The sequence below is a fragment of the Chlamydotis macqueenii genome, chromosome 7 (genome assembly GCF_036417535.1).
Source record: "Chlamydotis macqueenii isolate bChlMac1 chromosome 7, bChlMac1.mat, whole genome shotgun sequence".
NCBI lineage: Eukaryota > Metazoa > Chordata > Aves > Otidiformes > Otididae > Chlamydotis > Chlamydotis macqueenii.
Genome location: NC_141562.1, coordinates 30,607,931 through 30,896,288, shown reverse-complemented (window position 1 = coordinate 30,896,288; position 288,358 = coordinate 30,607,931). Strand labels below are relative to the sequence as shown.

The following is a 288,358-nucleotide window of genomic DNA, read 5'->3' as shown; positions in this document are numbered from 1 at the left end:
CATCTCCCCTTACAAGGCACGAGCCTCCTCCGGCTGCTTTTCGGGCAGGGGTCTCCCCCAGCCTCCACCCTCAGCACTGGAACCCGACCCTGCCAGGATGCCCACCGCCTACCTCGCTCAGGCAGGATCAGGCCCACTGCCGGCACGAGGTGGGCTTACTTGTGGGGTGGCGCGTACTGCGTACGGAGATTTCTTTCTACTCGAGACCAATTTTAGCTTTCAAATTAAGCATCCTCCGTAATCTTAAATATTCTGGTCTCCTGACTCCCAGCTACGTACTCCTACCAAAAAAAAAAAAAAATATATATATATATATATATTCCAGAAAGGAATAGTTACAGAAAATGAGTGTATTCATTATCAGAGTGGAAACACCTTGTCCTTAGCCATTAATTTCAAGGGAAGTCAGCAGACCTTGGTGCAACAGGAACACAACCTTATTGGGTTTCAAACACATTTTTTAAAATACTGTGTCAGGAAAAGCCATTAGATAAAGTTGTATTGGTAATCTGAGCCATCTCTAGAGAAAAACAAATGCTGTTCTTCCCATTATAGGTAGGTATTGTTTCAAAACCTATAGAGACACGCTTGCTTGTGCTGCAATGGTATTTATTGCACATAGACCAATTACTTACACAGTAGTAAATTGCACCAGAGTATAAATATGTTATAAAACACACACAGAGAGGAAAATGGAAATGACACACAAGTGCTAACATAACAGCAGATTCACGTGAGCACTTGGAAATAAAAATAAAAATAATAAAGTCCCTTAAGATATTTTAATTTATAATATGGATATATTTACAGTACCTTAATAAAATAATATAAAAAGTCACTCTCTGAATAAAACTATAACAGATCAGACAAAACCAGAAATCAGTTTCAGGGTCAGTGTTACTCAAACCTCCCTTTCATTTTTAATTTGCGTGTGTGGACGTGTGTGCAAGTAACATCTTCAAATAACTTTACGACTCTTAATACTGTGCAAAAAACGGCTTTGTCGCCATTTTTTTTCAAAATGTGCAGTCAATTTTTGTTGTTGCCTGGATATTTCCCCCCCCCACCCCGTTCATCTGTAATTACAATGAACAAGCTACAGAAGGCTCCTCGCTGCTTCTCCCCCCGAGCTTTTCATAAAATACTACTAGTGGTATGCAGATACGCTGTTTAATATAAACACGGTCCGTTTACTCCCCTGTACAATATGCACAGTTTGAGGTAGAAGTTTCTCAGCCTGACTGCTATTGTCTGGCCGAAGGAGATAAGCACAGTAACTCACTGCTTGCCGATGCAGAAGGAAAAAGCACAAAAGTGTGGGTTGGTTGTTGTTTTTTTTTTTTTTACCCCCTTTCAAAATATACCTGTGCTCCTCAGTTATTTTTCTCTGTCGCTGCTCTGTGGAAGCGGGGAGCACAGCCACTCTGAATTTCAAACTCATCCCGCCCGCGGGTCCGTACTCTCCGCCTGGAGCACCTGCAGCACGGACCCTGTGCCTCCCCAAAAATTGCCCGGTGCCAGGGGTCAGGGAATGAAACCCGGGGTGTCCAACAGCCCCGGGCGAGGCAGGGGACGGCTGGGACCCCGGCTGCGGCCGAACTCGGCAGCCCAAAGCCAGCACCTCCACGCTCCGGTCCAACCGCCAGCACGGTCCTGGGACAACTCACCCGAGCAAAGGGCGCTGCCATAGCCCCTTCCAAAAGCGTTTTTCCGAAATACCAGCTGGCTATCTTTGGGATGGGCTGTTTATTGTCTTTGTTCTCCAGTCAGTGGGTTTCCTGTTTGCCGTAGTTTCGGATGAGGTATGTCGTACACAACTTCACCTGCTTTTATTCCTAAGTAAACACCCGCTCTCTCCCTGCTAAGACAGGGATCAGTTTTGCTTGGCGTCAGCCTTACCGCCAGGCAGCTGCCAGGGTTTTTTCTGCTCCTGCGCGTCTCCCTGCCCGCCTGTCCCCCTGCCCTGGGTCCGATGCGGCCCCCCAAACCTGCTCCCCCTATACCTTGGACTCCGAATCGGACGTTTTGCTATTTCTCTCCTCCAGGCTGGACTCGCTGCCACCCCGTGTGCCCCCGTTGCAGTTGGACCAGGTCCCTCCCAGGCTGCGATCTGGGGAGCCTACGGTGCTGATGAAGCCACCAGGCAGCCTGGCCAGCTCCCCGCCGCTGGCATGCAGCCGTCGGTCAGCTTTCCGCGGGCAGCAGAGAAGCCTCTTGAAGGCTTTCCGAAAGTCGGGGCTGCGGCAGTAGATGATGGGGTTGAAAGCGGAGTTGGCATAGCCCAGCCAGTTGAAGAAAACAAAGAGCCAGTCCGGCACCAGGTCCCTGTTGAAGACGTTAACGATGTTCACCAGGAAGAAAGGGAGCCAGCAAAGGGTGAACACCCCCATGATGATGCCCAGAGTCTTGAGGGCTTTGTGCTCCTTCATGGCCATGATGCGGGAGGTCTTCCGCTTGCTGGCTCGGCCATTGCCGAGGATGGGCTGGTGGTGAGGGTGAGGGGGCGGGGGCGGCTGCTCGTGGCTGCCGTAGAACCGGCCCTCACACCTATCGATCTTCCTGATCTGCTCCTTGGCCTCCCTGTACACCCGCAGGTACACAAAGATCATGATGAGGAGTGGGATGTAGAAAGAAATGATGGACGATGCGATGGCGTAAGCCCTGTTGGTGACAAAGTCGCAGCAGCCCGGGTCCTGGTAGCACTCCAGCGCCTGGGGGTCCTCGTCCCGCCACCAGTGCATCATGATGGGCAAGAAGGAGACCAGGGCGGAGATGGCCCAGACGGTGCAGATGATGCCCTTGGCCCGACCCTTGGTCATGAGGCTCTGGTAGCGGAAAGGCGAGGTGATGGCCAGGTAGCGGTCGATGGCGATGACGCACAAGGTCTCGATGCTGGCTGTCACGCAGAGCACATCCACGGAGGTCCAGCACTCACAGAGGAAGGATCCCCAGAGCCAGGTGCCCCGCACCACCAGCGTGGCTCCAAAAGGCACCACCAGCAACCCCATCACCAGGTCGGCGCAGGCCAGCGAGGTGATGAAGAGGTTGGTGAGGGTCTGCAGCCGCTGCGTACGCCCGATGGCCGCGATCACCAGCACGTTACCGGCCACGATCAGCAGCACCACCGCGGCCATCAGCAGGCTCATCCCCACCGCCCACTGCTCCGACGCCACCTCGGCGGCCGACTGCTTGCTCCCGGTCGGCGGCACCGCCGTCACCCCGCCGACGGTGCGGTTTTGGGGACCGCAGTCGGGCTGCAGCCACCCATCGCCCATTGCCCCTCTCCCGCCGCCGCTGCCGCCGCCGCTGCCACCGCCCCCGGGGCCGCCGCATGGCTCCGTCGGTCCCGCCCCGTTCTACGTCACCGCCCGCCGCCAATCGGCAGCGAGGGGGCGGCACCGGCCCCACCCCTTCCCGTGCCCCGACGGTGCGGGTACCTGCGCTGCTGGGGCTGCTCTGCCCGACGGCGATGCTGCTGCGCGCTGCTCCCCACCTTCCCACGCTCCGGAGCCACCCGCCCTGCCGTGGCCCCCGAGCGTGGGCGGGGGGGGCTATGGGCGGCAGCACCGCATTTGGGCAGGGGGTCCCTGAGGGTGCATCCCCCACCCCACCGTTGCTTGGTGCAACTGTAGCAACGTGGGCTCGGGAAAAAGGCAGGTTTCGACCCCAAATATTCGCCATCGGGCTTTGTCACCTCCCCTTGCAGCCCCGAGGCGGGAGGGTGCTGAATCCCTGGGAAGATGGGATGGGATTTGGGGCGGTGGGGCAGAGCATATCCCGTGACAGAGATACCCCACATGCTTGCATTGCCAGGGAGAGAAGGGGCTCCCCCTCTTTATACCTGGAAAAAGGAAAAATGCCAAATAGCAGCACTGTCGGCATCGTTCTCCATTGGAAAGCATTGAACACCCTCCCGTGAAACTTCTCCATCAGGGACAAGCCGTGCTCAGTGTTCCCCCTCTTTACACCTGGAAAGCGTATAATGCCAGCGCTGTTGGTACTGTTCTGCACTGAAAAGCGACGGCCATTCTCCCATGAGATGTCCCTGTCAGGGACAAGCCCCATGCTCGCAGCCCCCCCGCCTCCTCTGCCCTGTGCCCCAGCCTGGGCTCTCCCAGAGCCACCCAGCTGGGACCCCACATAAAACCCCCTGGCATAAGGGATGGTGCTGCCAGCTCTGTGCAGGGCTTCTATGGCTTCTCCCCACACGAGCCCTCTTGGCTCCAGCTTCCCTGGCCCTGTCAGACCAAGCCACCGCAGGGCTGGGAGGTGGAAGTCCCAGCTCCTGTTCCCAGCTTTCCCCTCTTGCATTGCACAGGTCTCTCTAGACTGTCAAAAATGCAGCCAGTAGCTTTTACCCAGTCTGATCAAACCGCACTAAATCCAGGGACTGCTCTCACTGTTAGTACTGTTCTTTGGTAACAAGCAATAAAGTACATGAAGCATCCCGGGGCTGTAATGCCCAGGTAACAGACTGGGAGTAAATCCCTGCCCGGCTCCCACCCACTTCCATGAAACCTGCAGCTAGGAACCAGCTGGGCTGGATTTTCATTTACTTGTTCAGCCCTCTATTCGGCTCTGAAGCTGGAGGATTACTCCTGGGTGCAGTTAACAGTGTTTCACTCCTCTTTTAAACCTCTTAAAATAATGTGAAACGGCTGTTGGGTAAATGAGAGCCGTGTCCCCTCTCCTTTTTTTAATCATCACCATGTCTTACAGCAGCACCAAACGTTACTCGCAGCGGTCTGGAGGCAACTGGAAGGCACGGTTATTTTTTTTTCTCCCTATATATATTTATTCTGCTAAGGCTGCTCCAGTGTTCCAATTGGACCATAAAAATCCCTTCCAGGCTTAGACTTGATTTACAAGGTCGCAACCTAGGAGCCATTTATTTATTTATTTGCACGCTGTTTATTTAACCCTGACTAAAGGCCACACCCCAGAGCGGACCTGCTGCTTGGCAAAGCATTCCCCCGCGTTCCCATGGACTTTGCTTTGCTGCTCGTCATCTGCTGGACCAAAGTGTGACCTTCTTTGGTGGGAAGGGCAAGAGACATGGCATCTTCAAGAGCAGAGGGAGACCTTATGCTGAATGAAAAGCAGAAGGATTGTGGCTGGGAATATTTGTCCAAGACTGGTATCTGTAACCAATTTAAAAAAAAAAATCTGAAACCAGGTTAGGAGATCTGGGGTAGAAACAATTTTTTTTTATTTTCTACATAGAGCTGGAACACTTAAAGTAGGTAGAAGCCTATGGTGCATCACCACACCGCAGCCTCCATAGCTGAGACGCTCGGATGGATTTTGTGAATGTGTATAGTCCATTTTAGCATAAAATCAGCCAGATAAAATCTTAAATACTTTTCCCAAGATGACGCTCATAGTGGGAAGCAGTGTTGGGGGTACCATGTAGCCGTTCTGCTTGCTATTCCTGGAGCATCATCCATCTGTCATCCGTTATTGCTATAGTATCCTTATACAGTTAATAAACATTGTAACCTAATTAAATGCCAGCTCTTTGCCTATCAAGCTGTCCCATCAGACCTCCAGTTGGAGATCCTCATCCTACTGTAAGCTTAAAGGTTGGAGACGTAAAGGAAATTATTAGCAACTATGCAATAAACCAGAAGGCACATAATCATACATTGCTTCCCAGTATCCTAGTTGGTTCAACAAGCATCAATCTGGAATGCCAGATCAGAGCTGGAGCCAGAATGTCTTTGGGAAACAATGCATGTCCAAAGGAAAAAATAAGCAAATTTACAATTTCTGTACAGAACATCCCTCTGGCCCTTGCAGCACAGAGCAGCCAAATAATCACTGTAGGCTTAACCCCTTTCAGAGTGTTACCTTCTGCAAATCTCCTTTAACTCAGAGTTTCCTTGGGTTTTTGAGTTTCAGACAGCTCCTTAACATGACTTTAATATAGCTCTTTGTTTGCATATTATTTAAGGATGTTAGGTGAAGAGAAGAGCTTCCAGAACAGAAATGGATTGTTTCTACTTGCTCTCCCGACCACAGTTTTTAATGAGCAACTGATTCAATTTTCCCTGGGAAGTCATTAAAGAAAAAAAAAAAAAAAGCCTAAACTCTCAGTAGTTATTAGGACAATTCAGTCTTATGTTGCACAGAGGATAATGGATGGATCCGATGAAAATCAAAATGTATTGCATTTGAGGAACCCTGTTGGCATGAGCTGTGAAGCTTCAACATTTCAGGAACTGAAGTGGGTTATCTAGGTATATTTTTAAACTCAGTCCTTCGAGATGCTTTGCACAGCTTCCTGCTTGACTTCCTGCCTCTCTCTTAACGCAAAACAGATTGCAAGATGAGGTTCCTATTGCATGGGTATGCATCCACATACAGGGCGCTGCCCTGGGGAACGTCGGCAGCACCAGCAGTGGGGCAGGAGGCTGGAACGGGGCTGGGCACTGGGGCTAGGCACTGGGGCTAACCCCTTCCTTTGTTGTTGCACTGGGGGCAGTGGATTTGCTGTTGCCAGCTCTGTGTCCCAGGAACAGGCAGGTGATCACTGCTGGAGCCCATCTCTGGATCTCTAAGGATGCTCTGAGCTCCGCATGCCACATCATGGCACTCTTAGGTGCCAAGACTGGTTGGAGGGCGAGGACATTGTCAGAGGGGTGATGACCGTTTAAAGAAGGATGGTGGGGTTAGCAGATGAGGAGAATGGAGAGACAATTTTAGCTTGTTGAAGATATAATCTCTTAATGTAGTTGTAGGAAGAAAAAATTGTCATGGAGGGAGAGGAATAGTTTAGATGAATACAAGGAGATTTAATGAGTGGTAATGTGATGAAAGGGAAAATTTGATATGAATATCTGAAAGTGCTTTTAGGACGTGACGCCCATTATGTTGCCAGAAGTAGCAGTGGATGCCTCATCACTCAGGCCTCTATAGTTAGGTTTGACAAAACTCTAATTCTCAGCTTTGAATCCAATTGCATCATGTCTAAGATCTGGACTTTCCCAGCTCTTTCTTTTAGCTTTAACGTGGTTTCTTACCGTATCTCAGCAACTTGAGTCTTGACAAGTAACCTGCAGTTTTCCCCATGCAGAGAAAAATAAACTTTGTCATTTTTGTAACTGAGTAACCAGCTGGATTTAAGGAAACTTTGCAGGAGAAATGAAGGAGCAGTTTCTCTGTGGCTGTGAGGCTGGCGTGGATATAGCAGAAATTTCCTGTGGGCCAGCAGCCGGGATGAGCAGTTGCCTGCCAGGAGCAAGGGGTGACCGTGCTGCCGCTGAAGACCCGGAAGGATCTTCTCTTCCTTGTCCAGCCTTGGTCCAGCCATGCCATTGTTCCAATCAAATTCAGGCACCACCATTATTAACATAATATCCTCTCAAAATATTAACTGCTTGTTCTCTTAAGGCGTTAGTCAAAGCCCGTTGAAATGCCTGGAAGGCCTCTGATTGACTTCAGTGAGCTTCATGTTATTGTATTCTTTCTCTGGAGAAACAGGGCTATGTAAATTAAAAATGCATTTGCTGTTCGTTTTTCTTCCTGCTGTCCTAAATCCCTCTGTAAACACAGCATACATCTGAGAAACCATTTTGTGTTCATTACCTGGACAGTTTGACTAAAACTTGAACGGAAGGAAAGCAGATGACAAGCAACTCTACAAGTCTTCATGTGAATTGATCAGGCTTCACCCTCTCTGCGTCGTCCCAGGAAGAAACTGCCGCTTGGCTCTATTCACACTGGACATTTGTTATTAGAGAAATAGAGACACCATGGAACACTGCCACAAGATCCATGTCTCTTGTTTTTAAAATAAACATCTTGGCTTTGACTTGACGTTTATTTTCCATAAATGCCTCTGCTTCAATTTGGCATTTCAGCAACAGCGGGAGGCTGTTATCCTCTGACAACATGCAATTCCATTGACATTATCTCTTGATTGCATGTGACGGTGCGCCAAATACTGTATGTAGTTGCTTTTAGTTAAACAATGCTACGAAAACTTAAAACAAATGTATTAAATAACAGAAGGGGTCATACTTTCCAGTCCTACACTGTGCGCGTGACAATTGCAGGAGGTATGCTATGTAGTGGTGCGTGCTATGTTAGTAAGCACACTCTGGGCTGGACCTGGGGACTCCAAAGTAGTGAATGCCTATTAATTCCCCTTGACACGAGAGCTGTGGTTGATGTGTTGGTTAGCGTGTACAGGACTGAGCATATCAACATTTTGAAAAACTCTGAACCAACCTGAACGCACACAAATAAGTCTTGATGCTCTGAAAAACCCCGTCACAGTAACCCAGCCCTTCTTTAGAGCATTTTTTTCATCAGGAGGCCCCCTTACAAACCTGCTGATTCATTAATTCCCTCCAGGGGATAAAAGAGATGCAATGACTCTCTGTCATACACTGAGTAGAAGGATGCTGAGGAACAGTCAAGCCAAAGGCCTCCTTGTCTCCTGAAATCTGTGTTCTGTTATTGCTAAAATGTCAAACCTCAGGAAAATGTTGAGTTTGACCAGTGCGTTCAACTCCATTCAATCCTCCCAGAACGAACTGAGGACTCTTTTTTTTTTTTTTTACCGAGGGCCCTTTAAAAGTGCCCAGATTTTGGAGATCCTCTGATTTCCTCCATAGGATTGAGGCCAGGTCTCTACTTTTCCTATATTTAGTGTGAGTTGTGATGCTTTTTGTAATCCTACACACAATTTTAAGGAAGTGCAGAGCCCTGGACTGAAGTCTCAAGGAGTGAAGGAAGGGGCTGTTATGACTCCGGAAAGGTGTCCCTTTCAGAAAGTGGGCTTGGTCTTGTATGTGTGGAAGAAGTTTGAACTGAGAGTAAAATTTCTGTCTTATGCCAGGTATATTTATTTGTTGTACAGAAGCCTAATCCAAAAGGAGTTGCACCAATTTATGCTAGTTGAAGAGCTGGCTCTTTGTCTCTCTAGCTGATAACTTTCAACATTCCCTCCCCTAGCCTCACTCTGTACCTCTCAGAGGAGGTCTGCAGTTCAACTTTGAAATACCTCACTCAGGAGAAATTTTTATTTCTCCTTTCTCAGTGACACTTTGGCATCAGCATGATTTAGGCTTGCTGTTGTTGACTGGGCCTTTGACTGATGTCCCAGTTCAAAGCGTGCTTTTACCACTGTGTTACCATTCACCCTGCGAGAATGATTTCTCCCTGGGCAAAAGCAACCTTCAAACTTTGCTAAGAACGAGCCAGGTTTGGTGTTTTTGGAAGCAGAGTATTCTTCTGCTATTGATGCAATTTTTTTTTTGCAAAATTAATGGCCATAATTATTTGTCAGAAGTGTTTTATTTACAATCTGGACTAATATTAATCTGGAGCAATAATAATGTGCTCATGAATTCAGATTATAACTAAGCCTTTAAATGCTCAGTGTGCTAGGTCTCACGGTCTGCATCTCCCTATACTTTCTTGACAACCAGACTCCTAGATAGAGACACCGGCACTGTGAGAAAACCCTGCCGAAGGCTGCCTCTTTTTTAAGCATCGGCGATGCTTCAAAGGTGGTGAAACATTTTACAGCAGGCCAGAAAACACTGCGGTGGCCAGAGCCTTTGTTTATACAGCGCAAATGTGGTCAGAGAGTGATGACTAGGAGTCCTCTGAGATTTTACTCTGGTCTATTCCTGCTATTGCAGGAATATTCAGCACTGCAAGAAGTTGCTTAATTCCTCCGTACCGAAGCTTACCCATCTGTAGGATGAAAGTTGCACGCTTTAGGAAGTATCATCTCACATTTTAATTGGAAGAAAAAGTGAATCCTTTACAAGCTCCCACTGAGGTGTGGACGTGAGGGGCAGAGAAAAGGCATGGTGACCGCGTTTTGATGTCAAGCCACATGCTGGTTAGCGAAGTCTGTAAGTCAAGAAAGCATTTCTTTCCCCTTCATGTGATGGAGGACTACAGCATGTAAGCTAGTGGCTGGAACGTGCGAAAAAGATGAATTCAGATAGCTTGGGGTGTATTTTCAAATGTTTGGGAAATCTGTATATGTCTTCTGGATGGTAAAACAGTGACTTGAGCACCATGGCTGGGGGTCCAGCTCCGGCTGGCTCCGATGGTGGGTGTGTGCCTGAGACTGATTTTGATGTCTGGGCAGCCCAGTGTTGTTGGCTGAGTGTCTCCAGTTGTAGGACTGCAGCTTGGGATTTTGTAGGGAAATGGGATAGGGCTCCCACTGGGAGAAAATACATTCTGGACTTTTTTAAGCAAGAAAAGTCAATTACAGTTCATGCTAACTTCGGGCAGTACCCTGGGAAAGAGCTCTGAATAGCTGGGACTGTGTTGCAACATGTGATAAAGTTGAATTGTTATTCCGTTTTGCTGGCATTAAGAGTGCCTTTGGAAGCTTTTGGGGGATGCTGAGTTGCAAACTTTATTTTTTGAACCTGTCTTTCAGGCTGTTTGTAATGTTCAGTGATAGGCTTTTTCTAAGTAACGGTCCTCATAAGTTGCATTAGTATCTTGTAAAACCAGGTAAGTCTTTTTTTTTTTTTTTTTTTTAAAAGGGAAAGAACTAGCCTTGCCTTAAATTTCGTAAGCAGTAATTGCTCCCTGTTAGCATCTAGCCATATCCCTGTGTGTCCTCTCAGCTAGCTATCAAATACACAGCACTAACCTGTCTGTCACGCCACACACTCAGGCAGACACTATCTTTACAACATGTTAAACAGAGTAACGCTACTTTAAAATAATGAGGGATGTACCCCTCCAAAAAGTGAGGGGATCCCAACTGCTTTTATTTGGTGCAATTAATCACAGGATTAGCTGAAAAAAGAAGAAGTAGTAGGATGTATCAGTGTTAGAGGGGAGGTTGCTATTATGTGACATAAGAAAATCCAAAAGCTAACAGTTATCTTAAAAAAAAAAGAAATCCCTCAATGGGAATCTGTTGCAACAACTTTGATCAAATTCTGTGGGGTTTTTTTTTCCTAACTTGTTGCTTTAGACTTCTCTGATAAATGTCTTTGATAGCTGGTTCTGGAAATTGCAGAGAAATTTTAAACATCCTTAACATCAACCTTAGATATAGTCAATGCATGTCATTGAGTGGAAACTCTTGTGGTTCAGTTGTCACAGAAGAAATGATTGACTTGCACCTACCTCAGATCTGGGTGAACTAGCCTGCTGCCAATTAACGTACTGCTCTGGCTAACGTGCAGACCACCGGCATCCTCCGGCAAGTTGGAAAGGTGAAGTGCTGGAGTCCTGTTCTACCTGCTTCTTCTAAGCACACTCACTGTGTTTAAGCCAGTGCTTAAAGTAATATATCTGCTTCTACTAACCTCTACTTACTGGCTATGAGACACCTCTACTGACTGTTTCTTGGTGGCCTTGGCACTGCTGGTTTGGATTAAGCTGTTTGTCACCTATGCACGTTTTGTTCTTCAATAGTTGTAGACCTAGGCATGCACATTTTTTTCCTGTCTATCATAAAATCATGCTGAGATAATGATAAATTGCTTCACTGTTCATGAATTTGCTCATCTGTTTGTAACAACAAATTAAATTATGATATTCCAGCTCTGCAGGTAACAGCATATTTCTGATGGCTGAGGCATATTTCCTCTGCTGAGGTAACACCCATTGGGAGCTTTCTCTTCAGTCTGCATTTAGCACCAGACACCTGGGGTGATAAGGTGAAGTGCTCAGCATTCCCCAGTTTCCTGGAGGCAAACCAGATGAAGATGCACTCTGTACTTCTGAAAATCTGGCCAGAATTTAAAGCTGTATAACTATATCTTTCAATAACATGATCGTGGTCTTAAAGCACAGATATAACTAGAAATAGAGCTGAAGTCACCCTGGGACTGGCTTTGGTCTGTCTTTTCATCATAACTTGTCCCAAAGTATTTTCTGAGCAAAATTACTCTCCTGCACTTAAAACCTCATGTTGTGTTGTCATTGGAGTCTGACAATAACCTTGTCTTTGCTCAGCAATTCGTATCTGATTTTCTCCCTCTGTTATGGACTCCACAAACTCCCAAGCAACAGAGCACGGTCCCCATGTCAGCCCAGCCTTGGCAGCCCCAGACCATCCCTACGCCTCTCCTGACAAGCTGTGCTGGTGCTGCAACCACCAAAGACCTTGGTGCTCCTTCACGGATGGCGGAGCTGGTTCTCAGCGCCCCACGTGCAAACCTGGACCTGGTCTTCCTGCACTGGTGAGGTAATAAGGTTAATTTTAATGTCTTAAAACTGAAGAAATGACAGAGGGGAGCTTCCTACCCAGCCTGGTACTGCTGGATTGGATTTCCAAGCATCAGGGGAAGAATGGAGGGTACTTAGCCCCTTGCAGAATTTGGCCATCAGTGAATACCCTCCCTGAAAATGGCAAAGCCTTCTTACTCCTCAAGCTGTAATTAGTTTAAATTATTTTACAAAAGAGGAGGGAAACAACGTGCAGCATTACTGTTACAAATCTCCTTAACATGAAGCCTCTTCATGGGGATGTCCCAAGTAGAACAAAATGTATTCCTCTTGAAATGACATTGCGTTTGACAACAGTTTTACCACCTTAACCATTTTACTCATTTTTATACTTAGAAAAATTGCCCAAGTTCTAGAAATTCTATCATTTTGATTACAAAAGATGGGGACAGAAGGATATTCAGTCAGTGTGGGTAAATCACCAAAGGTGTAGTGACTTCACGGGAGCTCTACTGGAGGCGTTTAACACAGCTTTGCCAGTCCTATGCTTCTTCAGTTTTGCTCAAAGGCTGATGAAACGAAGTCAGTATTGAGTTCTATCTCAATTTTCATTGTAAGAGCCCAAATTGGATTCAGCTTAACTGAATCCTTTTTCCCCCTCCCTTTTCCCCCTCCTCTTCAATCAGCAAGACATTTAATAATGCACAAATACCTCACTGTGGCTTAAAGCTAAACTCATTTATGACCAAGGGACATAAATGACACCTGCAAGAAATTATTGAAATACCTGCTGCTTATATACAATGCCTTTGGACAAAAAGGGAGATTAACCTTCTTTTAAGAAAGTTTTCTCTGTTAGCTATTAGACTTAATGCATATAACTCCCTCATATCTGAGTAGCAAAGACTCACATCTGCCAATAAATTTGTAATGCACTAGTAACAAAGCCATAATTGCATCTAATAAATACTCTCTCTGCCCTCACCAGGCTTTTGTGAAGCTGAATAGCTGTGAACCACTTGGCAGTTCTCATCTGAAAGGTCTCCTATAGGCAGAATAATATTACTATTTTAAACAGCAGAACTGTTACTGAGACACCTCTGTGTTCAAGCTGTTCTTGACAGTAACCACAGGCTACTCGCTGCAGCCTCGAAATCTGAAACGGCTGAGCTTGTCGTTAGCTTGGCTATTCTCACTCAGCAAACACCTTGTTCCCTGTGATTTATTTATCCTTTTATTCTGCAGACTATCCAGGAACGAGATTGGGTATTTTTACTCATTAATTATTCATAATGATTCCAGGCATTTGTTTATGCAAACATATTTCAGGCCACAGGCTCTCTGTGAAGTCTTTGCTAATTGCTTTGCGTATTTGCTGTTCCTCGTGTGTTGCCTACAGAACTCATGGATCACCGCAAACCATATCATGTGGCTTTGCTTTTGTTCTCTGACTCATGAGTCTCCAACCTAGGAAAGGCATTTCTGAAAGGCACAGGAGGGCTTCTGACATGAACTAGTGGTTGATAGTTGGACTTGATGATCTTGGAGGTCTTCTCCAAGCTTAAAGATTCTATGATTCTAAGATCGTTAGGGCATATTGCCATTTCCCAGGTCTCTACAACTCTCACTCAACTGTTTCTGAAATCGCAGGTTCACTCCCACATATTTTTGGGAGACTGGGTTGAGCAGCTGGCATTGCTCTCAACTTTCACAGTTGCAACTAGCGGTTGTACTACAGTGGAGGTCGGTGGTTTGAGTGAGATAGGAGAATGAATCTGGCAGATGCTGTCCTACAGACCTAAACCAGGCTAGTTATGTCAAAGTTAGGAGGGGAATCAAAGGGACAGACAGGTTAAATGACTTTCCCAGTGGCACCCAGAAGGACGGTCAGACTGCAACTCACAGCTACAGCATCTCCATCAATGTTCAGTCTGTGGGATTGCTGCCTACTGATTCCACCAAACTTGTCTTTTTCTCTTTATACCCATTTCCTGCTCTTATTACTCTTGGCACCAGTTACTGTACCATGAAAAGACATTCCTGTGGGGGTAGGACTAAGGGGGTAGGGCCCTTGTTTCTCTCTCGTTAAAAAGGTCTTATAATCCTGACATGCTCTCCAAGGTCTCTGGGGAGTGGTGATTGCTCTTACACAGGCATCACAAGCACACACAAGACGTAAAATAATCCCTCCACTCTATTGAAAATAAAGTAGCAAATCAATGCCTGGCATTAGTCTACTGGCAATGCCTGTGTGCAGATTTGGTGCCAACTTTTAGAAATATGTGAGCCTAGTGGCACGATCCCAAAAGCAAGCAGTGAGAACAACCAGAGGCCTTGACACTGTGGCTGGAGTGGAAAGACTGGAAGAACTGCGTTTGTTTACTCCAGAGACATCACTAAGGGGACACAATGATGGTGTAAAGTGTTCCTGCAAAGAGGAGAAGAATAAACTATTCTCTGCTGCATACAAGACAAGAAGGAGTGGACATACATTGCAGCAAGAGCCATTTAGGCTGCAGTGGAGACAGCTGGAACCCAGTCTGGGTTGCCTGGGAAGGGAGTGACTTTCTGCAATTAAGTGAGGTCTCCAGGTTAGAGGCATAATTGAACTTCAGAGTTTAGACTTCTTCTATATGTAATAAAGAGATATGTTAATTCTAGCTGTGCTTCAACTCTCTTTGAAGAAGCTTTTCTCTCTACGTTGACTAGTGAGGGAGCCCAGTTTCCCACATTAGCCCATTCATTTAAGTGCCTAAAGTTAAAAGGGACCGATCTGGGCCTCTGTGACTTGCCTTTACCCCATAACTCATCATCAGACTCTGTGGGTCCTATGTCATGGTCTCCAGTTTCTGCTTTCATTATTGCTTTTCCGTTTCCTTGCTGCGTTCAGCAGCGAATCTTTGCTTTACAGAAGTTTTAACAACCCTTGCATAATAAGTATTTCCTGTTCTTGAGGAAGGTTAAAGATTTGTTTACTGCACCAAACAGCACAGACTTGTGCTTTGAATATAGAAATATGATTCTGAAGGCTCTATCAGCTAAACCATTTATCTGCTAAAATAATTGATAATGAACAACATTTTACCTAGTGGGTCATGTTCCAGGGTAAGTGCTAAAAAGGCAGATAAAGGGAAAATAGATTTTAGTCTCAGTTTTCAAATATTCTTTATAAATGTGATCAACTAAAGTAAAAAAAAACTAGAAAAAATACCATGGCAACATTCTAATAATCTAACTGTCTTAACAGGTCAGAAGGTGTAGCATTTAAAGAAAGCCTATCCATAACCCCATTACTGAGGACTAAGGCGGTATTGGGGAATTGTCTTTGATTAATTAACACCAAGCACTGTCTTGTAGCAGTGCAAAAATCTCCTCCCTAGAATAATTATACTAGCCTAAAACTCTTGAGGTCATACATTTAGGAAAACTGAAGTCTGTCTTAAGTACTCTATGGTTTTGGGTTGTGCTTTGTTTTGTTTGTTTTAGTTGTTTTTTTTTTTTTTCCTGAGCCTTTGGTGTGTGCTTGCTTTGTTTTTCACATTGTATGGTTCTAGGGAAGTAAAACATGAGGGACTCCAAAGAACCTGCTGGAGCTGAAACTGGGAAAAGCACGTACTTAAGATTTAAAACTGGACTCAAGCCACTTGTCTCAGAAAAGCTGCTGCAGCATGACAGGAGGTCTGTAACATGGCATACGCTGTACCCGTGCTTCCGCAGTCCCTGTTAGCAGCAGGAATGAATGCTGATGGGGTGACTGCAAAGCGTGATGATGATCCTAGCCTGTCTTCGCAAGCAAACAAGATTTATAAACTCACACTCTTGGAGATGTGTGCACATACAAGTTTTTCCTCCTGTTGGATGATTTCAACCAAGGTTGACAGAGGACAAAAGATATCTGGTAGGATAAACTCCTAGAAATGTTAATGGCAATAGTAGTTGGGTAGAGGGAAGAGAGCCTACTAGTGCCTCACTTGGGGAAAGGCAGCTGCCGAGCCCCTTTTACAGCGACTATCAAAGAACCCACACAGCAGAGACCTATTTGAAATGGAGCTTCCCACAGTTTTAATTTTCACAGGAGTAATTGCTTAAAAGATACTTAGTTGGAGTTATGGCACGTAGAGGCTCTGCGACCAACTACTGCTATCTCACCAGCCCCAAGTGCTTTGAACCTCTTTGCTTCCTATCAACAAATTAAAACAAAGACAAGTTAAAACATCTCCTAGGAATTACATTTCTCTGTCCTCTATTTGTTCCGTACAGCTAATCTTTATTTCATACTCACTGCAGTTAGTGTTACAAATCACAATTGACTTTTTTTTTTTTTTTTATTATTGACAGCTCAACCAAGTCTACTTGATGTCTTATAATCAAGCTGTATTTTCCTTCCACCTCTATAAACAGCGAAGCTCCTGGACTTGGCTGGACCGTAGCTACTGCTCTTACATCGCTGTAAAGGCACGAACTGTATCAGAGCACAGCTTGCTCCTGCAGCTGCTTGGCTCCAGAGGGGTGTTTGTGTCAGTAAGCTAATCACACATGACTTGGACAAGAGGCAGGCAGAAGGAGATAAGGGGCTGTTTTTGCAGAGTCCGTTCTTTGTCCATGACCGTGTTTTGGTGAATGAAATCATCGCGGTGCAGACAGCAGGGTGACTGAACAGGAAAGGAGCCTGGTTGCCCCTTAGTTACAATCCCCACTTGGTTATGGGCTCCCAGCTTTGGACAAGCCATTTAACCCTTGTGTGACTTCTCTAAAATTTTGTGTAAGAACAGTGGCCTGTTGTCTGGAGGTGGTGAACTTCAATGTCTTTAAAAATAACATATACTAAACAGCCAGACAAATGGGAAACATGCTTTAGTTTCCACTTAGGAAAGAGAAGTAAAAGCTTTTCCCATTATTTCCTTATATATGTGACAGAACAGGAAGAAATAGCATTTTTTTTGTAGTGTAAGATTTCTCCCTCCAGCATGAGTGGTAAGCTAATAACTGGGACATTGTTAGTCCTAGTGCCATGAGCCGCTTACAGCACCATGTAGTTCCATTACAAAAATATATATACTCTTTCTTTTCCCTAGATGCAATGCAAATAAATCAGCAGTTTCCTAGCTGAGAAGTTCCCACGTGTCTGTTTGGTGAGTGAAAGCGAGATGGTCTGTCTGTAGGTGCTGCCCACAACATATCAGCCTGGCTTTCTTCCTCCACAACACAGGCCAGGCCCTGCTACGAAACAAGGGAGTCCCCTCTTGTTTCCCTGGGTAAACACCACGACCATTTGTAGCTTGATGTCCCAGGTAAGTAACAATCATTTATTCTTGCTGCTCTTATGGGGTGCTCACAGTGGCAATCTATCTGGCACGTGATGGATTTTGGACCACCGAGAGAAGGAAAGTGGTCAGGGAAAAAAATTCTTCCAGCCACACTGGACCTCCAAGTCCTTGACATCCTGCACAGTCAGCAGAAGGGCACATTTCTTAGTGGCAACTGAGAAACAAAAGGGAATTTCAAAGAGAGGAGTCAAAATACCTGGAGGGCTTTTGTGGCCAAATTTAAAAGTAAGACCCCAATGTTCACATGCATTATCCAAGGGAAAGTGAGACACATCCTCAGTGTGGAAATTCTGGTTTCATCAGAGATGAAAGCTTACCTCAGATTGAGATCAGGAGAGCTGGGATGCCTTCTCCAGTGGCTGGGTGCCAGCAGGAGCCATTCTCAACCATCACAACTGGTTAGCAATGGTGTACTCTGTTGGGCTTGAAAGCAGGTGTGCCTTGAAAACAGCACCTAGATTTGAAAATGTGATTGACTGCATGTCTCCTTAATTTCACAGGAAGATGATTGCAGGAAGGAAAGAGGCTCAGCTGAGCTGTGAAGGGAAAGAAAACAAACATTATGTGAGAGATATCAGCCCTGTTGTGCTGCTGAAGAGGACTGCAGTGAACATGGATGGAGAAGAACTTGTGTGAAGGGGAGTGGGCTTAGCAACGTAATGGGAGACGTCCTGAAGAAAGGCTTTGAATAAGACATGAACATATCTAAGCCAGCTGAAGAAGAGGAATATAAAGCAAAACTTCCTGCTAGTGTGATCTAGCAGGCTATGGAGTAGTCTTAGAGAAGTAGTGGAGATCTCCAACATTACAAAGCAGAACACAAATATGATCAGCCACACTCAAGCAGAAAGGTACGGACTATTCCTGCTTTTGAAATCTGGTATAGTAAGGGCTGTCTGCTGTGAGAGAGAGAGAGAAACTGAGACTAGAGGAGACTAGCTAGAGATTTATTGTTGTAAAAATAGAAGACTCATCAGCAGGTTGGTACACACAGTTTATTAAATATGGCAGGCTGGCTTCCATCGTTCCTTATTGTTTGATATGTCTCCCCAGTAAAGCTCAAAAATGTGAATCTTCATCAATTAAACAACACTGAATGTGGTTTTAAAACCCTGCTCAAAAGCCACATCCAGAAACTCAAGACAGCTGGCTGGATCTGAGCCAGGGGGTTTTGACTTGAAAACAAAGAAAACCCTGCTAGGAACTGAGAGGTCTGTTACTATCAGTTTGTCTTTGTTCAAAAAGAACTATTATCTGCGTCCTTAGGATCAAAGGTAAATAGTTCATGAACACAAGAGAAAAGGAAAAAGGAATCCTCTAGCCAGAGAACTGTACATTTTGAGGCAGCCTGTTGTCAGGTCATGGCATGGTGTTCCCATTGTCACTGGTCTGATTAAACAGGGAAACAGGTTAAAAAAATGAATAAGCTCAGAATTTTTTATAGGCACTGGATTCTTGCAGTGATCATCATCCAGAGTCTTCAGGTTGTGGCTGTCAGACTTCTACGCTGTCTCTTCGGTTTCAACTCACCCAGCCTGAAGGGAAGAGCAAGCTGCAGAGAAAGGCTGGATGAGTAGAGGGGCTGCGAGAGATGTGGAAAGCGCTGTGCCAGGACTTGCACTCAGCATGTGTGTTTATCAGTGCTTTTGTTGAGTTCTCTTCTCCTACTTCTCTCCATTTCCCAACTCTTTTACAGTCTCCAGGCATTAGACTGCACTATATGTTTGATCCAGAGGTTCTTCTTGGACCTTTCCTGGTTGGACAGGTTGAGTGTGGCACTGCAACCATGCAAAAGAGCCAGTCTGCTGGTGCTAGGTCAGGCTGGAAGGGTGGGCACATGAAGACAGAGGGCAGGATGCGACTGTAAGTCCTTGGCTTGCTTGCTTGCCCTTCCTAATTCATCTCTGTTCACCCATTGCCTGCTGAGGTAGGGCAGGAAGTTGGTATCTTGACCAGGCAGGTGTTGCTGACTCACTGCATGGCTGATTATCCCTTGTGCTGATCAGCACAGGTTCTGGAGAGCTTTGTATGTCAGGGGCTCTCTTGCCATTGGGAGAACACATAACTACTTGATATTGAACAAAGTGCCTCTGACTGGAAGTGCTGTAGGACCACGAGGGAGGTATTATGGAGCTTTTTTTGTAGTTGATGGTGTTGCAAAGACTGCTTACTGCCTGTAAACAGAAAGTCCAACTAGTGTTACTATCACAATTCCCTCCTAAAACCATTTGTAACCAGCCAGTCTGAGGTTTGTCAAGTGATACTTTTCCTCCAAGTAACCATTTTTATCAAGAAGCCTGTTCTGATGCTTCATTACAAGCTCAGTAATCCAGTCCATGTTCTGGGTGAAGATCTGCATGGTGACACTGTAACCCTTGTATTTCATTCTACAGTCTGTACATTAGGGTTCGATTTTCTAGAGAAGCTCTTGTTAATTTAGGAGAACTTTGGATTAGTCCATGAGACCTCAGCTGGACCATGGAAACAGCCTACACAAACCCTTTTCTATGCCTCGTGGCTTCTGTCTCATCCCACTAGAGCACTAGTGTCCATCAATACAGATAGGAGACTTTGGATCATTTCATCAATAGCAGATAATTTGTCTCTACTGTACTTATGTTTCAGACTCTGTGCTGCTTTGCTCCTCCACACAGTGAAATCTATCAAGTGTTTATTGCTGCCCTGGTTACCTTTCTCTCAACGCATTAACCAGGCAGAGAAACCCCCATTTATTATCACACTCATTGTCATGACAACACATTTGTGCTCTGCTGCTTGTCGTTTTATAGCCTCTAAAGCTGAGGAAACAACACTGCTGTGCTTCAACTGTATGAGCCCCAGTACTTTATACTCTTGTTCTGCCCTGAGTTCTTCCCTGACCTCATGCCAGCTTTGGTTCACTTCCCCTTCTCTGGGGAGAACAGGAGGAAGGGGCCAAACACTTAAAGGATGGGGTGATGTCAGGACGGGACAAAGAGGGAATAAGGGAAAACAAGAAGTATCATTAAAGTGAGACAAACCTCCACTGTCGTGGCACTGACAAACAGGACTAATCCACTCATCTTCCTCTCGCTTTGGATGCATAAACATGACAATAAATTTAGGTAACCTGTTGTCTCTCAGCCTTCCCTTTGCTGCAAGATGTTACAGCTTGATGGAAAAAAGGAAACCTGCTTTCTGAGTAACTTTTTCCTTATCCTCTGTTCCCCCATCTGTAACTGAGGAAGCAATTTCAGCCTGCTTTATGCTCTACGAGCTAGAGATTCTATTCTGATGGACAGGAGATGTCTTCTGATAAGGGGATCATGGCTAGCTCTGTATTCTAGCTGCTGTTCTTCTAGGCACTAAAGACCTCATCTAAATTATAGAAAAATGCCAGTGATTATGTTAACAAATATGGCAATCCCAGCAGGTTTTAAATAGCACTTCACAGCTTTGACAAGCCTGCCTCAAAATTTCCCTGCGAATGAGAAAGTTAACACCTGTCTGGAAATGCATTAAAATTGAAAATGTTAATTTGCTTCTAGGTTGACTTGGGTCACACATCTTCTGCAATAAAACTGCACAGAGAGATTTGATCCAAAACACCGTATTATTTGAAGAATACTTCAATTTCAAGAATATTTGAATTGGTGAAAATTTTAATGGAAATAATTACGTTCTTTGGAATACACTGATCACAGCCTATCTTGATGCTACAGAGTTTTCCAGAGTGGCCTGGTGGATACCTCCAGGGACTTTACTTACGATCACTGCATGGAAAGTTCCTGTTACACAGGTTTGGTTTTTTACCCTAAGAGAACTAGTGCCTGTCCTGGCCCTTGCAGTGCCATGGCAAAAAGCACTTCACCCTTGGTGAAGCAAAGTTGTGTTCAAACATAATGATATGTATTTGGAAGTGGAGTTGCTTCCGGGAAAAGAATCTGCAGTCTTAGACTTCCTCCCAAACCACTCATGATCATAGGACTGTTTTCTGCATTACTAACACGTAACACAAAGATTTCTGTTACCATGTGGCCAGTGAAGGGGGACTGAAAAGGCTTCCAGCCCTTAGCAAATGAAAGGCACCACACAATCAGACTTGGATAGTAAGCTGGATGCAGTGTTGTCTCTTTGGCTTGATCAAGTGAGGGTATAAATCAGTCACATCTCTTGAGTTTCTTAATCTGGTTCAGTACCTCAGTCACTGCTGGCTTTGGGGAGGATCCTGGAGTACAATATCTGCAGCTGCACTCACTTCAACGCTCATAACTCCAAGTTGCTGTGGCTCATCAGAGTGACAGACTGGAGTAAGACAGGTGGACCTCATCTCCTGATGAGGTTCTTGCTCTCCCTATTTTCCATCATTCTGTATAACTGACAGCAGTTTGGCTCGGTACAACTATCTGTTGAATTTTCCCCAGCAAACAGTAAGTTCTGCCCTTCTTGGTACGCAACCTAATTTGTTCTTGAACCCCAGGGACTCAGATATCATTCCAGCAGATCTGTCTGGATCTCTCTAGCTCTCTCCCTCAGCTGGGTGAGTCTATTTGGGTGCCAAAACTTGCAGATCCTGCCTCTCAGCAGCTGATGATACTTCGGTATGAGGAGAAAACAAAGTAGGTTAAGCTTGATTTTAATTAAACATTTCCTGCATTCACAATGAAAGTGGAAAACACATGTGGGTGTCTCCTCACTAAGTATGAAGGACAAAACAATGCTTTGTAGGAATGGCGCAGATGTTAAACCCTTTGGCACATCTTGTCCAGCTCAATTTCCTTTGAAGTCAGGCTGGGGTGATTTACTTAAAATGCTTCCCTCCTATGCATGTCATAGTCTCCTGCAGATGACGAGGGAAAATGAAGACATCCTTAGCAAGCATGTAAAAGCACACTCTTTTGAACAGAAAGGATTCTTCAGAGAAGTAGTCTGTTTTCCCCAATTCGTAGCTCTGTAATGAATGACGAGATGTGAAATGCCATTCAGATTCAGTCTCAGAAAGGAGTATGATATTTTGATTTCAGTGTGACTGGAGGGAATCTTTTGTTCCCTGTAACTCTGTGTGTACAAGGTATAATGCCTCTACCTGGGCAAAACCATTCATGATTGCAAGATGCCACTATTGCCCTGCTGCATTCCTGCCAATTGCCGGTGTCTGGAAGTAGCTCCAAAGGTGCCTTTCTGGAGACAGGAGCTGATTTACAGGAAAGTACACAGGGGCAGTCCAACAGCGGTCACAGCCTGATTATCTAGATGGTTCAATACGACACTTTCTAGGCTTCCAGATCTCATGGATGTGCTAAGCAACACTTTTGTGTAAGTGATGTCTACATTTCCTAGAAGACATAGAGTTAGTGGTTGCATCTATTGTTGTTTTGGCTTAAGTCCTGTAACTGGACTCAAACTCCTTGATCATGTGAAGCAATCAACGCTCTGGCACTATGTTGGAGTGAGTTTGCATTTGAGCGGAGGGATTAACTGGGAGCACTGAAGGTCAGTCAGGGATGTTTTCCTTGGAGTGCTGCCTTCCACTTTATGTTTTGCAGCCCTTTGGGCAATGATTTAAAATGAAGACACTCTGAGGAAAACACACTGCACAAACCAAGATCCTGCTCAAGCTGTGTGGATGCTGTTACTGGCTGTAACCTCAGTTGGCTCTGAGAACTCAAGCCCAAACTCCAGCACAGCAACCAAAGACACGACCATGGAAAGTCGGAGAGGAGGGCTCAGCGAGCCCCGGCCCCTTCTCCAGGACAGAATCAGCTTTGCCTTTGTCATTCTCACCCGTTCCCCACAGGTGTTAATTCATTTGTTTTTCAAAATCTCTTGTGATGCAGATTCTGTGTCATCCTCAAGTAATCTACTGCACTGCTTCCATCCACTTTTAATTGAAAGATTTTTCCTAATGGAAAGGCACAACATCTAGTTCAGCTTGTAATTCAGTTTGCCTCCTTTTCTGTAGTTGTGTTTTATTATTTCTGCCCTGCTCTACTACCTCAGAATTAACTTTCATCCAGATATATTTTTTTTCCAATTTGCAAAGATATTTTTGTATTTTAACCTTGACTGCCAAGGCACATACAGCTCCTCTCGGTTTAGTGGCCTCTGTGAATTTAGAAGGTATTGTCTCTCTTGGTGGAATCAGGAGGTTTGAAATCCTCTACAGAGCAAAGATTTGAAACTGGAAGGGAACCTGACATCCAAATTGTCCAGTTCTCCCCGAACTCAAGGGGCATTGGCTGAATATTTTCTTTTGATAGCCTGCATTAGCATCAAGGAATACAGCAATTGTGGCCTGACATAAAGCTGTTGTTGGAGATGTTTGCACCTTCCTAATAGAACATAAATGTGCTCAGAAAACAAAGTTTCAGCAAAGCTCTATCAGAGCAGGCAGGTGAGGCTCAGGGGACGGAAAGCCTAGCTAAAGGCTTTCAGGTGTGCGCCCTTTTTCTTGTCTATTTGCAGTTTTATTCCAGTGTTCGTATTATGGTTTTGGCACATATTAAAACTCAATTTGTATGTGATCAGGAAGCAATACTTACTACCTCATTTTTGGACACTGCGGCAGGGGAAAAAGTGTATTTCTTATGCACACAAACAGATGTTTCTGGATAAGGTAGTTTATATCCAAATATTAAGGAAATAACTTCCAAGAAGAATTTCTATCCTTCCTGGTACTAATCTTGATTTTACTCTTTTTTTTTTTTTTTTAATTCGAAGAGGCTATTTACTATTACTTTGATAGGGTTTTGTGAGATGTGCAGCCCTGCACTATCAGGCATTGTGACAACACAAACCATAACGCTATCCATGTAGTCCATCAATCACATTTCCCAAAACACTTCCTGACTGGTTTTGCTCAAAATAAGCAGTAACTAGATGAGAATTTTTTGAGGTCATGCAAACCGAGTCAATACAATCCTGACTCCAAACTCGTTGCCATTAAGACAGATCTATTGCAATTGCAGATGATGATGACATTAAGATGGCATTCATTTCTGTTAAAAAGCAGGCTGCCCTTTCACTCTCAGTCCCTGGATTCTACTTTCCCTCTTAGTAAAGCAGGTCTAAGGGCAGGCACAAAGACCTGAATTCTTCTATCAGGTTACCCTAATGTCCTGTACATCTCCTTGCCAAGTGGCAGAACCTGACTTGGAGTAAAAATTGTCAGAGCTCATTTGATTTCTGCAGAGTTGGGATACTTTGTGCCAGTAGAAATTTTCTCAGGACTCTTAAGAGGAAAGAAACTAGAGGATTACAGGGAAAACTGTACTGGTATTCATGGAAAAGGCTAATCTTGTGTGTGAAAATGGTCATGCTCTGGCTAAAGTAATTGCTGGCACTGGAGAGTAGCAGAAGTTAGAGTCTGTCATGGAGAACAATCTGTCCTGGCTCATCTTGCACTGGTTATCACGAGAGTAGTGGATGGGGCAGATTACGCTGACCCACTAGCATCTGGCAGGGCTGGCTTCTCCGTGATGGCGGTGCTGTGGGGACAGCGCTGGAGGGATCAGTGCAGGAAGCCCGTTTGCTCTTTAGAGCAACTTATCTATGCTGTCTTGTGCAGTCTTCTGCAGAAGGCAGCAGCAAGCAGAACAAGGAAGAAGGCAGAAGATACACGGTGTCTGAAGACAGACAGGCTCTTGTCCATGGTTGGTCAATGGTTTCAGTGTGGCCAAGCAGCAGAGACTGTTAGGAGGCCTTGGGAGGACAAAACAAGAGAAGGGAACTGTCGCAGCATTTGTTAGAGTAGAGCCCGGCTGAGACCAGAAACCCACCTGTGTAACACAGGCACAGGCAGGGATAGCTACAGCTCCAAATTAAGCTGGCAAAACAAAGGGTTAGTAAATGTCCTGAGATACCCCAAATCCCATCAGAAGTCAGAGGCAGAGCCAGGAAGAGAACTTTTTGAATGATTGATGGTTTTGTTTATTTTTAAAAATTATTAAAATCCCTCCACCTCCCCACACCACAGGTTTCTGGAATTTCATGTAAAGAAAACATTTCATTTCAGATTCAAGCAGTGTAGGATGTTCTAACATTTATTTTCTTGAATGAACTGGAATGAAATTTCTAAATGAAGAGCAATTTCCAACTTGAAACCAAATGTTCTGGCTGGAGTTGCCAACATAAAAATTTTCAGCTTTCAGCATTTATTGTGGTTTGTTATTCATGGAGAGTTGAGCACAACTGAGACAAATTCACAAAATGTTTAGGTTGCTGGCAGGTCTCCCCATGCTCTGCTGAGTCCCATCATGAGGAGCTCCTCCTGCATGTGCCCTGCCAGGACAATTTACTTAATCTACCATTTTCCACTTGGCATCTGCCCTACCAACATGATTACCGGTGGCCTATACCACTTGACATCGTAGCAGCAGAAGACAGGAGCCCCTGTATGCACCCTTCCAGATCTGAGGACTCAAGAAATCCAAAGACGTGTCAGTTCTTTACGCGGAATGGTCACAGTGTGAACTTGGGCTGTGGTTTACAGCCCATGACAGCCCCCTGCCCCAGCTGTCCTACAAATGCTAGGTGCTACTGCATAAAAATGTGCACCACTAGAGCATCTCAGCCAGAGGCTGCTGCTGTAGTTGAAGCTGTTTTGAGGCCAGCTGGAACCTGCAACTCAAGAAACTCCTCAGTTTGCTTGACTGATTCATTCCAGGGGCATCTGGAAGTTGGACTACCCACAGGCTGGTTTATCTATGCCAGCAATTATTCAGTAGCCAGTGAATCTCTCCTAGGCATTCAAGAATCTTTCAGCCTTCTGATTCCAGGAAAGAAGAGAGAAAACTCTCAGTAGCCCCTATCTTTATTAGCGCATTTATATTGACTTGATTTTAAAAATACCTTTCATAGATTTGTTAGTTTAAGAGAAGCTGATTCTTTCTGTCACAGAAATATCACCATAGTGCTAACAGAAGCTTATTAAACTGCGTATTTGAGCAGAAAAAAAATGTTTACCAGCTGTTTGCAGATGCATGTGGCTTGACAGATATAAAAATTACATTAAAATGTCTCCTCGTTCAGACAAATCTTGAAACTATTTATAGCTATTTATTTAGTACGTGTTAGCAATTCATAGCTTTTCACAGCATCATGTGGTGCACCACAGGGCCACGGGACTGCAGCACCAGTGCGAGTTACCATGGTGTTTGCAGGAAACAGAACACGAGGACCTGAGTTTTGGTACTGTTTTCATTTTGCAACACACACACATACATACTGATGCCAGTTACTTGCAAGTACAAAAGAATGAGGCTTTGTGGTGTGCCTAGAACAGCACCAATTTACATTATCAGGGATTTTGGCCCGTGTGATTTATGCCATGCTGCTGCAGGCAAGTACTAGTAAGATATCTGCTGAAGATGGGAACGGAAAAACTTCCATGACTCACAGCACCTGTGAGACGATACAACTAGCGTGCATTAAAGTTTGTATGAAGGTTTCAACGGCTCCACTGTTGAACGCTGTTCTGTACAGACTCCTGGGCTCCTGGGATTTGTGTCATAAAGAATATGAAAAATTATGAAACAGAAACCCCCATCTCTGCATGGAAAACAGAAAATCTTGAAAAGGGGGAAAATTAGTTAACTTGTATGTCTGAAGTTCGAGCTGCTTTCTGTTCAAGAAGAGGAGAAACACAATTATGCTTTTAAACATGGACATTTCCTTTGCTAACACACTGTTGGTTTTTTGTTTGTTTGCATTTTTTTTTTTTAAACACAGAATGAACTCAAAACAGTGAGATTTAACCTGCAGTGGTGTCCACTGTTGTTTTCCATCTCTGACCATTTCGGGTAATGACACAAATAAACAGAATTCACTGGAGTCCGGGTTTAAGCTCCTGGCTCGTGTTCCCAGGACTGTTGCCAGCTTAACGAACTTTGCCCCAAGTTCTGTTTGGAGTTTTCACCCATCATTTGACAAAAAGTGAAAGGTATTAATGAGCTGATGACTTCGTGCTTTTCATCTAGGATGCCAATGTTATATCATCAAGCTTGATTCTTGAGTGGAAAAAAAGATTCTTGGTTATAGTTGAGATGCTTTGTGCACAAATCAGCATGTCAGGCACAGAAACTGCATGAAGATTGCTGCCGTACTCCTCTGGTTTTGTTCTTACTTAGCACAGGCTTGTTCACTTGTGCAGTCTTTGAACTGTCAGACATTACACTTACATTACACTGTCTCTGGCTTACATTACACTTCAATGGCAATAAAAGGACAGAAACAATTCAGTTGATGAGTAAGCAGAGGAATACTGGCCATACAGTTCCCATAGCCTCCCATAGAATAAAAACTCTCTTTTTACTCCAGCACAGCTGGGAGCTCATCCTTGCCCTGAAGTGACCTACATCGGCCTGGAGTCTTGTTGCAGAGAGACGGTGCCTAGCAGTGAGAAACCATGGCTTTGCTCAGGAAAATCTTATCCTTTTTCACTGGGCTAATCAAAAAATATATTGATATTTCTATTAAAACTTACAGGGTTTGAATAAGAAATCAGGCTCATTATCTCTCAGCTTTATGGAAAAGATTGTGGGATTAGTTAAACCAAGGGGTAAGTGATCTTGAGTTTACATCTCCTCTGAGATGTGCTATATGTGAGCGCTCTCAGAGACTGGTTTTCATGGGGAACACTCTGGTCATTTGCCATTTGCTAGAAAAACTTCTGTTAAGATATTACCAAGAGGGCAAGATCCAGGTTCATTTCTCTTCTAAGAGAGGGCACAGTCATGTTAACTTGTTTTCATTGCCCAGTCAGGTAAGGAGTTGGCTTTCTCCTGAACACTGGTCAGAGCTACTTGGGAAACTGTTTTTGTTCCCAGAAACACTCCTTGGGTAATATTGCTATAATCCTAAATAATTAAATACTTTCAAAACTTCTGAGATACATGCAACATAGGCAAATCCTCCTGTTTGCAGTTGTAGATAAAGCTAGGACGGACGGAGTTAAAGCCTACTAAACACTAAACATCTGGAAATTGTCACCATAAAATGTTGTCCTACCTTTTGAGTCCAAAGAAATAGGTCCAGTAATGGTTCGCACTCTACTTAGGCCATACAAATTGAAGGGCCATGCAGGAATAGCACCACTCTTTCTAGGCAGCGGTGGCATTGCAATGACCCAAACATTTACTCTTTTTCCTTCCTGTAGGGTAAAGATGATCCAAAGATATCCTGGTGTGTGAGACATAGCTGAGAGAATTGGCCTTCTGAGACATAGTGCAAGTGTGTGTGAGGAAATTGGAATATTTAAAATCAGCAAAAGTTGGGGTGACCCAAAGCTCATGCTTCCAGCAAGTCTTCCAGTGGCCGCAGTGAGCTCTGGGATGGCGATGTCTCTGCAGGGCCCGCAGGGACTCATGCTGTCTGCTGCTGCGGGTCACGGCTAGAAAGGGAGCTGCTGGGAGCCCGTGATGACAGATCATTGATTTCCTGTTTTCTTTCCCAGCTTATCTGAACCTCTGGACTCACTTGTGTAGACAAGAAGGGGAAAAAAAATACAGTTGGCACTTGCCATTGTGTTTTCCCAGCTTTTTTTTTAACTGACTTGTGATTAAAAAAAAATCAATTTCAGCTTAGAATAGCAGAAATGGTATCAGAGAGTTTTCAGACAAAAGAAACTATCTGGTTCAGGCGCCATTGCATTTAAATGGATTGTTTTTCCTAAATCAATGCACCCTTTACATTTCCTTTGAGCTATTTCACAGCAGTAAGTGAAGGTGTTTCCCCTCTGTAACACATGGAGCAGAGGATGCTGAGACTGCGTTACCCTAAGTGCCATGTAGCTACCCATCCATCAGCGTGCCAGCTGCTGTTAGTGGAGCACAACTGTACCGTCGGTTTAGGAAAAGGAGAGCTCACCAAAAACTGGCAAATATTTAGGAAGGTGGAAAAGTAAGGAGTTAAACTGGGAACTGGACGAGGACACAACTGCCGAAAGAGATACAACAGAGATTTGTAGAGAGAGTTAGTGAGGACTTTGGTGCAGGGTCTCTTGTTGGTGTAAAATGGTGCTGTGGTACCTACAGCAAGGGGGACTGTCTGGGTGTGCCTGCCTTTCTACTACAGAAATGGTATATCTCCATCTTCCAGTGCCTTTGCTTGGTAAGCACTTCAAGAATGGTTTGGAAGGTTCTTCCTATTACAAGTCTTCATTGAGCCTGGAAAAATAGGACCACAAGCCCTAGCTGAAGACTGTTCTTGCGAACATAACTCTTCCACTAAATAAAGTACAAGGTTTCGAGATTCTTTATCAAGGAGTTATCTCACCTCCAATCACACTGTCTTTATTTATACAGTACTTTATGTACGCAGAAAAGTGTGTGGTTTTATTAACGATTATGTGGGTAGTAAAATTTTCACTAGCACCACACATCCCAGCCACAAATTCCTCTTTCACAGATGGTTTCTGCTGATGGTATCCTAATGGTTTCTTTCACATGACATTAAGCCTTTAATTTATTTAAGAACAAAAATTATCCACATCAATGTTTATGTAACACTAGCAATCACAGGTCTTAACAAAGGAGTTTAAAAAAAAGTTTAAAAAGCAGGACTCAACAGAGAGATATGGTAGATAACCTCCAGGTCCTAGGCCTGCACATATGCTCATACACATATGTATTTTCCATTCATACAGCGCTTCCCATGTAATGCTAAACTTTGCATGATTCCATTCTGTAAGCGAAGACTTCATTCCTGGCACTTACTTAGATTCATATAAGGAAGTTAAGAACAACGAGTAACAGTTGGGTATAGAGACATTAAGCAATGTTAGCAAAGGAATAAGACTTTGAGGTGTGTGCTTCTATGCAGAAAGAATATAATACCTGCCTCTTCTAATCTAACTCTAGATCCAAGCACTTGTAAAGTACCGTGGATATTCTTTTGGTTGGTCTTTTCCATAGAGAGGAATCAGGTATCACACTTGCTGTGAGGCCAGTGGTTGAGAATTAGCAGCCTTAGCCCATGTTTTTACTATTAATTGTGCAGTGGCGATCATGCAAGATGTTTTTAGCATTAAGAAAAAGTCTGTCCCAAAGATTTTCCTCCCTTAAGTCAGCTCACAAACAGGAGGAGGAGTATGAATTGAATTCAGTTGTTGTTCTTAGCAAAGTGTGGCTGGCACATAAGATCTGGGAATCTTTGATGTTAAGGATCACAACACTCATTACAAAACAAGCGGTCAGCCCCCTTCCCCAAAAGACCATTTATTTAACTTTCAAGATTGCAGAGAAACTTGAAAACATAATCTATGAAGACGAAATATATAGTTTTAAAAATACTTATTGATTTTAAGTCAAATTTTTGACCTGGAGAAAGTGTGAGGGGGAATGCATCATATTTTGTCTGCATGATGTTTGTATACTTACTGTAAAATCAGGGGGTTTTGTGAGAGGAGAATAGAAGTCTACTGTGCAAAACTTTCATGGTTTCTGTTGTTTTTTTTTCAGCAGGACTATGAATTGCACAATAGAAATGGAGTCCTGTCAACTGGTAGGATCTTTGAAAAGAAGTGAGTGTGTTTCTCCTATCCAGTTCTATTTATAAAAATACCCAGCAGCTGGTGAAAAATGAAGTCTGTGTATCTCACACTGCCCCAGAAGTTGTGAACAGCAGCTAAATGCAAACCTGACAGGCAACGGAGATGCTGTGAGCCAGAAGCTGCATCTGTTCACTTCCACCCTGGGAAACAGATGAGTACAGAGACAGGGCGTAGGAAACCTGGCCCTTTCTTTGCTGTTTGTTCCAAATAAGTGATGGAGAAAAACTAATTCCTTAAAACTTAAGAGGCAGTTTGAAGGTAGGAGAGTGACAGGACAGATTGCCTACCTCTAGCTGAGAATTTTGAGATTTTGGAACAGTACTATAGTTAGTTCCGGAAGTGAAAATATTTCCACCCGTGCAGCACTGAAATAAAAAAAGATAACAGAAACACAAAGCAATGCAAGAAAGCCCGTGAGGTGTCAGGAAGACATCTCTGGTCTTTGCCTCACCTCCTCCCACTGCAAAAAAAAAGAAAGTTAATTTGCAGTTTCACTTTTCATTAGCTAGTCATTATTTACTACACCTAATCTGTAATTGATGGCATAGATTTTACATTCTGCAAAGTTAAAATATCACTTTTTTTCCCTAATAACTGGTTTTGCAAAGCTTTACATTGTCACTGCATGTCATATTGAATGTTCCTCCTAACAGAAATCAGAACATCTGTGTATAGCAACGTGCTATTACACCTACATTGCACAATAATATTGCAATCATGATGTTTAAACTGCAAGTCAAAAGAAGCTAGAACCAAAGACTGATGCCTTCTCCAATTTAAAAAAGTGTTAATATGAGTGTGTCAAATTCTCACATGCCTCACTGAAGTACAGGGCAAAAATTACATCCTGCCGACAGAATATAACAGAGCTGATAATAGTGCAGGGAGCTATTTCTCTCACACCATTGATTCTTCATGCAACCTAGGACCCTTTCTGCCGAGTTCTGTGTTCAGACAGAAGCTTGGGAGCTTCGCAGGCTGTCGCTCTGTAGCTCCCTGGGTCACACAGCCCAGCACGCGGGCACAACGCCTGCCGTGTAACTCAGCTCTTCTGCTGCGACAGGGAGAAGCTGAGGCTCTGGATTCAAACTGGCCTGAGACGCAAAGTACTGCCCAGGGGTCCCAACTCTTTGTTTCACCTTTGAATACATCTCTTCATGCAGGACTTCAGCCAGGTCTACAGTGTGTCAGGAGGTGCAGGTAGACGGCTAATTAAACAAAAGAAAACTCTCCCGACCGACACCGTGGCCTTGCTGTGTTGCGTGGTCCTTGTGCCAAATCCCTAGACCGCTATTTTCTTCTCACCTGCTTACCACCACTCAGGTAAGGTTTTTATTAGCTCACCTCAGCTGTAGATCTAATGCTGACAACTGCTGTGCCAGCTGCAAAGGTTACAGAGGCATTTTTAATATCTAGAGCTGGCTAATGCAGACAGAACTCGCTGCGCAGCAGTAAAACATCACAGGAGGGTGACATGAAGCCGCTTCATCCCCTTATGCCCATATCCCAACTAGAACTTAAAAAAAAAAGGCTGTGAATGTATGAGTAAATACATGTGGAAAATGTGTTTCTACTCATCCACTTACGTTATCTGTGTTCAACAGAGAAATTTTCTCTTACCCTTGGTTACCTGATATCCGAAGTATTCATTTTCCGTTTTTCATTCACAACATGGAGACTCCCTTCTCTTTCCTTTACAGAGTGGTTTAATTGTAGTTTGTTTCACTTTGTGTTTAGTTAGTTACTCACAAGTAAAACCATATGAAGACACACAGCGCAGTCCTTTCAGTTCACCTAAGCTTTTGGCAGCTTGTCCCCCAAAAGCATTTAGTACTGTCTGAGTCGTGCTGTCATGTCAGACAACTTCTGCTCTCAAAAGGCATAGACCTGAAGCAACTTCAACATTGAATTTCACACCCATTTCTGACACATTTAATAGGTGAGAATTTGTCATCACAAGCTGTAATTTTGGTCAAGGGCAGGATACAAAGGCTGACTGGACCTGCGTATGGATACCCACCACCACCTCAGGCTATACCAACCCTCTACAACCCCGAGATGCTACAGGTAATAGCAGCTCTCACATTGCGGCAGTGTCACCTCAGATCGTGCCTCTCCATGAGACTTTATTGGGAGGCAGAAGTAACTTTCTCACAACTTTTGTACTACCGAAAGATTAGTGCCAAGTCAGACTGCCTGGGTGATTTAAGGCTCCAGTTTAAGAACCCACACAAATACATTTGTATCATTTTATACACACAAGTCACTGGGAATGAAGAGCCAAATCCTCCTCTTCTCCAGTGTAAACCTTGCGCTGTTGGAGGTGCCAGAATTCCGACTGCTTTGGATTTGTACTAGACAAAGCAGGATTTGCTTGGTTGTTTTTTTTTTTTTTTTGTCTGAGACTTCTTTCTCTCTTCTATTTGGTCCATCTCTGGTGAGAGTTTAATATGGTAAACAGAGTAACAAGAGAAGAGCAGCAGCTGCCCAAGCTACTCTAAACCCACCAACTTTCCCACTTCCTTCACCTTCTCACTCACTGTTCCTCGTATGGTAATATTAATAAGGGCAAACTCCTGCAGCTAAAGTTTTGAAAGGCAGTCATCTTTAACCAGTTAAAAGAAAATCAGTTTGTCAACTGGGCTGACAGGCTAGTCAACCCAAGCAGCTGTGTAATCCTACAAGAACAAGTCCCCAGCTCCATGGCAGCACTAATAATGTTGTATCTGCTGAGTTGATTACATTTTCTGGTATGTTAGACTTAACTACAGAAGGAAAAGAGAATGGAAATTTATGTGGGCATCTGCCTGCTGTAAAGATCAGCAGTAGAGCTTAGGCATTAAGGAGTAGAAAAGAATAGAAAATAACCCCAAATTGATATTGCCTGGATTGCTCATTATAATTTAAGATGTTCCCTCTGGTCTCTTTAATCATCTCCATAAAAAAACTCTACACATAAAAAGTAACACACACTTAGAGCTATAGATGTTATTCTTCTAGCACTGCATTTTACTTCAGAATAAGAAGGAACCAGAGATTGAAGCTTTCTTTGGTATTTAAGCAGCCATTTGAATCAAAATGGGATTCTCTGTAGATGGCCTTTCTGAAGCCTGCAGCTGAACTTGCTTCTTCAAGGTTCTCTGGACACTTATTTTCAGCATTCCCTCCTCTGGTCTGGATATTATTGATTTTTCTGGGACAGTTTTTTCTTTTTTTTTTTCATGGTGCAGCAATTAAATCCAAAGGCAGTTCATCACAAATCAGCTACATGACTTTTCTTGGAAGGGAAAGATGGGATTCTTATCTTTGATGACTCTGCCATGCATCTAGGTTACTGTCTAGATCTTTTCAACATATGTGCCTTGGCCTGTGATACTATTTTCAGCCACAGGAACTTTCTTACCTGAAAGAAAAATTACTTTGAAGCCATACAAAAGTAAATCACCTATAACTAGATGATATGTGACAGAAATAACTTTATTAATATGAGAACCAGGTAGGTTCAACAAGGGTTCTACTATTTCAGCCCTCTGCAGAACACATTTTGCCTTTAAGAGAGAATTTTACATGTTGTCTTTAAGAGAGAATTTACAGCGAATTTGTGATTTAGTCCTCCCACAGCACTGTATATAACCAGCTGCACATGGCAAAATTCTCCAAAGGGTAACAAATATTTTCTTGCGGTACCTGGGAAACCTTTAGCTTCCCAGCATTAGAAGCAGGGAGAAAAGATCACACAGCAATTAGCTTACTGCTGAAAATTCAACACCTCCTTGATATTTGATGCAATTTTTTTGCCTGTTGCTGGGATGTTTTGGATGTGGAAAAAAAAATCACTCCAGAAACACTACCTACTGTAAATGGGCATATAAAAAGTATTTCAGAAGCTCGTGAAGTTTGTGTAGGGCTATAATTCCTGGATGAAGACAATATGTGCAACACTGACGATGATCTATGAGAAGAAACAGAGCCTAAAGAGATCTGAAGACACAAGGCAGAAAGCTTTGGAGGAATAGAAAAGCAGGTATCAAAGCAACCGGCCTTGGAACAGCAAGTCCTGTGATGAACAACTCTTATCTGCTTGACCGGCGCTGGGGATGTAATCATGTTGCAGTTATACTGACACTGGCACTGAACAGAGAAAGGTTTGCTATTCCTTTTCCTTTACTGGGAAGGGATACCATGTGAAAATATGGTAAGAAAATAAAACTGTAGGCAGAAAAGAACAAGCCAAATCCTGAAATACTCAAAACATTTTCCCACTGAAATTTAAAAATGTAGCACAATTGGAAAAAGCAGAAAACAACCCTCAACTGGTCCAATGAATGATTGAAAGGGGCAAAGAACTGCAGAGATACAATTAATTTTCCTTCTATGTTTTAAAAATATACTTTAAAAATTAATCCAGATATTCAGCATTTGTGATTAAAGAAATCATAAACATATCTGCTACAGCAATCTTGTTACTTTTAATCATACTGGAATAAGCACAGGGCTTTGATTCTTGGGAGAGGGTGAACTTCACAGAATGACAGAATGGCTGAGGTTGGAAGGCGTGTCTGGAGGCCATCTTGTCCAACCCCTCTGCTCAAGCTGAGTCACCTAGAGCAGGTTGTCCAGGACGATGTCCAGTGGATAATGTCCACTTCAAATACCATGTGAACTGCTACAATGGGGTTCAACACTGGCATAAGGGTTTTCATCATGTTTCTCACTTGAGCCTTGTCTGATGAGATAGCCTGATGTTCTAGATCAGCAGAAGGAACAAGAATAACAACACGAGTGAATTAAGTTCTAGGCCATGAAAGAAAACACAAATCAGCTTTTGAAGTCATTACCTCTGAATTTTCAGCATGTAAAGCAGAGCATGCTAACCCTCAGATAATTTGTTAATTTGTTCTTATAAAAGCACGCAGTATGTTTTATACTGCGTCAGCCAGTCCAGCATGTTCCAATTACAGCATCAAAGGGACATGAACTTGAACCTCAGCTAAAACAGAGACCATTCCAGATAGTGCCCCAAGATTAAGCAATGTTTTGAAATCAAGTTCAACGTAAGTCTTCTGTCCTCTGTGGAGTAAGTTATCACTAGTTCTGCAAACAGAAAAGAATATCTTATGTTTCCCAGAGTAAAAAGGACCCCACAGACTAAGAATCTAGCCAAAATCAGAACCTCACTGTATATCATGTTTGTTTTAGCTGTATATCTTGGGCTAATGAAGTAATCACTTTTGCAGTGGGCAAAAGGACAATATTTATAAAGATTCAGGCAACAAAGCATTTATCATTTCACTGTAGATGCATACATCTTTCTGAGGCAACAAATATACAGCAGACTGAATATTTTTCCTCACTTGAAACAGGAGGAAAGCTGAAGAGGCTGAAGAGCCATTGTGTTTCAAATACTGTGAAATGAATTGGTGCTTTTCATATCTATATTTAGTAATGATAAACATTGCATACAGAGATTCATGAACCTAAAGAGGTTACTGAAATGCTCCTGTGCTTTTGTAAGAAATACAGTGATACTTATTCTCTTAGTGAGGCAAAATGTAGCAACTGTTTAACATGGAGAAGGAGACGTAACTGTTCCCCAGGAAACTATCTTGTGGTTAACACAGGTATTAAAAGACACCTTTAATTCATAAATCCTTTTAGACTTACACACCATTCTCCTTCCTCTTTATTCCAAAAGGTGACGCTGGAAGTCAAAGTCACTTCACATTCTTACTCAATCTCAAGAGCCCAGTTGTCCAAACATTGTGAGTCAGAAGCCCAAGGAAAACAATCTTCTTGAGCTTTCAAAGTCCTGTGACAACCTGCATCATTTCATGTGATGGTGCATTACCTAGGATGCTACATCTCCCACAAACCTCAAAAGGCAAATGTCCAAAATATCTTTCTTCTACATGGGTGCAGATGAGGCACTTCCTTGCGTGCCTGAATTGGTTAAAGAAGAATATAGAGTCATACAGGTAAAACAGCACTGGCAGGTGTGGTCGCTTGTTCTGCACCTGCCCATATTTAAGCACACCACAGAAGACTGGACGTGCCTCCCAGCATTGCTGTCAAAGCGAAGGAGTCGATCTGAGTAATAGCCTGAAGCAAAACCTTTTACTAAATTTAACCACGCATGTTATTCAGTATTCTGTCTCCATCGCCTTTGTCCGTGCACAGAGGTATGGCCAAAATGCCTGTGACTCATACCAAGAGACAAGAATAGCATCAATGAATTACTTGAGTGTTTACAGCAGGACTTGCCAGAAAGGTGTCTCGTTCAAAATTTTAGATAAGATTCTGACTGCAGTTTGTCATACAAAGTCCAATTGCTCTGAAACCTGAAAAACTGTGACTTTATTAAGCTTGTGTCAGCTGAAAGTTGCTATTTCCCTATCTTACATTAGCTGAACATCCACACGGGTCTTATATTATTGCAAGACTGTCAGAAATCTCTCACTGGGAGCAGTAAATGCCAGTGAACTGTGAAAGTGAACCATCCATTTCTAATAGCATACTGAAGGAGGGTGATAACTTGTTGAGTAGATTATCAGGAAACTTTCTTACATGAGAAATCTCTTTAGTCCTTCAAAAATATGGAGAGACTGGAACCGGTCTGGAGAAAACAGCTTGTGTAATGCAGATCTTCCCAGAACCATCAGATGTTTCAGCTGGGTTTTTCCTTAGTCCTAGCTTTATCACCAGAGCATTGCTACAACTCTCCAGAGAAAACCGTGCACACTGTATCTATGAATAGCGTAATTGTGAAAAAAGGGTACCAGTTCAGATTTTTACTGTTGTTCCTGGTACTGGAACAGCAGGTTTTCTGCAGAGAATACTCTGGTCAGATGCAAAGACACTTTTATTAAATTTTAATTCAAAAAATGCTTTAAGTGAAGTTAAGTTTGGTGATAACAATCCTCTAAAAGGACAATGGGTCACAAATTATTACCTCTATGAGTATAAGACTACGTATGGAGCTTTTTCTTTAGGCTGTTTCTTAAGGAAGCAGCACCTGGATCTCTCTTAGGAGGAGAAATACAACCACAGATGACAAAGAATTTTTTAATTCCTCTGGAAACCTCCAGTGAAAGAGTAAAATGTCTACCTGACAATTCTAGTGGTTTTAAAATATACAATGCACCATTCTCTTTTTTTCTTCCTGTGGATTACTATGAAAAATAATCCACTTTGAATCAACATTTATGTGATGGAAAACTCCAAGAACCGCAAAAAGGCTTTTCTGGGACTCTATGTTCACAGATGTCTTCGTTCAGAGATCTCTACTATCTCCATGCTCCCATGATTTTCAATGCCCTACACAAATATATCTACAAACAGAAATACTGTTCAGGCATAACTATGCCAGCTTGTCTATCTCTGCCATGTATAGCTGAGCTTTTATTTTTCATTTACCTTTTCTGGTAAGGCCACTTTGGAACTGCTGTTCCTCATGACCATTGCATGACTTGTTTGAGGTGGTGGCAAAGCCTACTCATCTGTGACTCTGCTGTGGAACTTGTGGTTTCGTAACTTAGCAACTTCAAATAGAAACGGACATGATACAGCTCTTCTACCTCTAGCAGAGTAAATATCAAGTGCTTGAATGTGCTGTGACCGGGTTGACACAATCAGGTGTTGTGGAAAGAAAATAGCCTCCTCTTTGCAGCCTTTCATTTCCTTCTTTTATTTCCCAATCCCATCCACTCTTCTATGCTTGTCCAACATCTGATCAGTTCCTTAAACAAAATATTTCAGTTCTTGTGGGTAAACATCTCACAGAACAAGTTTTCTGGGGCTGTGCAGAAAGAGCATGGAACAACAGACTCACCATTCCTGACCTTCATACAGTCCTTAGCTACCAACTGTCTTTCTGGTGTTTCTATCTGAATTGTTTTTATAATCACTTTAACAAAACTAAAACTCAACTCCCCATGTGTTTTCCAGTACTTCACCATTCTCTTTTCTCTCACTTTTCCTCATTTATTCCTCGGTCACTCCAGGAATATTGATAGACCAATGAGGACCAGAATCCCCTGTGCTGATACCACACTTACAACTATTTAACTACTCCTTCACCTTGGAGTTCATAGCCAGGTGAACCAGGCAAATAAAGGAAAAGCTAAAAGCTACATACACCAGGCAAATAAAGGAAAAGAAGCGGATCAATGGTGGGCTGCGCAGTGATGGTGGGTCCAGCCACAAATCCAAGTCACTAGTAGATCCTACTTCTTCCTATAAAATCCCTTTCCTTTTGTGCATCGTGTATCTGGAAAGCCTTTATTTAGCGCTCTGAAGTTTTCAAGTGACAGCAGCTTACTTTGAGGTCTTTGCAGTAAACTCAGCTGAGCAAGTGGGAAGACCTAGTCTGAGCTGGGAGAAAACCGTCACCAATGTCTGTGAGTCACGCAAACATAATTTGCATTTCAAGCTGACCTGGTGCATCTAGCTGTTTCTTAATGAGAAATTTACTGAAATGACGCTGTGCCTACACAGCCCCCAATAGCAGGGCACTGATTGCATTGGGGAAGCACTGAGCAACTCTCATCTGCCTTTTGAGATACTTGCCAGTTAAAAAAAAAAAAAAAGCAAATAAGTTTGGGGTTTTTTAACTGAAAAATTGTTCCTCAGAGGAAAACAAGCAACGTTACTTGTCCTCACAGTGCATTTTGCCATGATACTTATCCTTATCCTGCCCCTCCAGCAACAGCGAAGCAGCAGGTGCCTTCAGCTCTACCAAGAAGGAAGGCATTTGGTGGCCATAAAGTTACTACATGTGGGAAACAAGTCTTGCATTACCCAAAGACTGTGCTGTCAGGGCAGCAGTTTGAATGCCATCCTGCTTCCTTATGGTCAGCAGTTGCTTCCATCTGAGGCTGCAAATTGGTCTCTGAGACTTTGTTGAATTTACACCAGTTCTTAATGGCCATCTGTCTGTATTACAGAACATTTTATCAAACACGGTATACTTTTATCAAAAGGGCCGAAGGAAGAACAAGTAGGAAAGCTAAGCTGCCCTGTCACCTCCAATAAGCAGTCCCTTACAAACTGATGAGTGAAGCTTGCACTAACAAGTGGTCCTGGCCAGGTTTGACACCAAGAGACTTCTGCCTCCGTGACTGTTAAAACAACACTCTTCCACTAACTGCAGCCAACCAATTTCCTTCTTCCTGCTACAACCCACTGAGGGTGTGAGACGCTGAATTTGCACGTCTGAGGCCTGATGGCAGAGACACGCTAAGTGCTGGCAGATGCTTGCTCTGAGGGTACACGTGCAGCGCTTACAAAGGCTTCTGAGGAAGGAAAAAAAGAAGAACTAGCACTGGGTGCAGTAATAGAGTCTGCCCTTACTTTTGGTTTAAAATTGGGAAAGATATAAAACAAGATAGCTGGAAAACATCAGGAGGATGGTGGGCGAGGTATCAGATACTCAGCACCTATTTCTGGATGAGACTTTTGCAGGGACTGTAACTTGTGTTGAATTCCTTATGGCTGAAAAAGCTGATTGAGAATTTTTTCTTAAATGTAAATACATTTTCCTTTGACAGCTTTTTAAATTAAATGTTTCCTCTTGGAAACAGTGAAACATTTTTCATTTTGAAGTTTTCCAAATGAAAAGTCCCCTTTTGAAAAGGCATATTTTGCTAAAATTGTATTTAAAACTAAATGTCTCAAAAAGGAGCATTAAATGAACTGAATTCTTCAAAAAGCAGAGTTTAAAGGGAATGAAACATAAAATGTTTGTGTCCCTGATACATTTCTGCTTTGTCCAGAACTAAACCACTGTCCTCTGATTTTTTTTTAAGGTTGGCATACACTTGGTGAAAATCCCCTATATTTTCCTGAAGAGGACATCAGTAATGATAAAAAACATAAGTGGAGATTAAGCTCTGCAAAGGGTGAGCAGAGACAGATGGCAGCAATAAGTCTTCCCATAGACTACTGCAAAAACACGTCCTTGCCACTCTTAGATCATTTTGTTTGAGGAAACCAAAGTAAAATTGCTTGGAAAGATGAAGTGCTATGTGTCATTGGCAGTAGGAGCACACAGGAGGAGATCAGCGATGGAAAATATTCCTGCAGAAGATGCTGTATCTGCTAGGGCTCTTTTCTCCTCACAACGTAAGAGTTAATCAACACAGCCAGTGGTAAAGGCTTGACTTTTTGAGGCTTCACATAGCTGAAAAACTTATTGTAGTTGTGATGCATGCATTCTTGATGTAGAGTGCTTGAGTAGGAGTGGGATGTAAAAAGCAGCATGATGTTTATAGACCAAACAGAAGCTTTCTCTGAGATTTAACTCTGTATTCAGATAGTTGGATCTAAGTAGACTTTGTCTTTTAATTAACCCTTTGTGGCAATAAAGAATATGAACAGAAAACTTGAGTTGCTACTAAATTGTAGCATACTGCTTGCAAACTCGCTCCACTAAGCACACACTAGCTTACTACATTTCATATGAATTCCCACTCTGCAGAAAAATAAAGCAAGGATGGGGCACGCTGGCTCTCTTGAGACCACTGAAGAAAGTAAAAGGACAGTTTTCATCTTTAAGCTAGGCAAGCTCTTACACCTCTTGAAAGACCATCCCAGTCCCACAGAGCTCTCTTGTGAGAGCAGCTGAGGTACCTACATGACCTCTGGTTGTGTCATGTTATGGAGTACAACTGTCCCGAGACTTTGATGGACAAAGTGGTCAGCCCAGTAATTTTTACCAACCTTATCAGGAGATTTGGAGAGCATATTTATCAATGTCAAATGGAGATCAGAAGGTTCTTCTCCTCCTTTATGGTTTTGACACCATTTTTGAAAAAAATGTCTAGGCTTGTATTGGATAACACAAGGTTTTCTTCACATCCCAGTTACCCAATGGCTAAAAGACTACAACATGACAGTATCTATAAAATCAATATCTTTCTACTCATTATGAAGAAAAAAAGTTACTCAGTTCTATCAGTCCTCCCTATACAGACTGGGTATCTAGAGTTTGCCTTAGTGACTTTTTATGCAGCTGAGAAACACAATGCATGAAGAAGTCACAACAGCTGACTCAGCAAATCCATCAGGATGGTATTATTTAAGATAAATATAGGGGAATCATTCTGTGTGTGGAATGTCTTGCATTTCATTTTTATTCAGCATTGTGAAAGCAATTCTAAAACAACATGAGAGTGTCTGTTAAATGTCTAAAGGAGTACTGAAAAATATCAGGACAGCGGTGGTTTTAACAGCAACCTCATATAGTATTTAGGTCCTATACATACATATATAGGTCTTATAATTAATAGCTTGTGCTTAAAATGAAAAATTAAGCATGGCCACTGTCCATTGTCGTAGGAATATAAATGGTTCCAAACTGCTTTTCTAAGCAGAGGACTTAAATCACAGTGAGTTGAACAGTTTGTGGTTACTTGACAGTGTGGCTTTCTTCAGCAAAACCCAAAGAAGTCTCTTTTAATTGATGCTTTCTTTCCAGAGAAGAGTGTGCTCTCTCCTAATGCTTGGATCACAAACAGTCTGAACCAGACCACCAAGCAGCACGAACTTTGGCCAGTGGTTGATGTAAAAACAGACTTGAAACCAGATCTGCAAACCCAGGAATAGGTCCCACCTCTGTCATTTGTCAAACTCAGGCAATTGTGGAATGTACAAGCTCCAAAGCTTGTGAAATCTCATAATTTTCTCTAAAAGGCTTAAAAGGAACCTGGAATTTAAAGACTACTCCATGTATACGGATGAATGCAGTAGACTACTTGGATTTCAGGAAGGTATCCTAGATTGATCCTGATTTCTCAATCCTTATATTGACCTTCTTTGCAACTTGGAAAAAGAGGGAAAACCTGCCTTTTCTGATCTGAGAACCTCTTTGGAACGTAAATGTGGTTACAAACGGAGAGATGGGCACAGGTCCATCCTAGCTAGCTTGGTTTCTGACATAAAGTCTTTTCTGCAGATGCTCATCAACATGCTAAATAATCTGAAATACAATGTTTTCTTTATACCTCTAATTTCTTTACAGCAGTAGAAATGGAAGGCATTGCATTAAGTTAACAGTGGTATCTTGTGGTCACTGGGTGGTATATTCAGTCCTTTCCAGCTCCCTCTGAATATGTGGAAAACAGCAAGCAGGTTGAGTGTAGCCACTATTCCTTGCAAATCTCCAGTTATTTTGTGAAACAGCCTATCAAAAGGTTGTAAAAAGGAGACTTCTGTCCCTAGTTCCTAAGTCACTGCTGGAGACCAACTGTTCCCAGTCTTACTTTATAACCTGCCTGCAGCTTGAAAACAAAAAAAAATAGCTTTTTTTTTTTTCTTACATGCCTATTCATCAGTTACTGCTTGGTTTAGAACAACATTATATATGTTAGATGTTTAATATTAGCATAGTGTTAAATCACAGATACAGACACACAGCAGACATTTTCCAGCCCAGACAGTCAGGCCAGCAGCTTCGCTGATCCCACAGCTTGCTTGGCGGCTCTCGGCAGCTCCCTGGCGTGGAGGGAGCTGTGGGAGATGGGTGGGACTGGCAAAGAGCACCACAAATTCCAGTAATGGAGAGCAAAGGACAGGAGAAAGGCAGCAGCAGAGGCAGCACAGAAGCAGCTTTTCAGAAATCAGGAAAATTTCTTATCTGAAGTTGAGCTTGAGTATTGCCTGCTTTCAGCCTGATGCTTTAGAATTATTATTGCTGCTTTTATAAATTTTTTTTTGCCAGATAAAAATGGTGAAGAATACACATGTGGTAATCAGATGATGTCTTCATCATTGGTAACACAGGTCCACACCCTAAAGAGACCACATGGGAGCAGAAGGTCCCATATGTCTGTGGCCAGCACAGTATCCAGGCACAAAAATGAGCTTTAGCTGGGCTTCTGAATCCATCCCTGAGTGAGATGGAGTGGGACAGTTCATGCTTCTCAAGCTGTTTCTTCCTGGCAGAGTTGGAGAAGTACCCTATCAAGCATTCACTTCAGTATTTCTACCTAGTTAACAGCTTTGGGAGAAGGAACCTCCTCCATTATATTCAGGTTTTCTTTGCAAGACAGAAAAGAACATGAATAATTACTTCAATTAGACTCTTTTGAAACTGACTGGGGCACTGCAGAAATGTTGGTAGGGAAGTGTCACTTCAATCCGACATGCACACACCATGAATTCAAATTGCCAAACAGAAGTTTAAGCTCCATTTTAAGAGAAAGTTCAGAGGGAACACGAGATATGTCAACTTCCACAGCAGCTTGAACAAACCTTCAGGCTGAATTGAACACTCATGTAAAAGTTCTTGCTAATGCACTTCATCGCCCACAGCCCAGATACTGCATGTGCCTCCTATTCCACGTGCTCCTCACTTAGTCTCTTCCTCTAGATTAAAGACAATATGTATTTTTAGAGCCCATTACTTCTTTTCTGTAATTTCTTTTGTTCAGGCTTTGGGCCCTTGTAATTGGCCATGGTGATGTTCATTGTGGAGGTGGTGTGAACAGGTTGGTCTCCTGGGACACTCCCTCTTGACTGGGCTTTTTTCCTCAGAATAAAAGACGAACAAAGAGACCGCAGAACACTTGCCTAATTAACACAAATATGTATGGCTTATCAGGGTGTTTAGATGTAAGGAACATTAAAAAGGAATAAGACCTGGCTTTTCAAAAGGATTTAATTCATCCTGTAATGGTTTGCAGACATATCTCCAGATAATTAGGCCTGTTTCTGGCATACCAAAGCGAATTGTTTACATCTTTTTCCCTTTAAAAATCACATTATCTGGAATGCCCTCATTGATAGCAGAAGGGTGAAGGCATAAAATACTATGTGCAAGACAACACCGCTGCGATGGTCTTTTCCATTAATTTCTGTGAACTTCATTCTTTTTCTTGGACAGACTGCTGTAAGACAATCGGGCAGCTTCCCGAGTATGTGCACTACCTACTGCTGCTGAACCAGAAACCTGGAGTAAGAAGAGGCAGCACCATCTCAGATGGATGCACAAAGACGACCTGAAATGAAAAAGTAGTGACAGATCGCTGCTCTCCCCCTCTGCCTTCTCAAAGCCCACTAATGTATTGTCGCTTCCATTACTACTGAAACGAAAACGCACGAGGCTTTCCTTACCTATGGAGAATGAATGCGTTCTCATCTATCACATACATGTGAAGCCAAGACAAAATCAGTAAGAACTTCATTTTAATACCATGCTGAGGAGGTTTGATTCACTGAATCTCCTTGCCTGAAGACATGCTGCTGCCTTAGAGAACTCCTCCCACACATTCTGGTTTATTACCAAAGCTCACATTTTACAGTCAATTCTTAATCCTCATGTTATTTTGTTACTCAGACAAATTTTATCTAAATCTATCTGCAAATTTTTGCAAATACAGACTGTGCTGTCTGAGGATGAAGAAGTCTGGGACTAGCTGCATAAGGGAATACAAACATCAGGATTTTCATTTACTTAGAAGTTGCAAGCCAGGAAGCTCATCAGGCCTTTCGAAAACTCCCCTTTGATACATTCAGAGGCAAAGGCTGGCAAAACAAGGCTTACAAACCCCACCCCAGTCTAACTCTCATCATAGGAAGTGCTCTAAACTTATAAAAAGAGACTCCTGGTCTCTCTTCCAAACTGCCACTTTTTAATTCTGGAGAAGAAGCCCTGCAAATTCCGTGTAACTTGATATTATTATATCTAAAATGATGGAACAACACGCATCTTTACTCTGTGCATTGACCTCCTCTGATGTGACAGAGTGTATGACTTGGATCTCCCTGTGATGTGAGCATTGACTCCCGGTTGATTTTTCATTTTACCACAGCTGAGGATCTGTCCAAGCAGGTGTCAAAGTTTTTTCATAATAGCTCTTTCTGTGCCAGCAATGCATAATTTAATTGTGTCCTTCTGTTGTCCCTTAAAAAGGTCAAAAAATCCTGTGCTTCATTGATTCAGAAGGATGCAGGAAGCAGAGTTTTAAGAACAGATTTGATTTGTTAGCACGCATTTAAAAACTACGTAGAGGTCCTTAGGGGTCTATCAGAAAGGTTGAAAACTCAGTCAAAGCTTATACAAATATTTTAAGTGGAAGGCTTTCCAACCAAAAGCTAAATAAAATTTAAAAGGCAGTGGAGAATTTACATATTTTCTTCTACTTGTGTATTTGTAAAATGTTTTCCAATGGATGCACAGATCCATTTATTGCAAATTGGAGCAGACCCATATTAGGCTTAACACTTTCAAAGCGCCCTACATGATGTTCCACCAAACCATAAGGACATATGGGTCATTAGGTGGTAACAATTGAACTAGATTTCCAGGTATTTAATTAAACTGCTCACAGATGCATTCATAAATTCACCACACATTCTGATACAACATAAAGAAATGGATCTATACTATCCAATAGTTTACGCAGCATGCATGCTATAATTCAGCATGGTAGAGAAGAGGGTGACTGGTAGGACAGCTCAAGGTATCAGGTGCTTACTACTTGCCATGAGCAATGGGAAAGAACCAGCTCCCCAGCCCAGTTCTGATCTCAGTCACTTCAATGTCAACCTGAAGTACCTGCTTTGAAATTCATGGATTCGCACCTGCATGATTGAGAATTAGATTCTGCTCTCAATCTATAATTTAGAGGAAGATCGCCATGATACCTTGCTATTTTCCACATTTTGGATTGCTTTAAAGTGCATTCTGAATCTTTAATGTGCATCATTGATTCGTGGAAAAGTCATCACCATTAAACTAATTTGCCTTAGACAATTCTGTTCACCTGGAAGTTTCTATTCAAATGAAAGAATAAAAAAAGAAAGCAAAAGAAGGACAGAGTCTCTGGAAATAGGGACTTGACTTTAGCCATCACTTAATTATAGCATTGAACTAAACTATGAGCTTGTTATTGAAGTTGTAGAACAGTGGTAGGTAGCAGTTACAGTGAGAACTTGGATCTATATTGCAGATGCTGTCTTGTAAAGATGTTAAAGAACAGTTAAGACATGGATTTGTGTATAAACTATTAAAAACGGCATAGGAGAATCTCAATACTAAGTAAATAACAGTGCTTTGGGCTCCCAAATGCTCTGAGAAGTATTGCTAGGCTTACATGAAAGTAAACTTAATCATCATTAATTTTCAAATGTGAGACAGAGGTTAATCAAGTGATGCAGCTTTTAATATTCCCCTTTTAAATCTCTGTACAGTACTTGCGATTTGATATTTCATCTCTAACAGTCTGCCAGGTGGGAATGCTGATGTATAATGGGAGGTTGCTCTCTCATTTTCCACTTTGGAGTAACCAAACACATATACAGCAAAAAAGCTGTAAAAGGAGAAATAGATCCATTTGGTGCTGCTGAAGGTTTCACAGTGAAAATTCTGTGGAGATGTAGCAAGAATAAAAAAAAGCATGTAATAAGTAGTTCAGACTTCTTAGTGGAAAGAAGGGAGAAAAACCATACGAGTATTTGCACTTCTAAAGCCTTTGGCTGAAAGATAACCAACTTTAGCTGAAGTGTGGTGGAGAGAGAGGATGCTCTTCCTCCTTCTATCAAGTTCTACTTGCTAGCTCATCCATTTTGCTGTTGTTTTTAGAGATGCATCTTAGCCAAAATAACCTGAGTTTGAGCAATCACCATCTATGAATGCCACAAAGGGTAGCATTTTCCTCATGTGGATTAGAATCACGGAATAGTTAGAGTTGGAAGGGACTTTTAAAGGTCACCTAGTCCACTCCCCACTGCAAGATGCAGGGACATCTCCAACCCAATCAGGTTGCTCAGATCCCCGTCCAACCTGGCCTTGAATGTTTCCAGGGATGGGGCATCCACCACCTCTCTGGGCAACCTGTGCTTCATCACCCTCATTGCAAAAAATGTTTAAATTATTCGTACATTTCTGTTAGGAAAACACATACAGCAAAAACATTGAGTCAGGTTGTTCCTAATTGCTAGATTATTCTTGACTGTATGTTGTTCAATGATGGCAACAGAGGGATTGCTCCTTTAGATGAACTCTGCCATTCACTTAAGCACACAAAGAGCTCTGGAGTGGGCATGTGGTGGATGTTCTCCCAGGACAACATAAGCTAACTCTGGAAAGATACAGATGTCTTTAAGACTGAAAACCCATGGAGTGGGTCTATCCCACTTCAAAAAAAACATCAATGTTAGCTCCTATAACTGTTGATGTTCTCAAAAGCCACATTAACATCCCACCTGCATGGACCATCTGCCTGTTTTTTTCTGGAGCCTTGGTGAGCAGTGGACCACCACCAGAGGCTGAGTACAACCTCGCAGCTGGCTGCTGGAGTATACCAGCTCCTGGCAGTGAAGAGCTACAGGGAGAAAGTATTTTTATTAACATAAAATAATAAACATAGGGAAGGAGTCCTGTATAAACAGGCTTCTGGATGCAGCTCCATAAGTGAGCAGAGCGGAAGAGCAAACAACACTTGACACTGCTAATGAGTCACTCCCACTGTGCAAACAACAGTGATTTTGTGGAGCTGCTACTTCCCAGCTACTCTACAGAAGAGAAAATCTGCATTAGGCTATATTGCTTTTGTTCTGTGTGTCAAGAAAAAAAGAGGGTGCTACAATAAAAGCACAGCCTGGAAAGGAGATGAGGATTCCATTCTGAAATCTGTTAAATTCTTTCCCTTTGTGAGCCAGTTATTTTCTCCCTTCATATCTCAGTACTTGAGATGCATCCTTGTGAGACAGGAATGTCCAAGATACAGCTAAAGTTTGATACAATAAAGTTTGAAGAGTTACTTAAATAGATATGAAAAACAGAACTGCATTTAAACAAAGATATTGTCATAGTTTAGCCCCACTCAGGACCAAGCTACACAGTCTCTTACTCATCCCCCCCATCCTCCAGTAGGATGAGGGGGAGAATTAGTAAAGAAAAGAAGGCAAAACTCCTGGGTTGAGACTAAAAAAAAAGTTTAAGAAAACAACAGAAGAAAATTGAGATGGAAATCAAACAAAAACCTCCCAATAACAGAACATACTTAAGCATGCAATTTAAAGTACAATAGCTCACAGTGGATCCTGATGCCCAGCTCTCCCCCAGGTACCAAAACCTGCCCCCCAGCACCATCCCCACTTTATACCCTGAGCATGAGGTCACAAGGTGTGGAACAGCCCTTGGGCCAATTTGGGTAAACTGTCCCAGCTGTTGGCTAATTGGTAGCTATCCCAGCTGTGTCCCCAGCCACAGGTGCCACCAGCTCCAGCTCCTCTCCTAGCTCAGGTGAAAATTAACTCTATCCTAGCTGGAACCAGGATGGATATATACACATCATGACTGCACTGATTACTGTTTTTCATATACAAATTTCTAATAATGCCATTGTGTGTAGTGGGACTATTCTGGATTCTCACTGTCATAAATAAGACATAAGAGATACCATCTTGATTAAGAAATGACTGTAAGTGTGAAAGAGTTGGGCGGTCTAATTCTGGTTCACTTAGTGTGGGGTTATAGATGAAGCTATGCCTATAGATTAATACCACTTGCAGGAAACCTTTCAAATGCATGATGCTGGGAGATTCAAACTTCCCTTTGTAGCCATATGAAAGTGTAGGATGTCACTCTTTTGGGGGTTTATTAGGAACACAGGTCAGCAACAGGACATATACTTTACATGTCTATAGAAATGCTGCTGATGTTCATGTGACCTATAGAACTTAAGGTCAAGACTTAAAGCTGAATTCAAGAAAGCCGACTTTCCTCAATTCAGTTTCTTCTACTTCTTTAGAAAGCTACCTTAGTTTATTTTTCCTCTCAAGAAAAGTTTTAAAGTTTTTTTTTGTTTGTTTTTGCTTTCCTTACTCATATTGAAGGAAATTTCGGAAGAAATCATGGCAACTTCAAGAAAAGAGAGTAAATATTGCTCTCTGGGCTGGAGAACTATGGCTTCTTTTGAATTGCTAGCAACAAGCCAGCAAATCCAGAAGTCAGAGAAGCAGCAGCAATTTAAAAATTTCTAAGCAGTTTTGACTACCCTAATCAGCATTGCTCTTAATTGGCTGAAGCTGGAGAATAGAGTGACAATTCAAGCTACGTTTTCCCATGGCATTTCAGGCACCTCTCAGGCACCTCATGACCTGCAAGTAAAGAAAGGATGTGATATTTCAAATGTTATGAGCAAACAGCGAATAGGGCTGTTTAAAGTGCTGGCATCATCACTATGAAGACCAGATGAGAAAGGAAAGGGAGCCAACTGACCATATGAAATTCTCCTTAGTAATTCTAAACACTGCACTATTAGTTTTGATGTGAAGTGACTGTTAAAATGTGCACTGATAAAACTTAAAGCTTCCAAATACACTGTATTATTCAGTGTTTGAACTAAGATCTAAAAAACTCATTTCATAGGTGCTAGACCTACAGAACCCTGCAATGGAAATTAAGGGTTCTGCATTGATCAGGATCCTATGCTCTTGTACCTTTTTTTAATGCTTTGTTTAGCCTCATTTGAGCAAAGTGAATTTCCACATTACTTTCATTTCCATATGCCTCAGAAAAAAATTATTTACATTTAAAAGCATGTTCCAATGACGGAAAGAAAGAAAACTAAATTTAATAGAAAAAGGCTCTAGTGTCTAGAATATTTAAGTAAAATGGCTATATTAGAGAAGTTAGTAAGGTGCTCAACTGTTGTAATGGAAAGTACATTTTAAGGCAGAAAAGAAGAAGGAGGTAGGAAAAAAAGGCACAGAGAGAAATAAAAAGCCAAACAGTCATTAAGAAAAAAAATCTATAACTGAGCTGGCAAAGCTACATGCCAAGTTTCAGCTAAGGACACTGAATTTCAGCTGACAGGTTCATCTAATTTACTGCTTTGTTTTGGACATCAGGTTAAAACTCTTTAAAGAAAAACTGGACCAACACAGCTACGTCCTGAGTTTTCCAAGTGTGATGAGCTCAGCTTGGAGAAGGAACTCAGTATTTGACCTTACCGTGGCGGAACTTGGGTTCTTAATTTTCTTTCTTATTGTATTTTAAACAGGTTATTAAATAATTTCTCTTATAAAGAGAAAATGTTTTCAGGGCAAGGATTTAAAAGCTCAAGAAGGACTTCAGACAACACTGAAATAAGGACTCGTGGTTAAGGGTGAAATTCAGACTGCTTACTCAGGTGGTGTGTACATCTCATCTTGGAGGGCAATCAGATTGCTGGTACTCCATCAGTGTCCAGCCTCAGAAGAACCTGACCACCACCTCCATTTTTGACATTAAGTTTAGGCGCCCACATGTGTTTGGGAGGGCTGGTACTGAGGTGCTAGTGCTTCCCTTCCCTTTGGGACAGCAGCAGTGGCCCAACAGCCCAACCCTGCTCAAGCACTCCCACTCTATTGTAGGACTCATGCCTGGGACCCTGGCTGAGTCCTTGCTCAGTTAGGTGGATGTTGTCTGAGTGAAACACATTTGTGCTCTGAATCTAAGTGGACAAATGTCCTGACTGGTGCTCATGGACAAGAGAAGAAAGGGATTTTAGAAAGACTTCCCATGCAAGGTGTTTGTAAGCACCTAATCTTCCCTTACAGTCGGGGAGGAGAGAAGAGTGTCCCACTTAGATGGGACAGAACAACTCATGAAATTGTGTCTTCTTAGAGGTCGATTTTAAGCACATGTCTAACCTAACACCATTACATTAATTATTCCTTTGATACTCCAACACAAAGCTCCACTCTTCTGTCGTCATTGAAAAGCCCTAATGACAAGAGTATTAACTCCAGATTCCAGCTAAGGCAGTTACTTTCACTTTACCTATGTTTTCCATGTGATAGTATGGCAGGGAGCAATATTTTTTAAGTTATGTATGTCATATTCTTGTACAATGTGCCATAGGATTGTGTTTTCATATGATAAAGTGGTACATTAATATAACTCTCAGATGAAGGGTGCTGTGTAAACTTAAGTATACATTAAGAATGCTTTCCGCGAAGCCTTGTCTCTGTCAGCTCTGTTGAAAGTTTGGCTTGGAAGTTTAGTTCAAATTGCAATTGTTAGTGTCGTACCTCACTTTCCAGACCCTAACAGTACAAGAGACACTTGACATATGGCCAAAAATTTCATGTCCCACTTTGCAGTAGATTGGAAAAGTTTTCCCCATTGTGTAGTGTGTCTCAAATGAAAATCAGAAGCCCAGGTCGTTACCTCTCTGCTGCTCGTTCCCTGTCACAGTAGCCAAGATTTTCAGCTTCAAGAGGCATACCTGAGCCATAGGGAGTGACAGAACCTTGCAGCTCCCAATGACTTCTCTTTACAACTGATGTGCACCTGGCACTGGTTTGTCATTGCACCCTAGGTTCAACTTCAAGAGCTGATTACAGAGACAAATGAAGTTGCTCATCCAATTATATTCTCCATGGACTCATGTCCAAAAAGGTTGACAAATTACAAAAATGATGAAAAATGAGAAAAAAAAAACACAAACCCAGATGAAAGGTTTTGGAATGCTACAGCATGACTGAAGCACTCAGCTCCAAGGATGTCTAGTAACCAAATAGCAAGTGAGGCTGCAGATGATGACTTAGATGAGCTGGCAGAACAACCTAAGGTCTGTACACTCTGTTGCCTAGCCACATTTTTAAATCATTCTAATTACCAAAATAGTCTAGAAAGTCTGCTCTGTCTTTCACCTTCCCAACATAAATAAAGTCATGAACATGTTGCCTGGATTTAATTTGTGTATCTTTTCTTTCTGCACATTCCTTCTGGTTTGGGATAGAGAGGTGTAGTCCTCTCATCCACTGAACAGGCGCAGTCCTGGCAGCAGCTACTCACGATTAACCACATCTGGGGGTGAAATGTGCTGCATAAAAATGGCCGTCAGCGTCTCTTCAGCACTGTGCTTCAGCTCATTTCTGGAACGATTTGCAGAAAGGCACTTCTGTTCCCCACTTTTCTGAGCATGTCACCTTTCTGCAAAATCAGCCTAATGCCAGTTAGCTATGATGATACATTCTTGGAGGGTGGCTACATGAGCACCGAGAGCAGGCTGACGTCACCAATGATAGGTATTAAATAGGTATGAGGTGGGCAATGCTTGTTCGCTTCCTACTTGGAAGTCTTCTGGCCAAAGAAAGTTCTGGTTTCTCACATGAATAAGCAGAGTTTTGGTAGATGTAACTTGACTGAAAATGTTATTTAGATTAACAAAACCCACAATATTCTATGAGTACTGCTGTCCTCCTGAACACTACAAGACCTATCAGAAATCTTGGTTTTACTGTTCGTGGATATTGTTGTGTGTCTGCTCCATGCTCTTCTGCAAACTTTGCTTCTGGACTTTCTCTCAGAATTTTAAATCAACTTTACAGGGAGCTATGGTCTAAGGATTTGCAAATGTGGTGATTTAATAAACTCCAGAACCATGTGCCCAGGTATATATTTTTCGACAGTTTCAAAATAAGTCTTTCATAGCTGGATGATTCATTCTCTCTCTTGTCTGATGTATAATTTCAGCAGTGTTACTTGTTGAAGGAGAAAAGCAGCAAAGGTCAAGCTTTAGCTGGAAAGCAATACACAGTTTTGAGGCACTTACCATTGTCAGGGGAACTAATGTCAAAAGAGACAGGGAAGTGAAAAACATTTTTGGATTCCAAGGCTGTGGAAGTGTTTGTTAAGTATTTGCATTGTGCAAGGTTCTTAAAAGCAGCATTCTTCTAGCGCTTCCCCCCAGCCCCGTGAAAAACAGTCAAGTCGCTTAAAATTTCTCAGTGGCTTTGTCTAGAATTTGCAATACCATTCAGGTGACTTTGCTTCTATTATTGGCACCGCCTTGAAGCTGTGGTCTTCTAGTCCACAGTATTTGCAAAGTAATCTACACTACATGTATCCCTCACGTGTGGGCTCACTTGCTGATGACAGAGGCCACAAATATCTAACTGATCTTCTTAAGCTGCTGTAACTTGACTTAAGATGCAAGAATATTTAATTTTTTCCAAAATCCTCTGGTGCCTTGATGTGTCAAGGTCTCCTAGTTAAAGCTTGATCCCTGTGACACTGACTTAGTGATGTTCTCAACATGCAGGAAAGCTCACGCTGTTACCTCTACCATTTCAGTGAGGTTTAGGTGTGATGCCAAGACCCTCATTTGAGGTGGTGACTTCCAGCAGCCCCTGGCAGTTTGGTGCTTGCTGGAAGACATTTCATAACTGTTGGTGTCCTTTAGTTCAAGTTAGAGCTCTCCCAGGATCCTCCACAAACTGCTGACCTATGGATGTGAAAACCTGCAGCCATATCCATTCTGGAAAATGTTGTCCTGGCTGTCTAAGCAGATTTAAGAAAAACACTGATAATAAATCTTCCAGTAATTCCTTTGTATATAAATTAGTTTCTCCATTTCGCATTTTTCCTGGTACATTTTATTCTGTGATTTATATTCCATACAGAAATAAAGCTTTCTAAATATAGGAGACCTAATGATGCACAGTTGTTACAAATGGTTTGCGCTTAAATTAAACATATTTAAAATGTGTTCTACACTTAAAAAAGAGATGAGTGATCTTTGTTGCCTCAGTTTATAGATACCAGAAGAAAAACAACCTGCTAGTTCAGAAGGTGTTGAACAGCCATCCTTTGAAAATGAGATGAATTTGAGGGAATATTAAGTTAGGAGTCCCAGAATTGAGTGCTTAAGTGCTCAAGCCACTTAAAAATATTTAGAACACAGAGCTCACCTGACAATCTGGGAGCACTAGAGTGCTCCTAGGATTTGCAAAGATTAAAGACTTTACGGTAGACTAGCACAGCATTGCCAGATTTCTGCTTGATATATAATTTAATTTTGAACTTAAAGGTGCTTAGGTTATTTGATGTTTTATTGTGTTTATTGAAGTCTGTGCTCCATGAAAGTGGTCATAGATTTTAAAAACAAAGGAAAAGAAGGATTCCAGGAGATTAAAGATGAGAGTACATTAACTCCTCAGATTTAGGATGACAGAGCATTGTACAGTGGACAATATCTTGCTTACTGGACAGAGAATGTGTACTACCGAACTGGCATGCATAAAAAATTTGACAATAGATATTAACCATCTGGCCATACCACTGAAAGAATCTGTTTTAAGAAGTTATGTAAATAAACTTTGATAGTTTGCATAATAACATGTTCTTATCATCTCTGAAGCTGATGAGTTCAAACAGCAGCACACGGGAGATTAGCAACATGAGCCTTTCTTTGGAAGTGGGATTCAATCCATCTGTACTTTGAACAGACTGGAACATTTTTTGCCACCATGAGAAACTCTCATAAACACATTATAGATATTTTTGAAGTTTTACATATTTATTTTGTATGGTAAATGGTACCTACAGGCTTAATTCAGGGCTTTTAACTCCTTTTTCACACTGCAGAAGGTTTTCATTAAGAACACAGAAAATGCAATGCAACCTTTCAAATATCAGGCTAAGAAAAAAAACAATCTAGGAAATGTTTTTTATGACAGGGCTATTTAAATATAATCACATATCTGTCATCATACAGGCCTGCTTATAACAGGCTGTCAGTTCTCCTGGAGAGGGGGTGATCTGCAGTCAAAGGTTTTAAATAAGTAAGCGTGCAGGACTTTTAAAAAGTCTATACTGGACATTTAAGAAAAAATCCATATTTTTCATCATTTATTTCTATTAAAGCAGCACTCAGCAACCCCAAGTTAGGGCAAGAGCCCCACTGTGCTAGGCACATTAAAAAATTAGCGTGTGCTTATGCAGCTATGTGTTTATTTACGGGCAGAACTCTAATACAGTGAATAAGCGCTTTGCCATCCGCAGTAACGTGCTTGACAGTGAAGCATGTAGGGTTTTGAAAATCTGGGGACCAACACGTAGACTCTACAAAGATCACAGTATTCCAAAACAAACCTTTTGTAGAATTTGCCTTCTAGGGTATTTGGTCACAGAGACTATGTCTATATTAGCAAATTAAAGCTGTGTAGGACCTTTCCTTGGCACTCAGAGGACCTGGTACGGAAGAGCACAGATGCTACCGGATTCCCTGCTTGTAAGCTGCCTGGCCCCACCAACAATTCAGCCCTACCTTGGAAATTTTGAGCGCGGTGGTACCTGTAGGCATCAGGCAGGCCAAGAACTACTCTAACAACTTGCTTTTGCTTACCGTGCTGATCTGAAATCTCTCACTTTTATTTTATTGCACTTCCTCTGTGTCATGTCCTGCTCCTGGTACACACGATTCTTCGCTTGCCACGGCTGGGCTGGGCATCTGAAGTCTGGTGCAGCGCCTCTACATCTGCCATGTACAGTTCATCAGGACATGCAATTTTGTCTCTAGAGAAATGCTGATACTTAAAAATGAGCTTCCTTTCTCAGTAGGAAAAATACTATGAAACGATTTTACTCTGATTTAGAAGTGATTTCCTAAGTCCAAGATGAGAACACTCAAAACACTCCCCAAAAAACCAAAAGGTATTTTTAACTGAACTTAAATAGGGGGCGGGGAGGGTGGGGTGTGGAGATAAAGTATTCTAGAAAGCTGGTTCAAATACCTTATTTACATTCTTCTAACTGAAAAAAAAAAATTAAATGCCATTAAAATTGTCAGTTTTGCACAGAAATTTGTTATTTGATGAAAACATAGGCAGAAAAGCTTGCCAAAAATATTAGTAAGCCAGGACCAACAAAGGCAGTGCTTAATTGTGGTCTAGAGGATTAGAAAACTGATATATAATCAGAGAACTGAGTACTCTAACCTCACACTGCTGTAATGGGCAAGACCCCACTTCTGCTCTGATGTGGTTTATGATAGTTTTGGTTATGCAGCCTTAGGCTCTTGACTAAAATATTAATTGCATTAGCTATAGGGTTTTAATCCTAAAAAATACATGTGTGACTCTCTTAGGATCATAACATAAATAAACCAAATATAAGGGATCTGGGAAAAAAAAAGTGCCTAAGGTAATATCCTAAAATTTTTGCTGAATTTTATGGGTCTTAGATGCTTATTTCCCAGTGTCACAGACTTGGTTTTTTTTTCATTTCAAGTCCCTCCATTTTATAGAAAGGGAAAACAGCACATTGTTCCTTCCAATATTTTCCTTAGATACCGTATTATCTTAAAAAGAAAATCAACTAGGGGAAGGTGTGAAAGAGTTAAAAAGGCAGCTTTTTGTGAAAAGCTAAGCTCAGGATTCCACACATCCTGGAATGAGGCTTTGCCAGTTAGTTCTAATAAAACATGAGAAAATAAGGTTAGAATATCAGACACAAATTCTTCAGGATTAAAGGTAAAAATAAACCAGGCCAAGCTAGAAGTTTTACGTACGACTGCAGAAGTTCCCCAAGAAAAGGCTTCTTGACCATCTGTCTGTCTGGGTATTCACACTGCACCTGGAGTACTCTGGAGTTCCTCACTGACACTGAGGTCTCACACAACTCCATCTCACGGCAAGGCTTTCCACCTTCTCTCACCGACCAGGAGACGTCTTTCCTGGCAGACTGCTGGCCTCAGTTATAAATGCCTTTCATCATGTCTTGCCCGGACCACAGCCATGCAATACTGAAGATGAAATCATCACTGTTGCATGAACTACAGCGGAGTCACAGCTCTGCAGTATGTCCCAACAGCATATGAGAGGTCATTACATGTCTTCCTTCTCCACTGAGACAGGCTTCCCATGGAAGAGTACCATCTAACCAGCATTACCAAGACTTAGACCACCGCCTTTCCTCAGAAGAAATGTCTTATGGTCCAAACAGCCAAAAGCCTCCCCCTGGCAGAGAGAGCTGACAGCTTCTCAGGAGGATCCACTCCACCTTTTGCCACTCTGCAGAGGCAGTGGTAGCATGTGTCCCCCAAAGGATAAGGAAATTATGTGATGTAGCTTCTGATGCTGAGTGTGGAGAAGTATGGAGAAAACAGCTCATACAGAAAAGTAGACCTGTGGCTGAGGAGATTGAATCCTGCTGCTCAAAATATCAAGTAAAATCCATTAATTTTTTTTATGATCTTCCAGATGCTGAGTACCAAACATAAAAAGTCAGGTAGGCGTTAAGAAAGAACATTAATCAGTCACTCAGATCTCCATATAAGGGCAACAGCTTCAGGAGACATGCCTGTGGCTTGTCCAAAGCCACAGAGAGAACTTCTGTAGGAATTAAACACAGCCACAAATCTCATCTCCTACAGACACTCCAAATGCGCCCTTTGCAACAGCCCGCACTGGAAAGGCCAATCACTTCACTCACACATGTGTAGGATCTGTTGTATTTTTGTGGAAGACAGAGGTACCACAGTGCGGGATCAAACCCTATGTCCCATGCTGCTCTTTATTTTATCTATTTCAATTGTCTCTTTATTCACTAGAACTAAAAAAGCCAATAAATATTGTGAAGACAGATGCATCTCAAGCCAACTTAAACATTTTTTCAGCATGTGATCAAACATCCCTATAAAAAGTGTGATAAAATCTTTGGACCCTTTAGGACTTGAGCCTAGAGAGATGTCCGGCTCAGCTGAACTCCATGCGCCCTTCCGGAATTCCTGGACTAAGGACATAATCCCCTCAGTTCACGAAGGTTTTTTAATTTATTTGCTTGTACATTGCTGAAGCTTCAGCAGGACAAGCAATAGGAGATTAGTCTATAAACAGACAGGCAAGAGCAAGACATTGGAATGATGTAAGCAGAACTTCACATTTTGTAGAAATGAATTATTTTATTTTTCTGGCTTCTGGATCTATTTTTAAAGCTGTTTCACTAAGATTAAACACTGCTAGGGAAATAAACCTGTCATACCAACTGTTATTATCATTTATATTAGTATAGTGTCTAGAAGTCCTTCTCAGGAAAAACGCCATGGCATTAGGTGTTGTGTAAACACATAGGGAGAAGAAAGTCCTGTGTCCACTGAGAGTTTACAACTGATGTGCAACACCAGGCAACAAACGACACAAAGCAGACAACAGACGGAGTCTGACAGCAAACAATGAGATATTGTTAGTTTAAGAGTGAGTGATATTAGTCCTAGAGAGCTTAAATGTTGACAATATTTCAGTGTTATAAGAAAGGCTTCACCAGCTTTGATGAGGAAATCCTTTTGGAAGTGAAGTGAAGCCTCAGAGGTCCTTTTTGCAATGTTTGCAAGATTAATAGTGGATAATGGTGCAGAAAGATGAAAAAATCTGAGGCAGGAGTTGGTATCTTGAAAATTAATAAAACCTCACAGACAGGATACGACTGTGCTGTGAATGGCGTATGTAAATATGCAGAGGTGCAGCATATGCTTGATACTAGCAAGTAGGGAGAGCTGGCAGTTGGATTCAAGAAAATAATGTTTCAGTCATCACTCTTCAGGCTACCAAACGAAAACTTGACAAAGTTGCATTTTGGATAGGTAACAGCAAGACAAGACTCTGTAACTAACATGGCGTGTTGTGCAATTGAGACATGAGGTAGAAAACTTCAAACACATGTTCAGACTAGAGAGAGAGAGGACAAAAGATGAAAAAATATCTGCAAAAATTCAGATATTGTGCAAATGCAAGGACCTAGTGAGACACTGAAATCTGAATGGAAGCTGAAGTTCTAAGGCTTGTGTGTAATCAGCTGCATTGCTTGATAAAGGAGTAACATGAAGGAATAGTGAAGAGACAATTAGGAGTTTTCAGCTATATTAAATTTTATAAAGTCAAAGGAAGATAAAGGATGAGACTAAAGTTTGACAGAAAGAGACCATTCTGGAGGAGGAAGGTAGGACTCTGACTCCTCAGCACAAGTGGCTGCTGAACTTTGTATCGTCAGGAGACAAAGTGTGCAATGGGAAGAGCACCAGAAGAGTGACAGTCCAGGGGAATTCTCACCAAAAGCTGGAGATGGGGAAGAAAATCAGCAAGCTCGCTGTGTATTAGAAAAAAAGATCCTTATACTTCTATACAAAATACAGCATCCATCCTACTTCACTTCTCTTGACAAAGTTCTGTATTCTTCCTGTGTTTTACGCATTTCCATGTACCTTAAGCCTACTGGAAAGAGAATTGTTCTGTTCAGCATCCTCAAGTAAACTAAAAAATTTTAATCCCTTGCTAGTTTAAATTCATAACTAATTCTGTTATGATTCAGTAAACGTTTCATTTTACACTTACTTACCAGTGAATTTGTGAGGCAAATTTTGTCACTCGTTATGAGGAACTCTATTTCTGAGCGTCCCAGTACATCCTCTGCACCTTCCTCATACAGTCTAAGAAGTTCTGCCACATGCACTTCTTTTGATTCAAATCCATGACAACACTTTACAGCACTTCCACTGATAGGAATATGGCAAAAATGCTAATTAAATCCATCTTCTTCACTCAACTGCATAAATGAGAGAAAAATTTAAATGACAAGTTTTCTCAGTAGCCCCCAGCAAATTTCCCTTGGATTTAACTGCCATTTAAGCATCAATGCTCCCACACAATACTTGGTGCATTTCAATTATTGTTTCTCTTCCATGATTCCATTTCCTGAATGCATTAAGATTCTGAAAAAGGTAAATCTCTCATTCTTAGCAATCTCAGTATTTTAGTATCAACCGCAGATAACAACTTGGAAAATATCACAGCTTTAGTCAAGTCATGAGTGTGTCAGCGTGCACAAGGAGAGGGAGTGAAGGTGCAGAGGCTTTGATGTAACGACTGATTACGCTTGCTGCTGGCCGTTAAACTGCTGACTCCGCTTTGCTTTGCTTACAACACATCGTGTTTATGTGCCGTCATCTCAGACACAGGGTTCAGACCTTTGCGAGGAAAGTGATGTACTTTCCCAAGCCCTGTGGTATAAAGAAGATATTAAACCTGATGTGCTGCCTTTTCGTTAGTAAATAAAGATGGCATTAGACAACTTTTCAGTTCTCAAGGACAATTGCAATGATAGCTTTAAAGATAAAAAATAACATTGCAGTTCCACGGTGGATGAAATTCACAACTGAATATACAGCACAAGGGTAAATTTAACTAAATATTTGGTTTTACTGAAGCAACCTCTTAATTAATTTCTAGCTACTCATTAAATATTGCAAATTTATTCACTGTTTGGAAAATATAGCCACTATTTGCAGCCTGTTGTTAGGAGCTCTGAGTACTGGTAAGCCCACATACTCTGCTTAAAGCAATGCCTGAGACAGTTAAATCTCTCCATATTTTTCCTAAGGGTTACAACTTGCTAATGCTTTTCTAAAAAAATGAAAGAAACAACATGTGAAGCAGTAGCAATACTTTAGAAAGCTACTCCTTTACACTCAAAGGAAGAAGGCAAAGGAGAACAAACCAACTCTAGAAAGCCCAGTAGAAAGTTTAGAAACTTTACTTTTAGAAGCAAGTAAACTTTCAGAAAGCAAGGGTAGAATTTTGCTACACGCAGTGGCACATAAAATAGCCATCAGGCACCGTTTCCAGTTTCTGATGGGGTTGTGTGCATGAAATACCAGTGTGACAGGCAAAGAAGATAAAATACAGATGAGGCAGCAGAGTCAGGATTTTGAACAGCTACAGGAAACTACTTCAGATGGGAAGGACAGGGCAGGGAGAAAAGCCTTTTAAAGCCCCACCACCCAACCTCTGGATAAGTTCCTCTCGGCAGGAGATTGCAGAATCCCTTGCAATAACAAGAAAATATCTTGGCCTCATTAGCAAATTTCAAATGAAAGGCTCCTTTCCCTTGCTTTTAGAAACAACCTAATTAATTGTTTCCTACAGCAGTGACTTTGCAACCACAGAAATCTCTACTGGGCAGTGCCTTCCTGGCTTCTGGCAAAATGCACAAGTCCAGCTCAGTCACATAAATACCATGACACATACAGGCCTCTGTAAGTTCACATACAGAATGTACAAGCTGTGTACGCACAGGCTTATTGTTTTATGAATACTTAGATAAAAGTTGAGGGTGAAGGTGTCATTTCAGAGACGATGACTGAAGGCAAGTAGACTTTCAGCTTTATGATCCGAGGCAAATGCTTCCTAAGATGCTCAGAGATGACATGACCCTGCCTAAGCTAGCTGAGTCAGGCTTGGCAGAAGCTTTAAATGCACTTTATAACAAAACATAAGAAATTGTTAATAAATTTGTTTAAACATTTGTCAAATTCAGACTTATTGCCTCAGGCTAAGCTGAATATATTTAATTTGGATGGAAACCAAAGAAAGTTAGCTGTGTTTTGTAAGCAGTATGTATAAATGTTTTAAATATTTGAATGGATGAATAATATTTATCAAGAGGAGAAAAAAAAAACCAACATAGCTACACCGTAAGAGCAATGCCTGGGGCTCACCTATAGTAAATATGCCAGAATTTTTGGCATACAATGCTTTCATTAATGACAAACCATTGCATCAATAAAAACATGATGAGCAGCATAAATAAGGGATTATCTTTGTAGGTATGTTGGTATCATACTGCAGCACACGAGAAGCATGTTTGTATCCATATGCTCTTAGTCAAAACTGCAAAACTGTCATCCCAGTAAAACAGTTACAACAAAACAACTATATGTTTTTAGATGCCGCTATTAGAATATGGTTTAACCATAATTACTAAACAGGCATCTACATACTGCAAACTGTGGCACAGTTTAGCCACAACGACATAGCTAACAAACAGTCCTTCAAAGTGGAGCTCAATACATCAAGATCTGTTCCAGTAGCTAAGCTTGCTCTGGGATCTTTGCAATAAACTGGAGGCTGCAAAACAGTCAGTGACTCATGCAGTACACCATTTCTCATCTCTCTTATGTGCAGAAACGGAATAAAACCGAATCTCTTGTTTTCAGACCACTGGGTAACCTTGAAGCCGGGGAGTCCTCACGACTGCACGCTATTTTATCAACCCTCAGGTCACTGAATGCCTGGCTGACACCCACGACTGCAGAGCCCTGTGGGAAAGGGAGTGTGAAACTACTTGTCCATTAAAGGATTTTAACCAAGCTGTAACCCCTTACAAAGACGCGTTTCATAACTTCCACATCTACGTTCACGTAAAGAATGACAGGCAAACCCAGCCTTGAAAGAAAAGGTAAAATTTTTAATGTTTATTTTTCCATTAAAAAGCTTTACAAGGAGAAAGAGGTTTCACAAGAGTACATTCTTTAATCATTATTTATTTGTTGACTTGATATCCGAGGCTGACATTTCTTCTACAGTGTATTTATTTGTTCTCATAATATTACAGGACATTTACCTTTTATTTAAAAAGGATCATAATCCATGAATATTGTTAAGAATGCTATTAGGCAATGCTGTATGTGAAGAACTTACAATCTAAATCAGCTGTAGATGAAGTGCCTTCAGGTTTAATTCTTCCCATATTTTGTAGCAACAAATATAAAACACATCTTTTAAATGTTCAGCTACTTGAAAGGCTTTGCATCACATGTAATGGAAAAACAGAAGTTTAGTATCTCAAAGAGTACAAAAAAATATTCCAATGTCCACAAAGCAACACTGAAGTTGTCAAGGAAGAAAAAACCTCCCATCTTTCCTCTTAAACCATATGGAGTCATTTATTAAGGTGTTTAAGTGCTCAAATACTGGTGACTTTCTTCACCAGTATTATACCGATGGGATTTTTAGACATCCCAGCATCATAACCTAAATGAAGTTATATGGTTTCACAGTGAGAGAAGATGAGTCTTCCTAACTGCCTCTACACACAACCTTCTGCTACTTAAAGAATCTTTGCTGATCTGTAGAACAGGGAGGAAAAAAAAACAACTACCAAACCAAAGATCAACTCTCCACCCCTCAATACAAAGAAGCATCACGCTCACCCTTTTAGATCAATGAATGTCCTGCCTTCCATCTCACTCATATGACAATTTCAGCACGGTGTTTAAAATCTCCCTACCAAGTTTGTTTTGACGTGTACAAAAGAGGTAACAATAGTTTCAAAGTAAGTTCACAAGATTGATGAAAAAAAATTTTAAAGCACTTCATAAGAAGAGCAGCTTGAACAAAAAGCACCTTAATTTAAACTTAATTCAAAAACATGAAGGAGAAGGAAAACTCTTCACAGTTTCAGAACTAGTAGAATTAGCAGAAGTAAAAACCCCTGAAACTTGCAAGCCATGGATGTCAGATACCTTATTTCTATCAGTACTCCAGCATTTCTGTAAAGATACACTTTCAAGCATTTTTATGCAAGGCACTGATTTTTTCCTTCAGCGATCACGATGTAATGAAAACATAGAACTCCTGTTACATTGGGCTCAACCACTGGCTCTAAAGATATTTGCTGCAAACCTTGGAGCACCTAGATTTCACCCAGTCACAGTTTTACACCTACCTTATTTTTCTTTATTAATTTATTTATAAAATCACACAGATCCATCACAGGCTTTAATGATACAATGAAATAGTGCATTAATGGCAATTATTTATAGAAGAGAAAGTTTTAATTGCACTAATTCTCTTTTAAAAATGAAATTGGATAGTTTTGAAGTTAAATATTCAAAATATAAAGCATTTAGCAATTCTGTTCCTATACTATCCATTCTAAGTTTTTAAAAATCTGGAAGCCACTTATCTGATATAGGCAACTCTCAGGACAGATTCCTTGCATGTATGTTTCAAACCTAAGTATTTAAGTTTAATTAAAGTTTGAAAAACAAGCTCTTCTTTTTAAAAAAGATGAATGTAAAATCAAATTGGGAATCATTATCTTGCCTCTATGAAGTCTGACAATGGCCAGATGCGTTGAGTTTCTAAATTCTCAGTCAAAAGGGGGAAAATATAGCATAGAATATTGCTTTTCTGAGACCTGTTGTGTACAGAGCATTAAATGAAGGTAGACTTATGAACAGATTTTTACAAGTGGCACTTCCTCAGCTCAAAATTGTCAATGCTTCAAAGGAACTAGGCAAGACTTGAAAAATACTTGCAATTTTTTTGCTTAGCTCTAGAGTCTGCAATTGGACAAACAGTTCTCTGGTACACTGGAAAGCAATGAATCAATAAAGGGATACGCTAAGCAATAAGTAATTACAGCTGCACAAACACTGCTCAACTTCTATCCAAGGTTTCTAGCTTTTCAGCTGCGACAAAAATGTGTTACCCTCTGAAAATAATTAAGCATAATCTTCAGTAAGATAGTGAACTGGGTTATCTTTCAAATCACCTAATAGTCAAAGTATTGAATTTATAGTATCAAAATTTCCTGAAACTAAGAGCCATCAAAATCCCTGCATAGGCTACTCAAGTTTGACAGGATGCTCTGGGAGATCTAGAAACAACTTCAGGACCTCACTGGGCACAACCAGAGGTAAAGGCAAAAATTTTGACAGTAACTGCATCAGCATAAAGCTTGATTAAGTTGACCTGAGGATATAATCTTATTCCAGTGCTACCTAGAATCACAGGGGAGGGTCCTACAATCCACTAATTATTACCAGGCTGTCTTAAAAGTACTAATGAATCAACTGGTTGAAGATTTTTGCAGCAATAATAAGGACAAAATTATTGCCTTCTTTATGGAACAAGATTTTACAGGCCATAAATAGAAGTACATCTAGGAAGTAGGTAACCCCAGAAAGCCAGTACACTCTAGGTCTATCCATTTTGAGAATCAGCCTCATGGTGTAACTCATCCTCAAACCCTCACCTCATTTGCACCCTTTTGGAGCGAGATGCCAGGTGATGTTATCTTTATATGGGACAGCCCTATAGCATTTGCTGTTTACATCCCCATCCCTAAAGCAGGGGAAGGGCAAGGAGCTGGCGGAGGGAATTACCCTACTTGGATCCTTCCATGGTAACAAGATACTGGCTGCACTTCATTCTTGAGGAACCTACAGGAGGAAAAGATAGACCCAGAAACCTAACCAAAATCCCCCATGATATTACGACAAAGAAACTAAGACAAACTCGGAAACTCAATCGTAGGTGTACCGAATCCTTAACCACAATGAATCCTAATCCTTAAGGAGTGTAAGTGATTTTATATATGATGTTTTACAAAAATTATGAAATATAAGAACAGCTGCTTCTGATGGAAGACAGTCATCAGATTTGGTTATATGAACATAATGGAATGTAAAATATTAGAAATACCATTTCTAAATTCATGATCTGTTGTAGCATACAAAGACAGATACAGTGGTTTAATTAAAAAATAACCAGGTCTTACATTTTCAACAATTGTTTCCAACTGTCACCGTTCTTGTACTTACCCTGCTTAGGACAGAGAAGCTCCTGTAATCCCTGACAAACTGATTTCAATAAAAAATATAAGTACTAAATCTTTGCTAACATAAATCAGTAATTTCAATTGATAATATGAAAAACTGAGCTGGTAGATTTGAGAGGAGAGTTACTGTGAGTGGCTGACAAGCTGTTGTGCATGGTAAATTCTCCTCAGGTAGCACAACCGCAGCCTGAAGGAGACTTATACACAATGTGTCATAGCATCTCTCGCACATTATACACGGAAGAAAACTTACTTTTGAGTTGCAATATACAGTTTATGAACACATTTCTGTGGGAGTTTAGCTGCAGTGTGTCAGTGAGGTAAGTCTTAATGAGTAATAGTGATTTTAAAAATTTACAGATCATAAGAATGGACATAAATCTCTGCTACTGTCTGCTAAACCATAAGCCATTTTCAACTGGATGTATGACTCATAACTCTAAAAAGTCAGACATTTAAAGCTTTGATATATGTAGAAAACTGCATTAGTATAATCAAAAATTCAAGGGAATTTGTGGTCAATAATACATCTCTCTTTGCTAAAATAAATACTCAATAATTAAAGGAACAGAAGAACATGCCCTTGCACGAGAAGAAAAGTCACTTCATTCTGACCATCCCCCTCCTCTGAGCAAGGGATAAGGAGTATGTTTTTCTTGACATTCTCAGAAAAAATAGTTTTACCCATGGTTCGAGCTACAAGATTTGCCCACTGAAAAAAGAAAAGTGCATTAAGAATATATACAGTGTACTGGAAGCCATATGCGTCTTTTCTGAGGCTAAGGAGATAAGGCATTTACATGATGCTATACAACTACTTTCTCATGCATTACTCATCTGGTCTGTACTTGCTTGTATCATGACATTACCACAGCATTATACAAACACGATGCTCTACAAGTGAAAGACATGAGAGGCAAAACACAAACTATGAAGAAGCGTATCCAGCAGAAAAGCCCAAAATGACATGCAAGAATCTAACACAAAAAGCAATCAACTAAAAATGTCTGCATAAAATATGTTCCCATCAATGGGTTTACACAGTCAACATCCCTACTCTTCCTTCAAGAGCAGGGAACAAGCTACAGAAAGGTACTACTGAACACAAACAACACGAAAAAGCTACTAAAACACATTATGCTCCCTCCTTGAAACCACATTATCTTTTTCCTAGTCTAATGAAGACTATTGGACTGTAATTAAATAAAATTTCTAAAAACATCTCGTGGAACTACTAATACATTCATTCAAAAACAAAAGCTGTTCCAGAAAAGCAAACACTACATCTAAAAACTGCAAATGCCACTGAACTTGTTTCCATTATACAATACAACCATGGCCAATATTCTTTAGAGATTTGCTACAGTAATTTATTACTTTACTAAGGTTGGATGCAAAACCTATTAAAGTCAGTAGAAAGCCACATTTTGAAAAGGCCTTGAAGTACATGCTTTTACTGTAAGATACCAATCTGGGAATGCTGAGTGATACCAATCTGCTTAGAATTTTTATATCAGGAAACACTAATAAACTAAATTACCACACAAAGAGATAGCAGTCATCAATATATCTGACTTTTCAGTATTTAGACAGAGTAGTAATATTTTCTATTTTTCTGAATCATATCTCAAAGACGCTTTTTGGTACCTAACTGAAATAAATTTCTGTAGTTTGTACATGCTATTCTGTTTGCCTGTCTGGTTACATTTATGGCACTTGTGCTTTACTGTAAGAGGATCTTGTAAACCCTGGAGGAAGCAATGCAAATAGTATCCCTAAGCATCATAAGCTTTTAAAAAACATGTTTTTCTAATTATCGAGCATTCAAATGTCTGTACACCACAAGTGAAAGAGGAGTGACTCCGGGAATGTGTATGCTATTCCTTGAACAAACAGAACAGTGTTAGGCTATATGATTAAAGGCAAATCACAGGGAACATACAGACAGCGTGAGGAGCAGAAGAATCCCTATAACCTCATCAGCGAGAACTGAAGCACACTGAGAATCAGCTCCTAGGATGATGAAGGAGAATGATTAGACCAGCGTCCTTGTGTGAAACCCACTAAGATGAGTCGGGAAAAGCAGCTCTCTCTTGCAAACTAAAGGGGTTATTGCCTACAAGGGTTTAGGACTTACTGGCTGAGGGGGGAAAGTATTTTGGGATACACAGCCTGTCTTTGTAACTAGTGGGCTGTGTGTCTTTTTGAGATGGCATCACACCTTCTGCCTCTTCTTTAGCATAAAGCCATTACAGTGCAGTAGCAAGGAATGTTCTGAGGCTTTGCAGAGAGACCAATAGTAGCACAGATATATGAGCACCAGTTTATATAAGATTCAGTCATTTGCTGCAAGACATGGACTTAAAAGAAAATAAAAGAAAAAACTGGTTCAGATATATTCTTGTTCTTTACTAGTAAAGCTAAAACTGTTTTCCTTGATATAAAATTGTTTAAAATTTGGCTACAACTAAATATTTGAAGTTCCTTTATAGTTTGATCCTGCACTTCAGCTTGTCGCTTATGCAACAGTTTCCCTACTACCATCACTCTTACCCAATAAGCTTTACAGTGGTTCTGAGTCTGTCTACATACAGTGACTAAAAGTTGAAACTCGAAAACAAAAAGGCTACGACTCTTAAACACACATTTGTATATGTACACTTAGATAGAAAACATATCTACAATATTATCTTTAAACATTACATACTCTAGTTAAATAAAGTTAGGAGTACACAGTCTTTCCCCTACAGCAATACATTAATTAAAAAGTGCCAATAAGAAAACAGATTTGTTGACTTTTTTTTTTTTTTTTTACATACTGGAATACAGATAGAATTTTGTTATCTCATCCAATTGAAACAGGTAACTATGTGATTCTAGTTGAAAATGAGAGAAAAAAAATCCATCTGCTGAATTATATGTTAAATATAACAGTTCGGTTTGTTACTCTGAACTTCTGAAACCAGTGCTTGTTTTTTTTTCAGCAAGCAACAGAAAATTTGTGAGCTAGCTTGAAGCTGCTCTAAGGTTTCCTGGCTACTATCCACAGTTAAACAAATAAACAAAAAACTCTGAAAGAATGAGTTGCACTAACATGTAAAAAAATGACAAATACCCAAATCAGTTTCTTTACCTTCATCCTTCCAATAGCATTTGCAATCTGTAAACAAAGTAGTAAAGCTTTCTCCTTCTTTAAAAAGGCATGTGAGAATTGAGAGGCTTACCCAAAGGAGCTGAAACACTGAATTAGAAAAGTTGCTTTAAAAAAAAAAAAAACCACAAAAGAAAAATAACAGCTCAGCCCTTGCTTTGCTGACAGGTGAGATAATAACCATTTCTGGCACCACAGAGAACTCGCAGACAGACTGGCATTTCAATGGAAGGAAAAACCACACCAGTCCATATAGTTCCCTTAAAACAAAAGCCTCTTGGGTTCATGACCAACATTTCAGTCAGTCTTTAAGTAAGAAAGAGCAACAACAAATCATACTGGGGATTTACTGACAGGTGTCAGGAACAATGGTGATTGTTTTAGAAAAGACTATATAGAAATTCTTTTACTACTGTACTTTATAATATATGAAAAAATACTATCTTCAAATTTAAAATCATCTTCTCAGAACTGATCCTTATGATCAGAGCACAGAGCCTAATCTAATTACCATTTAAGCACTGCAGAAACTCTTCCAATTCAAGTAAAAAACTTGCACCCCCTCTGCATTCCTGCTACTTCCTATGGCAAACTGAAGAAATTTTACTTGCAAAACACTTAACCACCAAAGGCAGAGTTTTGTAATACAGTTTTAAAGCACCTTACTCAAAGATTAGGTTACCAGTTTTCTAGCAAAAGCTCAGAACTTCTAAATATGAATGCAAATAATCCATAATTAAATGTATAGTTCTGGCTCAGCGGCCACTATTACAAATCAAGGGACCAACAGTGACTTCAAAAGACTATGAATCAGACTTCAAGAGTGTAACATTCTTCATAATATTATGTATTTGCAACACAGAAGTCTTCAGACAAGTCTTTGCAGAGAAATCATAAAAGTAGGAAAGTGATTCACCCTGCTTCAAATGGTTGACATTTACTTTTTGTGGTTCAGATATTCAACAATTATCTACCACTTACTATAAAATGTAAATTGGTATCTATTAGAAAAACTCCAGCATGGTTTTGTGGTTTTTTCCTTTATATAGAGAGGGATTAGAGAGAGGCACATTCTTTGTTAGAAATCAGCATGAAATTCTTCTGTGGGAACTTGAACACTTCCTTTCACAGAAATTTTTCCATTAAACTATGCTCTTCATATAAGGCGGTCATATCTAGTCAGGCAAAACACTCAGTTTGTATGAAGTCAGAGCTGCACCTAGTTTAAGATGTATTTTCAAAATACATGTGTCATAAATGCCATTACAGCAAAATAAGCAAGATACTTCTTTTACAGCCTAGAGAAAGAAACTCTTTGTTTTGACATTCTATTAAAATTTAATAAGGGCACAAAAGGACTTTGTAACCATTAATCCCAAATGATCTAGCTATTCTGAGTATGCACAGTGCAAAGAACTTCTTACAGTAACATCGCAACGTAATACCAAAACGTCTTTCAAAAGGACACTAAAAATTGTTGCTCATTGCTTAGAACGGCATACACCCAATATACTCACAACTGGCAATGGTCTAGAGTATTATAGTGTTATTGCTGTTACTGTAATGAAAAGAAATGAGGCTGTGATCATAAATTTTCACACTAAGCTGTAGGGAACTCTACTTCATTTTACCAAGTATATGTCTTATCTGTGTCATATGCTCCAGAAAAATGAACAACGGGGAAAAGTTTTTCTCCTACAGAAATGGTGGACAGCAGAATAAAGTATGAAATTACCTGGCTCTAGGTTAGTTGGTTAAAAACGTGTGTATCAGTTCAATTTGAGTCAAGCTGCCTTGGTTTGTAGTAGCTATCTGTAAAGGCTGACTGAACGAGATTCCTTTCATCATACAGGCACTGCTGCCTTTGCTGCAATAGTAGAGGCACGCTTTGATAGCCAGGATAGCTTCAGCTGACAGACAGCTCCTGGGTAACTGAAAGGGAATGACAGTTTGACAGGAAACATCCTTTATTTCCCCAGACAGACACTGTCCTTGAAGCAACCAGGTATCATCTGTAAAAGAAGAATAAGTTTTATCATTAGGATATTTAACATCATGTCTGAAACCTACAGAAAACACTGATTTTACCGAGAGGACAACATGAACTTTCTTTCCACATGCAACACTAGAGGAAATTTCCTTCCTGATTCTTCCAGTCATGGGAAAAAAAAAAAAGTAATTTACAAATGTCTCTGTAGCATTCATTTAAAGTTGGAGAGATCCACAGCTTTGCTTCAGAACTATAGGTGTATGTACAGTAAACCTTATTTAAATGCAATGGATCTGCAATTTGTCCTATATGCTCTTAAGAGGATATTAAAACATATTCTGAAATACGTAAGCAAAATTCCTTAAATTAACGGGCTGCTACACATTTGTATCAGAGGTCTCATACTGCAGGTAAGATATTTGCCATAAATGCATAAAACTGCAGGTAAATTATGGCATTTCCAAACGGAAGTGTTGGCTTTACAAGTGGGTTGCTGCAATTTAGCAATGTTCAAGCTGTTACAAGAGAACCTGAGTTTCACATTTATTTAAACATTTAAGAGTATGTGAACTGAAAAATGAACTGCACAATAAATGCACCTAGCTAATTGTACTGTACTCTATATTTCACCGTGAGACGGATGAAGTGCTCTTTTTGGCATTTTTCGGAAAATACCTAAAAGTTGGTCCTGAAATTTATGAGCCTGACATGACTTGTTGAGTTTAGGCTGCTTACATTCTCCAATTTTACTAACCCTTGAAACTATCACATATTTCTTTACTTCAACAATATTTGGGGATTCTGTAGGCCAAAAAGTGTGCTGACTCTCCTGGAAATAGTCTATTCGTACTCCAGAAGCACAAACTGGGATAAGAAACCCAATCATGAGGCATGTAAAGAAATTCCAGTGCCCGTACAGTATTTGTTAATTGCTTTTAAAAGCAATCAATTTAATTAAGCTACCATATGGACACTTTGAAAGCTTGCCAACAAAAGATGAGTCAAAAGCTGAGATGTTTACTTTCAGATCAGTTTAACTGCATCTGCAAGCAGAGATAACTATTAACAAGTATTTATCATTGCAAAAGCCAATATGACGTGTAAGTTCAGACAGAGAACAACTACTGAAAATTAGTAGAATTTTAAAATCTAGCAACATTTCTAAAAATAAATGTTTTCCAAAGGATGAGGGAGGCACTTCACCTTCTGCTGTGATAAACCAGGAACTGGGTGCTTCTTCAGTCAGTTTTGAATCTGGAGGAAGAGTCAACTTCAATAAAAACTGAATTGTCTGGCCAGGAGCTACACTTAGTGAAGGAAGTTGAACGTTTGGTGCAGATTTAGGCAGTTTTGGAAGGTTTGTTATTTTATCCTTTTGCACAGGCAGGTTATCTGGAACATCACATGCTTCTGGATTCAGGATAGGCAACTATCAGTAGAAATGAAACAAAAATTTTTGTTTACTGAAAGCAAATAGGCTTTCACATTACAATCAGTTTCAAAGCTGACATGAACTTGGAAAACTAACACATGATAATATGGCTGTTGTACTGACATTTTCTGATAGAGTGCAACAAAACTACAATGACAAACAAGGACAAAATTATTTTTTAAAACGAAAGAGATAAAACTCATTAATCCAAATAAAAACAATGTTTGCTACTAAAATCATAAAACCCATAACTACTTCAGAGTACTCACTACTTAGAGTATCCTTGAATTTAAAATTTTAACAGTTGCATCATATTTTTACTTCAAATAAAATTTACGGGTATTTTCTTCTAATCTGGTGGTAAACTGCATGGCTTCAGTAATAAAATCCAAAATTTTAACCATGCAGATTGCACAGTAAAGTAAAAGATAAATTCCTAGAAAAGCCACCAACATGTTACACAATATGAAAATTTAAACATACATTAAGATTGTGTACTATTAAATGCAAGAAACATACAGCTGGACCATTACGTCATATATATGTATATACACATGAAAACATTAAGATATAATGCCATTGTAAGATGGACAGGAGCATGAATTTGTTTTGCTTTCAGGTTTATAAGCAAATACAGCAGTGCTCAATTATAACAGTTGTTTTGATTTGACAACTTGGAAGCCTGCTATGTATTCCGCCTTAAGTTACTGAGCTCCCCAAATCATCTCTTACGGCTTAATTACAGGATTTGGTAATCTATTTCACCTTCCAGTGGTTACAAAGGGAGTTGGCAAGTGCTCATGAAACGCTTTTCATACTGAAAAACTGGGCCATATTTTTTAATAACTCATGTTTCCGTATTCTTTCCTAGAGAATAATGTCCTCCTGTTTTCATGCAATAGTTGCCTTTCCAAAGACTAAGGCTTTGAACAACTGTGCTAACAGGCAATGTTTATCATCACAAAGCATTCTGTGAATATAGCTACTGTACCCAAAAGGTTTATTAGCTATACGACTTTTATACCACTTGCCAAAGTCTGTAATAGCAATTTATATGAAGAAATACCACTATCAGTCTGTTTAATAAGTACTACTTGCCATGGAAATAATTTTTGTTTCCAAATCCAGCACTTTAATCTGATGATTGTTTGTGTCTGCGACATACATCAAGCGGCCATTTTCTTCAACACACAAACCTCCTGGTTCATTGAAAGTTGACTGTGTGAAGCTGGAACCAATAACATTGCTTGCTTCTCCTGTGCCTGCCAGGGTAGCACAGTTCTTCATCTTGGGATCTACAACCTTAATCTAAGATAAACAAAGGCACAGAAAAACCTCTCTGAAAAAAACTCATTACGATTTAGAAGTTCTGCAATACCTTACAGCCTGCATTTTCAGAAGCCAGCACTAACTCTGAGTACCTTACCTACCAAATGTGTGTCCTAGGAGGCAAGTTATCACACTTTACCAAATTATATCTCCCATCTTTCCCCCTCACCATTCCCTGCTGGACTTTTACTTCTTCCTTTGGTCTTCATTCAGTGTTCTCTTTCATAATTTCCAAAGCACCTACCCCTCTGGTATAAAAGTATGCTGAATGGCTTTTTTTTCTAATGTTTGTTGCCTTTCTGGAAACATTTGCAAAACAGTAAGAGCATAACCAAAACTGGCAGGCTAACTCCTTTGTAATTTTTTTTTTTCTAAAAACAGATGAGGTTGTTTTTTTTTTTTCATACAGTAACAGGAAAAAAGTTTATAATGTTTTATACAAGACCTAAAACAAAATTTCATTTGCCACATAAATTTCAATAAGCATTTAGTGTTATAAGCTTTTTTCAAATTAAACCAAATTACTTTTATTTTAATGCATTTAATCAATGGAGAACATAAGAACAATCACACAAAACAATCTCTAATCTCAGAGTTCCATGGAGGCAACCCACAATGCTTCTCAAAACTTGGGTGGCTTTCTTAAGAGAAAAGCAAGTCCTCTTGTTCTCCCAGTTTTATCAAATCTGCAGTATTTCTGACTAAGCACTTCTAGCTCTTTTGCTCTAGTTCAGCATCTTTGGGAAGATATAAGGAAAGGGTCTTTAGTCAGAACCGTAACTTGGCACTTTAAATTCACCTTTCCCAGGGGGGACCATCATATCAACAGAACAGCATGTGACAGCAAAACAATGGTAAAGAGAAGGACTCGTAAGGGAAGGAAGGAAAGAAAAAGAACACACAAAGGAATTCGTATCACTTGTTTCCTCAGCTTAACAAAACCAAGCACAATCCTTCTATGTTCCTAAAACAATCCTTCACAGCAGTAAAAATTGCAAAGCCTGTACATTACAAGCTACTGCATGCTTACCTTATGATTATAGGAATCTGCAACGTAGAGCAGTTTTCTTTTCTTGTCCCATGTTACTCCTAAGGGATGCTGCAGCTTTGCATTTATGCCTGCTCCATCCACATCACCAAAGGCAAACAAATTCTGTAAAAGTATTTTATTAAATTAATACATTTGATTATTCAATGTTGACATGCATTTAAATGACTGTAATTAAATGGAAATTCAATAACTAAAAAAAAGTCAAGACAACTTCAAAACAAGGATACTGAAAACTGGGAAGTGTGGATGCTAACCATGGAAATGGAAACTCTCACATTTAAGTTATCAATATGAATCCAGCTGGCTTTAATGACCTCAAAATGCTGAATCAAATCGGCTATTTTAAAAAAAGTGAAGTAATTTGTAATCTGAAGAGCAACAATCTGCACTACAACCTGAGTGTCACAACCGGCACACATTTGCATTCCAAGCAGTGAAGTTAAGAAATTGATGGCCACGGAAACTGATTTACCCTCTCACCCCAAAAGTGGTTCCTCCAGGTCAGGCTTGAGGAATATTAGTAGGGCAGTGTGGGGAAGTTTGAAGTGATTACCAATGGATCTCTCTCTCCTCCTACAAGGTGCTTCACTGCTCCGTCTTTCAGAGAGATGGTTCGCACAGTGCTGCTCTCACTATCTGCTACGAAAATGCAGTTCCATGGTTCCTCAGAAGCCAGAGAGAGACCTGAAGGCTGTGCAAAGCCTGCCTTATGTGGGTATGCATTATTTCTGTTCTCTTCATTTCCACTCCCAGCAAATCGAAGGCAGACTCCTTTCTTTAAATCACTAAAGGAAAACAGTATCCAAGTTCAAGAATGAGTTTGAAATACTTCAGACACTATGCATAAACAGAAGCTACAGGACAAGCACTCGTGAGCTATAAAACCAACTGTTCTGCAGCACAAGGAATTATTCAATGCCTTTGTGTTAACTTTTATTTCACCTTAGTTTATCGTTCATCACTAGATAATTCAGCAAATGCAATGAAAAGTAACTTTCAATTATATATAAATGTACCTTACCAAGTCATAGTTTTATAGTGAAGGTAGTATCATTCACTTCATTTAACAGATGTGGGGAAAAACAGGTAGACTTTAAAGGACGTATGCCTTTTAAGTCTGAACAGAAGCAGCAAGCTTCAAGCTAAGTAGAGCCTGAGAAAAATTATTTTCAGTGTAATTTGATTATCTCTCTCTTTGGGGTTTGAAAGCTGTTTATCAAGACAAACAGCAATTTCACATGTCTCTTATTACAGCTGCTTACCTTCCCTTTGGTAGTCTTCCACCTTCCAACATCAGTGCCCATACCTGATGAGTGCCTGCCATTGCTATCCATAAAACATCATCTTCCTGGGTCCCTGAAACTTTAAAAAATGGATGTATGAAAACAGATGAAGAAAATGTATCTTTGGGAATGTTTTATAAAATAAAGAAATCAATAAACCAACCCTGCTGTCCCCCTTACTCCAGCTCACCTTCTGCCATGCAGGTTAAAAAAAACCAAACACCACCAACCGAAATAGAAGGAGAGGGAGAATGTTCTTCATCTACTAAGAACTCCGTTATTCTTCTTCTGTACTCTTCCCAAGGATATAAAAAATGTGGTTTAATATCCCTACCTAGTAAAGGCAATACTTCAAATGGGATTTGCTCTTTGCAAAACTTTGAATTGGGTCCATGTTTCACCTGTTATTTTTTGATTCATATGGGCCAACAAACACATACATATCTTTGCTAAGCATTGGTTTTTGTGGGGTGGGCAGGGGTGGGTGGGGTTATTTTACTAAGCTAGTGACAAAGTTAGATACTAAAAAAACTACTGGCAATTGTATACAGGTTTTGAGAGAAGTAACAATGGCAGTACCTTTGTCACATCATGTACAGAGTACATAGTGTTTTTAAGATAAGGATAACTGATGCTTGGATATTATGTAGATTTACGCTCTGGAGTGCAACAACTGCTGTTTATTCAAAGATTAGATGTGATGTGGGCAGCTACCAATTTCCCCCTGCCCTAACCATCCAGTTTCCAAGTTGTACTCTCTCTGCTCATGTACATGCAGTATCACAAACGTGTAGTCTCAAAGTCTAACACTGCTATCCACCAATCCAAACCTATACAATTACACAAAGCTTACCCAGATAATACATCATAAATAAAATGATGCCAATGGAAAGAGAAAAACATGTATGTGCTCTATAGCTTTAAATATATCGCATTACAGTATAAGAAAGAATGCATGAAGACAAGCTGTAGAATACCATTAAAAAAATCCAAAAGAAAATTACTTATCTTAGCATTTTCTGAAAATCTTAAGGAACAGAAAGTTGGCATTTAAAAACTTCATTAAAACAGGGGCACTATTATCTTTCTAACACTGTACTTGTCTATACACATTGTATACAACTGTCCCATCTAGTCAGAGACAACATTAAAATCTTTTTCTGAATGAATGTATCAGGTATTGGAGTAACTATTAGCCAGTCAACAGAAAAGCATCTTAAAATTGCTCACAGAAATGTTTTATTCACACGAACTAACAAAACACTATGCATTTCTCATAGCTCTTTGTGCAAACAATTTAACAGGTACCTCCCCCCGGCCCCATTTTGGGGTTTCAAAATAAAAGCAGTTATATACAAAATGCTTGCAAGCATTTTAAACCTGAGAAGTTAGTCCAAATCGATCTTCCTAAAACAAAGTTACCACTATCCTGCTGTTGTTGTTCTAATCCTAAACCTTTCTTACGTTACACGCTGCAAGAGGGGAAAAAAGCTCTCTCCAGAATCAATTCCCTCAAACTGTGAGCCCTCTTCATAGTAGTACTGGTATGATTTTAATGCAGTTTATCTTCAGCCTTTTCTGTTTCTTGGATCAAGATACAAGTTTCCAAGACTGCGACTAAAAGAACTCTGCTGACTCCCTCCTGCACCTCCACATGGCTCCATGTTTTGACGCAAAGTAGAACTCCGAGAATAAAAGTTAAACTTCCAAAGCACCTAAAAGCTTCTAATTGTGCAGGAAGGCTTGCAAAATGAGTTGGAAAACACGTTTTATGAGTCACCAGAGACATTCTCAAAGTATTGTCAACGCTAAAACCACCCCAATGATAATTTTAAAAGCCCTACAGAATCACCTTTGATTAGAGCTTGTTTCTAGAAGATTTAAGCTGAGAAAATGGCCTATGAATTAATTACACTATTGCCTATACAGTCAGGACTTTATGTTTCTATGATGCATATCTTGCACTTTTCACATGCTACTATTCTGAGTACTCCAGAATGAACAATGCTAAAATCACTGGTCAATTAAGAAAGTGAGCTTTGTTAATTATTTAATATTCACTTCATTCACCAGTGAAATGAAGGAGTAAGACTAGAACTGAGCACTTGAGAAAAATCTATGCCATTCTTCATCTGTTCAATGCTCTCATTCCACCCACTGAAAACTCTCTTGAAAAACTGAAAAGGTTTCTTACTCTAATTCTGCACACTGAAAAGCTTATCAAATGAGACACAGGAAAAAAGTATCAATATTAATTCCAAATTTTACTGAATATGTAAGATCAACAGAGAGAAGATCCTTTCTCCAACCAGAGAACAGGAAAGACAGGAAAAATAAGTAAGAGCTCCATAATCATCATAAATTTTAATGTAACTTAAATATTTTCTACTGGATGGCAATTAGAACGAAGCTAAAGGATGCATGCATGGAAACAGCCCAAAGATATTGAATTGTGGAAAATATGTCAGAAATTTAATTTAAAAATTTATACAAAACCAGGAAAGTAAAAACAATGCCTATAGTTGCACAGCTAAGATATTCTGTCACACAATGGTCCTGGGACTATAGAGTTTAATGCTTTATATTCTGAAAAAAAAAAAAGACAGAAAACTTTCTTCTTTGAGGATAGAACAGTTTGAGGACATGTCACCATTGTCATCCCTGTACTGTTCTCGCAGGAGAAGGGGGCCAGGGAGAACCAGCATGTTAAAATTATGGCAATACCATCATTATCATAACTCCTTATCATTCTTGAATGGAAAGAATTTATTTTTAAAGAATTTATTATAAAACAACATAAAAGAACAAAGCAATTCTTTTACATTTATTCAATTAAACACCACATTCCAACCTATCTTGAGCTGTTTTAAAAATCCAGTGTAGTTTCTCCTTATTAGGGTATGTGCTTTCTTATCTTTAGTGCTGCCTGTATCAAAGTAAAGTATGGCTTCCAAATGGGATACACTTATGTTACAAAGATTCACTAATAATGAACCAGCACTCTGAGTGCACTGGTATTCCATATTATACAATGCTCCAGTTAATATACAATGATTCAGTTCCTAAATCTGCCTCTGCTATATATCTGAATTAAGAATTGACAGTCCCATTTGTACACATACAGAACTTTAAATAGTTCAGTAATACTGCTGACCGCCAACTGTCAGTCAATCTGAATGCACAGAAAAGACTATTTCATAGCAGTCAACAGCAATATTTGTTTGAAGAGATTTCATTCCCAGGACTACCCACACTTCCAGCTTCCCTGTATGGGGACTGCATACTTACTTCCAGTCTGGGAATTAAAAGCCTGGGAATCAAAGTTACATTTTGTGGCTGGCACCGCTGACATTTTCTAAATAGACCGACGACTGAAAATATTATTCTTGTCTACTAATTTTATCTTTAAAGAAAGAAATAACAAGGAACAGGAGAGAGTACACTCATCCTCTGCAAAAACACAAGACACAAAAAGGGCTATACAACACGCTCTCTGGTTACAGATAGAATCATAGAACAGTTTCAGTTGGAAGGCACCTTCAAAGGCCATCCAGTCCAACCCCCCTGCAAGGAGCAGGGACATCTCCAACCAGATCAGGTTGCTCAGAGCCCCGTCCAACCTGGCCTTGAATGTTTCCAGGGAAGGGGCATCCACCACCTCTCTGGGTAACCTGTGCCAGTGTTCTACCAACCTCATTGTAAAAAATTTTTTCCTAACGTCTAATCTGAATTTACCTCCCTCTATTTTAAAACCATTACCCCTTGTCCTGTCACAACAGGCCCTACTGAAGAGTTTCTCCCCATCTTTCCCGTAGGCCCCCTTTAGGTGCTGGAAGGCTGCTCTAAGATCTCCCTCGAGCCTTCTCTTCTCCAGGCTGAACAACCCCAACTCTCTCAGCCTGTCCTCATAGGAGAGGTGCTCCAGCCCTCTGATCTTCGTGGCCCTCCTCTGGACCCTCTCCAACTGGTCCATGTCCTTCTTATGTTGGGGGCTCCAGAGCTGGATGCAGTACTGCAGGTGGGGTCTCACAACAGACAGGTATGCTGATTATGTGCACATGTGAATGCAAGTCTCATCTTCACTTTAAAAAAAAAAAAAAATTCTAGTAAATTGGACTCCTCTATATCTTGACAAAATGGATGATGATGATGATTAATTTCTGCACTAAAAAGAAGCACTTGGATTAGCGGAGTTAGCCTCTTAACGGATGTCAAACTTAGTAACGTTTTGAAGTCTGCTAAAGAGATGGGAAGGCCTTTTGCATTCCAAGTAAATCTACATTGCTACATCACGCAGTCATATTACACATGCAATGTATGTTCAGAGTAATTAAAATTCTGAGTCGTCCAGAAAAATGATTACTAATTAATTCCTGATGATCACAAAAGTAGCTCTTTTATTTTCAGCTATTACCAAGGAAAATTGCTTTCACAGGATAGTGAAGGCTAGAGCCTCAATGCCAGAATGAGACCAGACTAGAAGGAAAAAGAGAAGGAGAAAGCATACTTTCAAGATACAGACAGTTCAGACATAAACAGTTCATATATGGTTGGACCTCACCCAGGAAGTGCTAATTGCTTATTGCTGAAGAAATTATTGCTTTTTTTTTTTTTTTTTTTTGTAAAATTAGGGAAGAATCACCATGAGCAAGTCACAAAAAAAGTGTTTCCTCTGGAATGCAGTGGTACTGAATAATCCTCTAACAGAAACATGAAGAGAAAAAAAAAGTCTTACATATTTCTGCCTTTTAAGGGCTATAAAAATTGTACCAGTATGATAAGGTACTGTACTTTCATTTAAATAGTATCTATGTAAAACCCAAACTGACGTAAAGATTTCCAACTAGTTTACTGAAAGCATGGTCAATACTGTACTTAGGAGTTTCTACAAATAGATTACAATCATGCAATTTAAGACAAGATTTTGGAATGTGAAACACACAGTTATGTCACCAAGCACAGGTCATTGTCCTGTTCCTTCCAGCAAGAATGCAGCTATCAAGAACATTTTGCGCTCAGATCAACTGTGCATTTAAGTATCACTTGCTTTCAACACCCAGTGAATAAAAATAGAAGGGGACAACAGAGAAAGCTAAAAAAGCACACAGTAATTTAATAATGTATTTTTAAGCTGCTGGCCCTCCCCTTGTATTTCCTGCACAATCTATGTCAATGCAAATTTCAGCACCAACTTCAACTAAGCCAGAATTTAATCCACGGAGTTCATTCAAGAATTTTAAAGAGGGAGAGTAAAACACAAGCTAAGCGGTCAGAATTACAGAAATAAAAGACATGACAAGGAAGAATACTGTCTGCCAGAATCCTAGCATGTGTTTTGTCTCCATTAACTTCCCCACCTTAAAAAGAGACATTTGTGCCAACTTTCTTTCAAACAGTATTTCACAATCACTTAACCTCTTTGCCTCAGATTTCAGCATCTGTATAAAATGGGGAAACAAAAGCCTATTATCTCATGGCAATACTAGGAGGATGCTTAAAAGGATGCTGCTTTCGGAGTATCTGTTCATCTGCACCCTCACAAACCTTTTTTTCCTCAATGTTTTTAATTTCATAAGAAACTATACATTAAAATTTTAAAAACACAAAGAATGAAGTCTTTTAATTGATCCATACATACTCTAAACTGTGTATAGGAGTAATCTCAAGAAATAGAAACAATACAGAAGAAAAATTTCTCTTACGAGGTAACCTTTACCTTTGAGATTTTGAAAAAAGTCAGCATAAGCTATTCAATACTATCTAGTGTAATACATAAACAGCTTAAACATTTAAACTTTTTTTTTCTCCCTTTCATGTTCTGCACAGTCCAGCTTTGGACATTAAAAGGAAACTCACAGAACTATCACCTGTTTGAAACCATAAAATCCATAAATCTATCTTCAGAAAAGAAAAAAATGCCTCCAATATACAGTTTATGCTACACAGATCTAAGGAAAATGGCAAAGTATGATGCTGTTTCCCATATGCCATGCCAGTTAAGACAAAAGTCAAACTTAATAATTTTGTAATAATGAACCTAAGTTGTTGAAGTGCACATGACCTCCTGCAGCTTGCACAGATACACGCATACCTAAAAAATGGGCACTGCTGTGTGGATGAGAATGGAAGTTATTTTTTAAAGTCTCATCAATTACTTCATCCACCCAAATGCGTAGAGAGACACTGGTATATCAGGTTTTAATATGCTGATAACTGGGTATCTACTTGTAGGACAGCACACAGAATCACCAACAGAAGGCTGGCTCTCTGCCCCGAACAGTGAAGATTTCCTACACAACTGTGCTTTTTTATGCATTTACTGAATAACAAACACATCCTATGATATACCGGATAGTAACACAAGTTCCTACCAGGCTCAAGCAACTTGCAGTTAACAATACAACTTTGACAAACTGCTGCAGTGTTGACAAACTATTTTGATGTCCGGCAACAAACTTGAGGAAGTGACTGCAGCTCATGCCAGTGCGTATACTGTAAGCCAAATGCATGGCAGACTGAGACAGTCCTGGTCCCTCATGCTCTGGGACAGACTCCTGCTAGCACCTACTCAATATAACCCTCTGTTTTGACCACTCTCTCTGGTTATATTTTTCTAAAGATTTTTATTATATAGGTACTACAGTGATTTAAATTACTCACATAAAAACATATTTTTATTAAAAAGAAACTGAAAGTAACTACCATTTTATATATTTGGCCTATTACCCTCTCAAAGAAGGAATTTAAATTGATTTAGTCCCTTCTTAACTGACAGGTTATATTGTACTTTGCAGAGATCTAAATAGACAACTGACTGATAGGTTCTAACTGAATATGAAAAAAACTATACTGAACGAAGTGCATTCAGAAGACCTTATTTTTATGTAAACACTTATAAAACATCAGCAGTGTTGAACAGTACAGATGACTAATCCTCTACAGGTGACTAATTCAGTGATCACTATGTTCACGTTGATAACAATCATATCAATTAACATTTAACAAGCAAAGCTCTCAAAAATAAAAAGTATCAACAGATATTCAACTACTGTCAGAAGCAGAACAAAGCATAATAAAAAATGAAAAGTAAAATTCTAGTATCTTTTGAATAATTCTGTTAACCAGCTTAAGTTTCTGAATCTGAAGCACTGTTGAGGAGTTAAGTCTCCTCAGCAATAATAGACTATTTTGCTGGTTCAAGATACCTTGAAAATTTAACCTACCATCTGGTCACACAACAGTCTGCTGCATAACAAAAGGCAAATCAGACTGAATAAAATTCAGAAAAACTTGTGCCTTCATTAATAGCATCTGATGAGATTCCCTTTCAGGTACTGCTTTCTCTTCCAAGCAGGACTCCATATGCTTAACACAGATTGCAAAGGTAATTGACAAAGCCTTTCAAAAAAAGGGCTCCTTTTTTTTTGGTTACTAGAAGTGTTAAATCTAAAAATTGATGCCAATTGCTTATTTAAGTAGTCAAGGCTGCTGGCGGTACGCTGTCTGTACTGACAATGTATTTATATTATACCATAAGACTTCTAAACAATCACCATTTGAAAATTAGCTTCATGTTCCCTTAAACTTAATATGAGTTTGTTTTCCTCCAACTTCTAAATTATATTAAAATGGAAACATGAGAAAACGGAGTATCAACTCAGAGTCAGTAACAGTAGAAAACACGGCAGTTACGTCATGTCAAGCTCAGGTATGAGTTAAGTGAATCGGGAAAGAAAGTTACTTAAATCTTCAGAAGCTGACTCTTGCATCTGATTATACAAAGATTCAATTTTTACCCCCTGATTCTTGCAAGGTTTTTTCTGAGGTATTCCTCTCCTATCTGATTGACTCTGTAAGGATCTTGAGTCTAATGATTTTATGTCACCTAAATAGGAATAAACAGAGGTGCCCAAATAAAATTCTTTTTTCTTCCTAAACTCAAATATTTACAAGTGGTCAGACATGTCTGTACAGTCAAGGAAAGGAACTTCTAGACAATACCCACTTCCTGTAAAATGCAGCTGCTTCTTAAAGTGATCCTGGCATAAAGCACTGGCCTAACAAAAGCAATCACAACTTCCTTCTTTATTTGGACCAAGTAACTGTACAACTTGCTACAAAAGAATTTTTCTTCATATCAGGTAACAGCTCACATTTTCTCAAGATCCAAAGCAGAACTGCAGTTATCAGTTCCAAATGAAAACACTGTTTTTCAGACTCAGTTGTAAAGTAAATCTTTACTTTTTATATCTCAGATTATTACCAAAACAGGAAAACATTTAGCAAACAGTCATGCATGTGTAAATATGAGATATTAAAAGCTCAAGTGATACAATACTTGAATTTCCGAAGACCACATCCCATGGAGAGCTGATAGGCTGTTCTTCTCCTTTTGCTCCACCTTCCTTATCAACACCTTGTATCCCAATGCCTGCTACAGTGGTCACCATCTCTAAATCCAGGTCAATCTACAAGAAGCAAAATTATACACACTGAATGTACAATATTAACTTGACGGAAGTTACAGATAGTTTGAACCAAATGTCAAAACCAGAGAGGTTTTGCTAACAAATAACAAATAAAACTTAACAAACTTCAGGTATTTATTTATGTAGGAAAATAATTAATTTTACCACAATACTTTCTGATGTGGAGAGGGAAGGGGGAAGCAGTGGGCAGCAGAAAAACTATGTGCCTGGAATTCTGTTCTACATGCAACAAAAATCAACACTGCTGTCAAGATGCGCTCAGCAGTTGTAGAAGAAAGCATCAAAATTTTCTAGATAAATACTCAGACGGACAATGGATGTGGATGTTTTATTTTAAACTACAGGAATATGATATTAAAATTCAGATACTGTAACAGTATCTCCCATCTTTATACAAAATAATCTGTACAAAGCAAATTATTTTTGCAGTTTATTTCATGCCCTGGAGCAAAAAAATGTTTTAATTTTATTTCATTTCTGTAACCTAAATCCCTTTATTTTTCTTTCCCCTTTTGCTTATTTTCTAAGTGACTTCCAACACCTCTCATGAATTTATTGTGATGATCATGTAAAAAGGGAGTCTTTCACGCATAGCATCTTCTAACTTTTATAGTAGTAAATGCATTCTTTTTGCAAGGCCCATAGCCTGCACAAACATTTGAAAGCATGCCCTGTAGCCATTGTATTACTTTAATTCTTGGATACCCTCATGGCACATTTAGATGAAACGGAACAGCTAATTGTCATGAAAAATGCTGAAGCAGTAAGATCTAGATCTTCAGATGTTTCTGTACTGGTCTTCCCTACCTGCAACACTTAATTTCCTGTGACCACCAGGCTACAGTGATGAATTATTATTAACATGAGGAAGCTGGAGCAATCCAGTAATTTTTAGTAACAATATTTCTTTACCAACAGAGAGCCTTGGTCCTTTCCAGAATAAAACCTGGTAGCCAATTACAGTGAATATAGGGCAGGGAGTTTGTGGACTAGTGCTTTGAAATGAAAGACAGAATGAACTTACTTAACAGTATAAAGGCACCTTAACGGTACAAAGGAACCCCAAATTGACTAAGGATGTACCTCCTCTGATCATGAATCACACGTTAGTGAGGATCTGAGCACAAGACCTTCTGAGATGCACAAAATAGTTTTAATAATAAGGTAATACTCATATTGCTTCAACAGACTTAATTCCTGATTATTCTAAATTTGACCCAACCAAATGTACAATCCAATGACAATATATATAAAGAGTAAGACTCCTACGTGCTGAAACTTTGCAAGTGTTTAAGAAAAAAAAATACACATTAAAGCACTTACCTGTACTTTAGAGACACAAACAGTTAACAAAAGTTTAGATATTCACTGAACCATAGCAGTACAATAACTTCAGATAAGAATCTGATACTACTGGAAGTGAAACAAAAACAATTTTTGCTTCCAGTACTAAGATGTTTCTCATAACAGGAAAGTAAGAGTCACTAGGAAAAAAAAAACAGTTATGCTAGACTGAGTAGCGCATATCATCTTCACTTGAAAGGAAGCACAACAGCATATGTAGCCCTTTAAAAAACAAACTGCACAAAGCATTTATTTATAAGATATTGGACCAAATTTCCTTCCTGATGTTCAGCGTATCTGGAGAATAATTAATTTGGTGTAAATTTTCACCTAAGTAGAACAAAGTGTAAGAGATGAAATTTTGAATTTCCTTATGGAAAATTTACCTTTCTAATGAGGTGATTTTCTGTATCAGCTACATAAATAACATTATTTTTTATAGCGATCCCTTGTGGTGAGTTGAAAGCTGCCTCTGAAAATCTTCCATCTCTCCTTCCACTCTTTGGACCTATAAACGAAACAAAGCAACTCGACGGTAATTTTAGAAAAAAAACTTGGAAAAATAAAGCACATACATTTAACTTGTAAGAGAATTACATATTCTAAGAGACCTTTCACAGTACCTTGTACATTTTAATTTAATACTTTGTGTAGTCTCGTTTTAGTCACTGTGCTATTTAATTACAATAGCCCAATGCTATTAAGTTTTGAACTCATTCTCCAGAAGCTCTCTGCTTCTTTAAGCTCATCTTATCTTCTAAAGAGAATTCTTAACAGGGGTCTAAATTGCTCCTATTCCCTTGCATTAAAGGACAATTGCAACAATGGAAAACAGAAACAAAATACTACACCTTTTTTTTTTATTCTCAACTACATCAAAGCAAGCCAGCAGGAAAAGCTTTAAATTCCAAAGCTCAATTCCATTTCAATGGTTTAGATTTTGGTGTAATCACAAACGAAACTAATATCTGATTAGCAGCATTTTCTCATGAATAATAATAATTAGGAAAAAGATGACACGGAACTGATTACATAAAAGGAACAGTAAGATTGATGGAGTGACAGTCTTCTGCACAGAACAATCAAGAAATAGAAAGGAACATGACCTGAGTACAACAGCTTGAAGGTAAGCATCGTATTTCAGAGGGAGTAACATTTAAAGTGCATTAGCAGTATGTGTCAGCAGAAGACATTTAGATATGTTATGTACGCCTCATGATTTCTGATGCAAATATAGTAATTACAGCCTTTATGCATGCCCACATTTATTATTGTATTATCAACTTCGTTACATTATTTTCTGCCAACTGAACCATTTAACCGACTCACTGAAACACAGAAACTTTTACAACCAACTGACAATTGTCAGAAGACAATTTAGACCTTAACAGACATGAAGTACTGAGGTGCTGGTGTGTCAGATTCCAGTAGTTCTCCTCGGTAAGGGTCAGGGTGCACATCCCCAGGGAAGGGAATAGCACAGTGCCACAGGAAGGAGGGGCACCAGTTCAGAGGTTAGGACACTTCCCTCTGAATTGCTGTTTAATGACTATCCCAGAACACTAAAGGGGTCCATGTCGGTAAAGACTTCATCTCACATATCAAGCAGTAACCAAATCCTCTGACTTTTGTCATAAGAAATCTTGTTTGTACTTCCCATAAGAGGAGGGTATTAAGACTAATGCCTTTATCAGGTTAACTTGGATAACTAGTCTGTCTGTCCAATGCACTGTTACTTCAAATAGCAAGAGATTTTCTTCCTTTCTTTAAACAGCAGTACCACTGGTATTTTTATGAGGCTTGCAGAATCCTGCCATGGGACAGGCAGGATTAGTCAACGCCAGACCAAGTAACATAGGGCATATCAGCACACAGGCCCTGATTCTGAGACAAAAATGAACCGTTGCTTTCAATCATTTGGGAATTCAGCCACTTCCTAAATCTGTTTGTTAGACTTGGTCATAGATGGACTGTCCTAACAGCTATGTACTTGGTACATTAAGATGTAACTTTGACCGCTGCAACAGATTAAAAAAAAAACCCAAGTCTGCACATTTCATATATGAAAGAGTAAAGCATACAAAGAGTCTGCAAGTTCAACTACATTTTCTTGATTTGCATTGTAAAGCAGACAGTAATTTTACAAAAATAGTTAGAGATTAGTTTTTTAAAGCTGAAATGTTACTAATATAAACTTTATAACAAATGTAACTAAATTTAAAATCTTAACTTTTACTATTTTCATAACTTGTTTATATGTTACACCTCAATTTTGGTGATAACACAGGCCTTTTCATATATACTAAGGCAATTTCATTTTCAGGTTCCTATGTACTAGTGCAACACCACTGTTCTTAATAATTCTCCCCTCCTCCAAAAAACAGAAGGTGATCCTATACAGGAATGCTCTTGATTTAAAAAACAACAACAAACAAAAACCTCCCCTTACAACATCACCACTACAATTCAACATTCATTTCTTCTACTAGAAAGGGAGGCATATTGCCTCTTCTTTCCCCTATCTGGCTGCTGTATGTGAAACATAAATCTGAAGCTATTTGCAACTCTTTCAGAAGAATACAAAATGTATTTTTTGTAATTCATATTGGACATCACAAAAATACCAAACTTAGTCAAGGGAATAAAGAAAAAAAATTAGACATCTCGAACAGCTGTATTAACAGAGTCTCTCATTGATGGTACTACGCTGTACCCCCCCATATCTAGTATCTAGTAAAAGCGGTATTAGTAGAAAAAAATTTCTGTCAGTGCTTATAAACTGCTAGGTCCTCTAAGAAAAGGATCAGCGTAGTAGGCCCAGTGAACATACTGTACTTCTAAATTAAATTTACTGCAATAAGCTTATATATACCCTTACCTCCAATAGTGTGTAGAATTTGTCCATTTTTTCGAGTAACCAAAATCCTATGATGTCCAGTGTCTGCTATTACCAGCCTTTCTCCTGAATCATCTACGGTCACTTTTCCAGGAAACAGCAGGGGAGAAGGTGGGAGCGAGTCTCTGTATAGCTTTATTCCAATGCTGTTATCTTTGATTTGTCCTTTCTCCTTGTAGAATTTCAGTGTTATAGAAGTAAATAAAAACAACTTCTCTCTATGTCCCTCTCCAACAAGCGAAAATAGCATATTTCCACGAGGTCCAAGAATGACCAAAGTTGGCCAGCAGGACACTTCTAGTTCATGCCACAGTGTTGCATCTGCATCATTTACTACAGGGTGGACAATATTATACCTTAGAACGGCACTTTTAATGTTATCCAGAACTTTTTCATTTGGGAATTTCGCTGAATGGACACCAACAATGATAAGACCATCTGAAAGGAAAAAATAAAGTCATGCATTGAAACATATTTTTATTTGAATTATAAAAAGGAAAAATTAAAGCAGTTATCTCACAATGTGATCAATTGCTTTCCAGAATGGAAGAGAATTTGAAGAAATAAAAAGCAATTACACCTCAGTAGGAATATAGATAGCTATGTAAAAAAAATACCGAAACTCTGAAATCATATTTCAGTAAAATTATTGAACTTTAGGACCATTACTTCTCCAGTTGGCTGACGTTTAATATGTCACAAATTGCTCTTAGATCCTGAACCTCTACGTATTAAAGTAGAAAATACATTCAAAATAATTACAGTAAGCTGTAGCAGTTCAACAGATAGCTTTGTACCTCAAGAACACCATTAGCCATAAGTATAATCTTGCTACAGTCAAAGTAACTTGTCAATTCTAACTCAAGTCAGGACTATAACAACAGTAACCTTGCAGTTGTAGAAAGCTGAGGTACAATAATTTAAAACTAGAACTGTTAATCTAATGGGAATCATTAGACATTAACCGTACTACTTATCCAAAAACCACTGATGTTTCTGGATAGTGCAAGCATTTTGTAATCACAAATAAAAACTGGGATCTTTCTACTTCTTTGTCCAAGTAAAAGTTTTACATTTTCATGTGATCTTTTGATTTTGAGGAGAGGATTGAAATTAAATGGGAAAGGAAAATATCCTTAAAGTTTACACCCAGTTGAGTTACTTTTACTGTAGTATTAGAAATTATTTTGACAACAACAAAAAAAAAAGTACTTTTTTTTTTTTTTCCTAGTCAGGTCTATAAAAACATCTATCATTTATAAACTCTTTTATCTGTGGCATTTCCTTCCTTCCTCCAGTCACCAATGTCTACAGGTGGATTCCTTGTACTGCTGTACTTTTTCAGTAACACAAGTAATACCAAAAAACAAAGAAGACCTGGAGTCTGTACAGGGTAGCATGGAGCATCTTTCTCCTTCTCAAAGAAAATAATTTTATTTATTTAGCATTCTAGTATTTTAAACTTTAATCCACAAGAAGCATACTTTTTTTTTTCTGCAATAACTTACCTACGTTATACATGTTACCGCATTTAGCATCAACTGTTATGTGTTACACAACAATTCATTCTAAACTGGAAATTTACATATCAATCATTAGTATTATTTGGAATTTACTACCTAATTCATTAAAGGGCTTCACTATATTTGTAAAACTTCAAGCACATATGTAAAAATAAAATGCTTTTGTAAAACAGTCCTCCAAAAGCCCTGCAGTTAGAGGCAGTGGAGTTTGCCATTGTAAGAATGGTGAAACCAGTCCTCTGATCAGAGGGAGCCTGAACTAGGGCCCAAAAAGTAACAACCGTAAACAATTGCATCCAAGGACACAGCTTGGAATGGAATGTAATATTTACTTTTATGCTTTTCTCCTACCTTTATGATAGAGGTGAAACCTGGCCAGCTAAACATCTTTATTCTACGTTCACCTTTGGTTTTTTGGTGAAAATGTTAAGAAAGGCAAATACTTCAGGTCTTAAATAGTTGTATTATTTGAGCTCAGACTAGTTTGTTTCCTTACAAAAAAAAAAAAAAAACAACCCACATTTAATCTCAGGTTGTCTTTTTATTCAGTTACAGGGAAATGGAAAACAATTTTTCTCTTTTAGCCCTTCTCCTCAACCATAAAATGGTGTTAATGGAGAAGAACATCATCTTCAATGTGACAACAGCACAGAGTAAAGTGCTGCACAATGAAAGACTTACTTGAATGTAACAATTTCACAGACACAGAATTAAAAAAATCGCTGTAACTGATACAGTCTTTATCAATCCTATAGACGCAGCATGTTGCACTATTAGACAGCTGAAGTTGTAGCATCATTAACTACTGAACTCCAAACAGCAGGGTGAACATTTTGAGTGGAACAGGATCAGCAGCAGCATTTGTATTTGTCCCTCAAAAATATAATTAAAGGTAGAAAGACAATTTTACACTGAGCACCTGAACAGCACAAATAAGTTATAACATCCTCTCATGAAGAAAACCTGTGGAAACTGACGGCTGCTAGACTGAGATACAAGAATACACACACCATTTAAAACACTTCATTTGAAGGATTATAAGACAGCACAACACTGGACTTACGCCAAGCTATTTCTGAATATAAAAAAGCACTCCCTCTTATAGAAGTCATTTTTGGACTGCTGATAATGTGAACTGAATATGCACCGGGGTTTAAAATAACTTTCTGAATGCCACTTGAAAAACAGAAATAGCACCGCTGAAGATAGCAGTGAGAACATATCAGATAAAGATGCTAGGTGACATTTAATCCTATGGAAAGCAGTCTTCATTTTGAAACAGATCTCCTGAAGTTTCAGACAACAGAACTATGTGCATATATATAGTGATACATATATAATGGATTAGGACTACGACTACCCTAAAACTACAGCTTCTCATACTTCATACTTCTCATGTCGGATGATCACACCGCTGAAGTTTCAACATAATCCACATAAGCGTGCATTTGAACTACATTAAAAATATATATCCGAGTATCAAAAATGTATTTATATGATGTACAATCAACAAAAAGACATTGCTGTAAATTATATCAATACTGAGGTTTGTTCTTAGTTACAGAGAAAAATATAAACAACACTCATTCAAATATTCAAACAATAGATTAGAGATCCAAATGCATTATGAGACAGATGCTTTGTCAGAGTAAGATGTTTTCATTATGACTAACGTCTGCTAGGTCAGCACCCTCTGCCATTTCTATAGCAGGGAAAACACATACATGAAATGTAAATGCTATGTTTATAAATCTAAAGTTCAGCAAAGCTGCAGTTCCAATACATATTTAATCTCACTTGCTGTTGCCAAAATAAATTGTCACTCATCTTTTGCACCAAAATAAATTTTTGCAATAACAAGCTGATAGATTTCAGAACAAACTCAACCAAAAGTGAACCTGTCCCCCATCCCCTGAAGGGAAAAATGACTTCCATTAACTAAAGAAAAGAGCAGATTAAAATAGAATGAAACTCCAATACCAAGATACCTGCATTAATATATCTAGACATTCTTGAAGTATTTTTTGGTCCATCTGATATGCTTTCTACTTCAGTTTTATTCTTCCAACTTTTATCTTTCTTGCTTCTCAAGTCAACAACCCTCCCCTCCTCTTTCTCCTACTGATCAGCAAATCATGTTTGCCTCCGGTGAAGATGCACACTGACATAAAACCATCTGCTGAAAGTATTTTTCTATGGCTTAAAAAACCACAGCCCTTACTGTCTTGATATAGTTATACATCTCACTATAATGCCAAAATTTATGCACTTAGCGGAGCAAAGAAAGATTAAATAATCCTGAAAAGGCTGACAATCAAAACATGGAAACAGCAGAAAACAACCAAAAGGGAAATATATAGTGAAAAAAATGAACGTATTTTTCTTTTTATTTGAACCGTCAAGCACCTTAATCTCTTCCTGAATCCAACTGCTATCCTCTGTTTCCTAATGGATTAAATACAAGATTAATGTTCCACACACCTGCTCTTTTACCTTCACTTTCATCCCAAGTCTCTTTTTTTTTCTCACTCCAGTTCCTGTAGGAACAGGATAGCTCAAATCCAAAAAGAACCTATTAGGATAGCTCAAATTAAAAAAGAATTTATTACCTATCAGCCAAGTAGCTTCCTCAAGTAATAACTCCTATGACAGGAAGTGTAATACAAATCAAACAAAAAAAGTGTCTCCAAGTGGACCTCGAGTTCAGTTCAGAGTGCTGCAGCCTCTTCTATACCAGTACAGAGATGTTCAAAGACTTTGAAGAGAAATCTTGTGGGGAGAGGTTGTTAAAATGAATATTTTGTTATCAATGGATTTAATAACTTGGTCTTAAAAAACAGATTAAGGATGTGACAGCTATATTAATACAATAAGACTACACTACAAAATGTTTATAATTTAAAGATATTATTCATTACATAATCAATGTAATCTTCTGAAATCGCATTCTAGACCTTCTTCCCATGCCTGATATCCACAGCAGTCCATTTATTGTTTGCCAATCACCTTCCAATTAAAACTGCCTCCCTCACAAAAAAATGTCACGACAGTTTTTCCTCATTAAAGTTCCTCATATCTGAAACACTACACTAGATCTTAAATTTCGCCAAAGCAAGCAGCTAAGCTTTCCAAGGCAGAAAAATTAGCTCGAGTCTTCTGTAAAGTGCTACATAAACCTACAATATATAAGTGAACTACTTGAGGAACTTGAAAGCTCAAAGATATTGTAATTTCTTCTTGTAGGGAAAGGAGGGAACACATGAAAATAAATCCTGCCAAAATTAAAAACAACCGGAAACACCAATGAATACTCAGAGACTTAAACATTGTAAGATGTCATTTACTACATATAAATATTATATTTAATACAATATTTTTAGGGTTGAAAGTAATACTGTTCTTCACCTCACTGTTCAGTCCACTAAAACAGCCATGATAAGTGAGTAGCTGATACATTCTGTGCAAGACCATTGCTCTTCTCTGACAAGTCACCGTGATGACAAAAGACTGCATTCTAAATAGTAATTGCCCTGCATTTTTATTCACTCATAGAGAGAGACAGATTTCATCTCAGATGTTAATTTAAAGACCTTCATTTCTTCTCCAGAATACAGGACTACTAGTGGTATATAACATGATGCCAATACTAAAATAATTCTAAACCAAGCTTACATATTTTGTTATTTCAGTTAGAACAAAAAACACAAGTAATCTTAACTATATCAATTCTACCACCTTTACTATATTCGTCTCAGGGTTTGTTCCTAAGTCAGCTGTCGAGGGTTACACAGTTATATTAAGTTTGAGTCTGTACATTACATCTTTACGTAGCTTTTTGCAAATAGCCTTATTTATGAGGGTATCAGATTTGGGCTTTAAGCACATATCCTGTTTCTTTAATTATACAGACACAACAGATACCTTACTTAACCACATTTAAAAATGTGATGGGACTATACACAGTCACCTTTTTTAAGCTACTTAAAAGATTAGAAGACATTTTTAGGCACCCCTGAAATTTTGCCAGTTGTTTAGTAATCAGCAACAAAGTGACTCAGCTACTCCGCCTGCAACACTGCCAAGAAATTCTATTCCAAGCCAAAGCACTTTTACCTTTATCAGAGTACTGGTGCTCTAACGCGTGGAGATCAGGCAGCAGGTGCAAGCAATTGATGCAGCAGTAAGTAAAGAAATCCAGCACCACAACTTTTCCAGAAAGGTCTTTGTGAAGAGAAATAGGACCTTCAGTGTTTAACCACTGCAGATCTAGAATTCAAAGAACGGAAATAGCCAGTTAGGGGAAGAGTAAGGAATGTCAGATACACTATTTTGCACAACACCACACAATATTCCTTGTAGGTTTAACTAAAAAAAAAGTTCAACATCACTTTCTACGCAGGTAGAAAAGCAAACCAAAAGTCTTCTAGTTATCCAACTCATCTTTACATTCCACAATTCTCCATAGTTAGTAAATCAAAAGAAATATTATTAACAAGATTTAATGTAATTTTGACATTGTGGTTTATATATTTAAATATGCATCTTTTAATTGAAAGAACATACAAGCCTCAGAACAATTTTCATACATTTTAAAACGTGATCTACGTTATTCAACCCCTAACAATGTCATATGGGTAAAAACTATTTATTTAAAACTCACATAAATGCTAGTAAACAAAAAAAAAAACCCGCTAAACTTAAGATTTTTCCAACAGTTTTCTAAATAACTAATTTTAGACATGACTGAAATATTTTTGTGTTTATACTTTTGATCTTGATTTTCAAAGTTAGAAATGACAGGTGTAAATTAATGCTGTTACACGGGAAGAAATAGAACCCTTTCAGACATAGCCAGCAGTACTCCTGGTCATTTATTTTAACCACTTGATATGAAACATTAAAGCATTGTTTTCTCACTGGTAACTGATATTCCTCTGAGCCTATAAGAAACTGGTATCAAGCTAAGAAATAAATATCCTAGAATTGGTCTGCTGTTATTATCACTCAACATTTCTGAAAAAAACAGGAGGAAATTAGACAGATGTGATACAATGTAAAGTCAAACTAAATTTCTGAAGGACTATTTTTAAAAAATGTACACTGACTAATCTAAAAATCCTCAAAACTTCCACCTGGACAGTTTCAGCAACCTAAGTTCTTACTGCCCCAGGAAAAGTTATTGCTGCTGAAGCCAGTAGGAGGCTTGTTTCCTGTTTGCTAAGAGGAGGATTGGTCTCTAAACCCATATATTTCTAAACACAAATGGATGCACACACATTCAGATTTGGTGACAATAATGAGAATAACTTATCAAGATTATGCATTATTTCTGCATAAGGGCAATGCCTTACTGTTTATTTTTTTTAAATAAAAGAGTAACTTACTTGTTTTATGGCATTGCTCCCCTTTCCACTAGAACTAAAATACCTTTCATTAAAAAACAGTGGAAATTAAAAACATTGGCTATCTATCTGAGCTCTTTTTAGAGCAGAAAATAAGCTTGGACAGAACACAGAAAGTTAAACAATAATAACAACAAAAGTGAAAATTCAATCCAGGGGCCCACATCTAGACAAAAGAGCATTCACTTTGCTCCACTAGTTACAAGCCAGAATTCACCCCCTTGATACACATGTGATTTTAACCCTGGAGTTTACCTCCTGAGGTCTCTGTCTTGCAGTCAGATGCGAGCTCCCACAGTTGCAGAGTGCCTCACTAAGGTGACAAAGACCCTGAGCAGGACTTTCAGGGTTCTTGCAAGAACATAATTTTTGATTTCACACTTAGTACAAGAAGAGGTAGAGAAATGTGTGAAACGTGTGAAAGGGAAACGGGCACACCACTGAAGCAGGCTGACATCTCCAGCACAGTCTGTATTATCAGGGACTTCAAATTCGACAAGGACAGGTAAGTCATGGGGAGAGAGAGCTGGCAAGCATCCTAAGCGGCTGTAGAGAAACCAAGGGAGCTCAGGAGGAAGCTGAGTCAGTAAGGTTCTCACTATGACCAGAGAAGAGATATCGATACACTGTACAGAAGGGAAAGGCTTTATTTAAAAAAAAAAAAAAAAAAAAAAAAAAAAGTAAATTAATGAAGCTAGTAGAGATTTAGAGGAGAAGCTTTAAGGCACAGGGTTTTGCAACCAGAAGCAGGGCGAGCATTTATAAAGAGGTTCCTTTTTCTTGTCCGTTGCTCCTGGTGCTTTCAGGAGTGCCATTTCCTGGAACCAGATGTACCTTTTAACAAGTAGCTAACGGGGCCATCATTACCCGACCCTCGCAGGCAGCGGGAGACACCTATAGGGGGAGAGACCCGGCAGCCGCCCGCCCGGCGGGCCCGGGCCGCCGAACCGCGCTCCGCCGCGGGGCCTGTCCCGCTCGGGCCCCGCCACCCACCTCCGCCGAGCTCGGGCACCGTTAGGTCCCGCTCCCGACTGTCCATCTTCTTCAGGTACTGGTAGACCAAGTTCTCCTTCTCCTGGGAAGTATCGGCGTCGAGCAGGGCATACTCCAGCTGGGTCTGGGCGGGCAGGAGCCCCGCCAGGCCCCCCGCCGCCATGACGCCTCCGGGTCGGGCCGCTGTTCGCCGGCCTGGCGCTTCATCGCCGCACATTCGGCACCAAGGTGGGGCAGGAAAACTGCAATTTAAGAAAGCCCAACCCATAACCGAAGCACAAATACGCAATAACTCATCTGTCTTAAAGGGAAACCTTCTCGTTCATTTCGTATTTTTGCACAGCTTTGCTATTCGCAGAAGCATATTCGCGAAGCGGATCCCCAGTGGTGATTCCGGCTCAGCAGATTCAACACAGCCTGCTTTTTCTGCCCGGTTACTTTTTTTATTTATAAGCGGAAGAAATGTGAAAATCGGGCAGTAGCGGACAAATCCCAAACAAGGCACCAATAATTTAAATGGAGGGGGATTTTTTTTTTTTTTTTTGGAGGGGGAAATGCTGTCAGAGAAGCAGAAAGTTGAGCGGCAGCCGCGGTGACGAACCTGCGGAAGCGAACGCGTTGCCGCCGCCGGCGAGCGGCTGAGGAGAGGCGCGCGCGCGCTCGAGGAGACGCCCGCCCGCCCGGCCGCGACCCTCGGTAGCGGCGGGAGAAGGCGGGGAGGCGGCCGGGGAGCAACCGCCCCTCCCGGCAGCGCCGCGCCGGTGTCGGCCTTCGCCCTGCGGTGACTCCCGGCCGGCAGCGATCCCGTGGCTGAAGTCTTGGTCGTTTGCTTTTTAAAGTTTTCCCGCTTCGGGGCAGCGGGGCTGGCTGGGCTTCACCTTGCGAGGCCGGGTTGGGAGCTTACCGGAGGGATCGCGGGAGGGGGGGGGGGTCGGAAATGGCTCACCCTGCCAGTCTTTGTGCATCTTACCGATTGGGGTGTTGTTTAACGGGAGTAATTACAAACATTCGCAGAGACTCTCACTGAATTATTTTTAGGATAGGATCCACCATGCTTCTGCCCCATCACGGGCTGCTATTTGTTTTGTGGCCCGGTGTTGCTTTTTTAAAATGGAGTTCAGGTGCTTCTGAGATAGTGAATAGTGGAGGGAAGAGAAGACGTATTAGCGGAAAGAAAGATAGATTTGTGAACTGTTTCTTAAGAGAAAGGAGAATATTTCATATGTTGCCATGTCTGAAGATGCTTTGTTGGAAGAGGACATTTGGGAGTACAAATCCATTAGGAAGCAAAAGCATCAGAGTAATTCAGAGACTGTCTCTACACCTGTGCAGAAAGTAAGTGATGGCAAGTGCAGGCCAAAAAAAAAGAGAAATAGGAATAAAAAAAAATGTGTAGCAAAAACTGATGCACTTGAGAAAACTGAGCAGAGATCAAGGCCACATCAGGATGTAGATGAAAGTAAAGATGACAGCAGCGTGCACTCCCAGGAAAGCGTGGGTAGCCTGACAGAACCGAGCTCACAAAGTGCAAGGCCTGTTCATGATGGATACTGTCCAAGCTGCCAGATGCCCTTCTCTTTGCTATTGGTCCAGACGCCTCGATGGCACGTTGCTGAATGTTTGGACACTCCAGGATCCATTGAAAAAGGTATGAAAAGAGTTAAGAAAAAAGCCTTCAGAGAGAAGTTAAAGGCTTCTCACGTAATATTGCTGTAAACCTTAGTCCTCATGTTTTGTTCAACATCTGAGATGGTACATTTTTTAGAATGTTACTACTGATCATTTACCAGTGTTACTTTCATGTGAGATTTCCAGATTTTTGTGAAGAGCATGGAAATATGACATGAAAATCTCGTACCAGAATCTAATCTCAAAACTTCGTAGAGTAGTGATAAAGATTCATGGTGGTTTATCAAACTCCAGTTTTAGTAGTTTATTGAAGAAATTTAGCAGTTTAAAATAATGGAACCCGTTTAAATTACTAAGTCAGTGTCAGCAACAAAAACCTCCTTCAATTAAGAGGTTGCTGCTTTTAACACCAAACTTCTTTCTCCTTGGATATCAATTTTTTTTTTTTTTATCCTGTATCCATATTGCTGTGTGACTTGTCCAGTTGTCTATGGACAGCTGGAAGCTGAATTCAGTATGTTAGGGTAATTTACTTGAAATGTTAGTTCCTGATCCAGTATGCTTTAGGAACTTTATACAGAATTATACATTAACATTCCTGTATCATAAGGCAACACAATTTTGTCTTGAGTTCTGTACAAGAGGAATAAAATTGACTCATTGAAGTTTTGTGTGAGGAAATACCGTGTCTGAACATCTCCAGGTATCCAACTTATGTTCTTAATACACATCATAACTTTTGAAAAACGGGAAGCATACAGTCAGAAAACTTGAGTAAAGGCTGTTTAGGTAGCACAGTCACTTTCCTTTTTATTTCTTTGTAACTTTCCTTAAAGTTTCTTCTTCAGCACAATAGAATGTGAGCCCTTTAATCACAATTTTGGCAGTAGTTTTAATTTAAGGCAGATGTGTTAACACCTTGTTTCCATCTCTTACTCTCCTAATTAACAGATGAAAAATCCTTCTGATTGGTTTATGCATTCACCTTAAAAGCCTCAAAAGCTAAGCTAACAAACTCTCAACCAAAAAAAAGTTTTAGGGAACAGCTACAGCTTTTTTGCTGGCATCTGAATCCTGAATACTTTTTTTCATGTAAGTAAATGTGTGACTTTTTTTTTTTTTTTTTTTTTTAATTAATATGTAACCCAGCAGACAACTTGAAATGGAATTTCAGGTTGACTCAGAACTGAGATTTGGTTTGTTTTGAAACATATCTACTGGCCTTTTCTGGTGCTACTGCTCTGAGCTCATTGCTTGCACGTGGGACGATTCTAAACTAGAAGCCATATTCATTAGCACAGCTTTGAAACAGGGCTAAGTACTCTTGTTGTTAGAGGAGTGTATTAATTCAAGCATAATGCAGCGCTGTTTGGTTTTAGGTTGGAAGCATTCTTATTTCCAGCTAGCTCAGGGCAGGAGGTCTTGGCAGCTTGAAAATTGCTTTTTACCTTGAGCCTTCTGTCCTCAATAGCTACATTTATGAGAAAAAGCTTTTAAATTGTGTGGCATGTGTGTTTTGTATTTTAATAATTATGCCAACTATATTTGAAAATTAAGTTAATGTTACTTCTCTGTCTAACTGTTTTCATAGAGTGTCCTGAGGGTTTACTGTGCAATTCCACTATTCCATCCCACTACAAGCGCTATGGCCATTTTCTACTTGCAGCAAGCAGGGCAGGAGATTATCTTGTAAACTCTTCAGCAAACGCTGGGGAAAGGAAGATGACATATTCTACTGCTGCAAAGCCCAGCTGTTCCCCAAGTCATGCAGAAGAAACTTCACAGAATGGGAAACCATCTAATAATGTAAAAGATGACCCAAATGACGATTGTACGTTGATGGTACAGAATTCACAACAAATGAAGTCTCTAAATATAATCAGTGAAAGTACTTCCTCTTTTGCAGATGTTCAAAAGCCTCAACAGACATGTCCGCTTACACAGACCACAGATAATAGTTGTAAATTTGAATTTTATGACTTTGCGTGCTCTCAAGAAAGTGAAATGGGACAAGATCTGTGTAGTCAGAAAGATACAAATCAGCCAAGTCTGCTACAGTCAAAAGCGGACTTCAGCGACTGTGAAATTTCTTATTCACCACTGAGTACTTTTGAGGAAAGTGAAGAGGAAACTGAGAAAGAGGAGAAAAGAGTAAAAATATCACAAAATGAGCTGTTCAAAGTCCAGAACTTTGAAGATGAAGAATCTAATTCTGCAGTGTTTAAAACATTTGATGGACTTTTCTTACAGCAGAAGCCTCAGAATGAGCATACTGAAATGGGAAATTTTGTGATTAAAAAAAACCACTGTGAGGAACTTAATGCATTGAACCATCTAGATCATAGTGTAAAAACTGTTTCTCAGAGTCACATGAACAGCAAGTTCTGTAATTCGGCATGTGGAGATAATCAGCATCAGCAAGAGGTGCTAGCCAGTGGATCTTCTTCTCTGTTTAGCTGCAAGGAGGTTGAACAGCCAGAATTTATTTCCTCTGCTGCTAAAGCAGGTAACGCAGAGGCAGAAGATACTGGTGCTTGTGCTTTGGATTCTGCATACGCGAGTTTTACTGAGACATCATCGCTGCTAGTCAGCGAAAGTACTGGGTCTCTTCTGACACAGAAAAGTAATGTTTTGAGGGATCCAAGTAACATTTTAACTAATACAGGTAAACTGACTGCTAATGCAATTGAAAAAACAGCTCACCAGGAGAGTTTGCAGTCAGTAGTGGAGAAAGAAGGAAATCTTAATACAGCTGCTGTGTGCCTTCCCAGCCCTGTCTCTAAAACAGTGCCATCTCTTTCTTTAGCAAGTATGAATGCCAAATCCAGTTCTGCCAAAGAACTCAAACAGATGGACATTGGTGTTTTCTTTGGGTTAAAACCCAGAGTAAAAGAGGAAAGCAAAGGAGAGACGTGTTTGAGTGAGGGAAAGCAGATACCAAGTTCAGTAACTCCCAATGGAAAGAGGCCCAGACAGCAAAAAAGGAAAGCTGAAGGGACTGTGCAAGATGTAGAAGCAGTTGTGGAAAGTTCAAGTAAAAAAGGAGCTTTTGCAGATACAAGTTCTTGTGGCCAACGAAAGTGGAGAAAAAAATTTGAAGAATTACCTACTACAGATGAAGGAACAAGAAAAAAGCACTGCCCTTTCTACAAGAAAATACCTGGTGAGAAATAACTCTTGCTTTTTTGTTAACTAATTTTGGCTTGCGTATGGTATTTTTTCCTAATTTTTGGCTTCAGTATTATTCACTCTTCATAACCGTTTAGACTGCAGCTCATAATGAATTTTCTTTCTTCCATCTAAGCTGATAAAATCTGGTGTAGTTGCAGATCTCCAGAAGAAGGTGATTGCAGAACTAGAGTCAGTGATGGCTTCATCAATGAAATACAGTGAAATAGTTATCTCAGGAAAATTGTTTCAAGGACTGACTTTCAAACTTTTTTACGCTGTTTTTGACAGCGTAAAAAAACATAAGCAGTATTGAAAGACAGATCTACTTTCTGAAATGATTTTGAATATATCCCTTGTTAATATTCACTCCTAATTCCTGAATTTAATCTCTTACATTGCTTCACTTGTGCCTGAAAGTAGGGCTGTCAATAGCAATTATTTCCTTACACTATGTTAAAAAAATTGAGTGTAATTTTGTGTTTTAAATTAACGGGTATTAGAAATATTGAAGTACCACAACTGTGAAAAAAGAAATGAAAACCGAGCAGAAGAATTTAGCTAAGGAAAGAGCCAAGAATGTCTCAGAATCTCCTCAAGCAATTACATAAAACACAGGATGATGGATCAGTGGCTTAAAAAGCTTCAAATCCTCACAGTTCTGTCTTAGTCTTAGGCAGATATTTGAGGAAGCCAAATGGAAATATATTAGTGATCCTAAGTGCCAAGCTCCTGCTTGGAGACTGACCTGTAAGTCTTTGTGGGGTTATACCAGTATCATGGGTTCCATGCGCTTAGAGAATTTGAAGAGCAGACTCCTGTATGTAATTTTAAAGTTGCTTTGTTATTATCTGTGTTATCTTTGTTCTGAATTTTGTTACTACATTTGAAGTGTGTTTGACTGTATCTTCTATGTTGATAATTATATGTGTTTATCCTCGTGGCTTAGTAGAACTCAGCCTCCCTGAAGTTTTGAGTCTGGTACCTCTCAAACACTTGGGGATTTTTTTTGTTTGTGATTTTTAATTAGCAGACTGCTATGGTTTTTTTGGAGTTGCGAATACTTGACGTTCTACCCTCAAGTAAGCAGAACTATTTCTAGTTCTCCTAGAAGATCTGGGAAATGTGTGTAACACAAAATGAGAAATATTTGAGCGCCATCAGATGAATTAGTTCTATGCACTATTTGGTGGCTTTAAGAAAGTATAACCCAGTGTGAAAGGACCATTTGTCAGTATGTTGCATCTTAAAAAAAAAAAAAAAAAAAAAAAAAAGATATTTGCAGAGAAAAGGGCTGTCTTCTATACAGCTGCCTTTAGGCAACATGTTTATACAAACAGCACCTCACTGAAAGCATACAATGGCAAATCAGTCACATTTCATCTCAGCAGATATATTGGAGGACCACAGACTGCTTGCCTGGTAATGATGTGGTAGTATACATTTAATATTACTCTTAAAATAGAATAATTGAAAAATTGCAGTTTGATTGCAAAATGCGTTAAGTTGTAATTACCGCTTTTATTTTGTGTTAAGATGTTGGTATTAGATTTTAATCTATGTGAACTTTGAAAAATACCAGCTGAATGCAGAAAAATGTGTTTTATTTGCTTAACCAGGTGCCATCTGTGTAGGATGGCAGCTGAACCACAGATATTTTGGAGGCTTGTGAAAGTATTTATGTGTGAACACTCTGTTGAATTTTTATTTTAATAAGTGAAAATATTTATTGTGTCTGTTAACTCATATGCAAACCATGCTCATTTTTAAATGGCCCCTTCAACTGTATGCAGGATAACTGTATACCCTTTTATTTTGGAAGAAAGAAAAAAGAAAAGGAACATCTCATTAGAAACTAGTTTGAACTATGTATGTTTGCTGACTTGCTTCTCTTCCCTTTCTACTGTAGGAACTGGTTTTACAGTTGATGCCTTCCGGTATGGAGAAATTGAAGGCTGCACAGCTTATTTCCTTTCTCACTTTCACTCTGATCACTATTGTGGGCTAACAAAAAACTTCATGTTTCCAATCTACTGTAATAGGGTAAGTTGTTTTGGTTTTTTTGGTTTTGTTTGTTCGTTTGGTTGGGTTTTTTTAAGCTTACTAAATATTGTCAAATCCATATACAACTATAATCACTTTTATACTGATGAAAGTAAATAGAAGATGAGAGGTTCCATTGTTGAGTTAGTTAGACACAGTGAATATGTATAGGGGAATCCGAGTTTCCCTTGTAATAAATCCTTACCCTGATTTGACTGATAAGAATATCAGTGAAATTTCCCTGTCTAGATACTATGAAAAAGATTCACATTTAAAAGTATCTCTAGAGGTCATACAGTCTGATCTCCAGCGCAGTGCATCTCTAACTTCAAAGTTAGATCAGACTGCAAAGAGCCTGTGTCTGTCAAATTTTGAAGATAGGACAGGTTCCACTACGTCTCCTTGCAACCTGTTGCAGTGCTTACCCACTCTGAAATATTTTCCTAACGTACAATTGAAATGTCCCTTTTTGCAGCTTGAGACTGTAGCTTGTTCTTTTTGTGTGCATCATGGAGAAGAATTTGTCTCCATCTTCTCTGTAACTGTATTCAAGTGATGGAGGTCTGAAATTGGATTCCACTTAAGCCAACTTTTCTCCACATTAAGTAAGTGGAGTTGTTTCAGCCTGGTTCTGTGTCCTGTGCTTCAGGCTGCTGAATGGCCAAGACTGCTGTTATCTGTCATATGTCCAACCAACTCTTCTTTACTCATAACATGATAATTGACCCATCCAGAATCTGCATCAAAAAAATATTTCTGATTTACTGTGGAAGTCTCCTGAAATGCTTGTGTCCTGTGCTGCCCTTCCAACAAGTGTTGGAGTAACTGCAGTCCTCTGTGATAAGATCCAGGGCCTGCGACCTGAAAATTTCTTCAGTTATTTAAATAAGGCTTTTCCCATCTCCTCTTAACTTGGCAGTATGTAACAGATGTTATTCCCCCTGATTCCAATCTATAACCTGTTGACAGGCTTTTAAGAGTTGGCTTTTTTAAGACAGCTTTTTTTCAGTTTGCATTTTGAGAGGTGAAATGCTACTGAAAGGCTTTCATGCTCAGGATCTCATAGTTTCTCTCTAAACTAGACAGTCTGACTTTGAGAGCTTTTGTTTCTAAAATAAACAAAGGCTTTTTTTAGATTTTGTTCCTATTCCATATTAAATCCTTTCCCTGTTACAGATAACTGGCAATCTGGTGAAGAGCAAGCTTCGAGTCAAAGAGCAGTATGTCCATGTGCTGCCGATGGACACAGAATGTATAGTCAATGGGATCAAAGTGGTGTTGCTCGATGCCAATCAGTATGTATTACTGCGTTTGCTGTGGAACATTTGTATGTATAGAATATTAAAGATTATTAGCTGTACAGATACAATTTATGTTTTCATGATCTTTAGGTTTCAGTGGATCTGAAAAAATAAGGGTAAAAATACTTCCAGTACCTGAGTTAGTAACATGCTTAGTAACACGCATTTTCACTTCAGAAGTGAATTAGGCATGTAGGAGCCCAAATTTCTTGGAAGTCGTTAGCTTTTGAAATAGGTGAGTTATTTTTTTAAATGAAACTTAGTCTTTTTTAATAATTTAGTTTAACTTCATTTTGTTTGTTTATAATGAGTACACAGTGTCAACCACACATAGCTCCATAATTCTTAAGCTGTTGAGAGGTTGAAGGGTTTTTCTAGTGGTCTGGACATTCCGGGTTTTGGTGTCTAGTTGCGAACATCCTACATCTGAGTATCAGATATGTTAGGTTTCTGTAGCTTCAGCTGAAGATAGTGAAATCTTCAGCTAGCAAATGTGGTACCTTGCATCCTGGGAGAAACAAAACCTAGCCAACATTTTGAAAACTGAATTTTAAAAAAAGCCTGTTGAAATGTGCAACAAGTCTTCTACTGGATTTGTTGATAAAGGGTAATGTTTTTGTCCAGCGTTACGCTGGCACTGTGTGTAATGCTGGATTTAAGGTTCAGTAGCACCTGACTTCCAGCCCTGTGCTCTTGCCTTTCTGCCTCTTGTACCTTATTTGGCTATGAGCTAGAGGACAAGTCTTTTCCCTGAATTATGCATTGAAATGCAGCACTGTGTCACAGCTGGTTTGAATATTAGTTATCTTAGGATTTGTTTATAGTTGGAGAGATAAGATTCCATGAAGTCTTTTGAGAACCCTTTCTGGGAATGAAGGAAGCCTTGTTGCTTATGTAATTTGGAAACTTCTCGTTTTTTCCCATTTGTCTCTCTGATCCTCTGCTTGAATTTAAACGGTGTATTGACCTTAGGTACAAAGTTCAGCTTTTTGGAGAGTTCACCAATTCTGTCATTTTAATTCTGATTCGTGACAGTTTTTCCTTTCTTTGAGATTTCATTTACCCTTTACAGATGATTCATATCCAAAATAGCCTCGCTGTTGCTTTCCAGTCTGAGCACTTGCCCTTCAGACAGCTTTGGCGAGGAACTGCAGAAGGCGCAATGGATTCACTGGGGCCAATAAGAGAATTGTTTTTATAACCAGGGAATTCTGGATGGAGGATAATTTTTAAAATCTACAAATAGAATTTAAAAGGAAATACTTCAGTAAGTCCTGCAGGAATGAAGATGCATCCGCAATAATAAAATTCTGCTTCTCCTGAATAAGAATGCTGCTTCTCTTTGGTGTTCTGTTTCCCATTTAAATCAAGTAGTAGAACCTCAGATTGCAACTTACCTAGAAGAAGACAGAACATCCCCAAAAGGCAATTAATGCTTGATTACTTTATTGTTGGTGTGATTGTTATTTTTTTTTCTTCCCTTCATCTCAGCTGAGCACTTAAATTTAGCTTGTCTATGGCCATAAGGTTAGCTTCAAAGTTCCTTTAGAAACCAGGAATTTCTAGCTAAGTTAGGCTGCATAGTAGCTGTGATTTAAAATGCTGTTCTGCAAACCTTCCTGCTACTGAAGGGTGGTATATCTCCTAAGCCAGTTCATCAGTATAGAGAACTAACATAATTTGTATGGGGTTTTCTGTTTGTTTCAGTTGTCCAGGTGCAACAATGTTCCTTTTCTGTCTACCGAGTGGAACAGTTATTCTGCACACTGGAGACTTCAGGGCAGATCCTTCCATGGAGCGCTACCCTGCTTTGATTGGTCAACAGGTCCATACCCTTTACCTTGATACCACGTAAGTAGTGTTTAATTTTTTTTTTCCTAATATAAAGTTCCTTTCAGTTCAATATGACTTGATATGAACCAAATAAATGTAAGTATAAATGACATTACTATTTTAACACTTGTTAGCTCTATTTAGTGTTTAATAAAATCAAATATTTATTGAAGGTCCATGTATGTCTAGCTTGTTCATCTGTTATGCTGTGACATGAGAGAATAAAAGTGGGTAGTGGAAAAGATGCTGAAGTATATGCTGAGATGACCTTATTATTGATAAGTGGTATTAAATTCTGGGTGTCAAAATTCATACGCTGAGTGTTCAGCTCTAAAACGAGGTTCATGGAACACTGGTTTTATGTGGATTCAGCTGTGCTATGAAAAAGGGTGTGGGGGAATTCAAAGAGCGGAAGAATGCTAAATGGTTAAATCTGTTGTCTAGGTTTTCATTAGACCTTGCTCTGACTCATGTATATAAAATTGTTTTTCTGTGTATGATGACTAATGTCCAGCTGCAGTCTTTTATTTCTGTTTCATATGTTTCTACAAATGAATAACGCCTTATGTTATGGTTTGTGTGCGTGACAAAAAATAGACATAAGGATGTAATTAGTATGTGATACAAATATCTAGCTCGAAATAAATACTTGGTATTTATAGAGAGAAAAGCTGCAGTGTCAGTGTCAGACCTAAGTGAATGGTTGTAGAGAAAAGACTGATATACTCAATGTGAATTTTATTGCAGCAATTCCATTTGGGCACCTTGGTGTTTCTAATAAATAGATTGCAAGTAGACTGAAATTACGTAGAAGGATAACATCTCTTTCTTTACTTTGTATTGTGTACATGCGGTTTTGAGGGCCTTGTTGGTAAATTTACATGTCTTCTATATCTTGTTTCCATGCTCCAGATACTGTAGTCCTGAATACACTTTTCCCTCTCAACAAGAGGTTGTCCAGTTTGCAGTCAATACTGCCTTTGAGACCGTGACTTTAAATCCACGTACTCTAGTTGTCTGTGGCACCTATTCCATTGGAAAAGAAAAAGTTTTTTTAGGTATGTAAAAGAAGAGTACTGAATCAAATAACTAAATATCTAAGTCAGTGTTAAAAGATTGTTTTATTGAAGGTATAAATGTTGCTTAGTCTTGGTGGTCAGATACTGTGTAAAGAAGTGAAATATATTTAATAATCCTACTGCTAGTTTTTTAGTTTTCTAATCAATAAGTTTTAACTTTTTGAAATAACTAATTTTCTGCCATGTTTACAAACATCCCAGATATACAGAAGGCAAATTTGGATACTAAATGAATGAACCTATTTCATTAAAAAAAACCCATAAATTACTTCTTTGTGACCTCTTTGGTGTTAATAATTTCAAGGTATCAAGAAACAGCAAAGGGATATAATTGTTCTTAAACTTCTATTTTGCTAACAGTTTCTCCTTCCTAGTTTTTATTATTTATTTTCCTAAATATTTATAGTAATCAGTTTTAATGAAATCTATTTGAACAAAGCATTCCCCAAAACAGAACATATATTTTCTATCTTAATGAAAATCTTGTGTGCTATGCTTCACTCAGTCACAGCATTAGGAACCAACATGATTGCCCAAATGTGTAGTCTAGAGCAGGCAGCTGTGTGCCAGTTGTGCTTTTCAGTATATTTAAAGTCATCAATATAAGACTTACTTTCACTGAGATTTAACCTGTCTCTGATGTGGGCTGTTTGTCACATATTCCAAAACCTGCACGTTTCTGGCATCTTTGAAATAAATATACAGATTCATCTCAGTAACGTTCTGCAGAAGAAATATAACTCAGAACTTATCAAAGCACTTCTATTCTCCTTCTCTTTCCAATTGTCGTATACAATTCTGCTGCTAAAACGTAGGAGCCAGAGTTTTTTTTTAATAGCCATTACAAGTTTCTCTTCTTAATTTTAGAATACAAAACACTATGTTCTATTGAATATGGATTTTTTCAACAGTAAAAATGATCCAATGCAATAATTAGAAATATCTCCAAAACAAGTAAAAAAAAAAAAGTACTCTTCTCATTTTATTTATCTGATTTCTTCCCAAATAATCCTAAAGCAATTGCTGAAGTTCTGGGGTCAAAAGCAAGTATGTCCCGTGATAAGTACAAAACACTGCAGTGCTTGGAGTCAGCAGCTGTTAATTCCCTCATCAGTATGGACTGGGATGGTACTTTGCTTCATATTCTTCCCATGATGCAAATTAATTTTAAGGTAAGTTCAGAAAATATACTCTGTGATTAACCTGCTGGCTAATCTTACTCTTGGCTTCTCCTGACCAGTGTTGTGTTTGGTGCTTTTTAACCTCTTGTCAGATCATATTTATTTAGTAGAGTTTTGACATGTAGCAATACATTGAAAATAAAATGGAATTAAACATTAATAACTGTCTCCAAATATGATGCACAGAAAGTGTAATTTCACTTCAGTGCAGTGCTTGTACAAGATAAGATGAGGTTTGTTCAAAGGCTGTGGCTCTTTGCGGGCCTTTTTGAAGTAGATTTGTGTAATGACTGCAGGATCTGTCCTATTAACAATTAATATATTGTGACATGGAGTCTCTGTTTTCAGCCTTTTACCTGGTATGATGGAGGAAAGGACTAAAAGGATTTTCTGCCCATGAGTCTCTCCTTTTTGAGGCAGCCCAACTTCCAGTCTGGTGTTTGATTAAAAAAAAGAAATAAGGTTCTCAATGTTCCTTTCAGTTCAATTTCCATGATTTATACTACTATTTTCATCTTTTAAAACAATATGCTCTCTCCTTCTGTGCTGATGATTTACATGGAGTTAAGGATACTTAGAAAAAAATGAAAACTCCCACATAAAAAAGTACACACATTGAGTGAATTGAAGGACACCTCACGCTCTAGTATTTGTAGCAAAAGCAAGCAAACCAATTTATTTTAGGACATTGTTTCATCAAAGCTGACTCCAGATGCACATTTTGGTTGAGACTTGAGACAGCGGGTTTTTGTTGTTGGGAGTTTTTGTGGGAATTTCTTGGTTAGGAAAGGTGACTAATTCCTGCGGGAAAATAAGGTTTTTCTGAACAGACTGCAAAATACAGAATGGCATTAAGACAGAGCAGCAGGCTCTAGATTAAAGGTAACTTGGAAGAAAGAGAAAAACAATGGTTGCTTACGCCTTACAAACTTGGATTAATTTTCCTGCTTTGCTTCAGGCCTGCTGTGCCATCTCAAGCAAATCCCTCAGAGCAAGATGGTATTTAGCTGCAGGACCAGTCAAGGTTAGAGTTGACCTAAAAAGGAGAAAAAGAGGCTATATGATTTGGATGGGAGCTGCAGGAGATGAAACTTAATATCTTAATGTTTTAATGTTGTTCTATAATCTTTTCCACGGTGGGGCAGAAAATTAGTAATGGAAATGTGTATGGATTTATTTTTAATGCGTTGTGTTGTCTTAAGCAGTAATATATTTTAGTATCTTCTGTAGATTTTTAGGTTGTTATGTGATTCTGCTGTCATGTGTCCCAGCGTGTATGGCAAACTCCCATAGCTGGACTTGAGGCAGAGGGTGTGATCATAGCACAACGATGTCTAGACAGCTTTACTTCTCAGAGATGGGCAATTGTATCACGTGCAGGGCCTCATCTCTGAGAACAGGAGGTTCTAGACAAATCTACAGTGTGCCAGAAGCGATACCTGGAGCCCGGAAAGGGTCAGGAAAGATTAAAGGCACGGTGATCTAGTGGCCAAGAGTGCTGCTGGAACAGCCGTGGCCCTCTGTACTGGGGCTTTGACTTCAGGTGTGAAGCTGTTGCAATGTCAATAATTTTGTGTCCATGTAAGCCAGGCCTGATTGACAGACTTCCTGCTAAACGTCCGATGAAGCCAGTAGCTAGATGAATGCCCAGGTGGAATGTACTATCAGTAAAATGTGGAGAATGTTAAATGCTTAAAGATGGGTTCTTATGCCCATTTATGTTCAGCAGCATCAGTAAACGTGAACTCAGAAAAGACAATATTTTAAAGGATAAATTATGTGATCATTTGTAATCTCATTCTAGTTAAAAAATGATGAGTGATGCCATCCTGTTTTTAAAGATGGAGTAAATGTTGATGTCATCATCTCCAGTTGCATGTTTTTGTCTTGTGCTGGATTATACAGGTTTTGTCCTGAATTACTGGCAGGTTACTGGGAAAGACAGAATTTTTTAGTGATCCTCATCACTGAATACCAATGCCTTCGTTATCTTCTGGGTCTCTCCTACTTCTTCTGTTTTATTTGATCCCTAGCCCTGCTCAAAACAACAATCCTAGTTCTTAATTTGGGCTAATTTCCTGCTCGTGTATTTTCAGCTGCGAATCTACAAATCTATGAAATCCTTACAGGAGTATTCTCAGTCAAAAGCTCAGATTCAGTCCTTACTTAGTAAATTGAGTATGTGTGGGATCTCATACATCAGTTGCCTTTTTACTAGAATGCAGATGGCCAAACCCTGATGGTATATTATAGTATCTCCTAGAAGTCCCAGTTTTAAACCCTGTTTTTCACTGTTACACTCTTTACTAATAGGAAAAAAAAACAAACCTCTCTGTGCTCCAGGCTTGATAGTTCTAAGAACTGTGTGCATGATTCTTCTGCCTTTTATTATTGAAAAACTTCTCTGGTCTGTTTCTAGGTAGAGAACAAAAAAAAGCTACATAGGCTACATGTGCTTACCACAGCTGAAGCCTAGTTTGCGGTAACTGTTGATAAAACTGTACTTGCCCAAGGAAAACTTTCATGTTTCCATAGCTGACTGCTTCCAAGACTCCATCTGGATGCCCACAGCTTTCCTTTCTACCCCAAGTGGCTGGTCTTTCTACTGTGATCAGGGGCTATTTTTTTTTTTTTTTTTTTTGCCTAATCATTGAGTCTCCAGATTGCTGGAAAATGTTACATTTTAAAAATTTTATTGAACTGGTGGTTTTTTTGAATGCATATTCATGAATCTCAGAAGTATTTTTGCAGTCTTTTGTGTTGTGAATATTTTTTTCCTTTTGGTGGCATTGTCCGGCTGTCTGAAATCTACTTTTCTCCATGTTTATTTTCCAAAGTAATATCAAGCCTTTTTTTTCATTTTAGAGTCAGCTGTTTTATTTTTTGTGAATGACTAGCTTAGCTGTTTTGTGTATGATTTATAAACAAACACTGTATTGATTCAGCAGAGAGCGTCATTCACCAAAAAGCCACAGGTGCTTAGAAAAGTACAGAAACCTCTCTCTGTCTTTCCCCTTCAAACCAGAATTTAAAGACAAATGTTGGTATCTTCTACCTGGAACTGAAGCAAACAAAATTGAACAGTGACTATAATTGTGTTAAATCCAGTATGAAGAACAGGTGGATCAATGAAAGTGTTTGTTTTTGGGTTTTTTTTTTTTGACAGGTTGAAAGATGATTTTTGTAAACCCACAGCATCCTTAGAATATGTGCTTATACCCTAGATTTTCACTTGGCCAAAGACTTAGTGACAATAATGTATGGTGTGTTTCCTTTTCTGCGTGAGCTGTCTGTGTCAAGATACACACATTTCTATACAAATGCAGCCACAGTGAGGGAAACTGTGCTACCTGCCTTGAATGTTTCCATCATTTTTTGTGTTCAAACATTTATCTGAGTATTGAATTCTGAGCAGTTTTCTGTCACTGCATCAGGAGTTGCATCACTGCCCCAGAAATCTGTTGAAGAAACAAATTCAAATTTGAGAAGAAAGTGTATCTTTTCTGCTTTATAAATTCATGTAGATAGTCTTGATCTGTAGTTGGGATGAAAGCAGTCCCATTCATAGTATTGAATACTTGGCCGGGTATCACCAGACTTGATGTATTTTATCCAGACCTTCCGACTGCCCCCTTGAAAAGAACCAGTCTTTGGCTAAGAAATGGGTGTTTGGCTAAGATGTGTGAAATCTGAAGGGTAAAATTAGAAAGAGCAAGCCGTAGGGGATCAGAGGCAGCAAAAATACATGGCAGAGGAGTAAGTTTTTTGTGTTGTTATATTGCTGTTGGATTGGGTGGGGTTCTTTTTGTTCATTTGGGTTTTTCATATGTGTAGCTCTGGCTTTCTTGAAGAGTTTGTTTTTTGGGCGTTGCTTTCAAACTTTCTTCGGGTGCTGCCTGGGTCAAAAATTAGATTACATGCTCAGATTAATGTTCTGGATGTTCTTAATGGATAACATTTACATAAATTTTTAAAATGTGTAATTTTTACATGTGTGATTTTTTTTTTGTAATGAAAGTATTTATAAAAATAAAACATGAATTACTGCAATATTGCAAGTGTACTTGATATAGGTGTGGTACTTCACAGCAGTACTTGGTTTTACTCTGTAAAATACAAGGATTGCTGTGTGTGCTGATGAATAGATGTTTGTGAATAAGCCAAATGAGTTTAAGTGGTGTTAGGGCTGATTGTAAATTAACTATTTAATCATGTTGGACTCTTCTCCTGTCGTATGGAATCTGTTTGCCTGTACTGCTGACTTCAGCAACACCTGTAGATAACAGGCTGTCATGGGGATTGAAAGAGGTTGATTTAGCAATGAAATATGTTTTCCATTTTAGAAGGTTGAAGTTTTAGAACAGCATTGGCTAAAGAAATAAAAGAAGAAATTGGAATGTGTATTTGAAGTGGATTTGTTATAAATAAAAACTGTAGTAATTTGTTTTGTGGAAAGAAGCCATCTTTTCTAAAATGCATGCATGGTTCTTTTGTAACAAACAATTTTTTGTAACAGTCAAAAATTGAGCTGCTGCTTGAATATGCAGTGGATGTTTTCCAGAGAACTGAGGTCTTCAGGTCTGTGCACCTCTTTTATGGTGCGTAGCTCAGTAGTACCTTGTACTAGCTCTGAGGTGAGATTTTTCGGAAGTGCCCGTGAGTGAAATGCACAAATACCTTTTTTATGAGATTGAAATTGCATCCTTAATGCAAATGAGCTCTTGATATATAACAAAATGTGAAAGCAGATTAGCATTGGTTAATATCCTAATCATTGTATTTGAAATGCTGTATTTATATTTCATTAAAGCCAGGGGAGCAAATACATGAAGAAATGTTAATCCTCCTAAAATGAAGTGTGAGGGAGAATGATTGCTAGTTATATCTTTAATCTAGAGAAGGCTTAAGGTTTGCAGAGTCATGATGACTAGCCATAATTTCTGTTACTGAACGACACATACGGGTTGCAGCAGGGTTTTTTCTTGTTCTTTAACGTGCCCAGTTTGATGGATTCAGTATGTTGCTACTGGACGTTTGTACCAAAAGTGCTGTTAAATGTGGCAGTGCCATAGGCAACTTTCTGCTTCCCTGCTTAATAATTTTCAAGTGTCTGACAGGTTAGTTAGTGTTCAATCACAGCCTGTCCACACCCCTCTCCCCCCTTTTTTAAATCAGTTCTTATTTTGTATTCCTCTTCCTGCTGCTGATAAAAAGTTTATGATTTTGAATTCCATAATCTTCTAGGGCTTTCAAATGGAGAATGTGCCTTTAAGATTTTATACAAGACAGATGAAATTGATTTTTCTATTTTTGGTTTGAAATAATACTGACTTCACTTTATTCAGGAGTAGGATTGTACATTCCTTATACTTTCCTCTCATCCTTTTCCCAGTCCTAGCTTAAACAACATCGAAGGCTAACTTAGCCAACTTGGAAACTATTTCAAGTTAATTTTTTTTAAAGTGAAGAGATGAGGAGTTTCCCCTCCTATCATGAATGGAGATGTGGTAAAACATAGTGTAGTACTCAGAGCAATACTCAGCTCATGCACTGGCTTGCTGCATTTTTGGGGTAGCTTGCTTTATTAACTCTAAACGCTTCTGGGCATAAGCAGATGTCAGGATGTCAGTGGCACTTTAACCAGATGATTTTGCACTGAAGCCGGCTTTCACCATGTTTTATCACCACTCAATGGCAAGAGTGCTGACCTCCAGCTGAGTGGAGGAAATGAATGACTTAGGGGGCAAGATCTACAAGAAGAAGTGATTATGCCTCATGTGTTCTGATCTGTAATGCATAGCTGTTAATGTGTACTTATTCAGATGAAACAATTGAGATCCTAAGGTACAAGGTGCTCTGCAAATATAAATATTTGTCATTAATAATTTCAAGGCGGGTGGTATTTAAAATAAAACATATCAAAACATGAAAATTAAAATGTTATCCATCATGAGATCTCCAACCTTTAGCCTAATGAGCTATTTAATGGGATTAAGTATGCACTATATTATTTTCACAGGGCTTGCAGGATCACTTGAATAAGTTTTCTGAGAATTTTGATCAAGTTCTGGCTTTCAGACCTACTGGCTGGACCTACTCTGATTCCTGCGTTTCTCTGGTGGATATCAAACCTCAGACAAGAGGAAAGATCACCATATATGGTATGAGTGCATTTAATTTTGTGTGGATGCTTTTCATGTCTTTATTCTGGAAACTCCTACTGTTCGTTGTAACTGATGCCTTTTCTGATAATTCATTGAGAAACTGAACAGATGGATCTCTCCAGGAGAGTTCTGTGAACTGAGTAATCTAGAATACCGTAAATGCAGATTTTATCTACATTTTGCTTCTGTCCTCCTCTTGCATATAAGGGCTTTTATCTGACATAGGTAGGGGCTTCAGGGGTGAAGTCTTGGCCTCACCGATGCTGGTGGCAGTGCAGTTCCAGAGCCAAGATTTCATTCCATACCTTACTCATTTGTGAAAGACTGTAGGTCTTCCTCTCAGTTTTTATTGGTGGGTGGAGTTGAATCTCTTAACATTAATTTAAGCAAATGCTTGGTGTCGCTCAGTTTGCACTGGTGAATGACTTCGTAACTTAATGCAAGGTATTTTTTCCAGAAGGAAAATCTGGGTTTTCATTTTACCTTAGCTATAAGCTTCAGATATCCAATATGAATTTTAAAAAATATAACCTGAAGTATTTCTTAGTTGGAAGGCTTGCAAAAGTATTTTGGCAAGAAGCTACGGTAGACTGACAGATCGCTGTGATTTGTTTCATTTCAGGGATTCCTTACAGTGAACACAGCAGTTACTTGGAAATGAAGCGTTTTGTTCAGTGGTTGAAGCCACAGAAAATCATCCCCACCGTGAATGTTGGTGACTGGAGAGCCAGAAGCTTGATGGAGAAGCATTTTAGAGACTGGATGGTTGAGGGCAGTAGTCATAAATAAATATAAAGAAGAATGTATATTTCAAAGGAGGTAGGCTGGAGTAGGAATTGTGAGTTCATGTGAGTTTTATGTAACTCTTTTTTCCATGGAGCTTTCATTAGGGAGGGCTAAGCTGCCGTTCTCCTGAGAAAGCTGAATTTGGGCGGGGGGGAAAGGCACCTTGCTTCCTTATGTACCTACTACCTATTTTTCCCATAACTTAACTTTTTTTGCAAATGCATATTTCAAGTTACTTTTATCTTTCTCCTTTTTCCCCATTCTGAATTTTTCTTAGATTATGGAGATGCCCAGGGGAAGAAACTGCCTCTGAGCTAATAACTTCTGAAAAGAAGTAATTGCAGTAAATGAGATGATACTAAGCTTATGTCACATGCTGTCAATTCAGGCTTCAGAGAAGCTCAGTTTCATGAAGCAGAACTGGCTATTGTGATTTAAATCTTGGAAACAAAATTTACCTTGTCAAAGAGGATTGGCTCGGGCTCTTGCAGCACATGTACTTTGGAGAATGGTTTTTATAAAAGACATTGCTACCTACATTCCGCTCAAGATTTTCTGATTATATATATATATTTATTTTTTTTTTTTAAATAAAGAACCTACATGAAGCCTGTGTGCTCTTTCTGAACAAAATGTGTTTCTCTTCAGTATTGTCATTGCTAATCTGATGAACTTGTCTGTAGTATCTTCAGTGAATGTTCTGTCTGTGTTGCTTGTGTAGGATTGTTCCTGTGTCCTAGTAGTGCAAATTCAATGACTTCAATGCCTTTTTTTTTGGGAAAACATTTGTTTAATGATCAGTCTAAGTATGAACAGATCCTTGTCTTTGGGTGAGAAACTCTGTAAAGTGAAGTCATTTGGTTTTATTTCTGTCTTCTGAGAGAAGTAACTGTGAAAGTCTGATGGAAAAAAGTTCTTGTACAGATTCACAGTTCTTTCAGTACATTCACTAACATACAACATTGTCAATGCTTCTGCTTAAATGAAGCAATTAAAGGAATCTGAATTTTCTATTTGACATAAAACATTATGCTAGCTAGCTATCACAAGAACTGTGAACTGTTTTAGATTGGCACGCTTATTCCTAGGATTCCACTCCTTTTTGGAGTAACTGTATGAAAAAGTATCTTTTACAGCCCTTGCAAATACCAGACCTGAATTAATGCTTTGTACAAGTCAGACCAAATTTGAGGATTGTATTTGGCAGGTAAATGCTTCTAGCAGTTGACTTGTTAAGGAATTATGCATGGGTTTTTTTGCCTTCCAAGTCTTCTTCCTGACTAATTTTGCACCAAGTATGAGGGGCTGGAATAAGCACCCGAAGTCAAAATCTTGATCACAGCTCTGACATCTTGCTTCCGTAGTTGTGTTTTCAAGAATGAGTATTCCTACAGAGAATGAACATGTGTGGAGGCTCTCCAGGTGCTGATGCTGTTACAGGTTTGCAGTTCCATTAGTTAGCCTGTATCCAGGTGGTAACAGAACTAAAACAATCCAGCTTTCAGTGCAGCTGGTAGGTGCAAAACACCTGTTGCCTCTCTGTGCCCCTTTACTTCCTAGTGTCAGTTTCCACCCTGTTACCCAGAGTGAAGGGTTGGGTTTTGGTTTGGTTTTTTGTTTTGTTTTTGTTTTTTTTAAAAGCAAACTTATTTCTGAAACTAACCACAGAAATGATGTATCTTGGAAGACACTGACACTGGCAACTGCTGGACTGACCCAGTTAATCCTGCCCTGATTTGGAACAGATGGTAACAGGCTTACTTCAGCCAGCAAAGCAGAATGGGTTTTGTGCTGGGTTCCTTTTTTTGTCTATGTGCTGGGGTCTGTTTCCAGTTGCCTGCTCTGCTGTAGGTATTCCTGTGTCAGCCCGCTGGTTGTTCTCATTCCTCCCTCTTTCTTGTTTGTATTTGCGCTTCTACCAGCTGGTTTTTGTGGGTAGACTCGAATTCTGCAGCAGTTCGTCCACCTTCATGTTAGGAGATCTCCATGTTACACAGTTAATTGGCCTCCTACGTATGCAACAAAGTCTTTTCAGAATCCAAACTCAAGTAGAAATTATTATTTTTGTTCTCATTATTGTAAAGGAAGGAGATTAATAACAGGATTAGATTGCTTAGATTACCTAGGAGGACATATAAGCAGGTGTGGAAAACCATTTAATTAAACCAGAGTTTTGTGAAAGGATTCTCACAAAAAATAGCAGGACCTTTTCCCTTGTCTAGGTTGTTCCAAGGGATGGCTCTGATAGCAGCAGCGTAAGCCCATTGGGGAGCGCAGACCTGTGATAAACCTGATTGCAGCATTATTGCGCAGGTATAGTTAATTAGAATTTAGGGAGTGGCTCCGCTTGTCATAACGAAGGAGTGAATGTTTTTTTCAGTCTTTTGGCAATGCTAGCACTACAGATACATGAGTGAAAACGTTCGCTATTTTGCTTTAGAGTGGTGGTTCTAACTGCACCGCCAGTACTGCTTTGCTTTTTCAAAGTCACTAGACAGGGATGTTTGGTCTCTGTTGTGCTATGGCGAGACTAGACCAGAGTCCTCTGGACAGTGGGGTGGGTGAGTCGGTGTCCTTACCCTCACATCAAATGAGTGTCACATACTGACACAAATAATACCAGGTTTTACTAAAGCAGGATGGGCTTTTCCAGTTTGCATGGTGCTGACAGACTCGGGGCAGGAGGCGAAGCAAACAAAAGGGGCAGCTGTAACACTCGCTTGATCGGCGCCCAGCATGGTTTTTGAAGCCAACCACTCTAAAGAATCACTTTGTTTTTCCCATCAGGACTCCTGCTCTGATTACATATCGCCCCAATAGGCAGATAAATGAGCTAAAAGCAACGCTGTTTGAAAAGGGTAGAGGGAGGGCAAAGGGGAGAGGAGGAGAGCAGCTCGCTCACAGTGCTGACTCAGGCAATGGGTCACAGGCTGGCTGCGACCTGCACTCGTGGCCCACTGTTGCCACTGAGGAGGCTTCTGGGAAGACAAGTGTGAAGACTGCAAACTCAAAGCATTTGGACAATTAAAGGGAGCTTCAAGGTGCTAAGAGTCTTTTTAAGCCTTGGTGTGAAATAACTATCGATAGTAACACGGAGTGGCGAAGGGAGGTGAGATGGCATTGGGATGGTTAAAGCATCTCTCTTATCTGATCAAACCTGTCTACTCATATGTGCTTAGTAAAGGCTGTTAAGATAAATGGTGGTTTATGTTTGTTTGGTTTTTAAAATGGTGTGACTTCAGATACATCTTCCAAGCAATTAGGGATTGATTATTTTTTTTTTTACTGAGTCTGTGTTTTGAATTTGGTGACTTGTTACCATGTCAGGGTAAAGATGCAGTTATTGCCTTGATTAGTTTTCTGTGTCTGATTAATTTCTGGTGAGTTCTCTTTGGTAGGGGACAAAAAGCAGGTGAGTTTCAAGAACAAGAGAATGCAGCCCAAACTTCCCCATCCTCCCTTAGCTACAGAAAACCAGCTGCTTCTCATTTCAGAATCAGAACAAATAAGAGCATCTCATTCGAGGGTGGGGTACAGGCTGCTTTATGTCTTTAGGATTTATCATGAAATGATACAATTTGAAATTTTATTCTATAGCCACCATTCCTATTCAACTGTACTTGCAAAACCCTCAGTATAAGTAAAACACACAGTGTTAGTATCTAGGGGGAAATATGACAGGGATGAATGAAATTCACAGGAATCACTGAAAGTTTGTCAGTACTAATACTAGACACTGGAGCTCTTGTACTGCAGTTTCACATGTTGGCCCAGATTATAAATGTGCATTTGGAGTGTGAATTTAATGCTTTTCCCCAGAAGTGCATAGAAAAGCTCACAGGAGCTTACAGCCCTCTAGCAGAAGGAAGGGACAAGACAGACTGTCACTGCTTGCAGATAAGGGAAGCAGCACAGCGGAGCCAGCCGCCTTCACACTGAATTGAACCCAGCTCTACCTGCTCTCTGCGGGCATGAGTGTCAGTGGAGGATCTGTAGCCCACAAAGGCAGAGCCCTGCACCGCCTGGATGCCTTCTCTGTTTCCCCTTTCTACTCTGAACCTTTACCCACTGTAGTTCAATGGCACCTTGTTATCCAATCTCCAGCAAATACTTTGGCAGGGGAGAGGCTTTTCCACTCTGTCACATCTGCTCTGGTATCTCAGAGCAGATAGTGACATGTTTATGCCAGTTTCCAGTAAGTACTTACATAAACCAAACAGTTCTTAAAACCTTTAAGCTTTCCCATTTGGCATTGGAATTTAACTTTATTCACCTTTCCTTCTGTACATTGCGTTGGTTGTTAAGGATGGAAGAGGGGGAAAAAATTCACCATCTCGGGGCAAAAGCTGCTAACAGCGCACTGGAGGAAAAGGTGACACAAGGACACCAAGGTGAACAAGGGTGACTTTGGAGCTGAGTTCAGCAACATCAGGGCTGGCGGTGGGGTTCTGCGTGTACTGACTCCTGCTGCCTCTGACCCTTCCCAGCTGCCCACACCTTCCTCCCTGCAAAGGGTTGCTGATTTTGGTGAACTCTGTTTTGAGAAGGAACATTGATTTTTTCTGATCACTCCAGTCCTTTGTCAGATCCTAGCAGAGACCTCCACAAATACACCACTGCCAGCAGCAGGCTCTAATCCACTTTTCAGCTCCTGCTTTGGAGAAATCCTAGCAGGGCTTCCTCAGTCAGGAAAAGACAGGTTGGATTTCAGCTGGTACCAAAGCTGTGTTACTTGTTTGGCTCTCTGCCCTGCTGTTGGTCACATCTAGTGCACTAACAAGAGCGGTGAAGCTGGAATTTGGTTCTTTGTGCTGCTACCCAGTGACCATCTGAGGAACTGAGCTCTGCAGCACAGCAGGAACCTGTTTTTTCTCTAACACCTTCATGGTTGCTCACAGCGCAGCTCATTCCTCCCAGCTCTTCTGCAGGGAGAGGGTCAGTGGGGCCCACAGCCAGGCAGGGGAGAGCTGCATCTCACAGCATCATTGGGGCAGGGACCGATGGCCCTGGGAGGCACAAATGGGGTCCTGGGCCATGGCGGACACCCTGAGGGGGCTGGGCAGGGCTGTTATGGGCTGTTGGTGCCCTCTGGGCTCTGCCAAACAGCAGCGCGTGAAGGTTCCTGGTTTTCTGCCGTACAACAATAAAGTAGTGGCACCCTGAAGCCTCTGTTTTTGACAAAGAAGCAGCAGTGACAAAGGAGAGGGAGAAGGGCGGCAGGACAGCGGTATGCTGTGAGGGCTCGTTAGGTAATAACTAACTACCAAACTGTCCTAACAGATTAATGGACTAGGGGGAGCAGGGATGCTGTCCCCTGCACCCATTTGGCAAAAGATGCACAATGCTGGAAAAGCCAGGCTGAGGAGAGCAGGGCAGGAGGCAGGCAGGGCACGGCTCCGTGGAGATGCCGTCAGCTGGAGCTGGGGTTCTGTGGCCTCGCCCCAGTGGTGCCCATGCCAGCACCACCTGCAGACCCCACCGGCCACTTCAGCTGGAGTTACTCGGTGGGAGTTTGTCCTGCCCTACTCCCCACTTGCCCTGATGGCATTTCTAAGCCTCCTTGCCGAGCACCGCATGCTGACAGTGTCCTGGCTACATCCCACAGGAACCCGCTGTGAACTTCCTCTGCTCTGGAGAGGCTGGCAGTTCAAGATCTGGCAGCGGATCTTGGGTCCATGAGCTCTACAAGAGCTCTGGATGGGGCAGCGCAGGAAATCCAGTGGCCCGTGTTAACCTGTTTCCACACCAGACACAACCAAAAGGACAGCTGCCGTCCACCTGACCGCTTTCACTGCCTGATCCGTACCACTTCAGTCAAATACAGCCTGTGAGGAGCTGCCAGTCATCTCTGAATGAAACCAAAACCTCTGGGAAGGAACCAGGGGACACCATCAGGCTCATAAAACACCTCGTCCACCAAGCCGTTCAAATGAAGTCATTTCCTTCTGTTGACAACAGATTTCTTTTTTCTCTTTTCTTGTTAATCCTTAGAGGAGTACTAATTTTGGCTGGAGATGCTCTCATGCAAATCAGAGTGCAAGCCAAAGGCAGTGAAAGGCTCTGTGTGCAGCTGTAATAAATACGATAGTGGCAGAGTGTGCTGGAGCCAACGAAGATTTGAGAGGGCTGCACACTGCACCAGCCATGAAAGGTGATGCTTCATAAATTAGCGAATTACACAGCGACAGCAGTGAATGATCAGTGACTTCGGTTGAAGCCAGCAGGTGTTTGGGCTCTCATGTCCCAGTCTGGTACCTTCCAGTTTGCTCCTGCGATGTTCATTCCAACGAGTAGTCTGATTCCTACACCTGCCAGGGACAGCAGACACCTCACTTCTCGTTTGGCCGCAATCCTGGGCTGTTTGTCAGGAGGCGCTGGGAGTGCTGGGAGCAAACACGACGAGGCAAAGGCGAGCAGGAGCCCATCACACAGGACGGCTGCTCACTGAGATGAAGAGCTATAGCTCAGATCACGTCCCAAGGCACACCTTGAAGCTGCTGCTCTTCTTTTCTTTACCCTTCTTGGATGTTACAAGATGGTGCTGCAGCCCTGGGGATGAGGCAGCGCGTGGGTCCCCTGCGGGGAGAAGAGCCATCACCGTGACCCCCCACAGACGCTGCGATGCCAACACTCCCCTGCACTACTCCCAGCCTCGCGATCCTCAGCAGCAGCGAGTGCCATTGGCAGGACTTAAACAAGACAAATACAAATGGATGGAAACTCCCAGCGTGCCAGAACCACGGAAAAGTGGATGTTTCATCACGGTGCCAGACAGACCTGACACTCACTTACTCTGAGTTATTTCAATGCTCTAGCTGGCCTTGAAAAGCAGGTTCTACTGCCACTTGTCTGATGCTAGGCAATAACCTGAGGCTGATTATTTTTTTTGAATCACCAAATATAACAAAAATGTATTTCCAGCACAGAACTCCAGTTTTACTGTCTTTGACTTGGCTTTTTCCTACCCCCAGTACATCTTTCTGTTTATAGCTATTCCTCATGACTCAGTTTTCCTTCCTCTCTGCTCTCCCCACAGCTACCTTTCCAGTACTGGGGATTTCTCAGAAACATCACGCTGCCAGAATCCACCTTTATTCTTAGAAACAGGAGCACATGGACATTTGCTTGGAAGCAAAATGAGAAACATGAAGAATGACATTGGCGTTGGATGGGCAAATCAGAGGGCAGAATGCCAGAATTCCTGGGGGTATTTAATGAGCTCAGTGGCATTTAGCATGTAAATGAGTTTGTTTTGGCAAAATGAGTCCTGGTGTGGAATATGTGGCTGATAAGGAGCAAATACTTGAAAACATGGGCTCCTCCTGGGTGAAAATATTGTGCCACCTTCGTGGCTGATGGTGGTAGTCGTTGGAAGGACATAAAGCTGTGTTTTATAGGCACAGACAGAAACATTTAATGGGAAAACTTACAGAGACAGAGTAAAAAATGGATGTAGCTCTCTCGGAGGGCACGATCATGGCTGGCTGTGGTCAGCCGGGTTTCAGAAAGATGTTCTGTGGCCTTTTGATATCCATTCTGCCATACAAAACCCACAGCTCTCTTCCTCTGTCCTGCAGCACCAGTGTGAGCAGAGCAGCACGGGCATTTGCAGCTGCACGCAGCCAGCCTGGCTGCACGCCGTCTGCCTTCCTCTCCATCCCTGCCACGCTCCACCTGCATCACTGCTTCTGATGCACCCCTGGCCAGTTCATCCAACGATCACTTCACCAAAATTAACTCTCGTGTCGGTAACCCAAGAGCTGAGAGTTTCAGCTGGGGCTGCCCCAGCCAGGACTATTTGCACGGGAACTGGTTAGCAGACTCCTCGTATGTGGCTGCTGTGCTTTGCTGGTTTTCCAGTGTCTGCACAGACCCTCTGGGCAGCACAGGCACACCGGGACTGAGGCTTCGTAGAACACTGGAGCTGCTTGGTGCACAGATTGGGGATGTTCAAGTGCCCAGAAATCCTGGGCAAACATACAAGATCCTTTCAGTCTGCCAGAACAACATTTCCAGGTGGAAAAGGACATGTTTGAGAAATGCAAACATGCGGTGGACCTTTCCAAATTGTTTTCATAGCACACAACTAATAATTGAGTGCTTTTCACAGAAAAGTAAGGACAAATAAGGCATATACTCTAACTCTTCCAAGCTTTTTTCCCCTTGGCTCATCTTTCTTTAGAGATTACAAGAGATAGAGGTTTAGATTGATTTGTTTTTCTCTTCCGTACCAAGGGCTTGGGGATTTCACTTTTATGAGGAACTCCTGCCATGTGGGGAAGGGTCCGTTTCCCTTTTGCTTTGGTCTTTTTTTTTTGTGTATGCTATTTTTCCAGTTCTCAGGGCCACTGGCGACAGGCTTGCACCACGCTATGGTGGTTCCAGGTAGATGCTGTCTAGAGCAGAGCTACAACAGAAGCGGGCTCCCTGGGAAAGACGCTCTCCATCTCCAGCTATTTGGCCGATCCGTACTCACAGTAACACTGCTGAAAGAGGCAGCAGCATCCTTAGCGTTCACGGCACCAGCTGTCTCAGATTTTCAGCTAGGCTTGATTACAAACCGTGTAATTATTTTACAGCACTGCCTGGGATTATGCGCTGTTACTGCATTATGCAGCAGCAGTTTGTCTGGCACCATCAGCGCTGACAGCCACTGCTGCTGGAAGCATCAGGGCCAAAGGTGGAGCAGGCGTGCGGGTGGCTCATCTGCTCTCTGGCCACCTGGGAGCCACTTGCTGGACTTTGCTCTCGGCTCTTATCTCCTTTAATCAGCTTTGTCAACCCCGTTTCCTCACCATGAGGGAAGAACTGGAAGATAAGATAAGTTCAAGGAGACCTTGCAGACCGAAGCTCTGGGCCCATGTGGAGGGTTTGCTTGCTTTTGTGGCACAGGTGTTGAGTTCTTCAGGGAAGAGACTTCTGGGCTGGCAGCCTGCAAGTGGGGCTCTGGATCAACTCTAGAATGACGGTAATAGCAACCATTCAGCATTTTAAATCACAAGATTAGCACCACTAATAGCCATGGTCTTAGTGCTCCCATCGACGGCTTAACTTCCTTACTCTCCACCGCTGGGTCGTAAAAGAAACCAGCTCTCAGGCACAGATTGACCCAGGCACCCCAGGGTGGAAAATTCAACACAGCCAGACACTCTCTGCTGCAAGTCTAGTCCTACTGCCACCAGTGGCTTGGTGCCCCCCGCAAGAGCTGGTCCTGCTATAAGATGGAAGCGGGATGGCTGAGGCACCGAGCAGATGTCAGCAGCAAGCGAAGGGCTCCTGGCCACTGAATATCCTGCTGCTGCAGTGTGGAGATGCAGTTTCTCTTAAGGTGTTTTTGCTGAGTGAAAGATTTGCATCAACCTTGGCTAGCCTCTCCTTTTCTTTAAATTATGCAATAAATTAGAGAGTGATAAGGGGCCAAAGGGAACATTTGAAATTCCAGTGGCATTTCTAGGAATTGCCCAGCACACTCCAAGTTCCTTGCAGCAACCTGCTGGCTGGCTATGGTGAGGCACATTAATGGGATGGCTGTCCCTGGGAAACAAATCAAAAAAAGCCCTCAGTACATCTCAGATTACATTGTCAGCTCCCCAAACGTGAAGGTAGACAGTCCTGTGGTTAAGGCTTTCTGCTGAGGATTCTCTTTCTAGCCTTTGCACTGACAAAGGGAGCACCAACAAGGAAGTATCCTTGTAAAAATTAGTATGTTCCCTCATATGGTCCTAAGTACCGGACAAATCCATTTGACTGAGAAGATTTCCATGGAACCTGCTCAGTGCAGTGCTCTGAAAGCAGCACGTAGATGGGGTGAGCCCATTCCTTGCAGGGAAGTGGGAGGGCACCATCACCTCATATTCGCTCGTGACGGTGCTGCCTGAAGAGTGACTAAGCGTAAGCCACGTTTCTGCAGGGCACTCAGGATGGCTTCTCCCTTAGCACTGAACAGGCACATCATCATCTCTCCATCGCACGGGGCATCAACGAACCAGCCCCCACGCCTGTAGCATTCAGGTCTGACGGAGGTGTTCCCAGCAGATGTTCTGGGAGGGAAAGCGGTTTGTAGTATTGAACGTGATGCTGGAGGTCGCATTCATTGTGAGAGACAGCACAATGCAAACCTGTCTGAAATCTCTTCTTGAATTTTACTGAGTTTGTGCAAGGAAATGGCTCTCCTGAGGTCACCAGAAAATTTGTGGCAAAACACAGATTAAGCACCTGGTGTCCCTAGCTCACCACTGTTCTGCTCTCTCCTTGGTGTGCAAAGTGACATCGCTTTCCTTTATGGCAGCTGCTCCTCTGTTGACTCCATTTGCTGACAGTCCAGCCACATGGAAGCATGTCTGGTTGAGTCCTACAGGTTGGAGGGACTCCAAACAACATCCAGTCTCATGCATTGCAGCCAGATGCTGCACTACGCAAAGCTTGTCTGTGGCTTGGTTCAGGATGGACATGGACACCACAAACAACCTTTCCTGGCTCGACTCGTTCTCCTGCAGGACCTGGGCTCTCTCCGATCAGTGTATGACTCCAAGCCCAGTTCTCGGTAGTGTTGCCATCAAGAGGAAGTGCGGGGGCTGTGTGGCCTGGTTTGTGCTTGCTGGACAATGAGCTTCTTATTTTTCTTAACTTCAATGACCTCACACCAATTTGGAGACTTCTCTTACCATTACTTTCTCTCTGTTCTGGAACTTGCTTTTTTTTCCTGGACAAGTGCCACCTTCCTGCTGGAGAAGGGTACTAGAGTGGCAGAAAGAGCATGATTCATATTTGGGAATTCAAGGGAGGAAATTAGCAGCCACTAATGAGTGAGTGCAGCCTGGGAACGTGCCATGAATTAACAGCCAGGGAAACAACCTAAAGGCACTGGCTGTCTTCAATTTCAGGAAATAAAACAGTTAGTGAGGAGCCTGTTAATTATTAGCTAACCATGTAATCTGTGTGGCAGTCAGTCGGGTTTGTCTCTTGTACACCCAGTTTGCAGACGCTGAGCGATTCAAAGTGGTGTATGTTGCAGCCGGCACTGGCCCCTGCTTCCAAGCAGGTTAATTTGTGGGATCAGGAGTGCAAGAAGATTTCAGGATTTGCAGCCTTCCTCCAGCTGTGTTTTACATAGATATACTAGTCTGTAGATTCACTGCATTTCGGCTCATGGCAATTTAAACATCTCTGTCAGGAACCCTTTATAGCCCTAAACTTAGCCAGAGACCAGCTAAGAAAAGATTTTGACACCACAGAGCTTGCTACGACAAGAAGCTACAATATTACCTGTTTCTTTAAGAGTGTGTGCTTACATGACACATTTAAAATGCCTATAGGTGATCTAAAAAATTACCAGTTACCCCTCTGACAGCATGGGCTTAAAGACTTTCTCTTCAGGTCTTCTGGGACTAAAAGTGAGCACTGGGTAATACCAAGCATGTAGGCATTTCCCTTTGCTATGACTTCTAGAAGCAGCCTAGAGATTCAGCAGAATTTGCTCATTTGTAAGAAAGGTAAAATTTTCGCATTGGGAAAAATGTTACAGCATGAGGTTGATCTTGTTTTTTAAGGGTAGCTTTTTTTAAAAAGGCTGATGGTGACTCAGCTGCAGGTTACTGGGAAGTTACAGGGAGTCTTTGGAGGAGGAGGAGGGGCTGTGTCGGGAGAAAGTGAGATATTTGCAGAATACAATGTGGGGTAAAGTGTTAACACATTAATTAATCGCATGTGAGCAGGCAACTTCCCACACCCTACCAGAATTTACTGTACCGATGTCAATTCCATATTGCATCTCTACGTGTCATGAATTAGCCAATATGCGGCATTAATTATCTGCATTTATCATTGTACAAACTGACATAGTGATCAATTATGGGGTAACATATCAGCAACTGTGTACTGAAATACAGAACTAATCCCCTAGTTTTCTGAAATATTCTTGAATTACCCTGTGCATGCTCTATCTACCCAACTCCTATTTTTGTCCAAAAGTAACATTCTTCCATGGCTGAGAGGAGGAGGACGCATCGTTCAACATCTGCTTCAGCAGCAACACCACGTGCAGGTTCCACAGTGGTGGCTCTCCTCCCACCACCACCTGCGGATCACAGCTTCTTCAGCTAGTTCACCTCTTTTTGGAAATGTTTCTCTATGAAATTCCAGGAAATTGCTTTACAGCTGTCTCACCTCCTTTGTTCACCCATAACTGGAAAACAAGGTATTTGTCTTGCAGTTCAGTGACATATGATCACCTTCAGGAAATGTTTGAAAAAATGTTGAAAGAATGCAGGATGTTTGGTCTAAAAAAAAAAAAAAAGAGAAGGGAAAACAGGGTGAAAAAAACCACCTTCCAGAATGAAGACTTCCCTGGAGACAGTCGAAATCAAACATTCCCCATGCCCACTGAAAACAGGGCAATAAGAAATCAGGTTCTGATAATAAAGGATAAATATTAGGAAAAAAGCTTCCTAATTATACAGAGAGATGAGTCTTGGAACAACACAGGAAGTTTTGAACTTTCCTTTTCTAAAATTCAGAAGAAGAGCTTAGGGAAACCTTGGGCAGGAAAGGTTGAGGGATGACATCCTCAGTGAACACGCTTGAAGTAGATGACCTGTGATTGTAGGATTCAGGCCTGGAGGGCTGCCCTAGCAGGCTGACACAGCGACAGAGCTGGAGGAAGCCCAGTATGGTGATGGTCAGCCATTCCATCCCTCAGAGGCTCCTTAGGCAGAAATGGATTTGTTGTGCTCAAAGAAGCAGTGCAGAGCAAAGGAGTCCCATAGTAGCTTTGGAGAAGAGCTCCCAAGGAATGTCTGTTCTTCCATTTTCAGTCTCTGTAGTTCCAGAACTGGGGTTTTCCTCTGTCTTTATGCAGAACTCAGCAAAAGCAGGCCTTTGAACATTACTGAAACAAATATTAAAAAAAAATGATCCTTTCCCACCTCAAGAAATAAGCATGGCCCAAACACTCTTATCTCAAAAGCAGAAGAAACAGGCTGTGGAAACATTCAGTCTGGAAATTAATCTTTTAAATAGGAGCTGAGTCTGAGTAGATTGTATAAATGTTTGTGTTTGTTTGTTTTGAGTTACCAATGCTGTTTTCATCTTTGGCTAAATAAAATTTTATAACAATTTTTTTTTAAAAAGCCCGGACTGGATTTTAAAGGAAGTATACGAAGCACATTGTCAATTTTACTACTGGAATAAGTGGCACCAATGCTGATTTTAGTGTATGCAGTTTCTTACTGTAGTAGCTGACTTGGTATAATTCAACTGGGGGCTTTGGGCCAAATCCGCCTTCATCAAAGCTTGTATAAATCTCTTAATATCAATAATCCTGTGCCTGCTAAACCCAGTAGGTATTTTTGTTGTACCTGGCAAGACAAACTTATCTCTACTCAAAGCCAGTGATTCATTTTGTTGCCACCTCATTGTGTATTAATACAATCTCTCTTACAGCAATATATATGTATGTAAATACAGCTTCACACAAACACATATGTCCAAATGTGTACATATCCATGTAGAGAATATGTGTGTGTTCTGCATATGTGCCATATCACACCACGTCTCTGTAAGCAACAGAGGCCACTGTAGCACAGAGCAAAGCTCCCTTCTGGCATCAACTAAAGGCACCCTTGCAGGTTCCATATCAAGCACCAATACCTTTCGGTGTGATATTAGCTGAAAATCAGCCATGCATCTACACCAGTAATGGAAGCACGACATACTCACAAATAAATATTTACAAGAAATGTTCTTGTTTGGGAAAGAAATGAGCACTTGCTCTGGAAATGCTGTGGTACCAATTATATCCCTATTGTAGTACTTGGTAGCATCAAAACTCTTTCAGTGAACTCTGTTTGCGTTGGGCTGCGTGCAGACGCCTTCACAGACACCATTTCTCTCTCTGGTTTTCCCAGCTGTCTTCACCAGTAACACTTTCACACAGCAGGCCAGTCCTCTCCAAATCCATTCATTCATTCTTCACTTAGGGCTTATTTTGGCTGTCACTGAACCCAAAGATGCTCCAGATAAATTTCTTTTCTCCAGTCGGCTCTTTTTCCTGTCATCCCTTGACTGTATTTTTGTGGTTGTAACATAAGATGGGCATAATAACACAAGAGGAGGCCCCACCGAATCACTACACAACATTTTGTTTCACAGCCTTCCTTCCAGCAGTACAGCTCTCAGCTTGCCTTTGACTTTCTGTAGCAAAGGGGAAACAAGGGAAAACAAGGCTTTGTTCCAAATATATGTTGTTTCCACACCTCTAACTGCTTAGGAGCTCAGTATGAATCGATGTAACTTAGTGTGAAGAGGTGAGCAGAGGCAGGAACCAGTACTTTCTACTGAAGTACAAAGTATACACAGTGCAAAGATTTCATAAATTATTTGAGCCTCAGTTAACTTTTTTTTTCATGTAACTGAAATATAAGCCAACATGAAATACAAGCCAAACACATGCTATTCATGTCAACAAAACAAGTTATTAGGACATAAAATAAAAATGAAATCCACGTTCTCTATTCTTTGTACTTCAGCAACAAAAAATATCTAGCAGCTGTAGAAGATAAAGATTACCTCCATACACTATGTATCACATTCTTGTCCCTGATCTTTTCCCTTGAACTTTGGCACTTACTTAATCATTGAGGTCTATTTTCAGGAACACGAGCAGCCTTTAGCATGGAAGATATCTGAATGTGGAATCCTACATACAGTAAGTTTCACCTTAAAAGAAAAAAATAAAATAAACTTTTATAGCTTGTTATATCTGATCCACATTTGTACTACTATCTGACTTGTATTTTAACTAGCTAAATAAAAATGCCCTGTTAAGAGAGATGAGTACTTTTCTCTTGCCGAGACTGACTTTCTTTTCTTTAGATGTTAACAGCATCTGATGACCTCAACTTTCTCAGCAAAATTCAAATATGAGTAAGTTCAAGTATGGGTCAGAGAACCAGGATACTGAAATATGAGTCCATCTGAAAGAAACATAGACATCAACACAGAGCAGAGCACAGTGGTGTTAAGGCACCATTTAGGAATCTCCCACATTTTTCAAAAAAAGTGGTAGCACACAAGGAGATATGTAATGGTGGATAACCAATAGCAGGTAGGTGTCTACGGCTCTGCCCTCAATACCTAAAATTGCTATAAGCAACTACACATCCACTGGAGGCAATGGTTTATTTCCCAAAGTTGCAATTCATGGGCCTTAGCCAAAAAGTACGATGTAAATCGTATTTATGGTTGTCTGATCGTATCTCTTGGGGTTGCTCAGACTCTTTGAGATCAAGTCCTTAAACACAGCAGTACTCACCTTCCATTCCCCAAACAGCCCAGCAATAAGAGATGCTACCTCAGCTATTTGATACTGAAGTTTTTCATGTCAAAATCAAAACACAGTAAACTGCTTTGAATGAAGTCATTTGAAACGCAAGAAGCAACTTGCTTTCTCATTTGGCTTGATTCATTTGATGATCACCTTCAGGTCAGTCAAGCTTACCTCCTTTCTTGTGGACCTGCTGATGAAGAAGTAAGCCTCCTCCACATCCTGGGGTTGCAGATCGTTCACAGCCACTATACGGTCTCCGTGATTAAACAAACACCCCAGTCGACAAGGACCAGTCCACTGTGAAACACTAGGGTACGTGGAGGACAGACAATAAAGGAAACATATGGGATATCCAGTTAGCGCTAACAGAAAGGCAATGGCTGAACAGGATTGCATTCATGGTACCACCCATATGACGTACACAGGTTAATAGGTTAAAGAGAAAAAAAAAAATTAAGGAAGGATTTGATGAAAAGAGAGTGAAACACTGAATTTACTAGGTTTGGAAAAGGTTTCCTCTGTGCCCAGTCACCCGTCCCAGTGACAGACAAGTTTTACGGCTTTCCAAAGGATGTCACCTCTTTCCACAAATCCCCTTTTTCTTCGTAAGACTTAAGTGTACATAAAGGGTTACAGAAGTCAAATAAATGGGACTTGAAGTCTATCCCTTTTATGTGCTTCCTAATTTTTGGCTTTATCATCAATAACAAAAGGTTATTAGCCACCTATACTAAAGCCTGCAAGATTTTTTATTGAAAGGCTCCATTTACCCTATCACAAGATATATTTCCATATATATCTCTGAAACATGACATCAATGTGGTTCACCAAATCAAAGGGACTAAGCAGCAATTAGGTGATTTCACACCAATATTAGAAAGATAGCTTTTGGGGTGGGACTTCATCGCTAATTATTACACAGCATGCTAAGGGATCTCAATTCTATGTAGTCCTTTCCAACAGCAGTTGAAATAGAAACTCAAGTACTCAGAGCCGAAAGGAAGCACTGAAGTGCCAGCACACACTGACCTCGCCCTGTTCTGCACTGCCAAAATTGTACGTGAATGTGTACGGCTGTACACTTCCGTACCTACGACTATTGTCTATCATTCATATCTGACAGGCACCATCGCAAGACACCCAGAACTTACCATATTTGTCCTGCTGCTTCAATAAGTTTTAGGTAACTGTTAATATCACCCAGGGGGATGAAAATATCCAACTTCTGCAGCTGGGTCTCATCTGTAACTTGACTATAAGAGAAAACATCAGAGACTAGAAATACTCTGCCAGTACCACACATGAAATTCCTATCTGTCTTCTCTGCAACAAAAAATGGACAAGACGCTTACCTGAGCAGTATAGACAACTGAACGACTGAAAGTGGTAACAAATTTTGCCTTCTCCGAGGGGCTGGCTGCTGGCTAGTGCTGCTTTCTGGGAGTTTTAGGTCTTTCTTTGCTTCCAAGTCTCTTGGACATGCACTGTTGTCTTGGTGTTTGTGAGGAGACTGGAGCCCATCACATCTGCATGTGAGCTGGGAACTCTGATCCAGCAACCTACTGAAGAGTAACGGTGATAAAAAATGAACTGCTTTGGCCATTCCAGGTATTCCGGCTGTGTTTGAAGCGGATCAAATAGCCATCAGTGAAGCAAAGAACAACAAGTTCCTGTAGAATATCCAGTGGCCAAAATTACAGCTAAGTAAAATAAACTCTTTCTAAAAACGGACCATAAATCCCAAAATAAACCTTTTCAGTATTTAAAGACTATTTATTAAGCCTGAAAACATTCCAGTTAACAACATGCCTTGACAGAGAAACTGAGTACAGGTTGTGGACTTGGCTGTACTGGCTTCTGCGGGGATGTAATGCCGTCCCCTAGGAGATACAATAACGCAGATGTGTATGAATGCCTTTTAGGTTTATTTGATAAACATTATAATGGCCAGAGCCAACTCCCCTCCACACCCCAAACAAGTCTAGGGTTAGTAGCAAAAGCTGCTCTCGGTATATTTTAACTCAGGCTTGTGAGGTTTCTACAGTAATTCCCACCAGGGGCTCTCAAAAACACAGATGAGCTAGAGTAAATCCACTGGAATAAACTGGTTTGTGGGTCTGCATTTCCAATTGCCTCCCACCAGGTGGAGTAAGACTTGACTGTCTGTAGGTGGCAGGCAGCTAATAACCAGTCCTCTGGCTCAGGAGGTATGGTTTTACTGGGTAGGCACACTTCTTTTCAGTATACTCCGCTACATTGTGGAGATTGTAGTTTTCTTGTGGCACTACAACTGTGACACAAAGTTCAGGTCTTCTTTTGTGACATGTCAAACACCTTATCTTCAAAGTACAGCATCAGACCCGTTCTTTGGATGGGAAAATGGAAGGAAGGAGATCATCACAGGATCACGTAACTTCTTATTGGAAAAGCTGGGAGATAATGCCCCATGTCTAACTTTCTCTTTTAACCACTAGATAACGCTGCCTGCTTTGGAGAGTAGCTCTCTGAAAGGTTGCTGGAGCTTGGCTGCGGTATCTGAGTAAAGTGGTGGGCTGCTATGTCATGAAAGCCTAGAGAAAGTATGAGTCAACAAAAAGTGCTGCATGCTATCGTCAGAGCCTGTCTAAATGCACGAGTTTGCAATGTGGATTTAAATTTCATGTTGATGAGTTTGAATTTCACTCTGGTATTCCCACGACTTCTGAACTTTCTGAAGCAAGACCAAAGAAGGACTCATTTAAACAAGATGCAGCCTCTAGATATTGTTATGTAAATACCACAAATGACAGCTCTATCTTTACCACTATATCACTGTCAATTTGCAAAGCCTTAATTAAGTTGTTACTCACAGTGATTTCATTGACATATAAACGTTCTCTTTTACTGGGTTCTTCTGCACTGGCTCCTCTTGCACAGGGACATGAGACTCAGCTGTAGGGTCAGGCTTTAATACTTCAGTAGTGCCCTGTTGGAAAGACATAACAAGACATAAATATCCTTGCCTACAGAAAAAAAAAAATCTTAATTTCCTTATTTTCCTCAGTGCTCATGTTGTCTGAATACATTGGCTAATATAGCTTAACTTTCCCCAAATAAGTCACTTCCCAGAAACCATGAGCTAGAAAGGTGGCTGAAACTTAGAAGTCAATGTGATCTGGTATTATTGACACTAGCATTTGCTTTTCTTTCAGGCTGGGACATAACTAGCTATATTCTAAAGTTCTACCACAAAAATTTTGGTTTAATTTAAGCAGGTTGAAATAAGAGTCTCGTACTTTGGATACGCTTAGTTTAAAGCACTTAGATTATATGACAAAATCATATCGTTAATGGCCTTCAGTTACCTTCACAGTCTTCGGAGAGAGGCTGTGACTTCTGCAGAAGACTGACCACTTAGCTTCTCCTGACCACTAACTACATGGCAAGCCTAGAGAGATTAGCCTCTCATACTAGTGCCAAAATTTGTTTAAAATTACCAGTGTGATTTCTCTTGCTCCCTTGTTTCACAGTGAAATGTAGATACCAAAATGTTTCAGGTTGTTTTTAAAGTACTGCTTTGTTTTACACAGCTTACTGATGCTTCTACAGAATTACGTTTTAAAATACACAAAAATAATATACAGCTACATTTTCTAAACAAAGTTTTCACTTTTTTTTTAATTAAAAAATCACTGTGATAAAATAGGCAAAAGCCATTTACAATGAAACAGTCAATTTGGGGAATTTCAACAAAATCAGCAATGTTTTTGTCAAAATGCCACTTTCTACCAGAAAGATCCTTTGAATCAGTCTAGTGTATTTTTTCTTGTACAAATGAAAGCTCTATCACCTACTGCTTTATCTACATATTTCTTTTGCCAGGTGGTTCATCATACCAGTTCCTCTTTGGCACATTAAATGTCTCCTGTCTCCTTGGAGCAATTAACAAGCCAGCAGAACTCACAGCTGATAAACTACCTTTGCTAAAATATTGCTGGGAGTTTGGTAATAGTTGTCTTCATCCTTTTTGATGTCTTCATCTGTATCCGATGACACGAGATTTTCCTCACTCTTTCCCAGATTTTTATCCTGTTAAAATAATTGTTTTGTATTTAACAGGTTCAGTTATACACATTATCTAACACATCTTTTTCCATTTACATGGAGAAGTAGTAGAACCGACAAATATCCACAGCAAAGATGGGAAGACGTGCTCAGAGAGATATTCTCAGAGCCAGTCTGTTTCAGGAACAAGGTTTGTGTAGTTGTGCTCCTACTTACAAGATCCACTGCACGTGGACAAAACTGGCCGCTAATATTAGCACTTCTCGTGGATGTACTTGTGGTAACCTGGCAGTTGCAACTGGCTGCATGTTCACAAAACTCTTATTTTATTTAAAAATCAAGTGGGTTAAACGCTGCATGCATGGATCTGTATGCATTTAGGGTCACTTGTGTGCAAAAGATTTTTTATTTGCATTCAGTTCTAAAATCCTTATACTAGAAAAAAAATCTATAGAAAATCTAGAAGTGGATTGGGAGATATTTGTCCTTTTTAAGCACCTTTTAACTGCTATCAAGCAAATAATTAATTTGGGATTTCCCTGACTAATGAGAGTCTATTAACTTATACTTCTCCATGAATTGGAACATACCCCAGAAGCCTGGAGATCTGACATTGAGTCTTTTGTGTCCTGAGTGATATTCTGCCTTCATAAATACCTGAAATACCTGGTGTTTGCAGCAATTTGGTAAGTCAAGGAGAAATGAATCACTCCACCAAGTTTACCTTTATAAGTCACAAAGATAAATTATTTATTTTTATGTCTTCTTGTTGACTTCACTAAAATGAAAAGTATGGTAATTAGTATTTAGCTGCCTCCCAATACAATTCCCCATGCCATGTTTGTGATGCAACCATTTTTTATCTCTCCACTTGCATCCTTGGTTTCCATGGTGATCATTTTAATAATTGCTAAATATGCCACAGAATATATTACTGTTTTCAAGGTAAAGTATATTAAACTAATTACTCTCTTACATGTAAGGAGAAGAAACTGGCATTGAATAGAAATTAAAGATGACTGCATTTTTGTTCCTTGTTGGTATAAATGACATAAAAAGCACATGCTGTAGGAGTCAGAACAAACCTACAAGTGGTCCTTCAAAAAGTGCATAACAAAACCTCAGCAGGAACAGGACTGGTTCTGTGGTCATATGAAGTCATGAGCCAGTTTCCTATTGCCTTTTCAAGGGCTTTGGATCAATCAAACAAGTAAACACTTGTGGAAAAGGGGGAAGAGGATGATTTTACGAAGTCTTGAGATCCTCCAGCTCCAAGAAAACTTCAAAGGGCAGACACCACTCATCAGCTTCTCAAACTGAGCCTTCAGTCCCTGATAGTGGCTACCTTTAGCCAAATGCAGTGTTTCCCCTTGGCACCACTGCAGATTATTGAGACAATGGGAAGGAGAAGATTAAGCTGCAGCAGCACTGCATTTCCCTAAAGCGGTTTACCAACATCTCCATTCCTCCAGATGCTTTACAACCAGAGCAGTGCAGTTAACCTCAGCGTGCACTTATGCTGAGATGTACAGGTAAGCAAGTTCTTTAAGGCTCTGTTGAACCAGGGTGTGCATTTACATGAGAGAGAAAGAGATGATGGAAAAAATTGGCTGCAGCACAAGACGGAAACGATACCTGGAGAACAACTGAGTAATTGTTAGTTTTAGGCTCCTAAGGGAAAGGGTCAAAAGTTATGTGTTGCCCTTGGACAGCGAAACTTCTCTTTAAAAAAATCAGCTGTCTAACAGATATTGAAGACAGACTTCTGACAAAGATGCCTAGGTGCCTGCAACATAGTAATGCGCAGTACAGGGTGATAGACATCCTTATTTTGATGCATTTCAGGTATTGAAAGCTGTGTGTTGAAATAACTGATACTGAATTGCTAAGTCAGATGTGGTTTGGTAGCTCCAAAATGTGGGTTGAAAGAGAGTCAGGTCCCCAAACCTCTTCTGGGTAGCTGAGTCCCTGCCTGCATGACTGGACTCAACTGACACTGACTTTGCATGAGTAATAGCTACTGGCCAAAGAGTTTTCAAGATCTGGGCCTGGATGAGGGAACCACTGATAATAAGTAAAACGAATCAAATACTAGAAATGTGGAGTTATACTTCTAACAGGATGTAAATACAAGGGATTAATCTGGAAGTCAGCTGTCTAGACATCATGGAGCAGAGAATAGATCCAGAGCTGTTGGCAGGCACTGAACTTATAAGGCGAGTGAAATATTTTTATCAAATGAACAATTTAGTTTCTTGTTAGCTCCATGGTGAGGTTATTTACTTTCACACACGCTGAAACAGAAATATGAGCTTTCTGTTATTTCCTCTGCTTCAGGCTAAAAAGGTAAAATCCAAATTCCTTATCTTTTAACCCTCATGGTCACTCTGTCCTGGTTCAAACAGCTGCATACAATACATGATCTCTGAGGCACCATAAACATGAGAAGAATTACAATGAGACAGAAAAGGCATGCATAAGAAGGAAACAGAAGGAGCACCGTGGTATGCATCCAGAGCAGCACTAGTTAAATCTGACTAAGGGTTAACTCAATGCATTTCAGAGCTCAGACTCACAATAGAATCATTGCAGCTTCATAAAGTACTGTGCATCAGCTCAGCTGTGCTAACTGCCCATGACATTGCAATGTAATTTCAACTATTTTCACTTCTTTCCACTAAATTTAGCTGTATTATCTCATACTGGATGCCAGCCTGTATACATGGGCAGTGACTGCAGCATGTGATTTACCACCCTGTTAGCTATGATAGCAGAAGAGATTCTTTTCCCTGTATCTCAACCACTCCAGGTCATAATCCAATGCATAAACTCCTAATAAAGATGGGTTTAAACTCAGCTGCTGAATTGCATATGGGTGTGGTGGAGCCTTGGTTGTGCCTTCTGCTCTGTGGACTCTGCTGCAAAGGCAGTAAACCAGGGCAGAGGATGGGTGAAAACCATCTGAAAACTGCTGCAGGAGTTTGTTCAGGGAACACAGGTCAGAACACTTTGCCAGTAATACATGATAACATCCATAATTGTTTCTTTTAAAATCATTCCTCCCAGATATGGAAGCTAAATTACTTGAAGTCGTATTTATGCTTACAGAAGGTCAGTCCTGAGGTGTGCCTCAATTTAACAAGCCCTTGTTCTGTAGTTCAGTCACACTGATTCAATTGCTACTGGGAAAGGCTGCAGAAAAAAACATTTAGGAAGACTGTGGCACAGCTGAGAAATGTGATGGGAGGAGTAAAACCTCGAGCAATGCAATTTGAGAGTTTTCTTGATCAAGTTTGTGCGAGCTGCCACAAGTTGCAATTGCTGCACAGAAACTCTGAGGATCTGCCTCTAAGAAATAAAGTAAACAAAGGGTCTTTAAAGCAAATTCTTAGAAGGTTATTTTCAGTGCTAAACACGTCAACAGGCTAACTATATTCAGGAAACTGTCATAGTGAAAACCAACTCAGTGTGCTGGGAAAGTAGATGAATAATCTATAGTTACAGACACTTGGGTGAGATAAAAGCAAACAGTCACTTCCACTGACAGAGCAAGAAAAGAGTTGTTTGATTTGTTCTGCTCACCAAGCTTGGAAAAACTCCTCTTGATGAGTCACACTGAGCCTGATGAGGGCCAGGATCTGAATTAGGCCTGTTCTTGTCGTCTGAGGGACCATCCTCCTGTATGCAAAAGAAAAAAGTTTACTCCTCCTAAAGGTGCTTCACTTGCATTCAGCTTTGTCCAGCTGGGCCACTTGCACACAACTTTGTGACTAAAGAAAACCAACACACCCTTGGCTGCTATTCAGCCTGTCACCAGAGGATGGGGACTGCAACTGCTCTGGGACAGCAGTAATGCTTTCCTTTCTTTCTGTTTAAATATTGAGGGGGAAGATCTGGAAGGCACAGAGGAACTGGACCTGAACTCCCCTCTAGGCTTTACAGCCTGAAGAGAGAGACAAAAAAAATGCACAATCACAAAACAGGAGGAATGTGGGAGGCAACTGTCAAAACAATCATCACACGGCTTTGCCAAGCCATGTCAAAGCAAATCTGCAGGGGCTTATTTTATGCCCACTGATCTCTGCCAGTCAGCTGAGAAAGCCAATGAATATTGTTTCTCATTGCCATTAACACCTGCCTTTGCTTACCAGACTTTCCTCAAAAGTCTTTCCTTTGTGGGGGCTCCCTGATGTTACCGTCCTGGCCCTATTTGGGAACCCCACCAGAGAGCAGAACAAACCATTGCACAAGCTCTGAAGAACTTTTGATGGCAAAAAGCAGCTATACAAATCAAATTTCACAGTCAGTCCCAGGAGCAAACTCATTATTAAGGATGGCTAATCTGTGTACCTTCTGGTAGCTTTGCCATTCCAGGAAAGTGGTTTTATGTACAGGATTTAATGGTGGTAAAGAGGAGGGCCGGCTTATGACTTCTGGATTTGGAAGATCTTGGTTCTAGAAATAAGATGACAGCAGTGTAAGAAGAAAAGCACCTGATGGGCAGACACTACAATGTACCAGTGCATCCCACTAGTCCAAATTTTACTTCTAATGGCTCAGAGAGGTTGTCTACATGGCATTTTTTCAGGCAGATATAAATTTGCCCTGCTTGCACTTTGAGCTGAGTGGAAGCTGTAGGGATGTAAGTAGTTTAGTGCTGAGTCTGAACTAGTAGGCCTGGCTGACTAGGTGCAGAAACTTGGGCCTGAGCTTGAACTAGCAGAGCTTCCAGCTGCTCCTACATTGACAGACTAGATGTGATCAGTTTGTAAACCAGCATGTAAATATAACCAAAAGACACACTGTTTTCATTCTGATGCATCAAAGGTGCAATTCATTGCAGCATAATGTCAATCATCTCTTAATGTCCATGTGGCTTGCTCTTCAAAGAGATTCCTTCAATATAAAATCAATCCCAGCACAGACAGACTGTGCAATGCCTGCTAAATGCATAAAGCTAGGGTATAGGATTTATATGGAAAATGAATTTCTGATTAACCAAGGCAAGAGTCAACTTGCAAGGCAAAAATCAGGAAAATTCCTTTGCACAGATTCCTAATGAAATTAGACTTCTTTCTTTCAAAAATCAAGTGCAGTAACATGTCACCTGAGGGCAGCATCCACCTCTTTTGGTCTCCCTGCAGACTGACGATATCACAGTGAACCAGTCCTCTGTTTCCTCCCTGTAAGTTGGAACAACAGAAATTTTACCTACTCACAGGTAAAACACAAGGAAAACCCATTTGCCTACCCACTTCTTCCTACGGGCCCCAAAATAATGCTTCCTGAAATCAACAGGGAAAACCTGCACCTTCCTTTCAAGAGAGAGTGCCCAGGTGTCCATAGCCAGGTGGCAAAGTTTGACCTCAGAGAGGTGCAGCCCAGGACTGGGAGGTATGCAGGGGGGGCTGCATGTGCGTGTGCAAGAGACAGGGAGAGGGAGAGAGACGGAGAGGTGGGCCTGTGCTTTCTGCTTCATTTTCTGTGTGTAAGGTTGCTCTGCTGAGTTCTGCCTAAAGACAGCTAACAAGGCTTGGGAATGCATTTAGGTGAGCAGGACGAGAAAGATGCCATGAAAGGAGTGGGTCCAGAGGAGTGAGTCCAGAGGAGGGCCACAAAAATGATAAGAGGGCTGGAGCACCTCTCCTATGAGGACAGGCTGAGAGAGTTGCAGTTATTCAACCTGGAGAAGAGGAGGCTCTGTGGAGAAATTATAGTGGCCTTCCAGTACCTCAAGGGGGCCTACAGGAAAGATGGGGAAAACTTTTTAGCAAGGCCTGTTGTGATAGGATGTGGGGTAATGGTTTTTAAACTAAAAGACTAGATTTAGACTAGACACAAGGAAAAAAATAATTATGATGAGAGTGGTGAAGCACTGGAACAGGTTGCCCAGAGAGGTGGTAGATGCCCTATGACTGGAGACATTCAAGGCCAGGTTGGACAGGGCTCTGAGCAACCTGATCTGGTTGGAGATGTCCCTGCTCCTTGCAGGGGGGTTGGACTGGATGGCCTTTAAAGATCCCTTCCAACCAAACTATTCTATGATTCTACAAAAGGACCCTGAAGCCCTTGTTTCATGCTTGCGGTGAATTTAGTTGGATTAGCTCTGGAACCTTCCCACCAAGCATGGTCCGTGAGAGCAGTGCCCAGGGGGAAGGCGTGGGGTGGCATGCTCAAGTAACACACAGGTATGTGTTTTTGTTCTGTGCTTATCAGCATTTCACACATCAGCTGCTCTTCTGCACAAAGGCAGAAAAAACCCTGACATGCTTGTGACTGGGAAACTGAAGAGCAGAAGCTGGGAAGCAGCAGCAGAGGAGCACTGTGCCAAATGTCCTCCCTCACCTAACTGAGCTTTGGCCGATCACCTTGACAGCAGCAGTCTCTGCCCTTGCTGAGGACTGGATTGCAGCCTGGGAAAGCAGGGAGCACACCACCCTGCTGCAGTAAAGGCCCCAGTTGTTCCTTTCAGGATCTATTTTCCCTCGGGGGAAATTTTCCCCTTCAGTCTGCTTCCCTTGATTAACAATCTACTTTACAGGGCAATATTATTTCCTGTGATTTATCCATAATGTGCAGAAGCTTTCCTAACTCCCTGGAGTTTTTAGGTGTGAAGACAAAGCTCTCTGCTCTTACTTGACCTTTAGCTGGTACAGTTTGATATGGCACTGCCACACTGATGTACTGCCGCTGCCATGCCCACTCCCAGCCACCTGCTCCCACTACTTTCACAGGTTGGATGTTGTAACGCTGTGGTTGTGGTTGCAGGGAAGGTTAGCTCACCTGTCTGAAACACCAAAAATTAACCTGGCCACAGGGGAAAAAAAAAGACGTAGAAAAGAGCAGTTTTCTATTGGATCAACCAGCTGAATTGTGTCATCCCGGAGCTGTGCCATCAGTAGCTGAGAAACAGGAAAGGACTGCAGCATCTGTGAAGGAGTAAGACCCTGCCTTGGGGCAGAGGCTTAGTGCTACATGAGCTTAACTATAATGTCATATTGCATTTACACATCTTTCTAAGCCTACCTGCTGCTCCCAATGAGGTAGTAACATCTGTTTCCAGTCCTGATGGACATCACCTGTTCAGGAAGGCATTTAAACATCTTCCTCACCATTTCCATAATTTCAGAATTGCTTATGCCAACTTCAATATTTATGATTCTGTTAAGATAACCATATGAAACATCCTATATAACTATACATACATACAAACAAACATACACACACTTATACATATGTGTATATGTGCGCTTTTACTCTAAGCACAGCAGAATATGATGAGACCCACACGGGAAGAGGTAAACGTCTTTCCACAAAAAAAATTCTCAAGCAAATAAGTGCACACATTCAAAACAGGTGGTCTTTCAATGAAGAAAACTTCAAAGAAAAAAATTAAATCAACTTTTGCAATGACTCGTGTCCAGATTTTGTATCTTCATTTCTGAAAAAAGGGGCTGCTGGTCTAACACAGCATCTCGAAAAGAAACGATAGTAAGAAAAATTCCTGGCAGATGTTTTTGAACCACTACAGAACAATACATTTGATTTGAAACTAATTGTATATTAATAGTGTTTTAATGGAGGGGAAGAGGATCAGACAAGAAGTACTCTTAATGGGTACTTAAATGGAGCGCTACCTCCATTAAATTCCAAGAAGTTAAATTAGTAAAACTGATAACAACAATAATGATGGCAATAACGTAACCACACACAACTGAGCAAGCTAGAATCTTTTTGAAAGCTTCACAATGTAAATCCTTTTAATGGAAGAAGCACAAGAGCAATGTGAGTCCAGTGACCTCCATGCCTAACAATTCCAGGAGCCTGGAATACTAAGCTCCAGGTCTGACTTGTACATTTACAGTTTCCCTTCTATCTATCTCATACCACATGTGACATGGTAAAGGGTGCTAGTACAAAGCCAATGATACCCAGCTTTGCTGCAGTGGGCACTGTGCTGAGAGGGATGAAATGACCAACCCAAATGAGCCAAGCAGAGCAATTCCTCAGCAGAGTAAGTGGCAGTGGGGCAGCCAGCATCAGCCCAAAGGGCTATGTGAAGTCCAGGAGACCTCTGCACAACTTGCAAAGCACTTTGTAAAGCTGTAAGGTGGGAAAGCTTGCACGCCATAGTTAAGAGTGGCACAGCCCATCCCTACTCGCGTGTGAGTGAATGCATAGCACTGTCCTCACAGGAGATAAAATCTCTTCTAGTACAGGAATGCAGCCCTTGGGATCATGGAGCAAAGATTTCTGATTTGCAGATACCACACCACCACAATCACTCACATCAATGTATCAAATTTCATCAAAGCAATTTAGGATTTTTCTTTCTACATATATCATACACTGCAGGTTGCACCCAAAGTCTGCAAAAGTCCAGGAGACTCTTTTCTGGAGTTCAGGAGGATTTGGGTCAAGAACCTCCATCAGAACAAGTGTCTGTACAATCAGTGGCCATTTAAGAGTGTTGATACATGACTTAAAATAAAAAGGTAATGTGTTTGAGTTACATACTGATCAACAGCTATGGAGCCTTTTATGTTCTGGCCTTTTAGATACTTCAGGATGTAATTCCCCTTGCTGGATTTGGACAGGATGAAAAAACGCCTCTTCCAGGAATTCTGCCAAAGAGAAAGTAATTTGTCTCTCATTAAAATTCAGGATAGCAGAAATAACAGATGCTTGTTGAGGGATTGCTGGAATATGACTAATCTGTGCTAGTATACCTGTGATCCGAAAAGTTGAAGAGGTGGTGACTTGATGAGGAATCCGTGCTTGCAGACTCCACCTTCAGGGCAGGATGTATTTTGAGTTCTCACTAATCAAAGAGAAATGAACGGCACCATTGCTTAATTTGTTGCCAGTTAATCTCTTACAAAGACCTGCTTGACTGGCAGTTGTTGCTGAGCACTGGGTTTCTGTGCATAAATGGCCATAAAGCACATTACAATTAGAGAAGACAAACACAAATCAAGGCTATGAAATACAGAGCCAGGCCATGCTTCCCTGATGTCGTTACTACTGAGAACTGCCCCAAACTGTAAACAAATAATAGTGACAATGTAGGGGGCTTGGAAGATATCGTGAACCTCTGTCTTATTTAACTGGTCTTATTTAACTTATAGAGTCTAGTCCTATTTAACTTCACAATTAGTGATCTGAAAGACGGTAAACTGCCCCCTAATGAAATTTGTACATGGCATTCAATTTGCACAGGGTGCAAATACACCTAAGCAAAGATCATCTTACACCACGAATCATGATGTGACAACAGGAAAAAGTCTTAAAAGCAAAATATGAGCTAAAACCCCAGGGAGTAAAAATGCCTGCATGTATTTGTTCACAGCCTGCATACTCTGTGGCCAGCTGTAGTTTAAGAGTCACATTTTCTAATCACTGGTGAATTTCTGATAAAAATCTCAGTTTTATTAATGCACTTTAACACCCAATGAAAGGAGTGGCAATCTCATTCAATTTTTTAAGCTATAAACCGTGTATGGCAAATTAGGATTTTTTTTTTAAGAATCCAGTGACTGAAAGGAGCACAGTCAGCCTCATTTTGCCTCTTCCAGTAAGAGACAGTAGACAATATACATAAGTTCTGGGAAATACAACATGACTAAACTTTGTGGTGATGCAAGAAATGCTTAGCTCTGAAATCTCATTTACTACTGACTTCAATGGAGGTAAGGCTTCCAGATCCCACTTAATTTTTAAGGATTTTAGTGGGTTTTTTTTTACAGTCAGTAAAAGTTTTTCACAGTCAATTCAATCTCTGTGTCAGGGACAAGAAAACTTCTGCTGTAAAAGGAAATGCTGCATTTAGGACAGATTCTTTAAGGAAGGAAGCAGCATAGGGGCAGAATTAACATACAGTGTAACTCCAGATGAGTTCTCCAAATTTTTCAGTTGTTATTTTCTCTTGTTCTTCACCTGTTGTTGAGCCACAAAATCCTTTGCAGGAGGAGGGCAAAGAGAATGGTATCATATATTGAAAAGAATGGACGGAAACCTGATTCAGTCTTACTACTGACAAATCTTAGTGAATGAACTTTTGTACCTGCAGCATTTATTTTACTTGTAGAAGCCATCCTGATTGTTTCTTCCACCCAGACAGGAAAGAGAGCAAAAATCTTGAAGCTAATCCCTTTTGCTTTGCTTCCTGCTGAGCAGCATTTCACTGCACACACGGTTGCCTGAGAAAATAACAAATATCTCACAAGTGTTTATTTTCGTAGTGATGATTAAACTATACAAAATAAACACAGAAAAATTTATAATAAGCTATATAAATAATTATAATAATTATTATTAATTTAAGCATACTATTATACATCATAATATCTTATATTATAAAGTAAATTATACATTATATGCTATAATAATATGATTTGCCTAGAAAGTGGTGAGATCTGCCAACACAGAATCATAGAATCAGAGAATCAGAGAATCATAGAATGGTTTGGGTTGGAAGGGACCTTTAAAGGCCATCCAGTCCAACCCCCCTGCAAGAAGTAGGGACATCTCCAACCAGATCAGGTTGCTCAGAGCCCCATCCAACCTGGCCTTGAATGTTTCCAGGGATGTGGCTTCCACCACCTCTCTGGGCAACCTGGGCCAGTTTTCCACAACCCTCATTGTAAAAAATTTTTTCCTAAAATCTAATCTAATCTATCCTAATATCTAATCTAAATCTATCTAACATAACTTCATTTTGCCCCTTCCTTGGCACAAGACAACACCTGTAACCCAGCAGAATTGCATCCCATGTATGTTTCTGACACAGTGCGATCAGCCCTGTATAAAATAGGCTTAGCTTAGCTTAAAAAGTTTAAAATCTATTTAGAAATTCTAAATCATAATACTATGGTAATTATAATAATTTGCAAGACTATAATTCTTCATACAATGCCCTCAGAGCAATTTAGAAACACTGATGAAAGACATGAACAGCTTTCTAAGAGGTGGATTAGTATTGCAATTTTTCAGAGGTGTAAACAGAGAGCATCTGTTTTTATTTACGTCAACTTATTTTTGCAATGTCTCCTCCAGTATTACCAGGGAAATGGGAATCTCACTGTAAACCTGAGAAGTTAAATAACCTGCTCATTGGCATAGCCAGGCTGCGGCAGCGATGGGAACAGAGGCTGGCAGGGAGGCAGAATGCACTGATGCATTTCCAGACTTCTCCAAAGTTTTGTTAAATAACCCTTTAGCGAAACGTGCAGGCAGCAGTGTGTGGGATTTGACAAGTGCAGGACACAGAGATGGAGCATTTAAAAGGTGAAAGGTGGGTTTGGTTAATGGGCTTCCCTTGGTTGGTTGTTTGGGTTTTTTTTTGAGCTGATTTGCCTTTCGGTGCTTTCCTCTGAGAACTCCTCCATTTGGGTGCCAGGATAACCGAGCCAGACCTCCAAAGCGCTGCTGTTTCTTTGCAATTCATATGTGAACTCTGCACTCCTCACAGACAATTGCATGAATGGCATTACATTTTGCACACTGGACAGTTTTTTATTATCTCACAATTACTTTCTTGTTTATTTAAAATCAGATCTAGTTTCTCTCATGTACTTACATTTCCAATTTGTAATGCCATGCCTGTTTGTAACATCATTTAGGAAACTTTTCAGAAGTTTCCCTTTGCCTTACCCCAAAGCTCTCATTCCTTGCAAAATCAAGTCCTCTCTTTTTAGTAACTCAGCTTGAAGTTGTCTGTTAGCTACAAGGTTACACAGTCTCCAACATGTGTGCCACCTGAAGCTGCAGAGCCTCTTCTGGGGAAACTTGAAGGATTGCAAGTGCTGTTCTCTAGTTCTTTGCTGAGCTCCCTGTCTGGACAGAGAGATTTAAGGGGTTTCCTTTGCTTCTGTTTCTGCAGTGATTTACTCCATGGTCCCACAAGTAAACATGGTACGGTCAGGAGTGATGGTCAGAAATGGTTGGTTATTTTCTGGCCTCACTCACCTGACATGGGGCGGGTTACACACAAAATTTTACCTCTGACACACAGCTAAAAGTATAGACTTCCACACCTCCTGTTCCAGGCAATACCATGCTGTAAATGAGAGTGACCCACCACAAACTTAGCTCCACTGAAGAAATCTGCAGAATATTTCTGTCTGTACTTTTTTGGTTTTGTTTTTTTTTAGGGAAAACTTCAAATTTTGCCTTTTTGGGAGAAAGAGCTGTTGTACAAACGCTATGACAGACTGTTACAAAATTTACTGCTAGCGTTTTCATCTATTGCCTACTAATAAAAAGGACAAAGAAAAAAAACCAAAACAAATTCCAAAACTAAAAATGACTGCACACAAAGTCAAATTGTTAATGTGAATAGCAGGGGCACACGCCTGGGCTTGCAATGAAAGGCAATGCAACATTCTTTTCAATGTGGCTGACAGTCACTGCAACTGGCAAACGATGCAATTCTTGCAAAACAACGTACCAAGAGCCTGTGACAGGGTAGAAGCCTCTTCAAGGTTTCAGTAAAAGTCAAGATTTGCAGGCAGGAAGAACAAAAACCCCCGAGATTACAGCTGTGCTATCTCACTCTGTATTTAGAGACAAAGTTTTTAATTGTTGAGTTTAATTGTTTTTTTCTCTTCAATGGGAAGCAACATTTTAAACAGGTTATATCTAATTCAGAATAGACAATGCCAATTCCATTATTACACCCCCTCAGATTTTTGTATGCCTGGCATTAAGAGATTTGATTGCTTTCAACCTTTTGAAATGCAATGAGCCACTTCAGTTAAAATGCAAATAAAATGCTGCAAATGATTAAGATGTAGGCTATTATAAAAGTTAAAAAATACAATACCAAGATAAGGAAAAAAAACTGGGTTAATACTTACAGGCAAAATGTTGTTATAGTGTAGAAGGTTTTAGACAAATACACCTTTTAGTATTTCCAGATTCCCTGTATTGCTTCCTTGCCCGGCCGGTGACTGACTACGTGTCCTTGCCCGGCATGGTGACTGCCTTCTTATAGCCCATGTATAAATGCAAACACCCTGAAATATGACCCACAAGGAAATTCCTGTTTCTGCCATGGGAAGCAGATTAAAGACTGTTCTGAACGGGGAAATCCAGAAGAATATTATTCACTAACAAGCTATGAAAAAATAAGCACATTTGAGGTACCCATAAATGCCACTCAGGCAGAAAAAAGTCTGGACACAGCTTGATTTTATTGGTTCAGCTTTCTAAAGAGTCCCTGTATGTCCCCTGAGCTTCCATTCACGACTGGAAGATAAAGCAACATTAAGAATCCTAAAAGATAAAGCACCATAAAATGTAACAAAGTTCAGATTTAATAAGCAGCATTTACTAAAACATACCACAGTGAGGCAGGATTTCTTATGTTTCCTACATAATGACAATGAACTTCCTTTAGGGTCAGTGTCTGCCTTGGATACAGGTGAATTTTTTACATTCTCTCCAGAAACAGCCAGCATATCATTAATGATAACGATTTTACACACTAAACCATTCAGCTAATCCTGCAGATGGCAAGGGAATTGCTTTTAGATAGAAAATAGTTATAGATTTGGTAAGGAAATAGCGTGAAATGCCCTACAGCTTGTAAATCACTATTCAGCTACCTGGCCTTGCTCAAGTGAAAGGGTCAGGCTTCTTTATTCTGAATGGGTTCCTTCAGACTCCTGAGCTGCTGGCATAGCCCTCAGCACATAAACATCACCAGACAGACATGATGTCTGCCAGTGGGAAATTTTATTCTTAAATAATATTAATGCTTTTTGGTCATTATCTACAGTAATGCTTCATCTAACAGAGACACTTGTCCCCACACAAGGGCATGTTTTTCTCTCTTTCTTTCACTACTTCTCTTAAGTGGTCTTTCCAAGTTGTTTTCCTCTGTGGCAGTGTCTTCGGGTATTTTATGCTGATCTTTGTATATTTTATATACTAGAAAGAGCCCAAAGATTGTTTAAGATTCAGCCTCAACTTATTCCTTTCATGGTAAGTCAGCAGGTAGAATTCCTGTGCTCCTTTGTGCCATACTACCATCTTTTTCCAGGAAACCTTTGGTCTACCAGGAGACCTCTTGCAAATGCTGAGAGTGTCTTGTTTGAGTATCAGATTAGAGCACGGAAGAGCTTCATATAACACTACTACTTTGCCTTTTTTCTTAGACAGACAGCTACCATTTCACCTATTAGTTGGAAACTCCCAAACTGTCCTTACTTAGCGTCCTTCATGGTAAATGTACAACAAAATCTGATAAAGACCTGCTCTGTACACTTTTTTTTTTTCCTTTTAGACATCATGGCCAATAGGGCAAATAGCTTTTCCTGTTCTCAGAGGAAACTCATTAACTCCTCTGATTCTTTTTCAGCAGTCCCTTGTAGGCTGGACCAGGGACTACTTCTAGTAATTTTTATATTTTCCAAACACTTCAAAGCCAATATAAATTTGCTATAGCTTTTTTAAAAATTAAATATCATTCTCAAAGAACTTCTAAGAAAAAAACACTACACAAGAGGAAACGTGCTCCTTACCTGTTACGCTGTTACATTCCTTGTCATTGTTTTAAATACTTAAATGACCTGTTTCGGAGCCCCTACTGGCTCCATTATAGTTCCCAAGGCTCTCTGGCTTCAGAGCTACTACGTATCTAAACAAAAGGATAGTTTTGGAGACAGGGGAATATTGTTAACAGAGATTTAAAAACAGGCTAAACCTTAGTAAATAAACACTAATGAGCTATGAAGACATGTAAGAGCTTCCAGAGACGTAACGAATACTTGACCATATCTTGACTAGAAACATTTCTTCCGGTAAAACAGGAATATCTCCAATGCCAGAAAATAGTTTAAGATGGAGCAATTTTCCAGAAGTAATAGGAAGAACATTTTCATATGAACTGATAGACCACTGTACAATTTACTGTATAAAGACATTTAATGCACAGGGCAAAATTAAGCTCTGGTAGATGAGGATATTTCCATTAAAATATTTTCAATAATTTTGGTTTACTCTCAGAGACAATATGGCTTGCCTAAGCCAAGTCATACAATGCCAGCTTACTTTTCTAAACTACTTTTCAACTGACACTGTAAACCTCATCTTGACAAAGATGCCAAAGACCATCTGCATTCTTGGCTGAGAAAGATTTTGGGATGTATTTTGATTGGTTTTCACTTCACCAGATTGAGTGACAAACATGCAGATATTCATATAAATTTTTTTAAAAAAGGTCTTTATTGATTTCATGCTCAAGACGTCCATAAAACAATCATTTATTTAATTCAAACAACTGTAAATTTGACTTATGAAAAAATATATATCTCACTATGTCACAGTATTTGTAAGAAAATAATAATTGGGTAACCTGGCTCTGATAGTATGCACTTATTTTCTTAGAAGATTTTAAAAGATATAGAGTACATTCACTGGGAAAAGGGTGAACGACTAATTATTCATCAGTTTAACCAAATCATTAAACTTACTTTTTTGAGATAGCTACCAACTTTAAAGAGTAAAAATATAAAATATAAAAAGTAGGAATATAAACAGCACCAACGTAACTCCAAAATACAAGATCAAGACCATACCGTAACTAAAAAGGCACTTCTGGTTTCTGACTCAAGTAAGTATTTCCGGTCTTGGCAAAACTCCTCACAAATAGAAGCTATATCTAAACATACATTTGTCACCGGAACATATAATTCTATCATTTCAACGTTAAATTTTAATGTTTTATAACAAAGCTTTGGCATTAACTTTCTGTTGGTTCAAAACTTCTGAATCAACAAGCAGATATTTTTATTTCTGCAAGTAGAAAAAATGCAATACCACTGTTTCAGGCCATTCTGTCAGTTAATTGTAATTTGCAAGGCAAAAATCTTTACAATGATGCTTTAATAAGGCACCATTCAATTATAGTTTGCCAATCTTTTACAGAGAATTTAATTTGGATTTTTCTACTTGTTACATTTCTGTATTATTCAGGTAAATCATCTAAAAATGCTGATTTTTTATTTATCCATCTTATGCTAGAATGATAACTAAGTAATTTGACTCCCAGATTAAGCACAGAGCAACCATTCGTCTTCACTAATAATGTTCATAAAAAGAAAATGAAGATATTAGACTAAGAAACACCCTTTTAAATAGCTACAAACTCAGTTTCATCACTGGACATACCCATAATATGACGGTCTTTGGAAACTTCCAAAGAAGTTATGGTTCCACAAGCTAGCAGTGAAATAAAAGATGGAGTCTCAAAATATAATTTTTTTGTTCTTAATTTACAATCTGTTTTTTTGGAATAAACCTTTACGGGTCAGGTAGCTGACTCTCAGAACATCTTCAGTAGCCATAAATCATGACAGCCACACTAAGGGAAATCAAGATACAGTAATTAGTATTAGCTGTCAGGTTAGCCCACAGGATTTATTTTTTCTTTAAAATCTTGCATCTTGTCCATCCGTCAGATACTCCAGCTTATACAATACAAGAATTCAGTATAATTGCATTTCTGTTATTAAAAATATGTTACTCCAGCTTATAATCAAATCTCCTCCCAAAATCATATCCTGATCTCACATCACTGGCGGGATTAAAATACACTTTCAGAAGTAAAGTTCCTTAGTGAGCATAGAGACCACACAGGGAATCTGCTTCTTCTCACTGAAGCGTGGATCATCAGACTGTGATTCAAAATTTGTGGCAACCACATAGTTGACCCGTGTGAGAATCTGCATGATCTCAAGTTGTTTTCCATGCTCATTTAGCACAGAGCACAGAGCCTGCACAAACCACGAGCCTCTTCCAGGATTCCTCCAGGAGTAATAACCTTACAGGAAAGATAAGAAAGTATATGCAGTTATTTTTTCTCTTTTTTCTTATTATCTTGTGCTGAAGAATGGAACGGCAGAGAAAGATTCTGGGCAAAGAGTAACAATGCACACATAGAAAGTTTAATTCTTACCACTTGTTCACACAGAGTACTTCATTGAAGTGGAGATTAATGTGTATTAACTCTTAAAATCTTACACTATTAAAGTACCAGTCTGTATTTTTGCACTTGGGAAACTGCAAGACGTAAGATTTCATGTTTTTTCCTCTCTAAGAGTACATTTGGTGCTGTAATTGTTCCTCTTTCTGCCTCCATCACATATTCAACATACTCACTAAACTGGGACATGGAAGGGTAGGATTTCCAGAAAGATAGTACTGCCTTTGCCATCTATAATGCCTGTGTCTTCTCACCTGTCGAATTTGGGCTTTCTCCTGTTTCCTCTACAAGCTAGTGCAAAAGGGGTGGATACAACACTGGCTCAGCATACACTGGGCCTTAGTGTTTTGCCCATCAACGTACAATGTATCATCACTGAGGGTCAGTCTACAATCAAGTCAATATGGATGATAAGATTTTAGGCTTCTATCCCACCCTGACCCCCTTTTCTTTACCTGGCACCGTGGAATATGCAAACAGAAAATCTGCTTCTACTGGGATTTTGTATCTTGGATTGGCATCTGTTTCCAGAGTGTCATTTGCAGGTCCAGAGTCAGTTTGTATACCTTCATCAAATTCAGAGCCTCTGCATGCCTGAAAGCAGGGAAGACAAAGATAAGCCCAACGAGTTAGTTGTCTTTATTAAGATAATTTTAAAAGCAACAAAGTACCCATTGCAAACTTATAATTAAAAGAAACATCACTATAGTAGTATGCGGAGTCTAAAATAGACAGAGTTTTCACTTTGAGGTTGAGGATTAATTGATGGAACAGCCTAGAGAAAACGACATCTGCTGCAACTCCCATACGTACAGAATACTATGACAAAACATATTGGTATGTCATGTTAATACTGTTTGAAACAGCTGTCTTTAAAAGCTTAAGTAATATACAATTAATTATATGCTAATGCAATAACACAATATAATTTTTAGGCTACTGAGGGAGAGAAAAAATATTTCTTTTAGCAGAATGCAGTAATTTGTAGAGACAGTCTTTTTTCAAAGAGACCTGGGCAGTATTATTTCTATTGATAATCACATACTGTCCTCAGCTCTGTCTGCACAAGAGGGAGTTTATCTTTCCGCTTTGAAGTTCATGTATTACCAAGCACAAAGAAAAACTATGTACAAAATTACAACAGTATGGTCTTTACATCTGTGAATCTTATATATAATTACCTTTTAAAAGCAAACAATACAAGTTACCCATAGTCAACTTTTTTCAACACATTTTTTCACAAAACCTGCAGCAAAAGTCAGTAAGTTAACCTACAGGGCTCTTCTAGAGCAGAAAACCAACATAGCATGTTCTCCCCACTGCAGCAGTACGATACTGTGTTTACTCTAGGGCTATTACCTGAATGAAGAACAATTTGGGTTTGCCTATAAGGCTTTTACACTTGTCTCCTCTGAAGAGCGCCGTCAAACTCTTGATAGCCATTGGTCCATCAGTGCCATAGATGAGGCCTTCTTCCCCATGGCTTAGAAGGACACAGGCAAAACAAGCGGCATCACTGTGATTCTCCTCAGCAGCTACAAATCAAATACTTCTTAGCCAAAAGGAAGCAACATTTAAAATGAAAATTATATTTAGCAAACACATTTTTCTGAGACCAAATATACATTGTCCTTCTACTAAAAGGCATAAGGAGTGGATAAAGAAGACACAGCCCACTTTTTAGTAACATGATGAGTGCCTTGAATACATGAATGCACCCTTCACTTGACTCTGACTCCAGCCCACTGGAGTCAAAAGGCTGCACTCTTTATCTAGTATGACAAGGCTCCTCACCTAATACACAAGACAGGCACTTCACCTAATATGACAAGAAAACAGTGTATTTCTTAATTGATATTGGAGGAAGAGGTGGGGAATTAAGCCTAATCCGTTCAGAAACTGAATTCTTCCTCAAAGAAAACTGTATTTAGTGGAGCCTAAGCAATCTGTCCTAATTTGACCTGCTTTGAGCAGGGGGTAGATTGAGTGCCTTCCAGAGGTCTTTTTCACTCTAAATTATTCTATGACTCTAAATTTTCACCTTGCTTCAGTAATTTTTCCATATCATCACGTCTTCGGTCATTGTACGTGTAAACCTCAAAACCTAAGGTTCTAAAACTCTTAGCTAGATCTCCAGCGTCTTTATCAGTCCCATTGCGTGTACCCATTCCTGCCAGAAAACAAAGAATATAGTTGATTGCACATTACACAATTCAAAATAATTCACTTGTTCAAAGGTAAATTTTTAGGTTTAGAATTAATAAACCTAAACAATGTCATGGTGACACGATTTTAAAACAATCCTCTAACAGTATTCCCAGCATTCAGAACAAAGTGTGGGATTTGTTTTAAGGCAAAATAATGCAAGGTTCAATGTAAACACATATCTTATCCTGAAAAACGTTGGCATGGCTCCAGCACCTTGCAACATGGGACCTCTATGGATGATTCGATTGGGTTTTGGCTATTCAGTGTAACATATGCATAAAGCACCCCAACAAAAAACTGCTGGGAAGAGTCCCTGTGATACCCACATAAAATAAATTGATGTAAATTCTTGGGAGCAAACACTTCATTTAGCGTGTTTGCCTAGTGTATAGGATGTATAGGAAAAGACCTATAAAGTTGGCTATAACACAAGTATCTGTTGGTTTTGAAATTGTACACAGTTTGAAAAGCTGAATGCAGGAGTGCGAACAGAGCACAGCTATAGCTATCGGCTTCTGTAGCTCATAGCTGTAGCTCAGGGACAAAGAAGTTATATAATGAGCTGTAGATACCAAAGTTCAAAAGTTAACAACATGGCCTTAAACTCTGGTAGAGCAAGGTGACGTGCTCTTTGAAACATACACTGCAAAGAAGCTGCAAAGAGCTGCTCTAAAACAAGCGTTAAAGAACAGGAATAAGCTGTAGGATCAACTATTTCTCCAATGAGATAAATATATTAATTAAAATTTCACGTCTTACAAATAACATGGTTATTGATTAATGAAAGCATAAAAATTCTAAAGTCTGTAATGAGTATCATCAAAGGAAGAACATTACCTGTTTTGTCTTCAAAATTTTTGTTGTTTATAATAATACATTTGCCAACTTTCTTGTAGTCCATATTATACTGGAATGTGGGCGTAACAATTCGGTACTGATTACTGAGGGAGGACTTTGGTTGTTCTTCTTCTCCATTCTTCTTTCCTCTATGTGAACCAAATGAAAATATCTTAGTGGCCAGTCACATGCAATGTGCCTATTTACCTTAATTCACACCGTTCAGGCAGCCCTACCCAATGTTTTTTCTTCTCTTATGTTTGTTTTCTTCCTTCATATTTCAGATTGAAGCGTAAAGATAACAAGTCATTGCTTAAATCTTGTGATTTTCATGAAGTGATTATTGTATGCAATTGGATTCTGATGATGGTAAAATGACTCTAGACTGAACTGCAGCCAACAGTGGTACTCGCAGATCCTGACCCACAGATAAAACAAGTCGCCTTAACGTGAAGCCAGGCTGGTAGTAACCTGTTGCAAACTATGGTTCTGGACATAAGTAGTACTTTACTTTTACTACAAATAAATCATGGAAGGGCAGACAGATCTCCCTTAATAATTATTCCAAGCACCAGAAAATAGGCAGTTTACCCAATGGCGTGACAGGATTTGTTTATTGAATTACCACCATCCCTAAGTTCTCTGAACATTAAGACCAAGCAGTAGGTAGTTTCTCTGAAAAAGGTTATAGATGTGAACAGGTCAAGTGTTAATTTGGTCTGCCAAACAGCAGTCTGAACCTATGCACAAAACTAACTATGTGTTTGTGTAATCATAGAATCTGAACCTCACTTCAAAAACCAAACCACAAGAAAACAAGCTATAAACGTTCTCTGTTAATATGACTTTTATGTGATATTACTTGTAATGACCTTTCTGCTATGTGCAAGAGCCTTAGATTGGATTAGAAAGAGATGTCAAGGTATAGCATAGACCTTACTAACCAATTTATTCTAAATGAAGTATTAAGAACAAATCAGTTCCAGCCAGTATGCACATCTGAAGTGTAAGCATAAGGAACTCAGCAGTACCTGCTCTTAGAGGTGGACATTTTGGTCCAAGCAGGTGGCTTCAGATGTTGGTAAGATCTCCTCAAGCAGAACTGAAGCCAGTGAGAGCCTATAAACGGTCTGATTCAACCTCAGAACTATAAACAACATTCGGAGCAAGCTCAGTTAGACACAATGCTCGGGGAAAGGCAGAAGTTATCATCAGCACCTCTCTCACTTGGTCCCAGCATCCTGCTTCCAATGGTATTTCTTGCTGATGTCTGAGAGGAAAACGTAACCCACTTTTGCAGCACAAATAACTGTATTATACAGTTTGTTTTTAACAAAATTAGATTTTTCCCTTAATTTCAATTAATTTAAGTACTTTGCCTATTCTCACTCTGACATCTTTTTAATGAATTACTAAACTATTTACTTCAATAATAGCCTGTACACATGAGATTGCTGGGAATTGATTAAATGTCATTTAGGTAATCTACTTTCTTAGCTTCCTGATTTAACAATTGTTGTCTCTTAGCTTTAAGTGTCGTCTTTTTTATTACTAAAGGACAAGACTAATTGGAAACTATAACAAGCCTTCTCTAGATGATTCATCATGTTTAAATGCTACTGCAATTCAATTTTAAAGCAGCTTTTTTTTCCTTATCTTTGAGTGTCCTCATGTTGTGTTATAAAGGATCAAATTAAACAGCTGCACCTGGCAGGCTTTCTCTGTACGCCTATTACATGCAGCCATCCTAATATCCTCTCCTCTCTTAGACTTCTGTTGGAGACTAAAAACCAAAATGTTGAATTGTATCTGCTTGAGGATTTTGTTTCATACTCTAGAAATACATTTTTTTTTCTGGCAAATTGCGAGTATGGGTATTCTTCTTGCGTACTGCTCATTGAGAGCTCTGGGGGCAATAATTAAATATGCCTTGCCTCAAGAAAAGATTTTAACCATTTTAAAGAATTATCCACAGCTGTATGATGTTAATATTACATTTGACTTTCAAAGAGATCTTAGATTCTCATTTTAGCCTAAAATTCCCCCTGGTCCAACATCACTAGACAGCTCTCTGGCAAAGACAGAAAAAGAAATTTCAAAATTACCAATAACCACTCAGGTTGATGAAGAGGCTAATTTCCTCAGTCAACACTGCATTCATGTTTCTACAGATTTATCTGGCGTCACTGACTTCCTCAAAAAGTGTACTACTACACAGGGGATATCCTACACAAAACAGGATATTTTCAAGGGGACTGTACACAAATTTCTTCTTATGTCCAACCCATGAACAGTTGTGACCACTCGAGACAGATCCACATGAGCAGTACAGTATCATGTTTGCACCGTCTGCTCTCCTAAAATGCTGGAAGTGATCTAATTCTAGTCCCAAAGTCACACAGCCACGTGACCCCACAAAAAGCCTCACTGAAAATAGCAGCTGGGGTTAAGTGGCCTAGTTACATAGTCACACAACTTCTCTGAAACCACATCACTTCCCAGTTCAATAGTTCGCACTCATTCACGTAGAAATACTTGGGAGTTCAAGGGACGTAGCTACCACTGCTGATACTCCCAGAAGTACCCTAGAAGCTATAGAGCTTACAGAAACTATAGAGCTCCGAAAACTACGCCAGAGCTGGTCAATGTCCAATGTCACAGAAAAGCCTTGTCAGCATGGCAGCACACAGAACTCTATCATTTCCCCATTCCTTTACAGAGGACAGTATGGTTTTGTTCTAATGATTCCTTCCAAGCTGAACAGGCTAATGAGATACTAAGCAACCACAGCATGCTTTGTAGGGTCACGCCTATCATTGCTTTACTGGCAGACAACAAAAAGTTCCAGAAATCTCTTGGTATTTATCCAAACCAAAGAAATAAGGAAGCAGGAGTTGAGGTGTATGCATACCCTGGGCTGGCAGTTCAGAGAAAAATTGTTTTTTGAAGATTCTTTTTTCTGTGCCAACATAGTGCAACATGGGAATGGCCGGCGTGGACTAAACTGACAGTACAAGGTCCAAATCTTCAGTTTAAACAAGCTAAATCAGATCTTGTGATTATGACTAATAAAGCAATTACTATGTAATAATCAGTTGTTAGGGGAAATGCCCTATCTGTGACAGGCTGGCTTATGATGGAAAGCATAAAGTTTTCCAGATAAATTTTTATTTTCTAAGCTTTGAGCTGGACACATGTTAATACATAAATGTTTACTGCTGTTGTTCTTACTAAGCTTTCTAATAATTGTATTTTCTGAAAGGTTTCCACAAATTAGTTATGTGCTGTTATAAAATGTTTTAAACTATTTACCCTCAGTTTTATTTCATTCGGCTTCTCAGACATCCAGTGTCTTTAATTTCCTTCTTTTGGGATTCAAACTTACCCAGACTAAACAGAAACTCAAATTTTATGATTGTTTACTCTTTCTTTAGCTTTTAATTACAACTGTGCCATAACTCCTCACTCTGCTAGTAGTCATTGATTTTTCCCTTAGACAGAAATATTCTTCCTATCAGTGCTGTCACCTATTTCATGTTCTCTCCCTTTGGTCAAGTTTAGCAAAACTGAAACTCCACTCTATCACTCTCATATAGCTTGCACATTTTAACCCTCAATGTATCTCTAAATCCAGTCCTTAGGCTTGACAGCATTATGTCTGGGAATGTGATTCCATCAAGTCTAGACTCAATTGGTGTCAACCCTGGGAAAACCATTATTATCAACTTCTGACTTTTCAAATACAAAATTAGAGTTACCTATACCATTTATCATTTTGCTATTGAACTTTTAAATAGTAAAGGACAAATTCCTTATCACCATGAGTGGCAAAAATTCTGTCAGAGTCAACGGAGATACATCATTTGCAGCAGTGGGGAACCTGATTGTCTAAAAGACTGCTACTTACCAAAACAAACTTTCTTTGCCGTTACATTTTGCGTTAATTATGATGTCAGTATGTACAACTATCAAGATATAAGGATAAAAATACCACTATTAACTTTTAACTACACCTAAAGATCATTTTCAGTAACAATTTTACTGAAAGCAGTGCCTCTTAGCAGCTGAGATTTCCTCTCCTTTGACTTCCTTTCTACTGGCATCCTCCTGCACTTTCTTTGCTACCACACATTAGTATGACATACCAACATACTAAGAATCCACATGCAGGAGAATGGCTTCCCTGAGCATTGTAGTAGTCTCTCATCATCTCTGTCACCTGCTACAGCCAAATTTAGGTCCTCCAGAGTAAGAAGGGGTTCAGTGAGAACCAGCTGCTTCACTTCAAGTGTAGTGTGATATATTTCCCTGAGGAGGGGCTTCACTTTCCATCACATTGCATAATCAACGTCAGCTGTGTAGTCTGGTGTTGTCTACCTTCCTGCAAGGTGTAAAGGCCAGTGATTGTAAAAAAACCTCCTGCTCTAAGAAAGCTGGTCTGCTGTAACTGTATGGACTCCCCTTGGAACAGTACCAGCATAATGCAGGGAAAGTTCTCAAGAGAAGGGAGGATGAAAGGGAAATTTTAAGATTAAAGTGCAATCTTTACAGTAGAAATTGTTACAACAATCCATTTAGCAAACCTCCACATTAACAGCGATTAAAAGAGATTGATAGTAAAACAGACAACAGAGCTCTTCTGAAAACATGAGCTGCTTGGTCTTAAAAGCAATGTGACACTTAGCACACCCAAGGAACAGCTTTCCTGGAAAAGAACAGTCACTTAAATAGCCTTAGGGGAAGACGATTAGATGAATAAAGACAAACTTCACGATCATTGCTTCCCAATCGCAGGACAGGAGGAGTTTCCTGTTTGTTTTTTTCCGGTTTGTTTGCTTCTCTCAGAGGAAATGAATGTGTTATTCAAAATGAATTCTAAAAATGGCATTACAGAGGGATATCCGGGCTTTGAAAACAGCTACAGCTCCTTTCTTTCCCAGGAAACTTAGAGACTTTTGTTGCTGTACTGAGAAATGTAAGCAGATTAAAAAAAAATCTACAATTATGATACTATTCAATTTAAGGAAGTTGACATTCAGTGGTGGGTGGAAAAGGCTAAACTGATTACATTCATTTCTATTTGAAGTACACAGGCACACAAAAAAAATTACTTTGTCTTACTCTTGCTCTATGAAGTTGAGTAAATTTGGACTTTACTTGATAATATCATTAGTTTTAAGACCTTTGAAGAAACTTATATAGCCGATTTAATTTCTCGCAGCTTGTGTGGCTCTATGCTTCTCTTTCTGTCTAAAAATCCCCACTCCTTCCATTATTGCATGCACAGTATAAATGATGTTCGTGACTACTGCTCATCACAAGTGCTATATTTGCTCTCCTGGGGAAAAACTGTGTAGTGGAATTTTGTTTTTTTAAATAGGTAGTTAAAGGATAGGTGGGAAACAATGGAAATGCACAGAGGATTGTATTTGAATTCACAAAGCATCACCAAGCTATGTGTAGTACAGCTGAGTGTGCTGGAGACCAGTTCAGAGTTATTCTTCCAAAAGCAGTGAACAGGAAACAGAATTCACAAATTAGACCAATCAAGGTTAAATATTTTGTTCTATGTTTCTACCTTAGTCTCAATAATTAGTGGTCTATTCTTACATCTGATGCTTTCTGATGATCATGCATTAATATGTCTTACTCCTACATAACCTGCTCTCCAAACTGCCAGCTTTAATACTTTTATCCAGCTTTAATACTTTTATCCAGTCTAATTTCACCATATTTAGTACACCTTTAATTACTGTACACTCTCCCCTCTTTGATTTTTTTTTCTCTTGAAACCTATTAGCAATAACAAGCAAAAGACACTTGTTAAACCTGACTAGAGCTTTTTAGATCTTATGTTCTTTAAGGCAGACTCTTTGTTCTTTGTCAGATCTGTTTTGGCAGTGTCATGCTGATTTAGAGCTGCATGCAAATAATAGATTATCCTGTTGCCTTTTTCCATTAATATTGCATCAGGTTGGAAGAGCAGTAACATTTCTGGACAAGAAGAAATGTGTCACTTCTTGAATTGGCTTTTATAAAAATGAATATTCCTTTGCTGTTAAAAATCAGAAAGCATAAATTGTATGGGATAAGAACTAAGCATTAACCACAAGGGCTAGATCAAATACTAAAACTGCATTACAGTGCATTTGATGGCATGACCTTGGGTCACACGCCAAGAAGGCTGCATACTAGAATACAAAGTGAAGCCTACGATAAACACCATCAGGAGTCACTGTAGAAGACACTGGCCTTTGGGAGATCTCAGTTCTGTTTCCAACGTGCCAGTCACACTCTATGGGTTCACAAACCTTTTCTCCTGAATATATTCCAATGACAGGTGCAATTTCCATCTTGCTCTTTTCAGACAGATAACATCTTACCAAGGACTCTTCTCAAAGAGTTTAAATATAATTGTAAACCAAGTAAGAAAACAAATACTATCCCTCACAATCTTTTTGTAAACAAAGGTTATGCAGACTTCCAAAATATGTGCCAGTAGATAAACTGAAAAAAACAACTTAATAGTTGAAGTAAAAATCTCCTGAGGAAAAAGGGGCAATACTAATTATAGAGGAGGAAGTTCAAGTAAATATTGCATACTTTCAGTTTCTCTACCAAAAGTTATTAGCAAATGACTGCTGACTTTAACAGAGTAGCACCAACAAAATAACCAGTTCTTAGAAGGTTATTTTTAAATATGGTCCAGATAAATGTCAAAATAAAATTTTTAAAATTTCTAATATTAAAGTCAGAATCTTTTCAACATAAGAGAAAGTCTCCATTTAGAAGAGAGAAGAAAAGTGGTCCTACAAAACTGAACATAAAAGTTCCCCAAAAAGCATCTAAACATTTTTTCACCTGTGTTACTTACTATGGCAATGAGATGTCTTACACAAAAGGCATAAAAACTGACAGCTGCAATTTAGGATGGCAAACATAAACAACACAATACAAAAAAACTCCATAGCTTTAAAGTAAAAAAAAAAACAACAGTCAAACAGTCCTAGATTTCTGTTCCCTCTAATGATCTTGTTTTGTCTGTTAAAGAAATTTTAAATTATGATGAAGCATGCCAAACTGGCAATAATGAAGTCTAAAGTTCACATTTTTCAATGTGAACATACAAAGTCTGTGCAACCCTTGCATCTTCATATACTACTCTGCTGAAATGCCTTAACCTTGAAAGACATTTTTGGGAAGAGGTGGAATAAAGGGAAATGGCAAATGCGCTTACTTGAACACCCCACAGCACCTCAAGAACACCCTCCACTTTCCTCACGGGAATAGGCCTACTAAAAGCAATAGGACTACTAAGGGAGTAAAATAATGCCTGTTTGTAACTGTTCTCAAGATCAGGGTCAGACTAATTATTTAGCCTCCAGCTTCTTTTTGAACTGCCAATTAGTTCACAACTTCTTAAGGACATCTTTGGAATTCGATTGTCAGCTGACTAAACAAAGCCAGTTTAAATGTCACCAGAGGCAAAGCCTTTTTCTTGAAGGAACCTGAAACTAGGGAGCTAATGGAGATGATACCTCTTGCTTCTTAGGAAATCCATGTCCCAAGCCCTCCTTATAACTGTGAACACACTAATTTTGAAAGGAAAATATTGCTGTAGCAGTCTTGAAAGAAAGGAGTTAGATGAACAATGGGATTATTTCAGTGAATTTATAAAGATAATAATAGGGCTGGAAGTCCCTGGTTGGTTCTATTATTATTATAAAGATAATAATAGAGCTAAGTTATCATTAAAAAATTCTTTGCCCAAGGCAGGACTGACTTCATTCATCCAGGATCATATTTAAACCCTACTTTTGTTCTTACTTATGACATATGTAGCAGTACTGTTACAGATTTTGCAGAAAATGTGCAAAATAAAATGCTTTAATTTTTAACAGAAATTCTGGCATTTCCCTAAGTTTCCTGCAGCATGCTATACCACCTCGAACAGTACAACACAAGTCATAAAAATATTAGGATTATATGCTAGCTAGGCTTTCCTCAGCTAACTTGATGGAAAGTATTAAACAAACCAAAATGCCCAATTGATCCTGGTGGTGGGAGGACATGTATCCAGTCAGGGCCACTTAGTTGTGCTCTGGATGGAGAGCTGAGTGTCAATCCTGCTTCTGCTATTGAATAACTTTGGGAAAGTAACTCCATATGTCTTGGTCTTAGTTTTTCCACTACAAAACGGAGCCTAAAGAAACTTATTTCAAAAAACAATTGTAGATCTCATGGCTTCCTTCCTGGGTGACAGTAGTGTACATTAAACTAGAGAATGAATTTTAAATCCACTACTTTGTATGTCTGTACAATGTTTAGGTCCAGAGTGCATGAAACAGCTTACTGCCACATGCCTCCTGCAAAAAAGTGCTTGAAACAAAGGCATTCTTACTGTCCACTATGGAGGTTTACAGCGATCTTAGTCCAGAAACAAATTCCTACCTTTGGTTACTGCACATTAGCTTCCCTGAAGAGTACCTGCACATGATTAATAAACGTCAACTGCAAAAATTACATGGTTACCATCCACAGAATATGGTATTTCCTCAAAGTATATTGCAGCCTTAAAGGCTTCTGGTACCTCGGCTTAACAGCCAAGATATCACAAATTATTTCATTGCAGCTCCTCAGCTGAACTACAGCAATGGCTATTTGTATGTTCCCTTGAAACCACAATCTAAAGTCTATTAGCTTGAATCACAGTAAGGCCTCACCTACCACAAAGCTTCACGACTGCAACAGTCTCAGACATTTTTTCAAAAGGTTGGGTATAAAAGCCTAAATAAAATGTTCCAATGGTTAAATACCCTCACTATTAAATATCTGCCTGACTGAATTTATTTAGTATAAACTTCCACAGTGTTGGGACCATTTATGAATTCTTTGCTTACAAAAAATGCCTCCTATCTTCTGATCTTCCACCACCTATATATTTGTATAGTACACTACATATTTGTATACTACAAGCAAATTATCTGTCAACTTTACTTAGAAAAACTAAACACATTTTAAATACCTCATTATAAGACATTTTTCAGACCCTGAGCTACTCCTGTAGCTTTTTTTTTTTGTCCCATTTTAGTTTCAGATCCTTCTCAAATTAGGAGAGAGAATCTTCTCTAAGAACTTGGAAAACAGAGAAATCCAGTCTAGGACAACTGGAAACCCACTGTGTAACGAAAGGAGTTGAGCTGTTTGAAAGAGTAAGCCTCAGACTACAACTTCTGGCATACTTTGTATATTATATATATATATCCTTGGAGTTCTGATAGTTACATCTAAATATGTCTTCCTCTCCTTTTATCTACGTGTTAGTGAAGGTCTTAACATAATTCAAATCAAAACCATGGCTGCAATTTTATTTATTACATACAAATGAAGCAGACAAAGTGCACTGAGCCGAAGCCAACTACACTTTGTAAAAAAACTTTCAACACAAACTATTATGTCTAATATTGTCCACATTTTGCAACAGTTAAAAAAAAAGACAAGAGGAAAAAAAAAACCCAGGTGGTAGTATCCTAATCTTTGTGCACTTAATATTGTAAGTATCATTTAAAGCCTACATTACAATTTTGCAGTGTAACACCTGCAGCAGAGAGGACCAAAACAGAGTAAGTTCTAAATCCTCAACCATCAATTTGTAATTCATCTTCAGCTTCCCAATTAGCTGCACGGTAACTGCCGGGCAGGCCTCACAATATTGTGTGGAACGTAATATTCAAATAACATTCAAAAGGTAAAATTTTACAAATAAAGAATATTGCTTGCTGAAAGGCATTCTGCTCATTTCTAGAAAACGTGCACGTGAACACCTTCCATGGGTGTTCTGGAAACTGAAATAATATCCTAGGTAGTATAATGTACATAGGCAACTGCCAATTATATGAAGAAAAAAAGAAAGATGAAGCGTCTCTTATCTCTCATAGGTACTAAGAGCAATTAACAAGTATATATATTGCTATATGGACTGCTTGGAAAAGGACTGAAAATTAAACACCCAACTCCTGCCTCAATACTATTTCTCAGAGAACACTCTGGCTAGGATTAGCAATTGCAAAATGTCACTAAAGTTATAATTAGCTTGATATAAGCACTGAAACTAAGCTCTTTAGGGTATTCATTCATGAGATTTCCAAACAGGTGGCAGAGAAGGAGGGAGATAAATAACATCTTACAGTACCTTGGCTCATCATCAAATGGTACTCCACACTGCATCTGAAAACAGCTTCAGCTTGTCCTCAAGAGCAAGTCTAATCTTCTTTCCTAATGCTAGGAGCCCACCATGCTCAGGGCTACATTGGAGAGTGAAACAGGATGCTTTCTGTGTTCAGGCCCAAAGATTTGCATGTGTCAGCAGTGGGTCACGCTGGACTTTTCTATGGGGCTATTCAAACCCTCATAGCTATCACCCTGCAAGCTGAGGTCATGCAGGCCTGATCTACCTTTGCTGACAAGCGGAAAACACACTCCCATCGCTCTGATTCTATCACTGTTCCTATATAAGAGTGTAGGAAAATACAGCAGATCTTGAGGTGAAGCAGACTTCACTGTTTAACACACCTTTCTTCCTTCTCTCAAAACCTGATTCACCATTCACCATTACTGCAATAATGAATATTCCTAAGAAAATAATGCAAATAAGCACGCACAGTTTACAAAACCTCTTTGCATTCTAATGCATAGAACTATTTCCTATATAGTTGTCCTTAAACAATTTGGGTTTATTATAAATATGTCTTAATTAGTTTTTTATTCCATTGAAAGCTTAAAAATGACACTACATAATAGCTTTCCTCCAAATATTGTATGATGACAAGCCCAGAGTTTGTTGTAATGAAGGAAATAAACTACTATGCTAGAAACAAATTAGGGTACTTGACTCACTGTTGTGATTGCTACAGATATAGTTCATAGACAACCCAGTGTTTGCTGTGCTTCACAAGATAAAGTCTCTAAGGAGACTGGAAACAAATACTGACTGTGAATTAACACCTTCTTACACTTTAGGCTAGAGCCTATTTCAACATACTTGGGCATTTCCTACATGGTACATCCAGCAAGCGTCCAAGGGAAAGTACAAGCATTGACCACAACTTTCACTAATTGTGAATTACTCCTGCAATGTTCTCTAGAAGCTGAGTTCCAGATCTAACAAAAATTGCAATAAGAAAAAATTAAAAAAACAACTTCTGGCTTAAAAGAGAGTAACGAAAAGGAAACATCCTTGTTGTAGTATGTTAAAATCTCTTTATTGTCTTTGTAGGAATTAACTTTAACAGACTGAAAATGACAGAAACTATTGCTTCTGAAACTTTATGTTTGGTGCTTCAGGGGAAAATACACTGATATTTAGCTTGTTCAAAGAAGAATCCATAAATTCCAAACAAAATTAAAATTATATTGTGCTACACTTTAGAGTTAGCATAAAAAAGGAAAGATGATAATCTATTTACAGCATAGACTAAGGCATGCAGTGATTTGCTTAGAAATGTAAAGGAAACCTGAGGCTGAACCAAGAGCTGCAGCCCAGAGCATAACTTCAGATAACGATTCATCAGCTGTTATTTGTTTTAAAATAACTTGCTATTTTTATTCTATCTAATTTAAGGATAAAAGAGATACTTTTCTCAGCAGTATTTATTTTTTGAAAGGTCTGTAATATTCTGTCACTGAAAAACCTGTAAAAGAACTACATTTTTAATTTTAAAACTGTAAAATTTATGATAAAAAAAGATGAGGTATCATTCAAAGCATCATCTGGATTTGAACACATTAATTTCAAGGCAGAACTGCTGATATTCATGCATTGGAGGCCAGTACAGTTTCTTCATAAGCATATGATGTTAGTAGTATCACTTTTTCTACACAGCAAGCCATTTATAAGATCAGGCTCAGTGTTACATTGTGGTTCCTGGATGCTAAAATAGGTTTGTTGCTATCAATCTCTCTAACGGAGTTCCCCAATAAAAGAAAGAAAATACCAAATGAAGATATTGAATCATCCTGTGGAGGAGTGAGGCTGTTTTTAAAGCCTCAAAATGTAACGAGCACATATAGCATAGAAAAGAAATTTATATGGGAAAAATTCTATTAGTTTCCAACTATCACGTCAGGAATTAAAATACACGCCTGAAATCCTCAGCTCAGTCTTTGTTTCTGTTGCACGCAGGTGTGCCAGACTATATCCTGCTATTTCTGCTTTCTGAAACATAACTTTTTGCTCAACTGCACCCCTCCCTAATTTTTGTTAACATTTTTCGCACTAAACAAACTTGATACCCTCCTGCCATCTAGTGGCTAAAAAAAACCCTAAACCAAACACCACCAGCAGATCTTAATTCAAAACTTCTTTCAACTCTTCCCCACTGAAGAGTTTTTCTCCACCAACATTAACCAAGCACTAGCACTTTTTCAAAGAAAAGGAAATACGTTGAAGACAATTCCCCTAAACTCTGATGCAGCCAGAAGAACCTGCCCACTCTGTGGCTTGTTCTGAGCGTCGTGGCCTCCGTGGTAAAGCAGGCTCACAGACTTCTCAGAGAAATACGCTACACTGAATAAGATTTTCATTTATTTCTCCGTACTGCTCTTGATACTTAAATCTCCAGTCACAGCCAGAGAGCAGTGAATTGGAGCTGTGAAGCTACTGGAAATAGCTGGTCTTTCTGCATGAATTTGAATTCAGTTTCTCACTGCTCTGTTCTCTTAAATGAAAATTAATGTGCTTATTTAAGAATGCAGGCTACTTGTTTTCCTATTGAGCTTACATGTTTGCAGCAATAATAAATGAAATACAATGTAGAATTTCATTGAAAGTACTGCACAGTTGGTAAAAACTGGGTTGCTAAAACAAAACAAGGGACCATAATATTGTTGTCAATCTGAAGCTTTCTAGAGATCTTGTTTTACAGGTATTAATTTCATGTTGCCAAAATGAAGTCTCGGCAATCAAGACACAGAGCCATCCCAGTTCCAACGGAAAGTGCATCTAGCCTACTAACTGGTACTGACTAGTAATGAGTTTTAAGAAAACAAACAAAAGAAATCACATACAGCATATACCCTCACAGAAACGTGATTTAGGAACATCTCACACCAAAGATTTTCATATCAGTATTCCCACTGGACTTTTCTTCCACAAATACACCTAATCTCTTCAAACTCATCTAAAATCTTGACATCTGCATATCTTGTGACTGTAAGTTCTACAATTGCATTCTGCACTATGTGAAAATTACATCTTACCGGTTGTTTTAAACCTACTGCATGAACCTTTCATTGGATGTCCTCTAGATTGCCAGTGAGGCACAAGGAGTAATCATTCTCTATTCACTTTCTCCTCCATTACAGTCAAGATTTTGATCATATCCCATTTCCTTTATCCTCTCACATTTCTCTCCTATATTCCTCCAGGCCACAGAGTTTTAGTTCCTGTAAGACAAAGACTTTGTCACTGTGCTTGGATTTTAAAATCTTCTCTGTCAACCAGCCCATTTCTCTTTAGGCAATCATCACCCTCTTCAAGGAACTCTGATAGATTTCTCAGACTTATTTCAAAATCTAAGTCAAATCTTCTCAACTACCTCATATTTCATCTGAGCAAATTTTTACTTCTAAAGAAAAATGTTTCAAATTGTATCTTCAAGGAGTTCCCAAAAGATGAATGCTGGAAACTGATGGATAGCCAAATTATTTGAAAAATTTCTTTGAGAAAAAAAAGTGATAGAAATGCTGATTATTGCCTTTCCTTCAGGAATGATTAACTTTGAGTTGCATAATTTAATAGTAATATTAGCATATCACCTCTTTCAAAGAAGAACAATTCAGATACTAAAACACACATTTTATAAAGTTTAAAAGAAATCTTTGAAAAATGTTTGGCAAGATTTAGAAACAAATGTTACATTGTCTATTTTGCATGATGTGATTCTGTCAAAATTAATAATACACATACACATCCTAAAACATATTTGAGGAATGAGAAAATGAGAGAAAGTAAAGTGATTTGCTTAATAGCAAATCAAAAATCTTCCAAGACTAAAGCACCTCCACTTCTCTCACGGATTTGTTACCCCCATTAGACTCATATAATAAAGAGCAAAGACAAAATTATATTCTCCATGTACTTTCTCTGAATTATAGTGTTCACTTGAATGTGAATATCCAATAGTAAAAAAAATCAAAACCTCTCTGTAAATACAATACTCTTTGTAATAAACACCTCTAATAAAAATCTCTCTAAATCCAGGAAGCTCACAATGTGAAGTTGCCATTTGCTGACATTCAATAGTATTTGTAAATTTTGCATGCTTGTGTTTAATCTTTTGCATTTTCAGTCACATTTATCTAATGTTTTTGGGAGTATAGACAAGCAGTACATAGTTCTTCCTTGCTATACTTTTAATGAAAGTTAGTTTACGCTTCAGTGAGACTACTATGTTGTAAAATGAAAGGCTTTTAATTTATTCCACAATGGGTTACATTTCTAGACTCAGTGAGGCTTCTTTGTGCTACAACCTAGATGGCACATGCAGGCTTAAACTAACTTAAATAGTCAGCAGGGGATTTTAGTGATGCAGGAGATCAGCTGAGCTGAATGCAGTAAAATAGATAATTAATGGCATATTTAATTCCCAGCTCCACCAAAGGGCAATGTTTAAGATGAGGGACTACAATTGACACTAAATTAACTCAGTGGTCTCTTGACTACCAAATAAAGCTTATGGGAGATACTATAGATGTCCCTACAGGAAGACAATATAGAGAGATGGCTTTAAGGTACAGACCAGATACATTAAATCTATACAACATAAACCATCTCCCTATCCAGACCAGCCATTCTATGATTCTATGACATGGCAAACTGAAAACCAAAATCCCATTGGAAGGGTAGCATCATAGCTAATAAAACAATAACAGCAATAAAAGTAGTGACTTACTTTCCAAAAATGGAGAATCTGCTACTTCTGTCTGGCTTTGCATCAACGACATCATCGTCATCTTCATAATCTCTCTCTTCAGTACAGTGATCGACATCCTGATCTCCTGACATCTAGAAATAAAAGTATAAGAATGTAAGTGACCCTTAGTGAATTCCGCCATTTTAGAAATACTTCTATAAACCAAACCATTAAACCAGATACCCGTGACGTTGTTAATCAGTTATACCGTATAATACTTCGTCACGTAAGAGTGGTTATAGATTTCTGGCTCTGAATTAAGAGGACATTGCACATGCTCAGCCGTCTGTATTACCTTGTGGCAGTTACCCAAAGTGACTTGTCTAATACCACTCTCAAAAACGAAGATAAGAACAAAAGTAATAACCATTTTATGGTGAAAGATCTTACAATATCCACAGAAAATTTTTTCATGGTCTGGAAAGAAGTATGTTGAGAAGAAAGCAGACAACTAACGTCAAATCTTTGTAACTGCGATCCTATCCGGCACTGAGACACCCAGAGCTCCTGTGTTCTCAGCTCCATACACAGAGCCAAATGTGCATAAGAGAAAAAACCCTGTATTATCTTCCAGGGATGGGATCTCAGGTTTTCATTTCTCTGTTTTGTCTACATCAACACTTAATAGGAATTTTATATTCTTCTAATGATTAATTAATACATGGGTACAGTTTTTAGGAAAAAAAACCCAACAGTTGTGAAGTGTTTCTTGGAAATTAAAAGGTATTTTCATTACATGAAGCAGCCTCTTATTGCTATATTTCAGCCATTTTTTTTTACATTACTCCAGTGTAAGCTTGGAACATCTTCGCTCATCACAAGTGCCACTGGGCACAGCTAGACAACAAGGCTGAGCTGATCTAATGACTTTTTCCTAATGAAAAAATGGGCTCGCTGTCTCTTCTTCCGTGTAGCCAAGGTCCAGGACGCTGACTGAGGTTTTTGAGCTCTCTGAGAGTAACAGCAGTTCCCAAAAGCTGGGGTCTAGATTTGGCTTTGACAAACAAAGACATTGTTCAACAGTCTTTTTAAAAAAAAATAAGAATCAAAGAATGCGCAGGCCGCAGGTGAGGAGGCCGAGGAGTACAGGGGGTGCTTCAGCCCCACACCAAGGCAGGCGCAGGCCGGAGCTGAGGAAACCAGCACGGCCAACGCTACCGGCCACACTCATGGCAAACCCCAACGCAAGCCCCTCTGCCCTCTCTCATGACACGGTTGTGCCGCCAGCGCGGCCACCCGAGGGGCCCAAGTGTCCGGTGCTGACGGAGAGCCGCATCCTGCCACCCCTCTGCCCCAGGGCGTCAGATGAGAGCCGCGGGCCGGGACAGAGGAGCCAGTCTGCGGGCAGGGCGGGCAGGACGGGAAGCGCCGCTGAGGGGAGGGCGGGAGGCGGGAAGGCGGCGGGCCGGGGCGGGGGCGCGGGGGAGCGGAGCCCTGAGGCGCGCAGGGAGGGCGGCTGGCGCGACGTGGAGGGGCAGGGATTGAGAAGGGGTCGGGGCCGGTGCCGCAGCTTGCCTTGGCGCTGGGCTCCAGCGAAGCAGAAGCGAAAGCGAAAGCGGCGGGGTGGTGCCGCCCCGACCGGGCCTGCGGGCCCATCCCCCGGGGCGGCGGGGCCTAGGCCTCTGCCTCCGCCCGGCGCGGCGGCTGTGGGGTGGGCGTGAGGCCGGGGAAAGCCAGGGCTTCTCCCGCCCCGCTCCCCAGCCGCTGCGCTGGCAGAGGGGCTCGGGTGCTGCCCCTGGGCCCTCCTCGCTTCCCTGGTAATGACGGCTTCATCACAGCAAAAAAAAAGGAAATTACTGCTTTTTAATAGCTGTGCGCCATCACACCCGAGCAAAAGAAGAGCCTTAAGTTTCATGGTGACAAGGGATTGTCTAAATCTAAGGACATTTTTTCCCTTATATAAACTTCAGTGGCATTTCCTTATCTTTCCAATTATTCAGTGTGTTGCATCTCGGCTAATTACGATATCCTACTGTGTAGCCGTTGCATCAGGCCCAGCAGTCCAGTAGACGGGCTGAAGACTGGCACAGTCTTGCTAATTACTCCTGGATGCGGGCTCCAGTCCTGCAAAATCATACACCTACCCAGCAGTGCGTGGTGTTTAACATTCACTACCTGAAGAGATTTACATCAAAGCAACATTTTTTTTCATTGTAACTGCCTCATAATTGGCACAAAACACACAGGCATGGCAACAAACAGTCTTTTGCTTCACAACAGGTCACTGCTTCGAAGTGATGGAGGAGTGTCTGAACGACACGGCGGCTCTTACCGTGTGTCTGCGTGCTGCTGCTGGGGCCGGTCTCTGCTTCATGGGATTATGCCTGTAGCTCCTGGTTGGATAAGTAGCCGAAGTTTTTGCCTGAAAATCAAACTAACAGAATCCCATGGTTCCTCTCATGCCATCTGTTAGCTGCTTCTTTTCAAGGAGCCAGCACCACTTCCAAATCTGTAATGGATCACTATGGGCAACAGAGATACTGGAAATGTATAGATCTTCAAGTAAATGCATAGAGGTGAGATGAGGGAGACTGCTGTCACCAACAATGACTGGCAGTGCCACCTGAACTTCAGGACATCCAAATGTGCTTTCTTGACGATGTGTGTGGGGATTACTGAGGAAATCCAGAAGCTATTTGCCAGCTGTGACTTTCTATATCTTGATGACAGTGTTTATCCATTGCCATCTGGTCCCTATAGCAGAATTAGCAGACCTAGAAATTACTTTTTTTTTTTTTCTGAAAGTCATTGTATTGCTATTGAAAAAGTGGTATTGTATCTGATAATGCTTGCCAGTTTTTGGGAGATTACTAATAGATTTGTATATGGGGAATTTCTGACTCAAACTGTTGATGAAACCCGTTTCTATTTTCTTTTCATGTCAGTTGCTGGCATTCACAAAGAAAAAGGCTGATTCCTCAGTGTGCTGCAATACCTTTCTTAACTACGTGTTAGATAACTAGTTTTAATGCAGTATAAGGTGCTAGATTTTTCAGAAAATCTTGCTTGTTTTCTGTAATAAGTAAGGGAGAAATTAAAAAAGATGGTAGAAGGAAGTATCTTGCTTCAGAGCATGGAGTGGTTGCTGCCTGGGGAAGGGTCAGAGACGAAAAAATCTCTCTTGTGTAATACTGTGCAGCTGGCCGTGTGCATTACTGGGAAGGGGGAAGAGCCAGCGGTATGATACCTGTAGCATCAGCATTCCTTTTCTTATCCCCAGAAACTCCCTCCACTCCCTAGAAGCGTTAACAATGAGGCCTTTGCATTGTAGAAAATAAGTGTTTAACTACCACCTAAGCAGCTGCAGGATGACAATGGAGCGTGCCTTTGGGAAATTGAAAGGTAGATGGCAGGTAAAAACTAGAAGGCTTAAGGCAACTAAATAGTACCTGTCTGGAATAATAACTGTGCTGTGTTCTGCATAACATCTGTGAAAACAAGGATGGGGCTTTGCTGAAACCTGAGAGGCAGGTGTGGGGGTGCTTTCAGGATGGAGGATTTGAGCAACTTGCAAGGTGTTCCCTCCTAAAGGACAGTTGTTAGAATTTCATGTATTTTGCAAGAAAGGATGGATGGTTTTGACATGCTACGGGGAATATGGGGGCTATGCAGTCTGATTTGGCACGCCACAACTTTATGAAATTTGGTAGGATAATGCATCTCAGTCAACTTGGTGTATGTCTTTGGGTGGGATTTCTCTGTAATCGGGCAGAGATGATCTGTTGCACATGCCATGTGTTGTGAGTTTTAAACTTGGGTCATTTTTAGGTTATGATACATGATAAATAGGAATATTTGGACACTGGAAATCTCGTTGTATACACATGGGCTGTGCTGTGAATACTTTGCACGCATTTTTTTAAGTTTTCAACTTAAGTTGTAGCACATCCTCCTCTTTCTCTGCTGTGTAACAGTGACGCATTCTTGGCTTGTTGGGTCTTTTTTCCATTCCTCTCTACTCTCTCTCTTGCTTTCTTTTGCTCGGTTAGAAGCATTTGCAAAATCCCCACACCGAAGTTTTCCCAACTCTAGTGACAAAGGGAAAGTGTAAGCACAAACCCTTTTAGTCATGAAAGGTAAACAGTTGTTGGTTGGCTTCCAGAACAGCAAAAATGTCAAAAGCTACTGTACAAGTTTGGAAGGTCGTCCCTTCAGAGGTTTTTCTTCAAGTCTTGGGAGATTTTTGTGTTGATAAATCTTTCCCAGCTTGCTTTCAATGTTTTTGCAAGGTGTATTTGCTACTATGCTAAATTTGATTAGCATGGAGAGGCTGTATGAGACAAAGGACCCTGAGCTCGGGTACGTGGTTCAGAGAAGGTTCTGATGCGGCTGGTCTAGTGTTTGAACTTTTACAGGCAGCTTTTAACAGTGGATAGCAGCCCCAGTTTGTGTAGTGAAACAGCACTTTTTTTTTTTTTTTTTTTTTTGCAGAAGGAAGATAGAGTTGCCATAGAGTTGCCATAATTTGCGGTGTCTGGCTTCTCTGCGATTCATGTGGCTGGAAGGGCACAGCCGCTATTCAGGAGTGACAGAGAAGGCGGCCCTGACTTGAATGTCTGTTAAGAGGTTACTTTGTGTGACTAATGTGTGCTTTTTAGATTCAGATTCAGGATACAGACGTGCTCCAACTTTTCAATGCAGTTAATTCAATGAATTTAAGGAGGTTGGAGAGGTAACAATGTTTCTTCCTACTAATTTGCGCTTTCAAGGTACTATCTCCTTGTACTTTACATGTAACTGCAGTACTTTTAAACCACATTGATTAAGGTTCTACTGTTAAATAAAGCCTTTTAAGATTTTCATTGATATCAAAAAGCCTTTATGAGGCCTTACTAAAGGAGGAAAAAAGCCACAATGAGCTTTTAACTGAAGAGAAAATGTCGTGCTAAGATTTGTCTAGATAACAAACTTGCACTGATTTTGTGATTTAATTCCTTGCAGGACCAAAATGCAGTGCATGCTTTGTAATAAGACCATACAATGCTTGTTTTTTAATAAACTCTCTTTTCTGTTAGCAACTCAGTTTTAATCCACGGTGGTGAGGAACAGACCGTGCCACGGGATGGTTTTGAGGTGCTTGGAAGTGAGGAAATCTTCAATAGACTCCAGCAGAACTGGCACACAATGGATGTGAGGGAAGTAGCGTGGCTGGGAAGGACGGTAGCTGTATGGCTTACCTGCTTCTCTTCTTGAACATGCTATAACTTGGGAGAAGCAGGAGAACTTGGAAAGTGTGTTTGCCGACTACCAGCCAAGCCGGTAGTATGTGTTGCTGTGAAAAGAAACAAACAGGCTTTGTGTATCTTGAAATGAAGTAAATTTTATCTGTGAAATAAAGGGCTTCTAGCTGTCTTAACAGACCTCTTGGAAGGAACATGTAGTCTCATTCTTCTCAGGGACCTCTAGTATACTCTCTGGGTGCACAGCGCCTATGCACTTTGGTGCTCCAGCCTGGGTCCTGTCCAGGTCGTCGGTGTTCAGGTGACTCCTGGATGAACGATTTGTCCTGGAGTTGCCAAGTCTTTATGTTTTTGTGTGGTTCAGCGATGTTCTGCTTTCAGCACCTCTCAGAGCTCATTTCAGGAGTGCCTTAAGCAATGTCTTGTCTGTGCTGGGACAGGAGCAGGTCATGCATCTTTTTTTCTTGCCAAAGTGTGAGACAAGGGCTCTAGCATTGATTCAGATAGCATGATGACAGCTATAAGGGCTGTATAGAAAATATGTAATATGGTGACTTTTGGAGGAGAGGAAGACCAAGAGGTAGCTGCTGGTAGTATGCCCAGGGCTAAATAAGGATGGGGCAGCCTGGCCACTGTGACCCTAACATAGGTCACTTGCATAAACAGAATGGCAATCTGGGACAAGATGAAAAGCCATATGAGAAAGGAGCTGGAAGACTTCCAAATTATTTTGGTTCACAAGTGTGAGCATTGTAAATATTATTGTGATGTAACTTGGTCAACATAAAATTGCTCCTGATCCCAAAAGGAATAACATGAGGTAACTCAGCAGTTATTTTAGTACAAGAAGTTATGTTCTGTGAATATTTTTTTTAAATGAAAATATGCCTGTTTATATACTGATATTAATTACTTACTTTGAAAGGCCTGAGGTGTTTTCAGGACTTTAAGCCATACTCATTGCTCTTCAGATTAGAGACTCTATTTTCAGCACACCAGTTGCTGACCCTACATTGTGCCAGTACATTGTCAGCATTCAGTAAAAGTAGTAATAATAAGTTAAGCAGAACTGTGTATCTCCATAGAGAGATGAATAGGAGGCTCTCTAAGCATACCCAGAGGGTTTAGCCAGAAATGATTTTGATTGCATTGTTTGTAATTTACAGAAAAGGAAAGTGCTTAGCAGCATCCCAGGACTGCTGCAGGCACGGGAATTGGTGCAGATGCATGGACGACTAAGTAGACTTTCACTTGGATTGAGATAACACTTGGCCATGTCCCAGAGTTGTGGAGCCCTGCAGCTGGAGGTGTTATGATTAGGTGAGATGTATGTCTCAAAACCTGACCATTTGTAGCTAGTAGAATTTAATAGCTTCTTTTGTTCAGAGCAGATTTCACAACCCTGGTAAGTTGCTTGAATCCTAATGTCAGGAATAATTCCTTATTGTTTGGCTAAGGAATTTTTATATTCTGGTCTGTACCAGCCTGCTCTCTGTTAAAGAGCTTCTTTGTTCATTCTATTCAACAGTAAATGGTTCCTTTCTGAAGTTTTTCCTGTAGGAGATAGATGTTTCAATTTGTATCCATCATGTTTAGAACTTTCTGAGATAAGAGGCTCTGCCCATTTCACTGTGTGCCCTACACCTGGAGATGGAGTGATAGGTTGATGAAACAGAAAGACATGAGAAATGAGTGTGCTCTGTTCTGCTGCCCATGACGTAAGAGGTGAAACTGAGCTGGCAACAAGGGAAAAAAAAATAATGACTTGCCTGAGACAATGGTAGTGTACCTCTTTTAGATCCAACAAGGGCCAGGAAGCTCCAAACCCATCTCTGGCCTGTGTCTCTGGTGGTACCTCCTTCTAATATGAGTCTGTTCCTAAGCACAGAGTAGTCCTCCATGAGGTCACTTGCTGTATATCAGAGTGGGGAGAGACTATGACAAAATGCTCCTGCTCTATATATTTTCCTCCTCATCCTGGGCTTATGACAACTGGCTTTACAGCGAAACTGAAATACTAAATGATCAGACTCTAACGTTCACATGGAATGATTCGTTTCTGTGAGTTCATCCTTCTATTTAGAGAAAGATATTGCTACCCTCCCTTACGCACTGACACAGTTGCCAAAATAACCGCTCTTACTAACTGGCAGCTTTAAAAGCCAGCCTGCAGCTGACTTTGAAACAGAAGGTCAGCAAAGGGAGCAACAGACTTCAATTCAGAGCTTTAATGGGAGCCATTGACCACGGCAAAAGGCCTTGACTGGAGTGTCTAGAGTGTGCTTTGCACAGGCCAAAAAGTCACTTTCATACTCTTTGAACCTTTTGTATAATCCTATATATTTTTCACTCTGTGGATTTCAAGATGAATGTGCAGCCGTGTGCTAGATGTGGCTATGGGGTTTACCCTGCTGAGAAGATTAACTGCATAGATCAGGTCAGTTCTCTTTCTTTATTGTTTTGGACTGTAATAAATGTATAGATTGGCACTTTTAACACAGTGCAAATCTCTCGATTTCAAAATTTTGTACTTATCACTCGGTTCAGACCTGAAGTGAGTTAATAATAAGCATGTAATTGAAGAAGAAGTCTTCAAATTCATGAAATGAATGTTAAGGATCAATACTAAGATTTGAAACTCATAAGAGTAATAATGAAATACAAATCATGTCTGTTTGGTTTCTGTTTTGTGGTATTTCTAGACATGGCATAAAGCCTGTTTTCACTGTGAAGTATGCAAGATGATGTTAACAGTAAACAACTTTGTTAGTCATGAGAAAAAGCCTTACTGTCAAGCGTAAGTGTGTTTCCTTTTCTTTTTTCTAAAGTAAAGCTTTAAAATGCCAATTCGTTTTAATGTAATGAAAGATAACCATTTGGACTCAGCCTCGTCTTGTGTGTGATGTGAAATGATGTATTGTTAGTGCCTTAGTGCATACGGATGGATTTATGCGAATTGCAAATCACGGCAAACTCTTGTTGCTGTATATAGACCTTCCTCATTTATCCAGTATGGTAAAAGATACAAAATTAAGTTCCATTTCAGTATTATGGGATGAAAATAAACCAAACCATAAAATTCAGTGCTTTCCAAATCAGCCGTTAAGAGTTAACAAGGCTGAGTTAATCATCAGGAAAATGTATAAAATGCAGATTTTGGAGTTGGTTTGTTATGGGAAGTTTTTATTTTATAATGATCAATTCCTGTCAAATTTGTCAGCAGAAAAAGGAAAGATGACAGTTGTTTTTTATTCTATTATTCTCTTTTGTTATTAGAAACACAGCATTGATATGACTATCATTAAAATTAATTTTGCTCTAGGCACCTACTCCGTACAATAATAACTTGAATGTAATCTGAGATCTGTGTGTGAGTGGGGGAAAAGTTATGTATAGAGGCGTTGAGGCTAGTATTGTGTTTTTGAGTGCTCAAAGAGAGCCTTTCTGGTGGGCTGTCTGGTACATTCCTAATATCCTTTTACACTTTCCTTTTTTAGGCATAATCCAAAAAACAATGCATTCACAAGCTTTTTTGAGACACCAATGAATATAAATGCCAAAAAACTGTCGGAAGTGGTAAGTGAGGTAAGAAGTTTGAGGGCCAAATGTATTAAGCTTTGTTTTACATTTTGATGTCAAATTTGTGTCTTGTTTTAGAAATATGTATTCTTTACATACCCTCCTGTGTTCTTTTAGAACACTAAGATCTCAACCAGGGCTTGAATCGTAATTTTTAAATGAATTTACTCATGAGAAAGAAAGGTTAGATCTGAATTTGCCTCTAATTTCAGAAAGAAAAATGAATAGCAGTTTGTCACCTGCTATATGTGATAATCTACATGGAAGTATTGTTCGCATAAACTTCCCGGAGCTATGTAAACTTAGTAACTAAATCGGGGGGTTTACACAGCCATTGGAAACAAAAATGACCTACTTTGTGATCTCTTTTGAAACTGATACTAAAGGGCATGAAACAAAAAATAGATTCTGTCTCAGTGGGATGCGGGCAAAAGTTCTCATAAATACTTTGTCAAGTGTTTCCGGCAAACCTGAGATGAGAAAGTGGGAAGTCCAGGGAGCTTTGCATAGTTTTGCTGAAAACGTTTTGCTAAAGCGTTCAGGGTGGAACAGGTTTCCATGCCCTTTTGACTGCATCCGTCCTCTAAAAGGCTGCTGTGCCCCGGCGAACCTCTAGGGGTGCTCAAAGTCTTCTTTCTTTTCAAATGCCATTCTCCTCTGCCTGGCATTGTTTTCCTCCAGGTACCTTTGTTTCAAACTTGCATTTCCAAGAATTTAATGAAATGAGAAACACAGAAGCAGCCAATGATTTATCGCTATTTCACTTCTATGTGTAATAGAATTTTATTGAATGTCATGTCTTTTGACACTCTAAAGGAGTACTATTTATTGCATGACTGTATTTAGAAAGCAAGCCAATGTGTTTTGATGTGATTAGCCATCATTAAAATAAAAGAAGGAAGTTTTATTTATTAGATTATAGCATAGTAAATTCATTCTGATGTTCTGTATTAGCTGCACAGGGTTGATGTACATTTCATAGCCTTTATCAGACAATGTGTCTTTTCTTCATCATTCTTGTACAGTGTTCTTATGCAGTGTCATAGGCAGTAACTATTTCAGCAGTGACTATCACGCTTACTTTAACTGTGTGTGACAGATCTGGTCAGGAATGAGTTTGGGATTACTGCAGGTTCTATTTCTGGTTTTACTCCGTGATATGAGACTCTGATACTTCCAGTGCATGTGAATATACACGCCAGACAAATTCTAGCTCAAAGATCACTTTCCCTTGTTTTTTACACTTAAAGCACCTTCTGTCCTTTTCAATCACATAATGAAGTTCTGCTCCAGAGATAAAATTGCTAATGGTAGTAAAGAAGCTGATTCTGCAGTACTTACTTATTTAAAGGAAGTACGTCTGTAGAAATTTTGAGTGTAGGAAAACTACATTGGTAAGTGTATAAAATAATGCTAACTTGAGAAAAAGTTTCAACTGGTACTGTAGTTTGTTGGGTGTTTTTAGGTAAGATTATTTCTTTCACAAAAAATGTAACTTGTTTCTTCAATCCTAACGTAATGTTCTCACTCTTACGTTGAGACACCAACTTGACTGCAGAGATAAAAATTCAGCTCCCTCCCTCTACACAGAATTTCTATGTGAGCAGAAAAATAATTAATCTCTCTGTACCTCTGTACTTAATTTATAAAATGAGGATGATGGTGCACATGCTCAGTGATTTTCCTGTCCAGCCAGTTTAGGTTTTTCACTCTTCAGGACGGAGACTGTTATTTTTTGCATCTGTAGAGTGAGTTGTATAACAGCACTGTGATTTCAGTTGTATTTCTGTGTTCTGTCATGATAAAAGTAACAGCAGGAAAATGACCCAGGACTAAATATAGTAGTCATTTACATTTACACAGTCATGATACTTCATGGCCACTGTGGCATTAGGAAAATAAAATATTACATGCCAGATGATATTTCTTTCATCTAATGCTGCACTAATATGCTCTACTTAAAAATTATTGGGGATTGCAGTCCTCATAGATTACTTCCCCCAAAAGTATTATCTAAAGATCAAATTATTCTTTCACAACTTCATTCCAGATTTCAAGTCTAATATGCTGCTCCTTTATGGATGTGCAGCTCCAATAATAGCAAAAAAATCTTAGGTGGAATCTCAGTGTGGATTAGAGAGTAGAGTTTTGACCTGAGGCTAAACCCAATCTTCTCTTCCATGGAGACTCCTTTTCCAAGAATGGGTGGCATGGAGGAAGTACTTATGTAGTCTTTGCATGGCATAGAGCTACAGGCATAAGCTACATAAGCACTTGTAAGTGGTGTTGGTCTAAAGAGGGAGAAGAAGGAAAAGATGGAGAGTTTTGCAGGCTCTCAGAAGGTGGTTGGTATTTTCTTGTCAGCTGTGGAGCTCTGGTGGATCAGATGTGCTTGTCATAGTGCCTTGGTTTCTGCATTTGTATTGTGTATAAATGTGTCTTCAGGGTGAAATTATCAGTTGGCACTGAAAACTAGGCTGGTCTGTAGCAATTGGAGATCTAACACACAGACACAGGTGAACATTATGACTAGAGTAAATAATTGTAAATTGAGTTGTGGTGATGCTGCCACCCAGATAATTAGTCCTGTGCAGTCACATTGTTCCTCTTGTGTTGGTATTGATGATTTTTGCAGTGAGGTAGACGAAGGAATTGACATAGCTGAAAGCTAACACAGCAAAGGCCTACATACTAATTCCCTGATCTAATTTGTCCCATGGCTGCCTGTATGATGGTGTCAAGGTGTGGTGGACAAGAAGAAGGGCCACCTGTGCTTTTGGAAGTAGCCTTCCTTTAGGCTGATTTAAGGTGCAGCTAAAACTAGCAGGCACTCAAGTGGATTTGTTATGGTGGGAATTGCACTGTTTTCATTGGTTTGTCTTGCATCTATCTCCTTTTGTTGCTGCAGTTCATGTGAATGAAGAGACTGTTCACCTTGTTTGTCTCCCTTCTTATTTTTCTCCTAAGAAAGGTGTGTGTTAGTCTAACAAACTACTAATACCAATACTAATACCAAGTCTTTTTTTTTTTTTTTCCAGACAAAATATCGAGAAGAGGGTGAACAATTCAAATCAGTCTTTCAATGGGATGTAAGGTCCAGAGAAATTGAAGCTGCCTGTAAAGCCCAAGAACTGGCCACTCAGGTAAGAAATATCTCTCAAGTCTCCAAGCCACTAACCTGCAGAGACCAAGGATTGGCCCTGGGAGTCCTGATTGTTAGGGTTTTACTCACAGCATTTTAATGCTAAAAAAGCCATTGCTTCTCAGTTGGCTAAACTTTTAAAGGCAGCATAGCTCGATTATACCTTAGGGTGCAAGAATCAGAAGATGAGGAAGGAAGAGTGTATCTATACAGTTAGCTGTTTGGACTGCTAAATGGACAGCCATACTCAATGTGTCTTCTTTCTACTGGCACTGAAACTTCACAAGTGGTCTGTTTCCCAAGGGGAGTTATTTGAGTCTCACTCCAGGATCCTAGATCCTGACATCTTGATGTCAGATCTTGTTGTACAAGCTCAGCCCTGATGTTCTGAAGGTATGTGGAGTGTAGTTGTGCTCTACATCTGCAGAGAGTAAATTTCACTTCCACAGCATTGTGTGGATTTCCTTTTTTTTTTCCTGTCAGATCAACTGTTTGTGTATTAAAACAAGAGTGAGCACTGGTAGTTATTTAATTTTTGTTTTGTAGAATGCTTACTATGCAGCCCATGAGGAGGGAAAATCATGGTACTCTGGAACCATCCCAGATCCTGAGATGGTCAGGATAACACAGGCACAGAAGACTTTGAGTAATGTAAGTGGGCTGATGTTTGGAATAGCTTTATTTTCATGGGTTATCATATTCTGAAGACTTACCAGTGCATCAAAGCCAATCTTTCGTAAGATGTTACCAAAGGAGAGACTGTCATGTTTATTTTTGTCAGTAATAATATTTAACCATGTAAAGTGGTTAAAGTCACATAACAATGCTATTGCCCATCCTGGAAATCATACATTTATGTATTTATCTAATTGAGAAGCACTTCCAGCTACTGACCAATGGTATCTGAGGTGACCCTGATTATATCCTGATCTAGCAGGCAGTGCTGTTTTCCTCAGTAAAGCAGAACTCATGATGGAAAATGTGTCTTATTTTCAACAGAGTAGACCTTTCATTGATCGTATTTCCATGACTGATGAAAATAACTTCTGAATTATGACTAATTCTCTGTGCCCGTACAATGGGTTAGTAACTCAGTCAACATAACCAATTAACAGTGGATAATTTATAAGAATGGGGAATGTTTTCTCTTGTGTGTGGGAAATATTTCTACTTAAAAACTTATAAGGTACAAGTTCTTTAATTTCTTTACTTCTAAATAAAGTGTTACATACCTTTAGGAAGCAGACATTAAAAGAGGAATCACATTAAACTACGGTGGATTCTTCTGTAACAACGGAACAAAAAATGTTCATTTTCTAGTTTCAGTATACAGAAGAATATGAGCCGCGGAGAGGCAAAGGCAGCTTTCCTGCTATGATTACTCCAGGTTATCAGGTTGCTAAGAGAGCCACCCAACTAAGCAGTAATGTAAGTCTCAGGTTTTTTAATTGTATGTTAGACTTCTGAATTTGGAGAATCCTGGGTTTAGGCCATTCACATAGTAGGTTCTGTGATGAATATTTGTTGTGCTGTTAATTCTACGAAGTGAGAAAACTTTAAAGTGATGCAGGAGACACTTAACAAACCACCTGGCTTGGGAAGACAATCATATAGGATAAATGGCAATATAAATGTTTCCTGAAAGATGTAGCAACCTTTGCTGTTATCTGTCACAACCTGAAAAAGACTGTGAATTACTCTAAAATGTTTACTTAATTCATTACCTTTATTTTCATTTTATGGCTTTATGAATCTATTTATTTGCATCTGAAATTTTTTGCTATTTTTATTATTTGAAGTAAATGTCTGTAATATTGAATTTAATTCATATGCAAGCTACTTTAAATATATGCACAGAAAGTTACTTATTTATTAAAATAACAATTCAACTGAAAAAGAGCAAGTAAAAATAAATGCGGTGGAAATTATTTTAAAGTATTGCATTGTTTTCTGCAAACACTGTCTGCACTTCTTTGCAGTATGATCTTACTGTTTTGGGCCATTAATGACTATTCCTATAGTATTTTAATCAAATGTATGGCTCACATAAATCTCATATCATTTGAAAATTTGATTGTCTGCAGCCATTGCTGTCAGCTCCTGGAATTCACTTAAGGAAACTGGGCCTTAAATATCCTGATAGCTTGACTGTACAGTGGGGAGTGTCATGACTGATGTTTCTCATTTTCTCTTGAACACTTCTGACAGAAGATGGATATTTGCTGCTTACTGTTTGTGATATGTGTTTTACATGTTTACTCTCTCAGGTGGAATATAAGAGAGGACATGAAGAGAGAGTTTCAAAGTTCACCTCTGTTGTAGACACTCCAGATATTCTTCATGCAAAGGTTGGAGGACAGCTTTCAAGTGATGTAAGTGAAAAAAAACAGGTTGACCTGTTTTTGACTTCTCTTGTGACTCCTAGGACATTTATAAATCACTTAAAAATATGAACAAGAAAGCTGAAAAATTAGTATTTAAAAGGCAGGCTCTTGAAATATGTATTACATTAAAATATTCTTGATACATTTTATCATTAAGTATTTAATGCTTTCAGTTCTGGGCCAGTATCCAGTTCAGGGACCATTGGCTGTCAGAACTGAAGGCAGAGAACTAGTCTGTTCTACATCCAGCAGCTGGGTGCCATACAAAGTGAAGAAGGAAACTGTTTGACTCCAATATAAATAGAGCAGGCATCTTGCAGACAACTTTAGTATTTTCTTTAAACAACTGTGAATCATCCTATACCCTGAATGAGACACAGAGATCTTGTGGAAAATGCATGATCATGTAGTTAAAGACTACATTGTAAAGATTCAGACTTCATGGTTCATCTTCCTTTTGGCAGATGACTGCCATCGAATGCCTGACTTTGAAACTTTAAGAATTTATTATGTGTGCAATCGAGATACATTTGATCTAATTGCTCCTAAACTATCTTGAATTTTTACAGTTGAAATATACAGAAGACTTTGAAGAACGGAAAGGGAAAGGCAGCTTTCCTGCTATGATCACTCCAGCTTATCAAATAGCCAAGAGAGCAAATGAATTAGCCAGTGATGTAAGTGTCCAAACCAAAGTCTCTTTTTTTTTGGAAGAAAAGAATAAATTCTCACACAAATTTTGATTAAAATGTTTACCAGCAGGAATTCCATGAGCATTGTGGAGTTATCCTAGCAGTGCACTTCATACACAGATTTTCAAGTGATTGTCTTTTGCAGGGACAAAATTAAGTTTTATGCACAAAGAGAAAATTAGGCATTTTATTTGTGAATCAACAGTATGGATTTTTGTGGAAAAAAGTGTCCCCATTACCCAGGCTCCTGTTGCATGCAACTGAGAAGGAAGACAATAAGGAGTCAGCTGGAAGTCTTTCTGCCCAAGTTCATTCTGCCCAACTCATACTGAGTTTGTGGGTCTGATGTGCAGCTCTGATTTACAAAGCTGCAATATTTCTGGGTGAACTTGTACCAGGCAAGGGCTGCGTTTACAGAGGTCTGCTTTGCCATGACTTTCCATGTTTCCTGTGGGTCCTTACAGTTCATTCTCCTATTCTTTCTTTTATGCTGCTGCAGGATGAGGTTTTTAAGAAAGTAGCTTCTTCAATAGCAATTATATATATAAAGTATGTACACATACATACAAACACATGCATACATTTGACATAGATACAGATTTATAAAATATAGCTTTCTATTCTACTCATTTTACTCTCCTTACTGTTGTTTTTTTCTTTAAACTTCTTGGTGTACTGATCTTTATTGGCTTTCTTTTCCTCTTCAAACATAACAAAAGCACAACACCCCTGTATTCTTTAAAAACCTTTGTAACAGGACATTAGTATTGCTTCAAAATGTCCAGTTAATTGTGTTTTGTCATTGGAGACTGAAAGGAAAGCTCTTTTTGTTGCAGAAGATAACATATTGTGTTAACTCAATGGAAGTGAATTTAAAACATTATTAAGAGTCATTGAGGAAAATAAGAGGAGATCTGTAATTTGGAAGGCAAAAGTAACTGACTCTAAAACATTTAAATGTTTTTGTTTGCCTTTGATCTGTGGTAAACCTTTCATTTGTGTCAGTAAACACACATGGTGATTAAAGGGCAGCATCAGGTTCTAAGCACTATTTTGACTTCAGCAAAGGTAGTGCAAATCTTGATCTAAACTTAAAGGGTTGATTGCCTAAAATTCCCTTGATCGCTGGGGAGATCAGCATCTTTCAGAAACAAGCACATTTATTAATGGCGCTCAATTGACCCTGTGGTAAAAAAAAGTGCTCTGTGGTAACCATGAATTTATATTACAATCAGTTGTATTTTTTTAACCTACTGGGGCATCAGAGATTGGCCACTGACAAGCAGGGGTACTGAACACGCTGAACTAATGGTCTGGGTTGAAATGGCAAGTCCCATGTTCCCAGTGCATTACTAGAAAGTACACCACTATTTCTGGTTTTATATCTTCAAGTAGTATATTTGAAGTCTGTAGATTGGTGGCAATTGGAACTTTGACAATCTTTTATTGTCAACATGTGCATGTTGCTGATTATTATTTATTATGCAACATCTGTGCACCAGACGGAATTCATCTGGATGATTCTTTCCCTTTTCTTTTTTCCTGTTAGGTAAAGTATCATCAAAGATATGAAAAAGAGATCAAGGGAAAAGCCAGCCATACAGCCGGAACAGATGTTACTTTTGCAAGAGAAGATGTAGATCAATACGGCCAGGTATGCAACATTCGAGAGATATTCATGCTGATGTTGATCATTACTATGGCTGATTGCTCAAGACTTTAGAAACTGCAGTGAGACCTATTTTCACTTTGCTTTCCTGTATGAGAAAGCAAGGTCTCAAAATAAAAGATAATGTGCAACAGCACCATGCTCTGAATGTGTATTTGGCATTAGCACTTACAAGAAGAGACTACAAGGTGCATACACTGTTTCTGCGTGATCCTTATGGTAGGGTCATTTCAAAAGGTAAGCCTTACCTTGGCAAATTTTGTATGTGTACATGTATGCACTCTGTATTTCTATTGTGGTGGTGTTACGCATCACATTGAAATGTATTTACTTGTGGAAACTTTCCCATTCAATGAGAAAGAAAGTGTAAATTCAATTAGGAGAAAAAGTGAAAGGGCTGTGAAATGGTAGAAAGTTACTAGACAGTTAGGCACCTTTTCCCTGTCAGTATTTTCAGAAATCTTAGAAGCTTTGCAGCTCTAAATATGTACAAGTGGCACTAAAGATCATACACAATCTCTTAGATTTCAGCTCTTCTACAAAAGTGATATTGTAAGCTTGACAAGTTGTAATTCTGCATTTGTGGAACCAAATAGGCTTTAGTTCTAGTTTGGTCTGTGGCATTCCTTTTGCTTTTATTTCATTTTTAAGGGAATGCAATTATTTTTGTGGTATCTGAAGTTATATTCCAATTTAGTTAGGGAAACAGTACAGCTAAATAGAACTGAATACAGCTAAAGGGAACTTGAAAGGAGTTGAATAGTGCTTTTGTATAAACAAAACTATATGGTTAGTCTTAGGTTTTCCATCCTAGCTCCTCATGAGACCCATATACTTTGGAGAAATGAAGGAACAGGGAATATATATATAAGACACTTGAGAGTTTTAGGTTTCTTCACTTCTTCTCTCCAAACTTACATCTTGTAATGTGTGAAAAGCAAACCAGCCTTGAAGAATATGACTTTAGAATATGTAACATTGAAGCCTTCAATTAATTTCTGTCTTTTGAACTACTACAAGTTTTAGTAAGAATAAGCAAATAAAATGAATTTGAAAATGCGATAATTGCATTTTCAAGCATTGGAATGCTGCTATCTTTAGAATTAATTTAAGTTTTTTTTTTCTTTGAAAGTATCTTTGAAACTTCAGTCACAGACTTCAAATTTAATTTGAGTTTTAGTCTTCATAGATTAGATTCTGATATTTTTATTCAAATAAAATAGAGCCACTGAAATGAATGGATCTTTCTGAGTGAAGCATGACTTAACATGGGTAAAGGGATTAGATTTCTGACTGTCAAGATCATACAGATATATATATATATAACATGAGACATTTTAAGGAATCTTACTATAAAATTCCTGTGTGCTGAACACCTGTTTTCTTCATGTTTAAAAATCTTAAAAGTGGCTAAAATTAATTATCTGGAACTTTGAAAATACTGTTTCGTAATATGAGCAATATTAGATATGATATTAGAAGTATTTGAGGAAGAAGAAAAAGAAAATGGCAAATTAGTCTGAAGAATTCAGGCTCATGAATGGCATTTTAAAAAACTAACTCAGCTGATTAGTCAAGGATATTTTTATATTTTCTGTGCCTCTTCATAGAATAAGGTAGATAAATAACTATAATTACATTATATTATTCACAAACTTATGATTTGACCTATCTTACCATGTGACGTTAATGGTGCACAGAATGACCTACAATGTAATGTTTTGCACTGAGATGTTACAAGAGAGATACCTAAAATATTTATAGTCCTTTCTAACTGTGCTTTCCAGGACATTCTTGACATGCCACATATTCTTCTTTTCACTTAAACTGGCTCTTTACTACAAAAGATTTACAAAATATTTGAGAGAAGACACATTACACTATATATTACTTGTTTGTATACTTAGGATATTCTTGGCATAGAAAGCTTTGAGATGGTCATTGTGTATTAACATTTTAAAAAAAAAGTTCTAGTATTTTGTTATTAAATTATCAAAAGGCTTTTCAAAGTGTCAGACGTTCACACATAAACTTATCTCCAGATAGATGTAAGAATATTAGTTCTGCAGCAATTATTTTTTTAAATCAAGCAAATTGACTTTTGTGATTTTGTTCCCTAAGGAGTTTACCACTTTAGTATCTAGATATTTCCACTTCATTAATGAATCTCTCTGCAAAATATATCACTGCACTAGATAAATAGTACTTTTTGTCAGTTACAATATGAGAAATGGCTGTGGAGAGATCAAGAGACTTCTGTCATGTCACAGAGGAAGGCTGACCCTACACTGAACTTGGAAACTTTAAGCAAATCTCCTGGCTGCCCAAACCATTAGATATTTTTATAGTTTTCCAGGGAAACATATATTGACAAAGAGAGGGGCTAGCAGATATCTCTGTGATGAAGTGGGATTAAAAGGATGTGTATCATGGTATACTTGAATGCTATCTTGACCACAGCTAATTGCTACCTAAATTTCTCTTGCAATGCAACACAAGTAATTTTACAGGCATAGTGATTTTATTCTTACAGTTGGTAATTTTATTCTCTTTTTCGTAAAAAAAATAAAATGGAGCAATGAACTTTTCTACTAACAAGGACTATCAGGCTTTGTGAAATCACCTGTTAATGTGTGATGAGTAAACACTCTGAATTTTCTTCAGGATTATATGGATGAGTATGAAGAACGCAGAGGGAAAGGAAGCTTTCCTGCTATGATCACTCCAGCTTATCAAAATGCCAAGAAAGCAAATGAATTGGCAAGTGATGTAAGTATGAAACCTGAATCAATACAATTCATAAACAATTAAAAACAGCAGTTTGTCAGAGCAATGCCTGGGAGGAGAATGCTAAAATTACACTTGAGAAGTAAACAACAATGACATTTCATTGCATTGCTGAGAACTGGGTGGCTCAGGGGATTAATAATATTCATTAATAGAAGGGGACACAGCTCCAACTTGCATGAGGAAGAAGATGGATGTAGCAACTAATGGGGATCCCTACTGTTAGGTTAACCCTCCTGGCAAATCTGCACCTGTATTATTAATGAAACCTTCAACTGCATTAATCACGCTGTGGACTACTGTAGTATTCCCAGTAGTGAATAAATGGAGGATGAATGAGCTGAACTGGTTTTGATATTTTGATGTATCATGCCTCTAGTGCAAAGCAAGTCATATGAAAGAAACAATTGAGTACGACACTGTCACTTCACAAGACTGAGCTTATTTCTAGGCTGGGGATTTTTAGTTTTGGGTGGTAAACTAAAGAAAACAGAAAAGGTGGTGATGTGCCATTCTTGCATGCAGACTTTTGATTAAAGACCCTCGGTCCTATTTGAGGAAACCATTTCTAGTAGTGACAAAAAATGGATCAGCCTGTAGATCACTGCCCTGTGGCTTCTGTGAAGGGTTCCTATGAGTGACAGCCTTTGTAGTGTAGACACCTGTCCCCCATGGGGCTATCTGGACTGATGGGCTCAGTCTGTTTTCTGGGGAGCTATCAGATGGTTGAGTCTTTCAGCTTGTACTAGCCTGGACTAGACACTAGCAATGAACTAGAGTGAAAGGATCAGTCATATTTTGTTACTTGCGCTTATGACAGAGAATATAAAAAATGTGAAACCTTCTGTGACCAATCCCTATTTTGATGATAAACTCAGTGATCCCCTGTTTAAACATGAAATATTTAACCTTTCCACATTAAGATGGCAGTTTCATAGGCTTTCAAAATGCTAATGGTCAGTAGTTTCCTTATTAATGTGAATACCTAGAGTGAGGAGAATGGTTGGTTCATGGCAGTAACATTTACACACTAGAGTACTTATCAAGCTGCTTCATGTCTTTAAAGCCTAAGAAATTGTGTGCAAACTTGGAAGATAAAAAACTCGAACACTTCGCACTTCAGCACATTTAAAATGATTTGTTATTTTGTACATTATGAATTTGATTTTTGAAGCAGTAACGTAAGGTGAAGAACATAAGCATCTCCTTGTATGCAAGAAATATTGAAATATATTCCAAACAGGGTTTTTGCTGGACCAAGTTTGGTAAAAGGCCAATATAACTATTATATCTCTTCACCTATTGGAGCTCAATTTAAGTCAATAACCTGAAGTCTAAATTAAATTAACATATCCCTTATTTCAATCTTGATTTGGTAGAGAAATAGAATTCCTTTAAAAACATTATAAGTGCAAAAAGATAGAGCTTTTTTAAAAAGCTGGTTTCTACAAAAGGAAAAGTTCACAGAGCACTTGAATACTATCTGTAATTCTCTGACTAGAAGTCTAAAATTAAAGTACTGAGAATTAACTTTAGTAATAAAAGAGCACACAAACTCCGATCAGTCACTGGCCAAGAATTTGCTAGTTATCTGTTCAAGCTACGAACAGCAACCAGTGCTGTTCAATCTATGTAGAAAATGGATTTAAGAAAGTACTGTCTAGTGAAGTGGCTTCGCAGGGATTGTCAGGGCTGTGATTTTGTATGTGGTTTATTTCAGGAAGTAACAACTTGCAGTGTTTCAACTTAGCAAGTTCTATTTGCTTGTCAAAGCAAGAATAGGAAAAATCTTATCCTGACTCATGAAGCCAGTCTAAATAGCAATGGTAAAAAGGTAGACCTCTATTTTATAATTTTCCCTACTTCTTTTCAGATAAAATACAAGAAAGATCTTTCCAAGATGAAAGGTGCAGCTCACTTTCACTCCCTAACGGCTGAAGACAACTTAGTCCTTAAACAAGCCCAAAGTGTTAACAAGCTTGTCAGTGAGGTAAGGAGTTGAATCAATCTGTTAACAAGTTTGAGAGTAGCTCATACAAACAGCTTATACAAACATTTGTGTCTGATTTACAAATATAAAAAGCTGTTGTTCTTGTTGCCCTGTACGTAACAAAAATGATCTGTATGTAGCACAGTAGCTGGAGACAAAGGTGCAAGAACAGATCTTCAGGTGCTGTTATCTGGCACTTCCAATGAAAGTATGGGAAATTAGCCCCAGAAGAGTAATTCTGATTCTGGCCACATAAAGAATAGAAATCTAAAAAAACCCACTTAATTGTGCTCTTAATGTGCTGTGAAGTTATAATCACGAATGATTTAGGATGACTTGGGTGTGTACCTTAGAGTGTTTCAAAGAAGGTTCTACTGACAGTTAAAAAATAACACGAACAGAGCTAAAATTTGTACTGTTCTGTTAATGTAGATTTCTGTTTTCTTCCATCATGTGAAAGACTGTGAGTTACTGATAATGCATTCTTCTGCTTGGCAAGGGAAGATTGCTAGGGAATTCTCAGTAGATTCTGAATTATTAATTTATTTATAGTGTCATATCAGCTATAAAGCTATTAATAAATGTGAGTTTCTAGAGCTTCCCCATGGCAGTTTAAAAACTTATACTCTTGAGATGTCGAAGTATAAAACCTTAAATAATGAAAAACCCCTGGAAGTAGGACTGGAAGGAGCCTCCTGGGCCAATGATTCCTGACTCCTGCTGTTTCGGCACAGTATCATATAACCCTCTTCTTCTAATTTCTAGCCTACATTTATTCCTGTCCACTGTATTACTGTTGTGTTTTGTGACAACATTGCCATTCAGTTTAAAAAGTTCTTCTCCCTGCATGATTACCTTTCTGAGATGTTTACAAACTAATATAATTTTCTTCTCTCTGCCTTTGTTTTCCTAGACTAAGCAAGCTAAATTCTTCTCATTGCTTACAGTCTTTCACTGCAGCTGTACAGGCTGAGTGCATGTTCCTTAAACAGGAATGACTGTAAGACTACATAAGTTCTTGATGAGGTCTTGCTGGAACCTGGTACATAGCACGTGTACTTCCCAGTGTCTGCTCAAAAGTCTCCTCTTGCTCCTGCCTTGGACTGCATTTCCCTTTGTCATGGCTGCATCACTTTGCATCTCACCATCTTTCTGTGATCAGCCTGCATATGGACAGTTTTCTCTTTCTTAGCCTTTCCAGGTGATGAGCTCTTATAGCTGAAATTTTTATGACTACTCTCTACATATATTAACCTCTACATTGCTGAATTTAGTCCCATTTCTATTACCCCTTTTAATACCTGCCCCAAAATTCCTACTTTAGAGCAAAGGTACTTAGTGAAAATATTAAACCAGTTCTGTATTTAAACTTACTGTGAAGGATTCTACTGGTAAACTTGCCCCTGTTCAGTCGTTCTTGTTGAAAAACACCAATTGCTTTTTCTCCTTTCATTTGTTCCACACTCACACTAAAATTGCTTCGTAGACCCTTGATTTTATTAATAATTTTTTTTTCATGGCACTGTCTCATACACTTTGCTGAGGCCCAAATGGATGAAATTGATTGCATTTCTTTTGCCTATAAAACAAGAACTGAATATATGAAAATCATCTTCATATTAATTTTCATCATATGCCATCTGATGAAGACATGTATCAAAATGTCTGAACTAAAAAAAAAGTCTGGCTGATAAAAAGTGCGTGGAGGAACTTGACAGTGCTGGTTAAGGTGTTACCATATCTTTCCCTTGTGCGTTTTTGTCACTAAGGTGGAGTATAAGAAGGATCTTGGAAACAACAAAGGCTACAGCATGAACTACTGTGATACTCCACAATTCAAGAATGTGAGCAAGATCTCAAAATTCACCAGTGATGTAAGTTTTCAGCACCTTGTGTGTGCCTTGCTTACCATGGTAGCTGCTGGAATCACAAGTCATGTCTGTGTGTGTTTCAGATAAATGTGCACTGGGAATTTGATTATGACTGATTTTAACTGATGTCTGTACAGCACCTATCCTAGTCTGTCCTGATGGATAACTGGGGCTCATTTTATAAAGGATTATGAAAATAACTATAATGGTGTAAGGAAGAGAGGTTACCTACAATGGACTGCTAAGCTAGACAAGTAGCTATCAGTTGTTGCTGTTATTGATCATAATTATTACTTATTTCATTGTGTATGTCCATTTCCTGACTGGAAAGATAGGCAGAAGATACTTTACCAGAGTTAATCAGAGAGAAACACGTTTACTGTGTGAAAGTAATCAATAATTACACTGCTTATATCTCATGATACTGAAGTATATTTTTGTTTTATACTGCTTGCTACTGTTCTCTGAAATCCAGAAAGAGTAAATCTTTTGCCATATGGATGAGATGGTAGAGTGGTTAATTTATCTTGTTGTCAAATTCCCTACTCTGGGCTTGGTGAAACCTGCACCACAACAGTCCAATTTTGGTAGATGATTATTTGTTCATTATCTGTAGATGATTATCTGTTAATGTACAAATAATGCTTCCCTGCAACTTCGTTATAATATTTATTTCTGATGAAATAATATGCAGCAATAGAATGCAGTGGTATCTTCTTTATGTGGCATCCAGGTGATCTGAAGAGTATGTAAATGACATCTTGTAACATAGAAAACTCACAAAGGGTTTTAGTTTTTATTTTTTAAACTGCCAAGGTTGGTTGGACTTAAGAGTTTCTGTAGTGGTACATTAGTAGACCACAGCTGTAATAATTTATCTCACTGCTGTAACATAGGGAAACTCATAGAAAAACTAAATATATTTTCTCAGAGTATTTTTGCTTTATTTTTGTACAGCTTAAATACAAAGAAACCTACCAGAACCAGATGAAAGGTCATTATTTGGGTATCGGTATGGACAAGCGAATGCTGCATGCCATGAAAGTTGGCAGCTTGGCAAGCAATGTAAGTCTTTTTAAATCACACTTGTATGGTTGTTACTTTCTTACCTTTAAGTTTTTCCAGAATTAAATTGATAGAAAGCTTTATATCGTATTGTACTGAGGATCTGAAGGATAAATATGTTGAGAAGAGGGGAAATTCTGGAAACCCTTTTGTACTGATTTATAGCTCACTGTGTGAAAGAAGTTAAAATAAGCAGATTCAGTGATGTGGCAACATACTGAGTTCCTTCAGTTTTCTTTGACATCAGTAGGATGCTGAAGGTTGCTTGCCACTGCCCCCAGGGTCAGACCTTTGCTGAAAAAACAGTCTTTAATGAAGATTTCTGGATTCCAATTTAATTTACTGTGTTAGTCAAGAAGCTATTTCGTTACATAGCATTCCTTCAAGTACATTATTTACAAATCTGTAAGAAGCTTGAGAACTAAGCAGAAAGATAAAAGAGATGTGTCATAGGTGGAAGTTAAGTTAATGCTCCCACTGTTGGCACTGGATTAATTGAGGAGCTGAAAAAGAATCAATTAGTGGCTAAACTATGCAAATAATTTCATTTTCTTTGTCACTCATGACATTGAACTTACTTTGTTTCCTGCATTTAATATTAATATTATTGTTTCTCCTTTCCTCTTGACTGATAATTATTCAAACAAATGACAGCTTAAAAAAAAAGAATGATTTTTTTTTTTCTCATTCTCTCCGTGTTTCAGATAGCCTATAAATCTGATTACAAACATGATGGTGTTGACTACAATTACCCAGCTACTCTCACTCCTTCATATCAGACAACAAGGAAGTTGGTCCCTTTGAAAGATGTAAATAATTTTGTGGTTTTATTTTTCTATGACTTGCATGGCTCATCAACTGCCTGTAGGAGAGATTGTGATAGATTGCATGTGTCAAATGATGATTTAATCATGGGAGCAAACAGCTAGTGATAACAAAGTTAAAGCAAAAAAGTGCAGGGAGTCAAGAGGGCTCAGAGGAATAGGAAGTGCTGCAACCTCCTGTCATTGGCTTCAGTTCAGCACAGATTGCACAGTCATATGAAATGAGTGAGTTCTGCCCTGTCCCTAGGCTGTGTTGCAAAACGTCTCACCATCCTGAGCAGCATCAAGCACAGAAAGGACAGGGAGACTTAAATAGGCTTCTCGCCCTTTGTGAATTCCCTGAAGCTAGATCTTCACCTTTGAAGGGGAACTATTTGGTCATATAACCTTCCTTATGCCTGTGGTCCGTGTGAGAGGTGCCTTCTGTGCTTGGGGTTGAGTTACTGATAGAACAATGTGAAGAAATTTGTGTACTGCTGGGGTTATTTGTGCTCTACAGATAAAATAGGGATGTCAGACTGTAGAGGATACCATACTTTCACCTCTCACATGCATTAAAGGCTTGATTGATATCACCTACCATTGGGAACTTAACCAGTGCCTCAGTTAGGAGCACAGTCACCAGCGCTACTTATAAAATCAACAGGAAGAGAGCAGCACCTCCGCAGGGCGTTTCTGACTACCTAAGATGTATATATCCTGTCTTTTCATTGAAATTACAGGAAACCACGGGGAAGATGCCTTAGAGAGGCTATTAACATTAGATGAGATTTATCTGGGTCTAAATACCTCTTCCAAGAAAAAGATGGTAGCATGATGAGGTAGAATTGAGAACCTCGAAGTTTTTGAGGAAGTACTTCATATAATCCAACCGTGAGATGCACTATTGCCTCTTCAGCAGTAATTTTAGCTTTATCTTTGAAAAAGTTTAAAAAAGTAAAGTTCAATGTTTGATTGCTTAGCATGTGAGAGAGTTGTGTTTTTAAAGAGTTTGAAATAAGCGTGAATTAATGTGCAAAATGTACAGATTAGTTCTACCCACTCTAAACATTTCAACACTACCTGTGGCTCTAAAATTCATAGTCAGCATCTGGGTTTGGAGCACGTAAACCAATTGGCCACAGAAACTCAGTTGCACTAGTCATGATCGTCATTGAGTAGTTTGAAACAGTCCCAGGACTCATCTACTCACTGATCACTGATATGCTTACTTGAACTCTTTAAGAGTACAACTCTTTCACACACTAAGCAATCACAGTAGCAATAAATACACAGTTTTAGTTAAAAAGAATTGATCCCTTTCTGTGGAATTAAAATTCTCTCTGCCTCTGTAGAAGCAAACACACACTTTGGACCTGTGAGATAATTCAGGCCTTTTTCCTAGTTTTTGTCATTATGACAGAAAGAACAAGTTTACTTGAAGATACCTGGGATAAGAAGGTTTGCATCAAAATAGTTTCAGTAACTCAAAGTGTCTAGAAGTATACTCCACTTACTGGAAAAAAGTGTCATTAAGAAACTAGTTTTAAGCAATGTGATTTGCAATATTTGCAAAGTGGCGATTAACTTCAATGAGTGTTAATTAAGGGCTACAGAGAATAATAATTGTGTCCTGCAGTGTAGCACTGAGTCCTTTGGAAGCAACAAGTTTGAAAGAAAGCTGCTCCATGATTTTTGAATCTTAGAAAATTTGGTGATTTAATGTATTTATTTTATAGCTTATTGTTGCTGCTACCATGTTAATGTGTTAGGAATTTAGTGGCTCAAATCCTATCAATGACTGACATTAAAATGACTTTTTTTTTGTACCTGAAATACATATTTTTTCTTCTCTCATCATCCACACAAAAATCTTACTACACAGGGAAATTCTGTGATTTAATTATTACATTAAAACTCAGTAAAGACAAAGTGTAAGAGAGTTCATTTGCTCTGCACAGTGTTACACTGGACAGGTCTCTTAATAGACAATTACAATGTTCCTTTATAAAGACAGTCTGATAAAGATAAAATAGTCTAATTAATGGTTAAGAATATACGTTTTATAGAAATGCTTTGGGGGACTGGCTCAAACTGCATCTTTTTAATAATTTGTGGTTTTGAGGGGTAGAGGTTATAAGTGAAGTTCATTTTCAAAGTGGAATAAAAGCTGTGACCTCAGACTAGGAAATTTTCAGAGCATTAACTCAGATCTCATCCAAGAAGTTCCTGGCATTTTTCCTCACCTCAATTTATTATGATTTATGTAATGATTTATCCAGAGTATTAGCTAACAAAACTTTGTCTGCTCAATCTCTCATTTTCCAGTTTGAACATTTCTTCCTTTATTGAATCTTTTAAAAAAATTTATCTTAAATCAGGTAAACTACAGGCAAAGCATAGACAAGCTGAAGTACAGCTCTGTTGCCAGCACTCCACAAATTGCTCAAGCCAAAATAAATGCGCAGCAGCTCAGTGATGTAAGTTCTGTCATCATTAGCCACCATTGTTTATTAGAATTGTGAGATTATTTTATTTCATAGTGTTTGTAGCAGTTAAGTGTTTTTATTCTTGATAGTTCATCAACAGATTTACAACCAAACCAAGAATACAAATTGGATGAAATCACTTCCAAAAATGTAGCAAGCGTACCAGTAAATCGAATACTTTTCTCCATTTTTAAGATTTGTGTTAGTGTGCTTTGTTAGAGATTTGTCTTCTGTGTATTTATTAATGCATGTTTGTTAATAAGATATTTTCTACTTAGGGATAATCAGTAACTTTTCTATTTATAGAATAATTATCTTACTTCCTAGTGCCTAGGTAAAACTTAAAATTGCCTCATTGCCCTCATATTTATGTCAGCCGTACCTATGAGGGTACCTATAATGTATGGCACTAACATCCTGAAATTCAACAACAGGCAATCAGTGTAATGGTCATATTTTTAGTGAGTTAACAATAACTGAGTTTATTGTTGACTTTTCCAATGTTGGCAGTTGAACTACCGAGCCCAGTACGAGAAGACAAAAACAAATTACACTCTGCCTCAGGACGTACCTCAGTTAGTCAAGGCAAAAGCCAATGCGGAGTTATACAGTGAGGTAAGTCAAGCAATGTGGAGATATTGGTATTCGTGATGCCATTAATTGACAGAAATGGACATAAAGATGATGACATTATTTCTGGAAGCATTGAGCATTTATCGTTGGTCTTTACTAAACAACGTGAGGTGTGATAACCAGAATGGATAGGGATACAATCTCAAGTATGGTGAAAGTGCTAGACTTTTTTTCAAGACCTTTTCAGATGCCTTGAATTTGTTTAGTAAATCAGTGTTCACTTCACAGATTAACTGATTCTGAGGTGATATTTGTATGAAGTACCAACATTTGCACAGTTCTAATAATTCAAAGCCTGCTGAAGTCAATGGAAAGAAACACTGTGACTTCAGTGAACTTGGAACAAGGCCACTGCTGCTGCCATTCATTACAATAAGTAGTGATTTACTTAGACACTTGAGTGTTAAAATCAAGCACGTGCAGGAAAAGTTTAACTTCTGTTTAATTTTTAAAGTATTTTTCAGACCTCCATTGTTGTAAATATTTTTGGAGGGAAAAAGCACAACAACGGACAAATAAATGCAAAACCAGAAAAAAACTCCAGACTTACTGCTGGCGTGACTGCTGCTTTTGAGCTGGTTTTGTAATTTTTCATGGTTTTGAGTTGGCATTACTGCAAGTGTTTCCTGGCATATTCATACCTTGTGTTTTTCCTCTATATTTTGTTTCAGCTGCATTGGTGAAGTGTTGTGGAGCAACACCTTTCATGGCTATAATGTGCTGGGATGCATACTCAGTGTTAGATGTTAGTAAACTATAACCATATGAAAAAGGCCAAATCCAGAAGTCAAGGCTTCCTGGATACTTAATTAGGTCCATGCATATGATGCATGGAGGCATACTGGATCCTACTGTAACGGAATTTCAAGTGGAACCTTGAAAAAGAGCTTAAACAACTAGTACTTTAACTTCCGTTAACTTTCAGAAGTTAAGCCTGTGATTCTCATGCATTTCATCTACATTTGTGATATAGTGTGGCTCATGAGTGTGCTTTTGAAGCAAACCTCCTGATCATAAAAGTTGCTTCACTGAGCTTCGCTTTGAGCTTTTTGCCCCTGCATTGTGGGGTGGTCTCAGAGCACATGAGCTGGATTCCTTTTGAATGAAGCCAAACTGAAAGATGCTCTCCAGCAGTTCACATAAAGAACTGCAGCTACAATAGGCATTCAGTGCATGGGACCTGACTAACTCTAGTTTGGTGGAGGGGGAAGGAAAATCCTGAAATGAGTAGTGTGATGTCTGATTCTGAGCACCAGCTGTTCTGCCCTATAGATCAGCTCCTATTGATCTACGCTATTTGAATATGTAGACATAACCTCAGGGACTTTTGAAAAAACTTCCCTACCCTGTTTAAAATTGAGAATTATTGGTGCATGTTCTGGGATTCAAAGTGCCCGCAAGCTCCAAGAATAAAATTCTTGACTCAATCCTGGCCCATTAATTAGCTCAAAATGATAATGAACTGAGACTGAAAAAGGTTCCAGTTTGCAGACTGAACATATTTATACTTCTCTTTTCCTCTTCGTAATTTTCATGTTCATTTGAAGATCTTGTGTGTTTATGTGTTAGTGACATGTTGCTGTCTTTCCTTTCTCAGATTAAGTACAAAGAAGGCTGGGAGAAGAGTAAGGGCCGGGGCTTTGAAATTAAACTTGATTCTCTGCCTTTACTTGCTGCAAAAGCTTCAAGGGATCTTGCCAGTGATGTATGTTATATTTCATTACCTGGGAATTATTATTTATTTAAGTTGCTATAGCACAGGCAAATAAAGCTTAACCCACTTTGTCTGGATTTTGGAGTCCTGCATTTGGCTGTCCATCTTTTTCAATGGCTGATGAACAGTTGGAAACTTTCTCAGACTCTGCTGTGAAGTTTCACTCTCTGAAAACAATTTTTTAAAAATACAAGTGTATAGAAGGAAAGAAAATTTGCAAAATAACAATGACTCAATCCTCCTATAGGAAAATTCAAAAAGTTTGGAATTGTTTATAGTCTCAAAAATACTGTTATCATCCACTGCAAAGGCCATGCGTATTTCTTTAGTCTGCTTCTTTAACATAAACACACATATATATATAAAATTCCAAACAAACTCTTTTTTAAACAACTTATCTCATGATTATTAACCTGTGGAGAGGCAGAAAAGGAAGAAACTTTTCCTGCAGCTGGAAAGTATTCAGCAATGACAGTGATTCTGAAATGCCACCTCATTAAAAAAGCAAATCTTGAATTCCTTGCTTGGTTCTTACATGATTGATTTCTTACTTTTTGCTTTAAGAACCAGATAATTTAGCTAATCAGAAGACTTTAAGTTCGTAAGCATATCCACTTCAGAGCAGTGAGCCTTAAAGAACGAGGTTAAAGACAACATAAATGAGACCAACCTTGCACTTTGGGAATTTCCGAAAAAATCTGGGAAATCTGAAGTGGCAAAGTGAGAATCAGACTAAACCCTTGTAAATCTTGACCATCCAAATTGCCAGTGTAAAACATATTGCTTATCTCCTGGGTAGCTGAAAATGTTGTTTGACTTGGACTATGTTTTTCACAGATTAAATATAAAGAAGAATATGAAAAAACAAAAGGAAAAGCAATTGGAACCAAAGATTCAAGACTTTTGCACTCTCTGCAGGTGGCCAAGATGAGTAGTGAGGTAAATTATTTATTTGTCTTACTCAAAAGCTGGTTTTCATAGTTATGAATCTTTCAGCAACAATGTACAGTCTACCATTGTTACTGCTTTCACTGTAAGAAATTATTGGAAGCATTTAACAAAAATTTGTTTCCTTCCTCTGTCTGTTAGTGTGCAATGATTGTACAGTATTTTTGTTCTCATTGGGAATTTTGAATTAATGGTGACCTTATTTTGGGGCAGGAAAATAATATCCTATTAAACCCCCAAGATAAACAGTTCTACATAAAACTTTCGAGCAGACAAAAGTATGTTTAAAAGTAAGATGTACTGTAACAGAGAAAATGTCTCTAGAGTCTGCAAAATGGCATCCTGCCATCAATTTTGTGGATCCCTCATAGGACCTGGTTTCTACATGGTTTTTTTTTGCCTAATCTGTATAATGACCCAAACAAGAGTGGAGATTTAAGATAGCTTTGGCTTTGCAGTACACTGATACAGTCAACTTATTTTCATTCCTTCTATTTCCAGATTGCCTACAAAAAACATTTTGAGGAGAGTAAGAGCCATTTCCATCTGCCTATGGATATGATAAACCTGAGACATGCTAAGAAGGCCCAGGCGCTTGCTAGTGACTTAGATTATAGAAAGAGACTCCATGAATACACAGTGGTTCCAGAAGATATGAAGACCAAATGGGCAAAGAAGGCCTATGGTCTCCAAAGTGACGTAAGATGATGTATACTCAGCTTAACTCTTACAAGCAGTATGAGTGTTTGTAGAATTTTTCAGTTTGACATTGATTCTTGTTTCATATGAATGCTGTTAAATTTGCACTATGACTTCTTAAAATGTCTTTGAAATGTGTTTGAAACTGGAAAGGGTGCACATGTTAACATGCAAACATTGTAGCTGTGTTCCCTGTGCCAATAAATGTCATTTTCTCCTACAGCTTCGATATAGGACAGATCTGATGTGGATGAAAGGAGCTGGGTGTATCACAGAAGGAAGTCTTAATATACAACAAGCCAAAAAGGCAGGAGATCTGGTCAGTGAGGTAAGCAAAGTCCTCAGGCTTCTATGTGTTGTTTATTCAAAGGTTTATGCACACTTTTTCCACTACATTATGTGGAATAGGTAAGAAACTCCTAATAGGGAAAATCAGAAATAGAAGAACTGATGGACATTGTTTAGTTATTCTATAGTTTAGGAGATTCTGAGTTAGAGGTTAAAAATATGTTTTCCCATTATATGATTATTGTGTCAAGTTTGTGAGGCAGAAGTTCCCATAATTGTGCTTCCACTTCTTTTCATTCACCTGCCCATTTTGCAGAGCGGTGTTGAGAGGAATTAGAATTTCCTATGGTACATGCTGCATGAAGTACATAGAGTTTTAAGGAATAGTGTCGAAAAATTAGATATTTGTTAGCCGTGTTCGGAAATTTCCTTGCTCTTTGGCAAAAAAAAGCTGTGACTTTATGGGCAGCTTCAGCTTGTGCTGCTTTTCATAGCTTTTGCTTGACTAATTCATGGTTTCACGCTGCCATTACCCATATGGAAGTACACTTCCTCAGCTACTTAGCTATGGGTGAGCTCTCTCACTACTGCTAGGAAAACTAGAGGAGAGATAGAAGAATAAATTAGGGGAAGTTTGACAAGAAGGATAAAATCTCACTTAGTGCTGGAGGAAGGAATAGAAGCCAGTTAGTTACTGGAGATCACATTCTGATACCTTGGGTCTCTGACATCCTCTCACTGCTCCTGCAAGGGGAAAAAAATACATCTTAGAAACAAAAGAACAGCTACTCTCAGATCCACTGTCTTGCTAGGTACAGACTGACATCTGCTGCTGTGGTGTGCTGTAGTAATAATAACTTCCACAAATATTTAATCCATAATGATCTGCTTTTTCATTCCAGTGCTGTGTAAGGCCAAGAAATGGCTGACAGTGACTTAAACTGGAGACTGGTGGATATTATTTGAGAGATCTGTGTTGCTATACAGAGCCTGGCATTTTGTAATTTCTTTGCAGAATGTCACTATATTGTGTTCCATGCAATGTGACAAAACATGCTGTTTTTAATCTGCCTCCCTCCCTTCCAGGTTCCTAAAATAAAGCGATGTGCACCTCTTTGAAGTGCTGCATGCTTTTCTAACTTCTGTTTTGTGTTCTCCTAGCAGAGACACAGCATAAACTGATCTGTTCACCCATCAGTTCAAACAGAAGGATTTCTCTCCTGAAATGCCATATAATGAGAAAATGGATTTACACCTTTTCTAGGTGGAATGGCCCGCTTCATGGCTGAAGTGTTAGAATAAGAATTCGGCTAAAGCATATAAGAAGTGTTTGCCTGGTCTCCTCTGTCATACTGTGGTCTTGAAATAGGATGCTGCATTTCCTTGTACTGTCTCAAAGACAGAAACAGGTGCTTAGCTTACTCTCCAAGGAGTGATGCAAAAGGCTCAGACAGTGACATTGATCCAAAACAGGCCTGATCCAAAGCTTGATGAAGTCAATGGAAGTTTCCCATTCACTTGTGTGCATTTCAGATGTAAAATAAAAAGTAAGATGGAATAAAAGTAAGGGAAGTCTTATTTACCAAACTAGAAATGTTAGTCTCTATGCAAATTTGTCCGTTCAAATAGATTTTGTGTAAGTACAGGTACCAGAGGTTGAATGGAGCACAGTTTCTTCCCACATCCGAGACCTGAGCCTTACAGAGGGGTTTCATAGCTGTTGCTCCCAGGAAGGCTTGACTGCAGTGTCTATGCTCAGCTCTGCTTTGGAAAAAACTGGGAGTTGATGGGGAAGATTTTGAATTAAAGTTGCTTTCAGGACACTGAAATTGGCCATTCTAGTTTAATTGATGATTTAGAAATATCTTATTAATTTAAGAATATCTCAGTAACACACGTTCAGTGAATTGAACAACACATGCCTATGCTTGAGGAATCTCATGTAAGAAAATGAGATCGTAATATTGACTGCGTAGCTCATGAGCTCTCTTGGGCCCTGACTTAAGTCACACCCAGTTGTGAAGGACATTTATCGGTTGGTGTGCCACCTAGATCTTGTAAGATCTGTAGCTAGTACGTTTCGCACCAAAGAGTATCTCTTCTTGTGTGTCAGCAGCAGTGCATTACACTACCCTCCTAGCCACTGGGGCCCTCCCAGCAGAAAATACTAGCACTGGGTAGTATTTGGAAGCCTATTTTGCTGATACCTGTGCTAAAATTGTCTTGGGAATTTACAGGGGACTTCTGGGTCTATCAGTTATGTACTTTTTGGAAGCACTACATTTTGGAGAAGGTAAATACTGTAGCAACTTTTGTGTAACCTGCTTTAATTTGATCTAGAAAAAGTACAGACAGAAGGTTGATGCTCTGAAGTTCACCAGTGTGGCTGACAGTTCTCAGATCAAACATGCCAAGAAAAGCCAGGAACTGCAAAGTGATGTGAGTCCTTGACTGAATTTGTCTCTTTGGAAGTAGTTTACTCATGATGTGGTAATTCCTGAGATATGTACAGTGAGAGGGAGGGGGGGTGGTGGAGGAAGAAGACCCAGTCATGAAACAATTTCAATATATGACATTTCTTGAGATTTATTTTTAAGAGTTTTTATTTGTTTATTTGATGAATTATCTAATTGAATTCTCTGAACTAGAACAACAGCAAAAAAGCAAACCCAATGGAAATTGAAATAGGCAAGTGGGGCTGCTCATAAATGATGTCAAAAGCCAGGGAAGGGTGGGGTGGGGAGGATGCCTCTGCAAGACAGTCTTGGCAACAAACTTGTGGGTGCAGGCTGGGTTCAAGTATGGCTGAAATGCATTGATGAGGGGATACCTGAATATTCCTGAGAGATTAACATAATCTGCTTGAAAATTGGTTATCCACGAGGCACTGAAAGTGAGGAAGCAAGCTGAAGGATATTCCCAGCTGATCCCCAAGCAGTGCTTCAAAGCAAGGTAGATGTTAGCACAGAGACTGACTGACATCCACCTGAGGTTCTGTGTTTCTCTCCGCTGAGGGACATGTCAGAATACTTAAAGCTATGTTCGCGTTGTTTGACCACACGTTCTTCAGCTGTTGTGGTTAAGGTAGTTTTAGCAAACTGATAAAATAGGCATATTTTCCCAAACTAGGTGCCTTCTGAATGCTCCCTATTTTCCCTAGGGACTGGGCAACCCTGGCAGATAGTATTTCAGAACTCCTTGGCAGGACTTAGCTGACAGCATCTCACTTTTAAGTTTCCAAAATAAGAGGAATCTGTTGTTATAATTGCTGACCAACTACTTTTGGAACAGTAGTGACTTACCAAGCTTTTTTAAAATTACTTTTAATGTTGTGCCTTGAACTGAAGATACTGTCAGCTTCTCAGTTGTTATGTGAGTGAGGCATTATTGCTTCTTGATTGGTCTTTTTCAGGCAGGTACCATGTTTCCTTTTTTTTTGCTCCTCTGTGTCAATAAAAACCTGGCATTTATTTGGATGAGGGTTGTGTGTCTCAAAGATGCCACCAGATTGAATCAGAGGAGAATGCTGGTCTCCTGACTGCTGTTACTTATCTCCTATGTACTGGACAATGCTGCTTTTCTGTGTGTGGATTGAAGTCAGAATACTAAACATGGATTTAGAGCTTTATAGTAGGGATATGTTTTTTTTCTTTTTCTGTCAGATGTAAGAAATGTAACATTCTATGAAATGGGGCATGTTTTCATAGCTTTTCAACAGCTCCTCCAGCAGCTTTATGGGTTTCTGTAACAGAGCAGTTCATTTCTCTGTTGATGTTGCCCTGGGATATAAAGTGGAGATGTTTGCTATATGGATCATAAAAGGTCCTTGATATTTTCTTTTAAAGTTGGAATGTTAGTCCTCACGGGAGTATTATGTTAGCAATTACATTTAGGTCACAAGTTTTCTCTGCAGGTTCAATTGCTTAATTTTCTTTATTTTGTGCCTAAAATTCACTGTTTGTGTCCTATTAAAGACTTTAATTCCACCTAAAAAATAGCTACAGTTTCATGTTGGATGTAATACATTCTTGCATATATTTTGTACTGAATATGAATTAATGTCAGCTTTGTAGCCAGTTAAGTAGCTAACTTAAGGAAAGAGAATTAAAGTATCCTGATTTGTGTATTGTTCCACTGCTTCCCTGAAATTTAACCATGAGTAATTTGATTGACCTGACTCTGTGGGTCAGCTTTTAAATTCAAATTTGGCAAAAAAAATCATGGTGCTGAAGAGTAACTCACCAAATAAACTAACTCTAACAAATCCTTGAATATTTGGGATGTTTTAATCAGTATTCCTTCAACATTATACGTGGACTACTGCTTGTTAATCATGCTTTGCTTTCTGTGGACAGGTTGCCTACAGGTCAGGAAAAGAGCAGTTTCTTCATCAATACACCATCAGCAAAGATTATCCTGTCTTCACACTGGCCAAAGCAAATGCTGCCAATATCAGTGAGGTACTGTGTGGGACAAAGGTTTGGATTCCTTCACTCCTGTGAATAGTTACAGTTCCGGTTGAAATGTTTGTTCTGTAGGTAAAAGTTAGGTTCTTTCTCTGAGAAAGTTCAAATGTTTTAGATGTAAAAACTTATCTAAATCTAATTACTTACGTTTAATTAAATACTAGTCACATCTGCTGTTCTGAAGACTAGTCGCTTTTATAGTTTGAAGCTGTGTATTTTCCACATGCTTCCAATTGCATGTCACCCTGACAGTTTCACCGGAACCAGTGAGATAATGGGGTTATGGTATCCACAGCTACAGTAGGTAAGTGAAGATACCAGGATCTGATCCTTAGACATGTGGTTGCTGGGCATGGGGTGTACACTGGTCTGATGTTACTTGAAAGCTTTCACTGTGACTATAAAGCAAATAGAATATATTGATAGTAATAAAGAGGCTGTGTTATTGTCATCTTTTTAGAAACTGTACAAGAGTAGCTGGGAGAAGCAGAAGGAAAAAGGATTTGTGCTTCGTCTGGATGCTTTGTCATTCTTGACAGCTAAGGCAAAGAGGGATCTGGCAAGTGATGTGAGTATGGACTCCATCAACCTTCTTTATTCTTAGGACAGCTGACTGTCCGTGTTGCTACAAGAGTGTTGGGGATGTGTCACATGTATCTCGGTGCCCTGAGCCACCCTCGCTCGATTCATGCTAAGGAGAAATGGAGGAGTTGTCTTGGTGACTGGCATTCTGTAATTAGTCAGAAGGTTTGCTGTGAGCAATTCAGAGTCTTTCCCCACATGCTGACTGTGTTTTCCTATTCTCATTTTGACCCAAGGGTGAATTTTAAAACTCAAAATGAAGTGAAAATCTCCTGTGAAACATCATAACTTAATACATCTATGCCTGGCCAGAAAATTCCTGAAAGAACCTTCTGACCTCACTGCATAAAGAATGTTGTTTTTCTAGAGATAATAAAAAAGAAAAGATTTCTTAAAGCTTTTTGTGAACATATTATTATTGAGAAAGTGTTTATTCTTTATAAACACTTACTAATTTCTAAGGCATTCCAGTTCTCTTTTGGAAACAGACTTCTTGCTTGTATTGAGGACCAAGCATGTCACAACACTGACAGACCATTGCTTTACTAGTAGCAGAGCTGTCAGTTTGGCAACTTAGATCATTTACTCATAATTTATTTTTTTTTTATTCCACAGATTAAATATAAGGAAGGTTATGAGAAGATGAAGGGTAAACTGATTGGAGTAAAAGCTGTAGAGGAAGATTCGCAGATGGCTCATTCCCTGCAAATGTCAAAGTTGCAGAGTGATCTGGAGTATAAGAAGGGATTTGAGGACACAAAGAATCAGTTCCAGGTCTGCATGGATATGGTTAACCTTGTCCATGCCAAAAAGGCTCAGAATTTGGCCACAGATAGAGGATACAGGACAGCTCTCCATCAGTACACAGTCCTGCCTACTGACATGAAAGTGGCATGGGCCAAGTGGGCCTACGGATTGCAAAGTGATGTAAGTCCAGAGCTTAATGTATTTCAATACCCTTTATTTCAGCCCCTTCAGACCCTCAGGCCCAAGTTTATTGAGTTGTTTATGCCTTTAATGCCATGACATGTTTATGCACATAATTTTTCAACTATTAACAGTTAATATTAAAACAGTAAATATGAACCACTATTTGCTTAAGAGATATATTTAAGGTGTGCAGTGTTTTTGAGGATTGTTATAGTCCTGTTTATGAACATGGCTTCTTCAAAGCCTGCTTCAAATGTTAATAAAACACTAGGATTCATATATGATGTAATTTTTTTTAACCTAATGTGCAGGGAGGTTATGTAATTTATGGTGATAAAATTGGTGATAAAATTCGATATGGAGACCACATGCTCAGCTGTAACCTTCAAATGAACTGTCTGATACTGTAAATGGTTAATCTAAGTCAGACTTTGCATTCTGAGGTTTTGAGTCAGAACTTTTCAAGGAGACTAAGATAAGTATGTGTACAGGTCTTGTTGAGGTATAAGCGCTGAAACCCATCTGGCTTCTTTGAGAAACCCAGCTGTAGTGCTTGTATAAGCTTTTGAAATTCAGTAGATTGTTGATAGGAGAGATTTTGTAAGGAAAGTGAGAAGTACTCCTGTGTTCTTCCCCCTTAAAGACACATGAAAGAAACAAAACAAATGCTTTCCCTCCAGTATAACAAAAGTATAGGGGTTGGGAAATGCTAAGTATCACTTTCTTATCATTGCAAATCGTTAATAATCTTTTACACAGTGTACTATGTACAATAAAACTGAGTTTTTCCTATGTTACAATAAAAATTACAAATTATAGTAAGGTGTAGATCATGTCAAAAAATTACCTTGCAAGGCATATTGCACAAGTGCTGGTGAGTCCTTATACTTCTATTTCATTCTGTAATTTTTTTTGCTTTCCTTGCGACTATACAATAGTGTATAAAACAAAAGCGGGCCCTAATTTGTCTTAGGTGTTGTCCTGAGATGTCTGAATCCTTTAATAGTGTTTTAAGTGTATGAACAATACACTTCAATACACACCAACAATAGGACTTTTTTTTTTTTTGTCAGAGCCGATACAGAGCAGATTTGAACTGGATGAAAGGAGTTGGATGGATAGCCACTGGGTCATTAAATGTGGAGCAGGCTAAGAAGGCAGGAGAACTCATTAGTGAGGTGAGATTTCATGACAGCATGTAACAGAATTTGCTGCATAATGCGTGCAAAATGTCTGTATAAAATTAAAATAATTTCCACTCAAAGGGGAAAGAAAAAGGCATACCACATGAAAGCCCTCAAAACCAGGGATAGAACTGGTAATTAGAGGGAAACCAGATACCAAACACACACCAGTAGGAGTCCATATAGCCTTTGCAAAAACAAAGTAGGTGACAAATGATATTATGAATAATAATGGCAATCAAACAGTGCTCAATTGCTACCCACTAGCCTACCTTTTTAATGAAGCAAAACAGGAGAGATGATGAAAAGATGCAGTCATTGGACCCAGGACCTTATTTTTTAACAGATACATTTTCCTTCTTGCTTCTTTTTCATATGTAGTCATGTTAGCTATTGAAATTCACATAGATATCTCTGTCTGTAGCTATCTATCTGCCCAAGTAGTTTTTGTCGTAATTTCTCCCTATAACCAATATCACTTACAGGGAAAGGTGAACTCTGGAATCCTTTCTGCCAATTCTGTGAGGCCTTGAGTGGAGGTTGTGGTGGAAATGGTTAAAAGGTTCATAGTATTCTCTTTCTACTATTTCAGAGGGAGTCCTACTGGCCAAATCTGTTGCAGTAGGAGACTGAATCCTGTGATTTTTTAGATAACCACTGATGATGTAGAAATCATCTGTCCATTCATTCAATGAGAATAACAGCAAAAACACCTATAGATTTCCCTGGGACCATCAGATTATTATAATATGTAGAATCATAGAATAGTTAGGGTTGAAAGGCACCTTTAAATGTCATCTAGTCCAACCCCCCTGCAAGGAGCAGGGACATCTCCAACCAGATCAGGTTGCTCAGAGCCCCGTGCAACTTGGCCTTGAATGTTTCCAGGGATGTGACATCCACCACCTCCCTGGGCAACCTGTTCCAGTGCTTCACAACCCTCTGTGTAAAAAATCTTTTCCTTATATCCAGTCTGAATCTACCTCCCTCTATTTTAAAACCATTACCCCTTGTCCTACCACAACAAGCTCTGCTGAAAAGTTTCTCCCCATCTTTCTTAAACCAAAACATTTCTGAAACCAAAAAGTTGCTCATAAGCTTGTAATACCTTAGAAAAGTTAATATGTTTTACATCATTGTTTTGAGTCCCCAGTGAATTAAGATGTTGCCTCAAATAAATCCCTGTGGGTCACAGCTCAAGTTAAAGGAGAATGTCATGCCTTTAGACTCAAACACTGAGATATAAACAATTTCCAGAAGAGCCACGAACATGTTTGTTGACTTGGGAGTTCATTACAGGCACTGGGAAAATTTAGTATGCACTATCTGGAGAAGACATAAGAGTGTTGATGAGTATACGGTAATTCATGCAGGAAGGGAAGGTTTTAGTGACTTGGCCATATGGAAAAAGTGTCGTTTTGCCATCAAACAAGCTTCATCTACTCTGGGTCCTTTCAAGCAAGCAGGATTAATATCATTAATTAAGCACAGTGTTAATTGCTGCACAGATTTGCTATCGGTGTTAGAAAGAAACCTAAACTCTGAAACAGTAAGTTAAACAGTTGCCATTATTAACACACTACAACTGTATATAATTTCTTGCTTAAAGAAATTATAAATAAAAAATATAATCAGCCATACTGTATTTGAAGTAATCTGAAAAAGATTTTAAAATCCTGAGTTCTGGAGTATGTAGGTAGGCAGAATGTGATTTTGAAATGTTTTCCTTATATTTAGGGAGAAATACTTTAATATTAATCAGCAAAAGGTTATTGTTAAATTGAAACAAATATTAATCTGAAAGTACCTAGGACATAAAGATGAGGAAAGAGGAATAATAATTATGTTCACAAATTCACTCTAATCTCCAGCAACCTATGATTTTTCTCTTTCAAATAGCATGAAAGAGCAGCACAAAATTCACAGCTTTGATCTTTTTCTGCTCAACAGAAGAAGTACCGTCAGCATCCATATGCTTTGAAGTTTACCAGTATTAAAGACACTCCTGAGATGATCCAGGCTAGAATTAGTTATAACCAGGCTGTGGATGTAAGTTATAATGTATATACATTATGATTATAAGAGTGGTATCCTCTTTGAACGACCTGATTGAAGCACTGGCTTTCTCTCTCTTTCTTTCACTGAGATTATCCTTGGGAACCATGAAACTTCTGTGTTCTGGTGTAGTGCATCTCACAAAGAGCATGCTTCTAACTTGGCATGAGAAGTCACAGAGATCCCACTGAAGTGAATGGGAGTTTAATGTAAAAAGGACTTTCTGTCCAATTTTTTTTTTCAGAAGTAAAATTTAGGAGTAAGACTGACCTTTGACCTTTAGTGACTTTTGGCCCTTTTGAGATTCATTGAGGAAGAATACATTTGGTGTTCTTTCCCTTTTTCAAACAGATCTTTCAAATTTCAGTTTCTACATATTCTTTGGAAACAAAATGTGAGGCAGCATGACAAGGAAGAAAAAAGAAATTATTTCAAGCTGTCATCCTGCTGAGAGAGAGAAATCCAGGAGGGGAAACCTTAAAGGGAAGAATTGAGGCTGTTTGGTGTTTAAACATGTTTATTTTTAATAGTAGAGCGATTTAAAAATATTGTAGACTTAACTGGGATAATACAGAAGTAAATAATAAGCCAAAGTCACTCAAAAAAGACAAGTTTCAAACATGAGAGGATGTTGTATTGTGAAAATAGATATTTTTAAAATGAAGAAGAAGATGAAAGACTTTGTGTAAAACACATGCTATTGTAATACTTATAGTGTCTGTGCCTTTGGTTTAATTAATAAGATCCAAAAGGCTTACAACTCAGACAGGATAAATATAAGTCATTTTGTGCCACTGAGCCACAGTCAAACTTAGTCTGCTGCTCTACTTCTTCACACATGGAGTTCTCATTAATTTTCCTCTTATGGAGCTGCAATACAAGTGCCTACTTGCTAAAGAAAGTGACAGCAGGGTGAAATGGAGAGGTTCCTTCTAATCTAGAGGGTCTCAAGCCCTCACACAGAAATAATAACCTGGGAAAGGCAATTCAGGTGGTCAAGACATGGGTCATACCTAAGGCCAAAAAAAATGATGGCTATCTGTACTCATCTGAAAATTATGGTGTTAATGTAAGAAGAAACTAAACAGGAAAGAAAAATAATGTGAAAGAAGTGAACTCTGCATAGCCATTGTAGGCGAAGTTCCAATTAACTGCGCATAACTCCTCTTATCTGTCTGCAGATATCTGAAATTTAGCGAGTCATGGGCCAACCCTATATTCTTCTTCCAAGGACTGATATAAGTAGCCCACATAGACACCTGTTTTATGATGAGATCAGTCACCTTCTGAGTTTTTTTTTAATCTCTTGCCATTGACTGTTGGGTACTTCCTCGCAACTATCTCTGGAAACACATTTGAAGTAATAGCACAGATAATTGCCATCATATTTATCTGCTAAAAATTAACAACTTTGGAAAGATGTGTTTGGGAAACTTCAACTCCCCAGATTTCTGTGGAATTTCAAAGTGTTGGTGGGCCACTCATGGCTGCACATCCTTAATAAATACTGTTTATTCTTCCTCTCCCTATTCACACATGTTGGAAGTCTTGTCAAAATAATAGTAAAATATGTGAATTTTCCTATACATTGATTTATACACTCCAAACTTAAGGAAGTTCCTCCCTAACATACTTGAGCTGACAGGTGTATCAGACTCCAAAGCTTTTTGAATACTTCTTGACTGATACAAATGCCTGCATTTATTAATGCTGCTGTCATTTTTCTGTAGTCTTTGCTTTCCATAAACCCATTTGTTAATGTTTTTGTCTGAACTAGTAATTGAATGTGTAATGAGTACTTGCTACTGAAATTCATCTCTATTTGCAGAGGCTGTACAAGGAGCATGGAGAGAGTGTAAAGCATCAGTATACACCAACAACAGATCTTCCTGAAATTCTTCAGGCCAAATTAAATGCTATGAATATCAGTGAGGTATAAATCTGACCTTTAATATTTTAAAGGAAAGTTTAAAAGTTGATAGTGCTTTGCTGTATGTCCCACACAGGAAATCATACTAAATTTTGTTCCTTTCCCCCGTATGTTATTGTTCTATGATCTAAATATTTCTGAAGTAATATGATAAATCATTCTTATCAAAATTGTCCTAAGTTAGAAAGATTAAGAATGAACAAACAATACATTTTTATAATGGACATTTGTCATGCAATTATTCCTGTTGTGTATTGCTAATTTCATTTATATTAACCCTTTGTGTTAGAATAGAATACAGCTAGTGTGGTCACATTGCTAGGATAGCAATAATGCTGCAATATCAACCTTCTGAACAGTAACTCTGCTTTATTCCTGTTCCATATTTCCTAGATTCGCTATAAGGAGTCCTGGGGAAAGATGAAAGATGGTGGCTATCAACTGAAACTAGATGCCATTCCCTTCCAGGCAGCAAAGGCTTCGGGTGAAATCATAAGTGATGTACGTGAACTTACTGCTGATAGTGTCCAGTAGGATAAGTCAGTCACTCCAGACTGTTTCTGCTCTGCTGAGTGACTCTTGATGGAAACAGCATGTCCAGCCAACTTTACCTCTGCAAAACATCTGACATCAGTCTAGTTAGTTGTGCTTTTGGAGGTGCAGACACAGTGGTGTGTTACTGCAACGAAGCAAAGGAAGCCTTGCAAAAGCAAACACCTGTTAGCAAAGTTGACCAACTTACCTGCTGTAGTGACTGGGCTGTCATCCCTATGTTCAGGAGCTGTCAGCCACTGTTAGCTAGGCAAGCTTTGGAAGAGAGAGCTTATTAAGGAAATTCTACCCTTCAGGATTTGTCTTGGATGTCCTTTACAGGTTGTAGAGATATACAGATGAATTTCAAGTGTATGAGACTAGTTGTTCTGACTTTGCTAGAGAGCTGATGGAGAAAGCTCCTTAGAGGTTTATTCTGAGCACCTGCACTAAGTTCTTGTCTTCCACCACCTGTGTAATAGTAGATAACTAACCCAAGCTATCTGTAAGTGTTCATTGGTGTATTTTTTTTGTGGTTTTCTCTAAATGAAATAAAATATTAAAATGTTTGCACAGGAGAGATCTTCCTAGCATCCACTAAACGTTCATTTAGATTTATTATCATATTGAGTATAGCCAGAATTTCTTGTCCATAACTCTCTTTCTGTAATATGAAAACCCTTTTATTCAGGTTTTAGCAATCTGACTAATACTCACTTCACTTCTATTCACATTTCTATTCTTATTTCCTTTTTAGCACAAGTATAAGGAGGCATTTCAGAAAATGAAAGGACAGATGATTGGCTCACGTGGCCTGGATGGTGATATTCATATTGCTCATTCAGTCCATGCAGCATCGCTACAGAGTGATGTAAGTACAAGAAAGAAGATGTGGGCATTTTGGAATTGACTTCCTAACAGTGAGTAGTTCCTCATGGAAGATACACTTAGCTGCAGAATAGCTTACTATTTAAAACTTAGGGCTTTCTTTCCCACTTCCCAGATATTTTGATATAATCATGCTATTCTTACCATTCTTTTACATTATTTACAGTAACATTAATTTGACAATACCAGAAGACTCTACATTCTCGCACAATCCACTGTTGCCTAGCATGGAATATTTTACTCTGTACAGATATCACTCAGAGGCAGGTATAATTGAGAATTAATAGTGGTCTTTGTGAAGAAGTAAATTAAATTTGGTAGAGATACAAAGTTATTCAGTGATTATTTTCAGTTTACTGTTTTCCTGAAAGACTAAGGGACGAATGAGTTTATGGAGTTCTTTGGTTGGGGAATGGTTCCTACTTGATCTTCAGATATGCTAAGTATCACATCATTTGTTCATTGTCTATAAGAATTGTAGCTGTTCAGTGCATTTTGAACACTGTGGCTTGATCCAGAAAGCAGTTAAATATTTATCTGACTTTAAGCACATAAATAATCTAAGAACTATTTATCTTCTTACCAAAACTGTCCATAGCAAGCCTGTTTGTGCATTTAGATGGGAGAGTGTTCATGGACTTCCGTGAGTGCTAGGCTTGTACTGGGATTCTTTCTTGTGCAGTGGTATGCTTAGGCACACAGGTAACAATAAGTGTCTGAAGAACGCGTCCATCTGTCAGGTTACTCTCTTGTTTGACAATCATCAATAACTCTAGATGTTCATTGTCTGGATGAACAGCCTGAACATTTCAAATGTGCATAATCTGATAGGGAAATGTCATGTGAAAAAAAAACCTTTTCAAAATTTTTTTGGCTTTCTTTTCCTGGACAGAGACAAGAAGTGAAAAAAAAAGTACAAATGCAACACTAAAACTAACATTTGAATCTATTAAATGAAGCTGGTTGAGTCAATAGAGACCAGTAAATATTTTGAGTGAGGATTTGTACTAATTCTAATATAAATATAGCGATTTGCATTTCATCCTTAGGCAGTAGCTTCATTTTTTTACTGTGCTTTCTAGAAGTGCAGTGAATTAAGAATTCATTTATCAGTTTGGTAATTTTATAGATTCAACGTATTCCATTTTGATAAAAATAAAATGTATAAATAATATCTCAGCTTAGATGAAGATCTAAGTATTCATCTACAAGATAATCTAGTAAGATCTAATAGTAGTCATCTACATCTGGTGTAGATGACTACTATTTCGATGAAGAATAGGGTCCCACATATTCTAATTGTAAGTATTGGTCATTCACAATATAGTTAAATAAGTCAGGGAACTTACTTTTGAAAAGAATAATTAATACTGGAAATTGGAAGAAATATGGAGAATGTCTTTTCTGATCAAAACATGAATTATTATTACCATGTTGTGATACCTGTGATCTGTTTTTAATTTGATAGGTGAAATACAAGCAAGGTTTTGAGGATTCAAAGACTCACTTCCACTTGCCACTGGATATGATAAACTTGGTACATGCCAGGAAAGCCCAGTCTTTGGTCAGTGAACAAGAATACAGACAGCTGCTCCACCAGTACACTTCTTTGACTGACGATGTGAGATTGCAGTGTGCCAAGAATGCATACAAACTACAGAGTGAGGTAATTGCGAAACATCCCAGCAGTATTTCCCTGTTGGGTTTGGTGCAAGATAGTTCTGTTCCAAATCATGAGAGCTGATGGGATGTGTTTGAGCAGCAACTGAAGGATAAAGAATGGCTCTTCCCCCTTGATTACGTTCAGAAATGAGACGTTTATCTTATTGGGCAGTTGTACAACGTGTGTGATCACACCATACCAAGAGATAAAGAGTAGTCTTTGATAAATGGGCAGAGAAGTGTTTGCAAGTGGGGATGATTGCAATGTTGGTGAAATATTCTTTTTAAGGTCTCGCTAGCCATGCAAACTGTTTACCAGCTGCTATTTGAGATGGTTTGCATCTGGGTAAAATTCATGTGTATTTCCACGAGAAGGATGCCTGTTGTTAAAAATCTGTTTCTTAAGAGACTTGTAAACTCCGACCTGAGACATAACCATTGAAATTTGGGAAAGGATGAGTTTAGCTCCCTACGTAACCTTGAGTAAAATTAACTGCGGAATGTAAGCACAGCCCTGAGCAAAGGACTTCAAATAGATTATGTTGCCTCAGGAGGGGCTGTATCTTAAAAACAAGTCTGGCCCCAAAATGCTACTGTATATCAGTTTAACACTTTCAGTGAACAGTCTTAAAGATGGCAGAACGTGTTCAAGTGTAAACATGAGATACCAGTTGTGCTGCCCTAACTTTGGTGAAAACACATGTAATCAGAGATTGTCCAGCAGGTATCTGTCCATGCCCCTCTTCTGAAGTGGAAGTGAAATGCTGGTTGCCAGAATGTGGAATTTAACTCTCTTACCAGCTGGTGCTAACAGCTGGCAAGGGGTGAGAACCAAGCTCTAGCGTTGTCCTCTTTTACCTTCTGACTCACAAAGGATGTTCCCTGTACACAACGCTGTGATACCTTTGAGCCTAGAGATTAGCACTGGACATGGATGGAAGAGAAGACAGTTCTGTTCTATTTCCATTATAAGTGGTTGGCTTAACCAAAATGCCTCTTTAACTAAAGCTAATTCTTCCCTCAGTAAGCAGTACTGGTTTCCACACATCCATCAAGTAGGCAAATCTGCACTTTATTAGTTGTTTGGTCTTTGTAGTTCTATTGAAGCAGAAAATAAGATGATCTTCCTCCTCCTCCTTACTCTTCTCATCATCAAATGAAACAATATTTGTTGTAATATATCTACTAACTTATTGGTAACTTGTGGAAAAGTAGTATTTACGCTGAGTCACTGCTGGGTTTGGTGGTCTGGAAAATATTTTAACAAAGTCTGTACAGTGCCTTGGTGCTGTTTTTCCTTAATATTCGCTACTTACATTATGACCATTCAGAACTTTTAAAAGCAAGGCTATTCTGTCTGCAATTCCACATATTAAAAAGTTACCAGCCTTATTTAAAAATATTTTCGTACACTTTTCTAAACTAGACTTATTTTATATGCATATTTATAAATAACTAATATGTAGCTGTGATTTATATGTTATATATGAAAAGAATTCATATATCTAGGAAAAGTTGTTTCAAGGTTGTGAATGGAAATTAGGTGCCCAAGTATCATTCAGTGTTCATGAGACTTAGTACTCCTCAGAATCTTGACTCTGTACTGTAGATCTGTCAGTGCTGGATGCTCATGGGCACAAACATAAACAGAAGAATGCAGGGTAATGTATATGAACTCTCTGTGGTAGATATTAATTTTCACTGATTTATTTGGATACTGTTATTGTGTATTTTTGGATAAATAAATATAGGGCATCTCAAATGCAAACTTGTAATTACTTCTGCTTGGCTTTCCTTAGAATTTATACCGATCTGACATGAACTTTATACGAGGAGTTGGATGTATTACTCCAGGGGCCCTAGAGATTGAAGGAAAGAAGAAAGCTTCTGAACTAATCAGCGAGGTAACAAAAGAGGGTTTTGATTTTTCCACTACAAACAAGAGTTTGCCAGATGTCTTTCTATTAAAATGGGCTGGCAGAGTGACTCACTGGATCGTGCTAGGCTCCCTCCCCTTGTGTTTGATTATTCCATTCGTGTCCTAACTGCAGATGGGTGAACCTGATGGAGTTCAAGGTTTTGCAGACTTTGCTAACTGTTTTTGCCAATCTTTTCTCCTGTGTTTCAGACGCAGGAGGTTATTATTTTATATGATTTATTTTAGATTTAAAATGGGCTTTTTCGACTAAAAATAAGACTGTGCCTATCTCTAATAAATAACTTGTACTGTTTCTCCAAAATTAGACTGACCTGCAGAGTGCCCGGTATATTATACTGTCCTCAGCTCTGCTCCTGCTTTACAGCCTTTGTTTTTCACTTGCTGCCTTTGTGTGCTATTATTTTTCCCCCCTGTAACTGTATTTTTATTTCCTCCTCCTCCTTTATTTTCCTCCTTCTTACAGTCTCTCCTACTTTCAAATTTTGGATCTATTGCCCATATTCACATATATGTGAAATTAAAAAAGATAAGAGTGCTCTTCCTAGTTGTGCTCTAGTGAATGGATCCCTGTTTGCAGTGATCTTGCGGTTATTTTATTCACAGTTCCGACACAGGACCACAGGCCAGGTGGAACCTCATTTTTCTCACAAAAAAGTTCCGTGGTCTTGTGCAGACCTCTCTGGATTGGACTGCCTTTACTGTAATTCCACTAGCCAGGGTTAATGGATGAAATAACCTCATTACTGTATTCAGCATAGCAGCACTTTTTCACTTCTTTTTTTTTTTTTTACACCTTATTCCTTATTTACTTTTAATTGCCCCCGTGAGACTTGAATGCATCAAATTCAGAGTAGCAAAAGGTAAATTAGTCTTATGGTTAATAGGCATGTACCCTTTGCAAAGTAGAGTTTTAAGCACAAGAAGCAAAACTAGACCACTGGTATTGGAAAAAGTCCCTTATCTGACAAGACAATTTAGTTATTCTGTTCATTTTTCTTTGTGTGTGAACTCAGAGTAAGTATCGTCAGCAGCCACATTCCTTCAAGTACACATCGGTGACAGACTCTCCTGGCCTCCTTCATGCAAAATTCAGCAATATGATTGCTAATGAGGTAGGCTCTCCTAATGTGAATCAGAAAATACGCTTTTCAAAATGCAGTGAGCTGGGGATGGAGGAGTGGGAAAGAGAAAACCCTGATCTGAAAGCAAAATGCATCAAAAAGAAAGCAAGCATCACTGAGTTGTGCTTTTTCACAGTCATATCACTTTTTATTATTTCCAAACATTTAATACCATTTTCAATTCAATCATCTCTTTTAAAAAGTGTAAATAGTACCCATAAAATAGAGTCCTATTGTCAGGTTTTTTTTTTCTTATGAAACAAAACCTCAAAAGATCAGTTCTGTGGGGTGTTCTTGAGGGAGCTCGTTTGCATAACATGGTCCTCTTTAGAGGGCTTCTAAAAAAAGAATCACTTTTCTAATTTTTGAAAAACAAGACAAAACCCTTAGGCAAATTATAAAAATAATCTGTAATAACATGAGGAAAAATCCAAGCTAGAAAATACAGCCAGCTTACCAGAAATGCTTGCCCTTTTAATTTACACACATTCATGGCACCTCTAATGTTCATAGCTCCACTTGTGGCCTGCTGGGAATGTATCAGTGCAAGGCTAAGCATGTAGTGGGTTGGTATCATGATATATGTATAAAAATTAATGTAAAAGTTTTTTATGCCCAGAAAAAAACCCATGCAGTTGCAATTGCAATGGTATATTCTGAGCTGGTTTTTGTGCTGGCTGACTATAGTTGTCATAATCATAAACAACTTAGGTACTGCTGTTATGTTATTGAAACAATAGAGAAAATTAATTGAAATTGTATTTGTTGATCTCTTTCCTAGCGCCTGTATAAAGCAGTGGGAGAGGACAGTCAGCATCACTACACACCAACACTTGGTCTGCCTGAGTTTACACGGGCAAGAATAAATGCAGCCATCCTCAGTGATGTAAGAATTTGTTCTGTATTTCCTATCCTTGTTTGGGATGCAGTGTGAATTGTGCAGTGGCAAGGAAGATGGATAAGTAGAGGACTTTTTAGATCTATTCTATTTATGCTTTCCCTGATTTGATTGTAATGATATTTATCTCTATTAGCATGTATACAGTTGTGAGTATATTAAATCTGCATAAAGAATGAGACATGATTTGTCTGAGTTAGTAGGATTTCCCAAAAACTATTTTAAAAAATCCTTTGATTATGAAGAAAGAGGCTGTAATGCAGAATAATAAATGAAAGAGGGTTCCTTTGTTTGTTCCTTTGTGCATTTAAAAGTGAAACAGCAATCTACATGTGCCTTTCCTACTTTAGGCAAAATACAGGGAATCTTGGCATAATCTACGTGCTCAAGGCTACAAGCTGACAATGGAAGCACTCCCGTTCCAGACTGCCAGGGCCTCCAGAGAAATTGCCAGTGATGTGAGTTGAATGATTCAACCTTCCTTCTTGCCTAATTTCTGTTAAGTTCATGTAAAACAATGTCTAAAGCAGATTTTACTGAGTTAAAGCAACTCTATAACCATGTGAGACAAGTGTGAGACAGAATATATTACTTATAAATGAGATTCTTTGTGTGAATTAAAAAAAAAGAAGAGGAAGAATCACTGCTGATCAGGAACCAAGCTCAGTTAAACATCTTCCAGTGGGAAATAGCTAGTGAATTAAAGTATTTGCAGACAGGCAAATTTGAGGGATTCTGCTCCTTTCCAGGCTTTCAGCTTCTCATATAACAAGGTGCCCACTAATTCTGTCTACCTTCCTTTGAGCTGACTTTTGGAAGCGCTTAGTGCTCCTAAATTGAAATGAACTCAGAAGAATCTGAGCATTCTTTGAATCTCTGAAAATCAGGAGCTGCCTGTCTGATTAGGAAGTGAAAAGTAGTGCATGATCCTGTAAATACATGTCCCTTTAATTTCTGAAATAGAGGAAACAAATCTTTTTGCCCTTAAAAATATCCTTTCATTTAGATAGTTGTTTGCAAAACACTCAAACGTGGTGGTATCAATTTCTCAGAAAGCCTAAGGTCATCTCTTCCTCACAATAAATTTAAAAAATTATAAGAAAAACTGACAATTCAACTAAATTTAGTAAAAATTCTTCATTTTGTCTAGTATTTAGTTGCATATTTTATCTCTAATGTGATAAAATAGGAATATATTTCGTGTGTATTTGTTTTATGAAGCGACTTTCTAGCTGTAATTTATAATGTATACTTAACCATATTTTGCAGAGTGCTTTTGGTTACAGCTTCAGATCTTCTCTAAAGGGTACAAGTCCATAATAGAATTACATCCACTTACAACAGATCTGAATTTGGCCCTTCATCTTGGAAGCACTTTATAAACATTAGCTACTGTAATTTAATCCTCACAACTCTCTTGTGTGGTAGATAAGTGTTATTATCCCATTTCAACTACATTATGAACTCTTCAGGGCCTAGGCCTTCCCTTTAAAGTTCCAAGCACCCTGTTGATGCTGTATAAATAATCATTATCATCATCATCACTATTTCACAGAGAGGATAAATGCAAGATCATAGGGAGAGTCATAGCCCAAGCTAAGATGAGAATGAGGGGTTGCTGGTGCTTATTCTTGTGCTCGGACCACCATCTTAGGCTTCTCAACATAGTTATTGATCCAGGAAAACTGAATTTACTCTTTAAAATAGCTGAGTGGCATTTGCAAATCTGAAGGCTATGGAGTGCATTATGTTTCTCTTTGTGTAGATTTTTTTCTTCTGTCTTTTGTTTGTTTCTCTTACCTTCTTATTCCTAGCAATGGGAATAAAATTCTATGAGAGATAATAGAAGTACATGATCTGAGGTTAAACATGATCCACGCTTTGGGCATATTCAGAGAATATATTGAGATGCACTAAATTTAAATGTTGCGACTACTGTGGTATTTAAATTTGAGAGCAATGAGAGATTCAGACAGTTACTTTCTAGTGCTGCATATGTTGACCGTTTTCACAGACAGCATAGAAGTTTCAGTGACTTATCTTAAGTTAATTAGCTCGAGTAGCCAGTCTAAGTTTGGCGCTTTTTCACTTTTACCCTTTTTTATTTTTAGTACCAATATAAACACAACTTTGTGATGGAAAGAGGAAAGCACATTGGTGCCAAAAGTGTTCTGGATGACACCAGGTTGCTGCATTGCTTGCATGCTGCCAAATTACAGAGTGAACAGGAGTATAAGAAGGGATCCCAAGAAGTGTGGTCTCAGTACCATCTGCCCATGGACATGGTGAATCTTGTCCATGCCAGGAAAGCCCAGGCCTTAGCAAGTGATCAAGATTACAGAAAGAGGCTCCATGAATTTACAGCACTCCCAGAAGACCTGAAGATGAAGTGGGCCAAAAGAGCCCACGTGCTGCAGAGCGAGGTAAAGACTTTCCTTCAGCAATAACAAAGCTTTGAGTGACTGGCACAAATTGTATGTTCACATTGGGCAGTGTTATTAGAAAGATAATTTGAAAAGTTATGTGTATGTAGCAGCAAGATATCCGATTGCTCCTAGTAAGCAATATATGTGAATCAGAAGTTCTTGTTTTACAAACCTGATGGAAAATCACTGTGGTCCATGTCACTTATTCTAGTGCTAAGAACTGCGACAGAGATATACACAATCATCTCTCAGATGTTTGGATCACAGTCAGTCAGTAGTTTGACAGCCACTGTTCTACATGCAGAATTATTTGAGCAGGTTAAATGCTCAGAGGTTGATTTGGGGTATTTTAGAAGGTCTCTTTGCAAACAGAAGTGGTCATATCAACCCCACAGGTTTGGAATCCAGGGAAATGATGAAGGTGGTTTTGCCGGATACCTTCACTATCTAGTAATGTACAAAAAGAGCTGGCTGTTATGTCCTTGTGCATATAGGGGAAAAAAAACCCTGAAAAAATGGATTACTGGATTAAAGTCACACAGTGAGCCACTGTCACTCTGAAGGAGAAGTCAGAATTGTTGGGATTGTGGGTGATTTACTGGCTTTCACTTTTTATCGAGTCTGCCTTGTTTTGTCTACTGGATTAGGAGGTACAGCAAGCTTTTAATGTGAGTAAAAGAAGAGTAAAGTGTCCTCCTAGAAATGGGGTTAATGAGGAAGTACGCACCAGATGAAATAATTAGTATTCCTGACTTGAACTTACCTCAGAAAATTATTTCAAAAAGGGTTCTTTTACGCCCAGTACAAACAGGTTATTACTTACTGCTTTGAGTCATACTAATTCACTCATGGGACCTTCGCTTGTAACTTGCATATGATACATTATTTAATTCCTGGTGGAGTGAACAAATGCAAACAGTTTGGCTTTACGATGTGATATGTGCATGGCAAATGAAAAACCTCAAAATGTTAATATGAATCAGGAAGTCTTTTTAAAAAACCTTAATAGCTGTGGATATAAAACTGATAGCTAACGATTTTCATTTTTAACAGCATCGCTATAAATCAGACCTGAACTTCATGAAAGGAGTTGGTTGGATGGCTCTGAGATCTCCACAGATAGAAAGTGTAAAGAAGGCTGGAGAGCTCATCAGCGAGGTAACTGATAAATCTTTCATGGGATAGCACGTCTGTAGGAATTGTTTACCATCAAGGCTCCTCGTTACATGACACTTACGAATGTAGCTTATCATTTCCTTTTGATGTGGGAGCCTGTTTATACAAGGTGTAAGTTACCAAGAAGCAATACAGGAGATGCAAGTCCACTGTATGACACCTGCTGAATATTTTCCATTCCAAATGAAACACAAGAGTATAAACAAAACATGTAGCAATAAATAAATGCAGTAAACTCCATTATGAAATTCTAAGCAGGTGGTTATGGAAGTGATATAGAAATATACAGCATTGACAACCACACTGAAGGGGCATTTGCCTGCTCAATATCATTCGTTAATGGAGAAAAATTATGAACTGTCAAAAGTGTAGTGTTCAAAATCTTTTTGCATGTGAGTTGTCAGTGGAAAGTCTTTCTTGCACACACACAAAAGAAGAAGTTTGGTGCTTGGGTACCACAGCAATGATGCAGTGGCATCCCCATTCCCTAGCTGAAAGAGCAACTGACACTAAAAGAGACCAGTATGTTTTTAATACTGTGGCTTCAGGAACGTGGCTTTTCTGTTTTAGTCCAGTTATCACACACTTGGAACTGTGATATATCATTAACAGAAACATTCTGTGGTATTTTTCCTTTGTTTGTTTTTGTTACCTCATCCCCCTCTCAGATAAAATACCGTCAGAAGCCAGAAAGTTTGAAGTTCACTTCCGTGGTTGACTCTCCAGATTTAATCCATGCTAAAACCAGCTACCTCCAGTGCAGTGAGGTAAGTTTCATTTTACTATAAGTGATCATAGCTTTTGTTGTACTGTAATGCATGAAAGAATTGACCTTGACATTGCTTCTAGTATCAGTTGCATTCAATGACTTTTGACTCCACAGAGACTGTACAAGGCTGGAGACTCTGAAGCCAGGCACAGGTACACCCTGCCCCCTGATCATCCGGATTTTATCCGAGCCCGTCAGAATGCACTTCACATCAGTGATGTAAGTAAACCTTATACTTTGGGAGGTTGACTTGGTAACTGTCATCAAGGAAAACAAACTTGCTTGGGAATGAAAAAGTTTTGTGTATATGTAAAGGTCAGATTCTCTAAGCCTGACCAAAACTGAAAAAGCCAGAGGCTGTGGACAGCCAACATGCTGCTAGGTTTGGGCTGGTGGGGTCATGAAAAGTCTGTTGATTTTTCTTTTGAGAATTGGTTCTGCTTTCTAGGGCAGGAAGCTATTATTAAGGATTTCAGTCCTTCAGTATAGGTATGGTTGGTTACAAATTCAAGTCTGTTTGGATGGAGGAGGAGGGAAAATCCTCTTTCCTTGACTGTAACATCTGTCTTCATGAAGCTGCAACACAGTGTTGAACTGATCCCTTAGGCACAGTTGTCATCAGCCTCAATGCAACTGAATCAGTGAGTGGAATTGGTTTAAAGGGATTTTGTTTCCACATTATCCCAGACAAAGGCACTCAGTCTATTCCTAATCCACTGTTCCCTGATTAAATAGCTGTTGTCCTTAACTGTAGGGTCAGAGTGACCTTAGTTTATAAGAAGCTTTGAGTTCCTTGTTTGGTGATAGGTGCTCTGTAGTGTTTCTGAAAGAAACAAATAGAATTTATGTTCTTTGAAGTGATAGAGGAAAAGGTAAAAAGGCAAAGGGGTGACAGCACACAAATGAAAGATCAGTCCCAGACCTGTTAGCAGGGTATACAGTAATGTGTACATTGCATCTAGCCAGGCTGTCTTATAGGATTTCTGGCATCTCAGTTTACCTTCACATTAACCGCCACCTGGCACTAAATTTGTGAGCCAAACAGAAGAATATCTTTTGAAATGTGAAATGGATTTTGTGCTTGTTTTCATGTGGTCACAAACCTCAGAAAGCAAGTGAATAAAATCAGAAAGGGACAGCCAAATGGGTCAGCTAAGATACCATGGATGTGTAGTGGGACCTGCAGACTGGAAGCTATTTTAGGAAAGCTACTAATGGAAGAAGAATCAAATCTCGAGCAGTTTCTCTTCAGGATGTAAATGTATTTCACATCCTCAAAGTCACATTAAATATGTTAGAACCGACTGTATTCCATGTGAGTTAATGAAGCCACATGTGGCTGGGAATAGAGACAGGGATCAGTTGAAAAGCCTGAAATAACTGGTATTGAAATTATGATGCCACGAAACCCAAGACACTGCAAGTGGATGCATCAAAAGAGAGAATAAGGGCAATATCAATGCAATATTGATGTGACTGATGCATCACAGTTTCTAATAGAAATTAAATCACATCAAACACAACCACGTTCAAGTACAAAAGGAAACCCTGGTGGCACTTTTCATATGAGGCATTTTATCATTATGGTGAATAGAAAAGAAGTTGAAGTGCTATAGAACTGGATCAAAACCTTGGAGATGGTACTGATGACTCTTGATACAAATAAACCCAGTAGGATAAAACATTTATTATTGCAGTTATGGGACTGCGTTTAAGAAACTGCAGGGGGAAATGACTGTTTTGTTCTTTTCTTTTCAACACAGAAATTGTATAAAACATCTTGGGAACAGACAAGGGCATCTGGCTATGATTTTAGGATTGACGCCATCCCATTCCAGACAGCAAAGGCTTCAAGAGAGATTGCTAGTGATGTAAGAATTGTTCTGTTTCAAACGCTTCCCAACCCTCTTCCCATGCCACCCCCACCCTGTAAAAATGGCTGGATTCTGATGTAAGTGAACCTTGTTCTAGTTTGGAAAATTGGTGACCCAGTGAAACCAAATGCCAGTTAAGTGCAGAGATTTCTAACTAAAGGCTCCCATTAATAATGTCCAATACCAGGCTGCTCAGTTTCACTTCAAAGAGTTATTCTTGGAGAGGAAGCATATTATGATGTAGTTAAATAAAGTAGGTACTAGACTATGAATAGTTAAAGCATGGTCTAGAATAAACTGGGTCACCTTTGAACGGAGAAGACCACAGTTGACAAGAAAGCTGAAGATGGCGGAGCTTCATTGCTTGAGCTGTGTATTGGGTGTGCCCAAGAGTGCAACAATTAGAGGACCTTTGGTTGCTTTCGAGATGTGGATATTTTGGGCTCCCTAAGTCTTTCTACTCCTTTAAAAATTAGTGCAAAGAGTATTCTTCTAAAATATCTTGTTAGATTAGGAGATGTAGTTTGATATCAAACCAACCCTTGGTCTTTGTGCACTATGAGAGGCATTATTGATAGCTAGGGGAGGCTAAGTTATTTCATAACAGAATTTGAAGGTAATCTGAATGTGAAAATTAGATTTTCCTCTGCATTTCCTGCAGTACAAATACAGAGAAGCCTTCCTGAGAAACAGAGGCCAGCAGATTGGATTCCTCAGTGCCAGTGATGATCCCAAAATCAGGCATGTCCTTAGAGTGGGGAAACTCCAGAGTGACAACCAATACAGGAGTGGATATGCCCAAAACAGGGCACAGTTCCGGAGCCACCTCAACCAGCCAGGATTTCTCCATGCTAAGAGAAGCCAGCAGCTTGCAAGCAATGTTAACTACAGGCAGCCGTTACACCAATACACTTGTGATCCTGAGCAGCTAAACGTGAAACATGCAAAGCAGGCCTACAAGCTGCAGAGTGATGTAAGTACAGCTGAGTGATGCTGTCCTTCCGAGCGCTAGGAGCTGTCTCTGGCAGTGTGCTTCACAGACCTTACTTATCAACAAAATCACATTCTTGAAAGAACTACACTCTGTTTGCTGAAAATGAATAATTTGTTTATTATTGACTGTTGCTTTTTATATGTTGTCTCTTAAATACCCAGGGTGTGTGGTTTGATGAGAGCCAGACAAAAAAATACACACTAGTGTATGTTTCGTTCTTTCAGGTAAAATACAAGTCCGACTTGAACTGGCTCAGAGGCACTGGCTGGACTCCCCCAGGTTCTCACAAAGTCGAAATGGCAAGAAGAGCTGCTGAGCTGGCGTACATTCGGGAAATGGGATTGAAGGGTGCTTCTGCTCAGTACAGACCTGGAGTTGTAAGTAGAGTAAACCGTTCTTTTCACTAATCTCAACAGCTCTGCTCTCTAGAAGGCAGACTGGCACACATTCTATTTAATGCTTTTGAATGCTCCTTGGACTCTACAGTTCTCCCTATTATTTGAACAGATTATATAGACTTCCCTCACGAAGCTTTGTGGCTTTGTGTACACCTTAATTTGAAGGCACCTCTCAAGAGAATTCGACACTGTCATGGCTGAGGAATGCCTGTAGGGATTAGGAAGTGCCATGGGATAGGATTTACTTATACTATGCAATGTATTTCCCTTAATTTGTGGATGTTGTCAGATCTCCAGGTGTCCTCGTACCTCCATGGAAAGCAGAAATAGAGGTGGAAGGGACTCCCTGTACAACTCCCCTTCTTGTTTCCTAATTTCAGCAGGACACACCTATGTTGCGTGTAATCTCCACTGGCAACTGTATTGACAGGCTCAGTGCAGACTTGTAACAGCATAATGTGTGCTGTGGGAGGCTCCCCAATACTGTGGGAGGCTTTTTGCAAAGAGGTAATGCTCCAGCCTCCTTCATCTCTGTCTGGTCCAAGACGCAAGAAATTACAAGCTGGGATCTTCCAGGTTTTCCTTCTCCCTGCCTCCACAGGGATAACTCCCAGTCTGCAGTGAGCTGGCACAAAAGAGCAAAAGTCCACACAGGGACTTCAGAGATCCTACAGTTAGGAAGCATTAAGTTACAATAAAAGAGAAATTCTGCACTTTAAATACTTGTTCCATGTAGGTTTTAACTTTGGCAACAAGTCAAACAATAAGCCAGCCCAAGAGAAACAGGACATATCCCTGATTTACATTCCCATCTGAAAAGTTACTCAGGAAATAAATTATAACTGTGGTTGAGGAATGCAGGCAGTGGGGACTGCAGGCAATATATTAAGTCCTGCATCCTGGGCTGCATCAAAAGAAGTGTGGCCAGCAGGTCGAGGGAGGTGATTCTGCCCCTCTACTCTGCTCTCGTGAGACCCCACCTGCAGTACTGCATCCAACTCTGTAGCCCCCAACATAAGAAGGATGTGGACCTGTTGGAGAGAGTCCAGAGAAGGGCCACGAAGATGATCAGAGGGCTGGAGCAGCTCTCCTTTGAGGACAGGCTGAGAGAGTTGGGGCTGTTCAGCCTGGAGAAGAGGAGGCTCAGGGGAAACCTTATAGTGGCCTTCCAGGAAGGGCCTACAGGAAAGACGGGGAAAAATGTTTTATCAGGGCCTGTTGCAATGGGACAAGGTGTAATGGTTTTAAACTAATAGAAGGGTAGATTTATACGAGATATAAGGAAGACATGTTTTACAATGAGAGTGGTAAAACACTGACACAGGCTGCCCAGAGAGGTGGTGGATGCCCCATCCCTGGAAACATTCAAGGCCAGGTTGGATGGGGCTCTGAGCAACCTGATCTGGTTGGAGAAGTCCCTGCTCACTGCAGGGGAGTTGGACTAGATGACGTTTAAAGGTGCCTTTCAGCCCTAACTATTCTATGATTCTATGATTATTCTATGATTCTATGATATTATAATCATCTGATGGTCCCAGGGAAATCTATGGGTATGCAATCCACCTGGAACTCAGATGTTTGCTGGTTTGCTCTTTATTTAGGGCTCAAATTAGAAATTAGGACTTGAGTACATTCAGTCCTTTGATATATGTAGTATCTAACTTACATGAATGGCTCAATTTTTTGCACTTTTCCATTGTAGAGATTTGCTCAGTGCAGAGCTGTGATTCAGATTTTGCTCATGTTTGTCAGTTGCTGTGATTTTTAATATACAAATATTTTAATAGAATAATTGTTAAAACCTTCTCCTGTCCACTGGCTGTCCTCACAATGTAGCTGGATTTGATTTAACAGGACCAATTGGAGACGGAAGGATCTCAGCAGGTCACAGTCAACCCTGATGCTTCAGAAATTCTGCAAGTCAAGAGGAGGAAAATGCAGCTGTATCAGAAGTAAACAGAAACATGACATAACACAAATAGATTTTCACCTTGTCCTGCAAATCCTGTAGCTTTTCCAGTTTTCTGGGAAGTACAGTAGTTGGCATTAAGAACTTTTTGTTTTGAAAAGCAACCTAAAAATTGCAATTTGTAACATCTTTCTATTTTTGTGTGGATATTTTATTACTATATGTATTACAGAATCTGGTATTTATTTAAAGCTGTAAATTAAATTAGTACTAGGTGACTGGCAGGCTCAGCTTTGTACTAGAGATGAATGAACCTGATTAGTAGAATATAAAATAATTTGTAATGAATAAATCAGATGAATCTTATTCCATACTTGTAATCTTTGGAGATTTTTATGTTTCTGGATTATTGGCACCGTTGACCTAAGAGAATGCAGAAGTGTCATTCAGGTGGCTTAACAGGTGAATGAGACAGAGGTCAGCGGAAGGAAAGTTATTATTGACCAACCAAGGGCACACCTTTTAGTGACCATCAGAGAATTTGAGCTTGATTAACAGGATCTATTCGGATCACAATTAGTTCTTCAGTCTTTTTAAAATCTTCCGAAGCAAAAATCAGAATTAGTTTTTTAGAAATTATAGCAATAGGAGTAGCTATTGGTAGGTTAGTTAGGTGCTTAGAGAAGGTTGTAAACTCTGAAATTTGGATAAAAAGGGACATTACTATTTTAACAAATTGACTCTTCACAAACATGTCTATTCTTTATACCCTGATTTAATACCAATCCCCTGTTTTTCAAATTTCTGTGTAGAGTTGCAACATCACTAGGCAAAAAAAAATACAATTGGAGTTGCAAAACTTGTGAGAAACCAAGAATTATCCAGTAGCTTTAGACTAGTTTTTTTTTAGTGGTGTTTTATACCCACTGTGTCTCAGTGGTATGAATTGAAGTTAAGCCCATATATACTATTGCAGATTTGCAGCATAATAAGTAATTATCCTCTGATCAGGAATAAAGTGGATAATTCTAGTAGTGAACATTTTTTAGCTTTTCAATCTAGAATGCCTCATTGATGGAATTTGTGGTTATTTGACCCACAGGAGTGCTTTTAAAAATAATTCTTCTGCCTGATCTTGCCTACTGAGATGATTCCAGTGGCCACAGTTTTGCAAACTGCGGCATATGATGACTTTTATGTATGTGAAAAACAGCACTGTCTGTAGTAGCACACACCAGTAGCTTTGAGGTGTCAGGGTCTGATGAGAGCAGAAAAAACACACCTTTGCCAGGGGCAAGAGGGGGAGAGGGAAAAGGTGGCGGCAGCTGAGCCTGAAGAATTTCCAGGATTTGAAAAGCAAAACTGTAAACATTGGCAACTGCAGCTCTGATTGATTTGGGGAAGGATTTGAGTGCTTTACTTTCTGATCTCTTTTGCTTACAAAATATGGGCTTGTTTCAAAGCCCCCCGCAGGATAACTGTCACTGACATCCTAGCAAATGCTCTTAGGCTATTTTCAAAATGGTGATGAAAGGTGCCCCATGTAGGCCATGAGGAAATATCAATAACATCTTGAATATCAATAACAGTCACAGAACGGGCATTTTGGGAAATGACTAAAATAAGTAAATATCTCAAGCTTACCATTTGTCATTCCAAAGCTGTCTCCTAATGAAGCGACCTTGACTCAGACTGAATTTTGGATTTAATCCAACTGAGAAATGTTGTCACCTGGGTATAAACTCCTGGCTTGTTCTTTAACCCACATTCCTCACCCCAGCTCACAAGGCCATATACATAGTAGGAGCCGTTTTCCACACAAGTTAGCGGGCCACCGGAGTCTCCCTGATGAGAAAAAGTACATGTGTTCAAAACATGAAGCAAAATGTTAACCAAAATGAGAATGCTCCTCTCCCATCATAAGACTTTAAAGCTGTAATGATGTTGTTTTCCTATTGGATGTACCATCAGATGCTGCTCAGTTCCTGAGTAGGCTTGCAGTTCTGGAACCAGGTCAAATGATACCAAACATCTTGGATGTAAGTTTTTGTTTGTTCAAGTCTGTGATGTATATCTGGCAAGGTCACATGAAATTTTCCAGGTATGAAAGTTCCAGGCATTCAGAGCCTGAGCACAGGGAGATAAAGATGTGATCCTTGGCATAAATGAAAACACTTGATCTCTCCCACACCCCTCAAAATAACTTTATTCTGAGCTGATTGGTCTCATTTTTTTTTTGTTTTATTGGTGATTTCTATTGCAAAGTATGCTTGCATTGGTAGTTTGCACCTCAGGAAGCATTGTTCAAACCTGTCCTACAACAATATAAATATGAACTTGCTTCCCATTTGCACTGTCTGTAATGAAAAGTAGTATCAGTTCTGAGACCCTGCAAATTTTAGCTTTGATAGTGAAAATCAGATTGGAATTGGTGCTCATGGCTGTACTAAAGTTGAGAGGAAAAAAAGGCAAGTTTTCAGGTTATTATGACAAGTTGCCTCAGAAGCCAAACTTTTCAGGCTAGTCTCTAGTTTCTATAGATCTGCCTGTGGCTGACAGCGACAAGATCAGCTCTAGGGATATACATCTCACTGTACTGAAGAAAGATGAAGGCTGTTGAAGTACACTGATGGGAGAAATAGATACATATGCAGTGCCCTGCCAAAGCTATTACTCTGCACAGCCTGACTATTTACACAAAAAAAAAAATTAGTGTTCAAATACAGAAAAAGCAACAAACCTGACAAGAATCAGCTCTGGGTCTCTGAATATTTCCTGCACAAAACATGCTTTCATCCAGTATGTTATCATATGCTCTGGGTGCATTGCATTTCCTCTGCGAAATCAGCTTGACGTTGGCATCTAACAGCTGCTGGGATATATCATCTATGGGATGTGCATCAAAAAAAAAATGGAGTCACCTTCCTCCCAATCCTGTTACATGTTGTCTGTGTTCAGAATAGGAGCTTGCGTGCCATTTGGATGGGAAGGGGGCAGAGCAGGGGGGATGCAGGGGGGATGCATGGGCTAGCGTGGGAAGAAGTGTCTGTCTGAAATAGTAAGGGTTAGAGATGGAGCCTGGAAGCTTCACTCAGGGCACCGTGTTGTTGCCTGAACAAAAGCAAAGTCAGGTGTTCAGAATTTGGCTCCGATCAGCTCTACTCATGTAATCCCGCTTTTCAAGGTGCTGGTTGTCTGCAGCTCCCGTGGGTCCCAATGGGACTTCGAGCTGCTCAGCACTTCTCAGACTGGTGCCATTAGATGTTTTAGCATGCAGGCTAATGAAATAGATGAAAACTGAAAATCATACAATATTTAAGGGCAATGATTAATTATAGTGAATCTAAAGACATAACTTGACATCTAAAAGCAATAGCCAGAGTTTCAAAGCACTATATCTGTAGATAATTAAGGTGGTTTATAAGTTTGGTTCTGCTGGAGTTTCAGGAAATATTCCATTTCTGCAGTGATTTCCTGAAATGCTAATAATAGCTCTGCTCAAAGAAGTAGTCATCTAGTTTGAACACATACAGGGTACTTGATATTCTTTGTTTGGGAAAAGAAAAATTTCCCCGTACTCTTTTTAAGAGAGATTTTTTATTTGGAACTTTTAAAAAATGCCTATTAAATTCTGTTGGTGCATTCTGATCAATGAACCAGGTTGTCTCTTGTGGACTTCAATAAGAGTTACATCAGAAGGGAGAATTTGGTCCTATGTATCGTATCAGGCTGTATCAGTCACAAAGCACTAGGACACCTACTGCAGCCTCAGTGACACATTTTCCTTCTGCGGCTTTACAGCAACACATCAATCAGAACATGAGAAAATGCATTTTTCAGAAAATTGCCATTATCTTTTTTTAAGCATAGTAATTTCTCCCCTTAGGATTTAGTGTGGGCAAGAAAGGTTTTGTATAGAGCTGGTTGAACTTGAAAAGCTTTGGATTTTTTTATTTTTTCAGTGCATCTGAAGATCCAGATGCTGCTTCTGAAAAGCTTTATCTGACCCAATGGGCTGGAAAACCATGTGAAAGTTCCCATCTTTCTTGGTCCTATCTTGGAACACGCCAACTATACTATAGACTCCCTCTTGATACCTGTTTGCTTCTGTTGCTGGCTTAGATGAAACCATGACATGCTTCATCTTCGGATGGCAAGCAAAAAAAAATGCATTGGGATTTTTTCAGAACTCTGAAAAGTTTGGTTGGTCTAGCAGTTGGAGGCTTCTGCTAATGAGTAATTTCCACGGCAGTGTACTAGTTACCCTTAGTTTTAAATTCCATGTCTTGGTTTTACTCAGTGTCTATGTCCACATTTGGGTCTGGCAATTGCTACTGAAAGTACCAGCCCACCTTTCCACAGAAGTACCCACCAAAACCCAGCTACCCCACAAATACCTGTCTCTGTCTCGCCCCATCCTGAAATGAAGCAGTCAGTCCCAGCAGGAAAGAAGAAGTTAGGCAGACAAGCTGTTTTCACATACTTTGTTTCCACTGCACAGTGACCATCAACTGGTTTCAATTTAAGTAGTGCTGGAGAGAAGGTAAACAACAAAAAGTATTTGTAGCTGATTTTAATCCCTAGCCATCATTGTCAGTCTGTGACTCAACCCTCTGCAAAGCTGCACACACCTGATGTGCTATTTGCACTATTTTTTTACCTCTTCCTGCCAGTGACTTCTGCCTGCCCATCACAATTCACATCCCAAAGATTCAAATGGGTCTAAATCACAATTTGACCTAATTATTTCCAGAATATATTCTCAATGTGAATTTTACATTGACTTTAGGTGGAGAGAGGTGCTTCAAGCAACTGAGGTTGGAGGTGAGCTGCATGAATGTTCAATAAAACAGATTTACCGATATCATTGTGTGGGACACCGTTCTTCTCTTTGTATTTGTAATGTACGATGATCTTCTCCACATCAAATATTTGCTCTTGATGCTCTCTCTTCTTGAGGTCTTGCTTTCCAAGGGCTACTTGGAGATTTTCTGCTGGTTGTCTGAAAAAAAAAAAAGTACATTACAAGCAGATATTGTCTGTCAGTGGTGATGAAAACCTACATCTTTAGTACCTGGAAGTCAAGATATTGTTTCCTCTTGTAAAGCATAGCCAAAATACTTCCTAAGATCATTATAGGAGGGCTTAGTCAGGGAAGTGGTGGTGTTAGTCAATACATGTGCTCTTAACTTGTTGTAGTCGTGAAGCAAAATGATTCAAAGCTGCATGAATACACTTTTCCTTTGCATTTTAGGGCAGAGTAGCAGTGTGCACACAGTCTGTTACTGTGGCCATGGTGATGACTGGCAACTCATGGAGCCATGGGAGCACAATTGCTGCCATTGCCTGGGCAATGTAGTGTTTGGATTGCGAATAATTTGGATTCCAAGCTGTCTTTAATAACCATCCTGATTTTTATACATTAATCTACCCTAGGCATAGGACATGCACCTACTCAATGCAGTGCCCAGCAGTAAGAACCCAGCATGCTTTGATTAGCACTCCACCACAGGAATGTCTGCTCCTTTTTGAAGTCTTTATCTGCAGAGATGCCATCCAAGGATGTTTGCCAGGTGCAGTCTTAGCTCCACCATAGATCCTCTTGACTGTCCTTTGAATTTCTGGTTGTCCACATGTTTTGAATATATCATTTGATCCAGGTGGGTCTGTTAGGCTGTCTGTTTGCTGTGGACTCTCTTTGGCTGCGTTGGAAGAGACAGCAGATGTATAATGCAGAGATAATATCAGACCAGAGGAGTAAAGTAACAGAGGGTCACCTGCTGCTCTGCACCACCTACTCACTGCCAAACAGCTCACTTCTAATTCTTTACCTGTTCCTGAGCAGGATGAAATATCACAGAAGTTCCATTCCACTTTGTGATTTTTTCTGATGTAGCACCAGGGTTTTTCATCTTCATCGGGATTCCTGAGGGGAACAGTTGGGAGCATCAGCCAGCAGGAATGGGGAAACCTCCATGAAAACAGTGAAGGAGCTGCGGATGCTTAAGAGAGCAGCCTCATGTTCCCATATGAGAGACAAACTTCCAGAGCTACTCTTTCATGAGATTTGACAAAGATGATGACTGAGATAAGGGAGTGAGGCTTCTGCTGTTTTACTATCTTCATACCTAGCTTAACCCTAAGAAAAATGAGAGACTGATTCAGGGAGATGAGGGCTGCTTCTGGAAGCCTCACATCAGTACAGTGACTTAGGGAATGCACGTCTAACATCCTGGCATTTTATAGACAGGTACTGTCTAGAAAGATGTGAGATCTTAACACCATCAGTGTTGCCAAATTCATCAGCAGTTTGTCCTCAGTGCTCTTTGTTAGAGACCTCTACAGTTGCTTCTTCAAAATATTACCTGCAGAAGTTATGTTCACCAATGCCATAAGAGTCAGCGTCCTCCATGAAGGCATTGAAAGAGTAGTCCAAGAGAAGGTGGGAATTCCAGTGCAGGCAGGTCTTGCCACTCACTGCTTGGTTCACTCTTCCTCTGTACTCAGAGGAGGCCTCTTCATAACAATCATCCAGTCCTGTAGGAAGACAATACTGATATAAAAATGACTTTTGTATCTTGCCCAAAGTGGTTCCTTTTCCTTCCCTTCCTTGCCCTGCATTCATTTTTTGGAGAATCAGAAGGACCTACTGGGTCATGTAATGATATCCCTCATCCTATACAGGCCAGAAATAAGAGTACTGTCCCAACATCTGTCCAGCTTGAAGTCTGTTTGACTTCAAATCCCTGAAACCTCTTTGCATGGTAAAGACTTAGCAGCTAAGAGGTGTCTTAATGCCAAAGCAGAAACTCTCCGTCAATGTCCCAGACAAGAAGTGCTATTGGTGGGATTAGATAGAAGCGGGCACAGAGCTGCTGTCATGCTAGGGCAATGGATGTGCAAAAAGGAAGGTGGTGGGGTTGCGAACCTAACCTGTAGACAAAGTGGAGGAAAAGTCACCTGCAAAGTGGAGCAAGTAGAGGTACCTGGAGTCTGAAGTGCAATCAAGTTTTAAAAGAGAAAGAAAAAAATCCTTCTACTTCGAAACATGTAGGATGTGGTGCCCATGGTGATGCAGGGGCAGAAGGCTCCCCATGCAGGTAGGGTAATCCCATGCCCTTGGCCACCCATCTGTCGGTGGCTGTCCTCGCAGCCTGGGGAGTCACAGGCAACTGGACATGAATCTTCACTACCTCAGCTTTCGGATGTCTAAGGAAGCCTGATGTTCCTTCTCCACAGGACACATGCAATCTCTGGGAAAAGTGTGCTCGCTCATTGTACACCAGAGGGATCTTGCTGAAGCACACTTAGAAAACATCAGTATGGGAACTGTTTGGAGCCCCTGTGCTGATCGTGGCTGCAGAAGCCAGTCTCTTCCTCGGACAATCTCCCTGAGGAGGCCGGTGCCCCAGCTGCAGTCAGGTACTTGGTGCGATGACGGCATCAATCAGTCTGACCGCAGGGTGAAGTCAGCTCTTGACTGTCTGGAGGCTTCGTGCCTACCCTCTCCCCTGGACCTGTGACGTACCGATCTCACAGAATCTCCCTCTGAAAGGTTCAGGGCACTTGCAGGTGAATTTCGATCTGATTCTGTGCCGAATGCAGGTACCTCCATTTTTGCACGGGTTTGGTCTGCACGGTGAAGATGCTGTCAACATGGAAAACACAGGCCAGTCATTCTGCTGAATGCTATACAGCCACTCGCATGCCCGGTGGGAAGTAGGGAGAATTCCCACTTAGCCTGTTGGTTTCAAGTTCTTAAGAACTCTTGAAAACCGTTTGTCACCAGCAGTCTCACCAGTGAGTGAACGACCACCCTGTAAATCAAGGATGATTCGCCGCTTGACCAGCCGCATGGATGGGACCCATAGCAGACTCAGGCTGGATGACCAGGGAGGACCATCCTCTGTGGTGGGCTGCATGTGATGTTCCTCTGCTGACCACCTGTGGCTAGGCGACCTCGCCATGCTGTCCCCACCACAATTCACTCAGTGCCTCGCTAAGCAGGAGCCTCTTCTGATGGGGCTGTGCTCACCTTGTTTGCAGTTGGGTGTCTTGTAGGGGTGACTGCAGCTGCACTGAAAATAAGGTGGGGTCAATGTAATCAGGCAGTCTCCCCCGTGACACCTGTTCTCCAAACACATGTCCTTCACTGTGGAAAACAGAGACACAAGGTACTTCATCAGTGTTTGTGTGTGCACAAGAGCTGTGCCCTCGCAGGGGTCATGGGAAGACATGCTTTCCCCTGACACTCCGAGGAGGCTTTCATCTGTCTAGCGTAGACTTGGGATTTCCCTTCTTGTTCAAGTTATGTGTGGAAAAAAATCTGCAGGAGTGATGAGCAGCTCACTGCTGCCCACCTGGCAGGGGATATAGGAGTGCTTTCTGCACACCTGAAGTCTATTTTACTGGATACCACTTTAGATAGACCTTGGTCTGGATGAGGAGGTAAGTGTGAGCCCTATGAACATGACTGCAGGGGGTTGTCAAAACCCTCACCCCAGCGAACATTGGGTTTATAAAGCCCTGTGTTTGCTTCCGTTGACAGAGCTGTAACAGTAACACTAGTTGCCAAAATAAGGAGTGTAAGTTAGCAAAAGAGCACTTACCATTCTCGCACGTAGTCCCAGCATACGGCTTGGGGCAGAGACAGCTGAAGCTGCTTCCTCTGTTTTCACACCTACCATTGTTCTTGCAGGGGTTGGAGGAGCATGGGTCTTCTAGGGTAAGGATGGAGATCTTTTAGTTTCACTTTCAACTTCTCCACCTCCGTCACCTGCTTTTCCTTCTCGCATTTTCTGACTCCAGAAGGCTGCCTTCCTCGCCACAGCATCCCGTGTAAGAGGTACTGCATTTACGCATCAGTTCAGCAGCCGCAGGAGCAGCTGTGAATTGCTGCAGAGCCTATTGTACGTTGTAACAGCTTTGTGGTTTTGGCTCTGGATCTCCTCAGCTCCCTTTGCCATGGAGCTGTAATGGGGCAAGTCTCTTCCTTTGCTCAGGGCCAGATTTGCCTCTATGGCAGTGGCAGAAGTAGATGCCTTAAGAGCCAGAGCTGGCCCTGGGCATCTGCCTTCATGTACTTAGTCTGGAGGGGTTTGGATTTGGCATCGCCCTGGTTGCAATGTGGCACTAAGTCTCCCCTGGAAAAGCCATTCACCACCACGATGCTGTATAATACCCATGGGTGGCTGCTGCTGCAAGGGAGCAAGCATCAGCTGAGACCCACCTCAGTGTTGCTCCTTACACCATGCTCAACCTCTCCACTCCAGGCTTCCAGGAGCAGTTGGTGCTGGGGACAGCCACGTGCCACCTCTACTTTTATTGCACCAGAGGATAACCCAGGGGATGTTACACACAACTTCCCTGTCTCTTCTTTTGTGTTCCCTGAACAATCTTGAGGATCCTTTCCTGCTCTACAGAAGTTTGGCAAAGCAGAAAAAGAAAAGAAAAATCCCTGCAAGTGAGAAAAAAAGGAAAAAAAAAAAAAAAGGAAACCTGCTCTACATTTGGTTCCCAGCAAAAGTACAGAACATATATCCTGTGAAAACAGCAATTACATCTTACAGTGTCTATAGACAAATAAGCCTGTGTTTTTTTGTAGTAGCAATCAGAAATGTTCTGCATGATCAGAATCCATCCTGTGAAACCCAGAGATAAAACACAGGCTTCTTACAAGAGAAATACAAAGGAGAACACTGCAAACAATCCTCCTAACTCATCCCTTTGATGCAGGCATTTCGAGAGCAGGCTGGCAGCCGAGGCCTGCTACGCTCCTGCTGCAAGCACAGGGTTGGGATTTTACCCCTTCCTCGCCTCGCTGCCCATCCCTCAGAGGTACCTCTTCTGGTATCGCTGTAGCCAAAAAATGCCTCAAACCAGTCGGGGTCCTCTGAGGACTGCTGCTGGAGGAAGGGGTCCTGCTCCAGTTGCGTGTACTCATCGTAGTACTCGTAGTTGTCAGCCTCATCTGCAGGGAGGGGTGAGAAAACAGTGGAAGAACAGAGGAATTAAAACTTCTTGAAGGAGAGAAGGTAAGAAGTTATTCCCTTGGATGTTCAGTGCTTTTCTCCTTCAGCTTGTTTGGGACATCAGTGGGTCCAAAGCTTGCACTGTCTTGAGGACCAAAGGTGCCGTTCAGCCCCTCCTTGGTGCGGGCAGAGCTCACCCAGCTCCCAGCATGGCCGTCCTGAGCACTGCTGGCCCCAGCGCTGCCCTTGCTGCCTCTCCCAGAGGGTGCTGGGCCCTGGCTGCTCAGCCAGCTCCTGTGCCGGCAGCCGGGATGCCCCGGAGAGGACACGAGTGGGGGATTCTGCAGGTGTGGGCACGAGCCCCCTGTGCGGCACCACAGCCCGGGGAGATGCTGATGGCTGTGGCCAGCACAGTGGGTAAAGGAAGTTTGGATTCCTACAAGAAGAAGGGGTTTTCTTTGTCTGGATGCTTTGATCACCAGCATCACCGCTGCTGCCGCGTGAGGCAAGACCTTCACTAGCACGCAGGTGCCTGCTGTGTATGGGGACAGAGAAGCTCATTTTCAGGGAAGTTGAAGGAGAGCGAGGACCCAGGGCCCATCCGTGTGGCTCCCGGTCCACAAAACCCCTCTGAGGAGCGAGGGCCTGGCACGTGTTGCAAAGCCCATCCTTGCCTCATCCAAGACTGCAGCCTCCCAGCAGCCAGTGTCCTCCCCGGCAGGACTCACAGCTTTGCCAGCCCGAATTTGGGGGAGTCGGTTGATTAAAGTGGGCTGGCAGCTCCTTGCACAGGTACGGCTGCTGCCGGTGGAAGCCACTCCGGTGTTTCAAAGACAAGCTATGGTAATGAGCAAAGCTGAGCTGCGTACAGAGACATTTTAAAAAGCTCTCCCCTAGGGCCGGACCGATGGCCCTATGGATAATGCTCTGCCTTGAACTGATTATCGACAGCATTATCTTAGTTTTCTCTCCTCATTCATTCGCTTACAGCCTTTATCTTTATTCTTTCTTTGCTTCTGAAAAAAAAAAAAGAAATTCCACTTTTGTACAATGGGTGTTTTATATTTCATATTAAAATAGAACTGTCTTTTTTTCTTCTTTTTTTTTTTCTACATGCCAACTCTCATTTCTCACAAAAAAAAAAAAAAGAGGAAAGTTTCACCTCATTTATTGCTATGTCAAGTCAAGACTCCTTTTCCTCAGCTCATTATTTCCACAGGAGCTGAGTCTCGACAGTGTGCAAGTGTTGCAGAAGTGTGTGCCTTGCTGAGGAACAGAAGGATCTTGCTGGAAGATAAGGACATTGTCTGCAGCGAAGAAAATTAAATTTAATGTGATGTAGTTAAGAAAGGAAAACAAAAAGAGGGTTTTGCCTGAAATACAGCCTGCAAGCTCACTCTGTCAGAGGGGAGATTCTGCAAGCGGACTTGAGTTTCAGGGAATTGCTGAAAGAGTCTGATTTTGTTTCCCCTGCTTATTTTAAAAATCTTAGTGGGGAATGTTGGCTTTTATTCCACAGATGCTTCAAAGAAGTATTCTGAGGAATGGGGTAACCCTTCTTATGGAAAAATATACCTGCTGAAAGTTGTGAAGGATGAACAGGGGAGTTACGGCTGCCAAAAGCAGACTGCAAACATGCCCAGTGTGCTTTGCAGAGGCTGGTGAGGACTCCCTCGAGTCGACAGGAAAAACAAGTGCTCCAGACAAGCACAAATAGCTAAACCGTTGTAGACTCTTCTACCATGATTTTTAAACCAACTGCTCAATGTTAAGAAATGATGGTACTGTTGCTTCATTTTGTTATGTTGGCATTATTTCCTAGCAATGGATTAATAATTTATTAACAACACTTACAAAATCACTTGTTGATCCATTATGAACTATTTTAAATGCACCTCTGTGGTAAAACCCGCTTGGCCAAGATGCAATTCGCATTTGCAGGACGTCTGCTTCTGGCAGCTCTGCAAGGTGAAGGAGCACAAACCTCTGTTTGCACTGATGGGGCAGATGACCCCTGGGTAGTTTTGGGACAGGCTAATGCCCGCCTGAGGCCAGGCTGGCACCCAGCAGCCCTTGAGGAGGGCACCTTCAGGTGGCCAGGGCTGAGGCTGAGAGAGTGGCACTGAACAATACTGTCATGGGCTGGCAAATGCCATTAAGTGAAACTTTATGACCAAGCTGTGGAGTTAAGAGCACAAGCGAAAAGGGCTCAGAAAATATCATCCTTTTGGGTACCCTGGACCCTGTGTGAATAGTGGGAGTCAGGGAGCTGAGCTGCTTGGCCAGGAGACCAGCCAAGGTGATGTGAGAGTGCAGTCGATCTGAGAAATTACCAGCCTCACTGCTTTCTCCATCGCCATCCCTCTTTGTGAAACTGTGAAGGAGAAATAGGTTCTACGGGTCACGTGAGTGATGCTCCCTATCTCCCAGCTACTCTGTGTCCTCTGCAGCAGCACGAAGCCATGAAAAACAAAGAACAGAAAACCCTGACTTGGGTACGTGACATCAAACTAAAATATGTCTTCTTATATATCATTGCTTTGACACTAAGTAACAATTTGGCTTCCAGCTCTCTTACTTAAGAAGTGTTCCCATTCCATTTTCTTAATTATTTATAACAAACCATAGGTTTAGTAAAGCAAAAACAACACTTTTTTTATCTGAGCACATAATTAACGCACAATGTCTGATACACTGGTTGATTTAAACGTATTACTAAATCAGAGTGTTCATTCTTTGTAAGTGCTGGAAAACCTTGACATGCTTAAAAAAAGCAGTGATCTGACATTTGTCACTGAAATGTGACTATTACCTGAAATTAAATTAGACATCCTGCATGCAAATTTTCAAAGAATAACTTTCTTCTGTGTAGTACAAAAAAATCCCCCCATAATTGATAGGCAGAGATTGACTTTTAAAGCTTCAAATCAGCTTTGAGGTCTGGGTGATCTTTTAAACTGCTCAAGCTTTCATCTGCAGTTTTTCACATTGCCAAGAGCTGTCAATCAAGTGATGGATTTCTGATCAATATCCCCTTGTTCATTAGCTTACACGAGCTCTCTGTTACGGAGAGAACAGATATCCCAACACCGGCAGTCACACTGTTTTCAAAACCTTCTCTGGATCAAGTCATGACTAATGTTCTGAGTGGGAAAGTGATGCATTAGGATGCCATTGAGTGACCTGAATTGCCAGGTAACTTTGTTGGACTGCAGTTGTCAAGATGAGTGATGTGCAAAGTTAAAGCCTATTGCAAACACACATCAAGAGCGCCAGAAAGTATCTAGCATTTATTTAAGCTCTCTGAACCTCTGGGGATTGACTGAAATCTGGCCTAATTTAAGCAGGATGAGTTTTCCTGCCACCTTTCTAAATACTTTTTGTCTCCAGCTCTGAGAATAATGTAGTGTTATTTTTATGAGGCTGAAATCCTGACTATATTTTAAATAACGAGATGTCCTCCATTTAATTCTGCAGAGACGAGACCTCACGGTATTTCCTCCCTTTCACACGGGCTGTGGCTGGGAGGATCTGCAGCTTCAGAAAGAAATTGCGAAAGAAGTGAGAGCAGCTAACAACAAAGCCAGCAAGCCTTTCAAATAGTTTCGTGGCTGTTACTTAAAAGCAGTTCTACAGCGCCTGTTCCTCGGAGGCATGAGCGCTGGGCGAAGGCAGACGATCACGGCTGAAGGAGTGGGGACTTGCAGGAGGATAGGGATTGCAGGGAGAGTGGAGGGACAGAGGTAAGGACCGTAAAGCATAAGAACGAATGAAGAAATTGTGAAAGCTCCCTCACTGAAAAGCAAATCAGCTGGTTTGCACAAGGTTTGTGCATAAAGCCTGAAGCCAGCTACATGGCTCTGTGGCCAAATGCTTGCAGAAGCTAAATACTGAGCTCAGATGCACAAACGATTTGGGTTATTTGTTTTTCACACATATCTTGTTAGAAGAGCAACATCAACTTGGGGCAAGAAGCAGTGTTGTATGAGCTACAAGGCTGCTGGACTTGCAGGATTGACTTGGAAGCTAAAATACCACTGGAATGAACAGGAATGTGGCTGAATAATGAGCGTGTAGTAAAAGCCACACTCTTCTTTGCAGGAAAAGGAGAAAAATTAATGTAATACTTTATTAGCTGTAAATTATAAACTCTGATCTAAGAGCCACTGAAATCAAGAAAAGGAGGAGCAGGGCTTACCTGCAAAAATACTAAACTTGTCAGTAAACCATAATCTTCTACGTGGCCCAAGCAGGCTGCGAAAGGATGTACAAATCCTCGCACAATCAACACATCCTCACACAGCGTTCATCACAGCTTTTCCCTTATCAGCATCTTAATGCTACATAGCCTTTAGCGATTTTCACTCGTGTGAGCTTGTAAACACTTTTTTAGCCTTCTTGCACTTTGAACAAAACCTTGTGGAAATAAGGTCCACGGTTAGCTGTATGTTGCAGGGGAAGGTTGGCCTTCATTTTTCTGCCCTTCAATTTGCATGCACAGATAGACTCTGCTCATCCTTCTGGGAGGTTTACAGCCCCGCACCACAACCTCTCCTCCAGCCCATGACCCACTCTGTCACCCATGGGTCCCCAAAGCTGTGTTGAGCACATGAAGCCACAGAGTGGCAGAAAAGCCCTTGCTTGGAACAGGACTGTGAGTTGAAGGTGAAGTAATGGAGTACCTGACTACCAGATGCAAACTGGTCCCACTGCTACACCTCTGTTTTGGGCTCCAGTGTGCCAGACATGGTCCTGGCTGGGACCTGATGCAGCACTGTCTCCTGCATGGACACAGAGCACACGTGGAAGGTTGAAAGCACTCACCCTGTTGCTTGTGTGAAGCCAAACAGACTTTCTACTTGACCACTGACCTTATTTTAAGCTCAGCAAAGCTATGCATGAAGTTAATAAAACTCGGTACTGGGCCCTAGTGAAAGCTCCTGATGGACCAGGTCTCCAGCCTCTCAGTTTTGTATGCAGGACTTAAAATGAAGAAATGGAAACCACTTACCATTCATCAGGTGAAAGAGGAAGAAGAAGTGGGAAGCCTGCATGAGATAAAAAAAGGGCAGAGAGTCAGTTTCTGAAATCAAAAGCCAGCACAGAGCTTGCTTTACAGCACAAAGTTTCCCAGAGCTGGACATCCGTATAAGCTTGTTACCCCTTTTGGAGCTGGATTTTAAGAGCTCTTTCAAAAGATTATCAAAATGTCTTAAAAAGCCCCCTGCTCCAAACAACCCATGCAGGAGCTCTGTTTTTTTTCTGACCATCCAGCCCAAGCTGCAGGGCTGGTGTGTTTTGGGAAAAACCTGTCCTGAATGAGCTAAATTGCTTCTTTGCTTATTAAGGGACAGCACACTGACTATTTGTCTACTTCTCTGAGACACCGACAAAGGCCGTGCTCCAGCCGGCTGCCAAAGACGGAGACTAGGATGTGCCCGGGCAGAGCAGAGCAGAGGTCCGGCAGCACGGCACGGCCCGGGAGCCTACGTCTGGTGCAGCCGGTGGACCTCTGAGCTTGAACATTGTCAGAAACCTTTGGATGCAGAGGAACATTTCTGGCATTTCCTGTGAGGAAACGCCATGTGTCTGACCTCCGACGTGGGGCTCCAGCCTTTCCTGTTTGGCTCATGATCAAGGGCAAGTGACAAAAGGGAACAGAAGAAGAAGGAAAACAGCTCTCAGCCTTTGAAAAGTGTGAGTGAGGTTTGTCTGAAAGGAGATGCCCTGACTCCACACTGGGACACATCCCCACGTGATGATTTCAGCTCACTTTCCCTCTTGCTCTAAATCCCAGCCACGGACAGGATTGCTTGCCTCTGACAAGAATACGCATGCTTACAGTGGATGTAACGACGGAAGTTTGGAGCAGCTATTCTTCATCCCTCACATGATTTGTCGGAAGAAATGTATTTCCAAACAATTTAACACATGTAACAGCGACAGCATGCATACACACACACTCGCACATGATTATTATGTGCACCTACACATTGCCACAGATACAGTTAATGGTAAATATATGCTCTGTTTAGTTGTGCATTATATATAGAAATGGTATATAGAAGAAAGACTTTCTCGGCTAACACCGAGTTGTAACTAAGAACAGAAGCAATGAATAAGAAGCAGGACCAAAAAAGCTCAGTATTCACATTTGCAAATATTATCTGGAATATATAAATGAGTTTTTGCTCCAGGCACGTTCGTGTCCCTCTTGTGTTTGAGCCAGGGAGAACAGACACTCCAAGCACTCCCCTTCCCACTGACTTTAATGAGAGCGACGTCCCCTGCACCGCCCAGAGGAGCCCCTTTCCAGGTGCGCTTCAGTGAGCTGCGCACACACACAACTAAATCCTTTGCCGCTGGGAGGACAGACACTCTCACACAATTGCCCCTCCAGAATGACTGTGGGGATGATGCTAAACGAGAAGGCTGTAAAAGCTCTGCCCTCAGTCTATATGTTCCTTGAGTGCAGGTACAAGGTTCATCAGATCCTTTGCCAGACCCCAATGAAGACTAGAAAGAAAAACCCTAATTACTCCATTTACAATCAGTGGTACTGTTCTTCCATAAACACAGACCATAACAAACCCTGCAAGTGTGCTCCTGTTCTGGAAGGAAAGAACAAGGAAGGAGAAGCAGGATGAAATGAGGAATATTTCGTCTCCCTCCCTAGCCGTTGGCACCGCACTGGAGTGCCGGAGGGCTTCATCCCAGGCTGTGTGAGGGGCAGGATGTGACTGCACCATGCTGTCCTGTGCCTCAGTTTCCCCCAGCTGCAGAGCGGAGATGATGGTCTCACAACACCCAAGGGGATGGCTCACACACCAAGAAAAGAAGAAAGATGAGAGACCCAGCACTTTGCTATACTGCTTTCTTTCCCAGGTTACCCACCTACCCCTCCCATCCAAGCACTGCTCTGTGGGCAGAGCTGACTGCAAAAGCACAGATACCCTAAACTCCCACTTGCAATAAACTGGTGCCGTAGAAAATGTGCAGGTTTCCAGTAGCATCTTTCAGAGCAGGCGGTGGCCTGTACTCTAGGGTGGCTAAGTCCCAAGTTTTGATTCCTGCTTTTGGATGAAAGCCTCTATCTGCTGCCACGGTACAAATGTTACTGGGGACAAAATCTTGGAGCACTGGGCACAGACAGTCCAAGGGCTCCAGTGTCTTGTTTTGTCCTGGGGCTTTTGCCCCTCATAAACTTGTCAGAAGCTGCAGCAGCAGAGCCACAGGGGACAAAATCCTGGGCAAAGCTGACCTCTCAGCCTGGAGACTTTTCTCCTCCCTTCCAGTGTCCACTGGACCACTCAGCAGAAAGGGTTTTGAAACCCTTTCACCCCTGCAAGCTAGCACAGGGCCAAAGTTTAGGCTTCTGGCTCCCTGGATGAAGCTTTCCATGGTGGTGTGCAGCAGGGGAGGGAGAAGGGCTCACCTCCTGCCCTCCTGCCTGCTTGAGGCCGCCCTTTCCTCCCTGCCTTGAGGGGATGTGGGATGCAGGATGGGGGATGGAGGATGTGGGATGGAGGATGCGGGATGCAGGCGGGGGCTGGAGGAAAAGGATTGCAGGATGGGGGCTGCAGAGTGGGGGGGTCCAGGAGGGGGGCTACAGGAGGGGGTGCAGGCAGGGCAGTGAAGGCAGGGCCTCCTGCCTGCCGTGCCGTATTGCTGATGGCCAGCAGAGGAGGATCTTGTCCTTCCGACGAGGTTCAACACTGAGCCCAGCCAGGAGCGAGATTCAAACAAAAGGACGAGGAGGAAGAGGAGGAGGAGGGGGAGAGAAGAAATTAGGCTGTGGGGCTGGTTTCACCAAACAGTCTCCGTGCTGCAGCTCGACACTGATACTTTGTGTGCTTTCTCAAGAGGGAATAAAATCGCCGGATCCTGTTTGTAGCAGGTCCGCAGGGACGAGGGATAAAGCTGGAAGAATTTGCAGAGAGCAATTTTAAATTTTATTACTTTAGGCTCATAAAAAAGAAACCTTGCCAAAAAACCAAAAAGTAGGATAGACATTTTATATGGGTACTGGTGCATAGCTGAGCACGGAGCTGGTTACATTTATAGGGCTCCTAGAAAAAATGGTAGAAAAATGGCTGAAATTAAAAATATCCTCATTTCACCTGACTTTTGCTGTTGTCATCATCGTCATGATTAGCACTTCACCAAAGTGTCATTCCTCCAAATAACCATGAAAACTTTGCTAATTAGGCTTTGTACCAAGGTTAAACACTGCAGATACATGATACTCCCCATTTTTCCATTTCAGCTCCTCAAGAAAGAGAGACTAATGAAATGTAATAGATTTCAGACAGTAATGCCAGAACTGTGAGCTTTCTTGGTTTCAGGACAGAATTTGACGGCTCTTTCTCAGACAAAAAAAAAATGTCCAACTCTTTCTGAATAAAGTCAGGAAGATTTGACCCCAAATCCAAGGGAAATTATTTTCAGCTGCCAAAGGCATTCTAAAGTTGAACTGTTGACTGTGTCTCAGGTACATTTGCTACCCCTTGTTACAGTCAAAACGAGTAATTAGAATACAAATGCAGGTGGAGAAACAGGCAGCACAAAGGCAACAACCCAAGGTTCGGCTGTGAATTTACATGTGTGCAAAACAGAAGTAATTCCAGAGAAAACAGTGTAGCCTCTCAAGCTGGTGTGACAGACTAGCAAGAGGGATGGAAATTACCTCTACACATACACACACTTCACAACAAAACCTGTGTAGGTAGGAATTGGCCAATTCACTTAATTGCTCTAAGTCATGCAAATTCTCCTGCAACATGCTGCAAAGCAGCCTCCATGGCAGAAAAACAAAAATTACCCTTTCATTTCTTCTCCTGTGCAGCCACAGCTTTGCAGCCGAGAAGGAGGTGGGATGGGGATGAACTGGAGAACGAGGATGGCTATTTGATCAACTTCCATCCACGACTGACATAAGGCATGAAGGAGCCATGAGGGCAGACACAACTACTGCCTCTTCGTAGTGAACCCCTTGATCCCGCTGACAGCTCTCAGTGGGAACCTTTGTCTGGGCTTCTCGCCAAAGGAGGAGGGAATCGACAGTTCTGATGCTCTTACAATCAGCCAGATTTTTGCCTGCAACCATCTTGGGTAGTGACAGTCTTTGAACTTCAAGGGAAAGTGGCTTTTCCAGCAATGACATTGTATTTCTCAGCCAAGGCCATGGTTGTAGTATAATGAAAGCAGGGAATATTATCATCTGGAGCGCACATGCAACACATGTTGTATTTCTAGCCTGGGAAACCATTCTCTGAAAGGATTCCACCAAAACCTCTGAGTTCTTCACCTCTCTGCGAGCAAGACTTCTCCTGCCTCCACACCGAACTGCAACATGCGCCCCAGAGTAAACGACCTGTTCCTTATTGACTGGTCTCAGAGTACCCGGAGAAGTTTACATTTAAAGTCTTTATTTTGCAGATTATGTAGTTGTGAACCTTTCCCATGGTAGCACCTGATACAAAAACCACAGGGACCCAGGACAAGAGCCCTCAGAGGCACTGCTGAAATCTGCGTGGTTCTCTGCACAGGAGTTACCTGCTCCTGTTTTCCAAGAGATCAAAGTTTCCAAATTAATCCTTGCACTGTGAGAGATGGCCTGGGAGCGGCTGGCTGTTTTTAAAGTTGCTTGTTGGTGGCTGAGGTGTGCTGGTGCTCCCGGGTGGGAAACGGGGCCAGCCTTGGATGCCACACCAAGGGGAAGCTACAAAATCTGTTTCACAGGGGTGGCAGGAGCCAGCCTTGTCGCACTAACACGAGTGCACTGCTCTATCAAACGCTTTTGCAGCTGGGAATGCAGGTTATACTGCTAGACTTAAAGCTTATGCGAAGTCATTAAGTCCCTTTAGTTACACGGGATATCAACCTGCACGCTTCAGGGCATAAGCTGATTGCCTTCGGGGGTCAGCAAGGAACGCTTCCCTCTCCGAGAGTGCGGTGCACAATTAGCTGGGGGCGCTCCCAAGGCTTTGTTGCTTTCCTGCTGCATCAGGCAAATTTAGGCGAGCGCTGCAGAAGGGCATTACACCTGATGGGCCACAAATCGAGAAGGGCTTGACAGCATTCACCTCTCTTCGCAGTGATCCGTTGGCTACGCAACGGAGTGTAAAGCCCTGGCATGAGTGGTGGAGAGAGGGTGAAGGGAGCAGAAGTGGGAGTTTGCTGCAGGAATAGATCTGTTGATGAGTGGAAAAAGATGTCAGACAGAGTTGACTTTGAGACACCCTAAAATGTTGGTCTCCAAGCACCTGAGGCAAGGAAAGACCTGTACTGCTGGTAACAGCTTTGTATCTGCTGTGGGCCAGCTAGTAGGTAGGCACCAAGGATAAATTTTCTTTGCAATTCTTTGATCTTAGTGTGATATGTTAATCCTTCCCTTTCCGCTACCGAGTGCACTTGATTATTGGACTGGGTATGGCTAGTGACTTCAAAACACTTTCCATCACAACTAAGCACACATTAATTTTTTGAAGTTCAAAAATACTCAGTGAAGAGCCACCTCTGCTGCTCTGATTCCTGCACGTCTTCCTCTGCTGCCAGGGGTGTTGAGTTTGGAGGGAACACTGATATAAGGAAAAAAGCCTGATCTGAACATCCGTTGATTTAAAAAATCACCTTTTTTTTTTTTTTTTTCTCCTACAATATGCTGAAGCACTTTAGTGCATTGCCAAGTGGGGGCTGCAGCCTGGGGTACAGGCAGCTCCAGCACTGAATTGTTGTGGGATCCAAACTGGTCTCATCCTGTTGCAGATTTGTCTAGCCCAACTCAGCACAACGTGTAAGCATACCATTTCAACCTACATGTACTTCAGAAAAGTTTCTTCAAGACAAGGCCAAGTTGTGGAGGACAGACAGCTGAATTGCTGTGTCTGAATGTTGATACAACCTGCTGCAGCACAGCTCTTTGGATTTCTTTTTGGCAAAGTACGGGATACTTAACAATACAACACCTTACAGCAGGCACATTTCTACTACAGTACCTTGCTGAGCAAAGGCATATTGATTTCTCTAAAAGTTCCTGTTCATACAATGCTGATGTGTGTGTCAGTGAGAACCTACCGTAATTAAGAGAAAAAAAAATCCAAACCAACCTGAGAAGACGTGTCATGTCTGAAGACAACCTTTGGTGCAGTTGCATCATATATGCTAAAATAAAGGACCAAATTTTGTTCTCCCTTGCACCCATCATTCAGCTTCCTGCCTTTTGTGGGAATAGTTCAGATACATGCAGATGAGATCAGCTTCTCTTCAGGTAATATGAAAAAACCAAATGGAAATTTTGCCTTATGGTCCTGCTCCAAACCCGACAGATCCATGAATGTCCGAGTGCTTTCCTGTTCTATTTTGATCGACTCCATACGAGCTACTGCTTAAATCTGCATTTGACTTCTGCTATATTTCACCAATAATATTTATTAATCAGAGTGTTAGTTATAAAAACTCCTATAAACCAGAGTAGAATAAAGATGAAAATGATGGAGGTAAATGGTTCTGGGAAAGGATGGAAATAGGAATCTAAGGGTGTTTTCCACAGTTTCAGCAAAGTGTGAACTATTTCAGTGTAACTTTTTCTTTGGAACAAATCATTAAGGCAAAAATGTCCTCTCATAACATATTTGTCATGCAATGGTCACGTCACAGCGACTCATTCCCCCCTTTTTTTTTTCTGGGATCTGTGCCAAGTGTTAAGCCAGAAAACCTTGTTATATTAATTATGAAGAAAAAACATGTTTTATTAAAAACTAGCCTGCTGAATATTCTGTCGTGCTGCTTTTCAGTGACAGCAGACTTGCTTTTGCATTTTAGCAATGTTAATGAATTTTCAGGGGCGGGTGGAGATATACACTACATTTTCCGCAGCAATATTTAGAGCAAAGTCAGATTAGGATTGTCAAAGCTAATGAATCAATCTAACACTAGGACTAGTTAGGAAAAAATCTGTGCAGGAGTTCGTGTTGTCTAAGACTGCACCTACATCTTCCTCACTGAGTATGAATTAACACAACCAATTCATTTTAAGCTTATTTATATTAGATTGGGTTCGCACAATGTCTGTAAAATTGGCATTGAACTACCCCAGAACCGATCCCCTCAGTAAGTTCCCACAGGTACCAGTGGATCAAGTATGCTGCATCCATTGCTGTCAGCAGATAGGTAGTCCTAATGATACACTAATTAATAAATACCTTATTGTGCTGCAAAAATTGCTCATTGCAAATTCCTTAAGCTCTTCAAAAAAGATCCATATCCCATTAAAACAGTTCACTACGTGTTATTCCAATGGACTCAATTTAAACATGTTAATATCTGAAATTTTGCAACGCATTTCAGTAAACATGAACCTGCATGCACAGAAACTGTCATTAAGAAAGGAGAGGTTTGAAAGAACCTCAAATTCCTTCTAAGAAAATCCACTTGGTTGCAGGAGAAACAAAAGAAATGTTTTTAAAACTGACTTTTAACTTTGCTTTGGTTACAAGTCATTCTTTCAGTCTTTTCTGAAGAGGGAATTAATAAATTTGGGAAAGTGTAACAAGCTCTGCCGGAACAGGGCTCTGGCCATCTCTAGCTGTGTTGGATATTTTGCCGTTAACCTTCCTGCCATGTTAGTGGCAATGATAACTCGGCCCTCCAAAACATATGGCCAGGGTAAATTTTACCTTTGACAAAAGAGCTTGCAAAACTGCCAGGCCAGCGCATCCCCCTAACCGGTTCAATCTGATACCTGGTCTCTTCAGCATGAGGTGAGCCTGAACATGGCCGGTGGCAGCAGCAGGGTGGCCACTGAGCGCACCCAGACGGGCCATTCCTTGTCACTGCAGATGTCTGCTCCAAAAAACCATGGGGCTCCCCTCTTATGCAGCATTCCACTTGAGCACCTCACTGTCCTGGAACACGGATACTCAGATTCTGCTCCAGCTACCTGGGAAGGGCTCAGAGAGCAGCAGAGCTGGCCCGTGGCAAGAAAAGGAACACAAAAACATACTCACGCACAAATGTGTGTTCCCTAGGAGAATGATCAGTGGAAGAACCTGAAGAGTCAAAGCACTGTTAATCATCCTTGTGCTCATTTTTTTCTTGAAATTAGCTTTTTCTTCTTGCCTATGTTTTTTTTTTTTCAGACAAGCTGCAATCATTCGAGGGTGGGCTAATTCAGTGCAAATAATTAACTGTGCTTCAAATATTGTGTAATGTTCAACAGATTGCCCTGATCAAATAAAAGGGTTGTGTCCAGATAATCACTGCATTGACTGCTGGTAAACGTTTCAAATCAGTAAGTATCAAAGCTGGGAATAGTATAAATTAAAAATTTAAAAAAGTATATTTGTTGTGTTAGAATTATTTTTGGACTATTATAGTCAATTGAAAAAAAGTTTTCAATTTTGCTCCCTTCCACTGGAAAAAATAGTGAGATCTAGTTATAAAATATAAGATTTATAAAAACATGAAAGTGTGCTTTTAATTAGTTTCTAAATTTCAGACATCAAGATTCATGCTCTCAAGCATTTGTCCACAAATGTGAGAACACAGAATCCCTCTTTTAATAAAAATTGAAGATCTTGAGTAACCTCCAGTCTCCAGAAGCTGAAGCATTTGTAACAACAGTAACAACTGAGGAAATCACAACATTATTGCAAGAATAAACCACCGTCTGTCACGGAAATGCTGACAAACATTATTGATCAGATCTTGTTTGTGCTACAAGTTATGAAAACAAGTGAAAAGACCTATTTCTTTTTTTCTCCCAGATCATTTGGAGTTTGAGTAGGAAGAAGGAAGAGGGTGATGGAAATACACAGATTTTCAGATCATATCCCAAATTCACAAGGAAGTCCCTAGCAAATGGTTATAAAACAGTTACATAGCACAGTGCTGAGCACATCACACAACACCAGGAGGAAAATGAATATGGTTGCCTGCTCAGGAGGACCTGAAGAGTGTACAGGAAATAAAATGGATGGATGGGGTGTCCACATGTTGAAATATGAGGAAGAAACCAGTGAAATCACAAGGGTCTCATCCTTTCCCATCCTGAATGGGTTTTCTGGTGAAAAAGATGCAAGCAATTGCTACGGGCTCTGTGACAAGTGCTGAAATTTGGATGTTGGGGAACCTTATTTCTGATGATTCCTTACTTTGGAGCTCAAACATCCTAAAGGAAATTTCATGCATCAAAAAATACATGAAGAATTTAGATATGCTAGCTATGCCACACGTGCATAATATAAGCAGGTACCTACAAACAAAATGTGTTTGAGATTTAGTATGTTGGTGGCCACACATACAAGTTTAAGACATTTCAAATTCTTTAACTAGTTAGAAAGACAGCAAGATAAAAGGAGTTAGATAATGCATGACTTTATGTAATGTGTCCTTGAGTAAGCTGATTTGCACTGAATTTTAATAGAGCCCTGATTCATCAAATCTCAAACAGAATTAAGGAATGGACTGGATCCTAATAAGATCATGCTTTATATCCATGAAAGATAAATTAAAGGATGCAAAACTGCTATTGACAAACATTGATTATATGTACTTTGATGGACTTTGAAGTTGTGCCAGATGCGTCTTGTCAGCCTCCAAAGTTTTATTTTAAATCTCATTGCATAAGGCTTTTACTTTTTAATTATTTTTTTTTCCCTCAGCCTCTTTGATCAAGAAAAAATGAGATCATATTTACGGGATGCTATTTCCTATGCATTTTATTTAGATATGCCCTTGTACACAGTTCATGATATGTAAAAAAGTTGCATGGCACATAGTCATCTTACCCTACTAGCCTGGGTGCCATTTAACACTTGATTGACCTTCTCAAGCTGCTGAGTGAAATCTTGGCATGTGCAGTGGGCTAGCACAATGCTCATACCTTTTTGTGCCACATAAATCTACAGAATAAGACGCAAGCGGCAAGGTTGCTGGTCTCTCTTTGTTCCCAGGAGAACTATGACCAATGAGAATGTTCTATGAAACTATTTCATACTGCCTCTCTGTCTGTGGCAAAGTGGTCCTCATGCGAGACCCTATGGAAAGGCAAACCTGCTTGCAACTTCTGCTGATTTTAGAAGACGGACTAAAGTTAAAACAAATGAAACTATTTTTTCGTCTTTCCTGTATGTGGAAATGTCTTGTTGGCAGGGAGCTTCAAGAAACTGAAAAAGAAACTTTGGAGCCATTTTGATTCTTAAAAGTTGTGAGCCCACACATGCCATCTTGCTTTCCTTATCCATCAGGATACGGCCAACCCTTTCAGAGCACAGGAGTGCATAAAGTACATTGCTGTGCATGGCAAAAGGCTGAAAAAGTGGTGAAGATTTGGGTGCAGATGTTCTTTTTGAGAATGGACCCGTTCCCTAAATCTCCAAGCCCACCTTAGTCAAGATGGCTTGCTCCTCAGATGTGAAGCACTTCTCTGTGACGGTCGAGGTATTTTCAAACAATAAATATAGAGAAAAAAATGGAGAAGAAATATTATTTCCTTTTAAATTGAGAATAAATAGATAAAAATAACTTTTAAGTACTGAATCAGAACTGTGGTGGACTGGGGGGGTTTCTGCACAGCCATGTACACTGCCTTGAACAAATCATTCACGCTCGTAATTCCTTCACTTCTCACCTGAAGAGTGTGGGTAGTAACTTCTCCTCTTTCACTATGTGTTGCCTGTTTAGATAATAAACTCTTCTGGCTCTGTATTTTTTCCTACACTTATGAGCAGCTCCAGGCACAAGAGGTGCCCTGTCTTGGCTGTGATGTCTAGTATAAAAGAGGGAAAAGAATAACCTAAAAGACTATAGTCTCAATGATTTATTTGGAATTACTACCAAGTATTGTACTTTATAATGCTTGAGTAGTTTTGGTTGCCAAAATAAAGGGCAGAAATATTACTTTGACCTTTTTTTATGTTTTTCCCCTTAAAATGGGAATTTCCACTGAAAAAATATTTCCCTTGGACATTTTTCTGCCATTGTGCACAACACTTGAATTCTCATCCCGGAAAGCATTTCAAGCCCTTCCTGGCTGATAACTCTTCTCCATCCTCCAACAAGAATGAATATTCTGTGCTGGATCTACCTATATATGTCTGGTGTGTGTGGATTATTATGGTGTTAGATACACTAACTGCAGATCTTGTTATTAACAACAGAAAAATAAAAATCACCACAGCTATTAGTGAAGAGAGAAAATTCCTAAGGTAAAGAAGAATAAAAACATCTACTGTGCAACTTTAATTAAACACAGCAGTTCTAGAAATGCTTGCCTGCATCAGCCATCAGCACCACACCCACAAGAGCATAAGCCAGCTGCTTTGAGGGTCAAGACATCTTTCTTCAGACTCAACAGCAATGCCATGGAATACACAAAGATCGATGCTTTGACTTCGGCCTTTTCCACTGCTACCATTTTGTGGCTTTCTTTAATTAACCTAGTAACTCAAAAGCCCTATACATGTTCATGCTTCCTTTTTAGTATTCCCTCCACTTCCATTAAATACAAACCTTTTTCAACTGACAAATGAAAATAAGAAAGCAGAAGTCCTATTATTCCTCCTTATACAGAAGGACCGGAGTTGAGTGAGAGTACAGGGAACTGACTTTCAATATAAAATCTGGGATGAGGAGGAAGGATATTCTCTTTGTGAAATTCATCTTGGTGCAGAAAGTCAGCATGAGGTCTAGACACCATTTAAATCAACATTTAAAGTATTGCGGTTGCATTTTGTTTCATAATTCTCTCTCTAGCAGCACATTCCCAGTGATGGTTTCAATTCTTGGGCTCAGATCAAAAGCACAGTAAAAATTTAAAGACAAGCAAACAAACAAAAACCAGAGTAAGTGCAGGCAGCAGAAAGTTCTGTTGGATGTGCAAAAGGGCTCTTCCCTCATCCCTGACGCTATAACTCAGAAGTAACTTTTCAAAGGCTTTATGCAAGTGCAAAGCTAGTGCAAGAAGAGGCTCAGCTAGTTAGGGAGAGAGGTAATCCCGCTCCAGCGGTACACACCAGGACCTGCAACCTCCTTCTGATGTTGATTTGGTACCAGACTCTTCCTCTGAGGGTGCATAAACACCACTGAGGTCTTGAAGAACAACCTGCCATGGCAGAGCTTGCTTCCTGTCCTCAGTCAGAGACTGGCGTATGCCCTGGCCAAGGGTTTTCTGTCCCCTTCTGACCTCTTGGGTGTTCTTTTAAATCTTTCCTGTGACAGCTCTGGATATTCTTGTTAGCTGTGCAGCTCTCTGAGCCCATTTTTCTGTCTTGGAGCTGCCTGCTAAGAGTATTAAAATTGTAAAGTGGTGGACGAAGGGAGACAGTTTTGCTTTCAAGCTGAAAAACATACATCAAAGCCCGTGTAATAAATTTATAGAGTATTAAAAACAAACAAAATCTGACTGTAGGGTAGCATAATTTTAGGAAAGATGGAAAGGACTACCTGAAAGTCTGCTTTTAATGTGCATAGCTCTCACTTAACCTGCCCAGGCTATAAATCCCCAGGGCCAAATTCTGTCCAACCGTCCTAAAAGAGAGATATTTTTACGTTGCAAAGGTAGAGCTAATAAAGTCTCTCTGCTCTGGTTACCAAACACCTCTCCCACAGGCTCCGTTGTTCCTTCTCCAGACAAAGCGGGGAGCAGGGAAGATCAGCCTGAGGGAACACACACAAGCTGGGCCCCCAGAAGGCAATCTCGGATGGGGGAGTTAGAGGTGGGAGCGGAGTCGAGGGAGAGCCGACAAGAGATGACAGTGCCATCCTGCTGCTTTGGGGGAAAAGGTGGGTTTTTGGAAAGGTGCAGCATTTGGCTTTTAGCCTGATGGCAGCAAAAAGAGCATAGCAAGGAAAGGAGAAGTTGTAACTGCAAAGACTGAGTGATGCTGCTGAGAAAGAGCCTCGCAGTAGGGCCTGGCACTGCACCCATGGGGATTTTCTTCACCAGGGAGCGAGGAGCAGCAGCACAGAGGGGTGGCCGGGCTCGGCAGTGTACCGGGCACCAGCTTGCACAGAGGTGCAAGGACCAACCGTGAGCAGGTCAGAGTCGGATGTCTTTCTCCAAAGCATGTCGGATAGTAGTTGGCAGGTCAACTGAAGGAAGTAGCCTTTGCCACCCTCCTGAAAGGCGGTCCTTGTAGTACAGTGGCACAGACCAGCCGCTGTGGGCTGGGTTCGATGGCCCAGTCTGAGCTGGTCCTTGGCCCACAGCCTCATGAGCTGCATGGAAAGCACAGAATTAGGCAGAGGTGCATGGACTTCCAGGGAGTCTCCGTCTCTTTTCTGTACTCTGAGAAAGGCACAGACCCCACTGGGCACCCAGGGCTCCACGATGCCGCTTTTGCCATCTTGGGTGCTGCCCAACTGCTGGAGTAGTCACACATCTTGGTGCCACTTCAGCCAGCATCTGTGTCTTTTTCCCTGTCACACTGCAGTGTAGATGACACCACCCTCTTACTAATTTATTTTTACAATCCTCAAACAAGCTGAATGTAACAAATTTTATGGCAACTACTTTTTTCCTGTTAAAGAAGCCAAGCCATAATGAACTCTGAACCCTATGCTATTTTGCACGCACTTAGAGGCAAGCACAAACTAGGAAACACTTTAATTTTAAAAACATGTGCCTCCATAATATGTCTTTAAAAAAAATTGTGAATTTTTAAAATGATTTTATTTTTCCCCCATTCAGTACAGTGTTGTTACTTGAAACAAGAGTTGCACATTGTTCAGTGGGACAGTGAGATATTGTCTGTTTCCAGGAGGGGAATTCAACAGGATGTCATGTAGTAATACATATACTAAATATTTGGGAATTCTTTGGCACAATAATTTAGTATGCTGTTCAATAAATTGTCTAAGTGACTAAAATAACAGAGACAAATAATTTCAGGTGGAACTATGCACAGGTATTATTAGTACAGCTATGCAGTTCTGATAGAGCCAACAAATCTTAATTAAGAAGTATACACCTACTTTACTCTCTTTAGGTGTTTACTTTTCCTTCTGCAGCACTCTGAATAAGAATAAACAAAAGATTTTCAATTTTCATGTATTTACTAATATCCATTACTACCCATCGACTGAGTTAGCCATCTGAATGGCCAGCTGAAAGGATGCACAACTGAAGCAGCACACAGTTGTAGCCCCTGCCTTACTTCCTTGGTTTTCATACGTGAAGGTGATGAAATGTGTAACAGCTCTAGTACTTATGTCATGTTTATCCTGGCTTCATGTTTAACTTGGCTGGCCTAGCATGACAAGCAGGGCCAATTTGGTTGAGCATAAAGATGTTGATTTCATTTCAAGCCCAGCTTCTCCAGGTTACAATTACTCTTTTTGATCCATCATGTCAGAACTATACTTTAACCTCGGATTTTCTTTCTGAAAAGCAATTTTTCTATGGACACTGATCCAGTATTCAAGCTCATTCTTCACATAGTTGAAGCTGAACAAGTTTGGTTTTTTTTTAATTTAAGTGTCTGAAACTTATAACAGAAGCAGTGCAGCACTGTTTGCACTTTCTCCATGCAGCGGAGTCCAGGACACAAGACTGTCCAGGATAAGAAAGATGTCTCTTTAACAGCAGTGCTAAATGTGAGCTCCAGATTGATAACTGCAGGGCTAACAGCTTGTAAATTAGTCACTGGAATTGTGAGCAGATCTTAAGGGATTTTGTGTCCCAGTCCTACTGAATTTCCCCTTGCCTTCCTTTGAAAACCCCAACAACCGTTCCTCCCTCTTGTTCACTGCATTCAGCACTACTTGCCTGTGTCCCTCTGCTCCTCTTTAACCAGCCCTTTTTTGATTAAGCTGCTCCCAAATCTTGTTGTTCCCTTTTCCACTCTCCACTTTCTATTTTTCTCATTGCAGTAAAACCAGTCATCTCACAGGCTTTAAAGTTGCACTGATGGTGGGTACCTGGAGCCAGACCTAGTGAAAGCTGGGGGAGCAAGATGCTTGCAGCCCAGAGAGTCTCTGTGCCCCGACCACCAGCACAGCCTCCAAAGGGCCAGACTGGGAATGGATAGACTTGGTACTGTGAAAAATCACCCTCTGGGCTTTATAAAGGGAAACATAGACACTCTCCAGGGAGGCTTCCTTTGTTAGCAGCCAACAACTGTATCAGTTCATTGGAAAGTCAGTGTTGTTTTCCTTCTTCAGAGTCCTAAACCAAAACCTGAATATTTTTAAGGTTGGGAAACTTGGATATGAGCCTACCACCACAATGTTCCGTGGCAGCAGTAGTCAAGTTCCACTTCCCCTAATCCACAGTAGTAATGTGGACCGCCCGGTTGGCAGTCTTCCTGTGATGCATTGCAGTGTCCCAAAAAGCAGAGAGGAGGTAAAAGTCACCATGTTCCCATGAAATGCTTCAGAAAAAGGAGACTGGTGAATCCTTTTGACTGTTAAAAAGAACTTTCTGGGAAGAAGTTGACATTTTGTGTGGAAAGCAGCACTTCTCATACAGTATGTTTAGGCAGGCACCTAACTTTTCACTGCAAATTTTGAATGTTGAGGTGCTGCTGTGGGTGGCAGCATGTATCAGTGTTTACATTAAAAGTAATTACAGTGATGTTATAATCATCCCTAAGCCAGGCATTGCAAAACTGAATAATTTATTGTTAAACTTAATTCAAATGTGCTCCAAAGTGGAACTGATTCCTGAACAGCCTGAGTTCAGTGCTGTAGTGACATCCTGAAGCAAAGCAGTATGGTTACCTTATTTTAAAGTCTGTGGTCTGCGCTTAGAGTACATAATTTTAAAATCTGTATTTATTTCCTCTTTTCCCTTTCCCATGATGCCTCCCATAAGCACAAAGGTTTCTCCATCCTGACACCCATTCCCAGACATCCTCTCATTTTCCCTAACACCTTCTGTGCACAGCCCTCATGCAGCACACAGCTCTGCTACAGCAGCTGCACCTCAATCCCTTTCTTCTGGGCTCCTCTTCTTGCTGCTCCCCCCACATCACCCCCAAAGCTGCCCTGCTTGTTGGGCTCAGTCAAAGAATAGCTGAGGGGAGGCAATGGCTCCTGTTCTCCTCTACAGCTCCCAGCAGAAACCTGTCATGTATTGTCCTTGCCCATGCTTGTGCTTTCACTTGTGCACCTAATTGAATGGGAACCAAAAAGTTGAAGCAAATGACCTCCATGAGGGAAGGAGGTTTCACACCACACACAGGATGCTTTGGCTCAGGACAGCAGGACAGGTTTGAAAACCTGTCTGTCCTGGCCCCTGAAGGGGCTTTCAAAGCTGAGGTTTCCATGGGAGAGCTGCCCAACTCCTGGTATCGTGTCCAGCAAGGGCTCTGACAGACAGGCACTGCATGTAAACCCCTTTTGCTCTGCATGTCTTTGAGACCAGCTTCTAGGATCCTGCCCCATGTACTCAGTGCTAAAATAAATTCTCGGGGAAGGAAAAACCATGTCTGAAGTTACCCCTTCCCTTTCCTTCTCTGCCCTTCTCTCCTCAAGCAGATGTACCCGCTGCATGGCCCACATTTGCAAACTTTTTACTGCTTTGAGCGATTTTCCTACTCCGAAAGAGCGTAATTGAATTTTGCTTAGTTAAGGCAAGACGACTCATGTCAGAAAATGTTTGCTAGATTGGGTCTCATTTTGTAACATTTCCCCTCAAAGAATCATTCAATGATGCATCTTAGAATCAGATTCCAGAGAGGGAACTAAAAGAAACATCAATAAAAAAAGAAACTGTGAGGGAACTAAATATAGAACAGGCCAATATGAATTAAACAACATCCTAGAAATCTTCACACAATAATTGATTTGCTCATTTGTACTTCTTTCTATTCTTTAATCTTTCAGCAGGGCTTCAATCCTCCCCCCATTGCTTTTTTAATATTCTCTGTTCATCTGTTGTCTACAATATTGTTTCTGATCTCTCTCATCCCATCAATCATCTATAAAAAGAGACTAGTCCACATACTCTGGTCTCCAATCCTAATGACTGTAAAGAACTAATCACCTAAACTGAGTGATGTTCATTGTTGTAAGTGTCTCTTTGATTTATTAAACATCTCCGTATAAATTCCTGCATGTTTTGCAAGTTGTTTCCTAGAACCTGTATGAAGGCACTTTGAAATCCTAAAACTGTCTGCTTATGGGGTTTTTGGTTCACCTAATAAATGGATTCTTGTAATGAAAAATGAGCTTTTACTTAACTGAAAGGACCACTCAGTTCCAAATTCAGGTCAGATCCTCAGTTTGAGCTTTCCCTGAATACACAGCAAACTTACAAAGACCACTCGTATACACTTTATGTTAATTTGAAAATACTGCATGCGTTGCTTCAGCAGGCACTTCCATAGGCACTGTGGAAATGCTCCTGATGATTTTCCCCAGCTGTTGCTTTCACATGCTGTTGCAAGCTCTTCAGTTGAGCAAGAAAACTTCCAATCTGATTAAATAAAGTTTAAGAACTGAATATGTTCACACTCTGTCCTAGTCAAAGCGTTGTATTCAGCGCTGTTTCACCAGTGTGCAACTACTCCTCCCAGTGACGAGGTTTGATATGAGTGCTGGTTGGCCTCTTTGACCATACATCAATGGTGAGGCCACCAAATCCCCAACAAAGGATCTTGGTGTCACCAAATTTGGGGACCCTCAAATAGATGCAAGCTCCAGGTTCTGGCAGTCATGTTGAGGACTGCCTCATCGTCTATCCTAGTCTCACTTGAAAAAAAAAGAGATACTAAGGACAGAGCAGAATTCAACATGATCAAAGTATGTCTTTAGATGACATGAGCTTTTTGAAAGAGCCCAGCATGATATTCTCATGAGCTAATTGTGAAAATGGGAACTAGGCAAAAAATTATACAGGTACAGTTGTTGGTATGAACGACACACACTCAGGGGACAACACTCAAAATGAAGGACCAGTTTGACCAACAACTCCTCTCTGGGTCTGCCTTAAGACTTGTGCTATTCTTGTTTTTTTCACTGGCACCTTAGAGTGTGGGACTAGAAAGAAAAAGTAGAAAATGTTTGAATCATACCATTCGGGGAAGGTTTCTTTGACACTGAGACATTTATAAATTCCGTTCCCCTTTCCCATGCTGGATTTGCACATAATATTGAGTGGCTTCTAAAAATAAATGCGTATTCCTTAATGTTCACCACACTCGTTACAGCAGTCCCTGCTAATGAACCAGCTACCGTTACAGGCAGGTGGGTTTCATGCATTGACAGCCTTGGTGCCTCATACTAAGTAAAAAAAGACGTTAATAAACTTGCTATTACAGAACCATCATGGAAACTCATAAATATAGATTCAACAGTTAACATCACAAATCTGTGAAAGCCCTTTTTTTTTCAGCACAGTATGGGCATAGTTATGCTGGCAGGCAAAAGAAGTGGGGAAAAATTATGTATAATTTATTCTATAGATTTGCCCACTTTTCCTGTTTACAAAATGTGCTTTAATACCTTAAAGCTTTTGTGTTCTGTAAGCATTAGCAAAACAGTCTCCTGCAACCTTCTGGTAAGGGTGGATTAAGCCAGGCTAGCACACCTTGGTTTGGTGTATAGAGCTCACAGGGCTTTCCTAAGAGTCTTACTCTTAGAATGAGATTTTATTTCCTTACATTCACTTTAGGATTCAAAATTTGCTTTCTGTGCATAGCTCGGGATCTTATGCAAACATCACTAGTTTTGTGATCACACTTGTCAGCTAAAGTAGCCACAGAAAGTGAGTAGCTCCCCTGCAAATGCATACACTCAGGAAGAGCTGCAACACAGAAACACAGCAGAAGAGGGGTTTTCTCCCTCTCTCTCTCTCTCTCTCTCTCTTTTTATTTTTAGGTGAAAATGTGGGAATAGTGTTTGGGAAAAAAAATATTTTTTCCCCACAAATAACTGAAAAACAAATACAGACAAAATACATCTAGATTTATGTTCAAGTAAATATTCATGGAACAGATTAGTGAAGTTTGAAATGTCCCCATCATCGGTACTCATATATATAATGTTGCTGTAAAAAGATATTTCTATTAATATCAGGTGAGAGAACTCCATTACCCAGTCATGAGTACATAAATAAATAATAACCATCCGCAACACTGGTGTCAGCATCTTTATCAGAGATGCTGATTTGGGCTAGATGATTTCCAAACTCTCAGGAAGGGGAGACTCATTTCTATTCCAAGAGGCTCCTGCTCAAAGGACCATCATGCAAATGGACAGAGATTAGGAACAACTGACAGTTTCTACATATGTGAGCTCACTGCACTAGAAAAAAAGGATTGCAGAGAGAAATGTTTTTAAAGAGCTTAAGAAGTAAAGCACAGGCAGGATAGAGGCTTTATGTTGTGAGAAAAAAAAAGCATGAACAGGAGAGTTGAAGAAAACACAAAGAATTTAATCCCCAAGCAAGTCCAGCCAAAACATTTGCTTAGAGTCATATCACAGCACTCTGAGGTTGGATCACCTCTATTAGGACTGTACACTTAAAATATCTGCTGATGGTAGAGACAGTCTACAAATTTGGTATCAGTGGTTTCATGGGGAAATGATCTGTGATTTTTCTCTGTGCAACAACACTGACAATTTAAAGCCTATTATCTCACAACCTACCTCAGTCTTTTTTTTTTTCTGTCTTCCTAAACAAATGATTCCCAAATCTCTGTAGGTGTAGGATAAATATGGTGATGATTTAACTTGTTTTATGGTCTGTTGGGCTTTAAACATGTCAGCTCATCTACGAATGGATGTTATAAATTTTACAGCTCTGGTTTGAGAGAAAATCCTACAACTTGAAGAAAAGAAACAAAGACCTTCATTTTCTGATTGGTAGGGGTTCTTTTTGTTTTGTTTTGTTTTTCCCAGAAAGATGGTTGCTGCTTGAGAGGCATTGAGCAGTAAAGAAGGCTGGAAGTCTTGGTGGAGGTGAACTATACGGTTAGAGGGCAGAAAAAGAGGTCAGAGGTATATATGATCAATACAATATTGCACAGGAATTGCCACAGTGGACACCTCATACCTACTTTGTGTGTGCATGTATAAATACCTATCCATATCGCCAATCCCTAGCTCTGCTGAAAAAGGTTCTGTATCTTTGACGCGAGGCAAGAAGATCTCCATCCCCGCAGTTCTACTGAGATTACTCAGCTGTGAACAGATAACTCGATACAAAGAAGAGGAAGAAAAAGCAAGGAAAAAAGTAGAAGCAGACAATTTCATAGAGCCTAAACCAGACAAGACTCTCTCTGATGACCAAGGGAAAAGCTTTGATAAACGGTAGGGCAGCTCCTCAAATCGAGGTCTCTGAAAGTGGGGGTGGAACACTGCAGGAAATAATATGAGAGTCCCTGCTGTGGGAGTCAAGGGAGACAGGGAAAATAGTTCAGGTAATAAAAAAAATGTTAATATTACAAGAGTGGAATGCATCTGAGTATAATTCCAGACTTTTAAGTTCAGTTTTCAAATCTTGGAGAAAGAAAGAGACAGCCCGCTGCCATCTCACTAGTTTGTCACATTGGGTTTAAGGTGTGGAATAAATCAAAACTTTTTTTTTTTCTGGGACATGGTACAAAGAAACGTGTTAATAATACATGAAAAATGTTCATCACATTGGTGTGCATCAGTGGAAACACTATTTTAAAGAAGCCATGAGCAACACATGAAAAGACTTGACCTAGGTTTCACTTCTGACGTGTTGTGGTGGGGGCAAGGCAAGCGTTTCTCTTACCCACTGATGTGCTATATCTGTGACTTCCCGCTTGGATAGAGAAGTTAGGTTCCCAAAGCAGGGATGATTTTTTTTTTTTTTTCCACAAGCAAGCAAGGAAGTTTGAATCCTCTGAGCCATACCTTCTAAATGCATTCAAGAGGAACAGAGGGAAATAAAACAAAACCTCCCAGCTAACTGGTAGCTGTCATGCGTTTTCTGCCTCTGCATGCTGAATGTTTAAATGCCTAGAACTCTGATGTTTGCTGAGAACATTTTTGTGCTCAGCTCTTCATGCTGTAGTGCAGAGGATTGGGACATATGCACGTGCCCACATCCTGTGCCTTTCTAAATGGTTTTGCTTTCCTTCCCTTTAGCTTCCAGATATGTGCTTTAAAAAAAAAATAATAAAAGTTGTTCTGATTAAAAGTATACAATTGCTATTTATGGAAGAGCATAGCTGCAACAAATATTTGTTTCTAAGCTAGCTGAATCTATCAGCAATCAGAGTGTGGGAAAGATCAAAGGGAAGAGAATATAAACACAAAAATGACATTTGTGATTTGGATCGTGGTAGCACCCAAACGCTCTGCACAAAAATGAGGCCTCCTGCAGTTGATGCTGTACAGGCAAATAGTGGGATTTTCTTGTCTTCTGAAGCATCAACAGCCTCAATAGGAAAACTGGACCCAAAAGGGAATGAAAAAAGATGATTTGTGATAGTGACCAAAATGAGGAAACACTCATTTTGCCAGGGCATCTCTGCTCCTGGGGCTAATTTGGTTTGCAAGAGCTGTGGGCACCCTCTCCCCAGCTGGTGACGTGATGATAAGAGATACTTGGATCCCCTTGCCTCCTTGGGGCTGTGCGCCCATGAGATAACCCTTTGGAGACCTTGTGCTGCAGGAATGCAAGACCTTCAGTTCCACCAGCGCTTCCATGTCCTCTCAGGGCTGGTCAAAGGCAGTCAAACTGGATAATTTCCTTCACTTGGAGGATAGAGAGAGAGAGAGAGAGCGGAAAATGGATGGTCATTTGGCTGTGCAAACCCACACTGCAGTTTCTGTTTTGCCTTGCTCTCCCACACATGTTGGAGGACGCTTCAATCACATCCGGGCAAGCACGGAGGGAAGGCATTGTGTACTGCCAGTGGGAGGGACCACAGCTGACAGGTCTTCATGTGGCGCTTTGCACGTGTTTCATTCCTCTCTTCCCATGCACTGCTGTTCCACCACCTTCCTCTGCCTCTGAGGAGCCCAGGGGTAAGCATGGTTATTGCCAGACTATGTCACAAGTCACACATAGGGACATGGCCATGTCATCTCTTTGCAGTGACCTGCTGGTGGCCATCACCTCCCAGCAGAGCCAGCAGAACAATCCTCAAGCAAGCTCATAATCCTGAGCGAGGAGTGGCTCAGCATCCAAAAATGACCCTGTCTTTCCCTGCTGGACCCTGATTTTCAGGTGGAAGGTATGGGAAAGAGGGAATTCATCGCTCCAGCAGACAACCGTTGCATTCCTTATATGTGCCTTAAGCCTGTTGTAACCATCTTCATTTGTAGATTTGTGAACTACTTTTACCTTATTTAACAGACTCTCACAATAGAAGAAAAGACCCTAAGGAAAGAGAATAAAAATTGTTACTTTGCTAAGACCTTGCCTGGCAAGTTTCAGCTCAGAAACCCCAGAGAATGCAGAAGAGATTAATGAAAATGCTGAGAATCACCATAATAATTCCAGCTACCTGCACCAATGTCAGCAGGCTCAGCAGGGCCTGTCATTAGAAAGCCCCCTTTTAAAACGGGTGTCCCTCCTATTAGTTAAATTATCTACACTGTGGCGAAGAATGTTCCAAGGTGACAGAACTCGGAACAGTACAGACTGCTAAAAATGAAAATCAGATAATTGCTCATAAATTACTTCTGGGGTCTTTCAAGATCTTTCAGTCTTGCTGAGTGAAAGGCAAGTCATTTGGAATGCAATAATTAAAAAAAAAAGCTGCAACATACAGGAAATGTAGTTGGAAGGAAGATACTAAGAGATATATTGCACCTGCATAAATTATCATCTCTTTTTCAATAGCATCCTGAATTTGCTCTTATTCTCCTTAAAAAGCAAGTACGGGTGAGAGGCTCAGCAGAGAGACCAACCCTGGCCCTGGTCCCCAGTCTCCTCCCTGGACCTCACACGTATTCCAGCCAGGGAGGAAAGAAGATGAATATTACCATCCTTCTTCATACTTTTTTTCCCTGTTGCCCCGTTTGCTGACACCCACCCTTGACACAAGGGACCAGCAGATCTCCAAGGGTGGCAGGGCATCCCTCAGGTCCCATCGTGGCTTCAGCCTCTCTGGAGGGGGACCCTGCCCTGCTCACATGGGTTGAAGGGACAAAGCAAACCGTCCTCCCTTGGGATGAGACCTCAAGGCTTCACCAGGAAATATTTTAAACAGAAGGCCTTTTATCCTAATTTGCTACATCTGAGGGTAAAACTAATGTCACTTGGTGTTCAGCAGAGCCACCTCCATATTCGTTTTTTTTCAGTAGTTTTAGATGAAAGCTGCTTACAAAGACAGAAGGGGTGTTCTGGTGAGCTGAGGGTCAAGACAGAGTCACCTCTTCAGCTGTATTCGCTCTTGTTTTTCTGATCAGCCCGCACAGCTACCAACTGTTTGGAGGAGGATAGCAATGCAACTCCAGAAAATGTCTGTTAAAAATCTCTTTGACACTCATTCACTGTTGACCACATTTGGTCTAAAAACAATAAGAAATTATTTCACTCCTCTTGGCATTTATTGGACTACCCAGAGATGTTTTTTCAGACTTTTTTTTTTTTTTTAAAGCCAGACTATATTTTGTTAGTTGCCCAGAGGATTTCATGCATGGGCTACTCTATAAATAAGACTTATTATCCCCCAGTGACGAATGTGGTTTCTTTCTGAGAAGTTGCATAATAGCTCAAGTGGGATAAACAGGAATTTTCTAATGGTGTTAAGTTTCACAATTAAACAGGGGATCGTTCCTGCTGTAAGAGGGATGGCTAACTGGTTTTTAAACAACCTTTTTATTTTGTACTGAAGCCAGCAAGTCCTCTGCCCGTGAGTTACAGCTAGGCAGTGAGAAGGGAAGAACATGAGCCACCAACTTGTGATCTCTGTGGTTCCCCAGACCTAAATTTGGTTCTCTCAACCTAATTTAGAGTTAGGAGGAAGGAAGGGAAGATGTAAAGTCTACCAGTGGGCTGGCACCATTATGCTGGCCTCAGTAAGGCCAACGACCATACCAGAGGCTGAAATACCCCATGCTGTTCGAGGTGAGGCAGGAAGCAATCCTGTGGGACAGTGACTGCAGCACAAACGGTTTCTGGGAAGGAAAATGGAGGATTTCTGTCTTCAGGGCTGCTTCTCTGCACGTTTTGCCAAAACTAAATTAACTCCACGAACATAGCACAAATGTACATATATTACAGGGCTTCTTTCATGAATAAAGGATGCCAGGTCACCTAACCTCCATCCAAACGAGGAGTGTAGGAAGGGAGAGAGAAGTGAAGGTAATTTGAAGTTACAGCAGGGAGGAGAAAGAGGTTTACTCACAGCTGAATCATCCGATAACACAATCTATCAGAAATAAGCAAAGAAACACATGAATTTGCACAATCTTTGTCAATCTGTCCCTTCTCATAGCCCTGCTAGATTCTCCTCTAGCCAGCTCTCACAGACCTTGCATGGCAGAGGCACCGCAGCCTCCCAGTACAGCCCCTTCCAGCGCTGATTTCCCTGCAACACCAGACCTCAGTGCAAAGGAAGGGTCAGGGATGACTTTTCCAGTTATGATATAATTTCTCCACAAATGATACTTTTCCCCAATCCCATCACCTATAGCTCCCTTGACACCTGGTCGTTTAGTACACCTTCAAATGTTCCATTAGAATGAGTCTTTACCATTCTTCCTGCTCTTTCCACTTAGGAAACACTTTGCATAGGATTCAGGCCATGCAGGTGAGAGTGTTCTTGCAGGCTGACCTTTCTATAATCTGTAATTCTCAGTGGCCTCAGTTTCACCTTTATCTGGAAAACGATAGGAAAAATTGTCTTTTGGAACAACGAGAAAAAGGCTGATAAAATAACTGCCCATCAGCTTCTGGGATGTGTGAGAGGAGGAAGGATGGTTATCCCTTAGTCAATGCCTGAAATCAGCAATCAAGAACAGATAAAAAGCTCATACTCCTATTTTATGGTTAGATCTCAGCGTTACATTGAAGTGAAATCAGCTATACTGTGTGTACCCTGAGCTCTTCAGAGCTCATCCACAAAAGAACCACAGGGCTGATGCTCAGAGACACCGCTTCTTGTAGGCATGTTTAGGGGGACAGGGTCCCCAGCTAAATCCATTGAGATGGACTGTGTGCTGTCATTGTGTGTGAAGTACACGTGTGCAGCTCAGTGGATATCAAATTCATTGGTACACAGGGGAGCTTTGAAGTCTTTCAGTGTGGAAACTCACTAGAGAGCAGAAGGCTATCACGCTGCAGAGCTGGTGTTTTATGGCGGGTCTTGGTGCCAGCATTGCCAGTCTCATGTGCTCCTTTAAAATTTCCCTGCTCCTTTAGTGTTTCTATATACTTACTACTGAAAAATATTTACATGAAAGTTGTTCAAAAGGGAGGGAGAGGTTAGCAAAACTGTCATCAGGGCTAAACATGTTAAGCAAGTCTTTTCCAGCCTCCATGAAGTAGTGGATTTCTAGTGCTGCTTACCTTGGACTTCTAGCAGGCTGCTGTACTCACAGGAGGGTGCTTTCTGAGCTTATTTTATGCATCAGCTTCATGTAGAATTATTGTTTGCTTCTGTAAGTGAAGAACACACATTTTCTGATGGAGGTTTCCTGCCTCAAGGACAAACTAAATGTAGATCTTCAGCTTGGAGAATATTAACTTCTTGTGGAATTTAGCTAGCAAATATAAAAACGTGTTTACTCTTGGGTACTTTCTTCGAGCTGGACCAGATACATCCTCAGACAAGACTGAAAATGTGATGATGTTCAGTTTGAATTCAAAGCTGAACACTCGAACAAGTACTAGCCTAGGTCTGAGTGCTCCATCCTCATGCATTTTTTGAGAGGCAGAGCTTTACATTCATCTCTCAGACACTGCTTCATTTCCTCCACCAACAGTAGGAACTCTTCCCTTCCAGATAAGCATCCAGCCACCTAAATCTCTGCATCTAAGACATATAGGGACTGTTTTGGCTGCCCTGTTCCATCTACACTGTCTCTGCCCAACTGATTAGGACTCATCCCCTCACCCAAATGAACCGGGCCATATTTTTGGTGAAGAAATGGTGGAGATAGAAGAGCGGGTGTCCCGCTGTGCTGGCTGAAGGAGAAGGAATAGAGGGAAGAGGGAAGGAGTGAAGCTGCCAAATGCAGCTGCAGCACGTGACATTGGGACAGACAGCAGAGAAGGGACAAGTGCTCATGGGATGGAGCAAATTATACAGTTTGTTTACTCTGTGGTGAGGAAACACAAAGGTCAGTTTCTATACACCCTGGCTTATAGGCTGGCATATATGATTCGTATATATGTGTTTTAAGTCTTCTATATCTCTCCAGCTCAGGCTGTCAGTTGTTTCTGGTCTTCTAATAAGCAGGCTTTTGAACATCATTCACGCTCAATTTTCAAGTTTCGAAAGAAGCATCTCTGGCTGTAAAGGCTGCTGCTAAAGAGAGATGAGGCAAAGCGAGGAGATGGCGCTGTTCTGGGGAGTCTCTGTGTTGTGCGAGCAGACGATAGCGACGCTCTCCACTGCTCAGGCTGCACTGCGTGGGTCAGAGTCTGTGTTAGCACACAAGTAACCATTAACCTGGCCTTTGCTGCTGGCTTCCAAAAACTTTTTTGAGCATTCACCTCCCTGTCTGTAAATAACAGTTGCATTCAAGGAAATGTCAGTGAGCAACAAGATAGGGCTCACTAGAGCAGGAGTCACAGAAAAGCAAGGTCATGGCTACAGATTTCACTCCAATCTGGGCAAGTAAAGAAACTCTCTCACCGGCTTGATGCATGAGAATTGAGCTGCTCGGGGACTGGCAGAACAATGGTGCACCTGCACTTCAGCTTACAGCCACATGAATGGGCTGTGGGCACAAAGTGCCTCTGCGCTTCCCACCACCGGGGACACACTTGACATTTGAGTAGTATGACCTGCAAGTTTTCCCGGTCTGCACCGGGAAGATGTATTGATATGGGTGCTCAGCATCTCTTAGCCCTTGGTCCTTCAAGATTTTATTCACAAAGCAGAGGAGTAACTCCTCCATTCAGCTACGTCCACTGTAGACTGAACACCAAAAGTAGTTGAAATATTGAGGTCTGCAAAGAAGGTATCCTAGTACAAACATGAAAGGGTAGCTCCTCCTGTTTTATGAGTCACAAAATACAGGATTAAGAACCGTGTGCAAGCAGTATTATTAACGGATGCTACAGATCTGTCTGGCCAGGCTTGTTGGATGGTCCCGTTAGAAGTTTTTCCTGCTCCTGTGGCCCCATCTGCTCCTCTCTTCCCTCTTCAAAGATCAAATAAATTTCTTTTTAACACGGCTGCCCAAGCTCAGGCCTTGCGAAAACAAAAGGACTGACAGTGCTGATTCCTCTCTTTTGACCTGCACCAGCCCAGATCTTTAAGCTGTGGACTCTGATAATGGTCCTTAAGCCCGTTGTTTGACTCCTTCACCAGCTCTGCTCAGCAGTTCCTGCTGTGACAGGGATGGGTGCTACCAGGCCCTAACTCCCAAACCCCACCTGCATCTCTGCTGTAGCCCCCCAAACTCAGCAGCTGTGTGTTGCAGGTGTCCCCCCTGGGGAGTTGTCTCCAGAAATAAATAATCACACAGACTTTTATGTTTCTGACAAAGTGGAACACGGTGAAAGTGCAGGCAGGGCTTTGCTCAAGACCTTAGCCCAAAATCACGGTTCCTGCATCCTGAGGTGAAAACTCTGAGTGAAAACCTGGCCTGTGCTGACCCTGCATAATCTCAACACAAGGGACAGGGAGGATCCCTAACCAGTAAGAACCAGCACAGGCATAGAGAGACCCAGTATGTCTCCTCCTCTTCTTTCCAAGAACACTTTTATAAAAAGTCTCCCCACGCCAGGAACATCAGTTCAATATAAGCAGAAGATAAAACCAGTGATACATCATCATCTTATTGGTGAAACTCCCACACCTTTGGAAGACACCAAAAACAGAGGAAAAACTCTACCCAGACCTGGTCTGGCTTTGATTTGCTCTGTCCCTGAAAATGAAAAGTGATGTCTACACAGTCTCACCGAGACCTGAAAAACAGAGGAGAGAAGGACGACTCTTGTTCAATTAAATTTTTCTGAAAACCAACAAACGTTCCCCGCCTGCTGTCTCTTTCTCAGAACAGGGCTCCAGGGGCTGGGCAATGCACTGCTCAGTGAAACCGTTATACTAAATGTTGAGCAAAAGTCCTCATTTACAGCTCTCCTACCTTCAGCGGTGTTACAGCAGGGATCAGTTTCACCTGCAACACAGAGCTGTGCAATTTATACACCCTCCTCTGTCTGAAAATTCCCAAGCTGCACTGTACAAGCAAGGAAGCAATAAAATACACGGTGCACAGACAAGACTTACAGCCTGCACTCAGCTCTCATGCTGTAAAAAATGCCTAGCTGAAACACAGATCTAAGTTTCACATAATTCATTTAACTTTCAAACATCATATCCTAGATTTTATGGTGATGGGCACTACAGAAAACTCGATGAGAAATAGATGGGTAATTATGGTGGTGGTTTTGACTTTTACCATCATCTAAAACTGTAGTAAAGTCAGAAGACACAGGTTTATGCTTCTTGAGATATATGTTTAAATGTAGTTTGTGTCATAAGTGATTTGAATGGAATGGTCACAGCTTGACTTCCAACCAGGCTTATATAAGTGACTTTGATTTAGAATCAGGTGGGTTTTTCTGTATCAGAGCAGATATACCGCATGGTTTGGTTCAAATCAGAATGACTGGCAGCAGGTTTTGGGACTAGGAGGGTGCAAGAAACTTTATTTCTGAAAGAAAGTTGTAGACAGCGATGTGCGTGGGATGCTCCCTCGGTCAGCCTGTTCCTCATCCTGCAGCCCCTCACACTGGCTCTGAGCGCTGCAGTTTGTGAGGGGCACAATGTGGTTTGGGAGGAAAGGGAGGGACAGACAGAAGCTGGTGAAAAAAAATGTTAAAAGAACAAAGCAGACAGGAAAGATGTTTTAAACGGCATGAATGTATAGATCACAGGGGAATTGTGAAACACACAGTCAAGTACTGAAGTGGCCATCACAGAGTCCGTAACCCTGTTACAGAATGTGTGCAGGTGGGTACCACTCTGGCTGCAGCATCCTTTGATGCCCAGGTACATGACAAGAGCGTGAGTCACTGCATGGTGAGAGACTGGATACAACAGACCCAGTCCAGAAATGGGGTCAACAGCAAGTATCCCCTGCAGACCATGATGATGATGGTTCACGCTTCCTCCGCGTGCAAATGACGGTGAGGCTTTCCCCCCTAGCGTGGGTGGCCTTGCCCTGCAAGGGTGCAACCCAGGGGATGGGGATCTATGTGGGGCAACGGCTGACCCCCGCCAGCCACCGCGGCCACATGGGGACGGTGGCAATGCCTACGCGGGGTTGCTATAGGGCACTGATGTGACTGGTCATGTCAAAACCACGGGAAGACGACACGGGCTGGGAGAGGTTCCCACCTAGGGGGATGCTGCGTGGGGGCATCTGTGGGTGGCAGTGTCCTCGCGTGGGGCTGCCTGTCCCTCGTGTCCCCGCGGCGCGCGAGCCACGAGAGGGCACTGAAACACAAGCGAAGCGCGGAAACGCGCGGGGGGCTCCCGCGCCGGTGCGGGGTCTCCCGTCCGATGCCGCCGCCCTCCCCGTAATCACAGCTCCAGACAAAATTCCAGAACAAAGGACCGGCACAGGGGTACGGGCAGAGCTGTGTGTTCCAGTGTCCATTATGAGGTCTGAGACAAACCCAGGGTTCATAAAAACCCGACAATGAAACGCTTCGCGCATTGGGAGCTCGCACGACGAAATACAACTTTCTGCTGTAGTTGTTTGTCAGGCTGAAACAATAATTGTATTGAAATTAATTTTTAATTAAAGTGTTTGCTGTGCTCTGGGAATCTGCATTGGCATTTATACAGTGTCCATCATCGCTGTATCGGTGTGCTTTATCTGCACAATCAGTTAAGCTTAGTATATTTTAATTGAAATTCTTTCAGTCTTTCAGCTGTTACTTCCCCCTTCAGATTATCATTCATATTATAGCTGCATTTCATGCTTATCCTATCCTGAGTGATTACAAGAATTGTTCTGCCATTATTTTTAATTCTTCCCTACTTCCCCCTCACTTTCACAATCCCTTTTTACTACAAACTCTTGCTGTTACGAGGGAATTTGGTGCAAATCAGTTCACACATTTTTTTTTTTTTAAACTACAAACCAGATGTAAGAAACCCCAACATTAAAAATATGCAGCATTGAAAGACTGTCATTCTTCAGAACAGAAAATATGCCACTAAGATAATATAAAATATTTCAGAGTGCAACTGGAACATGTAAAATGTAAGTACTGAAATAATTTTAATAAAATATACCCTCAAAATTTCCAAGAGACAACCTTATCAAAAAAAGCAATGAAAAGACATCCTGTTACTGTCTTTTTTTTTTCCCCACAACCTATTTTCTTTTACTTCATGTAAACTGGGTTTCTTTTAAAATATTTGTTACGCATTCTTAGCTCATCTTGCTATAAAAAAAGGAAAAAGAAACCAGGAGATTCACAGATTTTTTTGTACGAAATAAAAACGTTAAAATCAAAATTATTTGAAGAAGAGAGATTTTGTTTCATGTTTATCCAATAATTCCAATATATTAACCTAGTTATAAAATAAGTTCTGCAGATAGTGATATCAATTAATACTCTCTTACTAGTACATTTTTTACTGAAACCCCTGGAAATGTATTTTATTGTCTGTCATCTCACCGATACAGTACTATTACAGTGTAACAGTCTTGTTGCTGCTGAAACTCCCAATCCCGAACAGTCTGCATTCCTAACCTCTGTTAGAGACAAAGGGGTAGGAGGTGGAGGGAAGCTCAGAGGAAGGAATAGCATCAGAGTTTGTTTTTACTTCAGTGGGAAGCATCGGGTAAGTAAGAACAATTTGCGTGAATAAGGCTTCGCAGAACAACAGTCCACATCTGACGCCAGCAAGGGAGAAGATGTAACCTCACAGGTTATTTCCACATCTCACTATCATGTTCAGCTTGAACGAGGTGTTTATTTCGACTTCTGAGAGCTAAATTCTTCCCAATTGTAACAGCATCATTCCAGCACTCCATGTGTGCCCACAGCTTACGTTAGCATCTGCTGGCAGTGAAACCATACTAAATAACCTACTCGGCAGCATTACAGGGAATTTTGTCCTTCATTCATCAAACCTTTAGACCTTGGGAGTTTTTATACATCTAAGTCCAGATCACTTACGTGAGTGTGTGTGTGCCAGTATGGTAGGTGAAAACAAAACAAAACAAAAAACCACCACCAACACCTTCTCTAAGAATCTGTATTGCCTGGTGATAGTTTTCCAAGGAAAAAACAGTTTTTGTCCTGGCTTGTGCTGTATTTCAGAAAGCTTATGCCAAGGTAACAACACAGCAGGGACACCTCTTTGTGGCTTCAACTTAAGCTGTGGAAAATTTTTTCTTGTGCTTCCGAACAGCTGATTTGCATCCGCAATATATCTCAAAATATAGAAGAAATGTATAAATGCATAGGGACAACACTTGCATATGTCAGAGCAGTATATATTATACATGAATTATACATGATTCTATTATGTATTGGTGTATGTACACATGCATGGAAATTCTGCCTACTGCAGAGGAGGAACAAAACACTGAAAATGCATCCCAGTTTAATCTGGTAAATTCCTGGTTACATTGATTAAGGAGAGCAGAGATTTGTCTGGCTCCTTGGCAGATGACCAGTCTGTAGCACACTCAGTATTCTCCAGTTTTAAATCTCCCATGGCCCATAAAATCCTTTGCAAATGTTTCCTACTCTTAACTGTGATATGTCACAATGCAGGTAGAGGTGATCCCTTGAATGATTTCCTCCCACCGAAATAGCCGGTGAAGCAAACCCAACACCAGCACACCCATCCACACACACTTCTCTCTCGCACCGCAGGGCAGCACACCCAGTGATATTCTGCCCACTGGGAGCAAACACCAGCCCAGCTGTGCTCGAGACTCACTCTCCTTCAGAGGAGGGGGGAGAAAAAATAATTAAAAAATTAAAATTCTCTGGGAAAATTCAACCTCCTTCCCCACCTCCTTTTTTCCCCTGCTCTTTTAAATGTCAGACTCTACACAGTTTCTTTGAAAGTTCGAACAGCTAGTTAGATCAGTCTGGAAGCAAAACAAACCACAGCACATTTCACCTTTCACAGAACTTTCCAAGAGACAGCATGCATTTCAGAGTGGTGACTATTCAGCACTTAGCTCTCTGGGGCTGGGGTGTAGACCTAAAATTCAAAACATTTTTTGTACATCTGTGTTGAATCAGGGCTTATTTCTGATTAAGGTGGCTGAATTTTTAATATTAAATTCTTTTTAAAATTGATCACTGTTATATTTAGGGACATCAGATGGAAACAGATAGTTCTGCTGTAGAATTGCTCATTCTGCTTAATATCCAAGTGAACTGAGTTGGAAGGTGCCTGATTATTCCTTCAGCTGTGTTTTGCCTGAGGTACAGCCTGTGACAACAGAGCCCAGACTCTTTGACCTACTCGTGGCCTTTTCTTTCACGGCACACACCGGGAGATGCTCAGGCTGCTGCACTTTCCCTTGTCCTGAACCTCCCATCGAGCATCATCTCCTCCATCTCTCCCTGCTCAGGGCAGGCTGGGTGCCGGAGCATCCCAGGCTGCTGGTACACAGGGTAGAGCTGAGATAGGGCTTCCCAGGCAATTAAGTGCTATGGGAGATACTGGTCTGGTTCTGAACCCTGAGCTTTGGAGGCGAGTTGCTTCTGCCTGCATCTTGCTGTGAGATCCCAACCAGAGCAGCAATCTCACCACCATTTCAGTACTGGAAAGAGCAAGGGATGCAGTGCAATCACTCCTACCGCTCATTGTTGGGGGCCTGTAAGCAGCCAAACCCACCCAACACAGGGCATAAAGAAGGGGGGAGAGAGGAAAGAAACAGGTTTGAGTCCTTAGGGCACCAGGTAGAAAGAGGAGCTTGTGTTTCCCTGTCCTCTATTCCCAAGAACAGCATCAAGCCATGGCTGAACTAGCAGCTTAGAGTCTGGCAAAATCATCTCTGGTGTGCACTGGTTGTGTGTGATCACCCCAACAACCTCCCCCAGGAGGGTCCCTGACACTTTTCAGGGTGCACAAGTGGACATTGCTGTGATGAAGAAAGGTACCTAATGAGCAGTGGTGAATCTGAAGGGCCCAGATAATGATGCGTGGCGGAGGCAGACAATGCTGCCAGCTTGCACATCATATGCACAGGCAGTGGGAAACACCCAGGATAATTCTCTGAGTGCTGCTAACTGCTAAATGTGGGTTAGCATGTTTATGCCGTCCCCAGGAACAAGCAGGATGCTCTCCGGGCAGCAGGCTCGCATGGTCCGCACTGGGAAAAGATAAAGGGCAGCAACACCGTGTGTCCAGTGGAGTGCACAGGGCAGAAAAAGGTCCTGCCACCCAAGCTAAGTGAAGGCACTCTACTTATGAGTAATTGAAGAGGGGCTGACAGTGGTTTGGATTCACCAGGACTTGTCACTGAACAACTGTGGCTGTCGTTCTCCCGGACCAGGGCTGCCACAGCAGCTGTGTGCCAAAGCCAGGATGCGGGGATGCCTCTGCCCTTCTGTCCTGCCTTCGCGGCCAGGTCAGTTTATGGCTAGAGTTTATGGCACAAATAGAGATGTGCTGAAAGGTAAGAGGTTGGTGTGCCAATATTAATTATGCTCATAGTGAGTTTCAACAGCTGAGCTTATGGTGGAGGAGGTGAAGGCATAAGTGGGGGCTGGCAGCAGGTAGGCAGCGTGCTGGAGAGCTAAGCTGCCTCCTGGCAGAACAACTCGGACTGTCTGGGGTGGTGGGAGGGGAGCCACAGGGACATAAATCACGTGTACACAGCGCTGAAGACCACAATATACTGCAAGTCATCTCTGGCAGCACTGCTTGACTAGAGATGGTAAGAGAATCCACCCTCCCCAGTATTTTCAGACAGTTCCGTGTCTGGTGTTTTTATGTGCTGAGGTAATGAAGAAGTACATTATTTATTTTTTCTTTTTAAAGAAATGCATCATAAGCCTTAACAACCTAGAAAATATTGTGATTTATCTATCTGCAGTCACTGGATTTGCCCGTCCCATGTCAAAATTTGTTATTTGCCATCATCATCCACCATGCAAGAAGAATGGCCAAGGCCACCCCCTTCTTAGCCCCCAAGCCTAATTATACAGTAGCCTAACACTTCGCCTTAACTCTTAGCTCTCCAGACAGAATCCCCTCAGCTCTGAATTAAAAAGATGGCAGAAGCACTAAAAAGAAGGATCCTTCCGTAACAACTGTGGCTTCAGAATAAGTCTCTTCTTCTCAATATTAGCAACACAGAAACACTCCCGCTACCAAGCTCAACCCTGTGTACAGTCTGTGTATAACCTTTTAAACAGCTTTTGCTGTAAAACACAAGTCTGTGTTTGCTGTAACAGAAGCGTTTCATTCCTCACAGTAGAATAAAAGAATTTGCTGAAAGAGAAAGGGCATTGCAAAGTCCCTGCTTTGTGCTCTGAATTCTTTTCCAGCATCTTCCTTTTAATACCTCGCAAAAGGGGGGAGAGAAGAAAAAAACACATTAAAAAAAAAAAAGTGTTTTAGAGTGTTTTCCCAAGAAATATCACACACTGAATTGAAACACCTTATCTACAAGGAGGTCCTGGTGGCAAGTGCAGAAGCAACACAGGAAAAAAATCAATACAGCCTGCAGAGATTAAAAATGTACTGGAAAAACATAAGAAAAATGCAACAATTAATGCCAGTTGTACATATAATATGTGAAAACAAAGCAGAGAGGCATTAGTGTCTACACACAGATCTATTGGATAGGTAATGCTTTTATCTCAACTTGAAAATGGAAGCTTTATTAGACTGCTTCCCATCAGGAGGCATCATACCAAGAAGAGTGTAAAGCTCTAACTAGCTAAAAGCCTCTTCCTCCGACACCTTCCATCCTAATCACTTTGCACACGGGTGAAATTCAAATGACTCAACCTCAGACTGAGGTGGTGTCAAACAGGGGCTCAGATTTGCCAGCTTGGATGAAACCACACACTCCCCCTCCTGCAGAAGATACAAACCGGCCAACCAAGATGCCTTGTGATAGGTGGGAGCATTTGCTCTGTGGTTTAAAAAGGCCCTCCATGAAGTTACAGCTAGAGGTTGTCTTAGTTGTGACACTGTTATCCTGTACCTCTATTACTATACACCTGGCTTGAATAAAATGTCTTACAAAGGTTTTAGCTGTGGAGAGTTTCATAGTAAATTAAAGATGCTCACAGACAAAAAAAAAAAAATAAGTAAATATTTGAGATGTGGCTCAGTAGAATGATTCCTCGAAATTCTCTCCAGCAGCTTTATACCCATACAATAATTAGACCAAATGTTACCATTTTACCCAGAGTCTTGAGTGGAAAGTTCAGGAAAAGGCATTGTATCTAACAGCTCTTTCTTACTCCACTGCCTAATGTTAAAGCACATTATGAATTCTAAGTAGAATATTTGCATCCTTAGTTTTCTGAAACAGGAATAATAAAAAGAAACACCTCCCTTTTCATAGACACATATCAAGATAAATTTCAACAAAATTACAACAAGACTCACAGCAGGGCTAGATAAGGATAAGCATAGGATAGCTTGGCAATACTGGAGGAACAGCACTTTAACCTTTCTTCTGCCACCATCCCACCAAAATAAATCCAGTTTAAAACTTTTCCTTTTAAACCCAGAAACATGACTTACGGTTTACTCATCCACTCCCTGCCACTGCTAAGTAGAGAAGAAGGTACAGAACCACACACATGCTGGTGGCTTGGACGCTTGGTACTACTTCAAGGCAGCAAAAGAGCTAAGCTGGCTAAACCACCTAAGAGTCCTTCCCATGCAGGGGCTTTAAGGAGTAAGAGCGCATAAAATGCCCAGGCTTCTAACTCACATTTGGTACGATGGACATCAAATACATCCACCATATTCTCAGCATTGCACAGAGGTCAGCAACGTAGAAGCATCATTAGTGGAAGCCTATGCTGAACAGAAACAAACATGGACAATATGCACAGAGATATGCTTATATGCCACTGCAAAAGGAGGGATTTCATGGAGTTAGGAGCTGTGTTTTGCATGGATTTCACAAATGGCTCTCGGAGCTAAGCTCCTATTTTGTCCTTGCTTTTTGTGGCAGGGGCACCTCGTGCTTTGGCCAGGCTCCCATTTTAGCATCGTATAAATCCAAATGGATAAAGAACATACTTGGGCACTGGCGTTCCCACTATGGACAGGCTGCTTGCCAGCATGGATAAACAAAAGTACTTTTCTTTTATTAGTTACTAGATTTCATTCAAACTCCCAGAGTGCCGATTCTCTTACTTTGGACCACATCCCATGCTTCCACTGAAGCCAGTTGTAAGATTCTCCTGACCACGTTGAGAGCAGATTCATTTGAAAAGCATTTTAAAGGCTCGGCTCTGCTGTCTTTACACAAGAAAGTGCAAAGCAACTTCAACGCGTAATTCCCAAGGATGACTTTGCACAAGCCAAATTTGCAAGATTTTAATGAGCCTTGAATGAGACCGCTAGCTTTTTTTTCAGTAATGCTGTCCGCTCCATAATAAACATTCACAACACCCTATCAGGCAAGAAGTCATAGCTGGGCCTACTTTTAAGATGCATAAGCTGCAGAAAAGCTATTAAGGCTTCATAGTGAGCCAACGCTGGAGCCAGCACTCCGAGCGCAGGCAGTCCTGGCTCTTAATGCACGTATGAACCTGTTAGTGCTAAGGTTCAACTTTGTCCTGACAGATGTCTTGAGTGTTTACTAAATCCAGATGGCCTGAGGAAATAAATGAGATTAAAAAGAGTCTGTTTCATTCTCACACTTCCCAAGGCCCTCTGAAAAGTATTGAGTTGCTACAGATAACGCATGTACATGCGGGCAACAGTGCAAACCATTATGAACATGCTGAGGACTTCATTTAACTTCAGCAAACCACAAAAGCCTTTAACACTTCCATGCCCATAACAAACTGGAGCATAACATTCTGCCTTCTCTGCTCATTTTGACAAATGCTGCCTAATCTCTAGTTTTTGACGTATGGGAAACATTTTCACTGATGTCTCCAAGAGTCCTTGGTAGCATTTCCCAAAATGGGAAGGATGGGGAGGATCCTAGCCTCTTTGGGAGGACACAGGAAGGATGCACAGGGGACATGGGCTCTGCAGGGATGGAGAGGTAGCAAGTGGGAGCGCTTGAGGTCAGAGACTCTCTGCTCACGCTCAGGATACACCTGTGTACAGATGGGCTGGAACTCACTAGCCATGCCTAGAAGCAGAAAAAAAACCATAGGTTTGCTTAGTCCAGAACAAAAGAAAAAGGCAGAGAGGGCAAAATCATCCACATATGGGTGGCTGTTATAAAAGAAGGTTGAGCAACAACTCTCTGTTCCCCAGGGAGGTAAAGACAAGTTGAGTTTGGGCCATCAGCCCCCTGGAGCAGCAGGAAGCTGTGGGATACCCTTGAGGTAGCTATTAAAGGAAGAGATCAGAAAAAGGTCAGTCAGAAAGGGCCCAGGAGTGCTTGATCCCACCTCAGTGAGGGAGAAGGACTAAACAGCCTACTGAGGCTCTCCCACAGAGCATGAACAGGGGTGAAATTAGTCCTGCTGCCCTGTATATGGGGCATAGAAGGAGAGATGGGGAACTTTGCAGCCACACAGTCTGTAAAACAGCACCTGGCCAGACTCCGCACTGGCCTCCAGAAACACAGCATTCAGACGTGTGTCCTTTGGCAGAGAGTAGTACCACGCAGGTCCAACTGCTGCTGTGCTTGCAGGCACAGCCGTACAGGGGTGCATAGACACCACAAAGACACCCAGGGTGCTGGAAGAGTGAGGAAGATGATGCAGTCAATTCTCTCACCTCATGCATGGTGATCGTGGGCATGGGCTGGACAAGGAGTTTATCTTTGCTACAAAGACAAGCAAGATCTTAATTTTTCACTTTCAATAGCTACCGTTTACTTGTAAGCCCTTCTCAGATCTCTTTCCCTATGACTTTCTTCCCTCTTCATTTTAATCTGATGAAACATTTCTCTTTTTGTAAGAAAAAGGCATCAGGTTGAGAGCTCCATATAGAATGAGAGGAGGGAAATTTGCTCAGGGTAAGGGGTTGCGACTCAGGGAAGCCCCGATCACTGCTACCAGAGACTTGGACAAGTCTCCTGCTTGCTCCCCACTTCAGCTCACCACTTGCAAGTCAGAGATAACAGACTTCTTTTCTTCCAGCCATTTGTCTGGGAAGATTTGGGGTTACAGCACATCCAGCAAGAGGTGGCCCAGGCCTCAGCGGAGATGCCGGCGCTTTACCATTGTACAAACAATAGCACCTCTGAGAAGCAAGCCTTTGCTTTGTATATTTACTTCGTTTCTTGTTCAAGCTTTGTTAGGGAACCAAGGAACCACTTAGGCTGGTTACTAAAATAAAGAAGTGCTATAAAAAGAGATCAGCTCTTGCAAGGAAATCCAAGCTGCTGAAACATGAACAAAGATCCATTGAAAGACAGGGTTAAACGAACACAAATTAATTTTGCATAGTTCCAAAGTCTTTCGGTCAATATATGCCTGTTCTCATTATTATTAAATAACATTTAGCTAATGTATTTGGATTTGCAAGCCCAGTGTTTTCAAACATTTCTCTAAATTAGCACAAATCTTCTGCTTCGTCTTTTCTTCATCTACTGTCAGCGGAGCAAATAATCAGAGAACAAATAGATACATACTCCACTTATAAATTCCTCTTGCCAAAGACTCGACCTCTAGAGACTTGACTTCACATTTACTTTCCTGTAGAATTTAACAAAATTAGTCAAGTGCGATTTGTTGCGTGTTTGTTTCTTCTCAAATGACGGCAAAGCTCAGAAATGTCTAGCTCCAGTGATTAAAGGAAGAAGGGAGACTTTATTAATAATGCTTAAGTGGAAGGATATTAGAATGCCAAAAATACTTGTTAACATCTTCCACGTGTACATAAAAGCTTGTAAAATTTCATCTTCTGTCAAGACTGAGGTCATATCCCACTCACTGCCACAAAGTCATAAACCAAGGGGACAAATCCTAGCCACAGATACTCCTACACCTTCCTGGCTGGGCGGCGGGTAGGATAGGCCAAATATTAAACTTCACAAGAGAATAACGTGCAAAGCACTTGCATGATGCAGCCCTGCCCTGAGGCACAGACAACCTGAGATGGTTATTTATCACCAAAAGCGCATCCTTTCCCCTCTTTCTCCTTAGAGCCAGATGAACAGACTCTGGCTGAACCATTCGCTGTATTTGGTGCAAGAAGGAGGCACTGCATTTCAACAGGATACTTGTCAAGGTTGACAGCAACTGGAGAGCTACTAGTTATGATGCTGTGTACTACAGTTTCCACAGCCCTATATTGTACGTCTCTGGTTGCTGCAAGCACACTCACTTCTCATTTGGAAGCCTTTAAAGCACGTGGCGATGGGGCCTCAAACACCACGGAAATGGAGGAGAAGCAGAGGACATGGCCAGCTTCTTGAATATATTTGTGTCTTCATTTTTATGAATCAGCCTTTCTGGTCTCGAATGATAATAAATGAAGGGTTTGGAGATCAAAGGTAATTTGATTTCTGAAAGAAAACTGACTGTGATAAACATGCTACCTGTGTATATTTCAAGTCGGCAACATCAGGGAAATTATTCAGTTACTGCACTGATGCTTCCTCCATTAAAAAAAAAAAAAAAAAAAGGACTAGTCAGAAACTGATAGTCCTGCTCTGTTCACTTAGGAGGGGCTGTCCAAGTCATCCCACACTGGCCAAAGTCAGCAGAACAATGGGGAGAATGCTTGGGAAGAGTCCCAGCTGTCAGCATCTGGCAAGGAATGGTAGACACTCACTAAGTGATAAAGAATTACATAGTTTAATGAAATATAAATCATGCATTAAAAATTCATATCTGTTACAGATCCGGCCTTCTGCACTCTGTGTTCATGGTCCTATGCAAGAACTATGTATAACAATATTACTCCCTAACCCAAGGAGACTGATATTTGCAGCCATGCCAACTCTAGCATGCCACATATAAATCCAACAGGATTCAGCCAGTATTTTGGTATTTCCAAGAGAGAAGGTTACCTCAGAAGTCGAGTTAGTATCTCTTTTTGCCTGATTCTGACTTAGTACTAAAAGAAGCCTCAGCAGGGCATGATGGCACCCCAGATGAGTGAACCCTCTGAATTTTGCTTAAACCAGAGCCACTGTGATGGAAAACACCACCATTCACTGTCAGGTTAGAGCCCAGTGAGATCACATACCATTATTCTCTATGAAACTGGAAAGAAACACTTAATTCACACTAGCATTAACACTTACGCTGGGTGAAACCAGTGTCCAAGCCAGCAGCTGCAGTCAGTTGCTCTCTGCGTAAATGGACCAGAACAGCTAACAAAGTCTCCTCCAGAAGCACGTCCTAGTACCAATCACTTAATGCCAGCTCCCTGACTATCCATCTTTCTCTTTTCATCTCCTTTTCTTCCATCTTCCCACCTACTCACCTCTTCTTAACCTCTTATGCCCTGCCTTTCCTCCTACCCCTTGCTTTTGTGTTACTTTTCCACCACAGCCTTTCAACATTCAGCATACTCCCTTCTAATTCCACTCAGGGAAAAATAAAAGTTCACGAGCAACATGCCTTTAGGCTGTTTCAAATATGGTTTATCTCAAGTGGTCCATTCACCCCTGGGCCATTCAGTAACACCTTTGTAAGCACAGCAAGTTCACTCTCTGAAAGATATCCAAAGCAAGAATACACATGCTGTCCACTTAGTCCATGTCCACATCCATGGGCAGCAAATTCAACAGGAAAGGTTGCCCTGTGGGTAAGCACACCAACGCAGGATGAGCACAGCAATCCGCTGTGCTTTTTGCGCTTTTTTCCATCCTGTGTCTGACTACAGGCAAGTCCTTGGACTGCACGGCTTTCTAACAATGGTATCTATAGGTGACCATTCCTTTGTTTTAGATCAACCCTTATTTCTTTATAGAAGAGGTCTTAATTTCCCAAGATTTTATAAAGAAACAACCCCTCCCCTTCTCAAAACACTTGGGGAGAAGAGATTTCTTGTCTTCACTGGACAGCATTGAGTTGCTGAAGGGGCAAAGGGTCAGGGTCAGCATTACCTAGGTGGTAATAAGCAAGTTGGCAAAAACCCATGCTTTTTTTTTGCTCTCTATCAAGACAAATATCTTGTTTGAACAGACTTGTGTGTTTAGAGTCAAACTACAGGAGCACCTGCTCTTGTGCTATTTGGAGCCATAGTAGACCTACTATGTTCACTAAAGCCACCTACAAGTTAAAGACTTTACTTTGAAAGGCAGAGCAAAAGACTCATGTGCACAGTGGAATGACTCTTCCTGACAGTAATTACAGAGTTAAGACCCATTAGCTGTGACATTTCATGTTGCAGCCCAGCCCTCTCCAAAGACACAAACATTCGGTGCAAAGCAGATGGGCTCCCAGGTACAACCACTTGTGTCACCCTCCACGACCAGCAGTGTCCTTGTGTGCTGGGCTGTTGGGGGTGATGAATATCAGAAGCCCTGGGATTGAAAAATAAGGGGCTTTCTAAGAGAAGCAAAATCGAGGACACCTGGTGCTGGGAAGACGATAAGGAACACCTGGTGGTGGTTACAGATACTATGGGTATAAAAGAATGGAAACAGTAAGAACAGTGGGCTCTCTGCCTAGCTTGCAGTAGAGTCTGAGACCATGACTGAGACTTTGCTCTAACAACTGGAGTATGCTATAAACAACTACACACTGACACTGGGCCACCTGGAAACACTGCAGGAAGGAGGAAAATAAGTATGAGAGCTCAATGATGGCTTCACTGGTCCTGGGAAAATATCAAAAACAAGAAAAAAACAACAGGAACCTTACTATCTGACAAGCAAATCCCTCAGTGCAGACAGAGCTTTTTCAAACACATCTTGTTGTCCCCAAGACAACATTTACAGGCTCTCCTTAGCTTCTGCTGATGAAGCTCTGGGATTCAGCAGCTGCCATGGCCTGAAATAAAGTCACAGGTTAGCTGAGACCTGCCTTTTGCTGGATTAAGATCTAAATAACTCAGTCTCCAAGCAAATCCAGTACCGTAACACAGACAAAGTGTTCAAAAACTTTTCAACAAATTTCTGCAGCTGGAAGCCTAATTCACATAAGTGGATTCAAGAATTTCACCCTGTGTTTCAGGTAAATTCAGAAAATGTTGGATCTTGTTGTAATCAAAACTTTGAAACTTGAACTATTTCTACTGGCCTCAGCAGGCCTTGGATCAGACTGACATTTACATTTGAAATAATGTATTTGAGAGTCTGTACTAAGCGAGTCTGTTCTGAGTATTAGCCCAATCATGTGTTTATATGGAATTATTGGTCTCCTATTATTTGACTGAGCATCTGTTTATGACCAAAATAACTAGATTTTTTTTTTTTTTAATGATTCAAACTGTCCAGCTCCTCATGGTTGAGGTACCTCTTAACCTAAGAAACAGCTGCAGATGACTCAAAAAATATTGAGCTATTCTAAATGTTTTTCCTTCAAGGATGAAAATGACTTGTCCTCATTCTTTTAAATAAGCTTTTTAGTTTTGGGTGGGTTTTGTGGGTTTTTTTTTGTTTGGTGTTTTTTTTTTGTTTTTGTTTTTTAATGGCATGATTGGCCTTCATCCTTATGAAAACAAAAGTCTTAGAAACAAAACCAAGACTAAACAACCTGTTATAAGCTTCAAGGAGTATGAAAACACCAGAGGCTCAGTAGCTGCTCACAAGGAGTTAAGCCTGCTTGGGAGAAATTGCTAAGCACCTTCCAAAATAAATTAAATAATTAAAAATAAGCAAATAAAAAGTTTGTCTGTGTTAATCTTCTGTGTTATCACCACATTTGCCCAGAAAGCTTCTGTAATTTTAATAATGTGAAAAATAATTTCTTTGTCCTTATGGACAAAAAG

The 288,358-nt window shown here is 40.3% G+C and overlaps 7 protein-coding genes and 1 long non-coding RNA gene across 13 annotated transcripts in view; 3 read left to right on the top strand and 5 right to left on the bottom strand.

Annotated features, from left to right (window-relative positions):
• ADRB1 (adrenoceptor beta 1) overlaps nucleotides 1-3,300 on the bottom strand; it is a 17,036-nt gene extending 13,736 nt beyond the window's left edge. Inside the window, exon 1 of one of the 2 annotated variants that reach the window (XM_086751645.1) lies at nucleotides 2,004-3,300. In XM_086751645.1, the coding sequence (XP_086607771.1) occupies nucleotides 2,004-3,275 (1,272 nt within the window). In that variant the 5' untranslated portion in view covers nucleotides 3,276-3,300. Of the gene's footprint in view, nucleotides 1-592 lie in introns of those variants that run through there. The other variant, XM_086751646.1, reaches the window with a different exon arrangement.
• A 59,713-nt stretch (nucleotides 3,301-63,013) lies between these two features.
• On the bottom strand, nucleotides 63,014-97,886 carry NHLRC2 (NHL repeat containing 2). Its single transcript, XM_086751882.1, has 11 exons — nucleotides 97,077-97,886; nucleotides 94,795-94,947; nucleotides 89,141-89,596; nucleotides 86,649-86,770; nucleotides 84,768-84,897; nucleotides 76,409-76,508; nucleotides 75,700-75,931; nucleotides 75,126-75,248; nucleotides 73,865-74,074; nucleotides 72,538-72,763; nucleotides 63,014-71,356 (listed from the first exon to the last, which is right to left on the bottom strand). Exons 1-11 carry the CDS (start codon nucleotides 97,342-97,344, stop codon nucleotides 71,091-71,093), a joined length of 2,286 nt encoding a protein of 761 aa, XP_086608008.1. The 5' UTR covers nucleotides 97,345-97,886; the 3' UTR covers nucleotides 63,014-71,090.
• Nucleotides 71,508-76,464, top strand: LOC147600121 (uncharacterized). The gene is made up of 3 exons (XR_015259034.1): nucleotides 71,508-71,590; nucleotides 75,727-75,861; nucleotides 76,401-76,464. It is a non-coding gene; the product is annotated as an uncharacterized LOC147600121 (long non-coding RNA).
• A 146-nt stretch (nucleotides 97,887-98,032) lies between the features above and the next one.
• On the top strand, nucleotides 98,033-116,410 carry DCLRE1A (DNA cross-link repair 1A). 2 transcript variants are annotated; one of them, XM_086751648.1, is made up of 10 exons: nucleotides 98,620-98,724; nucleotides 99,657-99,797; nucleotides 100,297-101,868; nucleotides 103,783-103,916; nucleotides 105,093-105,211; nucleotides 106,925-107,068; nucleotides 107,963-108,108; nucleotides 109,147-109,301; nucleotides 115,330-115,471; nucleotides 116,097-116,410. In XM_086751648.1, the coding sequence occupies exons 3-10, from the start codon at nucleotides 100,428-100,430 to the stop codon at nucleotides 116,261-116,263; spliced, it is 2,448 nt and encodes an 815-aa protein (XP_086607774.1). In that variant the 5' UTR covers nucleotides 98,620-98,724; nucleotides 99,657-99,797; nucleotides 100,297-100,427; the 3' UTR covers nucleotides 116,264-116,410. The 2 variants fall into 2 exon arrangements, with proteins under 2 accessions (XP_010120088.2, XP_086607774.1); XM_010121786.2 differs by lacking the exon at nucleotides 99,657-99,797 and having other exon boundaries at nucleotides 98,033-98,724.
• Nucleotides 116,411-129,970: 13,560 nt separating this feature from the next.
• Nucleotides 129,971-145,806, bottom strand: PLEKHS1 (pleckstrin homology domain containing S1). 2 transcript variants are annotated; one of them, XM_010121785.2, is made up of 14 exons: nucleotides 145,693-145,806; nucleotides 144,359-144,450; nucleotides 144,147-144,253; nucleotides 142,656-142,790; nucleotides 140,737-140,812; nucleotides 139,980-140,084; nucleotides 139,212-139,307; nucleotides 135,543-135,653; nucleotides 134,435-134,550; nucleotides 132,938-133,147; nucleotides 132,737-132,838; nucleotides 131,757-131,892; nucleotides 130,887-130,975; nucleotides 129,971-130,450 (listed from the first exon to the last, which is right to left on the bottom strand). In XM_010121785.2, the coding sequence occupies exons 1-13, from the start codon at nucleotides 145,721-145,723 to the stop codon at nucleotides 130,907-130,909; spliced, it is 1,386 nt and encodes a 461-aa protein (XP_010120087.2). In that variant the 5' UTR covers nucleotides 145,724-145,806; the 3' UTR covers nucleotides 129,971-130,450; nucleotides 130,887-130,906. The 2 variants fall into 2 exon arrangements, with proteins under 2 accessions (XP_010120087.2, XP_086607775.1); XM_086751649.1 differs by having other exon boundaries at nucleotides 132,938-133,144.
• Nucleotides 145,807-152,032: 6,226 nt separating this feature from the next.
• Nucleotides 152,033-170,725, bottom strand: CASP7 (caspase 7). The gene is made up of 6 exons (XM_010119143.2): nucleotides 170,613-170,725; nucleotides 155,662-155,810; nucleotides 154,658-154,786; nucleotides 153,976-154,151; nucleotides 153,072-153,210; nucleotides 152,033-152,454 (listed from the first exon to the last, which is right to left on the bottom strand). Exons 1-6 carry the CDS (start codon nucleotides 170,723-170,725, stop codon nucleotides 152,231-152,233), a joined length of 930 nt encoding a protein of 309 aa, XP_010117445.2. The 3' UTR covers nucleotides 152,033-152,230.
• Nucleotides 170,726-172,869: 2,144 nt separating this feature from the next.
• Nucleotides 172,870-230,664, top strand: NRAP (nebulin related anchoring protein). Of its 3 annotated transcripts, none has more exons than XM_086751688.1 (42): nucleotides 172,870-173,149; nucleotides 178,516-178,610; nucleotides 179,311-179,389; nucleotides 182,431-182,535; nucleotides 183,081-183,185; nucleotides 183,855-183,962; nucleotides 184,802-184,906; nucleotides 185,488-185,595; nucleotides 187,160-187,264; nucleotides 189,944-190,048; nucleotides 191,940-192,056; nucleotides 193,826-193,930; nucleotides 194,885-194,992; nucleotides 195,697-195,801; nucleotides 198,177-198,275; nucleotides 198,795-198,899; nucleotides 200,515-200,622; nucleotides 201,469-201,570; nucleotides 202,081-202,278; nucleotides 202,502-202,606; nucleotides 204,907-205,005; nucleotides 206,922-207,026; nucleotides 207,493-207,600; nucleotides 208,230-208,541; nucleotides 209,618-209,722; nucleotides 211,679-211,777; nucleotides 213,612-213,716; nucleotides 214,107-214,214; nucleotides 215,002-215,115; nucleotides 216,601-216,798; nucleotides 218,594-218,698; nucleotides 219,747-219,845; nucleotides 220,636-220,740; nucleotides 221,103-221,210; nucleotides 222,864-223,175; nucleotides 224,232-224,336; nucleotides 225,023-225,121; nucleotides 225,238-225,342; nucleotides 226,887-226,994; nucleotides 227,659-227,970; nucleotides 228,216-228,368; nucleotides 230,244-230,664. In XM_086751688.1, the coding sequence occupies exons 1-42, from the start codon at nucleotides 173,021-173,023 to the stop codon at nucleotides 230,343-230,345; spliced, it is 5,262 nt and encodes a 1,753-aa protein (XP_086607814.1). In that variant the 5' UTR covers nucleotides 172,870-173,020; the 3' UTR covers nucleotides 230,346-230,664. The 3 variants fall into 3 exon arrangements, with proteins under 3 accessions (XP_086607814.1, XP_086607813.1, XP_010122547.2); XM_086751687.1 differs by having other exon boundaries at nucleotides 179,311-179,398; XM_010124245.2 differs by lacking the exon at nucleotides 172,870-173,149 and adding an exon at nucleotides 178,012-178,250 and having other exon boundaries at nucleotides 179,311-179,398.
• HABP2 (hyaluronan binding protein 2) lies at nucleotides 229,967-253,394 on the bottom strand. The gene is made up of 14 exons (XM_010124246.2): nucleotides 253,277-253,394; nucleotides 245,281-245,317; nucleotides 240,140-240,268; nucleotides 238,908-239,018; nucleotides 238,334-238,450; nucleotides 237,827-237,946; nucleotides 236,664-236,835; nucleotides 236,130-236,224; nucleotides 235,754-236,000; nucleotides 235,158-235,300; nucleotides 234,696-234,830; nucleotides 233,039-233,184; nucleotides 231,943-232,143; nucleotides 229,967-230,303 (listed from the first exon to the last, which is right to left on the bottom strand). Exons 1-13 carry the CDS (start codon nucleotides 253,355-253,357, stop codon nucleotides 231,967-231,969), a joined length of 1,710 nt encoding a protein of 569 aa, XP_010122548.2. The 5' UTR covers nucleotides 253,358-253,394; the 3' UTR covers nucleotides 229,967-230,303; nucleotides 231,943-231,966.
• Nucleotides 253,395-288,358: the final 34,964 nt, after the last annotated feature.

What these genes read in the sequence shown, in the direction of transcription:
- NRAP (XM_086751687.1), top strand. Translation starts at nt 173,021, where the DNA reads ATGGTTCCTCTCATGCCATCTGTTAGCTGCTTCTTTTCAAGGAGCCAG. An exon ending in AGTTGGTCCCTTTGAAAGAT is followed by an intron (nt 195,802 to 198,176) that starts GTAAATAATTTT and finishes ATCTTAAATCAG; the next exon opens with GTAAACTACAGGCAAAGCAT. An exon ending in CAAGAGAGATTGCTAGTGAT is followed by an intron (nt 226,995 to 227,658) that starts GTAAGAATTGTT and finishes CATTTCCTGCAG; the next exon opens with TACAAATACAGAGAAGCCTT.
- DCLRE1A (XM_010121786.2), top strand. Translation starts at nt 98,307, where the DNA reads ATGTCTGAAGATGCTTTGTTGGAAGAGGACATTTGGGAGTACAAATCC. An exon ending in GTGTTGCTCGATGCCAATCA is followed by an intron (nt 105,212 to 106,924) that starts GTATGTATTACT and finishes TGTTTGTTTCAG; the next exon opens with TTGTCCAGGTGCAACAATGT. An exon ending in ACCCTTTACCTTGATACCAC is followed by an intron (nt 107,069 to 107,962) that starts GTAAGTAGTGTT and finishes TCCATGCTCCAG; the next exon opens with ATACTGTAGTCCTGAATACA.
- PLEKHS1 (XM_010121785.2), bottom strand. Translation starts at nt 145,723, where the DNA reads ATGGCTTCTACAAGTAAAATAAATGCTGCAG. An exon ending in AAGTAAAATAAATGCTGCAG is followed by an intron (nt 144,451 to 145,692) that starts GTACAAAAGTTC and finishes CTCTTTGATTAG; the next exon opens with TGAGAACTCAAAATACATCC. An exon ending in GAGGAGTTTTTCCAAGCTTG is followed by an intron (nt 135,654 to 139,211) that starts GTGAGCAGAACA and finishes TTATTTTAACAG; the next exon opens with GATAAAAATCTGGGAAAGAG.
- NHLRC2 (XM_086751882.1), bottom strand. Translation starts at nt 97,344, where the DNA reads ATGGGTTGGGCTTTCTTAAATTGCAGTTTTCCTGCCCCACCTTGGTGC. An exon ending in AAACAAAAATTATTTCCATG is followed by an intron (nt 72,764 to 73,864) that starts GCAAGTAGTACT and finishes TTCTACTGATAG; the next exon opens with TTGCCTATCCTGAATCCAGA. An exon ending in CTGGTTTATCACAGCAGAAG is followed by an intron (nt 71,357 to 72,537) that starts GTGAAGTGCCTC and finishes CTTCTTTTACAG; the next exon opens with ATGATACCTGGTTGCTTCAA.
- HABP2 (XM_010124246.2), bottom strand. Translation starts at nt 253,357, where the DNA reads ATGAGCACAAGGATGATTAACAGTGCTTTGACTCTTCAGGTTCTTCCA. An exon ending in CTACAGCGATACCAGAAGAG is followed by an intron (nt 239,019 to 240,139) that starts GTACCTCTGAGG and finishes TCCTTACCCTAG; the next exon opens with AAGACCCATGCTCCTCCAAC. An exon ending in ATGGGGCGAGACAGAGACAG is followed by an intron (nt 233,185 to 234,695) that starts GTATTTGTGGGG and finishes CACATCCCATAG; the next exon opens with ATGATATATCCCAGCAGCTG.
- CASP7 (XM_010119143.2), bottom strand. Translation starts at nt 170,725, where the DNA reads ATGTCAGGAGATCAGGATGTCGATCACTGTACTGAAGAGAGAGATTAT. An exon ending in AGATTCTCCATTTTTGGAAA is followed by an intron (nt 155,811 to 170,612) that starts GTAAGTCACTAC and finishes TGGTTCACATAG; the next exon opens with AGGAAAGAAGAATGGAGAAG. An exon ending in TGCATATTCCACGGTGCCAG is followed by an intron (nt 152,455 to 153,071) that starts GTAAAGAAAAGG and finishes CTTTCCTGTAAG; the next exon opens with GTTATTACTCCTGGAGGAAT.